Here is a 288,358-nt window from a genome sequence, read left to right as displayed (position 1 = left end):
ATCATTTTACCATCATGACCAAGAAATTAAGATGGGTACTCAGGAAAGTAATCAGACAAACTGCTTCCTTATATGTCTTCTCCTGAAACTACTTTTCTAAGATACTGAAAGAATACAGCTCTGCCAGAGAACAACATTTTTCTTTTTACAAATTTAATTCCTGTCATAAATACTTCTCAGGAAGAAAAAATGGAGCCTTTCCTGGAAAATTATTTCAAGGCATGTTTTCTGAACCTCAAAATTAACAGCAGTGGTCCTGCCTGGCCTTGTTGTTTCCTAATAGGCTGAGTGACACAGCTGTTAGCTTCATCTTGGTACAGAAGCTGTTTTAAAGACGTCATGTATGGAGGACTTATGCGTCCTGTAATGTTTCCAGGTTTGCCTGACTCTAGGGCAAAACATAAATAACTCCAATACTAACCTTGAGTAATTAATGAAGGAACTGGTCCTTGCTCCAGCAAACAAAGGATTCTGGCTCCTGCAAGTAGCATTGGGAATCTTCCCCTGGCCAGCCCTGCTCAGAAGCAATCTGGCTTCCCAAGGATGCAGGTTCCCTAACTCCCAGTTAGAAGAAATCCTAGTCTAGCCTGGGCAACATATTGAGGAACAACGAGAAAGGAAGAGAGCAAAAACCTTGACTGATACTGCCAGCTCCTTTCCTCCTGTAAACTCCCAATTTATCTAAATGCCAGCAATAACTTTCATTCTTGAGGCTATTGATTTTTCCAGCACTAATCAGTACCCTGCCCTTAAGTCCATCCAGGCAGAGAATTACACTTGAGAAAAGAAGAGAGAAAAGATGGACTGTAATTGAAGGCAGCTGCCCTCATAACCCCTCAGGTGCTTCAGACTTGAGCAAACATCCTCGGTTAGTTATCAGATTTTAGAAGACATGGGCAGCTATGAAGAATGCAGGTGTGGATATTTGGTGAGGCAATTAGTCTTCTTTCCCCGTTGTGTTCAACGTTACATTTGTGATCAGCTTACGGAACCATCCTTGAGGTACACCATGGGACTCAGTCTGCAAAAGGTGAGAAAAGGCTTTGGCCCCAAGCCACGCCAGCCTTCTTCCTGGCTCAGCCTCCTGCGTAGTGAGGTCCCCAGCTGGGGGACTGGAAGCTCTGGATTCCTTAACTCAAGCACCAGATAAAACCCTAACCCTAAGCTGAATGAGAGCCCACAGCCCCACCCAAGGGCACATGCAACAAAATCCCTCAGTTATCAGCATCAGCTGCGCTCCTGGTGGCAGTTGAAGTCCTACTAAATTAATGAAAAATTTCAGGGCTTTGCACCATTTTTTTTATAACCCTCACAGAAACCATAACTTGGCACTAACTCTACTGAGAAAGAAAAGCAAAGCCATTGACCACTAGGATAACTGCCTGCTTCCCATCCCCTGGGCATGGGAGGCTGCACCCCCAAGCCATGGCAGGAGCTGCCTTCTCCAGGGCCGGGCGTGTGGGGGGCAGCCCTAACACAGAGCTGAGCCAAACACCTTTAGCATCTTCCAGAGGGAATAACTGTGGTTAGGTTTCCTGTGAAGTCTATGCAAAAAGCACCCCCAAGAGCAAAGAAAAGGGTAGATGACACTGCAAGTTGTGCCATGGCCAGGCATCTGGTCTGCCCAGGCGGTCTTTGAGGTTCGAGTTGGTCTTAGGGTTAGGGCTAGGAGATGGAAGGACAGCAGAAGGATGCAAGGTGATGTAAGAAGAAAGTTGGGGTTGATGAGAGCCGAGGGCTTTTGGACCCAAAGGTTATTGCCTGAACACTAGTCATACAAATAGTCAAAAGAGTATACCTTGATATTTTTACACTGTTCTGACTCCAGCGCTTTGGAATAATTAGAACTGATGGGTATGTCGAGTAGAAAAATAACACATCTGTGTGCTGCGCAGGCTGAACATACTGTGGATGTAATTAAAAGCTCAGCACCTGCTGCTTAAGTGATTGTATTAATCCGATACAAGCAACATTAGAGTGGTTAACAGAGGTGCCCAGGGCAGGGGATTTCTAAAGGCGATGCTTGCCAGGAATAGTGGTAGGTGCAGGAGTGGAGACAGCTCTGCGCTGAGCTGGGCGGGCGGGCAGGCAGGACAAGGCGGCCAGAAGCAAGGCAAATGCCCATGGCCTCTTGTGGGGAAGGGAGGGACATTGCTTTCCAGAGATGGTTTCAGGGCATCTGGAGTATGGGGGCTGTCTAAACTGGTGGTCTCCAAAGCAGGGTGTGCACACAACAGGGGTGCACAAGATAAGCCATTGGGACGCAGGAAGAAAATACTTTTTGTACGATTAATTAATTAAATTTAAAAATAAAATAAAAATACCATTTGTTTCACCTTTATCCTATTTTAATTTCTATTTTTGTGTGTGCTTTATAATGTTCATACCATATTAGTACAGTTGTACATGTATATAATTTATAAATAAATAAATGCACATATATTGGGGGTGCGTGCTCAAAACTTTTTTACTGCACAATCAAAAAAGTTTGGACACCACTGGTCTAATTTACCACCAAAAAATACTAGGGTAGGGAGGTCCCTAAATCCTGCTTCTCACCTAACTTCAGCCCTGCACTAGCAGCTTACGTGAGACGGAAACCCATGTCTTTGGGTCCTGGCTTGCTGCTGTGGCTACAGCTACCACTCTGCTTCTTGTCAAATGGCCTCTCTTAAGATATCACCTTCTGTTTCATTGCATGTGTAAATTTACAAATGATCTAAAAAGAGGACATCATTTTCTGCTCGCTTCAGTTCTCCCGTGAGGCTTCCCTGCTTTGCGCTGCGGGCACAGGTGGGAGCTCCTGGCTGGCTGCTCCGCTTTCTCACTCATAAAAACAACCCTGACAGCAAACATAAAATATGAGGCTCCTGCGATGGGATGAGCAGTGTCCGTATTTTACAATAAGTGTTATAGAAATAGGCGTGTGACCTGCTGCTGGCAAATCCATGATATCCATAACTGGTATTGCAATGGGTCACTATTTCCATGATTTACACCCTCAGAAAGCTCCGCGCCAGGTGCTGCAGAGAGTGAAGGAACTCTCTGCCTGTGTGTCTCTGCCTGTGTGTGAGGAACACGGGAAAGACAACCGCAATGACAAAATCCACCTGTCAAAACTTGAAAGACATTTGAGAAAAATTCTAGCTAGCACCAGAGATTAAAAATTGATAAATGTATCATGTGGGGAGCAGGATAATTTTCTGCAGGGGATGGATGTGCACTGCCTGCAGCTGCGGGAGCTGCAGCGGGGAGAGCCCGGCTGTGGGACCCGCTCATGGACCAGTGAGCTGTGGTCAGAGCCTTTGCAAATCCACAATGCCAGTGGAAAAACAACCAACTTGTTTTTATATTTGTATGGATGACCATGGCAGTAGGGATGCATAATGAAGTGCTTCTTGCAGCATTGCAGCATTTTGTCTTGTCGGCCCTTTCACCACCGTTAGCAATTCCTCCATCTTTTCCTACAGCAATATCGAGGGGATTAACTCAGTTGTCTGCGGTGTGTCAGTCTGTGCCAGTAATTCTCTCCCAAATGAGAAAAACTAACTGCAGACTTCTTTTTTGCCTCTTTCACGCCCATCAGCCCAATATTTATGTCTCTGTGAAATACATTTTTACACTGTTTCTGATGAAAGCTCCTCACTTTTCTGCTCTTCAGCTGGAAAAAAATATGAGTGCAAATCCAGCAACTTCAGTGAAATTAAGCCAGCTATGACTAGTTCATGAGCTAGCTATGCATTTTTGTACTCCACATTGCACTCTTCATCTCACAACTGCTGCTGCCACGCAAGCATCTCATTTATAATTTTGTTTTCAGATGAATCTCCACAAGGGCTCCCTCTCTTATTCCCCCTTTCTGAGCAGATGAAATGCAGACAAACTTCAGTACCTGATTTATGCATTTTATTCTCTCTATGGAGCCAGAAAACAGTAGTCACATATATGAATCTCTCATGATGATATGGGAGAATCAAAAATGTGCTGCCCAATTTCATAGGATTTAAACCTTCAGTCACTATATTTAATTTGAGAAATAAATAGTTTTTATCTAGTTTTCTTCTGTTCATAATAGCAACCACAGAAACATCTCACAGTCATGTCTAGAAAAATTAAATTAAGGCTTTTCAGTTGAAGTAGATGATGCTTACAGTACAGAAATAGACTGTTTCTAGTCAGCGAGATTAAAGGAAAGAAAAGCTCAGCAAGAATGAAGTTGCGTTGCAGAGTTATCTCTATCTAGGCAGCAGGCTAATTTCCATAAACTAAAGAGAAAATTCTCTTCTCATCACTGCTTTGCAGGTCAAAGACCCATTTTGAAATTCCCTTATCTTCTCTTTCTTTTCCTTAATTCCCTCACTGCCTCCTCTTCTGTGCTTTATTTGAGAACTGAAGAACAGTGAAGTGTAGAAAAACAGACTCGATGATTTTATAATATATTTGGTTGTCTATATAATAGTGCATTTTGCAGGAGCAAATTTAACAGAGGGGAGTACTGCCCTTTAGCAGTACTACCTATTGCAAGCCATGCTCTGCAAGGGTATTATTGTCCCTTGGTCACTTAAAATCGATATATGAGCTGTTTTTTGCTGAAATGATTGGTTCTGTAGACCTCACTACCTTCTCCTCACTCTCCTTACTGCCTCCCTTCAGCCAACACTACCTTCGCCCAGCCAGCTGATGAAAATTACCCTGGCAATGGCAGTTACAAAAGTAAAGATTAACTTTGAGCCAGATAAACTGTGGGATCCAGCTCATTGCACGGCCATGTGAACACTGGTACAAGTTTGAGGGACACCACAACAACACGAAGCCAGTGACAGGCTGAAAGGTGACTGGGGGAAGATAAAACCACTTCTTTTTACACTAGCCCACCCTTAAATCGGCTTTAAGAGGTGACAGAGCAGAACCTTGAGCCACGCACTGTGAGCGCAGTCTTAGAGCTTCCTGGTCAAAGCCATGGCTTGCACGGGGTTGTTTCCTATACAGCGTGTTGTAATCGGTGTCGGAGCTAACCCAGGCAATTACTCGTCCTGAATATAGTAAGAGAAGAAAGCACGGGTAATGAAATACTGAAATTGTAAAATAGTGCCACTGGTTTCTTTAGTCTTTGATTCAAAATCTCAAGATGAGGAAACTTGAAAAAATAAGTAGTAAAATCCTGGATCTCTCACAGCCTATGGAAGTACCAAGGCAGAGTCAGGTTTACACCCCTGCTTGAAGTACTGGGGTGAACATGGACATTGCAAGGTATGAATCTCATGGCTTGTCAAAAATCCTCTGAGATTAACCAGAAACTGTAAGAGGTAAGCTTTTCTCCCTAAGATAAAGTTGCAGGAGGAAGTCCTGGCGAAGCAGACTGCCACTGACTCCCTTCCCCTTGCAGAGCAGCCACACCACAAGGGATGTTGTCCCCTGGCACCGAGATACAGCACCCACAACTGCACTGCAGGGGATGCCCAGGGTGCCCAGGCCCTCACTGCATTATTTATTAATATTATGGTTGTTGTTATTATTATTATTTATTACTACTTCTATTGCTATTATTATGATGATGCTGTATTTTTCACATCTCAGTCCTCAGTAAGTTATTAAATAGTATCTTTGCCAACTTTTGAATTTCAATATCTAAGTTCTAAAGAACAAAGACAGAAGATGTTCAGTTTTTATTTTTCCATGGTCAAAAAAAATCTCAATAAATTTTATTTATTCCTTCAAGAACAACATTCTTGGTTAGGCTATTCAAGCACAGAAAAATGTAGGCCAAAAAGTCTTGCTTTTCCAGTTGTGAGCATGTAAAATAACCATACTTTTGATTGAAAAGGTGTTGCAGAATACCTACAGTGGAAAAGGTGTTGCAGAATACCTACAGTGAGTGCATACTTGATATCTTAAAAACTAATCGCACACATGAGTTTTCCCCCAAATGTATATGCATGTGGACAAATATAAAAAAATATATGTTAACTGTAATATATACACATATCTATGTAGATAACAAGCTAGGAGAAATATCTATGAACAGAACATAATGAATAACATATCTTCTAAATTCTTGCTCAGTAATAGATCTATTTATCCACATGCCTTGCTATCCAAATAACTTATTCAATTAATATACTATTGGCTTGTCAAGTTGGCATGTTTCTCAGCTAAATTAATAGCAGAGTTTATGGGTTCTGCTTCATTAATCTATTTAGGGATGGTACTTAGCACCAAGGAAAAGCGAAAAAGAGAAAATGATCCAAGCAGCCTGCAAAGCTGACTGTTTTGGAGTGCCTTTGTGTTTGGTTAGAGCTCAGGGCAGCCACCATGCAGGCTCCAAACCCAGCTCCAGTGCAGCCGAGCATGGGGCTGACTCTCCACTTGCTCTGTGGGGGAAGCTGGCGGTGCAAGCCTTTTCCCTTGCACAGCTTTCCGCCCTGTAGATAGCGAAGGCATGACCTGAGTCAAAGCCATCCCATGTTTTTGCCCATCTGTCTCCATCATGGGAGGGGGCAGAGCCGCCTGGGAGGAGCTGTGGCACCACAGCTCGGCAAGAGCAGGTGAGCAGCAGCCACAAGGGCTGGGGAGCCCACAGGGACCGTCACTCTCATGGCTGGATGTGTGACAGGTCTCAGAGAGTCTGCTCACTGCGAGCTCCTAGGATGGCAAGGGAAGAGTAGTTTTGCTAGCACTGATGTTATGTTTAACACAAACAATTAGAGAAAATGAAGGTGGGAAAGCAAAACATTATAGTACTGGCAGGAGAAAACGTAACCATCTTTTATACTAATGAAGGCTGGCTGGGGAACTCCTTCGCATTTACCAGCAGTGTTTAAACATTTAAAATATTGTATTGTGATTTATATACTACCCAAACTTCTGCACAATTTTTACACAGTGCTTGTAATGAAATTCTAACAAGGTTATCTGGGACTTTCTATACATATTCAGCGGTGATTGACTCACAGCTCCTGGGAGCCTAGGAAAAAATACATGCATGGCAGTTTTCTTAGCTCTTCACTAAAGCACAGTTACAGACTCCTCTGCATGTTTACATCAGTGTGATTGAAGATCAATGCAAAAAAGACTTTATTCTTATGCTAGATCTCACCACTATGAAGACACCACACACTTGTTCTGCAGTGAAAAGGAGGACTACATGGCATATTTGTAGGTTAAGCTCTGAGCAAAAAGTGTGTTTGATAGAGGTTTACACATAGCTGTTGTACATTCTGTTTTATCCCTGATAATTTTGTGTCTGCTTTCGACTAAATAATAAATCCCAACTGAGTATCTGAATCCTTAAACGCTGATAGGACTTGCTGAGTGGAATACCTACTAAGGTTGTGATGCTGCCAAAATGAAAAGCAACTTCTTTATGCTGCACAGCTTAATCCTCATCAAAGCCTCCTCCCCAAAGCCCTTCTGAGGCCCATCACAGACATTGTATTGCTCGAGCAAAGGAAATTTCACCAGGTCACATTGTTAATCACATGCAAACTTGGGCAAAGAGCTGGGACCCCCGGTCCCATCCTTCACTAACACACCTCCCAAGGCAGAATTGGATGTGTCCTTTGGGCTCTCCGTGGGGAAGGATGACTGCTTTCAAAGCAAGTCTTCACTTCTTTCTGGCTCCCGCAGAAAAGCGGAGCAAAACTTCAGTGCTGCCTTCTGCTCTGTTCAATTCACAGAGAACCTGGTGCCAGCCCGGCTGTAAGCGATGTGCAGACCACCAACCTTTTCCCCTCCACACACAAGTTTTCCCTGGCTGACAGCTTTGGCAAGAGAGCCCTGGAGTTTCAAACTGGTGAGTCTCCAGGGTCAGGTTTAGTGCCTTTTAGCAACCACAGAAAATTTGGCTTCAGCTTTTTTGTTTTCCCGATCCATCACTGACTTCCAAAAAGCAGCTGGTATTTACTGTTGGAGAACATGTGGGCATCAAGCAGGGAAGGCAGAACAGGCTCAGAAAGAGAAAGAAGATGGGAAACACAGAAGGCAGGTAGCAGAAAGGGAAGAGTAAAGGTCAGGACCATAGGGAGGAAGATACGAAGGAAGTTAATGTGATATTTAACTCTAACACTATTGGTTGACTGTGTTGATTCAGGCAGAGATACTGCTATTAAAACCTTTCCCAGTGTTTAGAGATCTCTCCTGCACCGTCCCCCAGAGCTTTTTCCTTTCTTCCCTGGAACAAGCCCTGTAAACATCCTCTTCTCCTTACAGAAAAACTGGACTCTTCTTTTTATCTTATGTTTTCTAGGCTGGCATGAGGCCTTTTGAGCTGCAGTTTCTTCAGGAAGAGTCAGCAGCCCCTTCGCTTTGGTGTCCACAGAGGGGTAGCGTGAGAGAAGCAAAGAGCAGCAGGAGAGCTACCCACAAGTCTTCTGCAAGGCATCTGCTGGGGCCCACATCATAGGATGGTGAGCTTTCAAAACAAGCCTTGGCTGCACTGTGGCTCAAAGCTGCTGCAAAGTATTTGGGGCCTGGGGCATTACTGAAACAGCAGAGCAGCTGAGGCGTTGCACTCTGATGCCGAGAGGGAGAATTCAGGCTGCACCCGGGGTTCATCCCAAAGCTGGCCCCAGCAGCCTGCAGAAACCTGCACTGGTGGGGCTGGAGACCTGGAGAAACTATTGGGCCCACCAGGACCCTGAGAGTTTCCTGTGTTTCGAGTGCAACGAACAACTTTTTGCAAGGTTCTTAGTTCCTATTCATTTGTGTACATTTATAGAAAAATTAATTATGCCCCCCCCGCCAAATATTCAAGAAAATAGGTCACACAAAACGACCTTGCTGTTCTTGAGGGCTCAGCTCTTCTTTTACTCAGAAGATGTCAATTATTAGCAGTGGTGCTACACTGGTACAAAACTGGACAGCTTGTGTCTTAACCTGAACGTGAGCCGATAGTTTGCTGCACTGGGCTAGTCCTGCACCAGCCTACCCAGAATCACATCTTCTGGGGAGGCAGCTGGGCAGCTGTGGCATATACTGCTATTCCTTCTGGAGCCCTGTCACACTGGGATGCAAAGTGCAGGACTATAGGTGCCACCTTGAATTCAGAAGCCGCAATACCTGCATTGTCCAATTTTTTCTCTCATCATCTGGAGTAGAGCCCCATGACATCAGGTGATACCTTCAAACTCCCTTGTACAGCTCAAGCTGGGCAATGAAAGGTGGAACAGGCCCACTGAAACCAATAGCTTCCCTGTTTCTAATACTGAAAATATACAAGGTAATATACTGCTTCAAAGCCAGCTTTTTGGATGGCTGTCATCAGCCTGAACACCAGTCACACATGTGTACTCAAGTAAAGCCAGTCCGTCGCTGCACAAACACCAGCCCCGGTACCATGACCCCTATTTACCAAGGGCTTATCTGAAAAGGAAATAGGAATAAATCTGTCAGTCACAGTCTTAAATTGCCTCTCAGCATGTTCTGAGCAAGCGCTGGACACCGTTCCCCAGTGAGGGAAGCTGTGCAAACTGACACCTTGCCTCTCCCAGAGGCTGCAGGAGCCTGGCTGGGGAGCGCCCAGTGGGGCTCTGCTCCTCGCCAGCTCACCCCGTAGCCCCAGCGCCAGGGATGCTTCCTTCCTCCTGTGGAGGCTGCTTTGCAAGTGAAATATCCAGGATAAATGAAATGGACTAGGGAGAAAAGCTTGCTTACAGTATATGAGACTCTCACAGAATATGCCCATATGACACTGTAAAGTGTGACTGCAATTTCTGTAGTTATACCTGAGTTAGCATTAAATGGGGCAGCTTGAAGACTAGTGTCACTGAAGCTGCTGAATTCAGCCTGGGCTCATGGCCTGGGGGCTGTGAATTGCATTTGCTTGTGGATTTGGCTGACAGTGTTGTCATGCGGGTGTTTCATGCCTGGCTCAAGCCTCCTTTACCTCCTGAATCCCCAACCGCTTGCTCCTGCCCTCGTGTTACCTATCGTTTAGTGCTGGCACTGTCACCTCTGTAGTTGCATGGTGACCCAGGCCCAGCTGAAGGGTAAGTGCTCCCTAAGCATCCTCACCGTGCTGCTCCTCAGCACGAGCAGTGGGCAGCCGTGCAGGGGAGAGCGTGTGCGCCTCGGCACGGAGGGAGGGGGAGCAGGGCAAGGGCTGTGTGGGCTGGGTCAAGCTGCCTTCGTGCTGGCTGTGCAGTCTCAGCCAGAGGTGCAATGGTTAATGCCACAGCTGCCCACCCACAAGCCATCGCCCAAACAGCAGGGGATGGTGCAGTTTCCAGCCCAGGGAATTATGTAAATTGGAGCCACTGGCAGAGCCCATGACTGCGCTGGGCCATAGGGCCAAGATGTCAGTGAGGGGAAGGATGGCCTGTTGAGCTGTCTGTGCTGCCTGTGAAGCAGAGGGCCAGGACAGCAACCAGGGCAGCCCCCATTTCCACCTCGGACAGCTAAAGTCTGCCACAGATGAGACAATGCCATAGCCACCTCTCTGACTTCCCAGGTAGCCCCACTCACGCAGCTCTGAGCTGTCCTGTGGAAAGCAGGACAAAGTCAGACCCAGTGGCACTTGTTAAACTGGAGTAGGACATTTTAAATCCTCTTTGTTCTCTGGCGTGGCTGTTTCCCTTGGACAAGCTGACTGGTTAACTTTTGGTTTTTTCCTTTTGCTTTCTTCACTGGCTTTGTTTTTACGAGTCAAATGGTGATGGATTCAGAGACAGTAAGACCAGAAAGGCTACCACCCCGATCTTCTATAATATACAACCTACAGGACTGCTCTGATTCATTTTTTGTTACACTCTTGCTCAGGCTTTTAGAAAAATCTTGCATAAGCCAAATGGAACATGAACTGGTTAACTGGCCAGTGTGTGTGTGTGCACTGACCAGCTGGCATCTGTGCTAGATAGCATGGAGTGTAATCACAGCTGCCTTCCTCTGCGTAGGAGCATGAGTCCGCAAAGCGCTCTGCCCAGTTGCTTGTTGTCAGGACACTTACGGATTTGTCATATCTTTGAGATTTCTATTTTCCCACTGCCTCACCCCAGCAACTTTGGTTGTAACTGGACAAGCACACTAAAGATATTTTAAACTTGCCTGGGTGGGAGAGGAGGAGGAGGAAAAACAAGGGATGGAACTGAAAGATAAACGGACAGCTCATTGCATAGACTTTGCTATTCCTAGGAAACCATGCGAAAAAAAAATACTCTATATTTGGCCAGCTCAATTTTCCAGCTTTTGAATTTGTTTGTTACCTTGAACACTAGCTATCATATCTCTGTTCTCCGTGTTTAAAAAGTGAACAGCTCCCTGGCCAACATTCTTTTGAATAAACTAAATAAGTTAAATCCCTTTATTTCTTTCTCAAGAGACATGTTTTCCAGTCCTTCAGCAATTTCTGTGACTCTTTCCTGAATCTTCTCCAATTCCATAAGCATCTTCCTTGAATTTGTAGGCACCAGACGGGACAAACATTTCAGCAGCAGCCTCCCCGTGGGCATGACACAAACCTCTCTGTTCCTTTTTCTTTGTGCTTTTATAATCAGCATATAGCAAAGGTGGTTTTGCCATCATCATTCTGAAGCTCATGTTCAGCAGATGGTGCACCAGGGCCTCCAGCCTCCACTACAGTCCTCCCCAGGACTTAACTTGCAGTCTTTGTAGAGACATACTTTCGTTATAGGCCACACTCAAATATATATTGTTTACTTATATCTCATTTACTGGCAGATACATGTTGCTCTGCATCAGAGACCTGTTTTCTTCATAATTGATTAATGCTCCTTTTTGTTTTTTAACATTTGCAAACGACTGCAATTCTCTAGGCTGTTAATGAAGATTTTTAAATGGCATAATGCTAAAAATTGATCTCTGTGGAAACCAGTGGAAATACAACCATTAAAAAAAATCCCCATTACATTTTGAGACCTACCAGCCAGTTTTTAATCCACTTTGCCTCTTAATCAAAATGCCATGCCATACCACATCACACACCCTGCAGAGTCTATTACAGTTAGCTTTTGCAATCAATCTCGTAATATTATCAACAGATAACAAGCTACTTTTTCATAACTGTACTTTGTTCAGCATTAAATATACCGCTTCCTTTTAATTTTTTATTAGTTGCCTCAGATCAGCTATAGAGTATTTTACCTGCTATTAGTTTCAGGCTATCAGGCTTAAAATTACAGGGACTTTTTTATTTGTCTTGCTTGAGAAGATTGGCAAGATACAGCTGATTACTTGGGTTTTTTCCACGGGTGCAGCAATAGATGTTTATCATCAAAGTTACAACGGACCTCGGCTGGACTGTTTTGGGAATCTTGGAACTACAGGATGAGTGTGTGAGGCATCAGCCTTTTTTCGGCTGGGAAGCTGCTGGGTTCTGGTCCGCTGCAGAGTTCCTTCACTTCCCCCAGGCTGAAAATTTTAGAAACTGAATGTTTCATCCTCCAAGGTCCGACAAGTCTTACCCAGAAGGAAAGGAGTGGGGGGAACCTCGGGCCTGATGCCAGGAGAGCAGGGGGAGAGCGGGCGGGGAGGCTGCGAGGGTGCGGGGAGTGCGGCTGGCGGCCCCACAGTGGCGACGTTGCTTTTGGGGTCCCTGCGCAGGACCCAAATTCCTTATGTCACTGCTGCTTCCCTGAGCCTCTGTCCTTTGTGCTTCCCACCTCTTCGGGGGGTGTGAAAGTCCTGTGCATATCTCTATACTCTGTTCCTTTGTATCCCACCTTAGTTTTTCATTAACCAGCGCTGGAAGGGATAGAAACTACAGCTTGCTGTGCTTCTGTTTCTTACTCTGGCTCTACAAACGAGACCTTCCATCTGCTGAAGAGTTCAAGTGATACTCAGATTTCCTGAAAAAAAAAACTTTCTCTACCTGAAGGTCATGGAGAGAGGCTGTTGCTTGCTAGAGATTTGTCTGAAAAGACAACGTTGCTTTACTATTTTTACCTTTGGTTTCCTCAAAAGGATTTTGACGTGCATCACAACTGCAATAGGAGGGGGCTTCTAACCAGAGCCCAAAGCCAACAACAATAGCTTTGGTGAAGCTGCAAGCCTGTATTCATTTTCATTAACAGAGCATGGAGCAGAGCTGAAGCTGGTAGGAATCAGGACAGCTGGTGTGTCTTCAGTGAACCTGTCCCTGGTGACATCTGTTGTGGGTCTGACTCTGAAATGAAGGATATGCTACACAAGCAAATATGGGAACAATTCTTTTTTCTGATTAATCCAAAATACATGCAGAACGGGGTAGGTCCTTTATATAGAAAGAATCAAATAAAACATCTGAGATAATAAATATGCCCTTTTGCCCTTCACAGGAAACTAGAAAGTAAAATCAGCTCTTTCATTAAAAAAATTTGGCACTAGAACTGGATTTGCTGGGCCCTTGTAGTCATGCCTAAGACCTTGTCCTAGTTTCCTCCTTTCCCCCTCCACCCGCTGCCTTAGTAGCTGCCTGAATAGCTGTAAAACAAAGACAGTACTGGAAATCAGATGCATTTTTTTTTTAATAAAGCAGCAATTTTAAATCCCCTGCGTGAATAAATAATCCATATGTTGCCTGAATCTTTTATGACATGAATTCCAAAAACCAACTTAAAAAGCTTTCTCTGTTGTTTTGGAACTGGGTCAGGAAACTCGCTCAGGGAATTTTTAATGAGCTAGGCAGCCTCCCAGCTCTGGGTTACCGGTTCAAACACGAATCAGGTTAGTAGGGAGCAGAATTTGTCACTGCAGCTGAAGAAGTTAGACTCACTCCTCACCCCAGACACCCACATTGCCGTGGGCAATAGTGGCATGATGAGCACAAAAGCCCAGGGAAAAATGGCAAAAGGGCCGGGACTATGACAATTTCTGAATCTCCTTTCTCTCAGCACCTGCCCTTTAGCCCATGCCCTAGCTTAGACGTTGCCCTCCTATGCCCCTGGTTGCTTCCAAAACCCTCTCCGCTACCTCTGGCTGTAAAGGGACCATTAACCTCAGTGATCTCACAGATAATGCAATAACTGCTTTTGTCAAGGGAGATCTTAACACAATTAAGTGAACATCAGTTAGCAGAAGGTAAAAATAAATCTTTTTCTGGAGTTGTGAATCTTCACTCTTGACAAAATTACCATGCTTGATGTTGTCTTAACCAGTACAGAAAGTCTATTTTTGAATCTTTATTATTGCTTGGTAGATCTTGTATAGACTAGCCTAAATTTTGCAGTGTTTTTTCCAGTAATTTGACTAAGATTTACCCTTCCTTGTTTCCTTTCTTCCCCATGCTTACTCTGCTCCTTTTCCTTTTTCAGCTCTTCCATCCTAATTTCTCTGGTTCTCCCAGTTCTCAAAGGCAGACACTGCTACCGGGGTCACATTTCTTTCACCAGTTCCCTGACTGTAGTATACTGCTCTTATTGTCATCCCTGGCTCTTCCATCAAACTGCCCTAACACTGTTTTGCTTTCCTGGCATTCAGACATTGAACATAGTCAATCTCACTGCCTCTATCGTTCACCCCCAACATTTTGAACCATCAGTATCCCAGGTGTCTCATCTTAATGCTCCCAGGCTGGCTCCCGCACCCGTCATGTCCCACATGGATGCAGTCGAGGGACAGTGAAAAGGACGTGGAGACAAGAGGAGCTGCCCAAGGCACAGTTCTGCTGCAGCATCCCAGCACCCTGCCACCCCTGGCTGACTTCCCCTCTCATTTCCTTCCTCCTTGTTGCTGGAAACTGGGGTGCTGGCCAGGGCTGCAGCGTGCTCGCATCTGTTGTAATACAGAGCCTATGGACTGGGCAGCACATCTGGGTCACGCTGCTGTAGTATAGCTTTTCCTATTTCTCCTATACTCCAGGCAGGTGAGTGTACTGATAAAAGCAGAAGGGGAGCACAAGTACCGCATGGGGCTCCTTCATCAAACCAAATGGCTTGCATGGTCTCTGAGTCCTCCTCAAATGCTTCCTCCAGCCCCAGCACTTCTGTGCCAATGAGGAAAACATTGCCACAGGGTCAGGTGCAAATGGGGAAATCAACACCTATTTTGTCCAGTTATGCCTTTTTATTATGAAGGATTGATAAATACATAAAAGATATCTTTCACACATTAGAGGAAAACAAGCAAGAGTTAAACTGCAGCTGCAAAATCTACATTTCATTTGTATCTTCTACAAATTAATAACAACTATTTTGTATCACTGGTGCTACTTTACCAGTGTGAATCACAGAAGACCCTTAAGGAAAAAGATGGGGGAAAAAGAAGGGGATAATGGGAATGCATTTGATCAGATTCGTGCTTTTTGGTATTTTTAGACACATCTACAAACATACACAGAGCAGCGTTTAGGGCTCCACCTCATTCTGTCTGCCTGAGATATACATGTTACAAAATCCTATAAAAATCAACAGTAAAACTTTCAGGCTATAGTAGACAGCATTTCTATCTGCTCACAAATCTCATTTTCCAGTTGTCCAGCTGCTGGGAATGAGATGATCTCCAAAGAAAACAGTATCTGTCACGTTTAATCACTTCCCTTAGCTGTTTTTGTGGAACTAACAGCATGGAACCAGTTAGTATAGTGGGACAACCAGTAAAGAACATTTTTTTTTCAAGATGGTAAACAAAAGTAAGGTGTCTTTCAGACATCACTGCCAGAGGGAGTTGCTGCCTGTGGGACCTAACCCAGTCATTAGGAAGCCAGGGTAATGAGTCTCTTCATGTGTATGTCAATGGAGACTGTGATTATGCAGTAAAGATCCAAACACAGCATTTTTTTTGCATGCTGAAGGAAGGCTGTGAATTGCACTGGAGAAATTTTGCTGAATTATTACAAAAGAGAACTAGCAATAAGAAAAAGAATATAAAATAGGAATAAGAACAGAAAAGAATTACTAGTTTATTTTACTTAATTCTTTTGTCAGCTGAAGAGCAAAAATAGATGTACTTGCTGCAAAGTTTTTTTGTGAACGCTATAGTTAATACCAAAATATGCACTCCAAATGTAGTGACCTGTTTGCATTAAGGTATCTGAGTGTTACTTAGGGTGGACTAGGAAAACTAAATCTCCTCTCTCTCCCAGCTAAACCAGAGTCAGGCATTTAGGATCCGTTTCTTTACCTGGAAGGAGAAAAGTCAAGGTTAGGGCTGTCTGGATGACTCAGAGCCATTTCTGGAGGGAGGAAGGAAAGAAGCCCTAAGGAGACAAGCTGTGGAGGCCCTAAGCATAAAGGCAGAGTTGTTGGGCTGGGAAAGGCAGGGTTAGAAAGACAACTCTAGGAGGAAGGCTGTGAAGGCTTGACTCCACTCACTTTAGGGAACTTGTTACACTAAATAAACTATACTCAAAGAAAAGGAAAATGTTGTTTGGACAGGCTCTGGGTATAAATAGATTGTTTCTGAAGCTCAACAAGGAACACACTTGACTGTTCTCTGCCAGTGAGGGCTCTTTGGCACCAAACCCTGTACTATTAAAACTTATGGAAAAAAAGGTATAATAGCTTACTTAGAGATGCAGAAGATGGTTAGTAACAATGACACAGCTGTTCGCAGAGACCTGGAAATAATACAAGACTGAAGGAGACTGCCAAGGTCACTGAACCGCAGATCCCAGCAATTGTACCAGGTGATCCTCTTCTGAAGTGCTTTGTTTTAAGCCTGGTTAGGTTCAGGACTAATACGCATGTCGGCCGTTCCCTGTTTATTGTCCCTCTGTGAGTTCCAGGCAAAATTTAAATAAGGGACAACCATTTACACAGATGACATACACACAATTCTTATCTGTGTCACAGTCTGACACAGTAGGGTATTTTGTCTTGAAGTGTGTGGCATCAGCATTATAGCTGAAGTGCTGGGAGGGGAAGAAACTTCCTGAGGAGTAATTACCCACAAATGGCCTTTTGGCAACTTCTCTGGCATGAAATGGTACAAGAGAGCACACTGAACTAGTCTTGTCCTGGGTTGCAGTTCCTAATTTTTTAGTTCATACCTGCCTTCCTAACAGGGAGGGATCTGTCTTTTGGCAGTAAGGATTAGTATTTCAGGCAGGTATTTAATAATAAGAAAGTTGCTTTCCTCTGGTTCAGATCTCTGGGCGTGTAAGTGTCACCCCAGCTCTACAACACTTAGTTACACTAATGAGTTTGAGACAGCACCTAGTGAAACACCATGACTCAAAGGTGGAGATATCTCACTGTATTTTGATTTGCCTGACTGTTGCTATTTTCTCTGAGGATTTTTTTGCTCGAGTTTCCGAGGACTCCACATTTCTGTTCCCAGAAAAGGCCTCGCGATCTGATAAGTACAACTGATTTGTTCCAGTACTGATCAGGCTAAACATGCGCATTTTGTTCTTATGTTTCAACAATGAAGGCATTGTGGCAGGGCATGGCTCCTTGCCACCCAGGAAAGAAAGAATGGAGAGAGCCCAGCGCCAGTGCAGCCGTGTGGCTGAATGCCGTGTCGGTCGGTGCTTTCTGGGCACTCTGGGGCATGTCACTGTACCGGACATCCACGCATATCGCACCATTAAATCCATAAATACTACCTACCGCTGGTCTGCAAAGGCAAGTCATGAGTTTTTGACAGATCAAAGTGTGATAGGAGGAAATTGCATTGACTTCCTCATAGCAAAATTTTTGTTTAAGGAATTATAAGCAGTCTGAGAAATCTTCTGACGCTGCCATGCTCGCCACTGCTTCCAGTTGCTCTGCAGTCCCTCATGGAGGACAGCAGGCTCCAAACCAGGAAGGCAGCTACATTCAGGGACTGCATTTACAGCCAAAGCTGGGAGAGAGGATTAGTCCCACAGACACTCTGCGACCACTCTTCACAGAGAATTTTTAGCAAGTGTTGTGAGGGGAAGAACAAGTCTTTCCTTCTTGGAGGAAAGGACAACTTCAGTGACAGGAAGGGATTCATGGGGCTTTTCCAGGTAAATTCCCGCCATGTAAACTCAACTTTTAAAACTCAGAAACTCTCAAGCTTTTTTTTTATTTTTTTTTTTTTTTGGCGGGGGGGGGAAACAATTGATCCCAAAGTTTCTTAGTATAGTTTTGAGACTGAAAAATAAAAAAATCAACCCCCTAAACTTTGAGACTGAAACACCAAAAAGCAATCACCAAGAACATGGAGATACAGCCCTTGGTCATCTTCATTGTCTGTTCTTCATATTTCCACCTCTCTATCTGTTCCTCTAGCGCTTACTCTGCTTTCTCACTTTCCTCGAGCCAGGCATATTCCTGCCTGGGAGGGAAGTGAGAGAGGAAGGGAAGAGAAGGGAAGAAGGGGTAAAAAGTGATGAAAGGACAGACTGGGATGAAAAGAAATGGAGAAAATGGAAAGAGGAGGAGGAGGAAAGCAAGAAAGTGCAGGAATTTGGTCTGTGTGTCCTATATCCTGTGGACTTAGATCTCCCCTTCTCCAAGGTGCACAGGAAACGAGGATCTTCCTGGGCTGTTGGGTGTAGGTCCTGCTACTACTGCGCAATGCCTCTCTCAAAGTATTCAAGTGCTATCTTGAAGTGGAATTGGAGTTTTATTCCTCACTATTCTCTGCAGGAAGGCATAGCAGCCCTTCACAGCTTTGATGCTTAGAAATCTTCTAGTTTCCAGTTCATGGTTATAAATGGCTGGTTCCTATCTGTATATTCTTGTGACAACGCTGTCCTTTAGCTTCAGTAACTCCTTTCATGGCTATATCATATTGGTATCTCATAGCCGTGAGTAATGAATGCACCCAGGTCTTCGTTTTGTTAATGATAACATGCGGTGGAAATGTATATTGTCAGCTTTAAACTTGTGTAGTTGAATAGTAGGAGTGACATTTAGGTACTAAGGGATGATAGTTCTGTCAATGTTTTTTGGGGTGAGACATCTCAAAATAGACACAATTAGCTTAAAATACCACATGGTATCTTACAATTTTATGCCCTATTTTATTAAGAACCTTCACCTGAAAATGAGAATTTTTCTCATCTTACTTTATTTGTATTTCCTCTTCCAACCTGAGGATTTCATAGATGCTGTATCCCTTTCTTTGTGTCCATTTGTATTTCCTCTGTCCTGGCATCTGCAGTAGAGGACTGTATGGATGTGCCCTTCCAAAGTCTCCCTACCAGTAACAACAGCAGCAGCAAACCTAAATATTAAGAAACAGCAGATCATAGAATCATAGAATGTTTTGGGATGGAAGGGACCTTTAAAGATCATCTAGTCCATCCCCCCTGCAACTGGCAGGGACATCTTCAACTAGATCAGGTTGCTCAGAGCCCCATCCAGCCTGGCCTTGAATGTTTCCAAGGATGGGGCATCTACCACCTCTCCGGGCAATCCATTCTAGTGTTTCACCACCCTCATTGTAAAGAATTTCTTTCTTATATCTAGTCTGAATCTACCCTCTTTTAGTTTAAAACCATTACCCCTTGTCCTATCACAACAGGCCCCGCTAAAAAGTCTGTCCCCATCTTTCTTATAAGCTCCCTTTAAGTACTGAAAGGCTGCAATAAGGTCTCCCCGCAGCCTTCTCTTCTCCAGGCTGAACAGCCCCAGCTCTTTCAGCCTTTCCTCATAGCAGAGGTGTTCCATCCCTCTGATCATTTTTGTGGCCCTAAGATACAGATACAGAGAAGGAGGAAGATGAAGAATGAATATAGTAGGAAGCAAACCCAAAAGATCTCTGCAAGGATCATTAAGACACAGAAATTTATTAAACTCTTGCAAAATAAAGTAACCAAAAAAACATTAAAAAAATGGCTCTGTACTCAAGAAAATGAAGGCTTTTTAGATTCTCTGTGCAAAAGGCGTGCAGCCAATTGAGGTTTCACAGTTTTTAATTTAAAACACTGCAACAGGTAACAGTTGCACTCATTAAGAAATGCAAGCAGAATTTGTGCCTAAACCCCCATGCTGTTAATGGTCAACAATTGATGGTGAACTCCACTCTTTTCTGATGCAGAATTGTATACTAAAGATCAAACCAAACATTGGTTGAGAATGTGGACTATAAGGAACCCCAATATGTACTAAATAGGGTTTCTTGCCCCACAACCCTTCATCTTTGCTGCAATGAGATGGAATTTTTAAACTGGATTGTGACTTATATTGCATCACTCTGGGGGTGCCAGGGATGTTGCAATCTAGACACTAATGACAAGCAGAGAACTCCTTTGGCCTCAGAGTCCATCAACAGTTCTCTGTCGTACCCCTGCCCCAGTCCTTCTGGTTCAGGAATTTGCCACAAGAGATCAGAGTTAAGGACATCTTTGCATAAAATCCTGCATGGATTTTGTTAGAGTGAGGAGTATAGAAATGATTATTACTTCAAGGTCTTTGAAGCTATGTGGGTTTTTTGTTTTGCCTTTTTTTTTTTTTCCTTTTTGACCATTAAGCTTATTTCATGGATTTGAAAATACAGTCAGACTAGACTTTACTGAGTAAAAAATCATTTTCACACCAATGGGATTTTTTTTCCTTTGAATCAGTGCCGCAGGATTGGCCTGACATTAGGATCTGTGGAAATTCCAGATAGCACACTTATCTGCCCTGCCCTTCTGACAGCTATTTATACCATTTTCTCTTTCCGGAGGATCAGCAGTTTAACTTGGTAGGACACGGGCTGGATTCTGTAAGCCACGGGGTATTAAAAAAAACCAAACAAACGCAAAACAACCTAACTTCAAAAGCAATCTCTGTATCATCCAAACCAGTCATAAGAACAAATCTTCTCTAGTATATTCTGAAACAGCGTTCATTTACCTTTCTGTGGAAAAGTGATATATCCTTCTTGACCAAAGCTTATCATTGCCAGGTTTCAAATTGTGAACTTAAACGGTTGCAAAGTTTTCTATCTCTGAATTCAAAGGAAATATAACATTACACAGATTTCAACTTCTGCTCTGACAGTGCCTTAAGAAACATTTTTAGAATTAAGTATTGCATAACAAAGCCATCCCTGTCACCTGTCAGTGTAACACCCTCTGTGAGTGACATGCAGCTGACTTCTTTCCCAGAGGGAACCAAATAGCCTATTTATTTAGAAATCTGTTATGTGACTCAATCAGTGACTCTTCTGTGTTGTTCTCTTGCCTATTCATTAGTTCTAATTAGAAATAAAAGCCTGGAAGAGCAAACTGGCTCTACTCAGTTAGTTTATTGATTACCAAAATTAAGACAATAGTCAATAAAGACATAAATTTCTGTCATTTCTAGAGACCCAAGGCACTTCATTGCTCCTAAGGGACACTGCTCTCAACAGCTGTTCAATAACCTACACTCAGGGATCTCTTTTCTAATATGCTAAATACCCTCCACTCCCTATTACTTGGGTTAATTAAAGGTTGAAATAGCCCAAGTGATGAAAAACTCAGTGTGACTTGTGTGGCGAGGACAGCAAAGCAGCACCTGATAGCATCTCCTGACTCAGTTTGGTGCAGCGAGGGCTTAACCTGGTGTCCGATGGGATCATCTCCTGGGCTGCTGCGCACAGGCTGGCTGGGGAAGCTGCAGGGTCACACGCCGTGTCCCGTCTGGGGCACACAGCCATTTCCACCTACCACCCAGGATAACTCAGCCCAGGGCTTGGGCTGGCTGTGCGTGGCTGAGATTTGAGTGTTAATGGCAGAATATTCCCCACTGCTGCCTCCCAAACAAGCTTCTGGTCTCCGTTCGGTACAAGTTTAATATAAATAAAAGAAGCAATCCAGGATCCTGACCTACACTGCCAGTGTTTAGTCTAAATGTGGAAAGAAGGGGTTTCCTTCTGTGCATATCCAGGGAATTCAAAGAAAGTAGGGCTGGAATATTGAAAGCTAATATGGGAAAGACAAATGTAAGTGTGAAAAATACACTGCATAGATATGTTGATCTCTTACTTCAAACAAAATTTCAGCCAGATTCATTTTATACTGAGAAGTCAGGAGTTTAGGAGAGAAGAGGAAGCACATTTATCAGTATGTCCCTTGTAACTAATTTATCTAGCTGAAAATAATAATAATGATGTAGTTGTTTTGTCTTGAAAGCCTGGATATCAGGAGAAGACTGCAACTTCAAGTAGTCTGAAAATTGCATATTCAGAACCAGGAGTGATGGAAGAACAGTTCTCTTACACGAACCCCTATCAATTACTGGATTGGAGTTTGCTTAAATTAGAAAAATGAAGTTGTACACATCTTAAGTAAGTGCTGTCTTAGCTTTTAATGTCAGCCAGCTAAAACATTAAAAAGTACATCAGTCAGGTGGGCCATAGGGGTTACCATAATCGGAAAATGTCTATCGGTGATCCAACAGCTGTCTTTTATGGCTGCTAACATATTTTTAAATAGCATTTAATTAAAAATGGGTAGCCCCTGTACTCTCAGTGTAGATGCTGTCCTTGACAGGAAATTATACCTGTTCAGACAGCAGGTAGAGCAAGGAGTACATATGCGTTCTGTTGAATAACTATAACAATAAGAAGGACAAAAAAAGCCCTAAACCAGAAATAAGTTGTCAGGGCAACCAATTAGTCTGCTTTGGGTTTGAGGCCTTGCACAGAAAGCAATGCAAATGGACAGGCCTTGTGGAGGGTAGAAGACACCAGCCTTCGCACCAGGACCACTTTAGCCTGAGCATGGAGGCTAAAAACAAGGAGCTGCAAATTAGAAGATACAAGTCATATGTTTACAGATATGTAGGCCCAAACTACTCTTCTTCTTTCAACATGGTAATAAACTGCTTCACAGTAACAAAGTTAATTAAATTTCGGTAGAGTGTGTAATATTGAAATAAGGTGCTCTAGCTTAATGTATTTTTCTTAAAAAAAAAATCTCCCCAGTATTTTCAATATTGACTGTACTCCTTCACTCTAAGAAACCAGGAGAAGAGAGAAGAGAGGGGACTAAACTACTCCTGTTTATATGAGCAGGACTTTAATCACCTTTCTACTAAATCTATAAAAAAGCTGAAGCATCTGTAGAAGTTCAAGTAATTCCAAGTATTCCTGACCTGTGCTTGTCAGATAGTTTTCGATGATGTCATGAGAACATGCATGGGGAAAAACATGAAACTTTGTACTTCTTAGAAATACATTCACTCACCAAGTACAAGGAGCACCCCAGGAACAGGAGGCTTCAGGGGAAATGTGCTGCTAGTTCTGTGCTCTGTCCTCTGGGACAGACGTGACTTAGGCACCACACACCTGCATTTCATTTGGCAACTTTGCCAGCTGCATTTGCTGAGCCCCTGCTGCAAAACCAGCTGGGAGAAGCTTGATGGCATCAGGCAAAACTTCAGTCCTTCTTGTGCAAACTGACCTGATGCCATAACATCGGGCATTTAGGGGGCTGGCAAAGAGAGACTATAAAGAAAAAAAATTATTAACCATGTTACAGTCCTTTAAAAAAACACCAAGCAGAGCTGTTCATTTTCTTCAGCCCTCAAAAAGGAACTGGTGCCTTCCACCTGCCCAAAATCTTTCTGATGGTGGCAGGAGCCTGGCTGGTTGCTCTCCTCTATGTGCTGGAGGAGAAGGTTTCCTATGTACATGCTGTTTAGGGTACACCTGTGGAGGTCCTGGTAGTATTCCTTCCAGATGTCCCATAGCCTTTCCTATTGCCAAGGTCTTCAGGTCATCAACCCCTTTAGCACGCATGGGAAGTGTGTTGGACACGTGCATGCCTGCCCACCCAGGGACAGGAGGACAGCTTGCTAGCTGCAGTCACATCCTTCAGCTACATCAGCCCTTGCTGTTTTGGGGCAGGGAGAGAAATAGGAGATGAAAGTCAGAGACCTGCGGGCAAGACACTGCTTTGCTGCAGGGACTGTGTAAGTGGTCCTGGTCCAGCCCACAGCAAAGGCTCTGTCAGAAGGTGCACCTAACTGGCAGCAGATTGAGGATGTGAATGGCAAAAAAGTACAAGGGGAAGAAGTATACACATCAAGAAAATACTTATTTCAAATGGCTTGTCTTCTGAGATGGTTTATAGAGTCTGATTTTTGAATATTTACACGAAAAGAAAAGGGAGGGGAAGGGAAAAAAGGGGAAATATTTTAATGCCAAGGCTTTTTGTCCACACAGATGAACATCAGCCCTTACTGAGCTTTGAGCTCAGGATCAGAAAAATTATTGGTTGCTTCAGTTTTCCTGCTGGAAAAAACAGAACCTCCTAATGCGCAAGAAGCCCTCCCCCACCTGCTGGCTTGGCAGGAGAGAGAGACGCACAGAAGAACAACCACACAACAGCATAAATACATTTCTGAAAAGGCTCTTAATTAAAAAAAAAAAAAAAAAAGGATTGTATATTTCATCCACACGACACTGACGCATTCAGATTTATATTATATGACACATACTTTGAATATGTACATGACTGATAAGCATATTAATGAGCCAAGCTTTGACAGGAAAGTATATTTCAGAGCTTGGATTTCTTTGACATAGAGTTCTTCCATGCTGAAGATAATTAGTGCTGCCTGCTTTCCCCTTGTTCACAGAAGAATTTTTTCCCATACTATAAAGATTAGTCAGAGCTCTTAAAAATCCTGTTCAGTCAAATCCAACTAGTAAAGAATGGTACAGCACATGTCAAATACAAGACAAAGAGAAAATCAAAATACAAAGTGATTAATTTAAGGAATCCTTTGAAAATCAACTCTGCATTTTGTTTTGAGTATGAAATAGCTCAGAATGAATATTGATTTTTATGACTATTTTTACTGTTTTTGCTAGACTAAGAACCGTATCCAATGTTCACCTCTGAATAGGGATGAGCAAACCAGCTTGGAAAAAAATGTGTTTGCTGCTCCAAGCATTCTCTGAATCCTTGCTCATTTACAGGATGAAACCCAGACTGCATCCAGCCTGAGAATCTGAACTTCAGCATCCATGGGAGCTTCTGGTTTAGTTCCTGTATAACCTAGATCCATTTCTCTTCTTGCATGGTGGCCCTTTCACTAAGAGTGTGCTATGCTGCAATAAAGATGGGTCCACTGTCTGTAGTCTAGTCGGTGCTGCAGGGTGTGCTAAGTGTGTAAATACGTCTTTAGAGATGGAGATGGGATAGTCCCAGCATCTATTGTCTCATCAGTAGGTGATGGAGGCATCCCACCTTTAGCGTGATTTTTATCTATTGCAGCATTGTTGTGCAGTGTATCAAAGACAGAAGACTTCAAATATCTCATTCCATTATTATTTTTGCAACAGAATCACTCCAAAATTATTGTCATAGACTCTCTGGTTTGTTTCCTGCAGTGCAGACTGGAGAGGTCCACGCCTGGGTTGTTGTGCAAACCCCAGATGCATTGTGACAGAAGACAAGCATACATCAGAAACATTTCTGCAGGTCCAGCTGGGAGTAGTTGCCTCTAGCAGAAACTCTGCGGTAGAAATCAGCAGCAAGCTGGGGAATCCAGGGGGAAGGTAAAAAGAGACACTCTTTCTTAGAAACTTTAAATCAAGCTAGCCTAATATATATTGCATTTTTACAAGCATGAGCACCAGTTTAATTTGCTAGCAATACTGCTAAAATAACGTAGTTAGTACTTATTAAACCATCCATTTCCTTATGGTGTGACATCATCATGTGTAATGGAGCAGCATCCTTTAGTCTGCCAAAACAGAGATTATATTAGTCTGTAATAAACTGACAGGGAAATATGGTTTCTTTTATCAGACTTGATCCTCCACACTTTAGAAACTTTGCTCGTAATTTGAATGTGCATAATGCCTTCCTTATTACAAGGTGCAGCCATTTTTTTTTCAAATGAATAACGAGCGTCATTTGCTCACAGCTGAAGCATTCCATTAGCATTTTATATACTAACAGCTATTTTCAATTTCTATGATGGGCTCTTCTTCCAGCTGCATGCTATGTAACGGCTTCTCAAAGGAAAACCCAAGGTCTGCTGCTGAAGTTGTCATCAGCCCAGGCTGATCTTTCTCCTTCCCCTGATGCACCCCTCTTCCATCTTCATAGTGAATTCACTGGTGGACCTTTGCCTCTCTGAGTAATACAACAAAGCAAATGAAGCCAGGGCTAACCTGTGAACAAGGGAGGTCCCTCAGGTTCACTCTTCCCCACATGGGACCCATCCCCAGCCCAAATGCAAGTCTCCAGGCTCTTCCTCCCCAGCGGAGAGCAAATGAGCAGGCCACCCATGTGCACATTTCTCTGAGCCTCTCCTGCCTCTTTAAAGAAGACTGAAATAAAATCCCACCTTAGGTCACTAATAGCCACAGTAATGTTTCAAGATTGCTTCTGCTTTTAAAGCAAACTGTAACGTAACAGGGAATTATGATAACATAGGGTCACAGGACAACTAGGGCTGCAAGGGACCACAGGAGGTCTCTGCTCCAGCCTCCAGCCTCTCTGTGCAACCTGCACTCCTCATGGTGAAAACTGTTTTCATCATATGCCTGTTTTTTCTCAAGCTGTTGCCATGCACTGCTGGGAACAGCCTGGATCCCTCCTCTCACCCACCCCACCCCCCCATAGCTACTGGGAGGGCTGCTGTTAGGTCCCTCTCAGAAGCCATCTCTTCCTCAGGCTTAACCAGCCCCATCCCTAACCCTCCCCACACAGCACAAGTGCTGCAAACCCAACCACCTTGGGGTCCCCCCAATGAACTCAGTCCAGTTTATTGATGTCTTTCTTGTCATCACAGGTCCAAAACTGGATCTAGAGATGGCTCAGTGAGTGCTGAGTAGAGAGCGCAAATCCCTTATCTCAACCTCCTTTCTTGTCAGGGCACACTGCTGGCTTGTGTTGAGCTCACTGCCACCAGGACCCCAGGGCCTTCCCCACAGAGCTGCTCCCCAGTCAGTCTGTCCCTAGCCTACACCATTGCCAAGGGCTCTTCCTTTCCAGGTGCAGGACTTTGCATTTGTCCTTGATGAATTTTGTAAGGTTCCTGTCAGCCCATTCCTCCTGCCTCTCTAGGTGTCTCTCAGTGGCAGCCCTCCCCTTGTGAGTATTGACGGTGCCCCCAGTCTGAGTTCATCTGAAGATTTGATGAGAGTGCACTCAATTCCCTCTTCCAGGTGATAAAGCTGTTAAACAGGACAGGTCCCAGGATAGACTTCTGCAATTCTCCACTTGTAACCTGCCTCCAGGTAAAATATAACCTGTTACCTGCTACCATTTGAGCACGATCATCCAACTGCCTTTTTACTCAGTTAGTTTTCTACCCATCCAGACATTCACAGCCTAACTTGGATGCAAGGCCATTGTGGGAGAGAGAGTTGAAAGTCTTGCTAAAGTCAATGTAAATGACATTCATTGCTCTCACCTCAGCTGCAAGGCAATTGCATTGCTCAGGCATGATTTATCATCCCTCTGTCTGTCTCCAGACTGAGCAGGAGATGCATGCTCTTGGATACCTTCAGTATTTCTGCAAAATCCAAATCAAGGGGTTGGCAGGAACAGCTATTGTCAGGTTTTCTTCTGATGGGAACCAAAGTGCAGGATGGCAGATGGAGGCTGGGGCACGCCCAGTTCTTGCTCCAGCACAGGTCGGGAATAAGGTTAGTCAAGTTGGGTGCCAGGACATGGGCATTCACCCTTTGGACCCTTTGGAGTCCACCAATGTAGATGTAGGTCCTGTAAAGCCAGATAGCTGAGAGAAGTCTGTACTGGTGCCTGAGTGGAAGAGATATTTCAGAACAGCACTGCACCCCAATGGAAAACCAGCAGCTCCACTTTTGGGGAGATATCAAGTCCATGCACAATGCATATACTGTTTCTTTCCTGGGGACTGACAGCAAAATGTTGTTAGACCCAAGCCTCATGTTTTCACTAGTCCTTGTCAGGTGAGAAGGTGGGATGTTTTACATAAATGAAGTAAACAAGATGAAATCTGACTTAGCCTGGGCACAGGGGTTAACATTCAAATCTTGGCAAAACATTTAGCAAGCAATGGTGGCAAAAGAGGCAGAACTGTAGACTTAAATCACTATTGCACCTAATGCATCAGCATCATGAGCCATAACTTCAGGAGAAGGGAAGAGCACCACCTACTGAATGAAAAGGCAGGTTTTGCTTTTCTTACTCTTTCAGTAGAGGTTGCTCATTCACAGATAAACCAGCAGTTACTGGGGAGTTATGGGTCACTGGGGAAGTTACTTAACCTGCCTTAACAATTGGCTGGATCACATAAGGGAGAGGAAAGGAATACATCCCTCTCAAACCTTTAAGCCCTTCCTAGAACTCTGATATTCACAATAGCCATAAATAATGTCTGAATCCTTTCTTCAGCCCGCTGTCTATTAACTACATGTTTATCTAGCTAACCTAACTCATTAAACTTTAAAAATAGTTTAAAATAAAAACAAAGACAAAAAACAATTTAGTTAAAGATTAATCAATGATCCTATTAACGTAATAGATTGTAAGTCAGCCAGGAAATTGCTCATTTGGGTTGACTTTCTCTCCTACTATAGCGTGCTCTTTCCCCTGTCCCCAGGCCCTTTCTCTCCACTAGATATGCTCTTAGAATAAAATAAGCCTCACATTTATATTTCTAGACTTTTTTTTGGTCTTGGGCTTATTGATGTTATTTCTTATGTTGGCTTTTTAAAGCACTTGCTAAATTTGCTTGTAATATGAGGCTACAGTAATCCACCGTCCTCCTACACTGCAGTCTGTTCTAGCCTACACCACATAAAGACTCCTTTGCTGTCACAGGGTGGGAACTGTGCACTGAGGCTCCTAAAATAGATTCAAAGGGAAAAGAAGAGCTACAAAGAAAAATGAGAAGACACTCTGAGAGCTCAGTTCTGCCCTCAGGACACACTGCATGTTCACATCACCACGTCTTTTGACAAAATTGCCCCTTTGCAAGGAAACTTGAGGTCATCTCACCATTTTGATTCAATTTTTGAAAGATCTAACCTTCTTGAAGATTCACTTCCAGACTCCAGCCAGCTCACCAAGCACAGCTTTATCAGCTCTGGGAAAAGGAATAACAGGTCTTGAGCCAGAGATGCAGTCATTTTATTTAAAAATTCTGGCCTGCATGTATTACTTGCATGGTGGGAAGTGCCAATCTCCACAACACAGCCATTGCCAAAGACAGCATAATCACATTGAAAGCCCCACCTCCATGCTTCCTTAGCTTCTGGTACTTCACTAAACATTTTACCAAAATTACATCATGACTTCTGATTCACTCATGCTATTATCAAAATGAAATCAATACATGACATGCTAACATTATTTTTCTTCTTTTACTTGGAAGTAATTTTTAAGTGATACTAAAGAATTCCCAAACAGATGGTTTTGTTAGCTTTGCAAATATGAAACATACAGGGAACAAACAGTAGGATCACATCAAAGTTCTGCCTTTCAGAAATGAAATTCATGCAATTTTTTAAAAAGTACAGAAACACATCAGGTTAAGCGTTATAGACAAACCAGGAACAAAGCGTGGTCAGCTGGTCAGTTCCAGGATGGATAATAAATGGATTTCCCATTTCACAAAGATTGCGACAAAATCAGAACACAAATCTGACCAGAGGTAGAATAAACTCCAAGCAATTAAAATTTTCCAAGAAATTAATTAAAAAAAAAACCTATGGTTATCAATGATTTGGTTTTGTTTTTAACAAAATATTCCACTTTTATTTTGTCTAACAAGTACACAACATTTTAAAAACTGTAACAAAAACTCATTTTGAAAGGAAAAAACAAATTGATGGTGAATCATTTCTATTCTTTTTGTTAAAATCAATGCAGTGCAAAATACTTCTGAGAAATTATCGACGTCTGACAGAGAAGTGTCCTTCTTCAGAGCTGTCTGACTGCAATTGGCTGTGATCTCCCTGCTCATGTCCTGCTAGATGCCATGAATTTCTACAGCCCATCTCACACACAGCAACTCTACTGTCAAGGTGACAGCAAATGTGCGCTGATTATCAGGGAAAGTCCTTGTGTGGACAAGCTCTCGGAGGTGATGCACAAAACTCATCCTTACTTACAAACTGCTGCTGATGGCTCTAATGTCACATTTTTCTCTAGATCAGATTGACACAATTAATCTCTACAGCATGGCACATTGTCTGTGGGATCTCTGGACATAGCAAAACGCCTGCAATTGTATGTGCCTTTGGGCACTGGTACCATCTGGTCTCTCTGGCTCTCAGCTTAGCACATACCATTTTATTTTTGAAAGATTAAAGTATCAGGTCATGCCTCTGAGCTCCTTGGAGGGAAAGAGAATTATCTTTATGGGTTGTGATCTGCAAAAGGTCATGATGCAGATGTAGACACCCGTCCTGACATGGCCTTCTGTAAAACTGATGAACTACATTAAGAGCAGCAGTTCTCCACAGAAATATTTAATGTGACAGTGAAGAGAGGGGTTTGGGGTTTGTTTTTTTTCAGTGACAAAATATGGAGGCAGAAGAATGTATAACTTACTTATGCTTTGCAACCTATGATGCTCTGTGCTTAGGTTTCATGGCAGTACATACGCAACCTTTGGCAGAAACTGAATACTAGACTGCAGTTTCTTGCATGTCAATCTCCAGGGAACAGTAGTAGATACAAGCCACTAAACTGCAGGCTGGAGAGTTCCAGTTCATGAGATTTCACTCTGGAATAGACTAGGCTTGTGGGAGTGCCATGAACTTCTCTGGGAGGTGCAGGTGCAGACCCAGCAACTCCTGCTGGAGCCTCAGAGAAGGATCAGAGGTATTTTTGGATGCTAAGTGCAGAAGAAGACAATGTTTCTTGTCTCAACTTCCCCTTCCTTTGGAAGTTCTTCAGTGGCCTTTACTTTCCCAGGCTCAGCTACAGTCTTCTGCTCACCAAATCCCCAAAGCTTCAAACTCTTCATGCTTTATAAACCCTTGGTAGTCACAGAAGTGGCAAATGGCGCTTGTCAGACTGGCAATTCTGTAGTATTTTTGTCTGAATGTACTTGTGATTCTGTTTTCTTCCCTAATTTTGCACCATTGCCTGGCTGAACGCCTAGCACTGAGTCCACAGGGGCTGTGAAAAGGTGGAGAAGATCAAGAAGGAAAAAGAAGAATACAGAAATTGGGTCTCAGGTAAACAGCTTCAAAGGTGTTATGATAACACCAGTTGGCTCTAGCCAGGCTAGGACAGAATACAGTACCCAAGGGTAATTCCAGCATTAAAGGAGACCTAAAACTTCTAAGAGCTGAGAGGGCACCAAGGATACGTCAATGAAAACACTGACAGATGGGGAAAGATCAGCATGGGGGAAGGGGAGCACCCTGTGGCAATGCAGCCTGCTCCTTGCAGATGGGGTGGGTATGCTTGAGCTGTTGTGGAGAGGTTACACTTAAGGAGATATATCTGACTTTATATGAGGGCTCTATATGTCTTGGACTCCTGGAAGAGCATTGTATTCTTCCTTTGGAAAGATTTCTGAGCCATTTTACCTTTAACCATTTCATTAGCCACGCTGAACTCTTGTTGGTATTACTGGTGAAGCTCATGGCTAGATATGACACCCAGCTCCTGATCTGGGACTTGGCAAGTAGCTCAGTTCCACTTCAGAGAAGGAAAAGGCGCAAGGCCTTCGTGGTTTCACTCAGAGAACGGGGACAGACACTTGTGATATTCTGGTTTCCACAGTATGGGAAAGGAGGGTGATTAACTTTGTTCTGTTGAAGCTGACCTTTCTGTATTGGCATCTCCACCAACTTTCTTCACTTGTGGGAAGCTAAGCAGACCTCTCCCCTGCAAACTCAGTCATTTTATAGTCTTACGGATACCTGCAATGTGCCCCTATGTTCTCCACCCTCACAGGAAACTTCAAGTGAGTAAAACTCCTGACTACATGATGGGATAGAGATAGCAACTCCAGCACAGGGAGAGCTGAAACACACTGGAATACAAGAGGAGAATATAAATGAACTCTACAAATTGGAGATACTTTTTAGAAAAACAAAGCTACCTGCAATTTAACAAGTGAAAAATTCTACACAAGAAAGTACTTGCCCAAGTACAGAGTAGGGGACATCATTGGTGAGCAGCTGCCCTGCAGAAAACACAATGCCCTAGAGTTGATCACAGCCTGACCACAAGTTAAAAAATAATCATCTTCCTTAGGAAAAAAAAGGAACATCATCCCTGAATGTAAAAAAAGGAGTATCGATTATACTACAGTAATACATAATTCCTTTGATTTACTCAGTACTGGTGAGACCCAACGGCAGAACCAAGTCCAGTTTTGGTACTTCAGGAAAGCCACTGGGCAATGAGAGAAAGAGCACCAAAGAGAACATGATTTATCAATGGTCTAGAAAGCACAACCTACAAAGAAAGTTGGAAGGAACCAGAATTGTTTGTCCTGGATAATAAAAGAAGAAGAAAGGATATGACACAAGTCTTCATGTACTTCAAAAGAGTAGCTGCTAGGAGGAAGGCAATAATTTGCTCACAATTTTCACTGCAGAGAAGGCAAGTAGTAAATTGTATCAAAGAGACAAAAGATCAACATTAAACCATAAAATGAGGATTGTGAAGCTCTGAAATTGATATGGTAATATTTCTTACTCATATTTGTACTATAGACTCTTATTTACAGGCACAGCAGGTGTCTGTTAAAATTTCTTCTGCAAGATTACTTCCCATCCATTCCACTGACAGGTGCACCGAACGACTGATCATACAGCCAAAGGAAACGGTCGTCTGTTTCTGAGGAGCTAGTGCTGCCCTTCACTATGCAACTAGGTGAAGCTACATCACAGCAATGAAATTCTCACAGTGAGATGCTCGCCTTTCTGTTCATTGCCACAGTGCCGATTTTGTTAAATGTGCATCGACAGACTAGGCAGACACTACCACATATGGCATGTCACTGCTAATGTTGCCACTGTTCTTAAAGGTGATTGCCAAGAACAATTCAGTGAAGTGAGTAATTTGCTTACTGTGTAAAGAAAATTAACACCTTTGAAGCTGAAGTCTGAAAAATGAGGGAAATGCCTTCACTGTTATATTTCTTTGTGAAAGAGGCAGCGATAATCTGTGTGGGCAGAAGTGTATACTAGGTCAGAATAGACTGAGGGTGGTAACTGATAGGTACAACAGCCACTTTGCTTTAGCATCCTCCCATTGTGACGTAGTCTGCTTTGTTTTTAAACCTCAGTTTAGCTGCAGCTGCTTTTTGTGATTAAACTGTGGCTTAAAAAATTCAAGAGCCCCCTGTTACAATGAACCTTTCCTTAGTAGCCAGTGACCCGAAATAACACAAATGTGGTAGAACCAGCATGGATGTTACAGGATGATATTCCCTGAGATCACTGAGGATGCAGAGCTAGTGCAGCCCCTCAGTCAAGCAACTCATGGCCCTGGGGATTACAGGGGGTCACAAGCCCCCATCCTGGGCTCTGTGCTGAACACATAGCACCCATCTGAGCTAGAAAGTGGAGACCTTTCCAAGAGTCACCAGCGTTGACCAAAGCCATTCCCCTCTGGAGAGAGAGCTGAGCTGTGCCAGCTGGTGTCTCCGGAGCCTGCACACACAAACCACACATGCTTCAACAGCAGAAGTCGGTGAAGAAGCATACCTAGTTAGCCTAGCCTCTTTTGGAGCCTGACTTCTTATGCACCAAGCCCCACCTTATAAAGCAAAATCTCATCTTTTTCTGTGAAACCCAGCATAGCTACCTGTTCACGACAAATAATTTTGGAAGTACGGGTTCTAGAAACCTAGCTGGTCTGGGTAGGAAACAGCCAACAAATTTTGCTTATATTGATTTACAGACTGTACTCTGATTTCAAAAGCCCTGCCCTATTTTCACAAGCACTGAGAAAACAAGGCAACCCAAGAAGGTGCTGTTGAAGCAGCGTGCTGGCCTCCGCGGAGGTAGCCGGGCCATGCCACCAGCAGTGCTGGCAGCTGGAGCCCATTCCTGTCTCACATTCTGCAGAGCTTGCAAGTGAGATGAAGACGTGACTTAATGAGACAGCAGGGAGCTGAATCTAAAGTGATAACAGTTAACACAAGTGATCCCAGAAAGGCTATATTTTCCTTCTAGGGAAGAAAAAATATTCTCCGTGAGGAAAGGATCCTTAAATACCCTATTGTGTTTTGAGCATTCTGAAAGGTGTATATCTTAAGCAGGGTATTAGGTACAAAAGGGACAGCAGTCAGCTGGTAAAGAAATGTGGCTTCTCCATGAATGCATCCCAGCAGTACTGCAAAGTAGGAAGAGTAGGTTGTGTTCAGCCAGCAAGTCCATCCTTAGAGCAAGCTTTTGTTCTCTTCATATATTGTGGGTAAGCCCTGTGCACAGCTTGCACAAGACTATGCATTATAAATAATAAAGGAAGCTTGAGCCTTAACTACTTTTTATGACATATAATTTGCAGGTATACCACTGTGTTTTACTGGACATCAGAAAAGAGAAATCAGCGTGAAATTCCAGGTTTGAAAAATGTTAACTGAGATATATAATATATCAAATAAGATTTAAATGTTAATTTCTAACTTTACGAAGGAGTAAAGTATGAAATGACACTGCTCTGCAGTACCACATGATATCTAGTGTCCATCCATACTGGAAAAGAAAGGAAAAATCTTTCAGCCTTGGAGGACAGAAGGACACTTTTCATAGGACAAGTGCTACAGTTGTTCCTTTTAACGACAGGATCAGGAAAGCTGAAGCTCTAAAAACACTCTAGGCAGGCTAGCACTGAGGAAAGTTGCAGAGGCTAGTTACCCTGCTCACAAGCCGAGACACTTGAGCATCAGATGAAAATCACTTTTGCAAAATATAATGACACACTTCAATGTTTTACCTTTTTGTAAAATTCTGTCTTTAAATAAGTTGATTCTTTGACCTTTAATTCCTCTTTATTGATGCAGCTGGAATGTGTCTAATTCCAGAGCGTGCCCTCTGTTGGGGTGAAAAGTCTAAAAACTTGTGTACTTGACTCTTTCACAATAACCTCACTCCTGCACCTATTTTCCTAGATATTCAGAGGTCTTGGGAGGTGCCTCTGAATTGCTGTACAGACTAATCTGAGAGTTGTTAACTCGGCAACTGAGAGGAAGCAACACCTTTTGGTAAAAGGGGAAGCAGGTGGAAGTTGGAAGCAGGTACAGGTAACCTGGGAGGAATACAGAGACACTGTCTGAGCATGCAGAGACCTGGTTAGGAAAGCCAAAGCCCAGCTGGACTTGAATCTGGTGAGGGATGTCAAAGACCACAAGAAAAACTTCTTTAAGTACATAAGAGGTAAAAGGAAGTAGAGGAAAAAGGTGGGCCCATTGCTGAATGAGACAGGGGCCCTGGTGACAAAGGACATGGAAAAGGCTGATGTATTAAATGCCTTCTTCACCTTAGTTGTTGCTATTAAGACTAGCCTTTGGATATCTAAGGAGCCAAAGACCAGGAAGAAAGTCTGGAGCAAGGAAGATGTACCCTTGGTAGCAGAGGCTCAGGTCAGTGAATACTTAAGCAAACTGGACAAACATAAGTCCACAGGACCTGGTGGGATGCACCCATGATTGCTGAGGGAGATGGCTGATGTCATAGCAAGGTCATTCTTGATAATCTTTGATTGATCGTGGTGACTGGGAGAAGTGCCCAAAGACTGGAGGAAAGTAAAGGACAATCTTATCTTCAAGAAGGGCAAGAAGGAGGAGCCAGGGAACTACAGGTCTGTCAACCTCACCTTGATTCTTGGGAAGGGGATGGAGCAGCTAATCCTGGAAACCCTTTCCAGGCACATTAAGGACAAGAAAATCATCAGGAGTAGTCATCATGGATTCACCAAGGGGAAGTCATGCTTGACCAACTTGATAAACTTCTATGATGAAATGACTGGCCTGGTAGATGAAGAGAGAGCTGTGGATATTGTCTACCTGGACTTCAGTAAGGTTTCCCACACCGTCTCCCATGAGATCCTCATAGAGAAGCTTTTGCTGTATGGGTTGAATGAGCAGACAGTGAGGTGGATTGAAAACTGGCTAAAGAACCAGGCCCAGAAAGTGGTGATCAGAGACATGAAGTCTGGTTGGCAACCAGTAACTAGCAGCGTACCCCAGGGGTCAATACTGGGTCCAATCCCATTCAACGTCTTCATTAATGATCTGGATGATGGGGCAGAGCATACCCTCAGCAAGTTTGCTGATGACACAAAACTGGGAGGAGTGGCTGATATGCTGGAGGGTCATGCTGCCACCCAAAGGAACCTCAACAGGATGGAGAAATGGGCTTACAGGAACCTCATGAAGTTCAACAAGGGGAAGTGCAAAGTTCTGCACCTGGGGACCAGGACGTGTTAGGGGCTGACCAACTGGAAAACAGCTTGGAAGACAAGGACCTGGGGGTCCTGGTGGACAACAAGTTGAACATGAGCCAGCAGTGTGCCCTTGGGGCAAAGAAGGCCAATGGTATCCTGGGCTGCATTAGGAAGACTGTTGCGAGCAGGACAAGGGAAGTGATCCTTCCCCTCTACACGGCACTTGTGAGGCCACACCTGGAGTGCTGGGTCCAGTTCTGGGCTCCCCAGTACAAGAGAGGCATGGACATACTGGAGTCAGTCCAGTGAAGGGCTATAAAGATGTTTAATGGACTGGACCATCTCTTCTACAAGGAAAAGCTGAGAGGGATGGGACTGGTCAGCCTGGAGAAGAGAAGTCTCAGGGGGATCTTATCAATGTGTACAAATATCTGAAGGGAGGGTGCAAAGAGGATAGAGCAAAGCTCTTTTCGGTGGTGCCCTGTGACAGAATAAGAGGCAATGGGCACAAAGTGAAACACAGAAGATTTCATCTGAACATCAGGAAGTGCTTTTTATTGTGAGGGTGACCGAGCACTGGCATAGGTTGCCCAGAGAGGTTGTGGAATCTCCATCACTGGAGATATTCAAAAGCTGCCTGAACACAGCCCTGGGCAACCAGCTCTAGGTGACCCTGCTTGAGCAGGGGGTTGGATCAGATAATCTTCAGAGGTCCCCTCCAACCTCAACCCTTCTCTGATTCTGTGATTCTGTAGCTCATGCTAAGTAGGAATGATCTCTGCTGTAATAATGTAGTGGGGAGCACACTTGAACCCTGAAGGCATCAAGGAAAAAACCCATGTGATTCTGTTCCTGCTTTCTGTGTATGTCCCTATGAAGGTTTTTGAAGTGTTTCTTACAGACCAAAAGCCTTTTGTATTGCACAGGGGTGTGACAGAGTTGTAACTTGAGTTAGTTCTCACTGATATTCCTTTTTAAAATTATTTTCTTGTAAAATTGAAATAACTTATTGAATTATGTATTTCAAAATGAGACTGTGTACAGCTGAAGTTAGTACAGTAGTACAGTTACCCAGCAACCTGACCTTAATCTGCTTTCTAATACAATGAATGCAGTGTATTGCAGATCGATCTTTGATTATTGATGAAAGACATTATTATGGGTGAGCTGGGTGTTATTATTCAATCTAGAATACTTGCTTTAAGCAATGATTTCTTCTTCTTGTGTTTGCATTGAGTGCAAAACTCAAGCTGTTTCTTAAGAACAAAAGTCTTCAAGAAGTTGAAGGATTTGCTGCTTTAATTTCCACTGACATCAGCATAAGTCTCTTGCACCTTCCAGAGTATGGGCCTTAGCAGGCCTTCATTTTCCTTTCTGCTAATCCCTCTAATAAAGGCATTGAATCCTAAAATATGGATGCAAAAGTCCATTGCAGAACAGGCTTTGAACACCAACTCTTTCACACAAACCATTAACAGACATGAGCAATTGAATAACAATTTTCACCCAGCAGCAGAAGTATCAGAGCTGCAACTGAACTTGTGACCTTCGAACAAGTCTCCACAGTCAAGCCATCACCAAATGATTAGCCAAACTTTCCCCCTTTCCTTCCGTACCAGGAGCATTAGCTCCTGATGGAATAATGATCATAATTGTGGTAGCAGCTGTGACAATTACAGAAAATGGAGGCCATGTCACATCACTGCTAATTCCACTGCGGTGCCTGTACTCTGAGCCGAAGGTTTCCCTTCATTTCAGAAGCTGAGCATCACCCAATAGCTGTCGAATAATTACAGCCTTACTACTATCCCCTACACAGTGAAATGATTTAAACTGAAATCCTTGTGAGCATTGTTTCATTTAAGGCTTTTGACCAAATGTAATCTGAAAGGGCTAGGCAAAAAGCCAGGTTACTAAAGGTAGCGATTGAATGAAGCAATATGTCATTGTGTATACAGAGAAGTTCATTCAGATTCTAAGCTAACTACGTTTTTAATAATGTCCTCAGAGCACTTGGAGTCAAGTTGCTTTTTTGAAAACTTCCTTTGCCATTCTACCAAATGAATTTTATATCTTGGAAATGAGTCAGATTTCTACTTATCTGGAAATAATGTGGCGGTGGCCAGCACACTTGAATTAATGTATGAGATTTCCACTTACTGAATCTGACCTCTAGAGCCCTTTTCAGTTCCCTTTCAAGTCAATCAGATTATTTTCAGTCACCAGGTTTTTGTCCAAACATCAGCCTGGTTGGATCTGGGCTGCCCCTGCAGGTATCTCTATGGGCTTCTGGGAAGGCTCAGGCTACTTGTTTTTTCACAGCAGCACAGGTTAATGCAAAACATGTGCCTCTGGTTCATACAGTCTGTTATAAGAGCTTTTCAACCACACTCTTTATCTCTGAGATTTCTGCTGACAAATGCATGCTCCTTCTCTTTCTTCCATTCTCAGTGATCGTTACATTTTTTGGAAACACGTCTCTGGAAAAGAAACTCAGATCTCCATGCTATGTGCTGTGGCAGGACAACGCGGCCCACATAAAATAGTACCATTGTTGGGGGAAAGAAATGTCTGCAGCCAGAATGCACCATTTTGAACCACTGTCTAATCAGATGCATTCACAGCTAAAGAGCACTGGATCTGGAAACTCTAGAAAACCTTGAGGACTGTAGCTCTTCTAAAATTGTTTAGACATTTAGACATTTACTACTAGTACTTCAACTAAGTCTGGTCTTGACTCCATTCTTTCTCTTAACACTACACAGATGCCCATCAATACATAAGATCTGATGATGGCAAAAACCCTACTCTGTTCACACAACCAACCACGCAGAATTGCTTATTTCACAGCTGGGGACTCATCTCTTGGGCAGGGCAAAAAAAACCCAATGAAATCTCAGATTGAAGCTCAAAAGCCCAGCTCATGCTAACATGACTCCACTTGTCCCTCTCATTGCCTATAAGATGCCTGTGAGTGGTATCCATGCTGCACTGAGAGTAGCCCAAAATCTCAACTGTACTTGAGGCAGATGCTGCGGGGAATTTTTTTTTTTTTTTTTTGTACCTAGAAAATAACATCCAAGAGTCAGAAAAGGTGCTGCAGTATCTGAGGAGGCTCATGGTGGCTGCAGTCAACATTAGGGGTAGGAGATGTTTCAGCTGATGCCAAGGGGTGAGAACGTGGTATGTCAGGGCAGGGAATATAAGCTGCAGGGTGGGGAAGACTGGCACCCTCATTTGAGGTATCATTGCACTCGTGTCCCATGTAGATATACCTGCTGCTGGTCTTGGAGCTGTCCCCGGGTTTTGGCCTTTGGGCAGCGTCGATCCCATTGGGAAAACAAAGAAGCCAACAATGGGGAGGCGGGAGGGTGGTCTTTATGGCATCTCATCCCAAACTTTTCCACCATTGACCCACTACTGGTTTTGAGCCGTGCAAATGTATTTAGCTTTAGGGTAGTGGTCCCACACAGAAGTGTCTGACTTTATCTATAGCAGAAATGTCTGTGTTGCTGATTGAAGTGGTCTCTGGCTGAGCAACAACCATTTCACAGACCTAAAGAGGGGAACAGGTGTAAATATTTAAAGCTAAATGCACTGACATTTCTGTGAAGTGTGGTCTTACAGTTACCGACCAGTCAACATAAAGAGGCTTAAAAATGTCACTAAATCTAAACAGAAAAGCAAAGCAGAAAGTTCGTTGGGCAATTACATGGCATAGGAGAAGCCTGGGTTGTCTTATCACAACATTGCTTTATATCTCCAATTTAAATCAGAAAAACACAAAATCATAAAATAACTTAGGTTGGAAGGGACTCCTGGAGGTCATTTGGTCCTAATTCCCACTCCCAAGAGCAAGGCTATCTTCAAAGTTAAAGCAGACTTCTCAGGGCTGCATCCATCTGAGTTTCAATACCTCCAAGGTTGCAAAGCCTCTCTGGCACCTGTCCCAGGGCCTGACCAATCCTGCTGTGAAACTTTTTTCTCCCTATGTCCAATGATAATTTTTCTTGTTGTATCCTGTGTTTGTTGTCTCCTGTCGTTTCAGTGTGCACCTCTAAGAAGAGTATGGCTCTGTCTTTTCTAGTACTACCCATAAGGTGGTTGAAGGTCATAGCTAGTTCTCCCCAAAGCCACCTCTTCTCCTGGCTGAACAAATCCATCTCCCTCAGCCTCTCCTCCTACATGACATGCTCATGTTCTCCTGTCCAAAAAACCTCTCCTGGTGGTCCTTCTCTGGAGGCCAGTGTGTCTATATCTCTCCTGTAATCAGGGGTCCAAAGCTGAACACAGTGCTTTGGATGCAGATTCATAAATGCCAGTTAGACATAAATTAATCATTTCCATCAGGTTGTTCCTTAGGCTCTGGTTAATAATATCTTCATCTAAGTTTCAGGAGGAAATCTCATGTGGAGGCAGAGCAGGCTCTTGGTTGGCTTCAGCTTCCTGCTTTCTGTGTTTCCCATGTTATGTGTGTCCAGATATAGGCACCTACCTGGGCTCCTGGCACCCTGCTTTCTCAAGGGGAGTGACCATTGCCCTGTTCCAAGCACATTGCTCCCATACTCGGTTTCCTCCTGTATCTGCTGGCTTTGGTCTCCATTGCCCAGTGAACCTTGTTTAAAGCACTCCTTGCTACATTAGCAAGGCTGTTGCAAAGATGCTTTGTCAGGTGGATCCTGTCTCTACTCAGGAGCTCTCATCCATCAGAGAGTGGACGCAGACACCAAAGCCCTTCTGTGATACCAAGTGCTCGGCTAGGTACTGACCCACAGTATGTGTCTGCTCCCACCCAAGCTTTTTTCCCTTGACTGTCGGGACCAAGCTGAGCAGTAGCCGGGCACCTCTCTTCTTTACCTTAGGCCTCAGAGCCCATAGTCACCATGTCTGTTTCTCATCGCAAGAACTGGGAGCAGACTCAGGACCCAGCGTCTGGACAAAAAAAGATGGTGGGAGGATGAAGTCCTGCATAAAATTGCCATAGGATTGTTGGGTGTAATACTAATAATTTGTGTGTGTTTGCACACAGAAGGGTGAGGCAGCTGTAGAAGTTCAGGTAGTCAAATGCTTGACGGAAAAACGTGAAGGATATCTTTTCAATAAGCTGCTTGTTACATTTTCATAAGGAAAACAGAGTAGGTAAAGAAATAATTCAGCTTTGTATTTATTCCTCCATTATTCCAGGCTTAAGAGGCATGTGATCTGATGGAAACTTGGATAAATCAGGTGGTCATCTACTGTTTGCATAATGCAGCTTCTGCTCTGAAGATGAGCATGTCCCAAAATGTAAAAAGTCAGTCCTTAAATGTAACTGAAGGCTGTCGTGCCCTGTCTGGATTTTAGTGGTAGGCATGATTGGCACTCCTCCACATCCAGTCATCAGCTGATGTGGTTCTTGAGAAGGTGAGTCAAGACAACCTGGCAGTAAGATCATGTATCAACGCACATGATGCTGATACAGACCAAGCCACTCCTCAGGTCCAGCAGAGCTGGGAGGGCTTGCACCGGGGGCAAGTGCTTTGGGCGTTCAGCTCAGAGGGCCCTGGAAGGACAACTCACTCTGTGAACTCATAATGCAACCAAGAGACCTGTAGGCCTTGGCCCCCAAGGGTACAAGGAAAGGGTGATGGTGGAGGCCTTGAGAGGCCTGAGAGGCATCATAGCAGAGGGCCCCAGGATATAGATATAAATCAATCAGACAGGTACAGGTCATGGAAGGGATACAACCTTGAGAGCTGAATAGAACAAATTTTAAGTCAGAACAAAGGAAACAAAGAACATGTATCAAACACATGTATGAAAGCATCCCTCTGTGGTGTGAGCACAAAGAAAATAACAAGAAGGTACCAAAAAATGTGAACAAAGGCAGAACAGAAAGAGAGGAATGGCTTCATTATTGTCATCCTTGTTAAGGACTCCATTGTTGATTAATGCCACTACTTACCTGCAGCCAGTCTCCCCCGCCTTCAGTAGAGTCAATGCTGCTTTTTAAATTGCGGCTCACTATATTTTGTACTATATGTTGGCAATTTGTATGTGAAGTTATATTTTTACCCTACACTTGGGTTAAGTAAATTAGAATTTTAATTCTAATTTAATTCTAAAATACCCTTCAGATAACAGCAAGCTTTACCAAGAGTAACACCCCATTTACCATATATCACACAACCATCTAAAAATAATCCTTATTAAGTTTACATGTACTTCAAGCAGCTGTAGGGCCTCAGTCTGTAGGGGGATTTGTCTCTGTGCAAAAAGGAAACTAATGCATTTGTCTCACATCAATACCTTCCTAATGGCCATGTCCACAGTCCACTGAAACCAACGGCCTGAGGGTTACTGGGTGTGGTGGTCTCTGAATTGGTCCTCTACCTACTGAAGTCTGAGTAATCTGTTGGAAGAAAGAACATCTGAGCCCCCTGAAAGCTGCTTTAATAAAATCTTTTCAAAATCAAACCATCATATATACCACCTTCTAGTTTGCATTTGACATCTGCACATCTCATCACCATGACAACATAGCAATGTGACCCATCGTAGATTCTTATAAAAATTTATAGCAAAGTGTTTTATCAGCTTGTTAATTCTGAACTAAACCTTTCTGAACAAAGAGAACAGCAAGGCTTCTATTTGCTAAACTGAAGTGAAAATGCACAGGGTTTCCAGGGTTCATGGTAACCAGAACTCTGCAACACTTTCAGAAAAAATGATAATCAGTTTGAACTACTTTCCTGTTCAGGGAGAGAAGTGATGAGATGTTTTTACTTTCTTTCTCTGTTACTCTCTAAAATCATTGCTTTTAGTACTTAAGGGTTTTTTTCTTGTATCAAAACCATAAAAAAGTACTACATGACAACATGTTGGAAAATACCTATCAGTTTAAAAGATAAACATGCAATTAAATGATTAATGGATTTTAAATATGATTCAACTAAAATTACGCAAGTTTTAAAGACTATGAGATAGACTATTCTTTTCTCCCCTGAAGCCCTATGTGTTATGCGGTGTAATTTAAGAATAATATTCTGTTTACTTATTTGTTGATTTATGTAATAAAGTGGGCCCATTCCAAACAAGGAGACTGACTTCACAGATTGATTTAGCTACCTACTTGTCCTCAAAATGTATATGCTCTTAAAAACCTTCATCACTGCAACCTTCAAACCTTCAACACTTCAACATTGCTGGGTTTTGGTGCTCCCTCTGACAAGCACATTGGGGTCCTGTTTGAAGCACCACAGCCCCAAAAAGCCCCCTTCTCAGGGAGATCACTTCCCTCCTCGCTCCTGCTATGGGCCCTGCTGAGGTTGGTACAGAGTGCCTGTTGCCCTGTCACATCTGGCGAACAAAAGTGATGGCATGGCTGGGATCCTGTCCTGTTTATGGCCTCAACCACTTATTATAAGTCTCACCTGAGACAGGAAGACCAGGGTTGTTCTCTTTGCTGTTTGCATGGTGTTAGACCCACATCTCCAATGTACTTGTGGATAACACAGATGTGAGATACACTCTGGGGTAAGGTTCCTCAGGCCTTCTGGTTTGAACTGTACCATTTTGCATGGGATAAGGAATGATAAATATGACTCATTAGCTGTTCTAGATAGCTCCCTTCTTACTTGCTTTATTTTATTGAACTGGGTCTTAGATATTTAATTATCCCTGTGAATTTAATACGGAATTTAATGGCCTAGAGAGAAACATGACTAAATATTAAATATTGCAATGTCCTGTTGCCCAGGAATACTTGTAGGTGCCCACCTCCACTGTCTTGGGTTCTTACACAGAGCTGTTCTTAAAAGTATGATACTGCTGCTTTCCAAGAAGCTCAAGAGAGCCACATGGATCTGGATGTTGGGTCAGACATGAAAGCCTCAAGAACTTCAAGAGGGGGTTCAACCTTCAACATCCATGAATCATCAGCCCTCGCGATGCTGAGTTATGGAAAACCTCAGCTAGAAGGCAGGGAAAAGTCTCAAAATTTAGTCTGGCAATTCACAGAATCACAGAAAAATGTAGGTAGGAGGTCATCTAATCCAATCTCCTGCACAAAGTTTAACTACTTGTCATGTAATCACAACACTAGCACCAGGAAGAAGATCCTAAGGCATACCTATCCTATACAGTGAAGCCTGGAGGTCCCCCAGTTGCTGCTGTACTCACACGGAGCAGACATCCAATTCAGCTGTGTTGGCTCGGATCTGAAGCCTTGAAGTGATACTTGGATTCTGTATCGTTCTGGCATCAGCAATGCTGCTTTAAGGCCCCACCTGGCTAGTCTGCATGAATCCTACTTGTCATGTTACTCTACTGCTTTCGATAACTAAGTTCACACAGGCCCTAAGAAGAGCTCTGCCTGGATCACCTTGAAATTGGTATTAAAATATTAAACTGGAATATAATAATGAGTGAAAATGGATTTATATTAAAGATCAGTGTGGAAATAGTTGGGCTATCCAACTGTTTGGCTCCAGTTGTTGTTTAGTAAAGAGAATGCAAAATAACAAGTGGGTTGCACGGGTGTAAGCTTCCAGCTATTCTGTTGTTCTTCCTGTTTTTCTCTCATTTTTGTTTTGTGTTGCATCCTCAAAAAATATTGTAATACATCCTCAGTGCTGAGATTTCAACACATGTGGACTCGCATAGCATGGTAGTTAATATGCAGGAATTTTGAGATTTCACCCAAATCATTCCCATTTCTGACTCCTAAAATGCATGGCCCAACACTGAGCAGAATAGGACAGCCCATAACAAGCCCTGGCCACAAGAACACCAAAATCCTAAATCACACCTTATTTTCCGCCAAATTCCCATGCCTAATATTTGCCCTGCCAGTAGAGAGTGAGCCAATAGGAAACTCTTGACCTGGGGATTTACATGGACTTTAGGCTTCTTAAATCTGGACCTAAAGTGCTGGACTCAAATCCCACTTTAGTTCACAAGAGTCTTTCTGCAGAGGTTAACCCCATGTGCACAGGAGCGGACCACCATCACACAGGGGAATATAGGATGAAAATAGCTGGCACAGCTTTTCTGTGCTTGTCTCAGTTGCTGCTATGCTTTCCTGCGGGTAGAGGGAGGTATGCCAGCAACTAGATTAAAAGTCATGATACCCTTAAAATAGTATTTCTGAAAGAAACAGGGTACCTAGTACAAACAGGGGAGAAAAGTGGGTAGAAATGAGTAACGTCACAGTCTGGCTACCCACAACAAGGATCGCTGCCTGATATTAGGCAGCAGTGTGGAGCCTGGATCTGTAGGAGTTGAATGCATTGTACTTTTCTTTAAAAGCTTATGAAGAAGAGAAGGCTCAAGGGAGATGTTATGGATGTCTGCAGCTGCCTGATCAGAGAATCCGAGAAGAGAGAAGACGTGAGAAACTCCTGTTAGATATTAGGAAAAACTTTTTTTGCCATGAGGGTGGTCCAATACTAGAACAGGGTCCAGGGAGGTTGGGGAACCTCCTTCCTTGGAGACCTGATTGGACACAGCCCTGAGAATGGTGATCTGATTAGGTCTGCTCTGAGCAGGTCAGAGCAGATGAGATCTCGGGAGATCCCTTTCCACCTAAATTATTCTGTGATTTGCTGAATCTGTGATTCAAGGCACACACAACCTGGCAGGGATGGGCCTTCAGTCTTTGCTCACTCATTGTTATTATCCCTCTCTGGATATGTTGAACATGCAAGTCATTTTCAGTGTCCACACCTATAAGTGGACAATCTAGACAAGGCCATGCTTTATTTCCTTTAAATATGTTCAGTGGAATTAACGAGGAAAATTTGTATTTCTGAACTTCTGTACAGTGCTCCTGCAGAGAACCTCAGGATGTCAATCCAGACTCTCTGGGGGAAAAAAAAAAAAAAAAAAAAAAGCCAGACCCAGACTTGGAGCCTGATACAGACCTCATTAATTGCAATACATTGGGTTCATCCTTAATTTCAGTGGCTTTTTGTCTGAGGACTATCTGGAGGTAATTTCAACACAGACATACTCAAAATGGTGTTGCAAGATCATCACATTATGGATGAACTCCTGGTTATACTCCAATGCCCATTCCTATTTACGTGCAGAGGCATAAGATTTTGCTTCTTTTGCCTGTTACTTGTAGGTCGTTGTTAAGAGCCTACAGAAAATAAATTATACTGAAGATGATTAAACTGTCAGACTTTCGAGGTCTGCTCATTGTCCATATGGGCATGCTGTAAAAAGCTGATATAAAAGTAAGCATCAATACAAAGAAGGCTGGTACTCATTTCTCCCACAGCCTATACCATGAAGGAACCTCTCCCACTGAAAGTGGCCGTGGTGCTTGTGATTCACTGGGGTGTCTCTTCAGGGATATGAGCCGTGCTCGAGCTGATGCAGACACACAAAGCTTCATGCTCTCATCTCTTCCCATCCTAAATTAATAAAACTTTAATTATAGGAGCAGGGAAGCAGTAACTATTTTTGAACAAATTAAAATATTCCATCATGTGCTTTGTGCTTTTTTTCTAAGCAATTGCGTTTTTCCCTCCTCATTCATTCTTTTCTCTGAGGATGTTAATGACACACTCAGTAATGATGCCATTGCTTTTAGTTAATCAGTGTGTTAGCAGTCACTGCTGGTGTCAAAATGAAACCAACCTCCTTGTCTCCCATTGAGTATAATTCACACAGTGAATGTTAAGCAGTGAAAATATTCGCAACAAAAGGCGTGTCATAAGGTAGCTCTTTTACCCAGATACTTCTCTGTCGCACCCACCGTACCAAATTCATCATGAACTATTAATGTTTGTTCTCCATAAATAATAAATTCTTCTGCATTTTCTTCTCATCTGGACAGCAGAACAGTCACACAATTGGAAAGGAGTCTAACCCTCTATAAAATGGGAAGAAAAAGTTCTCAGTTGAATAATTTATCTAAAGAATGTATAGGCATGCAAGGAAATAGGCTACAATAGAAACTTTTGAGGACTTATCCATTTACATATTGGTATTGTCAAACTTTGATGGCGGGAACTAGGGTTCCTGATCTTGATACTCTCATTTTTTTACTACAGTTTAGGTATCTATTTTTACAATAATTTATCTGTTGTAAAGATGAGAAGAATATTGGTTTCAGATTGCAAGAGACCTGGAGCACCCTCCTGTCAATTTGGAAGTTTTCTTCCTCTAGCAGAACGTGGTGGGAACAACTGGCAGGTACTGACACCTTGTCCTACTGTCAAGGTAGACAGAGGATATGACACAAAAACACGAATCAGTGAAGAGCTGGCTGAACTCTTACCATTTGGTTTGCTTGCTATGATTTCTATAGGTAGATTGGCAAGAAATCGTTGATAGCAGAGGGCAAAAGGGGACTCACATTCAACACTGAAAGTACAGACACCCCCAGCGTCAAAGAGAAAATGCAAATAAGTGGTAGCCATAGCACTGCTCTGGTATTCCCCAAGCCCTGTGCTACACCCTTCAAGGGAAAGGAGTAGCTGGCAGAGAAGGAAGAGGGGTGTTTGGGAGGTTCAGGGAAGGAATCATTGCCTTTGCAACCCCAGATCTGACATGTGCCTAGGAGGAAGGACTGCAAGTTGTTGTTCCTTTGGAAGAAGGGCATAAACAAACAATTTGAGAAATACAGTCATGATCTTTTTTCTCTTACAAAGAGAGAGAGGCATGCACAAGAATTTCAGAGAAGCGCATTTCTGGTGTATGCACAAAGCACACCAGGTATAAATACTGACTGTTGTGGTGCTTTCCTTTACTTGCATTTTCTGAGCCGTTTAAAATGGAACCCTAAAGTAAGAAAAGTAAATCCAGCATGAAAAGTAAATCCTGCATCTTACAACGGGCTTTATTAATTTCAAACTCTGTTTACTTTGCCCCCATAAATTTGCCATTCTGAATACTGCTCATTACTGGTTGCTTATTTCAGATTTTATTTTTGGTTTTACCCTCTGCTACTCTATATTGGATACTTCATGTTGGACTCCTTATACATGTCTTCTGCCATTGAAATCTCCTTCTTTTGACTCCAAGCTGAGGCAGTAAGACCAATTGCCTGTGAGTGAGGACTGGGCTGACACTGGCCTGGAGGATACAGAAACTTTTGAGGATGTTTTTCATTTCAATCAGTATCTCCTACCAGAGTCAGCGGAAAGAGTTCCCTGAACTTCCTTAGTTATCAGACTGGGTCTTTACTGAACACCTACCTTGACGATGATGAAGACAGAACTCTCTAGCTAACATAAGGGTAAAAGAAATGTAGTGAAAATAGGTCAAGTTCAACACTGTTGAACATTTCTCCTACAAGGAATGAAAAAGGTAGTTTAGCCTCTCAGCTTAGGAAGAATATCAGCACATCTGCTAGAGTTCCTCTGTTTTCTTTATTTTTGGTTGGCCTGGAGTAGAAGATGCAAGGAAAGATTATAGGAAGACCTTGAATTTGCTAAGACAATTATCTGAAGTTACAATTTTTACTCAGTTTAATTTATAGTCCTCATACAGTATCTGATCAAACATTCAAAGCATCCCTCCTAACAACACACTTGTAGAACAGAAGGGTGTGAGACAAGATCACAGCTTCAGAGAAAGCGTAAACAATGTAAGCTGTCTCTTCTGAGTTTTGATCTAGTGCCTTAATGTAAGATGATCCACCTCCTCCAGTCTGTAGCACAAAAGCTTTCACAGTGAAGCTATGGTCTTCCTATAAGACTTGATGCCATGTAGATGCACACCACTGACAAAGCATGAAATAGTCTTACCACCCAGATATTGGAGATCCTTAGCATTTTATGCAAGCAAGGTTAACGCAATGAAAGTTCCCAACTTTTGTGATATTTTCAAAAGAAGGCACTAGAGAATTAAAGTTCTTCATGAAAGAAGGCAGTTTACACCTGATCTCGCCGATCTCAAAGGTACTGAATGAACTAATATATATATAGTTATTGTTTCTAAGAAAGTGAAAATCATTTTTTATCACTCATTTCTGCCTGAACATAGAAAATCTTTTTCATAACTAGCCTTCGGCTTTATTGAATCTTGAAAAAAAAAAAAAAAAACAAAGGGGGGCTTGTTCACGGAGCAGCTTCTTGAACAAGCAGAGCCTTTAGAATGGTATTTAAAAATACATATATATGGTCCTTGCAACAAAGCAAGTCTTATGCATTATTGGGTCACTTTAGAGTAGTTTAAAAAAACCATCTATTTAGAAAGAAGAGCCATTATGACGATTCTGTGGGACATATTCCTCATCAATTCCTTTTTCTTTATTCAGATGCAGTACTTTTACACGAGCATTTCGGTCACTAAAGCTTTATTTCCCTAGCATGTTATATGTTTTCACACTCAGAGCTCCAGTGTCATCCCTGATCTGCCTTTAGCTGGACCTTATGAAGAAATAGGTGAAATTCTGCCCCTTTGTACCTGTGTGCATGAAGTGATTGGGTTTTCCAGCTCAAACGGGAATGACACCATCAGCATTTGGCGTCAACTCAAGCAGCGATAAAAGCCTCATAGCTTTTCTTCACCACCAGGCTGTGGTGCAGTCAGTCAGTCAGTCAATCAACCTCTCACTCTCATTTAAGGCAAAAGCTGTGAATATTAGGACAATAACATAAAAGGTTCATTCCCGTCCTTGGCTTATGGTGGTATGACTGCTGATAAATTCAAACTAGAAAATTCACAGCTAATTAACTCACTAGGTAGCTGTTTGTTGAGATAATTTGCTCTGTTCGTGATCTAAATTATTCAAGGATAAAAATAAGGCAGTTTCCTACTTACATTTTTTAAAAGCTGAAATGGTACCAGTGCTTTTGTTGTCCTATTCCTCCTTGCCAAAAGCCAAACAAAGGCTCCTACTGAAAAATAATGTTGCATCACAGAGAACGCCGCATGGTAAAATGGCCTCCCCAGGCAGGTTTCAGAGGGGTTGACCTTGCTTGGGTGAGGGAAATGCACAGAAACCACTGTTAAGGAATGAGTTTTGTGCAAACGAACTTGCTAAAATACTATTCGGTGTGCTTACAAGCTGCATAGGTAGGAACCGCTGATTAGTCCAAGGACACTGCCACCTTTGCAATTGCCCATTAACCCAAGGCCAGGGCTGTGGGAACAGGCTGGTGAGATGCGAGACTCATGGGAAGCGTGGCAGAGGCAAAGCGAGGGGAGGGACCACAGGGAGGTATTGGGATCCAGAGGGTCCAGAGGCCAAAACCAGGCTTTTTTAAAGATTTTCAGAAAGGGCATAGAGTGAGAGTGGACCAGGTGTGTAAACGCAGGGGTTTTGGTCCACAGGTGAACAGTAGGAACCACCCTGTCCTCCCCCACTCTTGGACACAAACAGCTTTAATTAAGCCAAAACAAATATTATCCTCTCAGATGAAAACAACCTAAATAATTTGATGATTCATTCAACAAAAACAAAATATGTTGTGCGTAATTAAACTCCTTTCAATTTTGTTTTCTAATTTTGCTTCCCTTCTATACTAAAACCTGTTGTTTTGAATGAAACATCAAACCATTCTAGTCTAACAGCATTAACATGAAGCATTTTGACATTTTCAAGCCAAGACCTTGTTTCCATGTCCTTTTTGTTTTTTTTACTGTTGAGGCATTTTACAGATCTATATTGCAGGTGGAGAGAGTATGAGCAGAACTGACCCATTTATATATGGGTTTTCTGAGGTGCATCTGTGGCTGCTTCTGAGGTGCTAGTACACCATAGCACTGAGGGCTATATAAATGTGTATATATAACGTACAAATAAATTTAGAGAGGAACTGGACAAGATTCATTAGTCATTACTATACAGGATCCTACGAACACAACTTTCAACCGCAAATTCTTAAACTGCAGATTATGAATGCTGGGAGGATACGCTATGGAAAGGAGCATGTTTTGTTTTACTGTTTCTTAGAGTCTGTCTCTAAGTTTCTGTTTCTATGATGAGCCAGCAGCAGTATTGGACAAGAGGACACAGAGAAATACTTTACCCTCACAAGTCCAGCATTAATATATTCAAAAATATAAATAAAACCGAAACGTGTTTATCTATTCATATTGCCATTCTGCACAGCAACACTGTAGAACATATATTCAAAATTATTTTATATTTATATATTAAATTATTGTCATATATTGAATTATTAAATATTGCATATGAAATATGTAATCATTAAATTATTTAAATACAAGTATAAAATATTTAAATAGGATTTCAGTTCTACTAAGAGTATGATTTTTTTCCCCCTGATAGAAGCCTACATTAAAAACTTTTACTTTGGTCCATCTGTTGGTGGGGAAAAAACAACCCTTCCAGAGGTGGCTTTTGATATTCTGGCACTGTCCTGTGGCCTGCTGTATTACCACAAGATCTTCAAAAGCCAGAAATTTCTCTTGCCCTCTGAAAGCTTTTCCGTAATCTGCCTTCCACAGCTTTTCTGTTGACAGGGAATTGAAGCGTTTGCAGAAATGGGTAAGGTAGCAGCGGCACTATAGCAGAAAAGGCTCCTTGTAAAGCCCTATTGCATTTGTCAGAGCAAAAGGTAAAAGTTCCTAGCTTGTATAGGCGATATTGCAGGGAAGGTGTGCTAGGTTAAACTCACGCAGTATAGGCTGAATGCGGCACTATGGCTATGCTGCTCGGCAGGACTAGGCAATGCACCGAGGCGGGTCACAGGGACGTGAATAAGCACTGCCTCTGCATCTGCCGCAGCGCACATTTGCCTGTCCTGCGCTACCATGCGTGGCACAGTGTTTCAGCCCACCCCTCAGAGGCAGGTTAGATCTGCAAGGAACAGCAGCAAGGGCAGCCAGCATCAGACTCGGCTCTTTTTAAGCCTCCTTGGGGTGGCCCCTCACCCCAGGTCCCCTGGTGCCATCTCTCCGTCCTTGTCTTAGGTTGGGCACACTGCTGGGCACTGCCTATCCCTCTGCCTGCCTCACCTGCAGACACGTTTCTGCCTACTAACAGCCCATTGGGACTGAGAAATTACTTAGGCTACGCAGAGCAGACATTGCTCAGGTGGGCTGCAGACTAACCCAGGGCATCTCCAGCGCACTGCAAGGTCTGCTCTACGCACCTTGCGCTCCTGACCCCAGCCACCGCGGGGAAGGTCTCTGCACAGTGAGAAAACACTGGACTGCATCTTACCTTCCTTTCTGTTTCATTTTAAACCACACTTACAAAAAGCCACCTTCTGCTTTTCTTTTTTTTTTTTTTTTTTTATTTCCTTGCAATTTTATGTCCTAAACAAAGTGCTTGTGAATCCCCCACTGTGCTATCACAGTGTTTTAGGAACCAGAAAAATTATAATAGTCTTTCCCTAGCTGACATATAATGAAGGAACATCACTGATCTTTATTGCTAAACAAAAACCAAGAAAAAAAACTGATAAGTATAAAATCTGGCATGTGATTGATACACTTTCTTATCTTTAATGTAGGATTTGCATTTGCGTCACAATTTGACTGCTGTTCAATACATGCGTCTGACTTTCCTCCTTTGTAATTGGGTTGTTTGAGCAAAGTACAGGCTTTCATTCGTTACTTTTGTGGGTTTTTTTAATTCTCTCATTTGTTCTAATGCACGAAATTACAATTCTGCATCTTACTGAATACCTTGCAGAACTTCTGCTCTGCTAAAATCAATTCCATGTGGTTTCGGAGCACTATCATTTCAAGGTTTATTATGGCTACAGCACTACTCGGTGTAAAGGCGAACACTCAGCCTGGATGAGTGATTTTTGGAATATGTAAAACCAAAACAGTGCTAAATTACCATCTATAACCTGCTGGGAGTTTATATGACAAGGGTACAACACTTTGAAAGAGCATAGCCAGTTTCATTCTTTTAAAATATTCTTAGTGAGGCAAAATACAGCTCCCTTGGAAGTCAGGAATTTTTATTGAAGTAGCAGCTTTATAATTATGACGAAGGTTGTAATACAAGTATAAATCCCTGCATTTAGTCCCCCCTCCTCAGGAAGTTATAAAAGATTCTTCTAAATCGCGATTTATTAATTTGGTTTCAAGTTCTTAGCCAAGAAGATGAACAGCGAGGACTATTTCACAGCATTCCCAGCAGGACAAGCAAAGCTCTTGAGAGGCATTGTGTAGACATCTCAAGGAAAAATAAATGTCAGAATCTGCAGATTTCTACATCTTTGAAGGTCTGGGGCTTCAGAGCACCAAATGCTGCAGCAGAGCTGTGCCTAAAAGCCCTGCTGCGGGGAATTAAAGCTCTGTTTTATAAATTATTGAGAACGGATGCAGTAAGAAAGAGAGTTTCTGTCCCGGGGAACTTTCGATCTTGTATGTGATGAGACACAATAGACACACTAAATATGTAGGGAATTTGGCCAATGTAAAATGATCACGTTTAGTATGAGCATCACTTGAAGTTGAAAGATAGTTTAATAACTCACTTGAAAACTGAGGGGAATAGCAAAGCTGAGTGTAATTTTTCTGTGTCACTACTGGGACCTCTAAAGCATTGGTATGTTCTCTGTCTTCCTTCACACACGCCTGAACCTCCACACAAAACTTGCATGACACCACCCAAACCTTTTTTCCCTTCACAGGCTGCTGATACAAACAGCTGCTGATTGGGAAGCAGTAACTTTGGCAAGACTCTGCTGCACTCAGTGCATGATCTCTTCTTCTGAATGTTCAGAAAAATAATGGAAGTGCCTATGTTATGCGAGGGAGAGGAGGAAAGGAGGAGGAGGAGAGCTAACATGATTGACAGAAGAAGTTTCTCTGCACCAGAGTTTCTGACACAACAATTCCCATCGATACCTCAACTGGTTACAGTGAGATGAGAAGACAATTTTCAAACACTGGGGAAATCAAGTCCCACCTATTCATGCCATCGGAAGAGAAGGTCTTCAGGTCACTGTGGTCTTGCATATTTGCATGTGGGAAAAACACAAGCTCTAGCTGCCTAAAAGGTTTGAAGTTTGCTGTCGCTGTTACGACTTGCTTCTGGTTCTTGGTTGTGGCTGCATAAACTCAATGTATTAATCTGAACTGCTGAAGGCAATGAGATTAACTGTAGTGCATTGTTAGGCACACTATTACAAGCTTAGGATCTGTATGTGTAAACCTACAGTAATTGGATTTACATATGTTTCTGAGTGAAAGCCCAGGTTCCCCACATCTCAGTAGGGTGCTGCTTTCAGCACTCTTGGGAGCTAGCAGGGCTGGAGACACATCTCAGCTTTCATTTTATTCCATGAAAACCTGCCACAAAAGGGAGGGCTGTATTCCTGCTGTCACCTATTCGTCTGGATTGCTTTGCCCTCAGAGCATCAGGCTCCTGAGAGAAGAGCTCAGGGTGCTGCCGTTGCAGGGGGCGGTGGGCACGGGCACCCCTGTCCTGCCCTCCTCCTCGCACCCTCACCGGCCTCGCATGAGGCCAGTCAGACTGGCAAGGGCCATGATGGCAACATGGAGGGGCGTCCCAAAATGCAGTGCATCAAGTGCAAGCAGCACTGCAGCGGCCATCCTTGGCTGCTCAGGGACCAGGATGGAGTGATCAGAGTTCAGCCCAGGGCCTGACGCCCTGTATGGGATGGCAGGGAGGGGGAAGGGAAAAGGGGAAAGCGGAAGGGGAAGAGCCCCCATCATCTCACCTTTCACTTGAAGGCATAACTAGGTGCCTAAGTTTGCCTTCTCTTTTTCCAGGGCTCAGCTGGGAAATACTTGCCCAGAAAAAAAAAAAGGCTTGAGAAAGAGGGACAGTGCAACCTAAAGAGTGATCCCTACTACCCCTTAGGCTCAGGTGGAGAAATCCTTCCCTGTAATAGCTTCTTCCACATCACGTATTTAAGATGAGAAAACAAGGACTATTATTATCCATAAAAGTGTATTTTCCCGTTGAAAGAAACTTATCTGTCCATGTTGTCCAGTTGTACCTGGTTCAGCAGCAGCAGGAGCCGTCACACTGTCCCTACACCTGACACCAGGCAGGGATTACAGAGCGGTGCTAAGTCACAGGCTGCCCTTGCTCACAGTTCATATCTGCTCGCTTGTCTGTCCTATTCACTGGACTTTATGTAGTACCACAGGGGTGCTGTTTACAGGAAAAACAGCTTGATGTACAGCTGAGCAAATGATGAGAGTCCAATTTTTCCTCATTTACAGCTGTGATGTTGCTTCACCACTTTGTAAACAAGAAGGTGAAAGAAGCTTAAAAACGGCTTGGCACAACACGTGGAAGGACAAGCATGGAAACCTCGCTGCGAGGTGGAAGAGCTTAATGCGGGGCACCACGTATCGGCCACTATATATGCTACGGAGTTGCACCACTCTAACACACAAGCCTGGCTGAACGATACAAGCTCTGCTATAAACAAGCTCTTAGTTCTTTTCTGGACTAATACCTTCTGACAGTTTCAAATTGAAGGGCTTGACTAAGTTACTACAGGGATGAATTTAATTGTTTGGCTGTAGGGGGGTTGTCAACAGTCTTCCCATACCCTCACTAATCTTTTTTTGTCCTCCCTCTGTCACCTGGCTGCAGGATGAAGAACACTAGAGTAAAAGAGACATCGTGCTGGTCCTCTTGCTGAGGGAGGCTCCTTGTCATGGCCCGGGTCCAGGGAGGGTGGCATGTGTCCTGGGGTGCTACCAGGATTGTGGACAGTGATTTCAGCAGGAAACGTCACCCACTCAGATAAACAAGGGGTGTGTAGAACAGCTCGTTAAAAAAAAAAAATCTGTAAGATAAATATGCTCATGTCCCTTGAATGCTTATGTCTTTTTCTGAAACTTCCTTTTCTACCCTTCTTTCTCTGGGGAAAACAAAATCCACCTCCACCTTAACGATCATTCTATATTTTCACCTGCGATTCCCAAATTGTGGTAGATTTGGTATGAGACACATAAGCTATTATTTCAGAACCTACAGATGCTGACTAAACAACTGAAAATTTTCTGTAACACACAGAAACCAGGGCAGCAGCTGACGACAGTGACAACGGTGACAGCACAAGTTTGAGAACCTCTGCAGACAACAAAGCGGACAGTACCAGGCTCGAGGGAAAGGATGCTCTTAGCAGTTTAGTTCATGATTTTTCCTGTTATTTCCTTATGGCCATCACATGGCCCTGATTGTTGCTGTGTATATACGAGTACTTTACAGTCTCCATTGCCCAACAGGGAGGTAGGGAAGCCTTATTTGCCACATTTTACTGATGGACAATGAAGGCACAGTGGATCTCAGAGGTTTGCCTAAGGTCACTTGGGAAGACTGTGTCAGTGAAGAAGGGTCTTACAGTCCCTTCTTGTACCTCAGCCACTAGCCCATCATTCCTTGGTGGTTTGTCAGCATTTTATATTTTAATTTCTCAAATACTCCCACTCCATAATGTTTCATCCTAATGCTTTTTTAATGCTGTCCTACTTTTCTGTCTTTTAGCTTGTCTAATTTCAGAGAGAAAGAAAGACAGACAACTGATGCCAAGGAAACTTATAAATCACTTTATGTAATTTGTAACACTAGTAAAAAATCTGTTTGGGGTTTATGTCACTGCAAATGAAATATGCCATTTGCAAGCTGCCTTTTATAATTTATTAAGCAAGTTGAAAATGTTCTTTAAAACAAGCTTTGTCACCTTGTCATCTACTGGAGCAGAAAAAATAGTTTGCTGACGGATCACAGAAATTGGATTTTTATGGTGTCCCATCCATTTCAAAGGGCTTTCTTTTCTCTGACAGGATTGACACAGGATGCACTTCAGAAGCATTGCACGTGCTCCAGAGCACCATCTCTATTTTGAATTCTTACAGCTATCCATCTTGCATTTTCCTCAAGTTAGCTGAACACCACATGTTCCAACGCCTTAATCTGAAAACAACAGATATACACACACACCCAGGTTAAATGCTTAGGGCTGATGTGATGCACATTTGAAAAATTTTAAATGGAGCATTCGTGTCCTGTAACCCACTTCAGGCCATCGCTTGCTTGCAGCTGGCTGCTGAACAAGCCCACCAGGGAAGCCTGGTGGCAGGGGTGCGTGTGCCAGTCCCACAAGGCGGCCAAATCCCAGATCCAAATCCCAGTGAAGTGATGACAAAGTTCCACTGGTCTTCACCGAGGTTTGACAGAGGAGCTGAAGGAACACAGCTGAGCAACCTCACCATTTTAAGGCTTTCTTACATGAGCCAAAACATTGGGAAGGTGCCTAGAGCAGAGACTATCCTAAGGGTTGTACCAATATTTTGGGATACAACACTAGAAAAGCCTCCTGTGTGTGACAGCTTGAATACACTACATACGGCTACATATGTTTCTACTGTAAATAAGGCCCAGGCGAGGAATATGTATGTAAAAATCTGTTTCACAGCTTGCAGTACTGCAGGTTCTGCTTGCACACTGGCTGGAAATGTTATCAAGCCAACATCTTCTTGAGTGTTGATTTCATGCACCAAGAGGAAAAGAGAATATAATTATAGCACCCTGTTATTTTCATTTTGGCTGGAGTGCTCATTTTGAAGAGAAGAAAGTGGTGGCCCAAACTGCCCCTGAGAGAGGCAAAAGCACCACCACCAAGCTCAATAAAACTCTGCAGGCTGGGAGGCTGGACCGTTGCCACAGCTGATGTGATAGCACATCTCTCAGAAAGCTATGGAAAATAAAATTACATAGTGACATTCCTTTGCAGGTGGCAAATATCCTAATCACGCTCACGTGTTAGGGTGACTGAGAGAAAAAAAAAGGCAAATAAATAAATTTCTATCAAAGCCGTGTGGCAAATATGGTGCATTGCATTTTCCAGAATTCTCAAGGGCTTTCTTAGATTTCCTCTGAAAATAATAATGAGAAATTACAATGAATGTGCTTATTATTTTCTTGATTATTATAATTTCTCTCGTTCTCTTTTAAAGACAAAAAGTCCCATGTGTTCACCAAGTGGTTACTTCTATTTGTGATATGCATGCTCAGCTCTTGGCTGCTTCACGTGCTCACAGGGGTGAGGAGCTCAGAACTGGGGGAGGCTGAATCCAGTGTAAGTCGTGGCCAGTGGCCACAGAGGTTCTTCAGAGAAAAGCTATGATGACAGCAGTGAGAGCGGGAGCGTCAAAAAGTGACAGAAATGGGATAATGCCAGCATGGAAACTGTGGAAATGCAAGAAACCGTATTGCAGTGGTTCATGATGGGGCCACCCTTCATGGGCTGATCTGAAATCTCTCCATTTACTCACTGCATGAGAGAGGAGGAAGCTCAGGGTTGCAGGAGCCGAACGCGGTGGAGCCTGTGAAGGCAGGCATGGAAAGGTGCCTTGTGTCCCTGCTCTGCATGACTCTCCCCTGTATTTGCTTGCCCAGTTGTGCCCTGCGTCTGGGGTACAGTTTCTCACAAACACTGAAGGACAGGAATTTTAAATTTTTCTCTGAAATGTGGCAATGCACTGCGGGGAATCATGAAAATCCTCTGGCCTTGATTTTTCTGTCTTTTCCTTCAGAAAATGCTGATTAAAAAAAAGATGATAGAAAAAAACCCCAAGGAAATCTCAAAGGGAATTTGAAATAGTTGCCAGAGTGCAGAAGTGACGGTTATTATCAGTCAAGGGTTATCCAACCTTTTAAAGCAAATGCCTTTGTCTACAGTAAAATGAAGCTGTTGAAAAAAAAGAAAAAAAAGTTGACCTAAATTACAAATAGCAACATGAGATAGGATGCATTCTGTGAAAGCTTTGTCCTTCAAAGATACCCAAGAGGTGCTGCCCAGGTGCTGCCCAGCATTGCCCATCATGGAAACATGTATTTCTTAAAAACTGCTAAAGTGGCATTTAGTGATAGGAAACACCGCAAATTAAGTCTAAGAAAACAGTAAAACAATTACTGCCTTGCAAGAGGCTCAAGGACAAGAACGAAGTAACTGCTGCTGCTGGGTTTGTGCGTTTGCTTTTTCCTGTGGCTGGAAAGAAAAACAAACCTCCGTACAGTAACTTCACCCTTGTTGCAGGTGAGGGAAGGCTGTTTTCTGCCAGGAAGACAAGTGAGAATCCGTCATCCAAGGGGAAGGACTAGGCCTGTTTGCTGCAGCTCCCCAACGGCAAAGCAGTGCGACATGAGGAGTGTCAAGTTGAAGCCGTGAACTGGAATAATTGGAGCTCCTCTTTCCAAGGGACAGGTAAACAGCATCTCTGGCTTTTGTCAGAGCCATCTAGAAATACTGTTGCTCGGAGCGTACAAGGCTGCGAACGATGAAGTTGCCACTGACTGTGACCTTCCTTCAAGGCTGTTCATTCCTTCTGTGTGAAAAAAGGGGTATCGTGGAAAATACGGAAAGCTCTTAGCCACAATTTTTCTGCTGGGGAGGAAAAGGAGTTTTCATAAATGTTGCTTCCAGGATTGACATTTGTTGTCTTTGTTCTGAACCTAACACAGAATTTGTTTGGGGAAAATCAGAAGTTAATTTTGCCTGGGTGCTGTTCAGACTTCTCTCAGTTGTTCCTTTAATTATAGAGGTGAAAGGCTTGGAAAGCCTTTACTGTGCGTGTTGATTTGCACACTGCCAAAATTCAGCTTGACCTGCAACATGTGAGCCCTCAGCACCCTCCTCCCTGCACCTACAGCGAGGGCCCTCCGAGGGACAAGCAGGGACGGGCCAACTGCCAGGAGGCAGCAGGAGAGGTGAAATCCTCTCCACCCTGCCCTCAGGAGGGCCAGGATACTGCCAAGGCATCACATGCCTTCATCTGAGGTCATAGGTAGGAAAGAGACTGTAAGGGCCCTGTTTGCAGCGTTTGCACTCAACGTCTCTGAAAAAGACATTTCTCCGGAAAAAATCCGATTCTCTAGCCAAGCTCTCATGAGGAAAGTGGGCACAAAGCCACCAAAGAAGAGGAGGTGACATGGCTGCTGTGCGACCTGCACTTCCAAAGTGTGGGCACATCCAGGCCCAGAGACCTGTTACCGGCATGGGCTCAGTCCTTTGCAATTCAACCAGCAACAAGAGTCTGTGCTGCGGCTTAGATGCAAACTGCACTCTAAGCTTTCTTTCCAACCTCACAGAGCTTCCCCCATCACTGATCTACTTCTCAAGCTACTAAGTAGCCTAAACGTACCCCTTCAACACTTAGGACTTCATTTCATGCTGATAGCCCTCCACTAGCACGTTCACCACAGGCTGCATCTGCTACCTGCAGCATGGAAGCGGGGAGACGCTCACGATGCCGAACTTCCCCCGGGGCCCTGGTGCCTGCCCAGCCTCTCCCATGCCAGCTCCCAGCCGGGATCTGCTCCCATAGGGGAAAAGTAATTTTTATTTTCACAGGGCAGTTCTGCACTTAGGGAGGAGGGGAGTCAGTGGGGGCAAGAATGAGTAGAATAGGTGAGAAGGGAGAAGTGGAAGCCAGTATTGCTGCTGAACTCTTTTTATCATGTATTTTAACATGGCTTTTGCTCCCGGAGCAATGCTAATTATGCAGTGGTGGAGGGGATACATTCTCCATCTTTCCCCTTTTTATCGATAGTCAGAGCGCTGCTGTTGATTAACAGAGGCTACGTGCTAGCTGAAGGCAGATGACAATCTATCTTGACTGCCTTGCATGGAGTCAATCTGCACTCCTTTAATCATTTCATCTACCCTTTTAAAGAAAGCAAGTAAAAAAAGGGAATTTACTCCTGTAAGGCCCTTAAAGGCTGTTTCAGCTGGGGCTTGACAATACAAAAAACCAACAGAAAAGATACCGATGTGATATGGCCAGGTCTCCTTTTTGCTAAATTACATCTTAGCAGAAACAGCATCAAGGAAGGAAGGAGCCTACAGGGATTTTCTTAGAGAATTTGACCTCACAACTCTTCTGAGAACATCAGCAGTTTCTGTTCCCATCTGTTTATCTCATCCTCACCTCTTAAGGCCCTTCTGCATTTGCCAAACACCTCCATCAAGTCATTCAAAGATACCACACACGCATCCTGCTTTTGCAGCACTCACAGGAAAATTGATATGCTAATAAGAAAACCCAACAAGTTATTTCTGTCTTTTTCTCAACTATACAATTTTTCTTTTTCTGCACACCTTCATTTATAGGTTGTAAGTTCTTCAGCGCAGAGACTGGTTCATTCAGGACCTTGCTTTGTGTTCTTCACTTTGACAGTATTTAATAAATACTGGCATGCCTGAGTTATAGCTGCAATGGGAATCAACACTGAATTTCTCAACTCCAGTGCAATCATACAGATAATGCTATGTTGTCATTTCACGCTGAACATGCTAATTGTATTTTATACAACTTTCAGTAGAACTTTACTAATTTTAAATGTACCCACTGTTGCTTTCAAGAGCAGTATTGGAAAAAAAAGAAAAGAAATGCCATGAGATGTATGTCCTTCACATTAGTGTGGAACAGGCCTCTGCAAGTCTTGTATCTCAGTACAAGTGTTACACAGAAGGACTGTCAGACTGTTCTCTGCTCATTTTTCAGTTTGTAGCCATCAGTCATCTATTTGTAATGATGTGAATCGTGGAACTCACCAACACTTGTACATCCTCTCCTTGCTTGCTTTGCTGTATTTAACGTGTCCCAGAGACGACCAGGTATTATATCCTATCCGCACTAGACTGGGTGGTATTCATACAATCCAGCATCCAGCACGGCCAGCCAGTCTCCCTTGACTTGGTGAGCAGTCAATGGAAAGTGGCAGGCTCCTTCCCAGAAGCCAGTTTGGAGCAAGAACTGAACTGCAGAGGCTTGCAACCATCTCTCCTCCGGCTCCTGAGGGACCCCAACATTACTCGTCTTCCTGATTATCTCTTTAATAGAATACCAACCAACCAACCAATTCACGCTCATTCATCTGCCTTGCGCCCGATATCCAGTACTGCAGAGGATGAATGGATGCTCTAATGGCTAATCCAAGAGCGAGGTCATCTGCAGCCTTGTTTTATCACATATTTTCCAGGGAATGCAATGCAAGCCTTAGCCTACCCCCTCCCAGCACCACAGATAGAACAATATTCCCTCCCAGCACCCCCATTTTACAGAGACATGCATTTAAGAGGCGGAGGTATCCAAAATCCATGCTCGTGGGGACCATAAAAATATAAAGCATATGAATCTTGGTTCATACACATGATGAAGAAATTGCATGTGAGAGGCAGTAAGTGTGAGAATGGCTCCTGTTGATGGGCAGGCTGATTTGACTCATCTCAGCCTACCATGAAACAGGATCACTTTGCATTTGCAGGCTTACAGCACCAGAGCTGTGCTGAAGTCCCCAGGCAGGGCTTACAGATGCAACTCTAATAAAAAGCAGCAGCTTTACTACAGTGAAATTATCTTTTTTTTTCTTTTCAAGTTTCTTTCTTGAATCCTAATGTCACCCAACTGCAATTTGCTATCACATCAATATTTTCTGCTTTCACTTTCCAAACATAAATCTTACCCCCCTCAAGTCTTCACCACAATAAACAATTCTGGCTGAAACAAAGCTTTATGTTAGTCTATGTAGCAATTCTCATGAGCAAAAATCATTAATGGAGTCCCACCTTAAATCCGGAATGTCGAACTTCCAATTATGAAAGGATCAGAGCCCTGCACAATGTGGATGAGATTATATACCTAGGAACTATTTAATAATCTTGTTTTTTTCCCTGTGCCTGCACAGCCTCCCTCAGTCTCTTCTTCATGCAGCTGAGCCTTTTGCTTCAAAGGCATCCGGGTTGCTTTAAAAATTTCCCGTGCAGCACTGATGTGGGGGCATTTCACCTTTTTAATTAAAAGTTAAACTATAAAGCTGCCTGGGCCTGCTCAGTGCTGAAACAGGGTCAGGGCAGCACTATAGATCCTCTGCCTTTGATGGCTGACAGGAACCCATTGCGTTCCTCTCACCAGGACACAGATAGGATTCCCTCACATTTCAGGAGAAAAATATTAGAAGGTGCCCATTTATTTTTACAACAACTCACTCCTATTAAATGTGACATCAAATGCACACCACCAAGTCAGAGTGGTCTCTGTGTGAAACACTAATGAGGTGAAGGACCAGACCTGAACAGCACTACAATTCACAAGAGCTTATACAGAACAAACATATGGGGGAAGGAAGGGGAGGAAAAAAAAAAAGAAAAAAAAAAAAGACAAGACAGGACCTTTCTTCCAATTCAAATGATTAGAAGAAAGGATGGAGAAACACAGTGGTGTCTCTCTGACCACCCCTAATAGCAGATGCACAAGTGAAGAAATAGGGGGCTGGATGGGAATCTCTCCATGTGGGGTATCTGGATCCTCAATCAGAAAAAGAAGTTTGTGCCTTACTGCGCTTGTATTTGCTGAAGGAACAGCGGCACGGTGGAAACCAAAAACATTCTCCACCTTTTGGAGTTGCAGAGGGTACTGCAAGTTAAATATTGCGTGATCATTTTATTCAAATATTCATCCACTATTGTAAAATTACTCTCAGCAGTAGGTATGGTGGGGGTAAGCCCACCTCGCAGAAAGTGACAGGAATAAGTGAATTCAACAGTCAAAGCAGCCGCTTCCAATGATACTATCCTCATTTGGTGCACCTTCAGAAAAGGCTGCATGATTTCAGGTATAGTCTGACAAGCCACAAGTATTCATTTATGTCCTAAAAAGTCTTAGTGCTAAAAATCAAAGTCAAATACACTGTTCTTTTCTATTGCTTTTTTTTTTTTTTTTTGAGGTGATTAAGTACAAAAATCTCTCATCAACTCTGGTAGCTGTTGCATGCATCAAGTGATTGGCTTTTAAAAAAAAAAATCTGTGACAATTTTGAAAGATTAAAAATCTTTGTATTTCTTTGGAAGATTTCGCAAATCCCATAGCTCTAGGGAGTCCTCCAACAAACTTGTTTATGAGGAAGAGAAATAACAAAGCCTATTTTAAACATCAAGGAGAACAGTGTAATATGGCTTCTAAGTTGTTAAATCTTGGAACAAAATGTTGGTAGATCCAAGGAAGATCTGAGTGTTCAGGATGTTGCATTAAACACACGATCAACTGAAGAGCAGATTAAATTTTTTGAAGAAGTCTCCCTCTGGTGGTTAAAGAAGGAATTCAAATTTTTTTCTAACCATCTGTTGACTCAGCCAGCCATATTATAATAGACTGTTCAAGTCTTACTAAATAAATATTCTCTATAAAAAAATCAGGCGAGGTGGGGGAAGCCTGGTACTCTTGTGTCCATTCCATACTGGCTACCTGTAATTTGGAATACAAAAACACCCAAAAGCCAAAACCAAAACCTCAGACTTAAGTTTCACCTCACTACTCATAACTGTTGTGAGCTCCAGCAGAGGGACAAACCCAGTATTCTGAATTTTAAAAGCCAGCCATATGACAGCCATAATCAATTACAAACATAGGTCTGAAATTACACTAGAATTTTGTCTTGCTGTGCTCTAGAAAGTGAATTTGGTTAGCTGGGTTTTAAAGGGTTTAAACCTATTTAACTCAAAGAAAGCATCATCAAGAATTCATTTTTAGACCAGTACTGCTGAAGATCCAAGCGTAGATTTTAGCGAGAGAGATACCTTATTTCAACTAGTGGGGCTTCAGCATCTTCAGAAACCTGGTGAGTTTTGCAGAGAATGAGTGTGCACGCTCAGAGGAAGAGACAGTCTTCCCTCTGCATTTTGTAATACGTGAACCACGTCAATCACTAATTCTGCTAGGTAAGCAAGGGCTCAGGGTCCTGATTTGTAGCACTGCTAGTGGGATACACAGCCTTTAAACTCCAAGTCAAAAGTTCAAATGTAGTCCAGTATTGATGAATCACGAGTTTTTCAATGATGTGCTAGTGCCAGCGCAGCTGTGGCAAATCACCTCCACATTGTGCAAGGCCAGTGTATTGCAGTCAGCTTCTTAACAGAACTGCATGTGTGGTAAAGACACAAAGCTGGAGGAGGGAGCTGTTTTTGTACACCACTGTTGCCTGCCATAGCATTGAAGAATTTAATTTTCCAGCCCTACAAGAGAAAGGAAAAAAAAAAAAAAAACCCAAAACTAAAACCACCCAAAGCTTTAAAGAATTCCAACAGCTCTCATGATTTGCTTCTGAAGACAGTTACCCAGCTTCCTCGATACGATCTCCAAAACCCGTGACTGAAAACAGGTGCTACTTTAAATATTAAGAAGGACACTCTGGGTCCCACATCAAGCACCGAAACTATTTCAATATGCAGTAAGACAATTCAGAAAGATGCCTGTGGTGTTAGCATTAACTCAGTTAAGGCACGCATGCAGAATAGCCATGAAATATGCTGTTTCTACAGGCTTTTCTGTTTGTGTGCCCAAAAACTGTTTAGGAAGAGAAGTCTTAACACAGTTTCACTGCCAAGAGAAGTTTGAAAACCGACCACCAGAATTTTGCTTCTCAGGTCTGCCCCAGAAAGCCTATGGGAAGGCCTGTACAGAGTGGTCCACTGGATTTTTGGAGACCAACTATGTTCATCTTGTTATCAAAATTGAGCCCAATGGTATTAGAGTCGCTTGACTCTGGAATGGAATACAGGACTTTTTAAACCAAGCATACAGCATGCAATAGGCAAACATTTTTCTATCAGACTACAAATTCATTGAAGAGCACTCACAGTTCTCTGTTACTCAAATTACACTTGGGAGAATTTAGGATCCAAGTACAACACAAATGACAGCAGCTTCCAGCAATCCAGGTTTGCCATCCTTCAAAAACAAACACACAAAAAGCCTTCCACCCATTGAATCAACTTCTCCTTATCACAACTGTTAAATTTTTAGAGAGAGAGATAAATCAGATCTGACCTTACTAACTTGGACTCTATTTGTAACAGGTTAAAACTGACATTATTGCAAAGCTGATAGAGAACTTGGGACTTAGAAGTATACTTGCTATGGTCAATCCTTATTTTTAAGGTAACGGGTATGGAAAATAAGCAAGCTTAACAATATTAATACAGTCTTTTGAAGTTTTTTTTTTTTTTAATTAAAAAAAGTTTGTCAAACAAGATGAGTATTTACAAAACATTGAGCCTTTCAATTCCGTTATCAAAACCTGCTGAACACAGTACACATAAAGTAGAATATTATACAAAATCTAAAATATAGTAAGATATCAATAAAATTCATGTGATTGACTTAATAAAAACTACACCATTTCCCAAATAGGAAAGATAAAATATGAACCAGCACAGCTTGAACTGAATATGCAGACTTCCAATAGATTCATTAGAGACAGCCTCTGGGTAGTAATCTAACAGTCTAGTAATTGATGCTAGATCAAACCCGTGGCTCATCTGTTGAATGTAAAGTGTACATACAAAATTTACAGATATTTTCAAAGGCTCATTCTCAGTCTTTGAAAAGATGTTATAAAACAATTGATGCAATCTCTCTGTCTAGGAGCGTTTCTGTGTAAGGGCTTAACTTGTCTGCCCAAAAGACAAAAAGAATTTAAACTCTTCTGTTGCACAAAAAGAATAGAAATTTTTAATAAGGCAGAACCCTTAAAGGCAGAAATTTAAAAAGGCCGTTTTCTACCAGGCTACATACATCGAGTGTCCCTTCGTGTCACAGACAGAAAGAAAGGAAAAATCCAGATGACTCAAAGTGGGATAGGGAGCAGGATATTGTAAACTCTTCAGAAATCCATGCATTCAGTTGCAGAGAATCTTTACTCAGTGCTTTCAGAGAAAGGTAACATATACCTCATCTAGTGTCTGATATAAACAGGTAAGAAGATTGGCATGCATAGAGTTAGACAGCTTCATTATGCAAAAGAAAATGAAGCAGAAATCTGTACGTGGTTCTCTTTCCTTTTATACAGCATACCAGAGTTCAGATCAGCTGATGTTTCACCTTGATCAATAACAGGAGGAGGCCTTCGCATCAAGGCCAGCTGAACACTTCATTTCACTGTGTTACTGGCAAAGCAACGTTAACAGGCACTTGGCTAGGCTGTTGTGCTGGTGACCCATTACTGAGAGGTTGTTGTGGAACAGCAGCTGGTTCCATTTTGCTGATGTGTGTTATGAAGCGTAACCGAAGTTTCAAAGCTGGTCTTAAATTACAAATTATTTTCTCAACCTGTTTAAAAAAAATTAAAAAATAAAATAAAAACAAAATTAAAAAAAAATGAAGACAAATGCATTTGGCAAAACAGGAGTATTTTGACACGTCACTACTGTACACAAACATCACATTAGCACAACGAAAAAAGGAAAAAGATATAGTAAATAGTGGTATTTATGTTAATATTTTATTTACCATGTTAATTTTTGGACCTCTTCTCATAACTAATTCAAAAACAAAACAAATTCACACAACTGACACTTTTAAAAATGTCTAGTTATAAACTAAACTTAAACTGGGTGAATGATTTTTCACTGAACATGGATGCATTCCCGCTTTTTTCACATGTCAAGTTATATTGATGAATCAGAAATTGGGTAAAAAGTTAAAAAGGTATAGATCGAAATGAAAAAAGTTATGAAACATCCAATAGCTTTATTTCTAGTGATTGCTTTAACAATAGTACTTAAAGCACCCTCAAGCTATATTTTAAATTTCAGACTACAGAAATCAATCTTGAAATGAGACACCTAGCCTATTGCATCTAAAGCTTTTAAATGTGTAGAAGTGCACCAACTTCCTAATTTGCATATAGAGACTGGTCAATTGTTAAACATTTTGTTGTACTGCTACCTATGAAAATAATTCATAAAAAGATTAAATTGCTACGGGGAAGAAAGATAATTAAAGTATCAATATCTACTCTTTACTTACTTGGTCTTTCACACTGTCACCTGTAAACATGTACTTCATATGATACAAGAAGTCACATATAGGATCCATGTAGTTCAGGTGCGAGCTGCACCGATCTGCATTCAGGAGCATTTCATAAAATGCCACTCCAATCTGTTTCCACAGACACAAAAAGCACCTCAAATGAAAACAGCCTTTAAAAATCCTTTAGAGTAGAAATGCAGTTAAACAGCGTAATAAATATATGTACTGCTTTTTAAGTATCTGTGATTCCTGACTGACTATTTACTTTCTTGCAAGGACAAATAGGCAGGTCTAACTCATCCCATTATGCTTAACTAAATGATCCCATTTTCCCATGTTAACTTCCAGTGAGTGCAATAATGGTATTTTGGTACATGCAGTATAATTAGCGGTTAAACATCATTGACTGCAATATGGTTTGAGTAAGCACCTACAAAATTTGCAAAAGTAGACCTTAGTTAAAAAAATAGGAAAAGTTTAGCACAAGATTTGAATCTTCTAGAGGGAAGACATTACAGTTTACTGCATTCAGCTTGTATCTAGACTCCAGCAAGGTCTTCAGCAAATGCATACACTGCATTTTACTGGTTCAAGCATTCTCTGCAAAGAGTTTACAACTACGATGTTTGAATATACTTATGAAGGAAGTGTTGTGTGCCAACATATGTACGCCTACAGCCATTTAAAGATGGCAATTGTGAAACTTGAACTTTGTGCTTGGTCATTTAAGTCAGATGATAGTTGCTGCCTACTCTGAGGGTAGCAACTCCTCACAATTCCCTCACACTGAAATCAACTCCTCTCAAAGAAAAAGGAGTGGTATGGGAAAGTTGAGAGGAATGGAAAGAAGATAGCTTTTTAACTTTTCTTGTATTTTGGTTCAATACAGACAATGCAGGTGCCAGAAAAAACTTCCTTCCTGATGGAGCAAGGAAGAAACCAGTCAAAGCAATAGTTACTAGCTATTTATAGTATTATACAGGAATCTATAAAATTATACTGATCCATGCCTAAATAGTACTTTCTGTTGCTCTCCAGTACTTTTACTTAAGTACTGCTTTATGAAAAAACTTTTTGGAGTGACTTTTATTGTAGCTTTAAAACTAAAACGAAAAAAAGAGGAGGAAAAAAGCATTCTTTAAGAATTATATAAGTATTTTTTGTTTCATACTTCCAAAGTATACTTAAAAAGAACCAGAAAAGGCTACAACTCAGGGGCAAAACTGAAGGAAATATGTAAATAAGTATACAGAAACACTACCATATGATTACTTAACTGCCTGATACAGTTTCTTACAGTATCCTGTGTCCATGATCTATCCAAAAACATGGGAACAGAAGTTACAAAACTCTTCTCCCACTTTGTATGCATCCCTACACTTTTTGACTTCTTCACAAAACAATGTATGCAAACTAAATATTTTAGAAAGAACTGGAGGCAGGGGGTAGCTGCAGCACAGGAACTAATGGAGACCCAAGAAGGTTAAGAGTGAAGTCCCCAGCACAGACATTGGTAACGGGGGATGAAAAAGTAATCAGTAGCGGTGGTAGACCTAGATGTTATGCTGGTCAGGCTCTGGAGGGAGACAAGATGCATACTTGACATATAGGCTTTGTGTATATTTACCAACAGCACAGATATTTAAAGGCTTAGGATTCCCAAGTTAAGCTGCTCTTTCTAGAAGGGTCTCTGCTACCTGCTGTTTTTCAGCTCATCTGACTACTGGCCAGCTCCATCTCTTTTCTCCTCCCCTACCCTTATCCACATTGATACAAACTTAAGGAACAGTCTGTGCTCCTCCATCATCACATTTCAGCTCTCGCATACTTCCTTCCCCTGCACAGAAGCTTTTAAAACAGGCAGTAAGTCTGATGCATATTTTGCATGCAGTTTGAGAACTGAAGAAAATATGTACTGCTTGCTATTTTGGGAGCTGTATTTTTTTTTTGTTAACAAAAAAAAAAAAAAAAACAAAACAATGCAGTGCTAGGTGTTTTATCCTGAACCAAGCTGACAAAATTTCAGTTAACAGGGTAGCTGAATACCAACTCAGCAATTCAGATCCTTGAAAATACTGTTTAATTTGTACAGAATTTATTTCTGAATGTTTATCAAAGATCTCTATCAGATTCTGCCTTGTAATATAATAGCAAAGTTAAAATAATATATACTGTATAAAGCAGACCAAGAGCTACACTTTACCTCTATCATGCATCGTGTCCTCTCCTGCTGGAACCGTTGTAGAAAAGGACCAACAAGGTGGTAAACGTAGAGTAACTGGAACTCTGTTTTCACTATGGGTATCAATACTTCTGTGAGGAACCTGTAGTATTTCAAGACACATACTACTTCAACTGGAAAATTTTTTTTTCCTTTCTTTCCCCCACCCCAAATTCTAGCCAAAACATCACATTTTCTCTCACAGATTTGGGCCTTCATTTTAGAAAATACAGTGTAGTTATGCAAATATAGTTATTTCAAATATTAGTTATTTCAGTGAAGCTGTAGAACATTTCCAGGCATTATTACTGGACTAGAACAGGCAACAATTCTAAGCTCAGCAGAACGCTACACGCAGTCAAAAAGCTGTTCTCTGATGTTTTAACACTAGCCTTAAAACAAAGTTCAGGATTAATTGAGAGAAATACATCATACCACCTTCATTTTTGTCCAATATTTTAAGACTTAGTAAGTGAAGTCTGTTAGTTCTCTCATTAACATGGCATTGGGGAAAGTCTAATCAACTTTTTAACGCAGTTGTATTTTTCACTTGCTTTAATGATTCAGTGGATCACTACCATATCCTTCAGTCAGCAAAGCATCTCAACTTGCAGCTAGAGGGTACTTGCTAGAATTAAGGATACATTTACTGATTAGAGCTGATGCTTTAGGAATATGCTACAGTCAACGGTTTAAGAAAAATTGAAATTAGTAAAAGTATAAAAGCTAATAAAGATAAAAAAGGCTTATTAAAGGCAGTCACACTCTAGACGAAGGCCCTGAAGCTTACAGATAATAAGAGTTATGTCAGTGCAAGAGGGAGCTGGAAAAAAACTTGTGATCTATCTGGTGAGTTTTGGAGCTTCCCTGTACATATTTACTGGTATAAGTGCTACAGGTACAGCTTTGTTATCTACAACATGCACAGAATTTAAAAGACAAATGAAATCATCAAATATCATTACACCTACTTAGGAATGAGAGAAAGTTGTCCAATGCTAGAATGATGCCAGACAGCATGTGCCAAAGCCAAAGTGTAGCTACAACTCATCTCAGAATACGACTGGTGACATGCTGTGAAGTCAAACAGCTGGAATGGGTAACCAACCCACTCTGTCTCTGACGTCAAGCTGGGACTGTTGATCACGCTCACAATGCGATCATGGAGAACAATCCAGTACGGCTCCTGGAAAAAAACAAAAAGTCAGAATTGCTTCTGAAAAGAACACCACCTAAGACAATGCTTCCTCATCTCTTTCTACTGTTATTGCATTTCTAAAATGTTTTCAACTACATGGTAGTTTATAACCCTGTCTGACAACCATGAAAATTAAGAAGCACAATACAGAAAGCATCCATGTCAGTGGATGTAGCACACTCGAGGGTGTGGCATTATCAAGACATATTTCATGAATTTAATTATTTAGCCAGCTAATATAAAGGTCTCCAAAAGAAGCAGAGCAGAGGCAAAAAGCCTTAATATGGAAGGAGACTGAGAATTCTCTGAGTTTTCTGAGTACAGGTGCAAACAGACCAAAAATCCAAGATAGAAACAGGAAACAAAAAAAAAAAAGGTACAAAAGTCAAAGAACATAGATGAAGATGCGAGGAGACTGAACAGGGAGCATAAGAAGCAGCATTATAAAACCAGTAAGGATTAAATCCATGTTGGCTTTCTTCCAAGAAAAGGAACCATTTTGTTGGGGAAGAGAAGTCGCAAGGAAAGGATAACTGTAGCACATATAAGCAACAGGTAAGCAAGATCAAAATTATTCAGGCAGTCCTGGTCAGGTGCCAAGAGTCATTACATTTAGAAGATCAAAATTTCTACTGACACACAAACTCTAATACTGCATACATTTGCTTTTGTAGTTTTAGGCACATCTTATTTACATGGTTTAAGAGATACAGGATGTGCACGTGCAAGTATTAACAGAAAATCAGCTTTGCATCAGAACCCTTATAGACCTCCTTATTCATAGTTCCAGTTCTCAATTAATACTACACATGTGGCATTTAACTATGTTTTTAAATAGGAGTGATTTACTTCTTTTCACCCTAGCCTCAAAACATAATAGAAGAACAGAAAACCTGGTCAATTTTTCCATGCTGGAGGAAGACATGTTTCTCAAACATGCAAGCAGCCTTCTGAATAGCTCTCTGTGGAATCTACAGATGTTCGCTATCACATTGCAAACAGCAGAAGTCTTTACAACATACAATAGAAAGATGACAAACCTTACACGGAAGAAGAGATTTTTTTTCTTATTTTAAAATACAACATATTGACTCACTGGTAAGGCTGTGATTATTAGTCCAATTGCATTCATCCAAGCTGTGATATTCTCTCTTGGCACCAGGGGCTGACTAGAGACAGAGAAAAAGAAAACTGAAGCTCTGAAATTCACAATTGCAATTTGTGCTTCTGGTGCACCTAAAGACAAGGTGTATTTATGCACAGAATATTTCTCAAGTTGAGCAAACTATACACATGCAGGTATTTAGGAGAGCCAACAGACAGTATAAATGCCATTGTGATGTTGCTTGCAAAACTTTGTTCAGGCATGATTTTGCGTTAGTAGATTCAAAGGCTGTTATCACACTGATCTTCCTACCAAATAGGCTTCGGTGCTTAAGGGTTACTTGTCCCTTTATTGACTCCTTCCCTCCATGTGCCCCAAATAGAGCTATCAATAATATATTACATTTTCAGCCTCATTCAGCTTTGAATCATTTCAGTTTGTCGTTGCTCAAAGATGACATGTGAATTACTGCAAGAATACTAGGTCCTTTCTTTCACTTCAGTTCTTTTACCAGTGGCTGAGCAAGAAACAGAGCTATGGATCAAACTTAATGCATCCTGACAAAAGGCTAGCCTTGACACACGACTCTGTTTCAAAGTACTTCTGATTTTACATTAGCATCAGGAGGATTTAGAGTCCTGCCGAATGCTTCCTGCCCCTTTCTTTGCATTCAAAGATGCTGTGATAGTAACTGATGGAACGTCCTCCTCCCAGCACGGCTGATCCCCAATAGCCTTGTTTGTCCTCCAAAAATAATTTATATATAAAACTTGGAATATTTATACTTAATTAAAAATTTATAAAAACCTAAGAAAATGAGTATCACAGACCACCTTAGCAATCTCTAATTATGTATTATATATTGCAGAAAACAGTTTCAGAGAGCCAACATACCTCTTCAGCACAACATTCAGTAGTGCATTGCCCACATCCTTCCCTGGAACAGCCAGAGCCATGAGCTCAACACAGGTAACATGGAGAGCATGGGCAGCTGGGTTAGGAAACTCATTGAATCTCCAGTCACAATTCGGAAACGGACCAGGTGATTTGCCTGCCATAGGTGGCAATGATTAAGGAAAAAAAGCTGCCCCAACAGACTAGCGTAAGCAGCACAATGCTTAAAAATATATGTATATACCACACATACTAAGTTGAACTGAAATAAAAAATAAATTACTAAGAACAAATAAAATAACCACATTTCATAAAAATAAGACATATAGACAAAACTATGAATATAAGGCAATGATACTTGATCACTGAAGGACTACATGAATACATAGCTATAAATATACCACACACACACACACACACACACAAAGGTCACACAGAGGATAAATTTCCCCAATTAAGAGGTGGAACAAAACAACACCAATCACCTCATTCACCATCTGCTTCCAAGACAAGAAGATGAAAATAACAAGAATTTTCTACTCTGCATCTGAAACTATTAATCTGCTTCAGTAGATCTTCTAGCAGACTTCAAGGGTGACAGTTTACGCAAAATGAGCACCTGCTTAGTCTCTGAAAATATTCTACTTTCCCAACCAAGACTAACTCATTTGAGCTACATATAGAAAAGATCTCTGAACACACTGTTAACATTTGCATAAAAGCAGGGGTTTATATAATTTTAGCTTTATTTAGAGAGATCTAATAAGCTTCTTTCAAGTTACACATAAAAGAAAAGTAAGTTCAGGAAGAGGAGTGAAGGAAGACACGTAACCAGAAAATCGGTCAACTCCTGTAAAGCTGACCCAGAAAGAAGACGATGTCTGAGGAGATTTCACTAGCCCTATTCTCTAGAACATAGCTGCATGGATTCACCAGCTATTTCCACAAAAATTTAAATCAGCTGTAGTCATAATTGTAAAAATTAATAAAAGGCAGCAATTAAGAAAATGCAGGTTTGCATTAAAAATGTAACTTCTAGTCTTTCACTCCTAAAAACCAGATTCTCAGCAGTTGCTAACAGCACATATACCGATCTTCAACTAGATGCAGCTAGTTATACACCATCTTAGATGTGGCACTGCTTACAATATTTTATTGTCAGAAATATTGATAATAGCATTATAAAAAAGAAATCTCATTTTCTACTTTTTTTTTTAAACACTCATGCTTTGTATCAAGCTGATTTTATGTGGCAGTTAGAATTCAATTCAGAATGCATAAACATCAGTATTTGGATTTATAAGTGACACATTAAACAGTGAAATATTTATACAGCTGTACTGTACTTTATTTTCTCCGTATCTTTCAAGATGTTTTTACTAGGGCAGAACAGTCCCTGTGTAGAATAATAAAAAAAGTACACTGAAGTAAACTAATATGAATTTAGACTGATATATGCAGTTAAATAAAGACTCCAAGCTTTATTTCATATCTGAATAGATGGAAATTGAACTTTATATTTTAATGAAATGAAGCTGTAAGACATTGGCACAGCTTAATTAATGTGAACTTTAAGAAGGATATTGTCTACTAGTCTTCCAATGAGTTTGCAGTAGTAAGTGTCATCGGGAATCCACGGATTGTCTTCTCGGGCATTCATAGCACATTTGAGATAAGTATCACTTAGGCACCAGCCCAGTGGGCGATTATCTTTGAGAGAGCCAATTATGGCATGAACAAGTTTTCTCTTGAGGTTTGTACGCTCTCTGAGATGCCCCTCGTAATAATGAAGAGTGTTGTACAGGTAAGTCACTGGACGGTCTGCCAAGAAGAAAAGAAAAACAACAAAACCCAGAAATAACTTCTAGCAGCACTATTATATTTATGGTAGCAAACATAAAATTAAAATCAAGAGCTCTACAAGACTAAGTTGTATCTATTTAAAAACAGTGCATATGGAATCGATTCACATTCTTTATTTCACTATACTCTACAACATTGATTTTCCTTTGTCTTCTACATATTCCTTAATGTGTGTGCAGAAGGGTAGAAGTCGAGCAAAGAAAATCAGTATTACTAACAGTTCATATCTTAATGACAATATTAATATACTTGTAAGTAAACTGATTAAATTATCTCTTCATATAAAAGCAATTAAATAGGAAGAATCCAGGTATGAAGTCACAATAAAGAAAGAATATTGTAAATTGCCTGGGCATAACATAGCAATGACATCTACACAGAACTTTTTATAGGAGTGCAGTTATAAAAGTGTTAAAAAAGTAAAGTTACTTGAATCTTAAACAAGGATAGATAGAGGAACCCTTCATTTTTGCCATTTCAGTCTTGGTAACACAAAGTTCGTTAGGACACAGGTCCAAGTACTTACTACTAGAAGGGAGTGAAAGGGAAATGTGTGAAGGAAGCATGAATTAGCAAGAGTGACCTGAATAAAAGCAAGTTCACTGTTAGTATCCTGAAATTCACTAAATAGGGATTGCACTTCTCTGCGGAAATGTACACACGGCTTACAGAATAGGAAAGGATTAAAACACTGCTGTGCTAGTAGATTAAAATTATGAATGAAGGAGATGAAGGAAATTAGAATGATCGCAACAGGAATAAAAGTCTGTATTCACAGATAACTTACCATGGAATTTGTATAAACCTCCCAGATGATCCAGTAAAGTTTCTAGTGATTTGGACACTGGAAGCAATTCCAGAAATCTATGGATTACAATGTCAAACACTGGCAGAAAGCGCAGGCATACATTTCCAAAATAAATTGGTAGGTACTGAGGCTGGATCTGAACTGGGGGATTGACTTGCTCTGCCAAGCCTTCAAAATACAGCTTTTCAGGATATTTCTGGAGGGAAAGAAATCCAACAAAATCAAAAGCTCTTTCCTTAAAAGCAGTGCATTAAACATTCAGCATCTACACTGCTTTAAAAAGACACTTCATAACCCTCATTATCACATACGAATGCAGTGGGATGATTTCACTGTAAAGCTTACTGAAGAAAATTCAACTCTGAGTGAAATGATTTAGTTATTAGACTAGCAGATAACAACTTCTTCAGAAAAAACAAAACAAAGTTTCACCACCACTCAAAGTGGGCATAAGAGAACATTAAGTATCCCAAGGCAAAGCTGAAAGCAGCCGGCGCTTGTGTGTCCCTTGTCAAGTATTTTAAGAGAAAACCTAGGGGAAATCAGCACTACTGGAAGTTTCTGCATGATATATTGAATCAGAACACTAGAAGTAATATGCATGTAATAATTCCCTGGGAAAGAACTGGAGTGTACTCAAATACCAGATGAGTACAGCTGAAGGCTGAGCTTACAGTGTTCTGCCTGTGGCTGAAATTTCTTTATGCCAGATTGGGTCTAGGAACTGTGCAGCCATGTCAGAGCACTTCCCAGGCTAACATGATTTGCTTCCCTGCTACTTTTAGGCACTGTTAAGACACTACGGCTAAAGCAGAGGGACCAAATAGCTTCTGGATCAGAACTAGATTGTATGTGTTTAGCTACATGAGAGTTTGCTTGTACCTATTTCATCTCAGCGTTGATTTATCTTTTGACAGAATACTCCACTGGTACATCCTTTTCTAGCCAGCAGAAGCCACTATGTTTACAGCAGCATTAAAATCTCAGCCATTCCCTTCCCTAACATATCAGGATATCATGTTCTTGCCACACAGGAGATGGAAGAAACTTTAATAATTAGGAGAACATACACGTTTAACTATTGTTATAGTCAAAAAACACCAGAAGGAAATACCTTCTCCCTGATGCACAAAAACTGTGTTCAAAATGAATTTCAGTAAAATCAAGATTTTAAAATGATTGGATTTAGATGAGCAAGAATGACTTTCCACCCAACTCTTCAGCTCCTTCTGTCTTTGAATACCACTGCATTATAATTTTAACGTTATTACATAAATGTAGTGATTTTTTTTTTTATATACTAGCCCAAATAAATTACAATTTACGAAGTGACTCAAAAAACTGACAGAGCTGTGCTGTCATTTACAGGACAAAAGACTCTTGGCTGATCTCAACTCCACAGAAAGCATTACAATAAAAGAATTTTATTAGCTTTGATACCTTGTGATAACTCATATGCTTAGTATGCCAGTCATTCTGCAGCCAGTGTTCTGGAGAATTCTCCTTCACAAAATCACTCACTCTGTTTCTGAAATCGTTAGGCTTCAGTAAGAGTAACTGAATTATGAAGTAACAGACTTGAGCTTCATTTCCTTCATGACTACGCATAGCCTTAAACAAAACGGATCAGAAAACATGGAATTACAGTTGATGCTGCTGTCTGCTTTATAACCCCTAAACATTGGCTAGCAAATTTGGCTGCATATTAGGTACATCTGCACACAAATTCACACTGAACATATGGTCTTTCAACTCTGCTTTTCAAGTGAAGACACAGAACAGAGGCAGGTTCAATCACCTCCTGTGAAAAGTACACATGACATTTTTTATTCCATAGGCAGAAAGTCTTACAAACTTCCCAGTGACAGCACGTTCTCCAAGAATTCTAGCCTTCTTTTAGCTGTCAGTTCTCTTATTGAAAATAACCAATTAATGATAATGAAGTTAAGATTGCTTCAAACTTCTGGCCACTCTGACATGTTTGGACTTCAGTTTGAAGATCAAACTAAAATTCAAATAACCATCTTTACATTAAGATGAGGTTTTAAAATGTAAGTAAAGGATAATTACTGAAGGAAAATTTAATTCTCTCTAGGTGAGTTCTCCTTTATTTTGTAGGATAAGCTGGAAACACAGAGAACTGCATTTCTCTCCTACTTTTCTGATGAAACAGGCTGAATTCTAAGCAAAGAAAGCATACTCTAATGGGTACAAGATTTTCCATTTGCTTCTACCTTTTCAGGTTGCAGAAATAATTGCATAGCTCTGAGGTCAGAGACCCAAAGCACTAATAAGAATATTTAATAATACCGATTCAATGGTTGCCATTAAATAATCAAGAAAAGCTTCCCCTGAAGATTCAGAGAACTGTAAGACTGAGTTTTATGTTGCTTACAAAAGTAGTCTATTATTTTACTTGATTATTGGGTTAGCACATAGTCACTATTTAAAACCAATGCATTTTTAAAAAGATTGCTGCTACAGAAGTGACTCAGAAAGCAGACTCGGCATGAAGAACTGGCATCTTATCTTCTAAGGCAATACTTACCAAACACAGTATCAACCTATCCAGTGTTACAATGTTGTATTTCCACACCATGTCATTGAGAATCTCAATACACTTATTGAGCTGCTGGCCTCCTGCAGAGGTAGAGAATTCATACACCAAGAAATCGGCAAATGTCCTGACATGTGCCACCAGAGCTCTGGCCCCAATTCTTTCTAACACTCTAGCAGGGAAGAAAAGGAAAAAAAAAAAAAAAAAAAGGCAACAAGCAATTGTTACTGTTCTTAATAAATTTGTAACTGGTCTATTTTATAAGAGTTAGTGGGTTTTAATACAATTGTCTTAAAAAAGGGGAAAAAAAAAAAAAAAAAAGACAAAAACCCTCCCTTTATTAAATGAACTGAGGAAAACCCCAAAGCGAAGCAGAAAAAAAAAAACTTTAGAACAATTGAATTCCAAAGTCTGGATACTAATCAGAAGAAATGCTTCACTAATTCCTGTGCATAGTATTCTGCCCAGAATCCATGCTTTAGTTATGCATTTTTAGTTATACACCTCTTAGGACAATCTTCTGCAACTCAACTTTATTTCCTGCAGTATGCATTTTAATATAACATTATAGCATTAAAATACTGGTATTTCCTCATTGCACAGAAGAGTAACACATGCTATCATAAATATTAACTGTTTCACCAGACCTAACAAGGACTGAAAAGAAAGAATCAATTTTTCATGGCTGGAGCTGATGCTGTTACTAGTGAGAAGTAGTAAAAAAATTGTGGGACTTCTACTTCTATGATAAATTTTCATCTTAATCTAAGATTTGTTTTATTTAAAAAAAATATCTGGCCTTTATTCATGTATAAAGGCTAAGTAAATAAATGCTGTATATTTTCTGTTTACTATTTCAGATTGCCTGAGACATTGCCATTACAAGTAAATTGCTGAATTCAAACACTTCACATCCTGGTCTCTTACCAGGAACAATATGCATTGCCTACCACTGTGTGGTGTAACCAATCTTAAACACTGCACAATTACTATGATATGCTTGCTAATACCTAGCTCCGCTCCTTTTTTCCATGCTCTGAATTAATAAAAAAAAAAAAGTAAAAATCAAGCTGTTAATGCACAAGGCCTATGTCCTCAGAACTGAGAATGTTGCTGTAAAAACTTTGAAACAGCACGCCTTTTAAGCTCACCTGTAGCCAATTTGGTTAATGTGATCAGTGTCTAACAACATCTTCCATAGGAGACAAAGGAAAAGCGGGGGTGAACCTTGCCTAGAAAAGTGTGTGATTATATCGTTCTCATTGGTCATAGACTTCCACTTTCGGTATTCCTCTTCCACATTCTTCTTCAAGTTAAAACGGCTTTCCTGAGGTACATTATTCTGCTTGAAGAATACCTGAAATAAAGCAGTGTGACTCAGAGGCTAGAATAAAATATTTGACCAGGCAAACTTTTGCCTGACTTAGCACCTTATGAGTTCCTACTTCCTTAGACAATACAAACCTACTAGGTAGGATTATTGCTTCACCGTGACACCACAGTGACTGTTTTGTCACTAACAAAGCTACATTACAAATTACCACAAGAAAAAAAGCTTCTCTAACTTTTTTTAATTTTATTTTTTAATTTTTAAAAGATCTGATTTACCTTCCACCAGAAGTATCAGTTGGCCAAACTTGGCCTTAGAATACTCCAGGAGAAGCTAATGCATTTCTGAAGAAATAGCAATGTTACCATCATGCTGCATTCTTTAGGGACTTGAGATTAATGTAGTCTGGACAGGGGAAGAATCTCACCAACTAACAAAAGGCAAAGGATCTTGTTAAGAGAGTAAATTCTCTGTATTTCCAATAACAAAATCATCAGTTTGAAACTATTACCTGCAGAGGAGCTGGGAAACAGCTTAGTGTGTGTGATGCCCAGTTATGTGGAGTAAAACTCATGATAGTCTGCAATATATCCTTGCACCAAGTTCCCTGAATTGAATCAGAGCCTGTGAAAAAGTCTAGAAAATGGATTGATGATATTAGAATTTCACACACACACACAAAAAAACCCATTTCTTATTGGTATTTCTTTTGTAGTCACATGCACCAAGGCTTTGCTAGTTCAACAGGGTTTCCTTTTTGGCCAACTTCTCCCATCCCATTTCTTTGAATCTTATTTACCTTATAGAACAAGCTGGATATTCTCTTTCATGCTATTAACAATAACAAAATTATTTTTAGGTTTTGAGCTAGAAATAGAGCAATCATGATTTTATATTTAATTTCCTGTAATGACAGTAAGACAAGCTTTTGCTGATTAACTGATTAGACTTAAAAAAAAAAATCCTGAAGAAGATAACGATGATGAAATTGCCAGATGCCATTTTATATTGCTTTAAAAAGACTGCTCAGCAGTACCTTTCCCAATTAAGCTGTAGAAATAAAACACAAGCTTCATCCCCCCCAAACCCGGTGCTGATTTAACATTAAAGGTTGAGCAAAGGTTAAAAAATAAAAAACCTAACCCAAAGAAGCCCCTTCCCTTTCAAATCACCTCCACCATTTTTTGTGAAATAGTGTTGTTCTAAGGCACCATCGAGTCTCCGGACTAGAACAACAAAAAAAGGAGACGGAGAAAACATCTCCCTCAAAGCTAACAAAAACCTGACCCATGTAATTGCACATTGTTAAAACATTAAAAACACACAATAAAAGCTTCCCCCTCTCCCTTCCCCAAGAAAGCAAACCCAAAACACACACTACTTTTTCTTAAAGGTACACTGTAGAGGGGGTGGCTTCCACATGAGCAACATACCTGCTGTGAGCATTCCATTTTTTTTAAATAGCATCTATCAGTAATCAACCCAAACATTTACATTTAAAATAATGAAACCGAAAATAAGACAGTAAAAAAAGAAAAACTAATCACACTGTATCTCTGTTTAAAAATAAACTTTTAAACAGTGTCTGATTTCACGACTGTTTTAATAATAGGTTTTTGCCTAAAAACAAGTAGTTGGAAATTAAAATTATACTTTTTTCAAAACCAGAAGTGTATGGGATATGCTTTATGACTGGGTCATTTCCATGATATTCTACTGAACAGTATTTTAGAGAAATGGCTTGACTACAGCTTTCACTTAGATGTTATCTCACAGTATTGCTATTACCTGTCACATGTGTTGCCCTTGCCAGAGTTAAGATCAAAGCTCTGTTGAGTTCTTCTGATTCTGCTGAAAGAACTGTTTTGGGATCACTGAGGAATCGTGTAAACTGTGGTTGGACTTCCGAGCTGCCCAAAGCTGTAATTAGCCTTAGAGCAGTACTCTCAACACTGAAAGAAGGAAACAGCCCAGTTAGCAAATAATGCTTATGCTGCTGCTTCTAAGATTCCAAAAATACCTATTTTTCCTCCATTTTCTGCTTCAAATAATACAAAAACATTTGTTTTCAAAGTGATGTTCTTAACCTTTTGGAAAAGTTTGCTTTTTCCACTGTTTAATAAACTTGTTATCAACTATTTTAAGTACTTTATTTTCAAATAAAGCTCTCAAATGTTGATTTAGTGAGAATTCCAGGTGCAGAGCCCTAAAAAAGAGCCTCAAGTCTCTCCAATTTAGAGACCTCCCTTTTGTTATCTTTTGAACGTCTTCATCTAAACAAGGATACATAGATAAATAAATATATGCAAAACCAGAACAAAATGGCATGAATAATGCATGGAAAGTTTCAAAGCTAACTATTACCTTGAAGCAGACAGCACTAAATTGTCCTTATTAAAGAAATGAGGAAGTACTGCTTTTGATTAAAAGCACTTTATTTTCCAGTGCTCAAGTTGAAGCGCTTTTCATACCAGGTAGATTGAAGTAATTTAAGAGACTTTTATGACATTGTGTCTTTGAAATGCCAAAGCCATAGGTTAGTTTACTCCAATCTAGTTGCATGCAGTGCTTATCAAAAGTGACGGATTAACATTCATATTTCAGAGATTAAGATGACAAAATAAGAATTAGGTGAATAAAAAGAGCAAGATCTTGTATTTAAGGAGAAACTTATCTTCGCTTGTTCTCTTTATTCTTGCTAAAGGATAAGCAACTGAGTAATCTGAATTTGGACTAAGAAATTACTGTGTAGACTTCCTTGATATGAACTGACAATAATGAGGTTACTCTGTCTCCCTCACATACACCCACAAGAAGTATTCTACTCTAAGAGTGAATGGACACTCTTTTCTGTAACTTTTCTACAACAACGCCCAGGTTCTACATACAAACTGAATCTCATACCCTTCAACTTCTTTAACAGTAAGTTAAACTCAAAGCTTTTCCCTAGAATTAGCTGCATATCAACTCTACAGCTTCTTTAACCAGCTTTTCCATCTTTTTTGTATCCAAATTAGCCACTGTTTTGTGTGGTTTATGCTGACACACACCACACAGTAGAAGCGACGCTTTTTTCTCCGCTCAGATTCACGTACAGCCACCATAGCTTTGCACCAACTCCGTTACAGCTGCAGGATGAATCAAATTATTTCTCTGATCTGACTGAAAATTAACTTCCCTAAAGAATTAACTGGAACCAGTTTAACTCTTGTAATGGAATTAAACATCCTCTACAGGAGTAGGCAAGTGCAGTTCCACTGGCAGACAAGCCAATCACTGTGACTACAAGTAGCAGGCATTGCACTTTATCTCCAGCGCAAGCTCAACAGTTGCCCCACCCTTCCTGACGTGACAGTTCTGGTGCACATTCCTGTGTTTTGACCCGCGACACTGCTGCCGTGTCTGTGCAAGAGGCTGTCTCTGCAGAGTACTACTGCTAACATCTAACTGTACTTTTGAAACATGACCTGCTGAGATACCACGAAACAATTTAGCCACAGAACTAAGACTGGGAAGTACTCATGTGCCATTTAAAACACAGTTCTCACACAGCTTTCAACATACGATGAAGGAGGAATCCGAGATTATGGTTGAACGTGGTAACCATCACTCACCATAGATGAAGCTGGTTCTGATTAGTCTGCGGCACAGCAGCCAAGGAATGAAGATGGCTGAGCAGCTGGACTCTGTAATGAGGCTGGATGTGATGCATCCGATAGCTGAACATTTCTAGCAGAGTGTGCAAAATTCCCCATGCATGAGATTTGAACACTGTTGGCAGGAGCTGACCTTATGAAAAAGGGTTTGTAAAGTAAGTTTTCCAAGTGATTACACTTTAAAATACAGCTACAGAGTACACTGTGCATAGATGGTTATATTAGCTGCAAGTCAGGTATTTGATTTGAAAATTTTACTACCTCCAAAGAGTGCGTGTGCAAGTGCTGTCTGAAGATGCTGTAAATGTGTAGAGCTCAATAATCTTTTGAATGAACATATACAGCAGACATGCAAATTATTTTAATGAGTCTGATTAAATATCATTTGCAACTCATTAAGTAACTTTGCTTATGATTTTCCATTTAGCATATTTTTGCACAACGCAGCATAACTAGGAAGATTCTGACCATACAAGTGATGGCATAAAGGGACAGCAGTACACTCATCTAAAATTTACTGCAGCGCTAGGGTACTTATTACAATTTCTTTTATATTAAAATGGTTTATACGTGTATTCAACATGCTGCATCAATAGATTTTCATTTTTACTATGGTCTCTAGTTGCCATTGAAAGAAAATGCTACTGAACAAAAGGAAGGGGAGGGAAAAGAAAAAAAGGGTTTTTTTCTTACTGATAAAGCCTTTGATGCCCAAGGACTCTATTTCCATATAAACCAACAAGCGACTATAGGTTTCCACAAGAGCAGGAGCCAAGGCCAGACTAGATTTTGCATGAGCCAACTTTATTACCCTTGTAGCTATGCTATGAATCAGACTGAGGAGAAAGAGAGAAAGTATTTTTTGATTAAAAACAAGGACTTGAAAGTTAAGAAATTTCTTAAGTAAATCAGCAGATCTATGTCCAGACACAGGAACGCTTTCATGATAATAATTAGTTACAGGGTTAAAAAAAAACAAAACAAAGTAGCTGCAGACTGTACCTCATTTTGGCATGAACTGTGAGTGAGTCCAAGAGGTTCATTGGCAGTGGCGTAATAGACCCAGATGCCATGCAATTAGTCCCTGGAAGAGGTATCCTCATGTTGCCATTTCCATAAATAGTCTCTACTAGTACACCCATTGGCAAAGTGAAACACTCTGAATTGGTTGAATAAGCATTGCACAACAAGGCAATCTTGTAGTCATTCATTTGTAAGCTTTTATTTCTTAAACTCTGTTGCAAAAACCTGCGTGCCAAAGAGATTAAACATTAAGTAGAAAGAAACAAGCAGAATACACATGTATTCCAGGATTGCAACCACAATAACCCCAGTCAAAAAATCCATTGTAAAATAGTGGAAAAAACAAAATATTTATTAATTGCACCACATCAAAATGACTACATCTTATGCCACAGTTCCACTGTGTTACGATTCTCCTATAACAGAGAAACACCTCAAGAGAAAAATATGCTTTAAAAATCACCTTTCCAGACAAAACCCAATGTACTGCTTACCCACACTTTCCAAACCACAGCACAATAAAACAAAATAGTCAATTTGCTTTCAGATTCTCCATCAGTAAAAAAGACTTATTAATCTGTGATCTAATACATTATTTCCATTAGCTGTATGGTAACAGCATTTCATTTTTTATGAAATATTTTGACTTGGAGCTCGCTCTTAGTCCTGCTTCATTCCTTTGATAACCCTTAAACAGCATCCCATCACACAATACATTCTGAATACAGACTTGGAGCTTCCTATTCCATTATGTCTAGAGACAAATCAAAACATAACAAAACCCCCAAAACTCACTCATGGTGAAGTTTAAGAGAATGAGGAATGGGAATCTGTAACTTGGAGTTGTCACTATGGGCCTTCCGATTCAGATGAATCCAAATACAGGTCATTGCAAAAGCATGAGTTGACTGGGGTTTGTTAATATCAGGTACAGGAATACACTAAAGAAAGAACACATGAATGTGACATATTGCATATATTAATTCAGTTTTTCTTTTTCTGACTTGCAACACCATAAGCAACGTTTTAAAAGAACAGATTCTACCCTCATCTGTGTATGCAGTTTTAAACCAAGAGCTCTGGAAGAGACCTAGACCTCAGTAATTATTCTGAAAAAAAAAACCAAAAAACAAATAATCTAAGACATCAGCAAAGGGAAATTCATGCTTAGAATATACAAATTCAAGATATATATAGTTACAAAGCATCCACTTTTACTCTCAGCCTCCCACTTACACATTATTCAGAAATCAGTTATGGTATGTGCTTCCATAGTAGGTACTCAGTGGTTCACCAATATTTTCTGAAAAATCTAACTTGTCTAGCATCACCATTATATTTAAAGATTAATATACTTCCTGTGAAAAGGAACAGATACACCCCAAAATACAAAAGGTTTTGGCTACAGACTCAGGTATATTACTGCTATTAGAAAAGGTACTCGATCTCTCTCCTTTTGCCAACATCCACATTTCTTTCCCTTTGGTACAGTTACTACTGCACAAACACCACTTGACAGCACAAGTGAGACAGCAGCAACACATAAACAAGGGGAGAGTAAGACAGAACCTAAGAGCAACAGCCACAGATAACATTTAAACTGCTTGTGAAATTGAATCCTCAGAAATGCCCTAGTCCCACAAACACTTTAAACAAGTGTAACTCAGAGCCCATCACCATCACTCTTCCCATACTTTGTGCTGACAAAAGCAATTGCAAGCTCATGAAACAAATCATACTGAACAATTTCTGTGGGTCAAAACTAACTTAAGAGGGAGGAAAATTGCTACATATCAGTTTGGTGCACCACACGTTTGTTTTAACGTATCTACTGACCCAAATAGAAGGCACTATGATAAAAGCAAGCAATCAGGATTTCATGCTGACAATCCTGTCATGGTGAAAGTTTAAGAACTTCCCCTAACTCCCTCTTCCTCAGGAATCTTCGTTCTAGAGGAATGTACAAAGCATGACTAGGATTTGATCTACTACTGCAGAATGAATTTTAAGTAACCATTAATACAGAACAAATTTAAAGTGCCTTGTTCAGTTCTTTGGACCTGAAAGTGTCTCTCAGTGTATTATTCTGTTACAGCCCAGATGTAACAATGAAATTCCACAACATTATTCCTTAACAGTATCCTCAGTGCTTTAACAAACTCCTCAAAACCTTAGTCAAACCAAAGTCAAGGAAGAGATGATTAACAGAAGTCTTTTTTGCCCCTAAAAACACTGCACAAATGTGGTTACTGGAAAAGCATGGCTAGGAAATCCTGAAAATTTTCATTTAATTATGAAACATCTCTCTCCAACTATGCAGCACACTGCTGTAACAGTGACTCAAGAATGATAGTGATATTGACATATGAAGGTCTCGGGTTGAATTAAAAATAAAACTTTTCATTTCAGAGAGAAGACTTACTTCTTTCTCTGGATACAGGAGGTCAAAAAGCTTCATAACGGGGAGGAAGTCAGCCAGTGCATTCTTCTGGATGCTGCCAGAGATGAACTGGAGTAGCACCCACATCAGATGGTCTCTTCCTTTAATGAGACCACGGCCTGCCAACTGTCAAAAACACTCAGTAACAGACAAATACTGCATGAAGAAGAAAAATCACTGCGAAGATTCCTACAAAAGTAGAAGGGCAGACTAAAACAGTTCCAGCAGAGATTACTGGAAATTTTATAGACCTAGGCAGAAATGTACATCATGTTTTCAGAAAGATGGCAAACAGGTACATTAGTTGTAACACAGAAAACAGACTCTGGGAGGGCCACAACAACTAATCTCAGGATTTTAAAATGTATTTAGCTCTTGAGGATCACTGTTTTGAAAAATTAGTGACTCTAACATTGGACTTAAACTGTCAGCCCTGTAGCCAAGTACAGTATTGCCACTGCTAGCAGCAGGCCACAGGTTTTATATTAACTCCATCTATAAACAAAGTCTCTGAACCAGAACAACTTGAACTCGCTTCATCTGGACCCATCTGGATGTTTTATTTTTTTGTTATTTAACTTCTTTATCTGTAACAGCAATTCTCTAATAACCAGTACTCTACTCTTAACCTCTACTCTTTTCTAGTTTGCTTTAATTTTAGGTTAGATTTGCGCAGTTGTGTTGTATAGTGCCTGTTGTCTCAATGGTTCATTTACAGTAATTAAAGGAATGCAACCCTGGTAAAATTAATTTGAGGGATATCAAAGAGAGCAGAGAACTAGAATCCATCACAAATAAAACATAACATGAATAATAAATTTTTATGTAACATGGAACCATGGACAAATTAAGATGGAACAACGTGTAGTGCATGTTAGAAACTGTATCTAAATAGGCACAAGCTAATCCTATAGTGAGGAGAAAGAATGCCCCTTTCCTACCATTGACACCATACTTTCTCTCAGCAAAGAGCTCAGGATGTTGCTGACTTACTATAATGCCTCTTCTCCTTTCTTATGGAGGACTGGCACCACCACCCTTGGAATTCAGAGAGGCACTGAGCACCAGAGAAAAGGGTAAATACTAGAAAGTGTATCAGTTTTAACGGAATTCTTATTAGGAAGTAATAATAACTTTGGATTGTGATTGTCAATATCACTGTAATTGGACAAACAATCTTTGATTAGATTGCTTTGATTAGACAAGCTATAAGTTCTTCTATCCATTTACATGGCATGTTTCTTTAGATCACAAACTGAACAGGGCATTTGCTCTGTTTGAAGCTTGGTTGTTAATTGGATGTAACAGCACAGTACTCAGGTCTTCTGAATTATGCCAGTTTATCTCCTTATTCTAGTTACCAGCACATTTTGAATCCAAATATAATGCAACAACCTGTAACTGAGTACACTGGAAACAGACCTAGCTTACAGCAACGTAATTTGAAAATTTGACTTACTTCTACAGAGCACAACGATCAAAAATTTAATTCTTATACATAAGGTACTTCTTGCAGGGGTGAGTGACCTTTTTTTTAAAAAAAATAAACAACTTGCTTTGTTTTGTTTTTAAAATGTCTCTTACCAAGTGGGAGCGATACAAACAATTTACCTTTTGATGGAGTGACAGGACCATGTGAGGAAAACTTGCAAACTGAAAGAGCACAAAGAAAATGAGCTGGCTGGAGAGATGCTGCCACAGAAGCTGACTGGTTCCACCATCATCAAACTTCTCTTCAGTCTCAGACCGTTCCATGGCATACACCACAAGATCCACCAGCTGGTCCTCCAGCACAGGGCAGCGCTGCTTGTGCTGTAAGGCAGAGATCAGATACAGTATTCCAAAAGCCTTGCCATTAACTTCAGCACTTGTACATTTGCAGTGACAGTACGGCATTTTGACAGAAGGCTGGGAAGCATGAAATGAAGTCTGAACTTAAGTTAAGGATAAGCCAGTGTATTAAAGCTGCACTATGTTACAGGTCACGATGATTTTTACATTTTATCACACATTACATAATTCCCTACTCGGTTCCAAAACATAGATCATCAATGCACAAATAACATCTGGGGGATTTGCTTGTGTTTTTTAATACATTCATGCAGAATGTTATTTCTCTGATCTTGCATTCATGGAAAACAAAGTCCATTCTTTTAACACACTGGTGTGGGTTCTTTTGTTTGTTTGGGGGTTTTTTTGTTGTTGTTGTTTGGTTTTTTGTGGTTTGTTTTTTTTTTTTCCCCCTTCTTCTTCATCCCTCTTTTCTCCTTTAAAGTCCGCTTCAAAACTAGGGATCACCATAAAGAAAAAGATATATCAATTTTACCACCAAACCCAGAGGAAACATCCCAATACATAATATAGGTGTTTAATGACTATTCTCTTTTTCACTCTCATTTTGGGCTCACCTACAATGAGCAGCAGAATTAACACCTGGTTAATATCGCTATAATTAGGTGCTGTCCTACTGACACAGCACCACCTGGTACAAGACAACTTCAAAAAGATTTGAAAATGAATCTAATAAAAGTGGTACGTTCTACATATTGTGAATAGAACAGAAATTACATGTCATAGTGATGAGCTCTTTAGGTGTTAGATTTAGACTGCCACAATCTCCAAGTGAGCTATGCAAACACAGAAATAATTTAAAATACACACCTTCCCTGATGACTTTTAATAATGATCAAGGAATGCAGTATATATTCAGATACATATGCTAGTAAAGATGTATGTAAAGCAGGGCCACTACCAGTGGTCTGGAACTCCAATTATAAAGTTTCAATTTAAGATCATCAGGTATAACATCACATATCACAAGTTCTTTAGTTCAACAACCTTTTATTACCCTGCATTCATATAGTTATACTGGTAAAAAGTACTATTCCTAAGGACAAAAAGCCGTGTGGAATTTAACCTATTTCAGACAGCGCTAGCACTTTGGAAATAATCTAACTTCTGTTTGTTTCATTAAAATCTCTATTCAGTAATGGTTTGGGGGGGGGGGGGGGGGATTTTTTTTTTTTTTTTTTTTTTTTTTTTTTTACACCTGATGCCTGTAACGTAATGCAGCCTTAAAGAAAACATTATTACTTTAATGATACAAAAGAAAAGGAACTGAGCTGCTCAAACGCTAATCATGAAAATGCAGTATCCCTTTCTACAGGCAAAAAGGTGTATGTAAAAAAGTTTAAAAGATCACCCAAATACTCATAAAATATTTTAGGGATGCCTTAGATGAGTTCTTTGACTTACTAGCCAGGCAGCCTAAAACACCCGTTTTAATTAATAAAGAAAGAAATAATAAAAGGAAAGAGAGATGCCGAAAGGAGATGCTTGTTCTACCTTCAGCGATGGTAGTCTTTTGCCATGAAAAAAAAAAGAGATTCTCTCCAATTAAAAATAAAATGCAAGAATGGGAAAAGTTGACAAAATACAGTGAACAGCATCCCCTGTTGCATGCTCTTCGCCAGCTCAAAACTGCAGAAAGCTACAATTCTAGCTGTGCTTTCCTGAAGCATGCTTAACACAAACCTCTAACTAAGACAGAAAGCACCGCTTACTATTTCCCCTTCTCTTCTAGTACGCAATGCCATTATCACGGATCAACCATGTTACAGGTTTACAGAGAGCCGTATTAACACAACCAGTTGAGAATACTTTGGGTTTTTTGCAGTTCATTTTTTTCCCCCTCCCAAAGCAACTAATTATGAAGCAGAGCAGGGTGCAACAGACAAGACTACAGACTAGTTTATAATCCAGCATGCAAAACTACTACGTACAGGGCTTGAAATTTAATAGTTTGCTAAGCACTGGGTTAATGTCCAAAAGCCTAATCATGTTAGGCTATACTAATTTAGAATAAAGTTACTCAAAGAATACAACAGGAAAATATTACTGTTAAAAAGAAAGCCAGAATTTCCAGTAGGAATTTTCACTATTCTGAATAATTCTAAGATTGGGAAAAGTTTAGGAGCTGGGAAGTTAAAAAATAAATTCACTCTTTTATTCTGAAAATCATGCTTTCATTGCTTCAAAACCAATTTTTAATAAGAAATATAGCAGTACTTCACATTCTATCTTCATTAATTTAATTTTCTGGCATTTTTTCTTTCTGTATTTTCAGTGAATAGACATTTTTGCACAAGTTTTGTATCTACAGTTTTAGAGCACTCAGAAATAAAATATCATGCCGCATAAGAATTTGCAGGATTGGGACCTTGTTTTATTAATTACTCATAACTGAGAGAACATCTCAGTATATACTGAGACTAATAAAAATATAGGTGAGAGCTGATTTTCCTCACAAATAAGTAGGAATTAATGTTTTGGTATGGCTTAAACAAAACAAAAACAAAAAACCAAACCAAACACTGTTTTGGATTATATATGGAAAAATATAGCATTCAAAATCACTATACTTTTCTCCTAAAGGGAACGGTATTCAAACTTTTGTAATTTGCTTATATAAATACATATTCTCCATTTTGCCCTGAAAATAATATTTAAAGATCTGACAAATACATAATCTCATTGAAAACACTATTAAACCATGAAGAAATACGGGGGGGGGGGAAAAGTGCTACCACGTCAACTTGATACTAAAATTTCTCTTGAGAGCAGCCCTCTGATGGACTCGTGGTACTTATTTCAGTGGATCAAAGCTTCATTTGGGTTTGGGTTTTGGTTGTTTTTTTGGTTTTTTTTGGTTGGTTGGGTTTTTTTGGTGGGTTGGGGGGGTGGGTGGCAGGTAGAGTTAAAAGCATTCCCTAAAAGAGAAGTATTTTAAGAAGTCAGTAAGGCTAGCTGCAAGCTATTATAGTTTTCGAATATTTTAAGCAAACAACATTTAGCTCAAAAATATTAAATAAATATCTACACTTAAGAAATGGATTCAGAAGACCAAATCTCAGACCCTAAGATCCCTGCAAGAGTAAATGGTGTCTCCAGAAGTCCAATTCAAAATGTGTAAGTTAAATGCCTGAAGTAGTTAATACAAGACAGAACTATAGCCCCCTCTCACTTCCGTTTTCCAAAACTATGCTACCAAGACACAAAACCTTAAAGCCTGTTGTTTATATTATGAGTGATTCTATTTCTACCAAGTTTGGTGGGCATTCTCAAGTTTTCATCATTAAAAAATGTAGCAAGTTTCAACAAGGAAGTTGCACTCAAGTGTTCTCAACACACACTCCTACAATCAGAAATACATAAAAAATAATCACACCCCTTAAATTAAGTACTTTGCCATGTTAACAGAATAATATCGGATAGTAAGTTCCCAGCATCAACCTATAATATTTTAAGAATGAAAGGGAAAGGAAAGTCAATTTTTGACTATGGCATTATGTCATTCCTTTCACTTAATGATTCTGCTTACACAATGCATGGACAGACATGAAATAAACAACATCTTCCCCAAGCAAACTATCCTGGTTTGTAGCTAGGAGAGAATACAACTACACATTCAACTGAACACAGTATGGCATAGATAATTTCCTACTCAAAGCTGCAGATCACCACTGCTGGTTTAAAAGGTGACCAGCCAAACATACTCTTTGAAGAGCAAAATCATTAATACAATAGCTGCCAATTAAAACTTTGTATAACATTATAGAAACAAGACACCTGAAAATTACCTCCTCTTTCATATAATCCCCGACCCAGAGAAATCAAAGTTTAACAAAGTTTTTCATTGTTTAGAGGACTGCAATACAATCCTGACTGCCATTAAGCAAGCAAAAACAGCATTTTAGTCTTCATGCAAGTTTGTACATATAGAGAAGGTAAAGATATAAACCAAAATGTTCAAAGTGACTTCGTGTCCTTAAGACATTATTAAAGCTCAAGTTTAAGAACCAACTGTAGGGTGACTAAACCGAATCTTAATTTGGCATCAGTGTATTAAGACACTTTGAACTGTTAACCATCTTCCAAAAAACCAGATTGTTACATACCTCAACAAATTACTTAAAAGATAATTAAGTATTGGCAGTATCACCCCAGCTAACGGCAGAATATAAATTGACACAGAATCATAGAATCATTTAGGTTGGAAAAGACCCTTAAGATCATCAAGTCCAACCGTAAACCATGATAACATACATGATAAAATACAATGTAAATCTCTACTTCCTATAGACCAGTTCAAAGAGGTATACAAGAGGAGGTATTGTCCCATATAGAAGTACACAGTAGCAAAAAATAAAAATCCCCAGACTCAGACAGAAGGAACATTTTGAAGCCTGTATTATTACATCTGGACTTAAAACCATATACTTGATAAAGGTATTAGAAAACCTCATCCCACAACAAAACTCAGAATCCTGAAAGGAACATATGAATATATAAACAAATTTTACCTTCAGTTTTCTCTCTGCAAGGTTAAAAGGACAGCTGGATTTGTACTTTTTTTACACAACTCAGAGATGGTTTGAGTGAACAGTTTTCTACCACAGATCTGCTTAGCTAATATTGAACCAGAAAATTTCATTGTTCATCTTCAAGAATATTTGAGAACTAGGACAAATTTGGCTGAACCATACCTAGTTTGTGATGCCAAAAGATTCAAATGAAGGCTCCAATCCTGCAACTGGATCTGTGTAAATAGTTGATAGGGCATACAAGCAGCTTCACATAAATAATAAATGATCATAAATAAATAATGATCATTGCTTTGAGGTGTTTCTGTATTTATTTTGAAACAAACTTGGCACTATTTGCATTTCTAAGTGTCTTCTATTATACTGACAATTCATTTATGCAGGTTAGTTCAATTCTAATAACAAAATACAAAATTATCAGCCATTTTACTGAAAGCATCGATACAGTTACACAACTTCTGAAAAGCATGCTACTATGTTTTGTCAGGTGGCTACATTAAAAAATTCAACATGAAGTTAATTTGTACCTAAAAGCAAGTAAAATTTTAATGTTTTCCACATTTTTAAACAGAGTATATTAATGTTTAAATGGAACATTATTTCCTTTTCTATACCACTACACCACCCTACTCTATATTTATATTTTTAACTCACAAATTTTCAACAGCCCAAACATCTTTATGCTGATGTAACTGTAGTAGCACAGCTATAGTTCATGTTCTGTCAGCATTTCCTTTATAAGCTACATTCTTCAAGTTTGCTCCTTGGCCATAAAAATTCATGCCAGGTTGAAACTTTGTGCAGGAATTCATACACTAGCAAACAAATTTTAAGAAGTACAGTTCAATACATTTCATTACTTCATTTAAATTTTCTTGTATTACTTTTAGAGGACAGTAAAGTAGGCGTTAAAAAACAGCATTTTTTAACATCAATGTTTTTTGACCTGAAGGCACAGACCACCCATAGTTAGAAGAATAAAATGGGTTCAATATATTTTTTTGTCTGGATCTTGTATTATTTACCAGCTACAAGATGCATAGAGGAATATTTTGAGTCATTAACTGGATGTAGACACAGAAATAGACACAGAATACAAATACTACTCATTTCAACACTAAACCTAGCAGCTCATTTCCAAGGTTTAACATTTCAGCTGCCTTAAGTCTCAAATACAAAAGATTGTCGTATACAACACAGAGTACTGTTTGTAATGTAGGAACCTGCGCGTTCAAAAACATTGTCCTAATCCAGAAAGAGTACTGGTGTATTTCACTTACAATGGGAAATATACACAAGGTTTCAGGATCATGTAAATTTTATAGTCAAGTTACAAATCTGAAAAAAGTTTCTTAAATGGAAACACTGACACAACCTTCACTATAGTATTGCAAACAGCAACGCTATTTTATAAATCTTAAACAATGTTTTTTTTTAAAGTAGGTGTGGAACTGATTATTGTAACAAGGGATCAACTGTAAATATAATACCCATAATTTCAAATTTCAAGCAGAAGTCCACTTGGTTGATTTGCTCAGGCATTTATTTATTTATTTAAACAAGTAGTCAAATTTTCAGGAACTACTTTTCACATGGTATTCTGCACTACCTTTCTTTCACCTAGCTTGGAGAATATTATAATTGCCTGTTGGGACACTTGTTACAGGGCTTCCTAATGATAAGAAAATTCCACTAGTAAAGCTTTTTTTTTCTTTTCCTTTTTTTTTTTTTTTTTTTTTTTTTTTTAAAACAATGATGCATTTAGAGCTTTATAATTTTACAATCAAGTGCAGTGGATGTTATTCCACTTGCATGAGGAAAGAAATTTTGAACTAAGAATCTCTCCTCATCTGAAAATTCCAGAAGACAAAGTAAAAGTTCTTATGACTGGTAAGGGAAATGGCAGCAGTCCATTCCAACCAAAATTTTAGGGCCGAAGGACCACCGACTGTCAGCCTTATGCTACATCTCTCATATCTCTAGAGATTTGTAGTGAGAATTTGCCCTTGACTAATGGTCCTGCCAATTTCAAGCCCTGACTGTACATGTATTCTCTAACTGGAATCAGTGGCTACAAAGCGGCCAGCGTATCGTTAGTCACAATACAACAGTAAGGTTGTGAACATACCTGAGCAATGTTCAAGGTCTAGAGCATTGGAGGATGGGCAGGACAAGACAGGACAGAACAAAAATAAAGGAAGAAAAAAAGAAAAGACAAAACAGTGACTATGAGGCCAGCCTCAAGGATCCCCAAGTCAGACTAAGCCCTCCCATTCTAGGGTACAAAAAGACAAAAATGTAATAAAACAAAACCCAGCTTTTCGCTATTCTAGTATATAACATGCCAATATAACAGAGTACCACAATGCTTTAAAAACTAATGAACAATAACCATTTTTATTGTTTGAGCTAGCAGTCTCCTACTGTCTGTCACAGGTGTACTTGAGGCTGGCCTTATAGGAAAAAAAAGCAATGCAAAAAAAAATCATATTTTAAATCTCTACTTTTCAATTTAACATTCGTAAAGCAATATACAAATGATAGGAACAACAGTGTCCAATTAACCTAATATGATCTCATAAAAAAATAAAAATAAAAAAAATTTCACTCTCTGGACCTAAACTGTTTTGCTTAGTTAGCTATAGCAAAGAAAAGAGAAAAAGAATAGTGCAGATTCTATGCAGAATTAAATCACGTGTTACAGCACAGTACAGTACCTGCTTATTCAGACCTAGCATATTGCAGACCATATCCCTTGAATACGGTTGTTCCAGCACATATCTCAACAAAGCAGTCTGTGGCTCAAACAGATCCTTAAAAAAAAAAAAGCAATCACATACAAACATGTATTGCCTCAAGATTATGTTTAATACTGAGTTTACATTTAACTGAGTTAAACAATGTAAGAATGAATGTTTAATTTATGCAGATATGTATTATCCGGCAAATCTTTTTGCTCTCTGATACCCAAAAGAAAGGAGAAAATAATCACAGCTCTTAAGAAGTGACAGATTTTATGGGGACCACGCAGAAGAACATTCTTCATCCAATAAAAGGATGGCACAGCCTGTTTGAAACAGCCTTGAAATACTGGAAGACTGTCAAGCACTCAAAGGAAGCCAGGTAAGACAACTGAGGAAGCACATGACCAAGATCCATAAAAATCATGAGTAGCATGAAGAAAGGAGACATGGAACAACCGCTCACTGTATCTTCCAATAGCTGAATCACTTCAAAGAAAAATGTTATCTGAAGCTAGGTTCAAAACAACATGAAGTTGAAATGTGGAACTCCTTGTCAAAGGGATGTTGAAGATGCTAAAAGTTTACAGGGGCTCAAGAGGAGACTGAACAAATATTTGGAAAAGGATGGTTTGCCAAATATATAGAAACCAAATCTGCCTCAGGAAACACCCAAAATGATAATGGCTGTGGAGTGTGAACACTATGTCATTAGATATACCATCTTTATATCCTTCCTTAGACACCTAGGATTAGGGGAATGGGATGCTGGACAACATGGATTTTTGTCCTGATCCTTTACAGTCTTTAAATTCTTTCAGTACACCACTATTTCACACTCAGAGTTTTAAGTTCAAATAAACTAACTTAAATATAAGTTCAAATAGGCTAACTTATATTTAAGTTTGAATTGTAAAATTATCTTTCCTATGGAATAACAAAGAGCACAAAAAAGAAGAAATTACCTTCCCATTCTCTTTCATCTCCCCACTGCTAAACTAATTTTCAAATCAATTCTCTGCTCTCTCTTGCTCTCTCACATGCACACACCCACAAAGCACGTTAAACACCTCATGCTCTTCAGCATCCTGGGCAGCAGTAATACCACACACTACTTTGAAGGTCTTGCGCATATAGCTTGAAATCATTGAAATACATAAACATGGTGAAAACATCTATGTTTTCAATGTTAGCCTAGCTGGAACAATCAGATATTCACAGTTGAAATTATTCCCCCCCCCCCCGTGATATAAAAGCTTCATATTTATTGAATATAACACATTTAAAAAGCTTAATAAGGCATACCTTATCATATGGTAAGAGACCTTTCAAAGGAAAACGAAGGGTTGTAGGATCCAGCTTCCATGAGTTACACATGGCACCCGAGTTATTTACCACAGGAAGAAGACTACAGCGACCTACGTGCAATGAAACATTATAAATTCTAAAAAGGTGAAGCTGGCCTATTGTTTAATTATTCTGATGCAAAAACTGGCCTCAGCCACTTTTATGCTCTCCTTAAATTTCCACTGTTTAAAGCTTTTTACCACAGGATTGCTTCAGGCTGATTTTATTTTTCTAACTAATTTTCAAGTAATAAAATATCTAAGGAGTAAAATCCCCATTTGTTCAGATTGGGTACCCCGAAAACAGAAGTATTTGCAAATATTAACCTAAAAGTGCCCTTTTAGGTTACCAGAAGACTGTTCCATTGCCATTGCTTGACCTAGGGATTTAATTTTGGTACACTGACCCTTTCCACACAGAAAATGGTATTACTAATCTAAGCATATAACGTAGTCTTTTGATTTCCCTTCATTCACCTTGTAAGACAAACTGTGGGCAGGATTCTGTTCATTAAGCTAGTCAAATAGAAGCATCTGTACTACAGTTACAGTCAGTGGAGATCTAGTCAACTCAGTCAGCCTGATTCAGCTGATCACATATGAAGAGTTTTTTGTAGGGTAATTTAGACTTGTTAATCAGTGTAGATTAGACACCTGGGATTTATTTCAGTTGCTTAAACACAGGCTTCTGAACTGAGTCCCCAGCGCACCTGTATATCAGCATCTAAATTTAGGTGCCTCAACTTTGACCTAAATCTCACTGTCAGTTCAAATTCCATGACTTCTATTGTCCAGACTGGCCATATTACTAACAGATAAAACAAGAAGTAAACAAATATTTTTTCCTCCCCTTCAACTGTATCTATACAGGTCATTTACACATACAAGACTTGTAAAAATCTGTGTGTGATCCCTGCGAGTCATATATATAAAAGCTATGCCACACTTCCAATAGAAGAATAACTACATGCTTCTGAAACACAAAATGTTTTGGAGCATTACAGATGAATTTACATTCTTAATCTCTGCACTGAAGAAGCTCAGTTGCAATAAACCTTGCTCAAATCTAAGATACAATGCAGCTGTTATTAAACTACTTAATTCTCAAAGCAAACAGAAGCCATTTTTATCTTTTTGAAGAAAAATGCAACAGGCATCACAATTAAAACAGCCAAATTTTAATCTTCAGACTTCTAGCAATAAATGAAGGTGAGTTTTTCTTTCACAGAAGAGGACAGCCAGTACTCATCTGAGCTGAGAAATGTTCACACAGAAGCCTGCAACAACAGGGATAAGGCTGAGCAGCTACAAAAGCTCCAACTGAAACTGAAGTCAGAAAACACTCCGTGACTAGCATTACCAGTGGATCTGTATTAACTCAAAATCCTTGAGCATAGAAAACCTACGGTTTTCTTAACATCTACTGTAGTTAGAAACTATATGGCCATGTAACAAGTAGTACACTTCCACTACCAGCTTGTAGCAAAAAATTATTTGATCTCATCAATATGAATTTTCCTCTTCAAAGCAAAAACTGAAGAGAAGCAAGTCTGAGAAAAAACTGATAAGAGTAAAGATACTACATGAAACATAAGCTCTGAATCATTTTGCTTAGATGAATATATGCCCCAAAAGGTTATAAGAAACAAGTAGTTCAAAATAAATTAATTTACTTTGAAGTCATTCATGAAGTCATTCTCTTACCACAAATGGAATTTATTCTTGCTGTAGGTCTGAAGGTATCCACAAAATCCGATACCAAATTACCTAGTAACTGGGTGAGAAGAGGAGAAAAAAGTAAGTTAAGGGTTTAAGTCGCAGATACTGATAAGGAATATTTAAGACTTAAAACCAATTTATACATTCTAATAAAATACCCAGGAATCTACTAAAATAATTAGCTTCCTATGCATTTCGACAAGTCAGAAAAATCATCCAGAACCGAAAACCACAAAAGGAAAAATGTGACTTTATGAAGAAGCACTCTTCTCAGTTTGCACTCGAATGAGAGTTTATGTAATACCTGTTTCTCCTGTGCATACTATACTATTTCAGTGCATACTACTTAGTAACTGATGATTTAAGACAAGCTTTAGAATTTCTGCTCATAACAAATCTCTGTTTGCCTGTCAATAACAATTCCACAAAAACAAAGGACCTAGATTAGTACACTCTGGATTAAATCTTGGCTCAAAAGAAGTCAGTAACAGTTTTTCCATTAATTCAAGGGAGTTGGGATTTTATCCTTTTCCCAACACCTAGTTATTTCAACAGAATACAAAATTAAAAACTGGATCAACGCGACATTCTTTTTGGAAACAGTGACTATTTTCATTGCACCAGAGCACCAAATATTTTTGCGTAACTGAATTTAAAACAGAAGGAAAACACTGGTGAGCTATTTAAAGTATTTTTTCTTATCGTGAAGCCATAGAGAAAGCACAATCTGGTAGGTAAGCATGACCTGCATTTCCAAATGTATTCAACAAAACCAACTCAGTGCTTCAAGAGTTTCAAACATCAGGCCATAGGTCAAAACTATATCATCAATTTCATGCAAGAACACAGGGAGCTGCTGCTGCAATCATATCAAGCCTCTATCTTAATCTACACGCCTAAACACAGAGCTTACAGTTGAATACAAGATTTTAAATCTTCATTTAAACGTTATTTTTAAAAAATGAAAGTAATTTTGTTTTGTGTGGAACAAAACTCCAGACTACATGATTTAGTATCATTACCCAATGGGGAAGTTTTCCTTCAGGATATAGTTTTCTGATTTCTGTTACTGCAAAGTAGGCAGGTAACAAACATGCATTTCTTTCCAAAATGTAGGCTACCACCTATAAATAAAAAAAAATACATCAGTGTCAAAGACTTTGGATAAGGTAAACAAAGGTGTAGTCTGTCTACTAGTCTGAGGCAGCCCATGAAAACAGAATTAGGAATGTAAGAACTAAAATACTTTTTCATAAGTTGTGTTCTTACAGTACTACATTAGTTTAAAACCTGTTTTTAATTGTACAAGTTAGACTGTTTAAGCCTAAGTAAAACTATGCCTCTATGTCTGTGTACAAACTATTGAAAACAATTACTGTTTTATCCACTAAGAAAAAAATAAAGAAATTCATCTCAGTATTATATGTCATACATCCTGCCTTAGGCAAGTCAAACATTGGGCCTGACTCTCCTTTTAGGGACTTATCTACAATATCCCCCAAAAGCTCTTTGTTTACTGTATAATATGCAATTACAGAAAATAATCAGAGCACAAAGAGTCTGTCTTTGCTGTTGAACTGTACCAACTCTCAAAGAGAGCCATCCCAGCTATTAGAAACTCATTAGTGACAAAAGAACGAGGCCTACCTTCATCTATAGTGATAACACAAAATTCAGATAGTTACCTCTCTTGCTGCTAAAAGCTGCTGTACAACAGCTGAGCTCACAGTGTTTGGAATTGTTAAGATTTTCTCTAGGATCACTTTCAACAGATCACGCACACCCTAAAAGAAAGCACACAAAATTAACATTCCCAGATATTCTTTATTTCTGGCAGAAAGATTACACAATAAATATGGTCAGACAATATTTTGACAGACAAATTAGCTATTTGCTGCTAAATCTCAGAAGACAGACTGCTACTGAGAATGTGAACGCTAATGACATTAAACTCCTTACGGAACTTCTGAATCTTAGGACACCCCAGATGAGAAAGTAACTGCTGAAATTTTGATGTGCATCCAGAGGCATCCAACCTACAACGGCTTGTGCAGACTAACCAAAGTACGATGCTATATTTTACATTTTTTGCTCTAGCACTGTCATCAATGATGCTGAGATGGCTCTCTGCAAGAGATGCATGTTTCCTACTTCTTCTGTTAAGAATCGTACCCTGCCAAAGACTCAGCTTTCAGGACCTTTTTCCTACATAGCAACAGGGGTCAGAGCAGATGTGAGAACTTCAGCCTTAATGCTCGATAGTATTACTTTTCCATGTGTACCACTTCTGCAACTGCATCAGGGTTATTTAGCTTGTAACTGAAAGAGGGATGGAAGATGACTGTGTGATAGAGAAGAGAGTAAGGCGAGTTATTTGTCCATACAGAATTATCTATTAAGATAAAGCTCAAATATGAAAAAACATTAAAAGTGGTCTTGCTGAATTATTTTTTTTTCATAATCAAAGCAGACTTTGAAACGCTGGGTGTCTCTGACATAAAATCATAAAAACAAAGCCAGAAAATAACGTCTTATCACAAAGAAAGGAATGGGGGGAAGATACCTTGTAGTCTACACCTCCAATAATCTTCCGGACCAATTTAAATGTTAATGCCCACAACTGTGTCCTTTCCCATTCAAGCGTATCGGAGTTTATCAGAGATTCACAAACCATCCTAGCAGAAGGAGAAAATGCAAGAATGAATGACAGATAATAAGCATGTGCTCTCCAGCAATAATTTTACCATGTCATCATAAAATACCCTCCAATATTACAACTCCCATGTATCCTATTTATCGATTCATTCTCACATAGCTTACCTGGGTGGCAAAAGTCCAGTTTCTACTGCCATTGCTAAACAGTCATAAAGAAAAGAAATCCTTTTAGGACTATGTTGGCTATGAATGAATCTTACAATCCACTGGACACACTGTTCATGGGATTCCTGAAAAAGCAGTAGAAGGGAGAAAGAATGTATTTACAGGTAGTAAAACAAACTGTAAAATTCATGTGGTATCCTACCATGAAGAAATGAAACTAACAGAAGAACAAGATTATAAATGGCAAAAGTAGTCCAGTTGTCCAACATACAATTTTCCCTACAAGTCTTTCCAACAGAAGTTGTCCAGTACTGGAAACACCTCTTGGCTGAAACATTGATTTCTATGATCAACTTTGTTTTTCACATATAAGTTAGCACAGAATAGAATAAAATAGAAATGTTCTATATTATTCTTTCCTTTTCACAGTTATAATCAAATTCAGTGAAAACAAAGACGACTAGGTCTCCAATTACAGAAGTGTACCTAGAGGTATCTAACTTTTAAAAGTAATTTTTGAACATAAACATCTGTTTTCCTTTTTTTTTTTCCCTACTTACTCACTTCTACCAGAAATCCTGCAACAAACTACCTTTTTTTGTTTATTTCTTCACTGTTATACTTCCATTTGCTTATCTTTATTTGCACTGCACACCAACCTGTGCTGAACAACTATATAATCTTATATATGTCAAAACTAATCTTTTTTTCTTGCAAAGTCTTCCTATATTCTTTACTGCACCGTATCTGAAACCAGATTCTGAATGACTGGACACAGACCTTATAGCTTAAGTGTTTATCTACCAGACAAGGTTTCACTATATTAAAAAAGTATATAAAGTACATGTAAGAAACAAATTAAATGTTAACCTGGGAAAGACTGCTCCAGAACTGCCTAAAAGCACCCAGGCAGCTGATCAGTTTGGTTCTCTCATCTTCAGGAGTGTCCATAAACATACTAACACAAATAAAAACATAAGTTACTAGCAGTACCCAATGAAAGAGGGCAAGTAGAAAAATACATGCGTACAGAAAGCCTTGCACAAACCAACTAATATTACACTCACCCAGGAAAAGCTTCTTCAATTACTTCTGTTTTCTGTAAGAGAAAAAACCCTGAGTGAGCTATTGTGAAAAGGTTTTCTATGAGTATCACACCACCAGGACGAAGCACAAAAGAATAACAGTTGTACTGTTATGGGACTGTATCAGAGACAGATGTATTTATTCTTCTACGCTAGACTCTTTCAAAGTTGAGATTACTTTGTTTTCAAATAAACATAAACAACATACCTTGTGGATCCAGATTAAAGCTCTTTGTTTTGGGTTGTGTTTTTTTTTTTCTTCTAAACACCAGAGATTAATTTACTTCCCAAAGTTGGAGAAATTGTTTGATTCTGTTACTGCAGCTCTTTTTTCATACTTTGAAAAAATTAGTATTTTGGAATCCCATTAAGTTTTTGTCCCACTTATGTTCCATAACACTCAGTTACACAAATAAATTATATACAGTTACTTTCTCAACTGAGTTTAGATCGGTTGCTTTCTAAATTCCATTGAATGATTATACAGTCTTGTACTAGGCGAAAGATTATATATGAATATCCAGTTTATCTCCTCTAAAACATTCCTTCCCCTCCCCCCCCCCTTTTTTTTTTTTAAAAACTCCATTTTGCTCAAAGGCTTCTACATCATTATTCTAATACCTCAGCAAAGACATTATGGAAAATACTATCCTACAACTTTTTTTACCTTCTACAAGAATTTCATATTATACTCAGATGTGATCTATAACAAACCACTATGTATTTTCATTTTTATATTGCAGAAATAAGAGCATGTAATAAAATAATCTTTCTGGTGATCCTTTTCAATCATACAGCCTAGAACTGCTTGGCACTGCTACTCACAGCTTTCTCAAGAAGCAGAAGAGAAACCAATCCTCAGCCATTCTTCACAGAAACTTATCTAAGTTTCGCTGCTGTCCACCAAGTCGATAATCACAGCAGTGAAAGTAACAACTTGCTATTTTCTCAGTTATGGCTTCAAAAATGCAATGAAAGGGCCCTTTTTTTTTTTGTTACATAAAAACTTTCAGCAAATAACATTGCTCACAAACAGGCAATGTGACAACACAGTTAAATCACAATGTTAAACATGTGAAAACATAATCTGAATGACAGAGCCAAAATGAAAAATCAACTGGGTATGGGCAATTAACATGCTACAAGCAACTTAACACAATTCAAAGAAAAGCACATCGTGCATTTTATAATGCAAATTTAAAACAACCTTCCCTCTACTGAAATTCACCATATGGACATCATTTTCAATTACATTTCTCTATGAGACCGACATATTCTTTCCAGTTCAACCAGTCTCTTCTGTCCGAAACATCAGTCAGGCTCCTGTTCAGGACCTTATCAACTACCGTTACCCCAGTGTTTCAGACCATGAAGTGCTCATATCTACCAAGAAGCTCACTCATTTGTGCTCTACAAAACAATGACTTAATGACTTGGGTTCACAAAGGGAAAGTCCTGTTTAATTTGATATCCTTCTATGATAAGGTCACCAGCCCAGTGGATGAAAGGAAGGCGGTAGATGTAGTTTTTCTGGATTTTAGTAAGGCTTTTGATACTGTCCCTCACAGCATCCTTATGGACAAGTTGTCCAACTGTGGGATGAGTGGGTTCACGGTGCACTGGGTGAAGAACTAACTGAACTGCAGGGCTTGAAGAGTTGTAATGAACGGGGCTACATTGGGCTGGCAACCAGTCACCAGTGGTGTCCTCAGGGCTCAATTCCAGGGCCAGTTCTGTTCAACAGTTTGATCAATGATCTGGATGCGAGAGTGGAATGCACCATTAGCAAGTTTGCTGAGGATACCAAAGCGGGAGGGGCTGCTGTTTCTCTCAAAGGACAAGAGGCCTTGCAGAGGGATCTGGATAAGATTGGAGCATTAGGCTATTACTAACGGGATGAAATTTAACAAGTCGAAACGCTGGATTCTGCACCTAGAATGGAGTAACGCTGGGCACAAGTACAAATTGGGAGAGGAGTGGCTGGAGAGCAGCCCTGCAGAAAGGGATCTGGGGGTGCTGGTCGGCAGCAGGCTCAATAGGAGTCAGCAGTGTGCCCTGGCAGCCAAGAGGGCAAACCGCACCCTGGGGTGCATCGAACACAGCATAACCAGCCGGCCAGAAGAGTTGATTGTCCCGCTGTGTTCAGTGCTGGTGCAGCCTCACCTTGAATACTGCCTATAGTTCTGGACCCCACAATTTAAGAAGGCTGTGAAGGTCCTTGAATGCATCCAGAGGAGGGCAACAAAGCTGGTGAAAGGACTGGAAGGCATGTCCTGCGAGCAGTGGCTAAGGACTTGGGGCTTGTCTAGTTTGGAGAGAAGGAGGCTGAGAGGCGACCTCACTGCTCTCCACAGCTTCCTGAGGAGGGGACGTAGAGAGAGAGGTGCTGAGCTCTTCCCCCTGGGATGCAGTGATAGGACGGTGGAAATGGTTCAAAGCTGCGCCAGGGGAGGTTTAGACTGGACATGACAAAGCATTTCTTTACCAAGAAGGTGGTCAAACACTGGAACAGGCTTCCTAGAGAGGTGGCTGATGCCCCACGCATGTCAGTGTTTAAGAGGCATTTGAACAATGCCCTTAATAACACACTTTAACTTTTGGTCAGCTCTGATTTGGTCAGGGAGTTGGATTAGATGATCACTGTAGGTCCCTTCCAACCGAAATATTCTATTCTATTTATCTACTGAATTACGCTTCATTTTGCAGCTATCATTGTGCAGGTGTGTTTCCACGATTCGCTCATGCCATTCTGTTGGTTGAAGAAAAACGTCTCCTCAAGACATTCATGTCTCCTTCAAAATGTCTCCATAAATTGATTATTCTACAGTTAACTCAGCACACCATAAATTGGGTTTGGGTAAGCAATCTGCCTCCCCCTGTTTTATGCCCAGTCCTACTCTGCGACAGCTTCTTTATAAAAACTCGGCAGAGGGAGGATCTCAGCTCTGAGAGACCACCTCCCCCCCGCGATGGGCCCGAAGGTAGCAACAGCAGGAACCACCACCGAGGACCGCGGGGTTTCGCGCCCCAAGAGTTTCAACGCACAAAGCGCGCCAGGAAAATAAAAACCATCTCTCTCCCCGGTTTTATTTTCTTCTCCCGCGGGGGGAGCACGCCGGGCCGCAGGGCCCCGGACAAGGCCCGGGCCCGGAGCGGCCTGCCCACAACGCACCCCCCCGCCGCCGCGGCGGCAGCAGCGCTCCGGGGACGGACTCACCACCACCTCCTCGAAGATGCTCTGTAACTGCGTCTCCATAGGCACCATGGGGACCGCCATGCTGCCGGGCCGGGCCCCGCAGCCGAGCGGCGGCCCCCGCCGGACCCTTTGTCAGGCCGAGACGGCGGCGCGCCCCGCCCCGTCCCCGCCGGAAGCTCCGTCCCTGATCCCGCCCCCCCGGGAAGCGACGGCTCGGCCCGGCCGTTCCGGCGGCCGCAGCGTTCCGGGCGGCGCGGCCCGCCTCTTCCTGCCCGGGCCGGGGCTCGGCGGCTGCGGGCGCTGGCCCTGCCTCTGCCCGTTAAGTTCCTTACATTATTGTGGAACTATACATTGCTGTAATTACTGTAAATTTAGAATTATTATTTCCCATAAAATGTCATAACGTCAGAGTAAACTGCAAATGCATTTATCTGAAAACATCTGAAGATGCATTATACTCATGCAGTGGTTTTTAGATTAAAAATACAATGCAAAATGCCAAGTCAAGACAGTTTTAAAGTTTTGTGGCTCTCTGACATTGACACTGCATTTTCTGAGCTGTCTGTGGCTGTTTGGCCACATAGTTTCCTGGAACAGCGCTGAGCCTAAATGTATGCCTCCTCACTGTATGCTTATTTAAAATGTGTTGCAGTACGATCTGACATGCCCCTGGATGGCCTGTCAACATCTAGTGTCAGTACTTGCCCACCCTGGGCAGACCGGCTCATATTTTATCAAAATAGCAACACCCAGGGTAGGTGTCTACTCTGATTCTATGCCAAGCTCCTAATCCATTCCCATAGTGACCCATAACAGGACTGGAAATGGAGGCCAAAAGAGGTTGTTTTACTCATCATTATGTCTTATCCTTATTTTGAGGACCAGTCTGCTATTCTTACTTTTATGCGCTTTAGTCCTCTGTCAGACTCGCAGGCTAACAGCCATTCCTAACCGTGCCTTGGCCTCTGGATCTTGATCCAACTTTAATATGTACCAAGCCACAACCTGTCCACAAGTTTGTGCCTAATATGACTTTATCTTGATTTTAGGTCATTAACCACCATTCATTCTAAACTGTACTTACCATGCCAGCCCAAACGTAACAGGTTACCTTTATTAGACAGACTTGGTCTAACCTTAACGAGAGTCCTGGTCCACAACTTGGCCCAAATACTAGACGCGAGTTTGAGTTTTAAAACTGGACCACGTGATAGCCTCGAACTCCCTAAGAGGTCCCAACGGTGATTCATCTCCTAAATTAACCCCTCATCTAACCAGATCTCATTTTAACAAGACTGAACTACCTATGATCCTACCTTTGGCAGAGAATCTGGTCATTGGGGTGGAGCTGAGGGCCAGGGGTGCCACAGCAGGTCAGGCCTACGCGATGGTCATCCTGCTTTGCCTAAGGGAACCGAATGTCCAAGAGGAGGAACAGTACAGAACGTAAGCACTGGGCTTGCACCCAGGTGTCTCTGCCAAGGCAGCAAGCCCTGTCAGACTCCGTGTATCAGGTACCACAAAGCCGCAAGCCTCAACAAACAAGGAAGAAAAGCAGCGTTTGCATGGGGAAGAAATGACCCACTTCGTCCAGAGACAGAAAAGGAAATGGATGTTTCAAAATCACTGTAAATGTCATGTTACCCTGGCAAGAAAAGCTTCATCAAAATGACAATTTGTTTAAGGGTGGTAAACATTTATGAGAGAAATGGTTAAGCTTTGGTTTTTTTTTTTCCTATGTGAGTGCTATTCCTTTTGGAAGATGGATGACAAATTAGTATAAAGGTGTCTTTTAATTGATGATATGTAAGGCCTGTTTAGTCCTTAGAGGACTTTCAGCTGCTTTATATTAGTAGCTTAAAACAACAGAAATTGTAGTGAAAATTGAAAGTGGCTACAACACAATGCTACCCAGAAATGTCACTCCCTATTTCCCAAGGTGCTTCTTAACATGTGTTTGGCAGAAATGTCCTGCCTGTGTTCCATCTTCCCATTTCTGGATGTGCCAGATGAACTGAGGACTGCAATTTGACTATAGGGGAATGGGTTTGTCTGTACCCTAGCCCTGCATTTGTATAGTGTGTCAGATTGTATGCAGAGCAGTCACTTAAATTTACAATTCAGTAACTGAGAACAGAAAGGATCATTAATAGTTATTTCCTTCATCCCTGTTGTTTTCTTTACTCCTAAGTATTGATCATATGGATTGCTTTTTTTAATGTGAATTGTCTTTTGGTAGGGATGAAAAAAAGTATTTTTAAATGTGTGAGGCCCTTGATCTTTAAACAGAAAAGTCTGGGTTCTTGGTCAATGTTCATGAAGTTCTATATTCTTATTTTATCAGTGAGAAATTTCATAGACATTCATCATGTGGGCAGTAATATTTGTGGGATTAGAGCAATGATTAGGTAAAAGTAGCAAAATCAAATATGTAAGATCACATCCTGTTCCATTTGCTAAATTATTTTCTTTGATATCAGTAGGAGCAGAAATTCACCCCGGGCGCCTACACTGATGATTCACACTCTCAGAGGTCAAATTTACTACTTCTGTAAATTTATATACTGGTTTTGGCTGGGATGGAGTTAATTTTCTTCATAGTAGCTTGTATGGTGCTGTGTTTTGGATTTGTGATGAAAACAGTGTTGATAACACCCCCCTGGTTTAGCTATTGCTCAGCAGTGCTTCCACAGCCTTGACCTTCTCTGTGAATAGGCTGGGGGGGCACAAGAAGCTGGGAGGGGGCACAGCCGGGACAGCTGATCCCAACTGACCAAAGGGATATCCCATGCCATATGACATTGTGCTCAGCAATAAAAAGGGGAAAAAAAGGAGGAAGGGGGGACAATTGGAGTTACGGTGTTTGTCTTCCCAATGCTTTGGGAATGGAGCCCTTGGGAATGTCATGCTTTGTTCAGCATGATGAAGCCCTGCTTTCCTGGAAGTGGCTGAACACCTGCCTGCCAATGGAAAGTACTGAATGCCTGATTTTGCTTTGTTTGTGCACGCAGCTTTGCTTTACCTATTAAACTGTCTTTATCTCAGCTCACAAATTTTCTCACTTTTAGCATTCAAATTCTCCCCCCCCCCCCCCCCCACTGCGGGCGGGAGTGAGTGAGCAGCTGGGTGGGGCTGAGCTGCCTACTGGGGTTAACCCACGGCAGTGCTTTTTGGCACCCAGTGCAGGGCCAGAGGGGTTTGAGATAACAACAGGTTTGATTGGAATGTGTGAGACCCGATTTATGGCTGTTACAGCTGTTCAGCTCTTAATTGGCAAGCTCCTGCACTTGCCACGGGACTTGCTTGCTTTGCTGTGTATTAGAGTCTAGTGATTGTTAGTGGCTGCTATTTGCTGTCCTGCTTATCATCTTACTTTGCTGTGCCTGGGAACATTTTGATGACAGCACTGGCCACGTGCCTCGGCTGGCATATGGCCAGGGCATTGCTGCTGTTCCTGTACTGCCGTAGCAGGCATGCTGTAACTACAGTCTGAACTCTAGTTGAAGGGACTGTGACCGTGACCTGTGAGTAACTCTGTGCTGGAGCAGATACACCCCAAAGCATCTGTGTCTGTGGATAGGTCCACAGTGGAGCAGGTACACCCCTGAATCATAGAATCATAGAATCGTTAAGGTTGACCCTTAAGATCATCGAGTCCAACCGTTAACCTAGCACTGCCAAGTCCAACACTAAACCATGTCCCTAAGCACTACATCTACACATCTTTTAAATACCTCCAGGGATGGGAACTCAACTACTTCCCTGGGCAGCCTGTTCCAGTGCTTGACAACATTTTAGGTGAAGAAATTTTTCCTAATATCCAATCTAAACCTCCCCTGGCACAACTTGAGGCCATTTCCTCTTGTCCTGTCACTTGTTACTCGGGAGAAGAGACCAACCCCCACCTCACTACAACCTCCTTTCAGGCAGTTGTAGAGAGCAGTAAGGTCTCCCCTCAGCCTCCTCTTCTCCAGACTAAACAACCCCAGCTCCCTCAGCTTCTCCTCATAAGACTTGTGCTCTAGACCCTTCACCAGCTTCGTTGCCCTTCTTTGGACACACTCCAGCACCTCGATGTCCTTCTTGTAGTGAGGGGCCCAAAACTGAACACAGGATTTGAAGTGTGGCCTCACCAGTGCACAGCGACAATCACTTCCGTGGTCCTGCTGGCCACACAGTTTCTGATACAAGCCAGGATGCCATTGGCCTTCTTGGCCACGTGTGCACGCTTTTGGCTCATATTCAGCTGGCTGTCGACCAACAGGCCCAGATCCTTTTCCACCCGTCAGCCTCCCAGCCAAGGGAAGGGACTGCAGCCTGTGGATAAGTCCATACTGGAGCATGGGCAAGGGAGGAGTTCATTGCAGTATTAAAACTTATAGCCTGTTCAAAGGGACCAGGCGTGGAGATTGCAATGGATATAACTTTAAATTGCTCTAACTAGTTGTTTGAGTTATGTGTTATAGGAAGTACTATAGCAGAAACAGAGGACAAGCCTCGCAAGAAGCCCTGTAAGCGTGACCTCACCTGGATAGGTTTTGGCAGCCAGTAACTCCACACAACACTCTGCCTCTCCTGTCCTGAGCAACCACCGTAACAGATGGAACCCAGGTCATGGAAGAAGAGAACTCAATGGACATTTTATGAACATTTTACAGGGGTGGCCCATAGAGTAAGAGGAGATGTATTGGATAATGTGGGACCTGAGCATGACACGAATGGTATAGAATAAGGGGTAGAGATTGTACTGGTTTGGGCTGGGCTGGAGTTAATTTTCTTCATACCAGCTCATATAGTACTATGTTTTGGATTTGGTTTTATGATTATAAATATTATAAATTTATTTATAATTTATAATTACAGCTCATGCAGTGCTCAACTTTAGATTTAGATCAACATTTGAATGGTTACATTTGCATAGCCCTAGTAGGCTCTGGAAGGTACATTTTCCTAACAAACAACCCTTCTATTAACCACCAAATTGAAAAATAGATTTCAGATTGTACTTAAACAAAACCTTTTTATTTTCTATTGACTTTGATTTCACTGTATGCCATTTGTTTTTAATGAGTACATCTATCACTACTGAAAAAACATGTAAGAAGCTGAAAGAAGTATGTGACAAAGATGGACTGAAACTAAACGGGAGGAATCCTCTGGTGCTCAATAAGGGAAGGGTCCTGAAAACATAGGCGTGACACGGAGCAGGAGTTAAGAAACTGTCTACTGTCATATTGGGTTTGTTTAACATATTTAATACTTTCTCTGAAGATAACAAATACTCTGGATGACAAGCTTTTAACCAAATATTTGAGTACTTGAATTTGTGTCGATTTGGCACTTTATTGCTTAGCAACGTATTACTCTTAATCTCCAGTGAAGAGTTTACGTAATGACATCCTTATCTTGAAACGTGACAGACAGGCAGATAATGCTTTTCAGCCTTTGACCTTTTTCCTGCTTACTTTGGCTTCCTGCAAACCTGTCACTGATGCAAAAGCTAGGATCTCATAAAAAAACCTGTGAACAAAGTACGGACACGCTTGAAGCAGGAGTAGCCTCTCAGCGGCAGCTAACCCAGCTGGGGAGGCTGAGGAGCGCAGCGCACCCCCAGCCGAGAGGCACATCTCGGTAAAATGGAGCTTGAGGATAACATCAGGTATCAAAGCGGACATTTGGATGAGGTGTCTTTAAACCCAAGAGAGTATGTGAAGAAAAAGACCCTCCTGAAATACAAAGCCATCTGTGCTGTAAGTAGGTGCTGTTCTTCAGGGCTGCTAGTTTAACAATTCTCAAATTTGCACGATTTTTAGAAGTTTCATTGTATTAATGTAGTCATTCGAGGTAGCTTGGTAATTGGTGCTTAAAGTTTTACAGTAGGAATGCACTAACTTCTCTGGCAGATTTTTAAAGTTACTCTGGTACTTATCAAGCGAACTTGTGTTTTTCCAGCAGTTAACTGCACTTTTTGTTTTACTACAATAACCCGACACTTCTTTTGCACAGCAAAGACATCGCTTCAAGACTTCACTTTACACATTTGTTTAAAACAGATGTGTTTGTGGCCAAAGTAGCTGCAGTTCCTTTTTGCTTACTTTTTTATCTGTGGAATTGTCCTTAAGAAAACAGGACAAGCAGGAAAGGCGTTGGTGAAAAACACTCAGGAAGCAAGGCATGGGAACAGGCTAATGAACCCTTTCGTGCAGCATTGTCAGCCCCACGTCTCCAGTATCGTGTCAGCTCTTTCCCTCTTCCCCAGGGCTTTAAGAGCCATGCAGCTGGCTTGTAAATAATAATGTGTTGGGGTTTTGTTACGCTTTTTAAATCTTTTGTTGTAGCCAATACACAGTTTTAAGCTTCTGTTGGTGACGGCAAAAGAAACAAACATTAAAAAGATGTATGTGTACGTGTGTGCGCTTGCACAAGCTCTTGCATCTGCAAATTGGAATTTAGGGAAAATGACAGGTACTGATTTTGGAAAGACTCAAAACTGACTTTGAAAACAGCTCTATGAAAAAGAGAGTCAAGTTAGGATGCTGTTCAGCTCTATGTCATCAGAACAATTCCGCATAGTATAACTTCCTATTTAATGCTGCATTGTGCAAGGATTGCATAAAATATTAGGGAAATATTGGAAATTGAGAAAAAAAGAGAAGATAAAAGGACAGACTTTTTTTCTTAAGTCTTCAGTAAAAAGAAATGGGTCATGAGAAACAATGTGGGAAAAATGCCTAACTATGAAGGAAAGTAAATTATACTTTCAAAAGGTACTTGGAAGAGTAAAGTGAGAAATTTAAGTATCTTAAAACATTCATTCTTCCAAGTGCACTAGTTTTCAAATGCCTGCCTATTTAAAAAAAAAGAAAATCTAAGTATTGGAAGTGTAAACTGTTAATACTCTACACCATTTATCGATGTTTTGGTAAACTATATGTATGAAGGACTTTCTTGGCAACTTTTTCCTGAAAGCTTAGGCAGAGATTTGTGTACTCACAAATAGCAGTCGCACTGTCTAATAAGTTCTCCAGGGAACAGAGCATATGCGTTAGGAACAACTTTTTTATAAATAAGCAGCTGTAGTCCTGAATTTAGACATAGAAGTTAGCTGTGGAAAGTCTGAGGATTTGAATAGGTGCTACAAATGTTATTTCACCTTAAGGGTGAATGTCCCAAAATCAAGGGTCTTTGTGTAAATGCCATAATAAATGCAGCATCTCATCTGTATACCTGCTATGAGTTTTTGTTTTTTACTTCAGCTCTCTCATTGCTTCCAGCAGTGGGAATGCTTGCTGCTGTAATAGCTGTACTTCCAATTTAGTATCATCTATTTATTTCATTTGCAAATGTGAGTTTTAATGAAAATGGAGGGTAAAACCATAGTGAACTTTAAGGTGAGGAGTGCATGCCCTGGTGACTGGGCTGGTCTGTACTAAGGGAAACAAGACCTGTTAGGTTACCCTGGCACTATTATCCTCCCTGCCCACAAAGAGTGGCTGCTGTTCCAGCCCAAATGCACCCCCTGATTCTCAGTCCTTGCTGACTGGATGTAGGATTAAACTGCTGCCTTCGCTCCTGGGCTCTCTCTTCAAGAGACTTCAGCATTTCTGCCACTTTGGGCAATCTTTCCAAACACGCTTATCCCATCTGTCCCTCTTACCCAGTTCTCTCACCAATTCCATTTCCGTTCCTACTTTTGGGGTATTTCTCCTGTACAAAACACAGGGAGTGAGCAGCAGGAAGGAAGGAAAGATGGGAGAGAGAAAGTGTGAAGGAAGTCACTTTGGCGTTGCTGGTGTTTGGTGTTGCTTGGGAAAGAGTCAGTGACGTGAGGCTGGAGAGAGTGGGCAGCAAGGGAGAAACAGGAAATTCTTGAGCCACGGTCGCAAGGAGCATAGCAGCAGGAGGAGAAAGTGCGGGATCTGGAAGGAGCCCCTCCGGCTGTATCTGACCAGAGGAAGAGGGATGTGCCACATGTGTCAGACCCACAGTTAGGTCTCCTGCTTGTCCCTGCTAGAGGGCTAGGTGGAGTGTGCCACGCTCCTGACTTTCCAGGCTTGTGTGCCTGGATCTTCCTGGTCCACGGGAAGGAATAATGTGCACTTAGACTGTTCTGGCATGGAGCTGCTCCATGGCCAAACGGAGCTCCACGGCCATGGCTGCTCCACCCACGCCTGAGAACTGCGCAGCCCTCCCTGCTGCCAGACTTCTGCCCAGAACCTGCAAGGCAGGACAAGCAGTAACAAAGAGCGTCGGGTGTTTTTGTGAACAGGGATGGGCGAAAAGTAACAGGATGGCATATGTATACTTGGTTATATCCTACCCACACACACAGTTTTTCTCAGCTCCTTATAATTGCTGTAGTTTCAGTTAAGAGGCTCCTTTACAGTAATACTGAGCATGAGAATAAGCGTCTCTTATTTCTACTTCATTTTGAACCTTAGTATTTGCTAGTGCCTGGTGGTTCCTGGAAATGGCAGGAGACAAAAGAAGGCTCTGGGGCAAAAATGGGAAGTAAACTGAGCTGTTTTACAGTGATTTTCTGTGATATGCATTTTCTTTCCTGTCGTTGCCTTAGTGAAGAGGAAAGTGCATACACTATGAAATACTCTGAGAGGGCTGTCACTTTTCACTGCACCTTTCAGCCAGCATACATCGCCCTTCACCTTGAGTGTCTGTTAAGCTGACAGAGGCTTCCTCAGCTCTTCCCCAGTCTCCCAAATGTTATGCTGCTTTCTGTTATGGGCTTTCCGTGGCCTGTTTGTCTCTTTCCAATTTCCTCTAACCCCACCAACGGGGTGATTTATTACGAGAAACTGGCATGTGGATAAAAATTGCAGCCTCAATCCAGCTGAGTCTCTTAAGAAATCCCTGTGAGCATTCAGGAAAATACAGAAGCTAAAAAAAGGCAATTCCCTTCTCTTTACACAGAACAAGAATTTGCAAAACAGGTAAATACATTGATTACTTCCTACTATCTTTTCCCCAGCAAAGACTGCCCCGATTACAATGTGGAACTGGCCATAGGTTAAAAGTGCAGTGTTAAGGCGTTGGCTTGTAAGCAGTTCATTCTTGTGCCTCTCCTACCTTGAGGCTCAGAATGTCTCCAATTTTTTGATTAACAAGTTCAGAGAAGTGATTAGTTCCTAAGAAATCATATGTTGATAGAAATAATAATCACACAGTTAATTTCTGGTAACAGTTTGTCACAATTATGAACTTTAATTTTCCTGTGTCTGTGTGACAGGTTCTTCTGTGTGCTTTGGTGGTTGTATCCCTGGGACTAGGTTTAGGACTAGGACTGAACCGTGGACACCAGGAGCAAGGTATGTTTATGATACTTTCAGCATAATTACCGCTGAAGCTAGATCTGGTGAAGGCCTTCAGCTCTTTTATAGCGTAATGTAAATGCTCTGTGAGAACTTACCACCTGTGAAAATAAAGTTCTTGCATTTTTCAAGTTGGATTGTATAAAAACTGTACACTCACAATCTGTACTTGAAAAACCTGTCCTAAACCACTGAGTGCCTTGCTTCTCTTTCCAGAAGTGTTAAACCTAGTTCACAACAGGCTTGGAAATTTTATTATAATAATACTTTTAGGAAATTTGAGATAGGAGTTATCTTATAACATGTAACACCTTGCAATTATTTAGCAATGTTTTGTAGAAGAGATATCATTGGACCATCTTCGGGACTCACACTTTGGGTACATTTGGCATAGTTCAGGTGGCTAATGTTAAAACTGATTATGAATTTTCTCTGAAATCTTCAGTTCTTGTAAAGCTATGGTAAAAAAGGGATAATGCTTTACTTGGTGGAATGTTATTTTTTAGTTAGGAAAACAAAGTAGCATTTTGATGTCAGGAGGTCAAGCTGGATGAGAACAAACACACCACACAGTGAATTAAATAAAACACCTCCTTTAGAATCAAAACAATAGTAATCTCATACTGGAGGAGTTCAAGGAAGCACAGTCTCTTTCTCATTCCTAATCAACACATATCGAACTTGTTTACCTACTTATTCATCAAGTCTTAGCTCCTTCTGGGATCTTTCAATACTACAGGCCTAGCAAATAGGATGAGATGGAACTGTAATTGCTTTTTGATGACGTGTATGTTGTATTCTGACTTTCTGTGTAAAATGTGTAGGTACCCACAACTTTAGTTGTCGCTGACATTTACCTGAGGAACTTGGCCACAGTTGTAGTAAGTGAAAGATGGCACCAAATCAGCACGATGGAATTTTGGTGCCTCTGACTGCAAGTGTTACAGAGCAACCCTAAATAGAGACTAACTTTATTTGCTACTTTCATAACCAGACCTACCTGGGAAAGATGAATTAGCAACACACGGTATTAGACTGTGGAGTGGGAGGGGAAACCTGAGCCCAGAGCGGCATGCACCTTTGTGCAGTTGCATTTGCTATGAAGGCAGAGGGAAAGAATGTTGCTGTTCAGGAGCAAAGGGAGTCGTGGTCGAGATGCCTGCTGGGGGCTTGTGGTCTTGGGAGGAGGGGCCTGGAAAGGAGTCAGGAGGACCTGTCATTCTGTACATTTAAAAATTAGCACAGAGTTTGCATTTGGTGATAGTACAATTGATTCTGTTTATATAGTCAAGGTAAGTTTCCTTCTAGCTCCTGTAATTGTAGTGACTATTCAAAATAAAAGTTAATGGAATACTAAATTCCTGACCTCGCATAGTTATGTAAATATTGTAAAGAAATTAGAAGCGTGGGTTGCAAATTATGAGGGGTATGAACAGTTCCATTTACAGATAGAGGAAAAGGTTTATATTTTTTCTGACTCACCATGCTATATTCCATATCATTTTAAATCAGGTAGACCAGCTGAACAACTTTGAGTTGTTCAAAACCCAATGGATAGAGGAAAAATTAAATGAAATACTCTAAACTTCAGCCAAAAAAGCAGAAAAAACCTGTTTGCATATGTTCATGTACATTTGTGAAAAAACATAGTTTTTTCTTGACAGAACAGACTCCAGTCATAAAGCACTTAACCCTCAATTACTTCTTTCCATCTCTACTTTTGACAGATCCATTTATGCTCATTACATATATTGTTTTTTATTCTAATTATTTGCAAAGCTTTCTTGCATTGAACAGTAGCTGTTGATGTAAGCACTTAAAGCTCAAGGTACATGAGAACTTTCTACATGTGAAACAACCTGGCTAGCTCGAAAAAAATCACTTTAGCTATACATGGTTTCTACACAGTGGATATTAAAGCTCAAATTTTGTAGGCAGTGCCCCCTGCAAAAGCATGAACCTTTTGGCAATTATAATAGAATTGCACCAGCAAATCTGAGTAGTTATACCTATCCCTGTCTAACGGTGTGAGTGGACAAGAAAGCTGGAAATGTAAGTGCTCAGAGTGGTTGAAGCAGTATGTCTGCAGTACAGAGAAGGCAGACACAAGGCTTGTCCTGGCTACTGTGGAGCTGCGGGTGATGTTTGGAGATTTCGGGTTCTCCTTGAATGTCCTCGGGAGAGCCAGACCTCTCCCTTCTCCCTGCACGAAGGTGTCAGAGCTGCGGTGAGGAACTGCATGTCTCCATTTCCAACACGAGGCCCCTCCTTTGGACCCTTCTCTTTCTTTTGATCAAAACAACCAAACCTGCAGATTGTTAAGGGACATTGTATGGTCAGAGTCCGGAGTGCACTAATAAGCCTTATGGGCCCTGCCCAGCTCCCTGGGGCTGCCCCTACCCTGCCCACGGCCCAGGACCCCATTTCAGCCCCTTGGGGCCATCAGCGCCTGCCCCAGCGACACCGCAGCAGGGCCGGTCTCCAGGTCCCCACAGCCCATTCCTGCGCAGCCATGGGTGCCACTGAGCCAGGCGTACCCGCAGGCCAACAGCCCGGCCTTGGCCTGTTCTTGTCCCCAGGGAGGTGCCCAGTGCCTGGGGTGAGGCTGCCCTGGTGCCCCCCCCGCCTGCCCCACTCCTGGCTGGGGCAATGGGATGGGCCCTGGCTGCCAGGACCTGCCCAGCCATCCCTGGGGAGGCCCCATGGCTCTGGGTGCCCGGCCCTGAGGGAGCCCCCGTCCCACGCAGCTCCCTGGCACGTATATTAAGGAACGTCCAAAGTGGAAGTCGCTCTTCCTCTTGCATCCCAGACCCAGAAATGAGCAGGGGAGACACCAGTTTCCCCCTCCGCGTGCTGGGAGGGTGGCACACCCAGGCATTGCCCATGCTGGGAGGGTGGGACACCCGGGCATTGCCCATGCCAGGAGGGTGGGACACCCAGGCATCGCCTCCTGGGCCACCGGTTCTGGGGAGACCTGCTGCAGAAACAGCCCTGCCACAGGCTCTGAGCGAGCACGGCCCAAACAGCCACATCGACATCCAGAGGAGTTCCTACAGCTTTCATTTTGCCTTGCTAACCCTTGTGCTAGTGACCACATTGGAAAATGACTTGGGAAACAGATTTAGGAAATTATTCAGCACATTTCTTCCCGCAGCTGGTGTCCATGATCCATTTAACTGACCCGTCTGGGACGGGGTTGTCTGAGCACTCAGAATGGCTGCCTTCTCCTTACAGTCAGCTGCAGACACAAGTGCAATGAGCCGCAGAGGAACGGGGTGCCTGGCTGCTGGTGCGACAGCGGCTGCAAGGAGCGTCAGGACTGCTGCTGGGACTACGAGGACACCTGCGTAGAGCCAAGTATGTTCCCTTACAGGCAATGCTTACTGGTTTCCATTTTATTTTGGGTTTGATTTTTCACGTGATAGTAATAGGAAAAAGATAAATTCTTGTATTTACGCAGATATATGGAAGTTATGTCACATTCCCTCAGGGAGGGAAGGATGTGGCACTGTTGAGTTGCTGCTGCACTCAGATGGCTAGAGGGCCGTAACTTGGTGACCTGGCAGGACACAAAATCTTCCTGCATCTTTCTCAAGTCAGATCCCTGTATTTTTGTCCCCTGTGGATAGCCAAAGCATTTGCAGTGCATATTTCCCGGCCCAGATAAAGCTGTGTATGAGCGTCAGCGGAAATCGTAGGTTATCTTTGACCGTAGCCCTGAAATGATGCCGCTGTGCCGGCTCCTCTTGCACTTTTGAAAATGCACGGGTGTTTCCAGGTGCGCTCTCAGCCTCACACAGCGCCTGGTGGGGGCCTGGGGTCGGTGAACTGCACTCGTCTTCCAGGGGACTGGTCTGGCTGTGCATCGAGGCCAGACTCCTCTCCAGTTACTGTCTCTGCTTTCCCAGCAGCTGCTCGGATGTTTCTTCATCCTTATTGCTTTTTCTGCCCGCTTCAGCCCTTACATCTCTTTTTGTGCTGTCTGCTGGGAATCATGTACAAGAGCAGAAAAAAGATCTGTTTCCTTCTCTTTCTCTTCTGTAGGAGATATATGGGTTTGAGTATTTTTTTTTCAGATCTTCCTGGAAGGGTGGAAGGCATTGAGCATGGTGACTTCGGGGACACATTTGTAAAATAAATTATTATATGACTCTGTGTTACCATTCAGTGGCCACAGAAATAGGCTTTATGTGTTAAACGAAATCTTGAGTTTTCCTTTCAGACAAAACTTCTAAAGCCACTCAAGCAGCACATGTAAATTATAGTTTAACAAAAACTCTTTTTTTTTTTCTTTACCTGTTTGGGGAATTTCCACACAAAGGATTTTACATAAGGTTCTGTGAACTGAATCATAATCTTTTTCTTCCAATTTTCAGCCCGATCTTGGAGGTGCACTAATTTCCGTTGTGGTGAGACACGGATACCTGGAAGTTACTGTTCTTGTTCTGATGACTGCTTGCAGAAAAAAGACTGCTGTGTGAACTACAATAGTGTTTGCAAAGGTAAATCAAAAGTCAAAAAGTTTTATATATAAATTGTCCTGTGGAATAAATAGATGGGAAAACATGGCAAATATAAAGGTAGATACATTTGTTTCTCAAGGTTAGAGTCTTACAGTGATGTTTTGGAAAATGAAGATCTTTTGAGGTGAAGCTTTTGGTATCTTTGACTGGGAAAAAGACGGTCTCTGGAGAACAATGTGAGTGTGTGTCATTCATAAGACGGATAGAATGTTTTGAATATTGCAGCAGTATACCCAATGTGGGTTTTTTAGGTTGTTTCTTTTCTTCTTTTTCAAAAATAGATGGAGACATGGTTCCTGCTTCAAACTTCATGCGATCCAAAGTACATATTGTAGTAATTATCTGTAATTCAAAATTTCCCATCCTTTTTATTAGAAATTAATTTTCAGATTGGGTTCCTTATGTTTTACTTATTGCTGAATATTTTTGTTCATGGCTGATTGTTTCATACAGACTCTGGCTAAACAAACACATGAAAAATAGCACTGGTAAAATCAGGTTACAGGAATGATACCTGAGGAGTATACCAGTGACAGAAAACATGGTATCTGTTATCAGAATTCTTTTATATTGTGAGGTTGCAGAGATTTAAGGCAACTTCTGCAAAATTATATTTGTCATCTAAATATAAATTAAAGCTAAAAGCAGTCAGGAGTTTTACTAGGTGCTAAATTGATTGAGCTGACCTAGTTAAGGTCACTGTACATCCCTACCTTTGGCTGCTTACTGGGAGAGAAGGTTTCTGTGGTGAGCTGAGGACTTCAACAGCCAATGCTTCTTCTCTTTTCTTTATATTTTTTCCTTTCTTGGATGCTTTCCTTCTTTCTTCTTTTATTGACCTCTCTTATTTCTTCCAAAGAGATGGGCAAACATTATCGTGAATGAGTATAGGTGTGAAGCAGGTGGAGAATATTCAAAGGAGAACAGAAAGAATTACTTGAAATTTGGAAGCCATGGTCAACAAGGAAAGATTGAAGGAGTTTGGGCTCTTTACAAAAAAAAAAAAAAAGGCTAAAGGGAGTTCTGACAATCACCTCTAAGTATGTATCTGCAAAAAAAGAAGGCAGTAATCCAGTGTGGACAGGATATACTTAAAATGTTTTCCATTTAAAACCAGATGAAACTTAGGCTAAGCTTTCATAGTGATTTCATCTCCATTTTGTTTGTTTGCTTGTCTGTGTAGTATGTGTTTTGGTTTCAACTTACAATTGTAAGCATTAGCCCTTTCAGGGTTTGAGGGCCTAATAGGTTGCACTAAATGATTTCTAAAGGTATCTTTAGCCCTGTATTTCTATAATTCTGTATTGAAGCAGAAAAATTACCAGGAAGAGCTCTAAAAAGATCAACCAGGAAACTTCTTTGTTGTTAGTGTGGGTTTTTTTAATGTTGACTCAGTATTTTCTTTTGTCCTTTTAGGTGAAATACCTTGGGTGGAAGAACCATGTGTACCACTTGAAACTCCTCAGTGTCCAGCTGGGTAGGATAAAATAATTTTGTCGTCTTAGCAAATAAAATCATTGTGGTGGTCAGAAGTACTCCAGTGGCCTGAAGCAGGTCTTCATGAGGTTTTCATATTTACTGAGAATAAGTTTCCTGCCATGAGGAATATTCTACAGAAGTAGTTTGTGGCCAGCAGTGTTTTTTCTTTTTAAAACCTTTGTCATTTTGTTGCACGTTCATTCATCATTTACAGTTTAGAGCAGACTACAGGACTTCAAATCCAGGTTCAAAGTCAGCTTGCAAAGACTGGGAAAATTGTTAAAGTTATCTCGAAGTTCGTGTATCACAAATTGTTCATAGTCCATTTATGTTATCATATTGTATCTGTGATAATTCAGATAAATCACCATATGCAAGCTTTAGTAACTGTTACAATCTGTGCTTGCAATTCTTTATCTAGGTAACAGGGCTTTTTTAACTTGAATTATCTGTGGGAAGAAAGGTGTGTTAAAAAGGAAGCTATGAAATAGCCGCATATCTACAAACGCTGGAATATGGTAATTCTGATGTCCACCTGTAGATATTTTGCTATTTGTGCAGTATTGCAGAATCATAGGTAGAGGCTAGGCAGAAACATAGTTTAAAGAGTTGTTCTCAAAGAAAAATGAATTACTTGCTAGTTCAGTTATGGTATTTGTGATGTTATCCATTATTCTATCTATTTTACTGCCAATTTAGTTTAATGATAACAATAATACCTTTAGTATTGTGGCCTCTTCATGGGTTCCTGCATGCACCTCCCAATGTAAGTATAAAAATATACTTTTTAGGTTAACAAATAACTTGCTGAGTTAACACAGTTTCATAGATTAAAGCTTGGAAACTAGTGAAGAAGGGCTTCTTTAAGTGCTGTAAACAGCATTGCTATGTAAAGCTCCATTTAATTTCAGATTCAAATCAGGAAGCTGTTTAATACAAACTGGTTTTATACAAACTGTTGATGCCAGTGTAATTCTGTGTTTTGGAAAGACCACTGCAAATGAAAAACAAATTAGGATAGTGATTATTGCCTGATGTGAATATATAACTTTTTTTTTTAATAGTTATCACTCAAAGTATTACTTGAAAAAATGGTTTGGAGTCAGTTATCAGTAACTGCATTTTATCACTCATTTTATCCCCCAATATTTTGCAGACTTATGTAGTGAACCATTCCTATAAATTACAAATAGTTGGGGTTTTTTTAGATACTATGTGTAGTGAAGCCTGCTTCAAATTACATTTTTAATTTAATTGTATGTTTACAATTTTCATGTTTCTTTATATGTTTCTAAGGAGAATGTAGAATATATAATGATGGTTAACAAAAAGACTGAATTTGCAGAACAAGATGACTTGATCCTGCTAATTTTGTCACTTGGTGTTATGAAAAAAGGTGCTATAGCACCAGCACTTTATAACTTCTAATGCATCTTTCTTTAGGAGTCCTTTTAGGTTGGTTAAGAGAAAGCATGCTTAATAACTTTGAAGTTTATTTTCACAGCTAACACCTCCTAGTTAGAATTTTTATAACAAGAATTTGAACACTGTTCTAGAGATCAGCTGCAGTTTGTGCCTATTTTATCATACCTACTATATGAACTCAGATCTGAGGCTTTTATTCTTGTTTCTTTACATAAAGTCTTACCCTAACCACATTAGCAGATGCTGCATTTCCTTTGTAGCTTTGAGTTCAGTTTGTCAGGGGCCTTGAGGCAAAAAAGTGTTCTCCAGCTCCATGAGAGCTGGGAAACTTTAAAGAGATAATCTAGAAAGAACATGGACTGCTCTAGTGATGTCTTCACAAAGAAAATGTGGTAAGGTAAGGGGTTAGCATAAACCTGTCATTGCAAAGAGATTACGTTTCTCAGCAGTGCGGCCAATTGACCCTAACTGCTTGCTGGGTGATTGTTGTACTTTTACAGTCCTTGTGCAGCTGCCCTGAAAAGTTTTTTAAGATGCATTAAGAGACAAGAAACAGAATTCAACCCGTTACTATGTACAGAAGTACTTTGGCTGTTCTGTACTCTGGGCTTGTATTTGGATACTAGTCTGCAGCATTTGTATTTATTTGTATTTTTAATTAAATATTTGTAATTAAAAGATTAACAAAACCCAGTTTCTTTTCCTAAGTTCTAGATATACTGAGTAGCTTGTATTTTATTCCTCCAGTGGTTTTTTTTTCAGGAGGATGCCGTATTTGCTCTCAAAATTGAAGTATTTGTTTATCTTACACTGTGACATTAATTCTGGGACGTACATGGAAATTCTGGATCCTGCCTTTAAAGGCAGAATTTATATTGTTGATAAAGATCTTAACAAGTCACCAACCCTCCAAACTCGTTTATGATGACAAACTCATATTTTCTTGTAGGTTTGATCTGCCACCACTTATCCTTTTTTCAATGGATGGGTTTAGAGCAGAGTACTTGCAAACTTGGAGTTCTTTGCTGCCAAATATTGAAAAACTCAGTAAGTTACCAAGAGTGCTTTGACTGTTTTCTTTAAAAGTCTACATGCAACCTCTCCAGTGCCTTTTGCTGCTGTGATGCCTATGTGTTACTCAGCAATAAGAGAAACAAATCAGGTCTCCCTCACCAGTTGTATATTTTCATTATTATATGTTCTACATTAATTCTTGCATTTTAGTGCACAGCAAACATGACGTTTTTTAACAAGGCCTCTAATGCCTGGTCAGCAACTTTTTATGAAATAAATAGTTTGAAATATACATTCAAATACAGTTTAAGAGTGAAAAAAAGTTCCAGAGAAGGATTTCCTGCATTCTCTGTACTCCATTGAAAAATTCTAGCTGATAAGGAGATCACCATTAAAGTATAATAAGAGAAAATGCACTGGGTTATCGGGAAGCTCTCCTCAAAGAGGTACTTTTTCATGTCAGATATTTTAAGCTATTAAAGAAAAGCTGCATATTTAAAAGTATATCAGTGAATATTACTATATTAGACTTAAATGCAATGTAATTTACATATTGGTATAATTTAATATATTTATATGATTGCAGTAAGGCTCAAGTAACTGTTTCCCAGTATTTCTGAATATTGGGAGAAAGAGTAAGTTGAAGATCTTTAGCCTGTTCTGTAAAGAGCTCTAAAAAGTGAGACCCATTTGTTCACACTTTGTTAAAATTTCCTGAATATTTTAGAGCTCAGCTCTCAAGATACTTTGTACCTGGACAAAATGTCTGCATGTTTATTCATTTCTTCTCAGCAGTAATGGTCTAAATTAACAGTGTTCGTATCTGTTCTGAATATATCATATTCTGTTTCTATTGTGCTCATTTGAAAACTTCACATGGATGTTACAAAGTACTACATTTTACTGAATAGTTAACAATCTTATTTGTGGATAATGAGGGTATCCAGAAGCCTGAACTTGAAGCAGTGTGGAAACCTGACTTCTTGCGCAATTATCTTATTCTTTGATGTCATTCTGATGTTGGAAGGAACTTGAATCAGTGAAGAAATCATACATGCAGAAGTCAGTGTCCACTTCCAGTCTTTTGAAACAGGTGAAAAGGAAATGCCAAATTGACAAAAGGCATGAAAACCATGCTACATGTATGCTTCCAAAAAAATTCCTTTCAAACAAGAACTGATCTAATTCAGCATTACTCATACTTGTGGTCAATTTTAACAATTGCTTATGCACATTCATGCTTATACTTCTCAGAAATCTACAGTGGAAAGGAAAGGGAATTCCCCTCTTTGAAAAAGAAAAAACACTGATTTGTAGCATAAAATATCTCCTCTCTATTTACTCCATTAAGGTAGGATTTTCACTAGACCTAATCAAGCTAGTTGTTATGCAATATGTACATTATGAATGTGACTCCTTTACCATTCAAGAGAAATCCATAAAAATTTATGCTGAGTTTCTCATGTGTTTGTCAATTATTCAGCCCTTCTTTAAACACTCTAAGCCTTTTTTTCTGTACTGCACTGGAACAGTTTTGTAGAATAATTTCAGGCTTTCATTGTTTAGTTGAGGTTGTTCAGTTAAAATCAGTTTCTGTTCTTTGACTGAAACACTGTACACCAAAGAATAAAGTGTGTTTGAGTGTGAATCAAATAATCATCTGCCTACAACTTAATACAGAACTGTTTCTCCACGTGAGTTAGATTAAAAAATGGAATTAAGGTATCTTCCAGTCTTCACACCTTTGTTTTTTGGGCAAATAAGTTGGATACTACAGTGGATTTAGGTATTACAGATGTTCAGGCATGGTACGTGCCGTAGATTGCTGAAAAGTGATGCAATGTTTGGAAATAAAGGTAGGACACCTGGGGTGGGATTCACTCCAGAGCAGGACACCTAAGCTATGTTCTTGGAGGTGTCTGCATGCGAGATGTCTACATGCTCATTGTAGTCAGTGTGTTTATGGTTAGTACCGTCTGTACAGCTCAGTGCAAGAGCCTAGAGAGCAAGTCAGCTCAACCGGCAGACAGGGGGTGCCACAGGGCAAATTGTTGCCTTAATCTATGTTTCTAGTATACTTCAGAATGCTGTGGTGTATCCGAGGTGGCCTTCAGCAGCTGTGTCAGGAGGACACAGATGTCCTGGTGATCTTGCATCAAAACTGCCAACTTTTATGCAGATGTCTTAGATACCTGAGCGTATCTCAAATGGCACCGGACTCTAGTGCTTGAGCAGCTGAGTCCTTCCCATGCTTCTGGTCACCAGACAGCTCTGCAGAATGTCTTGCCTGGGCTGACCTGAGGCTTCAGTCTTATTGCGTAAACATACATGTCTAGTGCCATTTTGGGTCTCAGAAGTGTCTGAGACACACATTTGGGTTGGCAGACAGGACGTAGGAGCAGCATTTGAAGTCTAGGCAGGATCATTAAAGATATCTCAAATGGCCCTAGGCGTCCAGGCTTTAGGCAGCTGAATTCAGTGTCCAGGGTCTGTTGACTGCAATGGGACAGTAGGCCTGCTCACAAGGAGACACCAGAACATATGCATCTTAATTTGGAGTTACATTTCCCCTCTCATATCACAGCAGCTGACTGTGGTGATTTTTTTTCTCTTAAGACTGTTAGTTTTCAATTAAAAAAAATTATAAGCAAATTTATATTAATTCCATGATCTGTTGCAGAAACATGTGGTACGCATTCAAAATACATGAGAGCTGTTTACCCCACAAAAACCTTTCCAAACCACTATACTATTGTCACAGTAAGTGAGAATTTGCTATTTTTCCTTTTCATTATCTGAACGACATAGAAAGGATTTTGTGGTGCCAATCTTTTTGTGGGACATGGGAACTCAAGCTATAGGAGTAAAAGAGAGAGAGATGCTGAGATAGTACATGCAGGCATGATCTATGTGGCTATATATGTATGCTATCTGATTCTGGCTTGTGAACCAGTTATTCCTGACCTTTGTCAGTCTAATTGGATACAGGTGAGTATGGGTGAGGACACAGTCATTTGATGAGTGTGTTAGGATGGGTTTGGCAGCTGATATACAGCCACATGACATATATGGTACTTAATCTATAGCACATCAGGTTTTAATTGGGCTGGGGAGAAAACAGGGACACTCAAGGGAACTTGACAGGCACGCTGAATTCATTGGCAGGAATCTGATGATCTGTGTGAGTTAGGACAGTGTTCTGTTTCTGTGATAAAACAGCCGTAAAAATAACTGCCATCGCGTTATAGTTTAGACTTCATTTGATTTCCAGATTCAGCAGGATTTTTTTGTTTATTTTCATTTTGCAGGGATTGTATCCAGAATCTCATGGTATTATTGATAACAGCATGTATGATGTTGACTTGAACGAGCATTTCTCGCTTTCGGGGTCGGAAAAATTCAAGCCTTCGTGGTGGAAGGGGCAGCCAGTAGGTTTATTTCTCATCATGGTATTCCTTTATGTCTAGAGTGGCTCATGTACCATATTATAAAACAAACCAGAAAGAGAATAAAATGCAAAGCTGTGTGATATATTTGCAGTACATGCTAAATATCCTGTAGGCTTCATATTATAGGCTGCCTACAAAAGTTTGCTTTTTATGAAAGTAAAAGAACTCTTAAAATGTTAAATCTGAGACTTAAAAATGTCACTTATTGTGGCAGTTAGTAAAAAAGACTTAAATATTTTGGCTAGTATTGGAATGGATCTCTTGCCACAGTAAATTTTTAATACGGGTTTATTGTGGAGTATTTTTTTGTTTGTCTTTTGACAACTAGCTACAAAATGAAATCTGGAAATCTACTTCCAAATTATACCCATTTACAAATACAGTTACAAAGTCCAGGCATACAAAAGCAAGGAAGAGAATAGCAGAGAGCTTAATTTCCAGGAAAATGAATACCTTATATATAACATATGGCACATTTAATAAAATAACCCCACCCTGATTGTACCTATGGTTATGATTACTATTATTCATTTACTAGAAATATCAAGCTGTAATAATGGTACAAAACTATAAAAGATACACATGGAGTATATAGTAGATCTACTTAATATACATTTATATGTTCATTTACATGTGTTTGTCTGTATATATATGCCTGTGTAGTCCTGTTTATAGCATACTCAAGTACCCAGGTTTTGGTGCTATTGTTTCATGAAGGATTCCATCAGGTTTGTAACAGAACCACAGCCTCATTCTTTAAGATGAATAGAAATAATGTCCTCTTATAATAAAGTCATATAACTAGAATCCATATCTAGAACAGAACAGAATAGAATAGAATTGAATAGAATAGAATATTTCAGTTGAAAGGGACCTACAACAATCGTCTAGTCCAACTGCCTGACCAATTCAGGGCTGACCAAGTTAAAGCATGTTGTTAAGGGCATTGTCCAAATGCCTCTTAAGCACTGACATGCGTGGGGCATCGACCACCTCTCTAGGAAGGCTGTTCCAGTGTTTGACCACCCTCTCAGTAAAGAAATCAGTCCTAATGTCAAGCCTGAACATCCCTGATGCAGCTTTGAACCATTCTTCCATCTTCATGATCCATTCCACTGGCATTTGCCACAGCAAAAAAGGGTCACTACCTGTTGCCAATTATGGAAATACCTATATGATTTTTTCCTATGCTGAGAATACCCAGGAAATGGCAACATCCTAGCTTCTGTGCTACTAATTTTTCTTCAGAATGTGTATGTAGAAAACAAACTTCAAATCAGATATGGTCATTAGGCAACCGTGTGATGTGTGAAAGAAGAAAGAGAAATGCATGCTTGCAGCCCATATTTCTGATCCAATTATGTATTTTTACTTTGGTGATCTGAGGTCCTCCAGTGGTGTAAATGCCATAAAATCATTTGTTCGTATCTTTACCCATAGGTCTGGCTGACAGCAATGTACCAAAATTTGAAAGCAGGCACCTTCTTTTGGCCAGGCTCTGATGTTCCAATTAATGGAACATACCCCACCTTGTACAGTGTATTCAACAGGTAAGTTTTTATAGGGCTTGTAGTAAATACCTGTAAATTACTCCAAAAATACAAATTGCCATATGACAGTTGAAAGAAATGAAATATAAGGGTTTTAAACTACATGATTTTTAAACAACAGTCTGAGTGATAAGTGCCATGTCACACCGTCTTGGTTTTGCCATGAAACTACCACTAATAGTTGAAATTTTCAAAACCGTTTAGGGGATTCACAATGAGAAAGTCAAAGGGTACTGTATATTCTGCCCTCCTAGGAAGTTTTGAAAGTTCCAGAAAACTGCAAACCACTGATGTCCCACTAGGAAAGCATCCTATAACTGATCAGTAGCCACTGCTAAGCTATGTCAATGATTACCATATTCCCACACATAAGATCTACACATACGATATAGCTCTTTAAAAATACTTGTACTTTCAGATAACCTATACCCTAAGATAACGAACACAATCTTGGAAGCCATGGCAAGAGGCTATAGAAGGCAGAAACTAGTTGAAGAGAGGATGCTGGATAGGAAAGCTACTGAAGGAAGATGGGCTCTAGATCAATTCCCTCTGGTCTTGCTTGCGTGTGTGATAATGTGCACACTGCTGCTGAATCATAGTTCTGCATGTTTTGTCTAGTTAATTCACAGGTTATACATGTGAAAATATAGCAATTACCTTCATAATATATTTTTTTTCCTATGGAAGGCATTGATATTAGTAAATTATTTATAAATTTTCATTATGATTTCAGTAAATCTCCCATGATTCTTTACATTTACAAAGATAATCTAAAGCAAGTATATAACTGTAAGTCTCTATAGATAATAAAGGTTTTGCAGCAATGTGTAGGATTGGTACTCAGAAAACACCCGAGTGCTGTAGGTAACTAACAGAAAGCTTGTGCATGACTTTGAGGGAAAGCAAAGCTATTAATAATAGGTGAATTCCTTCATAGGAAACAAAGCAAGACCTCACAAAGATTTTGCTGGGGACATTACTTGCTTTTAAAATATGAAAGTCCAAAGTTTATACATGTCGGAAAGAATAAAAATTATTCTGACTTGTACTTCAGGTTTATGTCCTGAACTTGAAATTTCTTTTTTGCATGTAATTAATTATAAATAAATGAGTACTCCCATCAACATCACATGTTTGTGTTTGCAAAATCAGGATCTGTCTAATTTACCATTAATAGTGAGTTACATTCAATCAAAGATGATAATAATAAAACTGATTGCTGGTACCTTGTTAAGATGCATCATTCTTGAAATCCAAATCTGTGACTTTACTATATGACTAGAGGGTGGACGCTTTCTCTGTATCTTGGAATTAGAAGGGCTTATCAGAAAAGCCTTGTTAACATCATATCATCATATCTTTTCTTTTTTTTTTCCAGTTCAGTTACATATGAACAGAGAATTTCAGGAATATTGAAATGGCTTGATTATACCAAATCTGAGAGGTAACATTTAGTAATATCTAGCTGGTTTGTGAGACTATAGCTTAGAAAGGTTTTAATGCTTAGCAATTGAAATTTCTGTTGGTGTTTGTGAAACATGGAATCTTCCTCACCATCTCAAATGATAATTTGCTGAACTTAAGCCTGTTCTATAAGTATAGCCAATCATTTTCAGGATAAGATTGTAGATACAAAAGATGAAAAGCACACATATACCTGAATGGGATGTACTCTTGTATAACTTTGCTTTTATTGTTGTGTCTTTTTTCTTGGTGCATGGCCTAGAGGAAACATGGAACATTCAGTTTCTAGTCTAAGTGTATGGATAAAAGATTTTATATGAAAGATATTACACAAGAAAGGTTAAATATCTGAAAGTAATTGCAGGCAGTAATTCAAGATGAAAAGTAGATGTCAGTACTGATTGTGGTGCTCAACTTTGTAATATGTAAACAAGTGAAATCTTTTATATGATAATTTGTTAATAAATTCCTAATATATTTGCAGTTAGGAGATGCTCTCTAGAGCCTCACTACTTAATCAGGAAGAGATCCTTTAGGTGAGATCCTTCTCAAAAAGGAACAGCTTGCTCTGCTGTCTGAGATCTTGCAGTCTTTCAGAGTGATTTCTGGATACCAATTAAAGACACTGGATACTGTTTCTGAAATTGTAACTTCAAATAGTCCATGTTATTAATTGCAAAACTCAGAGGAAGTTGAATGATTATCTTTGCTGTATGGACTTCTATTAAGGTTTAAAGAAGTTATTTATAATTCCTTTTTAAGTTTCATTTAATATTTTTTTTTAATGAAAGTGTTATTTTGAAATGCTGTGTCCAAATTCTCATAATATTCCATTCTTACTTATTTCTAACTCAAGGCCTGATTTCTACACTTTATATATTGAAGAACCAGATTCTTCTGGACATTCATTTGGACCAGTTAGTGGTGGTGTAAGTAGTTTTTGTGTTTTTCTTGGACTAAATCACACTAAAAATGGTGCTGTACTATGAACTTAACCAACACATAAACTTGGAAAGGATAGTAGATCAAAAATTACCGTGACTATTTTATGAGTTTTTATTAAGAACTCATGCTTGTGGTTGGGCCCATTGTTATGATTCCAAGACTGTGTGTGAATCAAAAGAGCTGTAAACCAAAAAGACTGGCAGAAAATAATTTCAGAAATAATATTAATGGTTGTATTTAGACTGAACTTTAATTTTATTGCCAAGTGATATTTGGAAGCATGTGGCCTGGCAAATCCTCAGAACTGTCTTTTATTTATTGCTAACACTGTACTTCATTGTTTATTAATTTGTAACACAAAAATATTACATTTTTACTTGCATGCAGGCAGAAAGTTCAGTCTTTAAGGAGTTTAGGACTTATCATATCAGCTCCTTCCTGGAATGGTCTTGTTTAATATATTTGAAAATCGTCTTCAGCAAAAGGCCTTGTTGTAGTGGACAAGGACAGAAAAACTGATCTTTGTAGGATAGTTTTAGGCTCCCTAATTGGAAAGGGAACTCCATTTCTCTTTGTACATAAAGGGCTTAAAATCCCATTACTGTATGTGCAATTGTATATGTGTATGTTGTCCACGCACAGAAGACATTCAAGAGAGTGCAGCAGAGTTAGGGGAACAAGACAGGAGCAAGTGCTCAGACGTGGAGTCCTCAGAGTCAGTCAGGTATTGTCCTTACTGTAGGAAGACTGTAAGTCAGCTGCACCAGCTAGGGAAGAGCTGTCCTCTGTTAATGGCTACAGGGTAGGTTGTGCTGGATTTCTTCTATGTTACTTCAGTGGTGGTCAGTGGTTTTCTGCAGGAAGTTTAAAGGGACTGTGTATATGAAAGAAGGGCACCATGCCTTCTTGGATGCTACATTGGTGTTATAGATAATATGTGTGTAAATATTTTTGAAATGCTGCTTATTTTAATACAATGACACGTTCATACGACAACAAAAATTGTATTTAATGCTCTAAATCTAGATTTATATAAAATCTATAATTTTATATAAATTTGGGAGTGAGGAACAGATTTGATCTGAATGTGTTAATTTTTTTTCTTTCAATAAACACATTTTAAAGCTCAATTTTTCTAAGGTAATAGAAAAAAATTAATTGCGAGTCTTTTCTTAAGTCGCATATTCTGCGGTAGAGTAGTGGAATTCTGCACATCTAAAAAAAAGAAAGAAGCAGCAATATTAAGAACCTGAAAACTGACAGAAAAGCTCACTTTTTTCAGACTTTATTACATTTCAGTGAGAACTTGAAATCAGAAAGAAAAATTGTAATGAAACTGGTTTATCTCACAGGTAATCAAAGCCTTACAGCTAGCAGATCAAGCACTGGGGATGCTAATGGATGGACTGAAACAAAGAAACCTGCACAAATGTGTAAACCTCATTGTTTTAGCTGATCACGGTAATGTATATAGTTCTTTTTTCAAATTAAATTTTAGTGATCATTGTTTTCTTCCTCTGTGTAATATGTGTGCTAACTAGTTTTAATCTATTTTATAATTCACTTTATCTTCCTTGCCATATACTATATATAAAAAATAACTGTTTCTACATTGTCCTTTAGGGATGGAGATGACCTACTGCAAACAGTTAGAATATATGACTAATTACTTCCAAAAGATTGATTTCTACATATATGCCGGGCCTGCAGCTCGCATTCGAGCAAGAGATGTTCCAAAGGACTATTTTACCTGTAAGTGTGGACCGATCCTGGGATCATGCAATCAATATAACAGGAAATAAACAAACAAATAAACAAGTAAATAAATAGGGAAAATGGATAATCAGTAGTAATCAGCAGAGTGAACAGCTTTCTGTTTCACTTAACCTGGCTTAAACATCCATGGAAGTTGTTTGGTTTTTTTGGCAACAGCTGCTTTAGATGAAATTGAAGGTTAGAAAAGCTTGTTGCAGACTCCGATTTGCATTTTCTTGGCATGTGGAAAGGTAAAGTAAAGATAGTTTTATTGTTTTGGACTGGAACTTCAGGTCTTTCGTAAGTGCATTGCTCTTCACAGATTTCTTGTGCAACATTGGCAGACTCAGTCTTTTTGAAGCAGTGACTATTTCTAACTGTGTGTACAAAGTTACGGAATCTGAATCTTAGCACAGTGGGATCTAAGCCTAGGTTGAGCCCTTTAGCTAGTATCACAGAAGAACACAAGATTGAAACCATGTGAGTTGACTCTGATTCAGAATAGATACCGTGCTACCAGACTAAAAAAAAAACCATCTCAAAACTTTCTATTTCAGGAAAAAGAATGGAGAGAGGTAAAACCATGAAAGTGCTCTGTTTAGTGAGTTTACAGAATTCATAAAGTGTTCTAAAAGGCATAACTCTTGCAGATCTTATTTAAGAGCTGGGATCCCATTGTACTTTTTATTTATCTTTTCTAATTGTATTTATATTGGTAGGCATAATATTTATACAACATAAAGCAGACTTTGCTTGGTTTAAGTAGGAGACAGTTGAAGTCAGACAGGAGCAAAGCAATAAGCAGAGGAGAGAATAATGATGTTTTGTATGTGTCTTAGTCTTAATATAATTGTTGACTCATTTCCTCTAATGGTCTTACTTTTTCTGAAGGAATTTTCCTTCTGTAAAGTGCTCAGGTTTGTTTTTTAGAAAGCTAATGTCAAAAGGTTAAAGTCACTCTTTGAAAATGTGGAAGGTGAAAGTACTAAATCAGACTGGATTTTTCTCTGTGACTGCTGCTGGAAGTGGAATACAAGACAAATGCTCCAGGTCCAGTTCAATGTAAAAAAGGTTATACTTCAAACAGAACTTAGGTGGGAGAAGAAATTTTGGTTCTGATGATGTGTCAGCTTTAGGTGAAGAAAGTCATCACCATGGCAGTTTTCTATAGTCTGTCTTGATGTAACCAAAGTGCCAGGTACTTCCACAGACTACCACACTTACAGGAAGTTACACTTGGAAATATAACATTCCTACGCGTGGAACGTTATGGTTACCATAATCTTCACAGGCTAATAAAGAAATTCAATTTTACAGGCAAAAAGCATGTTGAAATTTTTCTCATGAGGCTTTGGACCTTCAGCTGTTTGAATGTATGTTAATTCATCTTTTCTTTTTAACAGTTGACTCAGAAGGAATTGTTAAAAACCTCACGGTGAGTAAATGTTTTCATATTTTTTCTTCATAGTTCCTCTTAATAGGAATCTGATCAAAAAGCACAGTTTGTGAAAAACTGAGACTACAGTGCCAGTTTAAATAGTTTACTGACTCCAGTGTACCACAGGAGGCAGTTCTGGACGTTGTTCAAAGATGGTGCACAAAGGTTTGCCATGGAGAATTTCTGTCCAGAGCAAAAGAGTTTTCTGTACTTCACTTTGTAAGAGAAGTGGCTGACTGTGGGTAGAGAAAGTAGGGTATATCTTCATTATAGAACAGAATACAACACAGAGATGCCTTAGATAATAGGCATCTGTAGCTCTGGACCACAAGTGCTGCGCCCAGGCTAGGTTAAAGCAACTTTTCCACACAACAGATAATGACTTTGTAGAGCACGTTGCCACAGGATGTTGTAGAGGCTGGAAATAAATAAGAAGGGAGGATTTTAGACAAATTAATGGAGGACAGGCCTGTAAGGGCTATTAAACATGATCCACAAGCAACCTCTGACTTAAGAAATCCCTGAAGACTAGAGGAAACTGAGCAGGTACAAGAAAGAAGGTTCATTCCATACTTGACTTGTTCTTACGTGCTTTCTCTAAGTAACTGATTCTGGAAATTCTGAAGATCTGATTGGAAGTAGAGTAGTAGGCAAGATGGACCTTTGGCATGAGGCAGTATGGCTCTTTTAGGATCTTTTATGACGTATCACTTAAGTACTTGCAGTGCTTTTAGGTTTGCTGCACTACCACTGGGCCCCATACGGATAGTTCTGCTTGGATCTCTGCCATACTGTGTGGATGTAGCACTTCAGGGCAGGTCCAAGTTTGCCCGTGTCTCACATGTAGACCATTGCTCCTTGTGGGTACACTCTGTGACAGCTGAGCTCTGAAGAGTGCAAACAAAGGAGTGCAGAACAGAGTGCAAAACAAAGGAGGACCAAGCCTATTTCTTTTACTGAAAGGTGGTAAGATATGACAGTGTATGTTTTTCCTTATACCTTTTTAGATAGATAATTCTCTGCTTTATTTTTTTAGTGTTCAAGATATGCATTAATACATGTGGGATGAATGTGGTGGACAAACTAAAATGCTTGTAGGAAAGTAGTCTTTTTGTATTTCTTTGCATTTATAATTTACACTGAGTTAAACATTTAAACTGCTTTCTCTCTATGTATTGTCATAATTTTCCCTTCTTTCCTTCATTGACAGTTTGTTTTACTATTCTGTGACTAGTCCTAGTCCAAGCAGTAGACAGATGTTCTGATACTTCTAGAATAAATGCTCTCAGCTTGGAAAAATTCTGGGCTGTTTCAGCTGGGTATATTTCTGATAAATCACCACTAGAGGTCTTCCTTTAACCTGTCGAACAACTCAGTTGTGCAATATTACATGTAGCTTTTGCCTGCCACTAAAGTCCAAAGGGCAGTGAATGTTCCTGTTCAATTTTTTCTTGATTCTGAATACCTAAGAACACGTCCTTTATTCCCCAGCATCCAAAGCAGATGCAGGAGTAGGATATCAATGGTTGGGAATAGCAGAAGGAGCTTTTTCAGTGCTACCCTACGCCATTGTATGATGTGGAGCCTGTCATATCAAAGACCATTAGTGTGAGGGGAATAGCACGATTTGCATGTTCTCAACCCCAGTTGAAACTGCAACTGCTAATAGTTACAGAGATGTGACATGTCTGCCTTACAGGAATAGCCTGGTATTAGGACACTTCCTCTTTCCTTTTCTATTCATAAGTAGTTAAAGTTTGTGTATTTTGTTCCTTTCAAGTTCTTAGAATGAGGGTTTGGGGCAGAGAAGGGAGTTGTATGTTGTATGTCAATTGCTAATCAATAGACGTAAAGTCATACTATAGGTTGATTTCCTCTATTTTTCCCTTTAATTAGACTATCCTTTGTAGAATGACCTCCTTTCCTGGGCTAGCAAACCCATTGAATCTTTATTTTTTGTGTTCCTAGGTTCCACTATACTTCTTTCATGACTGTCCAGGCACATTTACTCTCATTTCACATGTCAATGTCATTCTGTGCAGAGTATACAATTCTAGTACTTAGAAGTGAAGATGTCAGGTCAGACTCCGAGCATGCTATAGTTTGTACTGCCTGTGTGGTAGAACAGGTCCACTTCTCTGGCTTACCCGGCTTCTTAGCAGCTCTTCCCTCAGCATTTTAGATGTTCTGTGTTGTCCCAGTGCTGGATTCCTGATCAGGAACAACACTTCTGAAACATTGCGATGATGCTTGCAGCCAGCTGGAATGCTCCTGATGGCCATATGTAGTTTAATCTTTGCAGTATGTCATATAGTTGTCATTAGGGTCTCAATGCCAAACTCATCCATGGCATGCCTGCTAACACAACAGTTATATTAACACATTAAATGTGGATGTAAAAGCTAAGGCCTTTAGCTAACAGCTGACCACTGGACATACACATGGCATGAGAGTACATGTTCAGTCTTGCAACTAAAACCCTAGATTGTCCTACATTATGTATACTTGGTTTTCTTTCTTATTTATTGAATGATAAAGTAACAGAAGATGGCAGAAATAAACTTTCTCTTGTAGAGTGTAATCTTACATACTAGATGCCAGTGACATTAGTATGGACATATAGACTAAACATTACTACTAAATGTCTTTCAGCCTTAGGAGTACTTTTACCACAGTATTTGTGAACTTGCTATACATATTACAGCAGTATATTTTCAAACAGTTCCAAAAAAAGCCACTTTTTCTTCCACTGCCTCTCGGGCCAAAAATGAGATCTGCAGGTTATCTGAGAAGCTATCTGTGAATAATGCACTTTGTGCTTACGTTCCTGTCACTAAGATGTTTGTGATAATTTTGAATGATGGGTTTATTTCTGATATTGAGCAAAACTCATGACTGGGCTCTTTCCTCTTGCACAGTGCAAAAGATCCCCTCAGCACTTCAAGCCTTATCTGACGCCTGACTTGCCAAAACGATTCCACTATGCTAACAACATTCGTATTGATAAAGTTCATCTTTTGGTGGATCGACAGTGGCTGGCTGTGAGGTAACATAATTTGTATGACACTTATCGTTTTCATCCCATTCTCATCCTTTTAATTTCCTTCACAGATGCCTCATTTCCTGTTTTGCTTTAGACTTGTTACATTTCCATGTTTGTTACATTTAAAATCTTACTATGTGAAAAAAGGAAACACGCCTTATACACAAAGCCAAGAATGTATTATTAGTATGATTCAAATCTTAACAGTCTAATAAAAGAATCATCATTACTCCAGATGAAATTTTTATGGAAAAAAAAAAAAGGAAGAAAAAAGAAAATAAAGAAATGAATAGTACTGCACAGAAAAAGTCTCAAAAATAATGCAGTTAAAATTTTTATACAAAGCCTTTCTAGTACCTAGCCCTTTTCCTGGCGTTGAGGTCACCCCTCCACTGCCCTTCTGGGTCCTAAGGTTGATGGCTTCAGTCTGGTGTATGTGTGGATACAGCCAGCAATCAGCATTATGAGTCCTTCATCAGGAGGAAAATGATGTCGATGTTTCTTCTTCCTCACTGTGTGATCTGAATGGGGTCCTTCCTGTATGTATGCTAATGCTACAGCTTGCGAATTCTTCACTGGCCTGCAAGTTAACATTACATCTCAGTTCACTAGATATGATGCATTCTACATGTGTTAGATATTTGTTCTTTATTCTCTTTCCTACCTCTAAGTCTGGTTTTGCTCAGTTCCAGATCTGCATTTCTTTATTGACCATTGGTGAGCTGTTTCTAGCCTTGGGGTCTCCATTCTACACAGAATAACTAATTGTTACTGCTGTCTATACAAAAACTATGTCTTTGCCATGCAAAGATAAGCTGATAAGATAACAAATTAGACATAACCACCTTGTCATTAAAAAAAATTACTGTAAGATGTAAACAATAAAAAAATAGCTCTGAGCAAGTCAAGAGCAGTTCAGACAAGCCTTAGTCCTGAGGCTTTGAAAACTCAATACAAAGCCTGTGGTGTTAGTAGCAATACTGTATTTACTGAGCGACAGTGTTGCAGTAGGAGAAGCGTGAGATGATTTGGGATTTCAAGACTACTCAAATAGTAGAAAATGCCTGATCAGTGCATGACTTGATTGTTTGCTTTGCTGCAACCAAATAATTGTCCTGGACATGTAAAAAGAAATGCCCACTGAAAAATCTCATATTCACCCTTTTTTAACTGTGCTCAAATGTTCTTGTGCCTCTGAAAACAGGATACATGTGCTTGACAAATGTGCATTGGATCAGTATGGGATGACTATCTCTTCATCTTTCCATGTATCTCAGCAACGGGTAAATTAAAACAAGTGTTAGTCATTATAAGTCAGACTATTCTGACATGTTATTAATTCTATAACCCCCCCACACACATCCACATCTCTCCTTCACCGTTTAAAATCCATGATGAAAATGCACTGTCTTGTAAGGCAAAATCCTTTGCAGTCTTATTTATATCGTTCCACAGAGGCTAACAGCAGAGTTCTCCCGTTATAAGTTTTCTATTAAAATGCAGATACCACAGAATATAACTGAAGAATTCTTCCTAAGCAGATTACACTTGTTCTGAAACTTGTAGCTAGGTGAAGGCCTCAGTTCAAAAATACCCATTTCTCAATTTCTTTTTCAAAACTTTGATTCATTGTACACTCAGCTACCTAGGATAATTTTTTTCTGTCCATAGCAATCTCTGTTACAGGAGAAAGAGATCTCCATAAAAGTGAACACTGGATGAGAAAAAAAGTACTATAATACTATGCCAGAGTCAGTTCTTAAGACATGATCCAGAGTCCAGTGATTCAGGATGACTGTTATTAACTGGTTCTATTTGTGCCATTTTTATTTACACTATATGATTTCTCCTTAGGGACAGAAGTTACACATATTGTGATAGGGGTAACCATGGCTATAACAACGAATTTAAAAGTATGGAGGTAAGATGATTTCTATTCAAGTCTTCCACCTTCTTATATAGAAAATCATGATGTGCTAGGTGAACTACTACAATATAGAGTATATGCAGTATATATATAGAGTTTTTGCAGTGTGCTTTTTCTTTCATGTCACCCAGATAAGTAAACTGTGAACACATACTGGGTCCACATTTCCGTATTGCCTTTCATCAATGTGTATGAGGCCTGCTTCCTTGGGATCCTGTAGTAAAACTTGTCTGGGATCACCTGAACTCCAGGGAGCCAGATAGACTGCAGTAAACCAAGCATACCATATTTAGCTAAGGGACACTGAATTCTTTCATTCTTCTGAAAAATCTCCATAGGCTCTGGGAATTCAGTTGAGCATCTGAAAGCCCGTGTGCTCAAATAAACTAAATCTCATTGTCTCTGCTTATCTTACAAGACTTAATCATATCATCAGAGCAAAAAAGTGATTAGTATGACCTGTATGTTAGTATAGCCCGTATTGCAGTTCCATCCCATTTTCACTTCTGGTTACAGTGAAAATATTTCGAGGTCTTGAGCTTTTATTTTTTCATGTGTTTTCTGTGATATGAACCTTTTAAGTAAGGTCAAACACGCTACTACTAGTCCCATATTCTGTGCCTAAGAATCAGATTCTTCCAGATCTTCACAACTATATTAAAACCATAGGTCAATATACTGAATGGTGCTGAACGTTTGTATGGAAAGAAAAGGTAAATTCTGGTTAACATGGAAACCTTAAGCATAGACAACCTTATGCTGGCGGCACAATGACTGAGGAAAATTTTTTTGTTTGTAAAGGACCAAAATGTCTTAATGTTGTCTTTTTAAAATAAATTTAAAATTCCTTTTCTATTATGGGAACATAAGAATATTATTTTAGAACAGATCATTGTCCTGTTTAGTCATATTTCTTGTATCGTATGGCAGGCAGCTCAGGAGGCTTATAAAGTAGTAGAAACAAATGTGAGACTCTAAGTAGTATCAGTATTCTGCTACAATGCTTGCAGACCCCAGCAAGGTCCGCCCAGTACTACGTTGTACCATTGGTGGTACTGATACAGGTCTCTGCTGAGCTTGGGATGGGTCTCCCCAGTTCCCTGCTCCTTGCTTTAGCCAAGGCTGTAGGCTCTTAAGTGACCCAAAGACTTTTGAGAATGCAACATGTATTAAAACAAACAAGCAAACACCTCATCCACCCACCCCCCACCCCCCCCGCTTATATTTCTGGCTCAATATTAGCCTTTAGATAGGATCTGTGAGTGTCATACCTCTGCATTTGTTGAAATGGCATTGTTGCTGGCTGTTGCAATGAAAACATAAAAAGGTGTGAATTTGAAACTTAGAAAACAATAATTTTCATAAGTATGCATCAAAATATTAAAGAAAAATATTAAAGAATACCCCCGCCAGATTCATTATATAGTTTAAAGTATTCTGAGAAATGAATTTATGTTTTGCATTTTTCCTCAAGTATATGCAATGAGAAAAATTTGCCTTCTTTACCAGAACAATACATTTAACTTTTATGACTGTGAAAAGACTGTATTTTGTTCCAGTGTCTGAATTGTGCTGAATTCCAGCAACTGAATTGTTTTTGAATTTGGATTCCTTTAGACAAAAACTTTTGTTTTATTACAATCTAGGCTATATTCCTAGCATATGGCCCAAGCTTTAAAGAGAAAACAGAAGTGGATGCTTTTGAAAACATAGAGGTTTACAACCTTATGTGTGGTGAGTAGAAACAATCCAGTACTTCAGATGATAAACCAACAGTTTTTTCAAATACCAGTGTTGTAAGAGCTGAAAGAAGAGTAACTAAAAATTGAGTGAATTCATTCAGAAGTTAGGTTTTTCACACAAAACACTGAAGGCATGCTCTTTTGCCTTTTGTACAGTGCTAAAAGATTAACCGCCAAAAATTGTTCTGCTTTGAATGTTGTTTCTGATTGCAGAAGTATTCCACTAAAGAATCAGAGAGAAGTGCTCCTGCCACGTGGGCTTGCTGTTGAAATGATGCCGGTGGAATAATTGTGGGATTAGAATCTTGTAGAGAGTTACCACTCTTGCTCATAACTTAAGATGGACCATTGCAGTCCAGGCAGTGAACAATTAGGAAGTACGTACCTCAGAAAATATGGATTAAGGCATCGTACAAAAATGCAGTAGGCTAGTACGCTTCACAATGTGATACATTTGCAATCACATTTGTACTCTGCATTAAATCATCTAATCTTATGAACCTTATGGCAATGTATAAAACTGTATCAACAGTACTCAAGTACATAATTACCAAATCTTGATGCAGTGGAAGATAGCAATGAACCTTCATACCTAGAAAATTGCAAGTTGATGGTAGTAGTTACCATAATAGTTTAGAAAATGGAATAAGCAACTTCTATATTTAGAATGAATGCATAGGAAATGCACAGAATTGGAAAGATAATGATTTTTAAAAATGTCATTTTAGTCTTAAAATATGTTTACTAATTTCAAATGTTTCAACAGATTTGCTGCATATTACACCAGCACCAAACAATGGAACACATGGCAGCTTGAATCACCTCTTAAAAAAACCTTTTTACAATCCTTCACATGCAAAAGAAGACTCATCTCCTTCTTCATGTCCAGTTTCCAGTCTGACTCCCATAGATAACCTGGGATGCACATGCATGAATGTAAGTAGGGGCTTTTGGGATATTTTAATCATCTTTGTCACCTGTGTTCTCTTTTCATTGTTTTTTCTAAACTATGAATTCATTCTGAATGATTCTCTTATATTTTACAGGTAATGAATGATTCAGAACTAAATGAGAGGTTAAATCTCACCACAGAAGAAAGTAAGTACCAAGAAATGAAAAGGACAGCAATATTTTTAAACTTGTGCCTGGTTTAGATTTTGTATTATTGGTTTCAGAGGGAATTTTTGCAATGTTAATTACAATTTAAAGTGAAGTAGGAAAGCCAAGTCAGAAGCATAAATTTTTTTCTTTTTTCTTTGCATTTCTTTAAAAAATGCTAATCGATACTGTTATAGCAACATCTATGCATAGGAATCAGATCTGAACCCCATTACAATCTTGGAAAAAAACATACAGGTTTCAGTGGTCTTTGGAGAAAGCCCGAGCACTTCCAGGCTATATGCCATAACTCTTGTTCCCAACCTTGTAACCATAACTTTGCCTTTCTCTAATCAAAAATTCCCATAGATATTTCTGTGTGCTTTTTTATGGGGTTTCTGGAAATTTTAGGAAGCATTGTAATGCTTCCTAGTCAAATAAGATGTAAATTTCACTCTACTGGCAAGGTAAGTTCAAAAGATTTATATTGGTATGAAATTGCAAAGAAACAAGAATTTGCAAGTCTGATATATTACATTGACTTTTGTACATTAAACATAACATGAAAACTATTTCCTACATTTTTTTTTCCACTCATAAGCTAAGAACTTAAAGAAACACATGTCCATATTTACTGTTGGTTTTATTTTTATTTATTAATGTTTTAATTTACAGTTTTTCTCTGCTCTCTTAAACTTTTGTGCCATCCAAAATGTTATAGAAGAATGAATCAATAATTATTGTTTAAATTCTAGTAAAGAAGGCAAACTCATATCATTTGCCATATGGGAGACCCAGAGTTCTTCAGAAGAAAAATGTCTACTGCCTCCTTTCCCATCATCAGTATGTGAGTGGATACAGCTATGATATCTGGATGCCACTGTGGACTGCGTACACTGTGAATAAGCCTGTAGGTTATCAAATATCCATAGTTTTCTTAAATATGTAATATAATGGATTGTAAATGTGGTTCATTCATCAGGAATCCTGGTTGAGGATTGATGGATATCATGTGACTAAGACACTTATGTCTGAAAAAGTGTCTTTGATATCTCTTAAATTTCAACTGTCTTAAAATACTGTTTAAAAAAGTGGGAATAGCCATCTGTTAGGGACACAAAAGATGTAGAAGAATAGAGCTGCTGGTAAGCTGCTTCCATTAAGCCTGTTCTGTAAAAAGGATAAGCTGCCAAGACAGTGCTCCAACTTGCCTGTCAATTCCTGAGGAAAAGGAGACTGTGATTTCCAAAATCAGAAGCTTTTAAGCTTTCCTATGAATATCATGATCTTTTTCCTATTAACAAACCTTTGTGCAACTCTGCAAGACAGTTTGTACTGATGCATATTTCTGTATGTTCTGTTTATTTGCTCTCTTTTACATTATATAATTTCTGAAAAATGTAATTATAGCTAAATGAATCTCTGAGAGTTCAAAGGTATGTGGCTCTGGAATAAATTGTTTGAGTTTTCAGGGTCAGTAAACTAGTGGACATTCATGAGCTTAATTCCTCCTATAATCTGACCCTTTTTCTAAGCTGCCCTGAAGAAATAACTTTTACACTGATTTTTCTGTCTGAAGAAAACTGTTATTGATGTCTACATGATTTCTTATTTTATCAGTACAAATATGGGGAAATTATTTTAATCAAATATATACTGCTAGAATGTTAGTATTTCAGAAAGTGTTACTCCATACTTTCTACTGTTTTTTCACAATCTAGGTGAAGGATCACAAATCCAACCCTAAGAAGGCTTAAAGTCTAGTGAAACAAATGTCCATTTCAACAAAGATTGTTTTTACTTCACAATATTTGAAGATCTGCTCTTATAGCTTACTATGAAAGCACATTACCTTAATGAAAACCAGTTAACTGTGGGCAGGTTTTTTTCTGATTTTGCTTTGGAAAGATTAAAAAGTTCCACCAGAGCTGAGGTCTCTTTAATATTTCAGCACCAGCAGCAAAAAGCTCAAAAAAGCAAATAACTTTTCAGACATTTTCCTTTGTTGCAAACCAAATTCTCAGTTGGAAAAGCATTGTATAAAGAAAGTTCTTGCCCAATATAACATCTAAATCAACAGAAATATATATTTGTGGGAGCTTCTTATAGTGGTTTATGCAACATTGTGGGAAGCAGCGAATGATTGAGACTGAAGTATTGGAGGGTATAGTTCACAGCAGACTCTAATACAATGATGTATGTTTTCTACAGAAAGAATAGGAAAGAATAGATTTCCTCTGTAATACTCTCAGAGACACAACAGCGAAAGGTTATAACTGTAAGAGCTCACTCACTGACTTACCTTACACAGTAAGCTGACATCATGGTTTTTTATTACAACATGTACTAAACAAGAGAAAAAAGCTTTATAAATTCTAACAGCAGTGGAAGGACAGAGGGATAGCCTTTGGCTGTAAGCTTTGGCTACATACTTGGGAATGACAGAAAATTGCAATTTCTACAGAAGTTTTTTTGCATCCTAGGTTATTTATGTTGTGGATAAAGCCTGTGCCGTGATTTACACAATTTGTAAGGTGGGGCATTTCTTGACATTAGATTGCTATAAAGGAGGGCTTAAACAGTAAAATAGATGATGCAGGCTGGAGTTTTGCTGGTTTTGTGTGATTTAGAAGTTTTGAAACTGGGCTGGCTGATCAAGCCCACACAGTATTAATGCACCTGCATGCGATATCAGAATCAGGAATATTATGAATAATACATAGTTACAGATCTCAAATAAATGATGTCAGATAGAATTTTGGTCACTTAGTATTCTCAGTCAAAGGAAAATTTAAGATTGAAGGACATTTATTTTCCTGAGGTTTTATACTCATCTGCCAGGGAGGAAGGCAGATTTTCTTGCATAAAGATAGTCCCTCCACCTCCCTGAAGACACCTGTGGAATTTAAATAGGTTTGCTATGTAGAATCACTGAAGTTTAGTATAAAAATATATTCAATTGTATAACAATCTAATCAATCCTGCAGTGGGATGAAAACAGCAGTGAGTCTTGTATAAATCACTGGGATTTTGGAACTAAAACTCAGTGCAGTGGGGACTATGGGAGGGTTTTTTTTTGTGGTTTAGTGTTTTTTCTTCTTGACTGCTGAAAAAAGATTCCTGGAGGTGGCTGAAGTTGACATGACAGACCACAGCAGATACTTAAAGTCTGTCATGTAATGCAAATAACTTATGCTTCTTGACATTAATTACTAGCTCCTCAAAAGACAATAACCTGCATCAGAAAAGGTAATGCATAATGTGATAGGCAAAGCCATTTTTCAGTTGTAACTGTTTTCTTCAGAAGAAAACAGTTCTTTGATCTGAAGGACGAGGAGCCAAAGGGCTAAAGGTGTTGAATTGGTAATTAATGTTTTTTTCTGATTCCGAAGTTTTGAGGCGGTGGCTATCACTGTCAAGATCTCATTTCTTAATAAATGAGCACTTTCAACAGCTTCTTGGAGAATCGTTCTATTCTTATTGATAGACGACCTGTTTAAAAATAGCTTATTCCTCTATTTCGAGGGAAAGAAATGAAAGGAGGCTGTAGTACAGTGAGTGTATTAGTTCACAGAGCATTAGCAATACGGCTTGCAATCTGGGGTTGCATTAACTTTTGATCTCATCGTGCTAAAAGGTGACACAGACATAGCCATTCTGATGGTTGGACTCGATGATCTTAAGGGTCTTCTCCAACCTTAACGGTTCTATGATTCTATGATTCTATGATCTCTCAACAGCTTTTGATACTGTTTACTTGCTGACTTGTAGATCCTTGAAAAAACAAGCTGAAATATTCCTGAGTGGTTGCTTTTTCAGTATTTTGAGAGTTCGTAGCTTCATTATGAAGTTGGAGAATTTTCTCCTGTGATGTCCAATGGAAATAGCCAGGAGCAGCCTTCATCTCCTAAATGTATGGGAGTGTTTGTGAAAGTACAGGTGATACAATGTATTACATATGTGATGGACAGACAGCTCCAAAACACCGTCCTCCTGCCTTGGCACTTGGATTAGAGCTCATAGTTCATATAGTTAGCTTCAAGAAATGTGAAACAACGAGAAGAGAGTTGAGTGGTGTCCTCATTGCTTCAAGTTGGAGAAAATGTGACTGCTATTAATAACCCAGATTCATGATATAGGTCAAAAGCAGATTCCCTGCTGTATTTGGATAACATTAGGTGTGACTACTGTATTTAGTGAGAAGAATGAAGTTTTCCTCAGGACAGTCCTTGGCATGTTTACTCATACCTTTGTTACTTTGATTCAGGTTTCCCATCAGAGACCATAAAGAACTTGAAGCTACTGTTGAATATTACAGCTCAGTTATTAAGTTTAAAATACTGGTTTCTTCAGTGACCCTGATCCATTAACCCTGCCTTATTGATTTGCGTTTGCTTGACAATGACACCTTATCTGCTCAGGTGGCAAAGGCAGTCTTTTGTCTTTTGTATTTCATTCCATGTGGTATATATATTTTCCATTAATATACAACCTGCCCTAATATGGGCATCTACAGGAATTCCCATAGAAGTAAGTAAAGAAATTAAATCAAGGAGTACAAAGAGGCACAAGAAGAACATTCCAGTTCTTTATTTCTGCTCGGTTTTAACCGATCAATATAAACAATGTAGTGGAAATCAATTTACATGTTTAACTACCATTTATAAAGGCATAAAACAAATAAATATGTTCCATTCCTACCAAAATAAAAATAAATTACATGTAAATGAGTATGAAAAAGAAAATGCAGTTAAACACAGAAAAGCATATTCTGATGTTTTAGTTAATGCTATCATAAAATTACGATAGAATTATGATACGTTATAGAAAAGGTTATAAAAAAAAAGTAAAGGTTATAGAAACAATTATACTCATCAGAATCACTTTTGGCTAGATCTTAGCTAGTGTGCCTGTTAACATATGTCAGTGAAGTTCGTGAAGCTAGCCAGTAAAATGTACTGAATTTACTATGAATTTATTTAGCTTTAACTCTTCAGCAGCACAGACTCTTATTATGGAGATAGCATTCTCAGATGCTAAGATGAAGTGCTGGTGTCATCTTTATATACTAGCTGCTTTCCAGGAGGATGTGACATCAAGTTTGTGTTTCCAGAAATACGTAAAAGTGACGAATGAGCCAAACTTGTCACCTGTTTTTGCCTAAAGTATAACCTTATTTTGCTACTACAGTTTTACGTGCTGCATAAGGATTTCCCTGAATTGCCTAAAAACAGAAGTAGAGGAAAAACACTAGGCAGAAAACATCAGTGTCGATTACTTGCATTGACCTGATTCACTGTGAAAATAGGAGAAGATTCAATGAAGTCTGTTCTAGAAAGTTAAAACCATACAAAGCATTGGGTTAGCCGCAGCCGTGGGTGTAATACTTTTTTTTTTTTTTTCCCTTTTCACAGGAAAACACATCTCCTCTTCCTCCCACTGTTTCAGACTGTCTGCGGGCTGATGTTAGAATCCCTGTTGCTCGGAGCCAAAATTGTTCCAACTACCCAGAAGGGCAGACCTTTACCCACAGTTTCCTCTATCCTCCCAGTGAGCGTGGTTCTTTTTATAGCTAGAGCTTAGAAAGTCTTAATCAGCTGGATGTGGGTTTATGTTTAAACATATACTCAAACACCAAAACAAACTTCTTTGGATCAGCATGTTGGGCAGAAAAAGGTTTCCAGTATTTGTAGACTAACCAAAAGCAGGGCAGCTGCTACTTGTATCTGAATATTTTCAGTTTAGAACATTAAAGTTTTTCTTTAAAAAATGGAACAACTTGAATGTGATGAAAACTGTTCTGAAAGATGTAAAGGGTTGAAGGGCTGTCCCTCTTTCTCTGTATGAATATTCATTTCCTATTGTCAAAGTTTATAAGTACTTTATTGAACAGATTGTACAAACAAATTTGGAGATATGTTTGCAGTAGGATCATGCACTCATGCTCAAATGTAAAATGTAATTGAATTACATGTGCCTGCAATTTATAGTGACATATGAACTGAATTCTTCTTTGTATAGTATTTAATTAATTTATACTTTGTTCTTTTACACAGACTTCAATTCATCTGCTCTTGAACAGTATGATGCCTTACTGACCAGCAATATTGTTCCCATGTATAGAGCTTTCAGAGGTAGGTTGCCAAGTTTTCATTAATTTCGATTGATTATTTTCTGTAATTATGGTTCTGGATTTGATAAAGCTATGACAAGGACTTAAAAACATTAAGCCTGCAGTATATCTAGATCTTGTGCAAATACATTTAAAGCTTTTCAAAAGCATATGTGTGAAATTTTAAAATGCACTTAAGTAAGTTAATTTTTTTTCTGTATATAGTCCTGTCTGACCTCTGCTTAGGTGTACCTGTTCACTTTTGAATTTTCTCTTCATCTCCTGTGCGCTGTCCTAACATGAAATGCTAGCTATGAAACTCTCATTAAAATATCCCCTTGAGGAAATGCTCCAGGTGAATGAAAATGGCACTTTTTCTTTCCTTTTGCAAGGTCTCAAGAGAAGACAGGATGAAGTTTGTAAACAATGCCCTGATACAGTGCCTGTTTCATCAAGCAGAAACTCAAACCAGACAATATTAATCTTGGAATATTTATTTCAGGCAGATGTTTCTATTATACAAGTGCAGTAAGCCACATTAACTCTTTCCATCCAGCCAGACTCACATTTATTCATAATCACCGATAGGAAATTTTCTACAACTTCATATTGTCCTGTTTTACTCTTAGGCCTAGGCTCATTTTCTTAGACAAAGGATAGAAAGAGAAATTGCGTAAGGAAAAAGCTGGAGGAAAAGCAATGTTGTAACTACCTTTCTAATGCATTCAGACATCATTTATTCATTCACTCTTGTCATATAAAAAACAGAGATACAGAAAACCTAAGAGGCTTCAATTTTCCAAGTAAATCAAAGACATTATGAAAAATCCAATTTTCCAAGGAAAACTCTACAAGAGATTTAAACTTACAAGAAGCTACTCTAGACCATAAGCAAGAGGAAAATCAATAGGGAATGCCCTCAACCCCCCAAACCTATCTAGGGTTTTTTTGCCATGATAGCTGTAAATATTTGAATAGTCTCACTAGCTTATATCCTACAAATTGTATTTACTCAACATCTGTGAAATAAGCCAAATTGTCTAATGATATGTGACATGAGTTCTGTAGAGTTAGACTAACTCTCAGGTGGTAAATATTCCTCTCACAAAGCCATTATCTCAGTTCCTACTAATTGGCACAGTTGCAGGTGCTAGCAGACAGGCCAGCAATGAATGACCTCTCAGCTCTAGAATTGTAGCTGCAGCTTCAGATCGAATGCATTATCTCCAATAGTGCAATGGGCCTTGCAGAGCTATAATAGCATTTACCATGCCTCTTTCAATGGTCAGTAAGTGTATGTCCATTCTGATTACATCCAAATTTTGTGTAACAAAGAGTTGATTTTACAGGCAGTTTAGTTTGGAACTTTTTATTATTCATCTATAGCAAAAAAGGAAATATGTTCTTTTTCTTTAGTGGTGAAATAACTTCAAATTTATGTTAAATATGCTTATATTTTCTTTTAATTACAGACATATGGGACTATTTCCATAATGTGCTTCTTCAGGAGTATGCTAGAGAAAGGAATGGAGTAAATGTTATCAGTGGACCAGTATTTGATTACAATTATGACGGCCATTTTGATACCCTTGATGAAATTAAGCAGTAAGTACATGGAAAATCTAGAAGTCAAACTCCAGATTATTTCCCACTGTATTTCCACACAAAAAAACTTCTATTCAAAAAGAACAAGAAACAAGTATTACAGAGAATGGAGTATTCCCATTATAATACTACATCCACTGTTAACTCATACAACAGCAAATACTCTTGCAAACAGGTACAGTACTGTAAAAGTTGAAGTTCCAATAAAGAGAAAAAAAGCTTTGCAGTTACATGTGTATCTATGTACACACGCACAGATACGGACCAGTAACTTGTTTCCCAAGCTTATGCCTAGATTTTTGGGCCTCTGCAACAGAAATACTGGGAGAATATATGACATCTAAATATGCAGATGTGCTTAAGCGTAATTTTCTCACTTTCATGTTGTGCTCACTCACCTGTGTGTTGATTCTCCCTGTTGTCTCAAACTGATGTGTTTTATCAAAGATCAGATTTCTGCATTTGCCTTCACTGAATCATGTAACTGGGAATGTAAAATGTAATGTTCTTGAGTGGTACCTTTGCATAGCTATGGCTTACACAGGTCACTTGAAGATCTGACAAGTTCTAGGTACATTTTAGTGAGCTCTGGTAGCATAACAAAATATATTTAAAAATTCAGCTGCGTGTAGAAACAGGAATAAGAGAATATTTACATTAAAAAAATTCTATAAACAAGAAATATAAAAGATAAAGACCAACTATTTGTGTTAGTGAATGAGGACACAAGGAAGAAAAAACAGAATAAGAACAAACAACTTAGATTGTTCCAAATATAGGGAAAATGCCTTGTGACAGTAAGAACACTTATGTAGTAGAAAAGTGCTGGGAAATCTGCACAGCTGAATCTGTCGCTGGAGATGTTTTATTCAAGGCTAGACTTAATACCACATCTGTCAAAAGTGGTTTGAGAATGGGAAAATCAGCTCTGCCATGAAGTAGGAGGGTGGAAGGGAGGAGAGACTAGAACTTCCTTCCAAGCAGAATGCTGTAATACCCAGTTGACCACATAATGTTGTCCACAGTTTGGAATAAGCATGTTGTATTCAGCATGGTTAGTCAGTCATACGAAGCAGTATAATGATTTCAGTGATGGTGTTTTGTTGAATACTGCAGATGTACAGCAAATTTGGGAAGCATTCAGCTCCTCATAAGTTTATACACAAAAGTGACCATGTTCACGGAATAGCCAGAAAAGGGAGGCAAAGACACTTTGAATCAGGTATCCTAAACTGGTTTCTATAGCACATAGGCACGGGTCATCATTCTAGCATTTCTTGCTGGCAAGGAACCAGAAGGTAATTTTCTCATCACTATTCTTCAATTTGGTTTCATGTGGTTGAAATTCTTACTGTAATGAAGGGCAAATACAATGCTCTGTCCTGCCTTTTCCAGATATAGAGATCTCTGGCTTTGGCAAAATAGAGTATTGACCATGTAAGCAATCCTGTTGGTTTCAGTGGGACTGCTTGCTGCAAAAAGACTAATCCATACATGTTTGCCTGTTCATGAAACAGATAGTGAGGCTGCCTATCCCATCAGGTGTTTATTTCAATTATAAAATAGATAAAAGTCATATAGTAGTGGAAGATCAGTGTTAAGTTCTATAAATTACTAATGGCATCAGTGGTTTTAACACTTGATATCTAGATAAATCCCTTAATTAATGTTTGTTTTGTAGGCATGTAAACAATACAGAAATCCCTGTCCCAACCCATTACTTTGTGGTTCTGACTAGCTGCAAGAACAAGTCCTGTACTCCGCTGAACTGTTCAGGCTCCTTGGATGCTTTGTCTTTTATCATTCCTCATCGACCTGACAACACTGAAAGCTGTGCTGTAAGTATAGTTCTATGCTCCTGTGTGCCAATGAGCTTTGTGAACTGATTCCCGGTGGGATCCAGTCATCTGAAGAATCTTTAGAAGTCTAAGTGTTTAATTAATTCATTCCCCATGAGCTGAGAGCGAGTTGAGAGCTAAAGCAATGACTAGGAGAGCAAGAAGCTCCAGGAGAGGTAGCTGGAAACTAACGAGCTGATAGGAAGCAAGGAAAAAGAAGAAAGGAGGATTTGATAAGAGGACATGGAAATGCTGTCACCTGAGAAGGGCTGAGAACAGCAGCACAGCCAACAAGGTGAGATAGCTTTATGGAAGGCTGCAGGATAAACTTACTCCAGAGGTATCAGAGGACTTTGTGTGTTACTCCTTTCAGTGCAGCTAGAAGAATTCCTTCAATCCTTTGTTCCACCTTTATCAAAATTAAACCGTAGGCATTTAGATGGATGGTTCTGCAGTTGAAATTCATACTTGAATTAAATAAAATCTATGCTTACCACTAACAGTGTAAATCTTATGTTGTGTAGCAAACAAAATAAATTAGCTGAGTGTAATATGTATTGTTGAGCCAGCTGAGTGCCTATTCCATAAACTCTGGGATGCAGAAGGTTCCTTAGCTCAGTGTGTGTATCACAGAGTCTTCCCACACACAAGTATAGCTGCACAGACTTGAACTGGCCCTCAAAGCAATACAATTGTGGTTATTTAATTTGTTTATAACTTTGAACTCATAACTCTGGACAGGTGCAAGCTTGCGCTGCTTAGAAACAACTTGGGTGTCTCCTCATTTGTCGTGTGGATAATCCACAACTGCCCAGTGATCTTGTTGGTAGTTGAGAGCTGACTAAATATACAAAATAAATAATTTGAATGAATTAGTCTTTATACTTTAGAAATTAACACCTGTTATGTCTAAAGTTTAGCAACAAACCCCAAATATCGTTGCATTGTGTCTTGCAGTGATGTAAATGTAGTGAACCATTTGTGTCAGAAGCAGATATTGTTAACGGAAAAGCGAATTACCATCTGTTTGCAAAAAAACTTTGTAGTAAAAGAATTGAACAATAACATTTTTGATTGATTAGTGCTTACATTTCCATTGTTTTCCCTGTCTATCTAGCAATTATTATTGCTGTACAACAATCAAGACTGAGCTGCTGTAAGAACTTTGTTCAGGTTGTCAGGTGCCTGTTTGGCTAGCCTGAGCGCTGCAGCTAATTTATACTGTAACTAAAAATGTCCTTACTTGTGTGACTCAACTGTACTTTGTAGTTAAAAGTCACACTTGTCATTTCAGCATAATTTGCTTCTGTGTTACTTTGGAGGTGGGGCAGTGGGGAAAGGGGACATCCATTTTATCCGTAAATGCAAGGCTGTAAAGATGTCTAGGAAAACCTGAAAGAAGTTTTACCAACTGGAGGCCTTTAGTCTGTCAAACCAGTCCAAACACTGGTTTTTTTCTAACACCACCACCAAAGAACAGAGTGCCTTTTATGTGTTTGAACATTGTTCTTGTTTGTTTTGGCAGGAAAATAAGACACTTTCTGAATGGGTTGAAGAAAGAGTTCAGGCTCATTCTGCACGTGTTCGGGATGTGGAGCTGCTAACTGGGCTTGACTTTTACCAGGAAAGAAAGGAACCTGTCTCCGAGATCTTACAGCTAAAGACATTTTTGCCAATATTTGAGACTGAAATTAACTGAATAGCTGTAAAAAAAGTGTCAATGCTTGGAAGAAAGCAAATTTAAGTGATTTAACTTTTTTCCTTGCTAAAGTATGTAGTAAACATGACTACAGCTCTTCTATAAGAAAACACACTTAGAGGAGCTAATTTCTTTTTTCAAATTCATGGTCAAGTGTTTTGTGCCAACTGAATAAAAATTACCTAAAGTAAATTAAATTGTCATTGCTGAGCCAGGCTTTCAAAATAGAGAATATTTTATTAGTAGTGGTTTGAAAAAACCCTGCAAAAGGAACATGTTTCATAGTAGAGAGACCCCAGATTTGTAAACTGTATAGAAAATATTTCTCTAATGGAGTTGGAAAGTGAAACAGTTTGAGAGGAGCGTGTGAGTTTTTTCCCTTGTGTTTATCAGAGAGGTTACAGTTATCTAATGCTAATATGTTTTGAAACGTTCTGAATTTCTCTTTTTCACCTAGTAATTCAGATGGAAACTGCTATGTATTTAAAAAACATATTCAGACTTGCAAGAAGTTTGTATATAGTGGAAGTGTCTTCTATGATCATCCCCTGTGTTTTCCACTTGGGTTAATTCATTATGCTAGAAACAAGTGAAGTGAAGTTATAGTAAATGAGCTGTATTCTGTACCCTTCAGAAATCTTAAAGCATTCTGAACATGAAGAGGTAAAAGAAACACTCTAGGAAGAAGAATTTTGTCTGGATATTTACCTGTATTTGCAATGATTTCCAAATGCCTGGCAATACCTAAATGTTTGTGTTTATTTTTAAATAGTTAAACCTGAGATTAGTGCACAAAATTAGTGGTGACATCCAAAAAATAGTTAGCGTTCCTTTCCGTAGTGACTTTATACACAGAGACTCTCTAACTCACACTGTGCTGTACGCAAATTACTACTGAGGGCAAGTAAGTGGGGCAAGGCAGTGGAAATTCCCAGATTCTGCTATTAAAGAAATGTCGATCGTTAATTGAGTGTTGAGCTGGTTTTCTCCACTGAAAATGCTGCTAAGCGCAGGTATGAATAACAGCAGACAATTGACCATTTGTCTGATTTATAGGCACAGTGGGGGAGTTTTAAAGAAACATGTCAAAGAGTGATTCAATCTGTGACTAATTGTGGACTGAAGGAGATATGTCTGTTTAAAAAAGGAAGCTTTAAAAGCCTTTACAAAGAACCCCAACACCGCTACAGGACATTTTTTTCCCCACGTCTTAGATGATCAGTGTATGCAAATACACTCCAAATGTAGCTTAGCAATATTTATCTTGCCTCAAGACGTGGGACCAAGCTGAATGTCAAAATTTGTATCTTTGGTTACACCATTACGCCACCTCCTTGAACATGGAACTGTATTTGACCCTGCAACACTGTGGCATCTAAGTCTGTCCATCTAAATCAGAGACTTCTGAGACAGTTTACTGTCTCAATTAAGAATACACCTGATTTTTCACTGCATAGTAAATCATACCCTAATTCTAGTCAATGAATCTACATAACACATACTAATGTAGGCATGTACATTAACTAGTCTAGAATCGTAAAATTAATTTCAGAGATAAGAAGAAACAGACAGTTTCTTAAGAGTATAATATTTGGTATGTCTACATTAGCAATTTAAAGTAGAATTAGCTTGACTGATGTGCTGTTGTTGTGACTTGATATATTTAAATTTGAATTAACCCCTGTATCACCAACCATGGCAGCAATACAAGCTTCAGGCCAATAATCTAGTTCAATTATGAAAGCAAATTTCTGGTGTAGATATGCCTTTGTGAACAGTTACACTCATGTTTGAGTTATGTATGTCCCTCAGTACCTGCATAATGAAATAATGTCTTTGAGGTTTGCCCAGACTTCTAAAAATTAATTTCATCCATGCTGTCACGCACAACTTAAACAGCAGCAAAATTAATTCACTGTCCTCCTTCACAAGATTCTTTAATATTTGTCTTTATCAAAATGTCTAGCCTCCCCCCCAAAAGCACCCCACCCTGCTGATAAAAGTTGGCCCCTTCTGCATAAAGATCCCTGCCTATCAGGCTGACAAAAACTGTATTTCTCGTTCAGTATTCGCGTAGCATCTAACACAAGAGGATCTTGATCACATATTTGGGTTTTACACAAACTTTTGTGGTAATGGACTCTGAAGTTGCAGTTACTCCAAGAAAGCAAATATGGAAGTGGTTTTGCTATAGTCATGTTTATTTCCCCTGCTATTCATTCAGCTGTCATAGTATCTAGTGTTCAAAAGTGTAGTTGGTCATTTACAGATAAAAGTATGGAGATCACATAGGAATAACTAACTGAAAATTTTGTGTGAGTAAAGGGTTCAGTTCTTTCAGCCCTGTATTCTTCCCTTGGCACTGATGCCTGGGTACTCTCTTCATGTTGCAGAGTCTCCAGCTTTTCAGTGCCGATTCTCTGTGCCGTATCATACAGTTTCTGCCGCACCCCGTGACGTAAACTCTGCTATGAACTGCTTCTGGCAGCATTCTCTTCCCTCTCCTTCTCCCCAGAGGCTGTAACGTCCATCTGTTAGTTGATCTTGTGGTTTCACAGGCCTCAAACCTGTTGCACTTTTTGTTACTTACAGGAACAACTATGGGAAGTTTTCTTTCCCCCATCACTACTAAGTTCAACCACGCAGCCTAGTCATTGACTGCTTTAGAACACAGCTGTATTTCTGACTGATTTGGTGGAAAACTGTGGGCTAAGTTTTCTTGCTTTCCCTTCCCTAGTTACACAAGCCAGTGCCTGCATTGGAGAGTGGGAGAACTAGTAGTGAAGCTGATGATAGAATGCTGATTAGGGGAGAGATTTGGCTCTGCGTACCCCCTTGTATCACATAATTAAAGCTGCATATGGGAGAAAGTGCAGCTCTCAAACCCTGGAGATTTATGCAAGAGAAGTTCATTAGTGTTTGGGCTTTGGTGACCTTACATAATTTTTTTAACGGGTTCATAGGCTTGCACAGGCATTTTTGTTTAAATTTGAAAATAAGTGTAATGACTTATCCATCTGTAGAAATAAAAATTAAAAAAATCTTGCCAGTTTGTAAGAAAACACTCAATACTGTGTACATACGGTTGCATTACCAGTAGAGGTATAGCCTGAAACTTATGCAGTTGCCTAAGACATTTGTACGGATCTTTTCCTTTTTGAAAAAAAAGTAACTTCTGCAATTTGCATGGAGATGGAAATGAACAGCTGCTTCAAACAGAATTCATGTGCCACCACAGCTACAAACTACAGCACAGTCATTCTGAGAATCTAGAAAAAAATATTTTATTCAAATAACATTGACCTGGAACATTTCAGCCACTTACGTTTCAAGACTCTCAAGTGGTTGTCCTGGCTGGCATTTCAAAAGGAAAGAATACTTATTCTTCATGAAAGTTATCAAATATATGAAAGTTCTGGTATGTAGAGGAGAGTAGGGGGGAATAAGTTCTGTCTTGCAGTTCAAAGGCAGTGAAACCGTATGTGACATTGTAGGAAGTCTACCTGGGACACGTTCCTTACTATAGAAAAGCAGGACAAAAGAACAGTTGATGGAATGTGTAAAAGTGATTATTTTTTTACTCAGAAATGCTGAGAAATTCAGAAGTTAAAATAAAGAAACAGTAAAAGTAACAACAAATGGACAATAACACATAGTAAAACCAGCATACGGCAAATATTTAATTTAAAAACATACTCCTCCTTTGATAACCACTCTGCTTTGTCCTGAGAACTAAGAAATAATGCTGTTTCTGAAAGTTTCAAACTTCTCCTGTTTCCTAGGGGATGTAGGTATAACTTCCCAAAAATGGCAAGCCCTTTGTTTCTGTGGTTTTTAGCCAGTTTTGGGACCCCTAAGTATGAAGCTGGAGTGGAATAGGCATAAATCAATCTGCTGACTGTAAAAGCAGATGCTGCCGAGTCCCAGCTCTCATAGCCGCATAGAGAATTAAAAATGTAAATTCTGTAAAACGTGATTTTCCGTAGACCACCATAGAAGCTGAGAAACCGAGCACTCCTGTAGCCATTGAAAATCTGAACTCGGGGGATCTGGCTGTTTCCCTCTCTTATGCTTCAGGGTCTTTTGAGTTTTAGAGTATTAGAACCAAATGTGTAAGCAAATATAGAAATTTATCACTACCTATAGCTAGTCTTGTCTCTGTAGCAAGGCAGAGTAATAATGAAAGAGAGCAGGCAAGGGAAACACAGCCTACCCTGCTCCAGAAAATCCTACAGCCAGAGCAAGGAGAAGCTTAACTGATATTTTTTTTAGCAAGTGCTACTGTTTCCCTAACACCACGCCCTGGCTCTGCAAGACTCTCACCATATGAAACAAACTTTTTTTTTTTTTTTCTTAATATTTATTATAGAAACCACTGGCTTTTTGTCAATACCTCACTGAAGGCTACCTTCAAGGTTGAGTGCAGACATTTAAATGGCACAGAATACCCTTCACTCCTACCTTGGACAGTATTGCTTAAGGAAAATAGTATTAATGGATACAGAAAGGGCTGTTTTTTCAAATTACCTCCCATACTGGTCCTGCAATATTTGTACATAGGATGATGGGATTTTTCATATGCAAAATGTAAAACTGTGTTTATAAGTACAGATTTTTTTTCTACCTGAACTGCGCCATTTCTGTGCGGTGTAGGGAGTTCCTGCCCCTGAGTGAAGAGCTGTCAATAAGGAGGCAGGCAAATCTGTCATGCCTCTGGACCTGATGTCTTGGCAAAAGTGGAGGTTCAGAAGTGTCCTCTTAATCAAGCAGCACTTCCCTGCCCCATCACATTTCCCCTGGGGAGGCAGAAGTGAAGACTGCTGGAATGACTTTCCTTCCAACAGTCTGGAAGTAGCAGCAAATTTGAATCCTTCCCACTCCCTGGAGCAGGAACCAAAGAACAGGAGTGTTCTCAAAAGGATGAAAAGTGGTGGGTGGAACATGATTTGGGATCAGCCAGTGTCAGGGCTTAGGACAGCTTTGGGTTTGAGATCAACCAGACATGAAGCAGGAGGAGTCTTTTGCCAAGGACCCAAATTACTTATGAATGTACACTAAGGAGACCTGGCAACTGGTGAGGCACATAAACCAAACTGCCCTCTGTCCAGGAAGCTCAGGCACAGCCTGCTTTGCCTGTAACGGTTGGAAGTTGGAAGGAGAGCAAGTGCTTCCCAAGGCTGGCTGCAAGGAAGGGCAGATCTCCAGGTCTTACTCCATGTGAGAGAAACATGCCTTGGGAGAAGAGGACTCTGGTTTTCCAGAGGCTCTCCGAGGAAAGGCAAACTTGCAGTTTTGTTTGCTGTCTAGCTTGCCTCTTATCACTGAGTCAGATATTGCTGCCTAACAGACGGAACAACTCACCAAAGGCGTGTGTGGTTTTGCACAAAACTAGGGACTGTAGAGAGTGGTGTTACAAGCTAAGAGGCAGGGTGGTCTTATCTGGGCAGACGGTGGGCACAGTCTTTCCTTCCTACCAAAGAGGCTCAACTAATCTGATATTTGGCAGTAAGGAAACCATTTCTCTGGCTGGTTGTACTTCAACAACAGTTGTTGTTCACAGTTACAATGACAGCAGGAGGTGATTTAGAAACCACTCTCTTAGGATTGCCACGGCTGGACAAGTGAATTTTGACCACATTGTGATTTCAGCGAGATCAACAGTTCACAAACAGATATGCCAACCACAACTCCAGCTGTGCTTGCAAGGCATACAAAAAAGGCATCTGAGGGCTTTTTAATCATTTGTATGACTGCCTGTAGTGCCGTGTAGCTGAAAGAGAAATGAGCTATTGGTTAGGCTCCACACTTTGATGGGGGCATGATAAACTAAAGTTAAGTTCTTTCATTTCCTTAAAAACAAAACCCCCAGCTTTTTCTGCCTAACTCTGCTCCTTAGCAACCTGTGTTCTTCTAAGCTGGCTAAGGATATCCACAGTAATTCAGGAGGATCTCTGAGTGCCTACAAGGACCACTTATAGGGTGAGATGGAGGAAAAACCTGAAAAGACCCGTAACTTGAAGGTTTCTCTAGATGCATTTTCTAGATGATTGCAAACAGTGGATCTTAATACACCAAAGAAGCTTTTTCTTATGTTTAAGTTGAATTTCCTGTGTTTCAGTTTGTGCCCATTGCCTCTTGTCCTGTCACAGGGCACCACTGAAAAGAGCCTGGCTCCGTCCTCTTTGCCCCCTCCCTTCACGTATTTATACACACTGATAAGATCCCCCTGAGCCTTCTCTTCATCAGGCTGAACAGTCCCAGCTCTCTCAGCCTTTCCATGTAGAAGAGATGCTCCAGTCCCTTAATCACTGTAGTAGCCCTTTGCTGGACTTTCTCTGGTATGTCCATGTCTTTCCTGTACTGAGGAGCCCAGAACTGGACCCAGAACTCCAGGTGTGGCATCACAAGTGCCGTGTAGAGGGGAAGGATCACCTCCCTCAACCTGCTGGCAGCACTCCTCCTAACGCAGCCCAGGATACCATTGGCCTTCTTTGCCCCAAGGGCAGATTGCTGGCTTGTGTTCAACTTGTTGTCCACCAGGACCCCCAGGTCCTTGTCTGCCAAGCTGCCTTCCAGCTAGGTGCCCCCCCAGCATATGCTGGTGCATGGGGTTGGTCCTACCCACGCGCAGGATTTTGCATTTCCCCTCGCTGAACTTCATGTGGTTCCTGTGAGCCCATTTCTCCAGCCTGTTGAGGTCCCTCTGAATGGCAGCGCAACCCTCTGGCGTGCCACTCTTCCCAGTTTTGCGTCATCAGCAAACTTGCTGAGGGTATGCTCTGCCTCATCATCCAGATGATTAATAAAGATGGTGAACACTATTGGACCCAGTATAGACCACTTGTGACTACTCAGAAATGGGAATGCCTCAAAGGTTGCAAGGTTAATTGTTGTGCTTTTTCAGGAATGCTTTTTGAAGCTAGTGATTTTATTTATTGTTATGAAATTTTCCCAGTGGCAGAATACAAGCCTGTTATTCTGTAGGCAGGATAAAAGAGTTTTCTCAAAAAGTCCTGCATTTCAGATATGCCAGACTTTTTTGTATGAGCAGCTTAACATTCATCAGCACAGATGGAAGCTGTATCAGTCAGCTGTAAATATAAAACACTCAATTTGATCAACCAAAAAAACTTTTCGTAATAACTTGGGGAACTAACAAACTTTCTGTCCTTCTCATTACTGTATGCAGGACATGCCACAGAATTCTCTCTCGGATCTCAGGAGTACCCAGCTCTCCAGGGGAAGAAAGAGGACTGATAGGGAACAGCTGAGAAAAAGCATTTTGGAAAGGAATGCTCCTTCTTACCTTGCAGGCAGGCCAGTGAATGTAATTTCCATCTATTCAGCTGTTCTGGTTTGGATTCTTTTTTCCTGTTGCTATTTGTTTCCAGGATAAAAGCTGATAGATTTGTGTCGAACTACCAAAACTACAGCTGTGAATAACATTTCTATCATCTCTAGAACATTCGAAGGATATTCCCATCAGCCAAGAATGCAAAACATGCTTCAGAAATGATAGTTGGTTTTAATTTCTCCTTATGAATTTCTCCTCCACTTTAGGCAAAAGGATGCCTTTTCTGTATCTGGGAGCACGTTTTCATGCAGCTGCAGATTCCAAAGAGATTAGTTTGCAGCCCTCCTTTCCAGTCTTCCCGAAGGGGCATTGTCCACATCCTTTCATCTCACCAGTTTATATTCTTCTAATTCTTTTGCTCAGATTACAGATGCTAGATATCTCCCTAGCACCTTTAAGCATTTCAGATCGGTCTTCAGATACAAGGAGGAAGAAGGGTGGAAAAAAAGCACTGTCTGAATGCAGAAAAAACCCAGAATATTCAAGTGTTTGTTCCTTGGCATTTTTAAAAGCTTAACTGCAGATCCATGGGAAAGGTGAGTTCAAACTGTTGCTTACTCTAATTCTTTCACAGAATGAGAAATCTTGCCTCATTTCCTTTCCTCAGTTATGAGTTAGATCACATTTTATGTGGTATGCAACTTAATCTTACAAGTTTTGGGAACAGTTTAGCCGCATAGGCTTAGGAACCGCACATGATATGATCTCGTATTTGTTTTAGTAAATTTTTGTTTAGGAACATTGCCAACAACTTTCAGGCTCTGTTTGGTGTATCAAACACGCTTCTGGTGGTTTAGCAGCAAATAATTCCTTATAATCCTGGTTCCGAAAGGCACAGTCAGACGGAGTGACAGCAAACAGGATGCTGTCTGGTGGGAAAGCAGAGGAATGAGAAAAAGAGAAGGAGACGGCAGTGAGGCATGTTTCAAAAAGGACTGGCAACGTTTCCCTAGGAGACTGTGGGCTGTGGAGGGCACAAGGACTGGCCAGTGACCCCTCTTTGTAGCTGACCCACAACATTGGGTATAAGAAACAACCACATCAGTTTCTATTTTTTGTGCAGTGTGTCACTGGCTGTATCTGCTGTCCAACATCTTCCTTTTCCCATGGTTCCTGCTTACCATTTCTCTTACTCCAGTGTGCGTCTTTTTCTCTTCCCAGCCCCAGTCATGTTTCTCCCCAGCACCTGCGGCTCAGTGTGATCTTTGGCTTCTCCAGCTGTTGCCATTTGCAATGAAAGGAGTCCCCATTCCTATCTCCAACTTGGCCCTTAGCATTTGGCCCAGCTGTTCATGTGCCAACCATACTCCCTAAATAATTAATTTCTAATAAAACCAGTATGTAATCTAGCTCCCTGCTCAGTCTTTGGGACTGTGATCACTGCCACCCGTGCTTTCTCAGACCAGAAATCATGCTGCTCTTGCAACTCAGGACTTTCAGAAAACTTAGTGTAAAAGTGATGAATTTAGTCACTAAAATCACATGGCTTCTGCCAAAGAAATAGGATGAGCTGTAGGAAGTCCAGAAATAAGCATTTTCAGTAACAAAAGACACAAATGTTTTATGATAACATGTATGTTATAATAACTGTTGCCTGAGGTACTGATTTCATTAATGTACTGATGTAAAGATCCTTAGATAGAAAATTTCTGTTGGTCTGAATGACTTGTGGGTGAGAACTTCTAAGTAAACATCACTTTATGAGAAATGTTGTAAAACTGTATGGGTTACAGAAGTATATATAGTCTTTCTTTCAGTATCTTCCTCACATGCAAAATGTTTAAGAGAAATAATCCAGCGGAAATGTTGTCAGTGGTACTACAGAATGTTCTAGTTATTAAAAGCTACCAAATGTTAACAGGTGTGCATAAAAGCAATGTGAAAGCTTTCTAGAAATAGAAATAAAAATAGAAGAAAAGACTTTTGTATCTCACACAAAGACAAGCAGTGTATATTTCAAAGTAGCAGGCAGAAATTGATACCTGCTGTTAGTGCAGTTATGGAAAGCTCCCTCTTTTCCAGTCATGAACAACCTAATACAACCATGGAGACATTGCTGTAATATTGCTTGACAAATTTGCTGATTGATTGCTGTAAAAAACAGGTCCTGGTGAAACATGGTTGGTGAATGACATAAAGTCAAAAGGGAAATTGCCTAACTGATTTCTGAAATATCTCAGGAACTTTATGAAACCCGCTGTAAGAAAGATTATATTTCTTCATAGAAATTGATTTTCTATTTTCTATGATATGTTACTATACCGTGATTAATGCAGAAAAACTGCAGAAAAATAGCACTGAAAAACTTTGTATGTTCTGGCTAAAGCTCCTGCTTTATGAATCATTGAATCCACAGTCTACTTCTTGTCCAAGAAAGCTGCACAGCATTTTGGACAGCTATAGCATGTGATAATGATATACGGGACATGACGCACCAGTGTGTTTTTTATGTTCAGGGATTTTCCTATGTAATGTCTTGGATTGTTTACTGAGGTTTGAGGTTAAACTGAAGAAAACAATGATTTCCTTCTGGTCTCTGATAATCCACCTGCTTTTTAACTATTCAGTGTCATTTGTGAACTGCTGTCAACTTCTATGTATCACTTTGAATACAAACGAGGTGTTCCATGTGTATCGGTGTTTATATAGCCACATGGGCTTGGCAGGACTGAATGGTAAGTGCAGTGATGCCCTAATGGCCAAGTAGAGGAGAGGAAACAAAGAACTGCGTGTTTTCTTCTTTAAATATTAATTCTGAGTGGTTTCACATATAGCAACTTATAGGTTTGGCCAGCTCAGGCTAGATGGCACAAGGATTGTGTTGTAGACCTGAAATGACCACCAATGGCAGTGAAACTTCCAAGAAAGTGGTCTTAGTCATCCTGAAGCCCGTACAGAGTTCACCCAGAGCTGCAGCAGTCTCTTACCTAACCAAAAGCTTGCTTCAAAGTGAAAAAGCATGTGACTGCCACTGGTGACGCCTCCCTGTCATGGAGTTGTCAGTAGCTAAGAAGCTTGTCAAATAGTTGTCCACATCGTCTCCAGAGGTAGTTGTTGTAGGTAGAGACAGAGTAGAGCTGATGTAAGGCTGGCTAATGCACACTGATGATATATTTTTCTTGCTGTTTAGTATGTGAAGGGGGCTTCAAACTGTAATGGAACATTGTAATTCCAGTTACTGAAGAGGTGATTTCAATTTGGAGCAGGAGCAAAGGAAGGTTCCTGCTATGATTTGGGAAATTAAGTCCCTGTATTCTTACCTACTTTAATCTTTTCCCCAAAAATATGAGATTTTAAAAGCTTGTCTTGTTTAGCAGAGCAAACCCAGAACCTGAGAGGAGATAAACCACTCTTTCTAGCTGTATTGCTAGGAGTGACAGTAGTGATGAACAGCAGAGAAAGAAAAAAAGAGCTATCTATGGTATAGAACAATGTTGGCACCAAATAATATATGAATATAGAATTATATATGAAGTTGCTAGCAGTAGATTCCAGCTGGAAATCGGAAGACCAATTCTCACCAGTAAGCTTCTGGAACAGTTACTCAACGGAAATTGCAAGGGATAAACAAAAATACTTTTAAGAAAGAGCTTGGTCAACCTATGAATCAGCCTGAATTACACAGTTACCCATGATAACAGGGAACTGCCTCAATGACTCAATTGGATCTGTGTTCTTTGCCTCAATGAATAATGATCAAATGAAAGACAAAAAATGACATTTTTACTGTAGAAAGGAATGCAAGATCTGTTTAATTGAGACAGTGCTCAAGAATATTTAATGAAGATAAACACTGAAAGTCCTCATGGCCAGGAACTCGAGAAACTTACCTGGGTTTACTGCAATTTAAATAAAAAGTATCTGTGTTGCCAGGATTTGTATGAGCCCTGCTCTTGCTGCCATTTCAGCAGTCCTAGCTCCTGCTCTGCTTTCACTGCTTGTGAATCATCTTCCTGAACACTTGGATAGGAAAACTGTTCCCTGCTTGCTTTACTTCCAGCTGTGTTTGTGAGGTTGGGAAGTATGTGTGTGGATGACTGAAGAAAAAGGCAGTGGGGGTTGGAGGGGTCCTTTATTCCAAGGGTGGGGTTGTAATGCAACTCATCAATACCCTCTTCCTGTACTGTCTTTATTGACTGCTTTGCTCAGCATCTGCAAGACTGTGTGAGAGAGAGCCTCTCTGAAATGTAACGACAGGAGATGTCATGCTGAGCCAGAAAATATCTGTACAAAGTGCCTTTGACTAGTTAGGCAAAAAAGGGCATGGATAGAGTTGGTCAGAAAAAGCTTAATAAAACTTAGTTGGGTTTTTTATTTTTTGGTATGAATTAGTCAGCTCACTGAAATGAAACACTTTTGCAGAGTCTGAATTTGCTTTCAGTGGTGTCGCAACACAACCTTGTCAGCCAAACAATTTTCAGAACAAGGTTAGATGCCAACATATCGTCTCCGTGACTTTTTTTTTCAGGCTTCTCCTGAGCTGACAAACAACTTGAACTCATTGAGTCCTGGCTGACAGCCATATTGCTCCATGGCCGGCTGAGCTGACAAAGTCCATAGTTGGAGCAGCTTGCAGGCACAAGCTTGATGCTGGATTTTGTACAGCTTGAGTGACTGTCTTAACAACCAACCTGCTACTTGTTTTGTTGCCTTTTTGTCTGACTGCTGAGTTTCTGAAGTGGTAAAAATTCCCCGAGGACAGGAAATTTTTTCCAGCACAGCATTTCTGCCATGACTTTCCTCTTCAGCACATCCAAAACTCATGCTGTTGTCCTTGCTTTCTTTGCCCAAATTCTATTCCAACTCCTCATAAGAAGAAGATATGTGAATTTTAGTTGGAACATGTACAGAGACTGGGGCAAGGCAACCTGGCTAAAAAGAGCCCAGACACATGACAAAGAATGTGGTAGTTACTGGATCTGCTCAGAAGCTTTCATTGCAGAGAAGCTGCCTTGCAGGTCATTCCCATTTACATCCACTGAGAGAAGTTGGTCAGAAGATGGAGAAGAAATGAAGGAGGCCAAAGGCAATTAAATGTACTGAATTATCTAGATGTGAGAGCTGATTGACTGAGTGACTATTACATGACTATCATAATAGCTGGGTCCCTGCCTCATTATTGTTTTGGATACAGGATGCAGCTGTTGATCAGGGTTTGGATAAGTGCACCCTGTGCTAGGTTAAAACTGGCTGGATGGCCGAGCCCAGAGAGTGGTGGTGAATGGAGTCAAATCCAGTTGGCGGCCGGTCACGAGTGGTGTTCCCCAGGGCTCAGTACTGGGGCCGGTCCTGTTCAACATCTTCATTGATGATCTGGATGAGGGGATTGAGTGCACCCTCAGTAAGTTTGCGGATGACACCAAGTTGGGTGGAAGTGTTGATCTGCTGGAGGGTAGGAAGGCCCTACAGAGGGACCTGGACAGGCTGGACCGATGGGCCGAGGCCAACTGCATGAGATTCAACAAGGCTAAGTGCCAGGTCCTGCACTTCGGTCACAACAACCCCATGCAACACTACAGGCTGGGGGAGGAGTGGCTGGAGAGCTGCCTGGCGGAAAAGGACCTGGGGGTGTTGGTTGACAGCCGCCTGAACATGAGCCAGCAGTGTGCTCAGGTGGCCGAGAGGGCCAATGGCATCCTGGCCTGTATCAGGAATAGTGTGGCCAGCAGGACCAGGGAGGTGATAGTGCCCCTGTACTCGGCACTGGTGAGGCTGCACCTCGAGTACTGTGTTCAGTTTTGGGCCCCTCACTACAAGAAGGACATCGAGGTGATGGAGCGTGTCCAAAGAAGGGCAACAAAGCTGGTGAAGGGTCTGGAGCACAAGTCTTATGAGGAGCAGCTGAGGGAGCTGGGGTTGTTTAGTCTGGAGAAGAGGAGGCTGAGGGGAGACCTTATTGCTCTCTACAACTACCTGAAAGGAGGTTGTCGCAAGGTGGGGGTCGGTCTCTTCTCCCTAGTAACAAGCAATAGGGTGAGAGGAAACAGCCTCAAGCTGCACCATGGGAAGAAAAACTTCTTCACCGAAAGGGTAGTCAGGTGCTGGAACAGGCTGCCCAGGGAAGTGGTTGAGTCTCCATCCCTGGAGGTATTTAAAGAACGGATAGATGTGGTGCTCGAGGACATGGTATAGATGGACTTGGCAGTGTTAGGTTAACGGTTGGACTCAATGATCTTAAGGGTCTTTTCCAACCTTGACGATTCTATGATTCTGTGATTCTATGATCACTATTAATCAGCATCGTTATTTCCTTAGTGACAGAAGACTACTCAGCTGTTATTCTAGGATGCTGGACAGTGGAAAGACCTGCCTGTTTTATTGTTTGCAGACTTCCAGAGTAGTTGAAAAAAAATATTCTACCTTTCTGACCACCTTTCAATTATCTAGGGGACACACAATGTATAAGATAAACACCAATGTCTGAGAAATAACCTCAGAAAGAGGATCAGAGGGAAATTGGTTTATATGCTTGAGGTGATGCATGATCTAAAACTGATGTGGTGGAGCTTTGGATTTTTATACCATAAAGAGGAAGAATGAGCAGATATACTGCCTGTAGCTTTTATAAAAAGGTTATTCCAAATACGTTTCAAGTAAGCCTTGCAAGGATTCAGTATTTATGTAGTTCATAGGGTACAATTAATGCTTACTTATCTCTGCTCTTTGCATAAAACTTCTAAAGAGATAGATGTCTGGCACGTACTTTGAGACTTTAAACTCACACACAGAAAGGAGTATAGTAATATTTTCCTTGCATCCTCGAAAGCCATTCCATTAATATCTATCTTCCAATAATTAGTGGAGAAGCTAAACAATAATAATATTTGCTAACATGTAGGCTTTTGTTTGTAAACAAAGTACAGACTGAATGGAGTACAAGGGCAGTGGCACTGCTGGGACTGTCCAGCAGTGTTTGGGATTCATCCCACCTTATCACAGTGGTGCCAACTGACTAGTTCATTTTTGGGACTGGTGGTTGTGGTGAGAGACCAGGTCACGGTGGGAGCCCCAGGTGTTGATCCTGTGTGCAAGTCTTACGAGGAGCAGCTGAGGGAACTGGGGTTGTTTAGCCTGGAGAAAGGGAGGCTGAGGGGAAACCTTATCACTCTCTACAACTGCCTGAAAGGAGATTGTAGCCAGGTGGGTATCAGTCTCTTCTCCCAAGTAACAAGTGATAGGACAAGAGGAAATAGCACCAGGAGAGGTTTAGTTTGGATATTAGGAAAAAAATTCTTCACTGAAAGCATTGGAACAGGCTGCCCAGGGAAGTGGTTGAGTCCCCATCTCTGGAGGTATTGAAAAGACGTGTAGATGTGGTACTTAGGGACATGGTTTAGTGTTGGACTTGGCAGTGCTAGGTTAACGGTTGGACTTGATGATCTTAAAGGTCTTTTACAACCTAAACAATTCTATGATTCTATGGTTCTGTGATTCTGTGTAAGTAGGCCTCCTTATCAGGTCAGCCTCCCTGATCGATCTCAGACTTGTTGAATTGGATTTCCTCATGTTAGAGAGATGTGGGTAATGGAAAGAGACAGGCTTGGGGCTCCTGTACTATAAGTTGTGCTAGTAAAGAGGCCTGTGACAAAAGCCAGAGGAAATGTCTCTGTGAGGCATCAGGTGAAGACACTATGGCTTGTCTACACAGGGAAATAGTCTGTGTTGTTTCTGTAGAAAAGCTAATCTGCATTTGCCGAATCCTCTCATTGTTCTCTAAGAATGCCAGGAAGAACATGAAGCTATGCCCAAAGTTTTCCTTGTTTCATAATTGTTTGCACGTGCTCTGAAAGCCCCTGGGACATGGTGGATTACTAAGCCAGAAGAACATGGGCAACGACTTCTGACTGTCAATTAAAGCACATCATTACTTCATCTTAAGGAATTGCTTGCCCTACCCCTCTCTTCCGTGGAGAGCAATTCAAAGTAAACTTCGGACCTTTTTCTAAATAGGCTAGATTAAAATCATTGTTTGAGATTCAAAATATAAGAAGATCTTGTCTAGCTGTTTGATTAATGGTTCTAACCATGTGTCACAGGGCATCACTATGATACATTGCTGTCAATGAACGCTCATGATTGTCGACACTAAACAAGTCTAAAGGGGTAACTAACAAAGAAGTGCCTTAGCACAAATGCTTTGCCATCTTCAAAATGTCAGCTATCACTACTGTTCAGATGCTTTCTCTGCAAACTATGCTTCAATTCAGAAGATAAGAGTAAGTACCAGGGTGACTAAGTGCAACAACCCTGTGGTGAGTTAACACCCTGAAAGTGTCATAGGAAGATACCTTCCAAAGACAAGCAATTCTTCAGAGGCTTAAACAGCTAGTCTGAGACAAACTGATTTACCAATAACTTGTAAACTATGTGTCCAAGATATCTGGTACATAGAGCACTTGGAACTTTCCATGAAAAAGGAACCCCAGACAAAAACAAACATTCACTAAAAAACCATCATGTTTCTTTCTGGAGTGAGGGTAAAAATGACTTTTAGACACCACTAACATCCTGGTTGAGTCAATTCAACCTCTCTTAAAATAGATGGTTGGGTTTGGTTGAACATATTAATTTTTAAATGGTGACAGTCTAAAGAAACATCCTTACAAGAGCTAATGATAAAAGTAGGGTTTTTTTTCCTTTCATATCTTCTTATAAAAAGCCGAATTGATAGAAAAATTAATAGAAAAATGAGCTTTTAAGCTTTTCTCTGGAGGAGTTCTTTGTCAGGTAGATTTCATACACTTGCCTTTTGAGATCTTTTCCTTTTTTCCAGCTTCTTAATCCTAGCAGGAAGAGCTCATATGAGAAGGCAACACTTGCACAGAGTCTCTGCGTTACCCATCCTACAGTGAGTGATGGTTAGCCGAGATTTGCTGAGTAACACAGACTTTCTTGTAAGTGACGGACTACTGAGAAACTGGAGACAAACAAGTTTAGGCAACAAACAAGTTTAGGCAACGGAAATAAATATGGAAGGAGCAAATCTGTCTCTGACATCTGAGTTTAATCTTGTTGTGGCATGTCCATATAAGGGAATTGCTGAATTAGCTTAATGTAGACATCTGTTTAAAAAAGTTTGTTAACAAACTTGACATAAATGATTTGGGGGTTTAATAAAGGATACTTAACTCTACTCCTCAGAAGATTCATTTGCAAATTAAGCTGGAACAAAGAGTGGATTGAGTAGTGAATGGGCTGAGAGTCTGCTGCCTGAAATACCCAGTGCAGGCTTGGAGTCAGCAGAGGAGTGGCTGCTCCGTTTGTAAAAGACTTGCTTTTTGTTATTCTGCTTCCTGAATAGATTCAGGAGTATTGCCTTCCACTTCTATTATGGGCTACAGGGAGGTATGAAAGGAGAATGGCAGAGACTGGAAGACTTATGTTTTTACTCTTCCTTTATACTGATTGTGGAGCCAGTATTGACTAACTCGCCAGTGTACCTTTAGGACTGGTTTAGCACATGTTCCCTGGATGGGGTCTGTCAGCCTCACCTGCAGACTTCAGTTCTCTTTGTCCACCGACAATATCATGACTCATAACAACATACTTAAATTCTGCTCTGAAAGTAGGGCAGTGGGTTGAGTTTGGATGGCAAGATATCCCTGTGATCTTCTGGGCTCCTGAAGATCATGCCTAGGGCACCTTGTATAGACCTTGAATCAAACTTGGAAGAATGCGCTTCCTGGCGTTCCCCGCGGTCTGAATTAGCTATTGTTCCCAACATCTAGCTCTGGTGAATCTCTGGCGTCCTGCTTTCAGCTGGGATAGAGTTATTTTTCTTCCTAGTAGCTGGTATAGTGCTGTGTTTTGGATTTAGGATGAGAATAATGTTGATAACACACTGATGTTTTAGTAGTTGCTAAGTAGTGCTTACACTAGTCAAGGACTTTTCAGCTTCCCATGCTCTGCCCGGTGCACAAGAAGCCGGGAGGGAGCACAGCCAGGAGAGGTGATCCAGACTGGCCAAATGGCTATGCCATACCTTATGGCATCATGCTCAGTATATAAAGCTGGGGGACTTGCCCATGGGGTAGCGATTGCTGCTCAGGGACGGGCTGGGCATCAGTCGGCGGGTGGTGAGCAATTCCATTGCGCATCACTTGTTTTGTATATTCTTTTATCATTATCATTATTATTTTTTCTTCCTTTGCTGTCCTATTAAACTGTCTTTATCTCAACCTATGTGTTTTACTTTTTTTTTTCCTGATTCTCTTCCCCATCCCACTGAGGTAGGGGGAGGGTGAGTGAGCGGCTGTGTGGTACTGAGTTGCTGCCTGGGGTTAAACTGTGACACCTGGACAGTCTTTTGAAGATAGTAGGCACTGTGCTAGGACTTCATGCTGGTTCTCAAAAAAAGGGGTAGGTGCAGTCCCCTGCCCTGGAACACCTACTGCATCCTTGAGATGTCATCTGGAAGGATTTTTTTTTTTTAACAATTATTTAAACGTGCATTGTTTCACTTTCCTGGTGGGCTTCTCGCCTGGGTCGTGTCCCAGGAAATGGTTTCATTTTATCACTCTGAAGCAGCTTTACCAGAAGCAATGTTGTGCATCCTCTTGTACTTTTATAAATATTTCTAAAGATCTGTTTTCATAAATGCAGAGGACGCAAACTATGGAGCCCGAAAGAATAATACTAAAATGTTCTTCTGGAATTTCCCTGGATAGTTTTTTGTTATGGGAGTCTAAGTGGAAGCAGCATGGGTTAGCTGGGTGACAGGGCAGAGTTGAAGTCTCTAGAGTTGGAGGAGGACTGGGGTGAGCTCAGGTGCTGGTCACACTGTTTGGAGACAAGAATATGAACATTTCCTACCAGGAGACAGGGTTTCCCTGCTTGGTGAATTTTTTCTGCATGTGCATGCTCGCATCAAGCCAGAAGAAGCACGGCAGCAGAATCGGTGAGCAGGAGATGGGCACCAGAGAGGAACTCAGGCAGAGGCTATACGTGGCAGTGCAACATGTAAGACCCTAATGTTCAGACAGTTGTTTGCATTGGAAAACAGTTATAGTCTTCCTGAAAAACCACGATTCTAGTAGGCTTACTTAGAGATTATTAGAGAGCTCTAAAATTCGTGGTTGATTAAAATGTATATGCAGATGTTGTTCTTAAACAGTGTTTAAGCTTTCAAAAGTGTTTGTGCACAGACCTGGCAGGATTGCAAAACCAGACGTCCAGTGAAGGCTGTGATGGTCAAGACTCCAGGACCATGGAGTATTTGTTGTTGTTGTTACTCAAGCACAGAAATGCCACAGCTAATCAAATTACTATGGATGTCCTTTTACAGAGGGGAAATTTGATCCAAACAACAAAACGTTTTCATTAGGTGATTTGTTCTATCGAATCTGATCATCTCCTAAACTTGCAGTGCTTGCATGTGCAGCACTGAAGTCCAGAGACTGCATCTGCACCATTAAAAACCAAAAATACCACTTTCCCCTCTTTCCTCCTAGGTGTTCCTCTCCTCTCCATCCCTTCTGAAGATCTTTATCTTCTGAGTTTTCCAGTTGGTCAAGTATATATACTTGTCAAGTATAACGTTAATGTTAATAATGTTAATATTAATGTTAATAATGTTTAAACTCCTGACTTATGCCTTCATTAGTTTTTTTCTGAAAGGAATAAGAAATGGTACTTCTCTCATTACCCCGGTGCACAGTATTTTAATTGTTTGTGTGGATTTTATTGAATAATATCATATTTTACATTACCATGTTTCCTTAAATATGCAACAAGTTCCTGGATCATTTGTGGTCTGTTAAAACACTGGAAGAAAAGACTTGCATTGTGAAAATCACAAACTTTTTTTTTTTTTTTTTCATGATAATTCAGTGCAGCCAGTCTTAAAGCATCACTCTGGCTACTTTTCAAAAGCAAAGATATTTTCCAGAATCTTGTTTTGATGACATTTTAGTATCTTCATATGAAATAGATATTGTTCCAGCAGTGAAATACAAACTTGGCATTCCATGCACTTGCTTCCAGTAAAAAGCTTGTGAATGCCAATGCTTGTAGCTGTTGAAAAGGAGACATGCAGTATCTGAATGGTAATGCTACTATCCAGGGCATAGGACGTTCTCAAATTACATTGGCCTACATATTTTACATGACAACAATAAATACTAAAACGTAAAAGAGGTATTTCTTCAGGCACCAAGAATTAAACTGCAAAACTTCCTACTGCAGAATGGGGTAGATGCTAAAAGTGTGCATGTGTTCAAAAAGCGGTTAGACATGATGAAAAATTATCTCAAACAGTATTTAGCAGGAGACGTTCTGTCTGGCTCAAAAATCTTCTCAGCTGCAGATCTTTGACTGCTGTTTAACCTGATTTAATACAGCAGTTGTTGTACTCTTAGGCATGAAATAAAGGTGGATTTCAAAACTGTCTATATGATTTAGGAATATAAATCTGTCTGGAGATGCAGGATGTGCATTCCTAAATTCCTTAGGCATTTTTTCAAATCTCTGCCCCTAGTTGTGCACATATTTTGAAAGCCTTTTTTTTTTTCCCCATCCCTGTTTGCATTGAATCTTGTCCACTTGGCATTGTCAAAAATCAGTAAGATGTAAGGAGATTTCTCAATGTTATTTAGGGTGGTGAGGCTGGGCCTTAGGAGTACATCTAACAGATTCAGGGGAGAGTTAGTTAGTCAATGTAATTTCACAGCAGCCTTTCTGCATGTTGCCTTCTGGATCACCAAGTTGTTACAGATGTCTTAGAAGAAATGGGATTTAAGGCAGGAACTGAAAGAGGAGTTGGTTGTAGCATGTCTATATCATGCAGAGACCATCATGGATGAGCACACAAACATGCCTTCTGTTTATTTACCTAGTTTAAATTGTAACACAACATTTAACGTGTGAAAGAATGTTTTATCTTCTTTAAATCACCAGCAGCTGCAGTGGATGTTACAGTACCTACACTATTGCTTTGTTCTGGACTCCTCTCAGATTGAAAAGCACTGCTTTTAATCTCGCTAGAAGCAGCACTGAATTAACCCTTCAGGTCTTCAAGAAACCATTGGACTAGTTACTCTAACACAGTACTTTTCCTTTTTTTGCTTCTTGTTGATGAACTTCCTACAATCTTTCCACCATAGGTACAAAAGTATTCTTCCTGGTAATAGGCTTGCTTGTGCAGACCACTTAGATATGGTTGGCGGATTAGGTATTAAAACTGTGTTTGCTAGAGAGATTACACTGATAACAGCATAATGAATGTCTGCTTGGGCAGCATTAAAATATTCAAACATCTTATGAAGTGCTTCCCACCAAATACTGCCAATACATTGTCATTGTGTCAGGATTTTATAGTTTAAAAGTGTTTAGGCATCTTTTCTGAAATCAAACAAAGACATTTTTATATAGCTTAGAGACACAGGCAATCACTGTCAAGCAAGTATTTCCTATTGCTAAAATAAAGGCTTTTCATAGTTTGCTTGTATCGTTGCCAGCAATCTAACAACTGTTAGATTAACAGTTACTAATTTTGCAATAATATATGCCAAACTAAGACTGAAAGCAGGCAGGATTATGCCATTTTTCAATGATACAGGAAAGATTAGGTGATCAGTTTATTATCCTTAGACCATATTTTTCTTGAAGACCAGTAAAACAGCCAAAAAATAGGTAATTCTTTGCAAAAACGATTTTATTTGTGTACTTATCAAAAAGGGGGCAGGTTGTAGAGTAAAATTTACAGGTTCTGAAACAAGTAGTTATAAAGGACTAAGTCATTTTTTTCCTGACAAAGAGATACTGTGATGGAAAGCTCAGAACCTGAGTCTTGCAATGTGTGCCTTGAAACTTTACCTTGACCTTATGTCTTGGATCTTTGCTCAGCTAAGTATCATCCCTTGATGCTGGTTTTACAGATCTGAATCTGAAAAACACAGTTTAGTCCACACAGTTTGATGTGCCCATAAATGCCATGGCATTTCTGACTTCATTTCAGGCATTACTGCCAGATACAATAAAACAGTTTCAGATATACCTTCAGTTTCATTTGTCCCTTTTATTAAGGATTTCTTCCATTTTTGTAAAGTTTTAGACATACTTGGAGTGCTAAATAAGACTCCCCACAAGGATATCTCAGAAACTAAGATGACTGCCAATTTTTCATTGATTTTTAGAATAGTTTACAACGCAGCTCATGCAACACCACCAGAGAAGTCCTCACAGCAGGAGCTGAGAAACAAAGCTTCATTAGCTCCCGTAAGGTGGAGAGTCCAATGTTACACTGAGCAGCAATGCTCTTTAACAAGCAGCTTCAGGCTTTTAGTCTGGCGCTCCTGGCCTTTTTTATGGCTACGGAAATTTTGCTGAGGATTAGAAACAACGCAGCACGAAACAGTTGCCACAACCGCCAACCACCGGGAGAAGGTTTATGCTGCAATTTAAGGGTCAAGACCCAGGCAGCCTGGAGCTGATTATCACAGGCAACTTTGCACGATGGCACTCTGCCTGCAAGCTCAGCCTGTCCCCCTGCTGCGAGAGCAGCAAGGGTCTCCACGCTCTGGCTGGAGTGAGCGGGTAGCCCACTCATTCAACGAGGTGCAATTTACACGCTCTGTCGCTAGCCCATAGCTCCTCTCTGTGCCACAGCGACCTCACAAACTGTGGTCAGATGAGGGTTATGTGGGTACTTGGTGTTTGCTGTGGTCTTTCTAAGGAACGGACTTTTGGTGGAGATTTTATCAAGGTAAAAAAATGCAAGTAACAAGTGTCACAAGCTCTGAGATGCAGTAGCATGGAAAACTCCCTATGTTTATCTTTCTCTCCTACTACATCATTTATGTTTGCTTGTCTTCCCTGCAGCTGCTAACAGCCGAACAACAAATTTAAATCGATCATCTCTGATGACTCCCTTTAGAGATAAGGCCTGGTGTTGCTGCTCTTCTCCCTTGACATTTGGTGAGGCACCTTGATTCAGTGACAGCTGGAGCTGGCAGCTGTGCTGGCAGCAGCCCTGGCTTCCTCAAAAGCTTCCTCCTTCTCTGTTGAAACGACCACAGCTTATTCTTCGGAGTTTGGATTTGCAACCTCAGTAATCCCTGCAATTAATTCATTGCACAATGATGTCTTCTGTCACAGATTCGTTAAAATGGTACTGACTGCTGTGTGACTCAGCACAGGCAGTACATAGGAACAACCACAAAACCACGGATAAAATGCAAAGAGTAAATTTATTTTCGTTACCTCGCCAACTGGGGGATCCCTGAAGCAGCACCTGGGCAGAGGCACACAAGCGGGGATGCAGGCACCGCGGAGCTCGGTCCACGCTAGAGGATCGCCGAACCTGCTGTTTTCGCCTGTATTTCAGGGATTCGCGCAGGCGTAGTTTACCACCGCGCTTTGATCTCTCCCACAGCAGGAATCTCAAGCATGTTCGATAGGGTCCCTCTAAGCCTAGCACAGGCCTATGTTATCTGAACACAGATGTTTTACTTATCAGGCACACAAGGCCAAACAACAATTAGCATGATACATGTGCTTTTTGACACCCCAGCTGCAAGTCACTTGTTTACAGTCCTCCTCGCCAATCTTCTGTTATTTTCCCACAACTGCTATTTAACAATCTCCTCCCAAAGAGATCAAGCAGCTATAGATCTCTGAAAGTTTAACATTGGAAATGTTTCGTCTCTTCTCCCAGTATTCAACAGAAAAGACTCTTTACCTGATTTCTTCAGTGTCAAAAGTCAGTCCTTTCTGGTTTTCCATTCTCCTCGTCTAGAGTACCTCAACAGCCTGTCAGTCAGCTGAAATGAGCATACTTCTCACGGTAGGTTAATTATTTTCCATGCTGGTTAATTATTTTCCACGCTTAGCCTGAAGCACCTTAACTGTTTGTATTGACACAGAAAGAAATGGTAAAATTGAGGGTGTTTCACAGGTGTTTATACATAGAAAAGTAACCGTTAATTAATAGTTACTGCATGAGCAACTCGGAAGTTAGCTCCAGCTGCAGAATATCCTTTCTTTCTATGGAAAAAAAGATACATTTTTGTCTGCCATGTAGTTATACATAATTTCCATTGAATCATCAGTACACAGCGTGTGCTATCCAAACTTTTGAGTGGATGACTTACACAGGACAAGAAAGCAGATTTCTATTTGACTTATTCATAAAATTAATCAGAAAATATCTTTCTACATATAAAAACATGAAAATGGAAAATGAAGTCTTAATTATTTGTAAAAAAACTCCTGAAAGCTTTTAATTTTCTCTGATTTTTTTTTTTGGGGGGGGGGGAATGCATTTTCTTTCCTGCCAGTGTGACTGGAAACAGAAAGAAAAAGAAGATTCTAACTTAAAACCATGTGATTGCAGTATCTTTTCTTTTTTTTTTTGGGGGGGGGGGGAAAGGTGAGGTTGTTACTGCCTCTTGTTGCTCTAGTTATTAAAACCACACTCACTGAAAAAAACCCCAATTTGGCTATGTCTTAAAATTATCAATCAGCGCTCAATTTACATTTTTAATAGTTCAAATGTCAAAATCCTTGAATGTATAATAAGTCAGCTCCTCAGCTGGACAGTTGTTTGAAATGCTGCATTACTGGAATAAAGGAGACTGACTGTAGAGTCAAGAGCTTGATTCTTACAGCTTCTGTTGCCTTTTTCTTTTCTCTGTGATTAAGGGAAATATTAGTGTAAAAATTCTCAAGACTGCACCCACGGAGCCTCATTAGATGACAATGGGCATATGCAGGCAGCTCTGCAGTAACCTTCAATATGCCGTGAGCTGCAGTAGCACTACAGACCAACAGTTTTGTAAATACTGTATCTTTACAATGATTTTTAAAGGAAAATTGTAGTGGCAGCTTGACTGTGCAACTCAGCTGAAACAGAAAACAGAGCAACAACATTTTGACAGGGATCAAAATCACTTCCAAAGGAAATTTTCTTTCCATCGTAGCCTTTTTTCAGAAAATAGGGATTCTGTCAGAAACTATGCAAGTGCCGCTCTTTTCTGAGTACATTGCCAGTTAAAATAAATCTACCACAGACTCCTCAAGCCCTAGGAAATCAAAACCATCATCACATTAGAACCGAAAGAGTAGATCTAATGTCAAGATACGTAACTATACACACTATAATAACTCAAGAAAGCATGGAAAACGAGGTACTTTTAGCAACTTCGAGCTCACGCAGGCTTTGCAAGCCGTGATGCTACTGAACACGTCTTCGGGAGCGACGTATTCCCCGGAGCCAGCAGGCACGCGGTACGCTCCCAGTCCCCGCAGGAACGGCCGTACCGACGCGCGCCAGCCCAGCTGCCTTTCCCCGCTGGCACACAGGGCCGCCAGCAACGCTGACAGCGCAGCTCTCTCCGGCCACACAGGAGGGCTGAGCCTAGCGAGAATCAGTGGGAGGCGATACCATCGAGCAACGCGGTGCCTGTCCCAGTACAAGACCCAGCAGGATACCCACGTATGAATTTCACCCTAACGCCGCCGCGCCCTCTGGGCGCGGCCCGGCCCGGAGGCAGTGAACCCCAGGTCACCCCAGACGAGAAGAGATCACCCCTGGAAGGGCACTGAAGCTGCCTGCTGAGCTCCCGCCCCGCCTGTGCGGGCACCCGGCCGGCCTGACGCCCCGCGTGGGAGCTTTCCGTGGGCGCCGCCGGGAGGGAACCCTCCCCGGGAAGGGGCGCGGGCTGGCAGGCGGGGAGAGGAGCACCTTCAGCCTGCGGAGGAGACCCGCAGCAGGCCATAAAGCGCCGGCGAGCAGAGCCCGGCCCCCCGCCCCCGCGCACACCTGTGCTGCCGCCGGGCGCCTTCGGGGAAGGCCGCGCCGCCGCCTCCGCCCGCTTCCCGCGGCGGGGGTCGGGCGGCGGAAACTTTCTCCGCGCTCCCTCGTAAACACGGCCCGGCGCCTTCCCCCGGCCGCTATTTTGGAGCGGCGTGATGTCACGGCGAGCTGCCGCCGCCCCTCCGCCGGCCCCGGGCCCCGCGGCTCCCCGGGCCGCCCTCACCTGCAGGGAGGGGGCGGAAAGCGGGGGGCGGGCAGGGAGGGAAGGAGGGGAAGCGCCCGCTTCCTCCGCCGCGCCGCGGCCGGCGGGGGTGCCGGCGGGGGAGCGGGGGCCGCTGGCGGCCGCGCTCCCGGGCGGGGCGGGGCCGGGCCGCCACGCTATTAATAGCCGCGGCGGGCAGAGGGCAGAGTGGCCGGGAGCATGCAGGGCAACGGGCGGCAAGCGGCGGCGGGGAAGGGCCGTGAGGACCGCCTCAGCGGGGCAGCGGCGGCTGACGGCGGGCTGCAGGCTGCGGCCGTGCCCATGCTGCCGGCCATGGAGGTGGCCGAGGAGCCGGAGAAAGCTCCGGGCGGCAAGAGCAAGGACCCCAACACCTACAAAGTGCTCTCCCTGGTAAGGGCGGGGGGCCTTCCCCGGGGTTCCCCTCGCCGCCGGGGGCGTGAGGAGGCTGCGCTGCTGAGGGCAGGTGCTTCGCCCCGCGGGGCTGGGGACGGGCGAGCCTCTCCCCGGCCCCTCGGGGTCGGGAGAGGAGCCCGTGGCGGGGTCTTCGGAGCCTGCCGGGGCGCCTGTCCCGCCGGCCTGGGGCGGCGCCGGGAGAGGGAGACCGCCCCCGGCCCCAGCGGCCCCTCAGGATGCCCCGGGCGGCAGCGCTGCGGGCCGGCTCCCTCCCGCCCTCTCTCCCTCCCTCTCTCCCGCCTCAGGAGTCGGCTTCGGGCAGGTGCGTGGTGCTTGCGCCTACGTCGTTGCTTACAGACAGCAACCTGCCTGAAAGAGGGGGGTTCGTACTTTTCCAGTTGACTTATTTTACTTTTTTATACTCCCTCAAGGTTGAATCGTCTCGGTTCTTCGGTAGTGTTAATGGTTGTCCCATCTTCCATCGTGTGGTTCTAGCTGTTTGGTGTAGGGGACACACCAGGGAAGACAAAAACAGGTTAAAACAGGAAAATATGGCTGGAAAAGCTGAAAAGATTTCAAGAGCCAAAAGAAGTATTAAAAACTTGGAAGTACTGTGCATTGAAAGCTTGTCTCCAGGCGCTGCTTGGAGCTGCGTTCGGCCCTGTTTCGGGGGCCCCGGTGGCCAAAGCCATTGTTAGCAGATAGGTCACTTTCCAGTTTTAGCCATGCTGCTGTATTATAATTATCCTCCCTGTAGAGATGTGAAAATAAGACCTTCCAGACTGCCTGGAGTGATCGTTATGAGGCTGAAATCATTATCAAGGTGAAAGAACTGCAGCATTCTTGGAAGGAAGCTTTGGTGGAGCTGCAGCAGACTTTATTACATATGTATCTCTATAAGTAGTCCTCTTTCAATGCATTAAAGCATAAGGATCGAGATGACTTTCCAAATTTACCTATAGCTTTGTAATCTGCTTACTATTTCAAATGAACTGTCCACCATATCATAGTGACTACATGTTGGTCGTACTTTTTGACATAATGGGTGGTAAGTTGCATTTCCAAGTTTGTTGGAACAGTATAAGAAAAAAAAAATCAAAATTCATGTACGAGTCTACGGTAGTTTCCATGTAGAAGTTTTTTTGGCAACTATTCTGATGAAAAGTCTTAAATAAAGGTAGCTGTTTGTAGCTGATCTCATTACCTTGTTGTCTTCTGGGGAGGTTATATGGTGCCATGAAAGCCACTGCAGTTGGATGACAAAAACAGCTCAGCTTTTTTTGGGCTTAGAAATGGGTAGTAATAGTGGAAAATAATCATATGCTATTCAAAACATAATGTTGCTCTGAGCTTTTTAGGCTCTAATACAACAAAATGGCTAGAGATGCCATAACCACTTAAAGACTGGAGTTGAGCACAAGTTAGTGTTTGCAGCTACTTATTCTTCTGAATTGAAGTCCTTAATTTCCAAACCATAGCTGTTCCCTGAGAATTGGCAAAATGTTCATCCTCTGACTAAAGTGTGAGAGTGAAATGTATGTCATCCATACAGAAATAATTTAAAACTTCTAAATACAAATGACCATGCAGTATTGTTTTCAGCTACTGGAGACACTGAGATAATTTAGAATATGCAGAGAGAACTTGAAAAACTTTCTTAATAGTGCAGGTGATATTGGATTGAGTAAAACAAGAATATATTAAATCTAAACATCATGTTAGAAAGTGGAAAACTGGAGTTGGAAATGCAAGTTTGTTCTTTCTCGCAAGCCAATGCATTTATAATCATCCCAGTGTAAGAAAGAAGTGAGTAGACTTACCTGCTTGGTGTTTTGTGTTGTGCAATGTGAAACTATAAAAGTAACTAGACATAGGTAAATTCCCTTTGCCTCCATTTACCCTAGTTGTACATACCGTTGCTTCCTTTATTTGGGCAGATTAAAAAAAATCTGGTTTCAGGTAAGTTTATGTTGATTTTTTTTGTAAAAACTGATAAGTGCATTTCTGGTGATTAGAGAATACTTGAATTACTTTTTTTCATTTTTCTGGAAAGCACAGGCTTGCTTGCTTTCCCCTCTTCCTGTCCATATGCCTGCCACCCGTAGATGTCTGTACAATTTGTGAACACAACCTTGATGTTCCCAGCTTCTGTCCATAAGCCAACCTTACCCAACTACAGAGGAACTGCAGAGTTCCCATGTGCAAAAGGTTGTACCATGTGGACTCTACCCATGGGTTTTGTTGGTTGCTCCAGAAGCCTCTGTTACGTGACAGTTCTTAGTTGTTAACTGAATGTATGTTGTTTGAGGGAGGATGTAGGTAGATAAGGAAGTGGTATAAAGTCACCTCCACTTCTAGTAGCGCTTGTTGTGGCAGGCATAATTTTAAGTTCAGCTGTAGGTTTTCATACCATGCAGGTAGCTTGTCCATTGCTGCTGCATAGGGAGGATTCTGCAAATGGTGGGACAGGCCCACGGGGATTTACTAACCCATGGTGCTTCCCTAGGGCAATGCAATGAAAATATCCAGCTTTGAGCAATCGTAAGAGATGGTGATCCTTTTATCCATTTATGTAATTCCTGTGTACACCTTTTCATTTAGAGTCTTGCCAGTTTTCTGTGCTCATACTTTTGTCCCTCAAAGCCCAACGAGCTGTTTGCCTGTTTGTAGTCTCTCCAGGCTCACCCGCTGCTGTTGTGCGACTGAGCAGCACGCTGCTGCCCGAGAGCAGTGTAACTCTTGCTTAGGTTTGAGGTTTTCTATTCCAGCTTGCCAGTGACTCTCAGGCATTGCATTTTGGTCTGATTACTCATTCCATTAAAATAAAATTTTCCATGCATTTATAACAGCCGAAACATTGAAGAAAAAAGTAATAAAATAGGCAATGCTGCTTTTTGACAGTTTTAGGCTTTTTTTTGTCAGAACTGGAAAACTCATTTAAACTGACACTTTTGTTAGAAAATTTCTTAAGGACTTTTTGCAACTTGAGAATTCCTGATTAGAAAAAAAATTACCAAAAAATTCCAGGTAAGGTCCAGACTGAGACATTGAAAGTGTGTTAGTCTTCTCTAAAGAGTAACTCAAGCATTTCAGAGTGAATAAAGATAACAAATTGTGAGGTTTTAAAAAAAAAAAATGCTGTGGGAATACACTTAAAAATATTTTGTAAGTCTGGGATTATTTTTTTCCTTGTACTTTTTTTGTTAAGGCAGCCCAACTTTTTTTAAGACTAGTGTTTTATGCGTGTGCCAAACACTAAATAGTCTTCTGAAATTTTCTTTTATTCAGTTGCCTTGTGCAATTCACTGAGGGGGGTAGCTAGAACTTGTATAGTACCTGCAAAGTAAAATAGTTTTATTTAACACGTTAAGACAGCATAACTCTTGCCGCGTACTCCCAGAAAGCTGCTCTGCGTTTTACGGCTGGTTGCCGATACACTGAGAAGCAATCCAGGATATGTGGTTGCGCTCCTGTAGGTTTGGTTACTTTTCTTTTGGATGGTTAGTGAACTCTTTTATCAGCCTGAGGATCAGACTAAGGCAGTGGATGGGACAGGGCCTTGTAATCACCTGCGAACTGAAGCCAGTGAAGGATACTGTGATAAAGATGGCATCCTTGGTAGCCTCAGCTGTCTTTTTATCTAGCAGTGAAAGTTAAGTGTGCTGGGCTGTATCCAGGGACTGGTAAACCAAGAGAATTTTTTTCTGTCCCTGTACTCCGCAATTGTTAGATGCCACCTGGCATACTGTGTCCAGGCTGGGGCCCTCCGGTACAGGAAAGATCAATTCAACTGCAGCCAGTCCAGCAGAGTGCCACCAAGGTGGTCTGGGGCTGGAGCTCTTGTCCTGCGAGAAGAGGCCAAGGGACCTGGGCTTGTCCAGCCTGGGGATGAGATGGCTTAGGTGAGGAACACCTAGCAGTAGCCTTCCCATACCTCCGAGGACGTCATCAAGAAGATGGAATCAGACTCTGTACTGATGTGCACGGTGGGAGAATGAGGCGATGGCCATAAATTGAAACAGGAGAGGTTCTTACTGGATATAGGGGGCAGAAATCACTATGAGGATAATTAAATGTTGGAACAGGTTACGCAGAAAGATCATGTTGTCTCCACCCTTGGAAGTTTTCAAGACTCAACAGCATAAAGCCCTGAGCAGCCAGGTCTGAATTCAGTTTTGACCCAACTTTGGGCAGGAGATTGGACTAAAAGCCTCTTGAGGTCCCATCTAGGCTTATGATTCTATAAATCTGTTTCCAGTTGTCCATTTGTCTCTATATTAAGTTTAGTGTGCAAGATCTGAATCATAAACCCCCATAAATCATAAATAAGTGAGACAGTCTTAGCCCAAGGCAGAGTATCTCTCATCAACTAATATCTGCCATTGCTGCAGTTAGGAGAGAGTTTAACTATAGAAGAGAGATCTGTTGGCTATCAAGATCCTTTGTGTAAGAGTCCTGAAAGTTTTTCACCACTTTCTTCCAAAATAACCCATAGTTGCTGACTTTCTCTTCATACATGGAAAGATGGGTGTGCTGCGTCAGGATTTTGGTGACAGCTGTAGGTTTGTTTGGTTGGTTTTTTTGTTTGGTTTGTTTTTCCTTCCTTCCTGGAGATGAAGGTGTGGAAACAACCTTTTCTCATGTAGGTGTCTGGAAGATTGCATGCCTGTTTGGTTGTTTTAATGCTGTTGGTTTTCCTACTAAGTATGTTTGAGGATGCCCAAACCTTTGTATAGGTTAGTACTTTTTTGGAATAACGCATTTCTATATTCCTTCTCCAGAAAAGATGCAAAATACCTATTTAATTATTTTATTTAATATACTTGTCAACTTAATCTTACCTTCTCTTCTACATCTGCTGGTGGAGAAGGAAAGATAGGGAGCAGTTAGTGAGAGAGCAGGCGGGAAATGAGTTGGACTTGTCGAAGTAGCGGGTTGGCCCAGACCCTTCAAAAGCTTGTTCTGCTCTTGTGTTCGGGCTCCTGAGAGGGGTGTGATCACCGGATGAACTCCTCTGTCTTCTGCCATTGCTGCTGTGTTGCTGCAATGTGGTCTTGATTCCCGGGGGAAGGACTGCATAGAAAGCTGTCGCTAAACTCACGGATTTTCCCTTTTTGCTCATCATACAGGCTCAGGAATTAACATAACTCATGTGAGGAGAGGAAGGACAACAACAGGAAAGAGTTTGTGCCCAAACCTTGTGATTTGGAACATGGTTATTGACTTCAGCCAACTTCGTTGTGGGTATTTTTATGGGTATCAGTCAGTTCTTAAGTGCTGGATTTAAGGACACTGTACTTTGTGCCTGAGTTTGGGAGAACTGGGTGCCATGTTCAGTCTTTCCTCTAATCTTTTTTTGGCCCTCAGCAAATCATTCCATTTCAGCCTTTTTTGTACTGTTTTGCTTTATGTGCCTTGCCTTTTTTCCTTTTTCAGTAAGGAAAAGTAGTCCTTGCTGAAATTACTGGCTCCTGTGAGAGTGCTGGATTGAGCTTAGATGGGACTTTTATGTTCCAAGAAACTCCACACAGTTTAACAGTAATATTAAAGTGGCTGACTGTTAGGCAATTTCATTTTCTTAACATGAAACATCCTTTGGTGAAATATGAAATAAAAAATGACAATGATGGGATGGCCATAGTTTAAATAGACTTTGAAGCACTTTTGGTTCAGAAATATTGAAGCAGTTCTTGGTCAATCTCCAATATCTTAATATTTTGTAGGAAACTATTCCAGTGTTTGGAAACAAGCATGTTTTACAGTAAGTTTTGCCTGTCTTCCATCAGCATTATAGCTCTCCAGCTCCAATGGTGGCTTGTTTTAAATTCCAAAGACACAGTAAAAACTGTGTTTGACAGAAGATTTTTTTTTTTAACTGCATTTGCTATTGGTATTGCTTAAATGCATCTAATTACAATACCATTGTAGTTATAAATACATACAATAAATATGTTGTTATCCAATTTAATCCGTCAAAAGAAAATTTGGGTTTTGGTGAATTTTAAGATCACTATAACTTCTAATGTTTCTCTTCCGTCAACTCACTTTTCAAGGAAGGCTTTGCAAATAATTCTCATTCACAGGGAGCTGTACACCCACAATTTCTTTATTATTCTTCAAGTAGGGTATTATTCTTCATGCTGGGTATTGAAGACAAAATTCCTAATCTTGCTCTCATACAGTAAGAAGCTAAGAAATATTTAGCCATTTTAACTCTGAAGAGTTTCCAGGGTTAATTTGTATTCTTGCTTTACTTGCACTTTACTTCAGAGAGCTAGTCAGCATATCCTATCCTAGCTGATATGAAATAGTGTCCAAAGAAACACTTGCAGGAATTGAGGCTTTGTCTATACTTAAAAAAAAAAAAAAAAAAATTAAAACCAACAAAAAATTCCAGTTATAAAAAATCTTCACCCAGGGAGAGTAGGGACCAACTTTGTTTATAATTGTGCTCAGAACTCATTTTAAATTATATTGCCAAACTAGGTTGACTTTGGGTGCAGCTGTGCCACAGTCAAAGGTGTGATTGTGACTTTGCTAAGCATACTTCAGCTCGCTTTAAGCTGGGTAGTTTAGGAATTGCTTTCAGCATAGATAAAACAGTGTGGAGTTTAGGACAGGCTGCAAGATACTCTCTTATGTAGCTGAGCTGGAGGATTTAAGCCATCTGGGAGGTTTTGGTCACCCCTCAGGATGCAGTGTGTGAATGCTTCTGGCTTCCTGGACTCCAGCTGGAGTGCAAAGCTTGGTACAGGCTGAAGTACACCCAGCTGTGTGACTTGTGTCCTTCTGTCAACACTGCTGGCTGGTTGCCTGCCTGAAAACATCCGCGTCGTGCCTAGGAATTTGAGTGTAGACTATCTGCTGATGGATTAGGCTGTAGTGTGCTAGGATCAGTGTTGTGGTTTAAGCCCAGCTGGCAACTAAGCACCACACAGTCACTCGCCCACTCCCCCTCAGTGGGATGGGGGAGACAATCAGAAGGGTAAAAGTGAGAAAACTCATGGGTTGAGATAAAGACAGTTTAACAGGGAAAGCAAAAGCTGCACATGCAAGCAAAGCGAAACAAGGAATTCATTCACTACTTCCCATCAGCAGGCAGGTGTTCCGCCCTCTCCAGGAAAGCAGGGCTCCGTCATGTGTAACAGTTACTTGGGAAGACAAATGGCATCACTCCGAACCTCGCCCCAGCTTTATAGGCCAAGTGTGATGTCATATGGTATGGAATATCCCTTTGGCCAGTTGCGGTCAGCTGTCCTGGCTGTGTCCCCTCCCAACTCCTTGTGCGCCCCCAGCCTGCTCCTTGGTGGGGTGGTGTGAGAGGCAGAAAAGGCCTTGACTCTGTGTAACCATTGCTCAGCAATAACAAAGACATCCCTGTGTTATCAACGCTGTTTTCAAGCACAAATCCAAAATATAGCCTCATACTAGCTTCTATGAAGAAAATTAACTCCATCCCAGCCAAAACCAGCACAATCAGCCATTTGGTCCATTCAGCTAAAACAAATGAGTGATTGAGGCTGTGATTAGTGTTATGTGTGCTCAGACTTCCTGCTCGAGCATTCAGAGCTCTGACTCAATCCATGCCGTAGGGTCACCTTTCTTTAATTTTGCAGTAGTAGTCTTTGTCTACCTGTCAGGCACTAGACGAGGGCAGGTCATGATGGAAGAGAAGGTGAACCTGTATCCAGATGTGACAACAAGGCAGACATGGACAGTGGCCTTGCTGACAAGGGACGGTCTCGCTATACCTGAGCACAGTGACCAAAGCAGGTTTGGGGATGCTAACCAGATTCAGACAATAGCCTAGAATGCCAGAGGAGCATACAGTGATGAGGCAAGTCTGAAGTCAAGCCTGTGAGTTTGAGTCAGGGTCTGGATCAACAGAGTACTTGACCAGGATGGACATGACTGCAGCATGGCTGTAACACAGCTCAGGCAGGGGACAGAGGCAAGAGATGGCTATATGCAGCTGCCAAAACAAGGTGGGGGAGACTCTGCTGAGGCATCTTCCAGCTTTTTGTTGATGAGTTGTCTTCAGGGCTGGTTGAGGTTTCCCAAACAGTGCTCTCAACGCTTGAAACAGTATCAGAGAACTGGCCCCAAGCACAGGCAGCCAAACTCTTGGGAGGGTGGGGAGTGTGCTCTTGGTCTGAACACCACCTCAACGTAGTTCTGCAAGGCTCTCGGATACCAAAATAGTAAGGAACACATTAATAGTTTAAATTGATAGACTTTCTGTAGAGATAATTATTAACTTGAATTCAGAACAACTTAGTTGCTGTGCTAAAACTGCTAAATTTTGGGCAAGGCCGAAGATATACAAATTATGCAAGGCTTCCTTCCAACTCCTGCTCTTCAAAATTCTTCCTTGGCATTCTTTCACTAACATCAGTAGAATTATACAAGGAGTGAGTTGTTCTGATTTGACTTGCCATGGAAGCTACATTTCTGTTTCTTTCAGTCGAAAGGAGGAGTAGAGCAAATTAAAGGCTTTGAAAACTTGAAAGGTTAGAAAAGTTTCTTACTTTGGAGCCAGTATTAGAAATTAATACATTGGCAAACATCACTGTGACCGTACGCTATGGGCAGTGGATAAATACTTGTCTTAAAAAATGTTCTGTCTGACAGAATTTGGCAATATGCTGCATTGCAGTAGCATCCTGTTTGAATGAAACAGTAGTATATATGATTTTCAGGGAAGCTATTTTATGATGATCAATATTGGAATGGTATTTTGAAAATAGGATAAGAAATATATCAAAGCAATATAAAAAAATATACTTTCTGCACTGAAAAGCAAAAAATACTTTCCTTTTCTGTACAGGTGTTGCACAGGTCAGCTGTATAAAAAGTTTCCTTTAAGGGTACTTATATCAGTGGATTTTATTGTAAATGGAAAGTATAAGTAAGGACTTGTGGCAAATAGGCTATTGTTTAACTCTTCAACACTGAGTGAGTAAGTTAGCTAAGGAGAAATGGGAAGTAACGAGAAAAGATGAAATATTTACATTACTGGAGAAACTCAGGTAAGCGTGAACCTCGTCCTTCTGTTGTGTAATGGCATATAGGCAAATCAACCTATATAAATGCCTTTTAATATGTGGTAGTATTTGGGCACAAGTTTGTGTTAAAGATTTTTTGTTTGTTTATTGTTCATAGAATAACAAAAAGTACAATGTTATGGCTGCTTACACAAAAGTCAATAATCAAACCCAGCCGTTTATCTTCCGTTGTCCTTCTTATCTCTGGCATGGTCAAGTGGGTCAGTCCTTGAGTCCTCTTCTGGCTGAAATACAACATTTCCATGTTGTAAAGCATCAAAATTTGAAAGTCTGCCTTTTGTTTTTTGAGGGGCTATATTCAAAGGGTGCAGAGATAAATAATGGCCTCTTTGTCAGCCCTGGCCTTTGTTTTGGGAAAATGGCCAAAGGAGTCAGGACTAAAAGTGTGCTTTAGTAAAAACCCATAGTGAATAGCTTTGAAACCTTATTTGTCCTGTCTCCTTCCCGTACCTCGTTGTGGATCTGCAATTTTTGACACTCCTTACATTTTTAGAGTGTTTTACAGGATTTCTTCACTTGTTCTTTAAGGTAGCTGTGTCTTCCTGCTCAGCCTGTTGTTGCCGCCATGGTGGCGGTAGCAACAGCATCTGCTGCAGAAAAACGGAGGTGAATATGGGTTTACTTGGTGTATTGGGTAGTATTGTCAGTACCCAGTAGAAGCAGCCCCCTTTTTACACTCTTCTTGTTACAAATCTCATGACAGTACCATAAATCAGAACAGCTTTAGCTTTATTCTTGAAAAGGGATTTTTGGAATAGGAAGAGCATGAAGATGGCTCAAGGCCATATTTTCTTCTCAGTTTTGCTTTTATTCATGAGTCAAGCGCAGCTTGTTTGGGCAACAGTTTTGAGCTGGCATAATACTGACAGTTTCTTCTCTTTCTGTGTGACCATGCATTCATATGTGGTGGCCACTAAAGCAGATGGCATGCGGTGGTCTTTTCTCTGTGTTCAGTCTGCTGTGCTAAATAAAAGAATTGTGTTTGCAAGTACAATATTTACTTTTTTTCCTCATAAATCAAGATCAATTTTCAGTCCTGTTTATCCTTAGGTTTTAGAAAAACCTACCTGCTGATTAAATAGCAGAGTTAGCTGCTATCTCTTTTCCGGGAGTTTAAGCAGAAGTTACATTTCCTCTTCTTTTTGGCTAGCATGCAGTTGCACTTTAGTTTCTCTCTAAATTCTCCGATGGTGTAAAATGCATTGAAAAACAAAACTGCCAGGGGTGAAATGTGTATGCTTTGATAACAGCTCATGTGTTAATGCCTTTCAGGAGAATATGTACCTATACAGTTGGACAAACAACAAATAAGAAAAATATTTTAGATCCTAGCTGACAGATGCTAACTCTGTTCTATCTTCTTGTCTCTTTCTTGTTAAAAAACAGATGCTTGAATAGTTTTGGAAGGTATTTAGAGAGGTTTAGTACGATAATGTCTTCTGCTGATAATTCCCTGCTAAATGAACAGTTATCACTCTTTGGTAAGCTCTGTGAAGGCTTCTTATAATATCTTATAGTGGCTCGAGCTACCTTTAAAACATTCTTGTCCTTTGAATGACCTTAGGTTGCAAAAGTATGTAATAACAGTCTTGAGAACATTCAGTAGAAACAGCGAGAGTAGACCTTCTGCGTGCTGGTTTGAGAAGAAAAACAATAAGACCTATACATTTTTAGAGTAAATCTTTTTTTTTCAGCTCTGAAAAGGGTGGGTGCAAGCTGGGTGCAAGCTCCAGCTTTTCCATCCAGTGACTTCAGGATAGTTCAGTCACCTTCAGTGTTTCTGGACAACAGGGACCCGACAGCCTCAGCAGCTCCTCTCCTCCTCCTCATGGGCTCTAGGTGTGGAATGTGGATCAACAGAAGCAAGTCTTTGAAGAGCAGAAGAGTATTTACAAATGTGGAAAGAAGAGATGAGTGGTGCAAGAAGGAGGTGGTGCGCTTGTTTCAGTGCTGATAACAGCTGTGCTGATAACAGCTGTGCTGGTGTGAGTGAAATATCCACCTCCTTTCAGTTTAGTAAACTTTATTAAGTAACCCCTGCTTTTGAATAAAACTGAGCTGTTGGGGGTAATCCCTGTTTAAAAATAACTTTTACAAGTGTGAGTAGGTGTTCCACTGGCCCTGGCAAGTGTAGATAAGGTGGTTTTGGTTTTTTGTTTTTTTCCTCTCTGTACAGTATGCTTTCTGCATTTCTAATGATGCTCTTTTAAAGACCAAAGATGGTGACTCTGTTCTTACTTGAAATTCATTATTTATTACTGTGTTCTTTACACTTTTGCAGATGAAATTCTTTCTCAAAGATATTTCAGGGTTAAGGCCCAGGTCATTAGTCATTTATTCTAGGTGCATAAAACAATGAAAACATAGTATGATCTTCATGGATCCCAGTGGTTTTGGAAAATTCCATGGGTTTTTGTAATACTGGCATTACAGACCCGGTCTAGACGTTATCCCTTCATGGATAGACATGACACAACTGTGAGAGTCAATCATGGAAATTAGAATGGAAAACCACTACTTTGCATTGCTTCTTTGTTAATTGCGTAATTTTTAATGGATGTGCCTTAAACCTTGGAGTGATGGGTTTTGTTGGCTGTGGAACACCAGGGATGAAGAAAGGAAGATGGAAAGCAACTGAGTACATGGTAAGCAAAGAGTGAGGAAGATCAACACAGAAAGAAACTTAATTCGGAATGATTATTCCTTAAAAGAAATATCAATGCATTCTTTGCCAGAGAAAGTGCGGAATGGAAGAGTAGAGGGGGAGCAGGGGAGATGGACAGAGCTAGGGAAGAGTGAAGAGAAAGGGACAGGAGTACTGACTCTCTAGAGGAAGAGTGAAATATGGTAGCAAAGGAAAGGTGACAGTAGCTAAGGCTGGTGAGAGATTTCTCTGTATGTCACTGAGACCTGTGCAGTTGACCAATCTTTTTGGGATCCGGTGTCTGCAGCCTGTGCGCTTGCTGGCTCTGTGGCCCTTCCACCAGCTCCCCGAAATTGCTGCTGACAAATTCTTTTCAGCTGCAGTTCTAGAGATGAGTGACGGAAATGATCCTGCTCTCTAACCATGTTACCATATTTCCATCTGCCCAGCTCAAAATAAGAGGCTTTTGAAATGTTTTCAGGATTGCAGTTTTCCAGACACTCAACCACCTATTCTCGACCACTATAATGTTTACAAAGCAAAGCTTTTATTGCTTCCTCCCACGTAAAGGAAGCAGTGATGGGACAGAGATTCGTCCTAGATGACAATGTTTTTTGATTCCAAAACAAACTTTCTAAAAAATATTTTTAAAACAAAAAAGGACACTTTCTTCTCTGCAGTTGTTACTGTGCTGGTTTAAAACCTTTTCTCAGATATTGTATTAAAACAAAATCTTACATTTTGTTCTAGCAACCTCTCAAGTTACAGGCCATAAAAAGTTCATGTGCCATTTTTGTGCATAACAAAGCCAAGTTCTTTAATTTTATTTGCCTTTCTACTAAATGTTGGATTCCCATAGTCTTTCTTAATTGCACCTTTTTCTCAATTCTTGCTTTCTCTTTTGAGGGGAAGAATATCGGGGGGAGAGAGAGAGAGAATGGGTAACATTTTCTCCTTTTGTTTAAAAAGACAGGCTAAACGTTGAAGGCAGGCATTAGGTTGACAGCGTGGCAGTAGCTAGAGATTTGAGTCTGATGCTTGCAGCAGGATGCTGCTGGGTTTTAATGAGGTTCTTGATAGTAAACCTTAAACTATACGTGCAGCTACTTGCCTTTATTTAGATTAAATAAATATATAATCTTTACACAGCAGACTGCAGTATCCCAAACCTGAGCTACCTGTATGCAAAATAGTTCAGGTAATATTAGTAACCTGCCTGCTGCAGTGGGGCCCCATATAGCAGAAGCAAAGTAAATTAGTCCATACCTGGGCTGCAGCAGTGAGATGACTTTCTGTACCTGGGCGACTGTTAAAGCTAGCTTGAATATTCCTCGTCATCTGCAGAGCTGATAATCTTAGAGCCCTTGCACTGACAATAGGTCAACTACTAGTGGAACACCTTTTGCTGTGCCTAGTCAGGACTGCTGCTGCTGTTGGCCAGTATTAGTTGCTCCACATTGCTCCAGCTGAACATTTCTGCCATTCGTGTGGATAATATCCACATGACTGAAGTCATTCAGGCTCAAGATAAAGCTTTGATTCAAAGCCTTAAACACTAAGCTGCAATTACAACTAGGTTAGAGTTGGCTGTCCCAGAATATTGTCAAATGCATTACCTCTAAGCTTACCATTTTTGTGAATCTTCTTTATTAAGCATTGAAGAAAGAAAGAAAGAAAGGACAACAAAAGTGGGGGGGACACACGCTTTAGTATTCTGCAGTAAAATTTTTTTTTAAGACTAAAATTTAAGCTAGTGGGACTGATGTTAAGAAAGCAAAGGCTTGAATGTAATAAGTCAATAGAAATACCCAGATCTTCATTTATTATAGATGGACATAGTATACTACGTAAGGACCTGGACGATGTTTTCCCTTGTGTATATATAAGAAATTTGAGAGCAGAACTGATTTGTAGTAGAGACAGAGAGAGCAGTATACTGTGGTTTGTGATGCTATGAGGTTTCCAGAGTATTGCTTGCAGGAAACACAAGTTGCACTATTGCATCAAGTAGCATTACCATTTTGTAGCATTTCCTACCCAAAAGAACATTCATATGCCTCAGTGAACATAATCCTTTCATGTTTTTGCTTGTTGGAATTAATTATGTTCATTAAAGTGTAAAACGGAAAACCTGGAATGCAATACAAAACTGTGATTTTTGTAACATTTGGTGCCAAAAATCTCAGGAATTATTTGTGAGGACTTTAGTGAGGATGTACCAATTTTAGCTGGGAAGTATTAGAACACTACCACTTTGAAGTGGGTTTTATTTTTTTATATTAATTTGGTGTCACAATTAAATTCCAGGTTTTTAAACATGCGTTACCTACACTGAAGCTCCATAAGGGAATATTCATAGTCCATTTAGTGGCACTGCAATGTGTTTTCATTACAAGGATGCCTTAGGTGGCATAAGTCCCATAGGTCTTGTAGCTATTTGAAGATATGGGAATAAAGCTCCTACAGATAGAGTAGGTGTGTTTTTTGTTAGTTTTAGAGCATGTTTGTGGTTACACATCAGAGGACTTTCAATGCTTTGATCTTAGTAGCAGGGCCTGGTGGGAGTGGAGAAGCAATATATTGTCACCCTGAAATAAAATGTTTTCAAGTTGGCTTTTTAAAATCAATTTGTAATTTCTGAATAATAATATATAAGCTAAAAGGACAATAACAGGTTTTGCTCTCTCCACTGATTTTGCTGGGCTTTGACATCTTGCATCTGACATGCCACCTACCTCGCTGTGCATGTGCTCTTATCTAGGTGATATTTCACATGGAAGATTTCAAAGGTCCAGAACAATTTACATGGAAGATAATACTGTTGATATTGATTTAACAGAAAATGTTGTTGATACTGCACATTAGTATGCTGTTTTTAAAAAAAAAAAAAAAAGGCAAGTACAGAGCTGTGGAGTTGTGTTCATTCTTGACAGCTGTGTTCATGGAGACTTGCACCTTTCTATCAGTTGTAGTGTATCTGGGTGCATTGATAATGCCAGATTTTTTTTCCTTATTCTTTTATTATTTTCCTTCTTTTCCTGTCAATTCAAAGATAGATTTGAACTCGAAAAGTACTCAATTCTCTGCTAGACGTTATGTTGAATAATCTAAGATTCCAGACTTGCCTGGTTCAGAATTCTAGGCCGAACTTTAATCAGATCCAGTCTATAATTTCCTTTTTTTCATGAATGCTACATATGTAATATTTTTGGTACTGATTAATATGGTTTATGATAATTCGCGCTTCACAAATCCAGAATACTGAATTTCAATGCTACACATTCCAGAAATTGCTTTCTTATTGTCTTTATTAACCACTTAGTGAAGAAAATTGTATAGTGAACTGTATATTTGTTAAAAACAACACAAACAGTTTTTACTTACTCAAGTGTTCACAGTCTTTACAGAAATAAGCTTGAGAAATAATTAGGAGTATTTTAAAATGGGGTGAGTTTTTGCCACATGACAACATGATTTAGGCATCATCCTCAAAAGACTGACTCAGCAGCTTTTGCTGATGGGGGAGGAGGGGAAAAAGGGAGAGACTTTGCGTAGGCATGTACATAAAGTTATTGAAGTATTACTTTAAAGCAATTTTTCTTCAGAAAACAATGACCGGAAAGGTGACATGTACATTCTCTCCTACCCATACCTCCCCAAATACTTCTGAATAAGAAAGTCTGCATTATTAAAGTGCCTTTTCTTTCAGGACTTTTGGCAAACTACCTTATTTTACATTCTACGCTCGAATAGAATAGCCATCATAAGTGCATTGTTGGCTTTCCTGGGGTCTTTAATTACTGTATATGCAATCATAATATATACGCTTTTCCTAAAGAGTTCATGAACCCAATGCAGTACTGAATGAGGCTAAAAGGAATCTTTCCCTGTATTTGAGTAGGCATTAGATCTTGCCCTAAAATGCTGGGCAAAGACAATATGGTGCTTGTTTCATAACTTCAATACATTCAGAACCCAAAATAAACATGGCTATAGTTTCTGGTCAGTGTAAGACACTGTGGTCAGTCTAATGTGACATCCCACAGTTGCTTACCATGGTATGGACCAACATCTAGTACGAACTAGATACTAGGAAGTGGGAAAAGGTTTTCCTGCCTAAGAAAATTATAGGTATCACTTAAGAGCCATGCTTTCTGTTTGTAGTCTGTGGTCAATGGCAAAACTTCACCTTCTTAGAACAACCTAGGAGGAAGGAAGAAGTGGAGCAAAGAAAGTTTTCTGTAAAATTGATATATGCATAACCATAAATATCTTAATTTTTAATTCATGAGAAAGAAATATATCATCATGTCTACATTAAATAACTTGATAAGAAATGAAATACATAGAATATTCTATGTTCATGCACCAGTAGTTAATTGCAAGCAACATAACTACTTGTGTGAGTGAAAACTGCTTGTGAAAGCAGTGAAATCAGCCTCCTAATCTGCATGTTTATCAATTTCAGTACAATTGTATAGCATTATAGAGAAAATGAGGACTTTCAAAACCATTCTGTGGTCATTTAAGATTACTTTGTTTTCCTTCTTGTCCCACAGGTACTCTGTGTCTGCATGTTAACGACAATCCTAGGATGTATATTTGGCCTGAAGCCTAGCTGTTCAAAAGATGGTAACTAATACGCCTTTTATTTAGTAGTATTTCTAAGCAATTCCTTTTTTCTTTTTTTTTTGTTAATTAGTTTTGATATTATCAGAATGCCACCCTTTCTTGCTGCAGGAAGAGGATTGGATGCATTGCTTGAAATAGTTTCAGTTAAAGGGGAATGAAAATACTGGTAAATAAACCTCAGGTGTACTCAGTACTTGTGTGTACTCACTTGAGAAGTAAACTGATCCTGGCACTCAGTGTCTGGTCTGGCAGCTTCCATGTATCCCAACTGTCACTGTGGTGATGTCACATGGCTGGCTTTTCTCAGTTCACTATAAAAAAAAAAAAAAACCCAACAATTTCTATTTCACGTTGTCCTGGAACATTTGTTTTTCATCTTTTCCAGTCAATTATGGGGGGGGGAAAAAAAGTTATTTTTCTACTGGTTAGAATTGTAGTCTCAAAATGTTCCTTGTGGAATTCTTCTGGCTGTTTTCTGTCCTGAAAAATATGTGGTTTTTTCAATGGTGAAGTTTCTTCAGGTAGAAGGTTATGAAAGATATTTTAAGAAATCCAACTTTGCTTTGGGAACAACTATCTAGAATAATTTCCAAGTTCATCTGTTTAACAAAGAGTCCTGCAATGATTTTTAACCAAAGTTCAGATTATTAATTTCCCACTAGAATATGTTTAGGTTTTTTTCTCATTTTATTACAGCTTTGCTGCATTGGCTCATTATTGTCTCATTTTTCTAATATCACATACCTCAAGATTCTTGAGAAGAGGAGCCAAATGAATGAAGCATTCACCTCATTACCTTCTGGTGATGGCACAGGATGAAACAGGCTGACCAGCTACTTAAGTGTTGTTAATGCTTCACGTCACCAGTTTCTTTTTTTTCCCAGTGGAAGAATGCTATGCCTTTTTTTACGTTAAAACTGAACAAAAATTAGGCCAGTGAGCAATACACTCAAGTTTGTGTCTCCTGTGTCTGGTTTGGAACAGCCCTTCCTGTGTCTTGAGGTAGTACCTTAATCATGGTACAGTGGGATGCGGAACTGGGGCTTCTTTGGTTCCTCTGATTTGTATGAAGACAGTCATTCAAACAAGGCGTGAGCGTGGGAGAGTTGCAAGCATAACCAGTGCAGTCTAGATTCTAATTAACGTTTAATTACTTATAGAAAGTGGAACACTGTCAGGTGTGAAAATGAAGATCGGTGTTCTCTGCAAAAATGCTTCACTGTTTAGGGCACCCTTATTGAAAACCTAGGTTCAGATTTGCTCCAATAGAGATCTTCCATATTCCGAATGACTGTACTCATGTCTTCTGGTGATACAGAAGGGCAGAGACAGTCACAACTAGAATTATAATCTTTTGTTTCACTTGTTTCTGCCAATAATGAAATGCCATGTTCCTGCTAAAATGGAACAGAACCCTTAGTTCAATATGACGAAAAAATATTTTTGTTCGATAAGAGAAGATAAACATTTAGTTGGATCAAGGCTTTCCTTTTCCTCTGGCTGTCACTGTTTCTGCAGCCACCCTGTAAGTTGTGGAGTGACCAGCTGTGTCATTCCACACGCTGACCTTACTCATTTCTTTTGCGTGTTGACTGATTTGGGCTCAGCCACTGACATCTAACACTATCCAATATTACAGTGAAAACCTGCAAAGGTCGTTGCTTTGAAAGGACCTTTGGAAGCTGCCGTTGTGATAGAGATTGTGTCAAGCTTGGAAACTGCTGCTTAGATTACCAGGAAACATGTATACAACCAGGTAAGGATGGAAAAAAGCTGTGGGGGCGAACTCCCCAATTCTGTGACGTGGGACAGCTCTGCGTATGTGAGTACTGTCGTGGTCAGGTGGCCCTAACCCCAACTTCTTTCTGATGGGCTGTGAGTGCAGGAGATGGGCTGCTGAACAGCAGGGTGGTTCTGATGCCAGTGGTCTCCCTCCATTGCAACCACGGATGTAGTTGCAGTGGTGACGGTGGTACTGTGGACTCCTGTGGAAACATCAGGGCTCTGGTGCAGCTGTTGTGCACAAACAAAGCTTGTATTTCGCCCAGCTGGACTACGTAGGAGCTGACATAGCCAGTAGGCTGGCTTTCCCATAGCTCCTGTGGGGAGAGAGGCTGTGAGGGACTGTGCTGCAGCCCTTGCCCTTGAAAGAGGAGGAACAACTGCAACTCGAGGTCTCAGCCAGCCTTTTGTTCTCTGTCCTGGGGCGAGAGGACAGTGACCTGCATTGTCCCTAGCATCAGGGACACCTCCCACATTCTCAGGCAAGCCAGGAATAGAAGTGCATTCTGCATATTCTCTCTGTCATCGCCCACGTGAGAAAGGGGAAGGACAGAGCAGCTCTGTGAAAGCTGCCGTCTCTCCCTACTCAGCTACTCAGGCCCTCTGCCCTGTTACTTCCCAGCTTGAGCGTGAAGCAAGGATCACGTGCTGGCCTTTGGGACAAGGCAGGATGACAAAACAGATTGCACTGGTGGAGAATGATTGTAAAGTGACAAGCAGTTCTCCTGATTTGCCAGAAAGCAAAGGTCAGCTAGGCAAAGGTGTGAGAACGACCACGGAGAAATTTTACAGGTAAAGATGTTAGTACAGGTGGGAACACTAAGGACAGAACTTGACTGTTTTCTCTAATTTAGTTTTGCCTTTATGCTTCATATGCAGCATTCTTTTTGGTTAACTTTTTTTCTTCTCACTCCTCTTACATGTATTTATAAAACTCATCAATGTAGTCTCACCCTGAAATTAAAATTCCAATGTTGACTTTCAAAACCAAATGATTAAACTGAGCTCAGATCCCTGCTTCAACTGACTATTATTGAAAGGTCCTCAAAATTGCATAAAGCTTTTTGCTTATAGAATAGCTGCATGGGGTTTACACTCCACTTTTGTTTCATTATACCACTCTCCCTCAGTTTAGAGCGTTCTTTAAAAACAAACTGGAGAGTCTGTCTTAGCACTAAGAATGGGAATTCATTGCTTGGTGGGTTTTGGTTTTTTTTGTTGCTTTTTTTTTTTTTTTTTTTTTTTTTTAAATTAATTAGCCTTAACATCAATGGAGAATGAAATTATGATTTCCAAATAGTATCATGTAACTAGAACCATATTAGCTTCTTCTGTCTCTCACAGAAGTAAAGATCTACTGACATTGGTGGAGTTACTGAAGTTCAGTATTCCTGAAAGTGAGATTAACCTCCTGAGAATGCTTTTAGGGATTTCTAATTGCTCATGCTATATGAAGATCACGTACTGACTGTCCTTTGCTCAAACATTTAGATTTGGCTTGTGTGTCTCTGTTAAGATCTTCACTTAAGTATTCACTTAGTTGGTAAATTCATTTATGTTAATTCTCATTGACTGCAAATGATCTACTTGTGTTTACAACTAATAACAATGTCTTCAAATGATATGATGTATTGGAATATTCTGTTCAGAAAAATCAATACGATTCAGGAAAAAAAAACCTTTACTAAAACCAGCAATGAAGCTGAAGTCAGTAGGTCTTCCTGTGAGCTTATGTATATAGTCTCAAATAGTGGCAGAGGTGTGCCTATGCCTAAGAGGTGCTGAAAGAAGCTGGAGTGCTTGATGGTGGCTGGTAAAATCCATTGCGAGTTCAATGTAAGTTACTGCTGCTCAGTGTTTTCTAGGCATTCCAAATTCAGACTCAAGTTTGGGTTTTTTCTGGGGGAGTTGTTTGGGATCTTCTCTATAGTATGCATCTACCAGATTAAACCCACATAAATTACCATATTTAAGGAGGCCTGCAAAAAGGATTCTTTCTGTTTACCTCTTCTGATCTGTGATATTTACAACATATGCTGCAGAATTGTATTCAGATGGCTATGCACTTGGATTATTTAGCCATGGGTGTTTCTATTTTCCAAAGTGCCGAAGCTTGCAATATTATGCATGCATGAGATACCTCAGGACTGTTTTTTCAGTGAGTACACATTTGAGACAGAACTTAGCACTCAGTTTAGTAATTCTGCACTTACACTGGTATTAATCATTATGCTGTCCTTCTCTCATGTCTGTTTTTTAGCCCATATATGGATCTGCAATAAATTCAGGTGTGGCGAGAAGAGGCGACCAGAATATCATTGTTCCTGTTCGGATGATTGTGTGGAAAATAAAGATTGCTGTGTCAATTATTATGCTGTTTGTAAAGGTAAATATCCTCAACACATTCCTACAGTCTCTCTTATACGTGCCCATATTTGTATGAAAGGAGCAAGGACATAACATAATTTTAAAAGCATCCAATAAAATGAAAAAAACTTGCATTTATTTATAAGAATGTACTGTCTTAAAAAATAAATTGCACTCATTTGTTTTAAGGAGAGGCAAGCTGGGTTGAAGAAGAGTGTGAGGACATTACTGAACCTCAGTGTCCAAAAGGGTGAGGATATTGTATATTTGCATAGCTCTGCTCTCTGCTTACTTTTCATTTTTGAGATTATTTTCCCTACTGTGCCTTCCTGGGACCTGCTTGCCTTTCTTATTCACAGTAAGACCAGCTGCCAGACAGAGAAGGACACCCGTTCAGCCAGCATTTGGTACTGCTTACTAACAGATCAGGTTGCTCTATCCCAGCAGCACTCGTGTATCCCAGCACTTGCTTGACTTGCAAGATATGCCTATTCCTGAACCCTGTTGTCTCTCACAGATGTGTGTGCTCTGGGCAGCTCTGCCTTGTGCCAGCCTCATTCTTGTCCAATGTGTGCTCCAATACCCACTGTCCCAAATGTTTTGGGGCTCACGCAGCAATCTCAGACTCCTAAGACTGTGCCTCTCCCTGGGCACTTCTAAAGACCTTTCCACTTCCTTGCCTGTTCCAGCCACAGAGCTGCAAAATGTGGGCAGATCACTGTCCCAATTTCACCAGCAGTGGGACAGCATTATTTGCAAGCTGTCTGAACTACTTTCTCCAATAGGTGTAAAATGCCATGGGATCCTTGTATTCTCTGGCTCAGCTCCACATTGGGCCCACTCCTGCAAGTTATGTGTACACTGTGTGAGAAATGACTCATCAAGTTTATGGCATGAACACTTGGGCTCAAATAGTACAGCAAAGTTCCCAGCCAGGAAAAAAGCCTGCATTTCTTGTAATGTTTTTGCTGTGGGATCTTCAAATTAACTTTAGCTTTAAAGTTGACTGCAAACTATGATCGCATGTATAAGTTTATTAATAGAAGTGACTTAAACATTCTTGACTGAAAAGCGTTCCACTAGAAAATAGTTTGTTGAATGAGTTGAATTCAGTTAAGTTCTTGTCTGAAAAGTGTCAAAAAAATCAAAACTTTTCATTTTGATTATTTTGAAATTATGGTATGTTGGGGATATTTTTAGTAAAGTAAAAACATTTCATTTTGCTCTTATGTCATTACTTTTTTTGACTTATGTTAAGATATTTAAATCATGCTGTATTTATTCATCGGAGTTATAATATTGTCAAACAAAATACCTTTCCTTTCAGAATATTTTTATACCAAACGAGCACTTTTCATTCTGATTCAGCGCAATAACAAACGCTGACACTTCAGAACCTTCTTCAAGACAGAAATTGGAGCTTCTGTCCAGCTTGGAGTCCCAGTCCCTCATAAGCTCCCATGTAGGAGGGTGGTAGCTAGGTGGTTCTCGAAGCTTCTGTCATTAACTCCTGTTCTGAGGTCAGGGGCCATTCAGGACTGTGTGCTAGGAATTGACTCTAGGATGCTGATTTCTCTAATGCAAGACTAGGGAGTGTTACCCCCAAGGGGTGGATAAACAAACAAAAGCCTTGTGCACATCCACAGTCAAAGTTAATGGTGTAAATGCTGTAGGGCAACTCCTGTTGGTTAACTTGGTTTTGGTGGTTTTTTTGTTTGTTCTGTTCAGCGCGTGAAAGGGATGCGTAGTTACTCTCTTAAAATTGTTTTAATCCTAGCAAAACCAGAAATGTTGCAATAAAACCCAGTCCAGGAAAGGGTGATGTGTGGTCAAAGTTGAATCAAACAGTGTTGACTGGGGCTCATTTCAGACTATGAGCACGCAAGCCTCTCCCCAAACTAACTCCTCTGTAAACAATCCACTTCTTCCTATGGTGGGGTAGGCAGGAGTGCAGGTGACTTCAGCTCAGTGCTCATTTTGAGGCCTCAGGATATCCGTTCTGATTATGTCCGTATTCATACAGCACGTTTTGTGGGTTCAGATTGCTGTTTTTATTCTGTTTTGGTTTTAGTTGTGTTTGCTCTTGTGGTGCAGAATAGACAAAAGACAATGCAGTGGTTAATGAGGTGCTTAATCTGAGAAATCCCACTGATTTCAATGAGACTGATCAAATGCTTAAAATGAATTGCACACCTAAGTCTTTCCAAGACTAGGTTCTGTGTTATTTAATAGGATTATAAAGTTAACGGGCTATAAGATTACTAGTGCTTAGCTAGATGGTTTTCCTGATGTCTTGGTACCTTTTGCTGTACTTTAAGCCTATTACTATTGTTCTGTCTTCATTGAGCTGGAAGAGCAGCTGATTCTTTTCATCTCTGCAGATCTCTCCTGTATATTTGAAGATTGCTATTATGCCTCCTGTTGAGGCTTTACGTATGTTTAGCAGAAAAGAAAGCTTTACTTCCTATGCATTATGGCTGTATGTAGGCAGTAGTGTGTGTGTGTGGGATAGGAATTTTTCTGTGTAGTATGTTTAGCTTTTCAAGAGGACTTTCTTTTCTTTTTTTTTTTTTTTTTCCTTTTCTTTCTTCTATTTTTTTCCTTTAATTGTGGTCTAACTTGCCTGCGGTGAGGCAGGTCAGCTTGGCAGTGTGGTCTGCAGTTCTGGGCTCTCGATCATCCAGACTGGTGAACCTGCTAGACCACAGCAAGCCTGTGTTGCCTGCACCGTGTTTCCATAGAAGCCGGTTTATTGGAGGGGGTAATTACCACTGCATTTCCTTCAGTTTGGAGTCAGGATGTGACTGTGGCGTACATATTTATCCAAGAGCTGTGAAACACCCTTGTCATAGTGTATGGACACAGCCAGCATGAATCACTGGCAGGGCCAAAACTTGAGCCTCTCAGGCTTGCTTTTGCTCATGGTAGCACGTTTTTGAAGTAGCAAGTGTAACCTTGGCCACTGACAGGAAAAAGTCGTCATGGAAATCACTGATATATCTCAGAACTGAGCTCAGGTCAGTTTTTCTGGGGATTTTACTGGAGCTGTTCCAAAGGGAGTGCAGTTTAACATGATCTGTCATGCTTTGCTTCCCTGAACACAGGGCAGATCACTAACTATGTGACTTTCAGCATGTGTAGAGTATATGAGAAGTGGAATGGCCCGTCTCCCTCGTTGTGGCAATGGTCTGTTTTGCCAAGTTTAATTTTACATGTGTGAGGGGGTCAGTAGCTGGATTTACAGACAACCAAAACATGTACTTAACAGTTGGTTTACTTGTAAATGCCAAACCAGAAACTGTTGCGTAAAGTCCCTTTCTAAGGAGTTGTTTTAAATTTGTTTTTTTTAAGTTGGACTTGTTGGTAAGTAATATTGAACAGTCTTTGCCTCAAAGTTCATATTTTATTGGAGGAAATTTGCAGTGAAGATTTTTGGACCTTTGCATTGGAGGGAATCAGTTTGTTGTGGGGGGATGGGGTGGAGTGGAGAAGGTATTTGCAAAAGTTGCAGAGACCAGAATCTGTGGTGCAAAAAATACTTGTAATATCGGCAAAGGTAGTACATGAAGTTTCCCTGCTCTGTTCTGCCAAAGGACTTTAGTCTTGGTCTGAAGATCATTTATTTCTTGTTCCAAACTAACTGCCACTACTAAGATTTCCAAAAGATGGTATTAAATATACCATATAAATAAAAACCAGGCTACAAACACACATCTTACAAATACGTCTGAATCTTTTATTCTGTCTGGGGTGTAGGGTAGGCTATGTGATGGTTTTGACTAATGAAGTCCTTTTGACTGAACTGTTGTCCAAATTGTTGAATGGAATTTTCTTAGGATAGACATGTTTTTGTTGCCTGACTGATCTTCAGTTTAATATAGTCACGTTTGTTTACTGAAATAAGGCTTATAAATGTTTCACTTGTAAATGACTGTTTGGATTTTTTTGTGGGGTACCTCACTAAAGAAATTGTCCATGCTTTATAAATAATATTTGTCTTCTATCCTGTTTTATTTTGGGGAAACTAAAGTGCAACAAAGTTTAAAAAAAAAAAAACAAAACAAAACATTTTCATTTTACAATTTGTAAACATAAAAAGGAAAAACGAGGTTGCAATTGACATGTAAAATATGTTCGATTCTTCTTTTATGAGAATCTGTGTTTTGCTGCACTGCAGTGATTTTTTGCAGTCTCACATGTCCTCATATCTATAGGTCAAACATAGGGTATTTTTTCTTCAAGGAAGAAGTTACTGATGACTATTCCCATCTGTGGTGCAATGGTTTAAGTACTTATAGTTGGAGAGAAATTGTTTGAACAGGGCTGAAGCTGGGAACAAGTCAAGGCTGGAAAACATAGGTCCTGTGGAGACGGGAAGGGAGGATTTATTTTTGCTAGTTCCAGTGAAATCAGTTTCTGAATTTATCTGTCAAGTTCCAGGCTGAAATACTGTTTCAGTGTTCCAGTCATGGGGCCACATTTTTCAGTTTGGACATTAATAGTACTTCTGGTACAGAAGGGATAGTGGTTCAGTTCTTTTTGGTTAAATAATCTTTATAAGATGAAAGGAAAAATGTGTGTTATAGTTGCTGATTTAACATATCCTATACACTAGACTTTCTTACAGATTTGTGCACTGTGTATGTAAAAAGATAAATTCCTTTTTTTTTCAGCGAGATTACAAGTTGTTCCAGAGCAAAGTGAATAAAGGAAAGCCATAGATTCACATTGCCTTTTCTCTTTCCCTGCTCTTACCTCTGTGTGGGAGGAGGGGGGGTTAGAGGGGCTGAGTGTTGCTCCAGTGGGACTGATTTCAAGATAAGGAGTACCAAACCCACCAGACAGATTATGTGAGCATCTTGGCTTGTACTTTATTTTATGGGTTTTTGTGAAATCAGGCCTTGTCATGATTTCCCTGTGCATGCCCTACTGTAGTCCTCAGCCTATTTGGGCAGGGTTGCTGCACCAGTCTACAAACAGAGGGACCGGATGGGTGGTCTGCTCACCACTTGCTAGCCTGTGAACCTTTCTGCTTAGGAGGACTTCTTCCTCAGCCTGGTTTATAGTCCCATAATGAACATCCCCAGGATTTGGGGGAAACTTCCTTGAAATAAGGGATAGGAAATTATTTCTCAGAGTCTGTCTTTTAATACTTCAATTTCTGTTTGTTCAGATTTACCAAGTCTCCAGTGTTACTATTTTCATTGGACGGCTTCAGAGCAGAATATTTGCAGACTTGGGGTGGACTTCTACCTGTTATTAGCAAATTACGTGAGTAGTTTCTTTGTCTAAGCAATAACATGATGTCTTACCTTAAAAATCCATGGGGTTTGCTTTTTCTGTAGATGCAGCTATGCTTACTCCTTTTAAATCCTCGCTCTTCCATGGAAATTTAATCTGTTGCCCTATATAAGAACTACGCACAGAGAACTTGAGGTGTGAAAGGGTAAAGAGAGGGAGGATGTGAGAAAAGAGCCCTTCGGATTTTCAGTGAAACCTTAAAAATTATCAAGTAGCCTTTCCTATATTTAGGAGGTGGACACTTTTTGCTGTGAGCTTACTTTATTTTTATTTCTTCAAAATAGAAGAAAAAAAACATTTTTTACTCTATATTGCATGTTGTCTCATATTTAGGTGGAATGGCTTTGGAAAATGGAAAGCAAGGTAGAAAGCATTTCATTATACTTGAAAAAGAAGATAGAGAAGGAAGAGATTAGGAACAGATCATATAGAAGAGCTGGTAGAAATGTGATGAATCTGTGAAAACCTTTGTTTAACAAACATTTTGAGAAGAAATGAGCCTCATAAGTAAGACACTACAAAACCTACGGGGAAAAAATATGTACTTAACTTTGTAGTGTCTAAGTAACTTTAGTTACTTTTCCTGTCTCTATTTTGGCTGTGGTCTGTAAAGAACCGATGGCATTTTTTGTCTGAAAAATATGCCAATCTTTTTGTCATTCATAAATTACTACCTGGGGTGGCTGGTTTCAGTTTGACTAAAAATAAGTCAGTAAAAATACTTGCTTTTTTGTACAGTGGTTGTTACAACTTGATCTGTTCCAGAGAATAACAATTCACAGATGTATTTGAGGTCTTAGCTTTTTCCCTTCCTCCCCCCGCCCATGTTAGAATAAAACGAAGCATTTGAAATAATTCTATAACATGCAGTTATCAAAATTTTCAACTGAAGAAGACTTCTTGGGCATTGAGAGGAGAGGCTGACTATTACAAATGGTTATAGCTCTGGCTGAGATACAAGATAACGGTGCCACAAAGCATCTGTAGGACTTCCAGGCTGCAACATCCAGTTACACATGTAAAGTTATTGATTCTTTGGTCTGGATAGGCTACAGTGCAACTTCTCTCATTGACTTCTGATAAACTTGTATTTCTGTTTCCACTGAAACCATGGTATATTCTGACCACTAAGAAATACAAATCTCATCAAAGGCACTTCACTTCTCCAGATTCCTGGAGTTTGTGATGGTCAAAACTTACAATACATGTGTTAGAATAAAATAAGGAACAATCTGGGGAAAAATATTATTTTTGCATTATGTCTACAGTTCTACATTACTCTGGTACATTTTTTTGTAATCTGATAGAAGACTTTTATACCACAGGATGTCCAGCTTTCTCTTTGTTACAAAACCTTGCTTTCTAGTCTTTTTTTCCCCTCATAGTAAAATGGTGGGTAAAAAGCTCAGATAAGGCAAGTTTTCATCAGTAAGAGAAAAATAGTCTCATGAAGGAATGAAAATTGGTGGGTGTGTATCACATGACACTCTCTGAGGGCCTGTGGCTTCAAATCTCCATGTGCATCATGTCCCATGTGTCTGTAGGCACTGAAAATGGTGGAAGCAGTCATACTGTAGAGATAAATATTTATATGCATGTGTAAATACTGCTACAGTATTTTACTGTGTAGGAAGGGGTAATGAAATCTATCCCTCTGTGGTGGACAAGTAACAATAAGAGATAAATTGGTTGACTATTGCTGAAAAATTGTATTGAATCCTTTTGAAGTTCATAGTGATCCATTTTACGGGACTAGTAAATGTTCAAAAGGAGACACAGTTTATGAATGACAGCACTTACAAAGCAGTGAAGAGTTATTCACATTAAGTAACTTATCGGACTTCCCAGTTATTTATTGAATTAGAACCATGCAAAATCCCTGGATTTTCCTCTTTAAAACACTTGAGGACAAGTGCAGCATTCTATTAGATAAAAATATTTCCATTATCTAGTCCTGTTAATTCAGCCATGCCTACAATGAAATTCTGATATCTCCTTGGAGAAATCTGTTAGAGTAGATGCCTGTAAGACGATATCAGAATTTCACTGCTAGCAAGTTTTATTATACACACACTCTGCTACCTGCTGAAAGGTGGGCAATTCAGCATGGAGCCGAGAGTTCTCAGTGAACCCAGGCGTAGATATAATGTGTGTGTCTGGGGTTCAGAGAAGACATTTTCACATACCTCTATGCTGTGATATCATAATTTTTTTAAAAATAAATCCTCCTTTTGTCTTCAGTTGTCTTTAACTAAGACGACAAGCCAAAAAGAAGAAAGATAACACTTACGGAAAGTCCCAGCAAAGCCCCCTAGGATTTTGGACAAAACAAGGTTAAAGTGTATTTTTCTTTTACTTTAAAAACAGAACAAAACCACCCCAACCTTCCTCCCCACCACCCCCTCCAAAAATCTATGATTTGGGAAAACAGCCTCAACAACGGATTTAGAAATGGTTGAAATGCATCAAGTGTGTTGCAGTAGCAAAAAGTGTACAAGTGATGATTTGTTACTACAGAATGCAAATGTGGGAGAGGATGTCTATGTGACTTTAAAGGATTTCTTCTTCCAGCTTGGCATCTTTTTATCTCAGTTAGCTCAAATTGATTATTTCAACTGAGAGCTACTCCAAAGCCCCAATCCAAAGAGTTCAAAGTGCCTTGACAGAACACTTTTTATATTATCAAATCTTTCATTTCTATTTTATTTATGTTATATATAATGACCCAGATGGCCAGTGAAGAAGGCCCAGTGGTTTTCTTTCTATAGGATCATTACTTTGAGCTCTTTAGTATCAGTTGAAGTGGTTTTATCACATTGTATTTTTGAAGTCATTAATGAAGGCTTTTTTTTTTTCTCTTTTTACCCCTCTTCGCCCCCCCCCCCCCCCGAAAATCAGGGTCCATACATTGGCTGTGGAAATTTAGGCACCTAACTTAAGCTTTGCTTAAGTCCCTTGGTCTGGCTAATATGAATAAATAATAATGCTTTTTGCAAATAATTCCTTTTCCTTTACCCTCTTTTACATGAGTCCTGGCCACCTGTAGTTGTTTTTCCACAGTCTCCCAGTCATGCCAGTTGTCACAAGCCCATTCATCTGAGAATTTGGGAAGTGGACTTATTCCTTTTTTTTGTAAATAATCCATGATACTACTTGCCATCCTGTCGACTACACCAATTTGTCACGAATGAGTGGTTAAAGAATCACCATCAAAGATACTTGCAAAAGCCATTTAATGAAGTTCAATGGCAAGGTTCACTATTACTTATTAAATGAATGGAATATATGTATATATAAAGAGAAAGAAAGAGAAAATTGAGGTAGATGAAAATACAAGGGGGGTAAAGGAGGCCCTCCCGTTGAGTCACAAGGTTCAGAATGGACCTCCTTGCTTTCTAAACTCCTTCTCAGCGAGGAGCTTAGGTGCAGCTGGACCCAAACCTAGTCTCAGACTTGGTCAACAGTTTATGTCGAAGGCTTATATATGTTTCCACAGTTAAGAGAGAATCACAAGAATTTAACAGTAATTAATCATTGGTTAATTTAGCATTTACAAAGTGATTAAATAAGGAAATAAGGTTTACTACAATATTTGTATCGATACACACCACCACCCCCCACCCCCCCATAGGCCTAATAAAGGTACCTGGTAAAAATCTCCCTTGAGTTCAGTGAAATACAATATGCATACATCAAGGTACCTGGTAAAAATTCCCCTCGAGTTCAGTGGAATACTCGCTTCAAATGATTGTCTCAACGGGCGAAGGTTGAGTCTCAAGGAGATCAGCCCAGGTCCTGTTGCCAGGCCTCTATATGTGAACTTAAGAGTTTGCAGCTCTGAGAGGCGTCCCACTCAGAGGGAGATGCTGGTGCAGCCAGCCGCGGTCCGGAAAACCTCAAAGGGTCTCCTGTGGTACCGCTGTTTATAGGGTTGTGAAGTGATTGACTTTAGGCATCAGTGAGTTTCCATTCTGGCCACAATTCTGGTCAGTAATTGCTGAGTTCTCATCAATCTCAGCAAGACAGGTACGATCCTCCCATACCGATCCACAGTGATGCATTCCCAAGCTGTCCGGGGGTGGCTGATTATGCTAGGTGCAGTCAAGGCGTTCTTGTTCCCCACTCAGCCATGCAAGAGTGCCTGGTATGGCCAAGGGGTGCTTAACTGTCAGACTCGTTGCTCAAAGGCCAAGCCTTGACACAAGTCCCTGTGATGGTAAAGCGGTCCAGAGGAGGGGCGGGGGGCTGCACCACCACAACTTCTCATATTGACAAATACTGTCCACTAGTCATCTTAGAAACCTGTGGTTTTTATGTCAAGACAAAGAAAACTTTGGAATTCATCCTAGAATAAGAGCTTATTTTTAGTTTAAGAAACACAAAGGAGGAAGAAAAATAAGTAGTGATTTGACAGGTGATCGAGAGAGCCAAGGCACCACTGTGCCAGTGGCCACTTCATCTCTGGGAGCACCCAGGGTGAAGTACCTAGTTGGTCTCAAGCTGCAGACTTCACTTACCGTGCACCGGGGCTACTTTGGAGGGTGCAATTTCTTTGACTATTCATTCTTATCTATGCATGCTTTTCATAAGGACTGTAGGTTTTTCTCATGTGACCATTGAAGTCAGTCATTAGGAATCTATAAAATTTGTATTAATAGCCATTTAGTCAGATTGTAAATGAATATGGGAAGAAGAATAAAGTTAACTCCAGAGTTTTAAAGAATGAAAACTTCCTGGAAATCTCTTTTGTTGGTGGTTTTGTGTTGCCTGGGTGCGGTTTTTTTGTTTGTTTGGGTTTATTTTTTTTAATAGGTATATATCTTCATGAGACAAACTTGCAAGGGTTTCTATTTCTGTAATTTTGCTGATTTTCTTTTTTCTCTCTAGAGAAATGTGGAACATACACTTCCAGTTTGAGACCAGTGTATCCTTCAAAAACCTTTCCCAATCATTACTCCATTGTCACAGTAAGAATTCCTGTATCTTATGTGTTTCCACTACTGAAGAGATTGTTCATTATCAAGTTGTGTCCGTAGGAATAGTACATTTTTTTTAATGGACTATTAACATAATAGGATTTCTGTTCAGAATATGAAAACGTTTATATTATACTCTTTATCTAATTTACATTAACAGTCATTGTATAACACTACAGCTAAATCCTCAGATTTAATCAGATTAAGCAAGCCAATCCTTCCAAGACTAGCTGCAAGAATTCCCATATAGGTGGAAGGTCACGTCGCTTTACAACTTCTCATTTGTGTAAATATTTCCACTAAATTGCGGCACTCTCTCTTGGAGTGAGAGCAGCCTGACTCTTTTTTAAACTGCCAGCCTTGTTCCACTTCTTTAAGGTATCTTGGCATGACGCAAAGGAGAGTATGAAATGAAAGATTTGAACATCACATAGATGTTGACTCTGTGATGGACTGTACCCAAACCTGGATAGGAATGTCACGAAGCTGATCTTGTAAATTTATTACCTCCTGCATGTAAGAGGAAAAATAAAAATGGAGGTTTTCAACACCGAATGCAGGGTTGGAATCTAGCAGATCCTTCTTAGTTATCCTTTAAGGTAAAAAAGAGCTAGTCTGCTTGAAGGCAGAGCACAAAGTCTGTTAAAACTACCTAACAGCAGGTGCCTTTGAGCACTTCTTTCACTGCTTGTGGAATGGTTATTCCCAGCTAGAGCTTTCACCTGCTGATGTGTAATTCTCCTTTGAAATCCCTGGTTTTTGGTCATGTGACAGAGGTTCAACACAGGTAATTGCTTTGTCATTGGTACTAAAGATACAACAAATCCGTGAACTGAGACGGTGTCTTTCAGTTTGATCCCAGCGCAAGTTGCTTGCCTATTTTTATTTTAATCTCACTAAGAACTAATTAAGAATTGGAAGGTAGGGCTTGGTAGCAACGGTGGGTGATGCTGTTAAATTTGGGTCTTGAGGTACTGATGGAGTAGAAGTCACATACAGATTATTCACTGGACATATTTGTCCAACGGACATCTGTTTGTGTACCTGGAAGGTTCTTTTTCTTTATAACATTGTGACAAGGTATACTCTCAATTACAGGGGCTGTATCCTGAATCTCATGGTATAATTGATAACAAGATGTATGACCCCAAAAGAAATGCATCCTTCACCCTTAAAAGTGAAGAGAAGTTTAATCCACAGTGGTACCAAGGACAGCCTGTAAGTATTAATACACTGCCGAGAATGTACATCAGCCTGTTTTGTTACTTAAAACCACTTGGATGCATAGTGATGTTGAAAGAGTACAGAGGGTACTTCTAAGTCAGCCAAGAAGCATTACTCAGCGTGATTAGGAATTGCCATACTAGAGCTGCAAAATGACAAATGAAACAAAGTGTAACAGATTTTGTTGAACTTAAATGGAATTTTCTCTAAGGAGAAAAGTAGCTTGAAATAACTGATAGAGATACCAGATTTTGTTCTGTTTTTAATATGAAGTCGGCTTGCAGTTAACTTCTCTGAGGAAATTGACAGACCAATTAGTTTTAGTAATAAGCAGTAGTAAAGGTTTACACTCTGCCCAAATTACTACTAAGTCTAAAGATGCGGTTTTAAAAGAAAACTGCTCAGTTCAATCATACAGTTATGGCAAATCTGCTGAGACTGCCATCAAAATGAAGTGGCATGGGAAAGTTTGGGTGTGTGCTACTCTGAAGAACAGCAAGGGAACAGATGCAACTATTTCGTAATGTGGGGAGAACTGATTTTTTTTTTTTTTTTTGAAGAAAGAACACACACGTGTAGACTTTGTGGGCCACTGAGAAGAAAGTGGTGTGCGAGTCAGTCAGGAAAAGATGCAGAAGGCAGACAGAAATCTGCAAATCATGAGATCAGTAAAATCGGAAGAGTTGACCAAAGTCTTGCTCCCATATTTCAGAGTATGTGGGTGGGGCATAGGTCCTCGGAACATTCCCACCCCTTCTTGCTTCACTGTTTTTGAGACATTTCCCCTTCCTGGTGTTCAGCCATGGTTCTACCATTGCATTACTGCTCCATCCATGGGAGCTAATGGTTTCTATTTCTCTCCTGGCTCCCCCTGCTGTAGCAGCAGAAGGGATGTGAGTGTTTGCCATAAGGAATCAGGCTGCAAGGTATATCTGGAGTGCAGATAGCAATGACATGCAAGATTGACTGTCCGGAGCGCTCCACTTCTGTTTTTAGTTTTCGATCTTGCTGAAAGGTGCAGAGCTGTTGGGGGCGGCAGTGGATCTGGCAGTTACTCAGCTAATTCAGTGACCTGCACTAATGATGGTAATCGTTTGTCTCCTGCAGATTTGGCTAACAGCTATGTACCAAGGTCTGAAAGCGGCTACGTTCTTTTGGCCTGGGTCAGATGTAGCAGTTAATGGAACCTTTCCAAACCTGTATGAAAAATACAATAGGTATGTAAACTCCTATGTCTTGGATGAATATTTTACTTTAACTGTTGCAATGGGACAGGCATCAGAAAAAGCATAATTTTTTTTTCTGCTTTTCTAAATAGTTGTACACAACATGAGAAAAAGAATCCAATAAACTTTGTTTCAGTATAATGTAGATTCGTTTTCTAATCATTTTGTCATTCTGCAGCAAACGTTTTACAGGAAAGATATGCAGAAATCAGCTTTAAGTGCAGCCAGCTTTGAAGCTTTAGTGCTTTTCTGTTTCTATTTATAAAAATCTTTTGTGGGTGTGTTTAGAGTCATTCAATCCAAACCTCTCATACAGTGAATGGATCAGGTCTTGATGTAATACTGTCCATGAAAACTAACGTTTTACGGTTGACTGTGGTAAATTGTTTCAATGTAAAATTATTTTCATTGCAAATTTTGAAAATATTTCACATTAAGGCAGTCATATTTTAGTCAGTGATTGCTCTTCACTGCAATTAAACATTTTCTGCCTAATGAAAATTCAACATAAATCTGTTTATCACCACTTTATTAAATAATCTCAAATCTCGCCCAAGAAATCAGGCTTTTCATTTCTGTCTTCTTAGGATCATTTTCTCTTCCTGCACCCTTCATATAGCATGGAAATTCTGATTCTTGGCTTACTACCTACATTTTTTTCTCTAGGAACTTGTACGTTGTTACTTGAACTTGTGTTAAGTAGCTGAATTACTAACTTTGTGGGTGTCTCATGTTGTTACAGGTCAACATGCTTATTGTTGGTCTACTTTAGTAATTGATACAGAGCATCTGCTTTGTGACGTAGTATGAGAACTTGTATTCAAACTGTTTAAATATTAAAAAAAAACAAACCACCCCCAAACCAAAACTTTTTCAAAACATAATACAGGAATGAAAACCTGCACATGATTTTTCACCTTGAAGCCAATTATTCTCTTTGTATAATAAACACACGCAATACAGGGAGCTTTATTCTAATCATATTGCAATCAATGGGAACGATATTCAAGGGAGCTTTAGATCAGGCCATTAACTCCTGTAGAGTCAGAGGCAATTAGCATAGGTAAACTTGCATCCTGTTAAGTAGCCATTAATGGCATCCACTTGAATTCAATTTTCTCTGCTAGAGTACATTGATTTTGTAATGTGTGACTAAAATTTTTTTAGCTCTTGGAAATACACCCTTGGTTGATCTTACATTGTTTTGATACAGCTCAATCCCCTTTGAAGAAAGGGTAGTAACTGTTCTGCGCTGGTTGCAGTTACCTGAAGACGAAAGGTAAGTATACAAGTGCAAGTGTAAGTTTCTGTTCGAGTGGTATTGCAATGAATTACTTTGTAATATGATTTCTGTTTTAAACAATATCTTATGCGTTATTCTAACGATGTTAAAATATTATTTAATGCAAGCCTGTTTCTGTGACTGAAACTTTTTTTATTAAGTTACATGTCTCTATTTCCCTTTAATATGTCCTTCCTCTGAATCATAGTGTTGTTTCCAATATTTGATATCCATTGTTGAAATATAATTTCTTCAAACTGTCTCAACGTGTATGTAAAATATTACATTTTTGGTACTGTTTGATATAGACCACACTTTTACACTCTGTATTTAGAAGAACCAGATTCCTCAGGCCATAAGTTTGGACCAGTAAGCAGTGGAGTAAGTAGTTTTGTAGTTTCTTCTTTTTTTTTTTTTTTTTAACATATGAAGCTTTGCTCCGACTCTGTAATAAGCTTCCATAATTCACGTTAGATTAACCAAATATGTTTATTAAATATATATAAATATATATAAAAATATATATAAATAACTAAATACGCTTATTAAGAAAAAAATTTGTGAATAGACAGCCCATCCATAATTAACATTGATACAAAGCATGTAATAAACGGCCTATTTAGTAAGTCTGATTTTTATTTTCTTTATTTCAATAACTTTTAAATTGCCAAAGCATGTTTGGGTATGTCTTGTATGTTGCTTTATCTGCTCCTACTAATTCTTTATGTTGATTTTAGGGACGGGTGGAACGGGACAGAAAGTTTGTATACTTTCAATTTAGCAAGAACAGAGATTTTTATAGCAATGGTCCAAGTTTTGGTGGTTAAGTATTCATGTTATAATTGTTATTAATTTTTCCGCAGTCTCTGTGCAAAGGTTAGATGAATATTGGTCTTATCTCCCTGCAGTTAGATTTTATGCCTTCTCGGAAAGAGGGTGAAAAAAGGGACGTTCACCCCATCACAGTCTGTGGTGTACCTATTGTATAAATAAGAAGTCTTTGGGACTGCTGCTGTTTTCAAAAGTACTAAATAGCTTTACGTTTTAGCAAACCAAAGTGAAAAATGCAGAGGAAAAAGCTCTTGGAAATTCAGCAACATTGTAAAATTCTCTTATCTTGAACGGTCGGGAAGTTTGGGCGTCTTAACCAGGTATTTAACCTCAGTGGTGACAACAGTAGAAAACTCTTGCCAGTTTCTCTTGAGGTGTGAGCAGTTACTGTTCCTGTAAGGAACTGTAAAATGAATGTAAGTCCCCAGTGAAGCAGTAGACAACTAATTGGAACTGCAGTATAGGGAACGTGTTTGAATTGGTTATTGTTTTCTTTGGTTAATAAGTGGATCTGAAGTTCTGTATGTCAGGAGTGGTCTGGAGAGAAAGACCATCTGAGGGTTTGTCCGTGGTCTCCCCAGGAGTATCTCATCTTTGCTCATACAAAGCATGACAGCTTATACTAGTAGTTCAATGAGGTAACAGAATGACTTGATTTAAACATACTTTTTTTGTTTTGTTTACTCAGCAAGTATTCAAAAGTAGCCCCAGTGGCTGTACCGACACAAGTGAGCTGGAACGCCAGACCCCTGATCACAAACAGTGCTAGGCTGGTAGCTTGTTCTTTGGCTTTTTCAGTCTCCTTAAACTAGTTTGCTCTGAGACTAATATCCAGTCACAATTTCACGGGCAGTTTGCTCCAGGGTCTCTCCCAACAGGGATTTTGAGGAAGAGTGGCGCAGGCTTGGCTTCCTCTATTCTCTTCAGCCTTCTGGTGTTCTCCCATCAGCCTGCACGCTCGGGCATTTCCTCTTGTCCTCGGTTGTGCCCCTGGTAATGCACAAACATCGATTTCGTACTTTAAAACCACCCTCGCTGGCTATAACCTGGGGTGGTGTTTTGGATTTTTGTTTTGTTGTTTGTTTTTAAAGTCTTCAACTGAAATAACACATAAAAATGTGTAGCTCTGTCTTAGCATGGTGCGGGGCCCAGAAACAACTGGGGCCAAGAGCTGTGTAGCGTAGATATAGCCAGTCTTCTGTAGATGGAGGCAGCCCTGAGCAGTGCAGGCGCTGGGCAGTCTGCAGGATCCCGTTTTTGTCTAGCTGTATAGGTGTACCTGTTGAGTCCATTTTCAGTAGATGTAAAGGCTTTGCATGTAAAGGGTGCAGAACTGAGAGAAGTAGGAAAAGACAAAAAGCAGGTTTAATTGAGAATGCTGTAAGTCTGCTGTTCTCACAGTTCCTCCTGTGTTAGTGTGTGCTGTATGTGCTCACTGTCATGAGTTTGGGGGTTACTCCACAGTTTTAGGTCCCCCGTGTTCTTCGTTTATGTCTGGGCTGCATCTAGCCTTGAATAGTCTATAAGAAGAGCTCGTTATTCTTTATTAACATATACTGTTACAGTTTAGATTTATTCACTCTCCCTAGAAATAAGTTTTATTTTTTAATTGAAGTGGTTAACACTTACTTTACATTCCTATTTTTGTCCTGCAGGTCATTATGGCATTACAGAGAGTGGACAACATAGTAGGGATGCTGATGGATGGTCTCAAACAAATGAACTTGCATAAATGCCTGAACATTATTTTTATATCAGATCATGGTAAATTTGATTTTATAAAATATCAGAATTTTGAAGGAATGTTTTTATAAAGTAATATTCTGAGTTTATACTTAAATGTTTCTGGCAAGCTTAAGGAAGCAGCTAATACCTAGAAATTACATTTTATATTATCAAGATGGTGTGGGAGATAATCAGTATCGGTGAGAATCAGACTATTTTGTGAGGCAGGGGGGAGAAGTGGACAACATAGGGAGGGATTAAATAATTTTCATATTTTATTCCTAAATCCTCTTGTGATCATTATCAGCTGATAAAAGAAGTAGAATAAAAAATGTGAATTTTAAAAAATAGATTTTATTTTATTCTTTTAACTACACTACACAGCAATAGTTTGTGAATTCCTGAAGAAGTGGAAATACAAGCAATATTTTCCTTTCAGTTATCAGTTCCCTTATCCATTATTAGAAGCTGTAAATATGAAACTTTGTTTTATTTCTGTAATAGGTTTTCTATATTTCTGGAATTATTTCTGTAAGAAGTTATGTAACTTACCAATAAATTTTTTTTCTGCTTCTTTACCTGACAAACAAAATGTAACCAGGGTTCCATGCAGCACAAAATTGACTTGCAGAGCTCATTGCCACTGGGAATGATCCAAGCCAAGTTATCTATACATGTTTAAAAAATATTTACAAAATTAATGGAGGGTAAACCTGTCAAGAATTATGAAAAGTAAGAGTTCAAATGCAATATGCAACTTGAAGTCCCTTTGACTTCTGGAAACTGATAAGGAAAACTGGGAGAAAAATCAGTCCATAATTGCTGTGCTTGTTGGGCATTTCTCTAGACATGTTACTGAATATTGGATATTGGGCTAAATGAATATTTGGTCTGACCATTACTACTGTTCTTAGGCTCATAAGATTTCTTTCCCTTCAGAGAAGAAAATTTGTCTATTTAATCAATTGGAGTGTCTTTCTTAGCTGAGGAAATGTCTGATTGTGTGTATCTATGTAATGTTTTGTTTTCTTCGGTACGTGAGTATTGTGGTCTGGCTTGGATCAGACATCTTGGGGTTGCTGATAAAAAGACCTGAGAAATTACATTTCGGACTTCTACAACTTAAGTTACATGTCTCCTCAACAAGGCTACTCAACATTGATATTCCTATTTTTAAATAAAATTTATTTCCTTTTGCAGGGATGGAAGCAGGGAGCTGCAGAAAAACAGCATATCTGAACACCTATCTGGACAATGTTCAAGATTTCATAGTAGTACCTGGTCCTGCAGCTCGCCTAAGACCTAATAATGTTCCAGATGAGTATTTCTCTTGTATGTAATTGCTAAACTAATTTTTGTTTCTCAGTTATACGCTTTTGTACTTTATGAATACAAACTTAGGATCTACATATTCCATTGGGCAACTAGGGGTAACCTGGATAATGATGAAGAGGAAATACTGACTAGCGCACCTGTGCTTTTAAAGATCATTTGACTTTGCAGGTCTGAAAGTGTATTTGAATCCTACAGATTGCTTTTGTGGGCTGCCTCTGAGTGACCAGCTGCAAACGCACTTGCCTTGTGAATGGCATTCCTTTGAATCAGATCTTCAGTACTCAAGGCAGCCCCCAAAACCGCCCCCCCCATGTCTCACCTCATTTCCTGATTTACCAGTTTGTGAATAGATTTGCTATATTTCTGTCTTAAAGGAATGTTAGATTGTTATTATCTTTTACATATTATTTTATGAGTATTATAATGTATTTCCTAGTTAGTAAACATGGCCTAATGGCCTGACAGCAGTTGAGTAAACTGCAAATAAACATAAATAAGATAATAAACCTGAGTAAAAATCAATGAATGCTTATAAATTTTAAACTTTGATTCATTATGCAGTCTCGTTTCAAGTTAACCCTTAATGCTTGCAGTTTTGGTACTTTTTAATGTAGAATACAGGCATTTCCTTCACATTTTTTTCTATCTAGATTATTGTTCTCCATGCCCTTTAAAACTTGTAGGCCTCAACCCCAGTGACTTTAAGTTCTGTTTACTTCATTGCTTGATACTATTCTAAGCCGTTTTAAATGCTTCCCTGGAGAACGTGGGAGTCAAATGCAGTTCCAGGTTCTCCCTGGAGAAACCAATTCAGGAAGAATAGCAGAGTATCCCCTCCTTTTGACATGCGCACTGTTTTAATGAAGTGGCACAGCTGTCTTTGTAGCACTGCATATATCTATGCAGGAATTATTAATGGTTTCCTCATCAGTGTAATCCTTTATGTATTTTAGTCAAGCACTGGATATCAGACTCAGGGCAGAGTAACTGTGTGAAATGTAATGGGCCTGTGTTATACAAAATGTCAAACTAAATGGTGTAATGGTCCCTTTTGGCTTGAGTCTAAGCATCTGAATCTTAGCCAGCTTGCGCTTGGCTGTCTTTCTAAGGATGCTTGCCAGATAGAACTGCTGTCCTGGTAGTTGTATTTGTTTCTTTTTCCTTAGAAGTTTATTAGCAAGCAGGAAAAATCCAGCTTGATTAGCACTAAATGTTGCCTTGTTTGTGAAAACTTACTTCGATTATTTTTCTAACTGTGGCTAATAGAGCTTAAAATTTTAAAGCTGTAAATAAGTAAGCAAGGGAAGGAGAGACTGAACTAAAATTTAATAAAAGCAATAGCTTCACAGTTTAGTGATTGTTTTGCTCCATGTGGTTTTCATTCTGGAAAAATAATTTCTTATGTCCAGAAATTTTTTGAAATTAAGCTAATTATATTACGTAATAGGAATGCTTTCATTTTACATCTGATTTTTTTTAACTTAGGTGACTAATTCTTACATATGATTCTTCCAGTTAATTATGAAGGCATTGTCAGAAACCTCACAGTAAGTGTCATCAGATCTCTCATTTTAGCTTGATTTCTACTGACATTTACAGGTATTTTATAGCAGCAGCTGTTTCCTGGGCTACTTACATAGCGTCTGGACTTTGAATCAGTGACCTTCCATATGCTATACAGTTAACAACAACAAAAGTAGTTCTACGCAGGGGAAGGTCAAAGTTGAGTAAGGTGTCATATGACTGTTATGGTTGTGCATTAACTAAGGTTTTGTGTTCATTTCTTTTCACTAACTCTTACGTAGCACCGTATCATGTTGCTGTTCAAACTGGGTAACTTGTGTATCTGGACCATGCTGACTGCAGACCAAGTCAGTGTAAAGCTCAGCTCCATTTCCTGGACAAGCATAAGATTTTCTTGCTCACACCTTTTTGATAAACAGCTTTGAGAGAGGATATTTATTCTTTTTTGTCAGTTCCAGCTTAAGGAATTTGTTTTTCTGCTCTATACCTGGCTTCTGTTCTCATCCCTGCACCACAATCTGTTTGCCTCTCAGTTGTGCAGACACTGCTGTTGATGAGAGCTGTGCTGTTTGTATAGATGACTTCATTATACAAAAATTCCACTATTACAGTAGAGGGTTTTTTTTCTGTTTGGTTGGTTTTTTGTTTTGTTTTGTTTTGTTTTTTAAATCATGAATGGGTCTTAGTTGGTGGAAAAATCTATTTGTCCCTGAGTGACCAATCTGAAAAACCTTTGAATGTCTGTTACTTTCTGTATTACAGAGCTGTAGAATTATTGCGCTGGATAGTCTCCTACCACTTGAAAGTATCATGATGTTAATGTCTCAGTGTAATTCTTTATTAATTCTAAGCAGTACTGTTTGGTTCTGTATAATTGTAGGCTGTAACAACAAAAAAAAAAGAGTAAGTTATGTACATTATCCAATGTAAATATTCTTCTAATAAGTATTGAATGCAAAACCAGTCAGTATTTGTTATTTAAATAGTTATTAATATTTATGTCCCAGACCATATGACTCCAAACCTGATGGAGTCCTGTTGTCCTTAGCAGAAGTTATTGCAGACCTTTTGCAATTGAAGTGCTTTGTAAAACTGTGCATGACATAAGCAAAAGTTCGGTGAAATGTACATTTTATATTTTAATTTAAACATTTCAGTGCATGGAACCAAATCAGCCTTTCAAAGCTTATATGAAACAGCTGCTACCCAAACGTTTCCATTATTCCTATAACGACCGGATTGAACCATTGCACTTTTATTTAGACTCCCAATGGCAGCTTGCTAGGTAAGTTACAGTTTTCAGTACTTGATTATACAGCAAATAATCTCTTCTTTTCTCATAGCTTTTCTCTTCCAGATGCTTAGAATGCTATGATAGCTAGTGGAGCCTGATATTCTTGTTTGTCATAGCAAAGGGACATTGCAAAGAAACAGTGCGTGCTTTTCTCCACAGTTTTTGCTGGCCTGAGGAGGCTCAATTCTAAACTGGCAGCTATAGGTAACTTCCCCTGCTGAGTATGCAGGTAGTGGCAGGCTTTGTGACACAAATGTTAGAAACTAAAGTCCCTGTTGTCAGATACTTGATCACATCTTGCCATGCTTTCAGAATTTCCAAAGCCAGTCATGAAAGCTAAGCATGTGCATAACCACTCTGTTGAATCAGTCTTGTGAGCGATCCACTGTCATACACTGAACTTGCTGAACCCGCTATTGTTAATTACCTTACATGTTGAGACCAATGAATTTACAACTCCCAGAATAACGGCATCTGCTATAATAATATGATTTTGAACACCTCTGTGATACTCCAGGGCTTTCATCAGGAAAGAGTTTTTCAGTCCATGTATTTGGCAAGTCCTGTTGTATAACACTGTAAACGTGTGCAAGTCATGCAAATCAGGTTTGGGTTACTAGAACTGTACACGTTTAAATAATATGTATAGACCTGGCGTATGCTGGAGATTTGTTTTTATTAGACTGTAAGATGCCCAGCTGAATGCTCTAAATTACATTACATTTTTTATTAAAAAACAAACAAAAAAACCTTAGGAAACTACTTATAAAAAGTACTGTAAAGTTATGTTACCCAAACGACAGTGAAGTGAAAATCTGTTATGCTGAGAACAAACGTTTTGTTCATATGTCATCTGCTATTTGACTTTAAATGACTGTGAATGGACACTTTAGAATTCCATAGGGATAACATTTGCAGAGAAAACTATAATTCTGATTTTAAAGGCATTCTCTACCAGAGCTTAAAGACTTTCTATTCCCTATGGACAGGCCTCTAAAAATCTTTAAATACACAAGTAAACAATGCATCACTGAAAGTATTTTATACTGATATGGTTTGTAAAGCGTGAGCTATATAAACTGTGAATTTTTAATAGGAAACCGCTTGAGATTAAAAGCTGCACGGGTGGATTCCATGGCTCAGACAATCGCTTCCCCAGTATGCAGGTGAGACTTGAAAACTTATACTAGCTCTTATTTTTAGCTTCTCCTATTTCTAAATGTTGTGGTTTCTGGGTGTTGAGATTTTTTAAGATCTGAGACACTATTCCATCTGCAGTTAAAGAAATGAAGCATTTGTATGATTGGTATTGTGACGTGCTGGGTAACCCACACAGGGTGGGATTCCATTGTCGTAAGAGTTGGGGAAAAACCCAACGGGACTTACCCCAGACATTTTGCTGTGCTGATCAGAGTATAAAGTTGTGCCAAGTTGTTTTGTTGTAACATTAAAAGCAGGAAAAGAGAAAACTTATCAAGTCTTCAAGTACAGTAATTGTAGATCATAAGAGAATTCAGATTGGAAGGGACCTTGGGAGGGTCTCTAGTCCCACCTCCAACTCAGAGTCACCTGTGAGATCAGACCAGGTTACTCAAGGCTTTATGCAGTTGCGTCTTCAGAACTGCTGCCAGGTTGTGCTGCTGGCTCACGTTCGGCTTGCTGTCCACTATGTCACCCAGGTCCTTGCAAGCAAAGTTGTTCCCTAGTCCCCTGGCCTGTAAGGGTAGGCCATTCTTTTTTTTCGGGGGTGCCTGAGAACAGAAGTGGCAGGCTTAAACTGCAATAAAGAAGAGTTGATTTGGTTATTAGAAAACTTTTTTAACCATTAATGAGTACAACAGTTTGCCCTGGAAGTCTGTGGAGCTTCCACCACAGGAGTTAGCTAAAGGACTAGTCAGGCAAGCATATTTCAGAAATAATGTAATTACTTTTGATTCTGTCTTTTGCAAAAGTTGACTAAATGATCTCCCAACTCTGTAATTCTACTGTGTCTTGATAGACTGTATCACTGTTTTGAGGTGGTCTGTTCAGGAAAGAGCATGTCAGTCATGTTTAAAATAAGGAGAGTCCCTAAATTCTTCACTTTAATGAAAAATGGGAAGGGATCATAGGGAAACATGAAATCAGATCCATAGTCAGCTCCATCTAATTTGGGGCAGTTGCTTAACCAATCTGCTTTAGTTTCCGCTATCAATAAAATGAAAGACAATGCTATTCGTTTCAAAAAGCTATTTTCAGGATGAAATCCACTAACAGTTGTGAGGTACCCAGTACTGTTACAATGAATATATGTAAACACAACTATAAAGAGAGAACCCTGTATTCAAAAAGTTATTGAAAATAGGTTTTATGAGACCTATGTAGTCCATGTAAAGCATAGATTTCTCTTAAAAGCCTTATTTTCCATGACTTGTAAAATTATGTAGTGTTGGCATCAAACTGTTTTTTAAAAACTGTTAGCCACAACCTGTGTTAATTTTGTATCAGTTCACCCTTCCAGGCCTGCTCTTCTCCCCTGATTTGACAATGGAAAACCTGTTGATATGGTACCTAGTAACGGGTTACAACCAGCAAGGCCATGTGATGCCAAATGCCAGCTTCGTGTATTGTCTCTCTGCCACAGTTCAGCTGTATAAATTTTTTTCAGTAGGTTGATTCTATTCAAACATTTTGCCAGGTTTGGGATTATCAATTCATAGCATTCCTAATTGGTCTTAAAACAGATATAACTTATCCTTCTCTGGCTAACATTATAGCAGCATAAATTTCATACTGTGTAATTAACTAGTTCAACAGAAAGGAGGTAGCATGTTCCTGCCTCATCTGGTTCAAATTAGGCTTGTTGAGTAAGTTATTAGCCTAGAGATTTTCGTACCAACAGTTACAGAATGACAGCCTACCTTAGGCTTAAACTCAACTCTGACTTCTTTTTTGAGATTATTAGCCTCTCTTTTTGCTGCACAGCTATGAAACCTGAGACAATTGCGTTGTTTGCAAAGAGCTTTGAGATCTTACCCAGGAAGATGCTATAGAGTGCAAAGCATCCATCACTCGTGCAGTAGCTTGATACCACAGATGGGTGCAATCTGTTTCGCTTAATTAAAAATAAGCTGAATATGTCAGGGCAAGTTTAAAAACAGTCTTTTCGGCAGCAGTTGAGTTTAAGCATTTGCTACTCTTGTCTCCTTGTTCTTACTCCTGCAGCAAGCCCTGCTCTGTGCTGGTGTAAATTTTGCATGGCTGTGGAGTTAAGTAGGTCGGGGAACGGAACCAGAAGGAAAAGAGCCAGCAGGAAAAAAGAGTTTTCTGAGCTGGCTGCGTTCCTGGATCAGGTTCACTGTATGGCTACACAATAGCTTGTGCCAGTACAGCTCAGGAAGTGGTGCAAGAAGAAGAAAGAAAGAACAGCTGCAAACCAGGCATAGAAGCCTAGGATCTTGCCATTGCTTAAACCATTTAAGACATTGCTACCAACAAGATGTTTTCATAGCCTTAAGTTAAAAGCTTCCAAATTGTTTACAGGGCATGAAATATGATGGTTATTTTGGCTCAACATTTCCATTAAATCTCTTAAAGCGTTGAAAAAAATGAATTTAACTTCTTCAAAAGCAGAGAAGAGCAAGGGACTTCATAAATGGCTGACGACAACTTTTTAAAGGCAACAATGAGACAGAACTGGGTTTCCTAATACTCTTTTACGACTTTTAAAAATTATTCTTATACGTTTACTTTTTTTTTAAGAAAAAACATGCTTTTGACTTGATCCATACTATGTTGGGGAAGTAAAGATTAAGTTCTTCAAAGAAAATGCTCTGAGTTTGAAGATATGTTCCATTTCAACTTGTCTTAAACAGAGTTCCACTTTACTTTTCTCTGTAAATCCTAGGCTATGTTTATTGGTTTTGGACCAGGATTCAAGTTTCGTAATCAAGTTGATCCATTTGAAAACATTGAAGTATATAATTTAATGTGTGGTAAGTACAATTGATGGGGGTCATCTTTGTTCAGTAAAACATAGTATCTTTTGGACATTGTAGATGCCATAACAGATTTTTAAGTGTCCTTAGAAATTTGTCCTTAATACTTGCTGCTGATTTTCACTAATAAAAAGCTGTTTCTTTTTTTCTGAGAAAGGTCCAGCTTCTAAATGACTAAGGGCTGTTTAGGATCTACAGGTCAGGCCACCTTGTGTCTCTTCTTTCCACTGGTCACTCTGTGTGTTCCTCTGGCTGCTCCAGAGCTGGCACTTTGACTCACCACTACTAACACTGACTACTTCACAATCTCTACCATCAAGAAGAAGGGATATTTCTCTCTCATATCTAACTAGAGGCTTTATCAGATTAATCACTCAGGTGACCTTATTCAGGCAGAACAATAAATAACAAGCATAGTGCAGCTGCCAGGCAGCTAACTTGCAGAAGGCCCGAGTCAGTCACCTCCTCTGCTTTTTATGCACTTGAACAATTCCTTGTATTTTGTCATATGTTTTCTTATTTGTTGTTTTCCCTTACCATATTTTTAACTTTAGTTACTTGATATAAATAGGTTTTTAATTCAGGTAAAATTTAGATTTTTTTATTTTTGCTTACTTGATTCATATAATAAGCCTCCTTCCAAATTCATCATTTTATATGTCACTTGTTCAGTTTATGTATTGTATCTTTTAATACTAGATTTGGATGTTTCCCTGTCCATTCTCATTGTCTAATACAACAGGTGTTTCAAATATACTTTTTTTTTTTTTTTCTCTTTTGATAGACTGCAACTGTCTTGTTAATCTGTAGTCCCGTTGCTTTGGAGTCTCGCTCTAGAGCTAGTTGTCTCTGCAATAGTCAGGTTTCCCGTTTCTCACCCCTCTATGGTGTCACTCTGTAATTCATGATTGATTTCTGTTCCATGCAGTCTGCTTCTGTATCTGAGGATCGCAGACAGCACACTCCATATACAAATATTCTTCGCTTTATTTTCTGACACCATACAGTAGACTGCACCGGAGGAGTGGTGTTTCTTTCTGAAAATGAGACACCTCGGGGCCCTCCTTTTTCCGCCCCTTTCAAACACAGTGTTACTGTGACTCCTTGTTCCATTGTCCCTTGTCCTTTGTTCTGTATTTCATGGTTTCTCCAGAAGTCTATCACTAGTTCTACCACTTTCTGTTCATTTATTCCCCTTGTGGTCTTCACCTGTTTTCCATTGTTTCCTGCCTACTTCTCTCTCTTGCCAGGATCTATACTTGCTCTAACTTCTGCATCTGTGAGATACAAAGTATTACCAAAGGGTTTGATCCAGAAAACACTTAACGGGAGCAGTGCACATGCTTGAGATCAGTGGCGATATTCAGGTATACCGCATTTAAACCATGTGTTTAAATTCTTTGCTGGAATAGGAAACAGGCCGTTGTCAGGAAGCGTGTCTCTCTCAGCCTTGTATGCTTTGCTGTCTTCTCATGTCATGGTTGATCTTGAACCACCTTCTTGTGCCCCCCTGATCTGTTCTGTGTATGCTGCGTGGGAGGGATAGAGTTCTTACTGGCATCTCAGTGAAGTAAGTTCAGTGACAGATCAGATGTTTTAAGTGCAGCCATTGAGGTCTAGATTTCCTCCATCCTGTACAGAAAGAATTAGAAGAATAGGATGTGCAAAAAGCCAGCACATTAACTTTCAGATAGAAAATGAAGTGAGGTGAGGTGACTTACTCAACCTCTTCTGTGCTCAGGGCTTGGTGCCTTCTGGACTGCAGAAAAGCATCTTCTTTCACTTGTCGTTTGGGGCTCTAGAGTTTCTCATGGAGGTGCCTGGCTGCACCTTCTTGCAAAGTGCAGTCAGAGAAGAGATACTGTCTCCCATTTGTCCAACATCTTGGCATTTAAAGCATGAGCACCAGATACGTACGACTAATTGTCTTGTCTGAATTGGGAAATTTCAACTCATGTTTTCCAAGGCGTTCCAATTGCCAGACCTGGGGATTTCTGGGGCATTGGGAATTCCTAGTAATAGGAACATAACAACGTAATTCAGCTGTTGAAGTGGGGACTTGAGCCTGGGACTGGTTCTGATTTGGTTTTTCACTGTTTTGTGTGATGTATTCCTTGGAGCAGGGACTGCTGTGATTAGAAAGGTTGTTTTATTCGTCTTTCCAAAGCAAAACAGCTTCATCTGGAGGGAATTAAAATAACATAGCGAAGTGGCATAGTGCAGTGATAAATGTGTGCGGTTCCCCATGTACGAAGGGAAGGAAGTTCAGCTCTAACTCTTGTGTTCTAGGTGGGTGATCTAGACACCAAGCTTTTGGATACAAGCGTATCTTGTCACCTGCTGTTTTGAAAACATCTTATTTCACAGATTCAGTATGAGTTAAGTGGAGGAACAACAAATCTATGAATGCTAGTGAGGATTAAGCAGGAAATAGGGCTTGATCTATTCACTATTTTGAAGGTGTCTGAAGTGTCTCTGAGCATTGGTAGTAGGCAGCTTTTTGTTGTTTGAGTTACTTTAATGGCAGAGATTTAGGTGTTTGTGGGGTAGAGATGTTTTTGTGGTTAGACTACTTTGGTGAGAATTTTGAAGCTTAACATTTTAGACCTGATTGACAAGCAGAACCTGTGTTCTGTCTAGGTTCTTTAATGGCTTTACCCTTTGGTGATGCTTAGTAACTGAAGCTTATGTATTTAATTTCCAGATAATAAAGAAAAAAAGCCCCCAAACTTATTCCCCAAAGCTTCAATGTTATATAGTCACTAGCTTCATGTGTTTGAGATTGCCATTGTGTCCCCCACTGCAAGTTTGGATGCTGCAAGTTCACTTCCCTCAGATGTAAGCCTCTGCCATTTTTTGCACTTGCTCCCTCTTTACAAGCAGACTAATACCATCCTGAGCCCTAGTTAAGAACACGCGCGCTTCCTTTTGAAGGGGTTACATTGCTTTCCCTTTTGGGTGTTATGAGCAGCAAGCAGCACAGCTTTATTGATTCACCTATACTTGTAAGCACAATACGAGCAGTGGTGTATTACAGTCTTTCTCATCTTGTTAATATCACTTTCTTTCCTAGATTTGCTTGATTTGAAACCAGCCCCAAACAACGGAACTCATGGACGCCTAAATCATCTTTTAAGGAACCCCGTTTACACCCCCCACCATCCCAAAGAAGCAAGCCATCCTTCTGAATGCCCTGTGGTGGGACAGAAAGCCTTTTCAGTGAGCCTTGGCTGCTCCTGCAGGACAGAGGTAAATAGTGGAATGGTTGAAGTGTGGAGGCAGACATCTGTGTTGTATTCAAAGAGTTAAACTCTGGATTCTCCAGTGTTTATCTTTATCCGCTAGTTTTGCAGTCCCCTAATATTGGTTTCAAAATCAAATCTTGCTAGGGGTTAGTGGATACTAGCCTGTATTTGTATATTCATTTTTGCAGTTTGCTTATGTAAAATCATATTCAGCTCTGAAGAGCCTGGAAGATGCCACAGAAGCAAGCTTTGATGGGGAAAGAATTCAGTTCTTGCTTGCTTCACTAAATTATGTTGAAATTTCCCCTCTGTGAATGTTGTGTTTGGGCTGTGGTTTTCAAGACTGTAGATTTGCTTGTGGCAAAACCAAATTTGTTTCTGCAAATTCTCCGTAGCCCCTCTCCAGCAGATGCCAGTGACTTCTATATAGGGATAACTTGCAAGGCAGATGTTATATTCGGTACTTTAAGTGTAGTAGTGGCTCAAAATATGCTTTGTAGAACGCTCAGTAGAATCTCACTGGTTTTCCTTTATAATTATAGGGCTTGCCAATAAGGGATTTTCATCAGCGTTTAAATCTCACTGAAACAGAAGGTAAGAACTTTAAATAGTAATATAAAATTCTAACAAAAATGTAAGAATTATTAAAAATATAAAATGTTTTATGTCTAAACTTCTGAGCAAATCTCAAGTACATGAGGTAAAAATTCTTTGAAATACTCGCTGGGACTATAGTTCTGAGGTTTTCAAATACAGTCCTACTGAACCATTCGTTCTCAAATAAATGTGTATCTTTATACATGTGTCTTTATGGCACAAGTATTATCTGATATTGTTGAATTTGCTGGCACTGAAGTGATGAGCATTCCAGAATGGGAAGCAAAAGCAGTGTATGGGGAAGTATCTGATAAGAAATCCCAGCAAATACCAACGTCACGATGGCAACGTACTTTTAATGGAGCATAAGGAGTATTTTACATGGTCAAGTTGTTATGTGGTCTTAAGCTGTTGCTTGTTTTACTTATGCTTTATTTCCATTCTTTGGACGTATACATGCCATGTTTGAGCTGCGGTTTGCAAGGCTGTGGACGTGCTCATGACTCGTAAAACAAAATAGACTATTTTAAACATGAAGCAGATAAGACAATAAGTAAATAATGAAAACCGTAAGTCAAAATGGAATGTAGCCCTTGGTGCTAATACCTTAAAAGATGAAATCAAGATAATTAGGCTGTCAGAAAGAGAAATAGGCTGATAGAGACCTTGCCTTGTGTGTGTTCACGAAACCTTGTTTCTTATGCAAATAAACTATTTGGTGACACCCCACTGTAGCTCACTATTAAGAAGTGGACTCTAAATGCCAGTTAAAGGCAGAATCCAGTACTTGCTGCTTATTCAAGGCTAATTTAAGGCTTCTGTTGGTTTGTGTAGTTTGTCCTGGCACAAAGAGTGGATAGAGCTTTCTTGAATCTTTTCCACTAACGACAGCGCATCTTTTTAAAATGTGTCCCATCTTTTTAAAATGTGTCTTTCAGTGTTGTAACACTCACCAGAGCAACAAAATTAAATCTAGTTAGTACCAAATGTGTGCTTTCCCACAAACTTGTAAGTGATTTCACTGAAACAGACGCTGCTAATGGTGGATGTCCGAGTGCCTTGCTGAACCTGGCTTTGAAGAAATACAGCAAGGCCAGGTGCATAACCCATTTCAGTGCTGTTTCGTAGGACGAGGAACCTGGAAATAGCGAATAAGGCTCTAAACCTACATTTTTGAAACAGGATTTTGGCCTGGATATCAGCGAGACCTGGCTTAGCACTGGTCTTAAAAGCAGTAATTTCCTCATAAATGGTATGAATTAGGCACTTATTAATTAGATATAAAAAGCATTATCACCGATGAAAGAATTCTAGTAACCAGTGTAGATGCTCCTTAAGACTATTTAGAGTTTATTAGTTACCTCAGTTTGCATAATCTCTCGTTGGTTGTCATAACTTGATAGCCTGTAAGAACAACAAAATATGGACCGCATTTTTAGTTTTATGGAAAAAATGTGAATTGTTTGCCTTTTCCCTCGTGGGTGGAGAAATAAATGTCATAATCTTGACCTTTTTTTTGTGTTGTGGAATTACTGTGGAAAAAACCAGCAGCATTCATTGCTCAATTTCTTTCCCCATTTAAAACAGTTGCCTTGAAATTGTAGTTCTGCATAATTTGTGGATGGTAGTGACCTATTTAACGGGAAATATACTTTGACGCCTTCTTTATAATTTCAGTCATGTAATGATTGAAAATACTTGCATTTTCAATAGCAAAGTAATATTGTTGTTATTTTAAAATATTTCTATGATGTGCTAGTTTCTTCAGTTTTTATTTTACATCAGAGAACTTGAAACTTGAAAACCTTATTTATGTTTGTTTCCAGTTGGCAAAAATTTAAATATTCAATGTTTTGATGAAATTGAAGTCTACCACAGGGGGTTAAAAATTGAAACTTTCTGCTGACCCTTGACTGCAGCAGATGATTGCAAGAGCATGTGTTTCTTATGACTCTGTTTTGTTACTTTGTTTTTTCTTTAAGTTAATGGTATTGACTGTAAAGTAATTCTGTTGCTAACTCTGCTTTGCTTTTCAGCTTCTGTCTAATGACTTACCCTCTGCTGTTCCCACAGAGCTTTTTTCTGACACAGTTTTAAAGGAAAGTCTTCACTCTTCCATTGAATGCAGTAGTTGGCCAATAAACAGGCAGTGCCTTAGGCAAGGGTCTGCCAAAACCAATACATAAAGCATTTGGAGATACCTTTCTCTGTATACAAACTTTCTAAAGAGATGTGGTCCATGAGAGAGAGGGAGAAAGAAAGTTTTGTGACTATCGTGCTCATTATAAAGCGAGTCCTCGCACATCTGAAAATCCAACCAGTACTTCACTGTATTGTTTATTTAGATCACTATATTTCTTAGTCCTTTAAATGTCACTTTTACATATGACTTTGTAGTTTCTGCTAAAATAGTTCTTTCAAGAGATTTTGAATTGGCACAGTTGGTTACTCTCCCATCTAAATGTTATGTAGAAGCAGATGCCACGTTATACATTTAAATTGAAGAACAAAGTCAACAGAGACTAACTTTGCAACTTACATCCATCTCCTGTTTTCAATGGCAAAATGTTTTGTTTTAAATATAAACTTAATTTGTACAGTATAAGTTTAAATGATTGCTTTATACTGGCTTTGTCATTTAATTTATTGCCTCAGTGTAGAAATTATGCCTTTGGTATAAGAATGAAGATTTTTTTTTTTTTTTGTTCTGTTACTGTGACTTCTCTGGGTTTTTTTGGCAATTGGAAATTGGGGCAACCTTAGGTGTGTAAAAGAGGAAGATGCTTAACAGCTAGTATTGATTGAAATGTAACAAGCACTATTTCTGCTGCAGTTAAGAAGACAGAGAAACTTACTTTGCCCTACGGACGGCCCAGAGTTCTGCAGAAGAGACATAATTACTGCCTCCTTTACCATTACCACTATGTGAGTGGATACAGCAAGGACTACAGGATGTCTCTGTGGAGTGCGTACACTGTTAACAAAGATGTAAGTATCTGAAGACAGGTTAGAAGCAACCTTGAAAGGTGAAAAGCTTGAATGTCAGTTATTGCTGAATGCTTCTTAGATCTGCTCATGATATCTCCCAGGGAACTAAGTAGAACCACATGAGATAAAAAGAGTAATTTTGTATGAGCTCTTCTTCACTTTCCTATATTAATAAGGATTGGCTTTGGCTCCTTCCTGTTTCTCGGAGTGAGCTGCAGTTTTGCCTCCAGAGTGAGCAGATCCACCAGGAAGTGATGAACCTATTGCTGTTGATATAGAAGCCCTAGGAGTCTGCACTGGCTTACTGCTTGGCAGCGTAGGTCTGCTAGAGCAGTCTGCCAGTGCTGTCCTTAAAGTCTGGTCTCAGCACAGGTTTTGTGGTCTTAAAGCGGTGTTCGTAATGTGGCAGGACCCTTTTGAAAACATAATTTCTGGACTATCTTGAACTGTTCATGCCCTGATCTGATCCTTCTCTCACAAGATCATCCTGACTGGGGAAAAAAAGAGGTCAGTGGAGATAAATCTGGTCTTTGCTGTCTTGAACCCTATGCTAAGATGCACATAGAACCATAGAACCGTTTAGGTTGGAAAAGACCTTTAAGATCATCAAGTCCAACTGTTAACTTAGCACTGCCAAGTCCACCACTAAACCATGTCGCTAAGCACCACGTCTACACGTCTTTTAAATACCTCCAGGGATGGGGGCTCAACCACTTCCCTGGACAGCCTGTTCCAGTGCCTGACTACCCTTTCGGTGAAGTTTTTCCTAATATCCAACCTAAACCTCCCCTGGCACAACTTGAGGCTGTTTCCTCTCATCCTATCACTTGTTACTTGGGAGAAGAGACCGACCCCCACCTCGCTACAACCTCCTTTCAGGCAGTTGTAGAGAGTGATAAGGTCTCCCCTCAGCCTCCTCTTCTCCAGACTAAACAACCCCAGCTCCCTCAGCTGCTCCTCGTAAGACTTGTGCTCCAGACCCTTCACCAGCTTTGTTGCCCTTCTTTGGACACGCTCCAGCACCTCGATGTCCTTCTTGTAGTGAGGGGCCCAAAACTGAACACAGTATTCAAGGTGCGGCCTCACCAGTGCCGAGTACAGGGGCACTATCACCTCCCTGGTCCTGCTGGCCACACTATTCCTGATACAGGCCAGGATGTTCATACAGAGCACTGATCTTGTGAATCGAAGTTTTTTCAAGTTGGCCTTTCGCATTCAGAGAAAATTTAGAAGCCGTATCATGCTTAAAAGGAATTAGGACAGTAGAGGTTGCTTTTTAGTTTGATTATCTGGGAATCATAGGTTTTAAATAATGACTGTTATAAGTAAATTTAACTAAACTCCGGCAAGGTTTGCTTGATTCTAAATATTTTGAGGTTAGTGACATGAAGCGACCAGTTACAAGGGGCCCAGTGGAGAGAGGCGGCTAACAACACATCTGGCTGCCTCTGATTCCTAGCCTGAATGAACAAGTACATTTACAGTAGATCAGGTTATCTTTAATGGGCACCTCTAGGTTTTGTTTTGGAAGAAGTTATTCTCAACTAAAATGCTGCAGTTCTGTTCGCTTTATTTCCAAAATATATGAAATGGATGGGAGGGCTTGTTTTCCACTGACAGAAGAGGAACAATTCTTGCATCTTAGTTAAGTCCTTTCATACCATTAAAGGCAGTTGCAGATAAATATTTAGAGTTCTGCAGTCCCCGACACTGAGAGAGTTATTGTAAGTCAGCACTCTGTTTTACCAGTGATACTTTCTTCTTGTTCAATAGGACAAGTGGGTTTCTGCTACAGAAGATACCTCCAGCTGTTTACACAAGGATGTTCGTATTTCTTTTAATCATAACCAGACGTGTTTGTTTTACAACAATCATCCTCGCCTAACTTATGGATTCCTTTCTCCTCCAAGTAAGTACATTGCCTTCATTGTACAGTATATCCAATTTAAATAATTTGTAATGTAGTAGGTGTAGTCTTTTATAGATGTTCCTGAAAGCTGAGTATAAAGCAGTAGTTGCTGAATTGTTGCAGTTCACTTCAGCATATGAGAAAGAAAAACATTTTAGGCACTTCAGCAGTTAGTGCTTTGTCCAGGGTCACTTAGTACTTCCCAAAAGCTTTGGAACTTGTCAGATTTCTGAAGTGGCATCTCATAGAAGAAACTGGAAGGAACATGTAAACCTTGAGTCAAGTCTGGCAAGCTAGTAAATGACAAACTCACTTTGTATGGCAGGTGTTAGTTGGAACTATGCAAAGTAAAACTGGATTTTTGATAAAAATAAATTGATAAAAGGATGTATCATTAAGCAAAAAATCTGCCTTGGTAAGTTTATTTTCTGTTTGAAATATACATATACATATGTGTGCCATATGTGGTCTTTAGTAAAGCAGTTCAGCATTGGTCTGAATAAAGTAACTCTGATTCTCAAACATATTACAAAATACTTAACTGTTTACAAGTGGTTCAGTTGTTCGTGAACTATTGCTGACCTGATTTGGAAGCATTTTACATTGACTTTACTGCATAAAGTACTGAGTAATACGTTATGTAAACATCCACATTAAGTGTAATTTGCAAAGTTCCAATAGAGCTCCTATTTTTGTGCCTCGATTCTGCAGTCAGAACAAGTTGGTCTGACAGTCATGAAGTGATTTTTATTCCCTTCCCCACAATTTAAAAGTCTGTTCTGATATTTTTAAATCTCACGAGAATTTGTCCACTGTATATCTGGCCAGTGCAATTGCTGCTGCTGCTAAGATTACTTATTTTGGATGGGATCTAGCATGTACCGAAGTTGCCACTTAGACTCGCATCAGCTTTGGAAACTGAAGTTAAGTCAGCTCCACCGTAACGTTATTACACCAATCTTTAAAAGCATGAAAATGTAAGTTTAAAGTAACAAATCCAAGTAATGAATTGCTTTTTTGTTTTAGATTTTATGACAGATGCAAAGAAACCTCATTATGATGCCTTGCTTACAAGCAACATTGTGCCAATGTATCCTGCATTTAAAGGTATTTTATTTGTGTTCATGTTTTGTGTGCACAGTTGAATACAGGAAAGACTGTATGATCCCTGGTTCAGCTGCCTCTGTAGAATAAGACCTCCCCAGACTGTGGGCTTCTTACCTCAATGAAAAGTTCCTTGAAGTAGGATTCTTACTCTTGTGAAAAAGGCCCACCATTGTGAGCTTATGATTCCTAATCTGGCTCATTACATGGGAGCAGAGTATAAGTGTCTCCATTTAATGTCTGACATTTTTGTTTGCATTTTCCTACCTACCTAAATGGAGTTTTATACTGAATATCTTCTAGAGAACCTAGAATTCTAGAATTATGTGAGTTAAATTAATTTCTGGTTTAGGAACGTCTCCTAAACCCAGATTAGTTTCCAGGCAGGAATCTAGGGTCTCAGTCACTAAGGAAACAGGAAAATAATCATGTCTCTGGTAGATAAGATACGAAGACCTGGGCTTTCCTGGGTAAGAGAGAACATGAGATGGTTGGCTGAGGGAGATTAAGGGAAGATATTCCTGGTGAAAAAGAAGGATAACTATAGCACTTCCTCTCGCCAAAAGAGATGTCCTGTTTTGTAATGGAATAGTAGTCAACTCTTAACTGTATATTAAAAATATCGTATCTGTAAGGACATGTGTCAGGTACATCTAAACTGAAGGACTTAAAGATACTTTCCCGGCTCATAGGTGTGGGTGTGCAAGCTAGACAGGTCAACTTGATAGTGGGGCAAGACACAGGCAGGCATGGTCTTCTCTTACCTTCCCTCCCCTAGTCTCTCCATGATTTGGTTTCCAAGGAACGAAACCCAAGGCCACAAGGGAGCAGCATCACTATGCCTCGGTCAGGTTTGTGGTTAGGGTGACTGTGAAACCACAATGCCAGGAGACACTGCAGTGCATGCTACTGCTCAGTTAGATGCAGCCTTTGAAAACAGTAAACACCTGTATAATTTATTATTTTCCTAGCTTATCATGTCTGTTCATACTCCACTGAAAACTCTGCAGAGTTGTATTAACAGCTTCTACCTTGGAGACTATGTTTCTCACTTCCATTACTGTGTTTCAGTGTTATGGAGCTACTTCCATCAATCCCTGCTACCTGAATATGCTGCAGCCAGGAACGGTGTCAATGTAGTCAGTGGTCCTGTGTTTGATTATGATTCTGATGGGCTCTATGATACCCCAGAAAAGGTGAAAAGGTGGGAACCTTTCACATTCTAACCCTTTGTTTCTTTCCTCCATTAGTGGTCAAAAAGTAATTACGGTCCTTGTTATCAAGGAAAGCATCTTGTGGAGATGGGCCCTTGGCAGATTATGTCAGTTCAGAGAGAGACAGTCAAATGGCCCTAAGCAGGTACAGAAGTGTGAAGCGAAGAAATAAGCAACAAGCATAAAGAGAAAAGACACCCTCAAAATGTGTCAACCTAAAACCTGAAGGTGAAGTGTAAGAGAAGCTGTTGCATGTGGAAGAATATCCGACAGCCTGAAATCTTATGACATTGCCTCTAGGAGTGGGCGAGGCAGGGGCTTATCCCTGGTGTCATGGTTGACGCTTCCTGAGCTGGCAGTGTTTCACTACGAAGTTTTGAGTACAAATATACTAGTTAGCAAAATTGGTTCAAGCCAGCAGGCAGATGGCTTTCTGGGCTCAGGCTGAACTCTCCATCTATTCTGGATTCTTACACATTTTAATGATAAATCAGTTTGTTGTTGTTATACCTTATCAACTTGTTGCTTAGATCAGCCTACAAGCCAAACTTGATTTGCAAAATAGTAATCTGGAATTTCCTTCCAGGCCTAAGCTTTCTTTGGGCTAAACAAGTGGATTGCTCCAGAATATAGCCGTTTGCTGTCGTTTGTTCTTTGTGCAAGTGTGATTTGGTGGATTTACAGAAAGATCTTTTGTGTTTCAGACACCCCAGTAATTCAGAAGTTCCAGTTCCAACTCACTTCTTCATTGTGCTGACTAGTTGTAAAAATACTTCTGAAACTCCTGTGGAGTGTGAAGGGTCTCTAGATGCCTTGTCTTTCATTGTACCTCACAGAGAAGACAACAGCGAAAGCTGTGCAGTAAGTAGTCTGTTCAGTCCCCATAAACATCTGAAGTCAGGCTTGAGCTTGTTTTGCTTGGGTATTGGTGATTAGCTAGTTAAAGACTGTAAAAACAGTACAGTCTATCATGATCATCTTGAGAGAGGAGACAACATTTTTGTAAACAGAACTATGTTAAAGTCTGTATATATGCTCAAATGTGAAATTAGAAGTTCCCTGTTCAAAGAGCACAACTTACAGCTAGCGGGGTAGAGTCAGGCATGTTGAGACCATCAATGTGATACATACCTAGATTTCTGTAGCGCAAATATCCAGTCAATAGCTGAGAAGGATTAAGAGCTTCTAGGAGAAGACGAGTCATCCACAAAGAAAGATCAGGGCTAGGCCGAATGCATACCTAAAAGGAGAAGGCACAGATGTTCCTGAAGAGCGCTGGTTGCCTCTAGTTCAGGTGCCTTGGCATCGTGATGGGAATGCACATAGCTGCACTCCATATAAACCAGAACAAAGCATGAAAAGTGTGCAGACCTATCCCACAGTGAAGAATTGCTGTGAATTGCAGTGAAGAAGTCGCTGCCCAAGTCAGGCACAACTCTCAGAAATAGTTTTATCATAGAGATGGTGGATAGATGCTGGACCTCGCCTGCCATTCCCCATTAGCACCAACTTCCACTGATGCAGCTACAAATTCTGTATACTTGAGGAAGTAACAGTAAGTACAAAATTCAGGCAAGCTTATAACTATAATCCAGTGCTCTCCGGTTTTTTGTTAGATGTTTGCCAACAGTTAACTGCTTTCTGTCTTCATAAAACATCAAAATGTCTTTTGCTAATTAATTAAGTGTATATCAGAAAAAAAGATGTTTTACAAACTTTTTTCCCTTCCTTTGTCCCAATAGGATGGCAAGTCTGAGTCCCTGTGGGTTGAAGAAAGAATGAAGTTTCATACAGCTCGGATCAGAGATATAGAATTACTTACTGGACTCAGCTTCTATCAAGACAGAAAACAGCCAGTATCTGAGATTTTACAGTTAAAAACATATTTACCAACTTTTGAAGTGGTCTGATTTTTTCCTATGGAATGTTGTTGTCCATTTCACAACTGATTTGTAAATAGACTGTTTTTAATTAATGAAAACATTTTTTTTTAAAATAAGCTGGAACATTTATTGAGAACTCTTGACCAAAATGCCAGTAGGGAGGAGAGTGGGTGCCATGTTTGTATCTCAGGGACTCCTGATGGACTATGTATATAACACAGGATGGCAGCTCCTATCATTCCCACTTGAATGTGGTAGAACCATGTCCATTATTAAATGCTAACAGCCTTTGATCATTATGGTCCGAGACACGAACAAAAATGTTATCTTTTATATGCACTGGAGAGGGAGAAGTTTATAAAGCATGGGTTATGATCAAGATTCTACTTTAAAAATATAGATAATTACCAAATACAGTTCTGGGAAATAACTGCATTCTTGGTGACCATTGAAATCTGAACAACAGCACCTCTCACTCCAGTTTTCCTTGAAGCATGAATTACATTCTGAGCTTTGGGTCTTGTAAAATAATGCAGCGTTATGGTGCAAGAAGCATACTGAGGTTAGTAACACTGGTAACTGAAACATCCCTAACACGGAAAAGATGCCTGGCTAAAGGAGTTCTGTTAGCTGGGCAGCCTTGGTGTGCTGCTGCCCTCTGGCGTCTCCAACGCTGAAGGAGAATTTGATGCACAATTTGCATGTTGTATATGCATCCTCAGAATGAGCAGGTATAGGATGCATCAAGTCACCTGCAAGTCAGAAGAAATTAATTCAGGAAGATCTGTGAGCTCCCAGAAATAATTATCTTAACTTCAAATTAAACTTAGGTTTGATGAAAAGATTTTGCTTTCTTGAAGCAAAGATGTCTCTCTCAATTTGGTGCATGATTTTGTCCGCTGTGGTTTTGAAATCCCATTTTTGTCAAGAAAAGGTAATTTTGCACTAAGCTTGTTGCCTTAGCTAGAATGGGTAAGATGATCTTCTCTAATGGCACATCTTGCCACTACAGCAAGTGCCCACAGGCCATTCAGTTGTCCGTTCGCAGCAAACGACCAGATCCGAGCTGCATTTGTAGCTCTTCTTAGTGCTACATCATCCAAATTCCAGCTCACATAAGTTACCCATCTTGAGTGCAGACACTGCCAGATGCAAATTCTGAAGAAGCACGTAATGAGCGTTCTTGGAAGCTTTCAGGCTACACAAACGGCTGCTGCAGGCACTCAGGAGTGTAGGATCTCCCTCCTTTTCCCGTACACTTGCTATCGCCTTTGTAGTTCTCCCACTCTCTCTAAAGCTGATGAGCCAAAATCGGCTCTGTTATGTATAAAGTTTGGCATACTCAATTACACATTTATGTTCTTCTCATTTAAAAAGAAGAGAATAGATCACGCACAAGTGTGTTAGAAGAATGAAGAGCCTGTGACTGAGCTGTTTTACCTTACAGCTTGGTCCAGGGGTGTTGGAGGCTGGATTCAAAGCCTGCTGATGTCAGTGGAAGCTTTTCCATTAACTTCAGTTTGAGCGGGCTGAAATCCTGGGACCATTTTGTCTTTTAACCAAATGTATTTTCTTGATCTTTTGTTACAAGCATGTTTTTTTTCTAAAGTAGTTTCACTGTGTGAAATTTAAATGTGTTGTAGCAACCTCACATTATATGACTGTGACAGCATTATTCAGTGTAACTGCTTTGTAACATTGCCTGTGACCAATAAAAACATCAGAAGTATGCTGTTCGTGACCCTTTTCGTGCCAAATGCTACTGGCCAGTTAAACACTAGTGCAGATATAGAGCACTATTTCACATTTTTTGGGGGGGTAGGGAAGGGGCTGCTTCAATCCCTGCTCTTTTCGTTGAAGGTAACTTCTCCTCCAGCTGGAATGTTGAAGTTACATTCGTTATTGGAAGGGGAAGGTAGGAAGAAAGATGGTCAAGATGTTCTTAAATTTTTTTAGAACTGGTACTGTCTTCTGAATGCAAGTGACAGAGATGTTAATGTCTTCAGAAAGTGAAGTAAGGCCAGTTTCAGTTAAGAGGCAGGGCTAGCCTAGCTCCTGAGTAAAGATGGAACAGGATATGCTATTATGGTCGTGAAGAGATGGTGGTGGCCGAGAGGGGTTTGGGATGTGGCTTTGCCAAAAATTGAGAAGTCAACTTGACAAGGAGGAGAGCTATCCTGAATTAATATTAGTGTAAATAGTTTTGCTTCTTTTATTTCTTCATCTTTGCTTTTTAGAAACATTTGTAATGGTGGTGTCAGAGCATTGTTAATAAATGCTGGTGCCAGTCGTGGTATCCGGTGGCTGGTGATTGATACCCCAGGACGGCTGATACTGGGTTGAGTGGTTGAGTTTTTGAAGCCTGATGGGCCCTAAGGAGCATGCTACAGCCAACATCAAACTTGTAATTCTGCAAAAACCCTATAGCTTTGTCTGTCTGGATGTAAAATATTTTCTGTTTCAGCTGATGTACAGTCTCAGATCTCCACTGAGCATTCTCAGTAAGTGAAGCTGGAAGGTGTAACAGCAACACTGTCGTGACATGACTGTCAGCATTATTCAATGTAACTGCTTCTTAATGTCGGCTGCTGTGTAGTCTGGCCTTCTTGAAGGTAAAAAAAGACAGTGGAGGGGCAGACTAAAGGTCACCGGTCTGGATGTGGCGTAGCAGTGCCTTGTGTTGCCAGGCGTTCTCAGGGAAGGCACCAGGAGCCGCTGTAGGCTGCAGTTGGTGCCCACCGATACAGGGAAGGTGCTGACCAGTCTCCATCTCCGAAGCCATGCTGTTTGCTTCGGGTAAGGGAAGGACGGCTGAGGAAGGGAGTGGTAGCAGCCTTCGCAGATGTTAAAGATGGTTCCAGGGTGGACAGAGCTGATCTAGTCCTTGTGACTGTGATGGTCAGGAAGAAAGGAAAAAGGGCCTGAAGGGCAACAGGGGACGTCTGGTTTAGGCATGAGCCGTCTCAGTGTGGGATGAGCTAAGCAATGGGGTGGGCTGGCTACTTAAGGAATGAAATGCGTTGTGAAATGATTTTGGGCAGGCAAACCTTAACATACCTGAGAAGCTGATGGCTCTTTGACGGTGAGGCAGGAATAAGCAGTAGGGCAGAAGACATCTGAGGATAGTTTTCCTGCTGAAAACATGCGTGTGGAGTTGTGCCTTCAGAGGGATTCAGGTGGTATGGATTTATATTGCTGTCTGCTTCCCCTCTCGATAACTGCAAGGTAATTCGCTTAACTAATGTGTTACGCGTTTCCTGCTCTTATTTACCTTGGGATCCACCGCATTTCAAAAAGAAAACGAAGCAATATCTAACTGCCTGTATTTGAGACGGGCCTGTTCTGGCAAATCCGTTCTTGACACGTCCAGCATCTGCTCAACCGCTGTGTCCAGCCCAGTGCACAACAGCCGTCCGCTAGCAGCACCTGCCAGAGGCTGCCCTGTCATCTGGCGAGTGGGTGGCCTGGGCTCCTGCCTTTCCTTGGTCTAAGGAGAGTCAAAGTACAAAATTATCCCTTTAAACACAAGGTTATAAACCAGGCTCGGCAAGTTGGGAGGAGCTACCCATCTGCTGCATGGGAGGGCACCCACTTTTCCAGGAAAATTAGATTCATGGGGACCAGAAGGCAAAAAGGAATATAAAAGAAAGCCTAAATCTGTGGCTCCGTGGTCAGGGCACCCAGTTGGGAGGAAAGATCCCATTTCTGACCTCCCTTCTTCCAAGATCTGCTGCAAAGCTTAAGCCTGTTGCTGAGGAGGCACCAGTGCCAGGACCAGCTGTCCATCGTACCGCTCTGGAGCAGATGCTCAGGGGTGGCAGCACTGTGAGGGACCTCTCCTATGGCAGGGTCACACTCTGTACCTACAGCAGCACCACTAACGAGGTCAGGAAACCATCCCAGGCTCACAGCAAGGGCTGTACTCGGTTCTTTTACTGCCATGCTGTGGTAAACTGTTTTTATCCTTCTGAGGAGTTCAGGGACAGAGTTAGTGTGAGCCCAGCAACTTACTAAAGCTGAAGTTTCCAAATATTTTTGTTTGGGTACCACCATTGCCAGTGGCAGCAGCAGCAGCAACGTCTGCTTACCCTCGTACACCCTGTGGCAACATCTGGGAGGTGCTGGAGCATCACACTAAGGCAGCTTGTGTACCACGAGCGGTACGTCTGCCATAGTGTGGGAACCTCTCTATTACAGGAAACCAGTCCAGGTTTGGCATCCTGTGACTCAGACTCCCTTGGAAAGGCGTCCGAGTCCCTCACTGAACCGCTGTGAGTCACCACACCGGCCTCGAGCCTCAGGAAAGGCTGCTATGGAGACCACGGACAAACTTGCGATAATTATGGAAGCCTGGCAACAGATTTTAGAGGATGCCATTGCAAATTATCGTATTCCTCCTCAGCCGCAACATGTGTTAAATTTGTGTTGCCCTTTATTGCAGGTTTAGTCCTTTCTATTTTTAGTATCTCTGCTGAAATAAAATGAATACAGTGGGGTGGAAAAATTTTGAGTCACCCCAAAGCTCCTGACCAATCTCGCCCTGATTAGAAGAGAGTGGAAGCGCCCTTTGGTCATGTCCATAAGGCACATATGTATGGCTGAAAGTCAGTCGAGATGATCTGAGACCCTGCGTTCACGGCACTCTGGCAAAGCCGTGCTTCAGCACCAGCCTCTGCCTGGGGCTTGAAAGAAAATTTGTTTATGTCTCTTCGTATCTCTCTGTGCTGGAGGCCTTACCTTTGCCAGCCTGCATCTGTGCCGGAGCCTTGCATTTCTGGGTGGCAGGAAGAGCACTGCTTGAGGGCGATGAATTCGCTTATAAATCTTGTACCTGCTGGCTGCATAAGATGGCAGAGTCCGCTACAAAATTTTAATTATACTCTTGTTATAGTGCTGTAACTAGGTTTAAAACCGTACCTAGCCTCTTTGCACTGGAGAAAGGACCGAGGTACGCTTGGTTCTGCTGTTCAAAATAAATTGTTTAGGGAGGTGCAAAGTTTGATAATCACGTATGGATACATTCTACTTTGAACAAATAGTGAATGCAGCTGCATTTGCTGGTGATATCTGGCCCTCTTCTGGTCTGATCTGAGATAACCGGGAAAAGATCTGTTTTGCTCAGTGTACATTTTCTAAGGAAACATGGCCCCGGGACAGTAGAAATCCAGGCAAGCCACCTGGAAAAGAATGGGCTTTCTTAAGGTTTTTATGAAATACTTCACATTCTTGTAATTAGCTAACACTCCTACTACAATGTTCAGAGATGAGAGCACTGGGAAGACTGAATTACTGGGGTCCAAAGAATCAAAGAAAGCTTTAGTGGAAGAAGATTATGCTAGACAAAGGAAGTTTTTTCATTTAAATTATAGTATATGCTGTGTATCAGACATACCAGTGGGACTAATTACACTGCAAATGTTAACACTTTTCTTTCCTTGTACAAATGAGCTCAAATCACATAAAATGTGCATTGCTAATTCCCACTGCTGGCTTTAACAGAGCAGAAATGCGGTGTGACTCTGTACCAACCACTCCATCACTGGGGGGGAATGACTGTTCTTGGGTTGTCTTACAGAAATGGATGTCATCTTGGAGCTTATGTAATACAAACCAGGTTGTCCATAGCTTTCTGCAAAAAAAGAAAAAAACAAAAAAAGCAAAAGTGTGACCCCAGACCCCTCGCCCCCATATACTGCAAGATCAGAACACATTGCAGCCAAAATAGCCTGATTCAAACAGGAGAAGTGGGGTGGTGTTATGACAACGAACGCTCATGACTTCAGAGGAAAGTCAGCTAATGGATTCTGGGTGGTAAGGACTGTATTTTTATTAGGTCAACAAATCTGGCTGCAGGTCTCAAGTTCCAGAGGACAGGACTCGGACTGATATGCTGTTCACATGGAGGAGAGAAGAGTTTTCATTTGATTGGACACTTCTCAGTATGTGCAAAGGGCAAAGCAAACAAACTTGGAAAGATCAGAAAACGCCTTGAGGAAGGAGGCACCAATTTTTAGACATAGCCACTAGCTGGCTCTGAGTCCTTACCAGGAGTCAGAATGACTTGCAGACTCCACAGCTTTGTCATCTGAGGGCATAGATAGCTGTAGCTCTGGGAAAATGGTTGGTGACAGCTGTTCAAATTCAGCACTTGATGGAAGTTGCATTCATGTAGCTTCTTGACACGTAGCTCCTTGAAGTGTGGAGATTCCTGCAGCATCCAGAATGAATCCTTCACAATGACAATTTGCCAAAGCATCATCTATGCCAAAATAAAGCTTATGAAAGATGGACATTTTTGGCATCAAAGGCATGATGGTGAACCCAAACTATTACGAGGAAAAGACCTACCTACAAGAAAAAGCCACATAGAGCTTAATATCAGAGTCCACAAAAAATCACAGAGCTGTAGATATTTCAGCAAGGGTGCAACTGTTCCATTACTGCAAGGGCATCAAAAGAGGAGCAGTGCTTTGGGAATTGGAGGGAATGGATCTATTAGTTGAGAACAATCACATGACTGTTTAAAACAGAAAAAGCAATTAACCAGAAGCCTGTTTTGGACCAAAGGACTTGGATAAATAGGTAAAAAGGAAATATTTCCCACTATTAATAAGAAGATAAATTTTGAGGACTTGGTAGATGGCAAACATCTTCCTAAAGCCCATCTTTAAAAACTGAACATCATACATTGATTTTAGCCCTCTCTTTGGAAGATGGTCTTCTCAGACAAGTAATATATAGCAGATTTTGATGGTATAAGACACTTTATGTACATGATGGTTTTGTTGGGGTGTGTGGATGATAAGAATTTCAAAGCCATCCTGAAAACAGCCAGAACAGCAGTGCTAAGGCTGAATCAGAACAAAAAATACTTATGTGGGGAATATAGTGCTCAGGAGAGAAGTTAACCTGAATATGTTCTTAGACCTGCTTGGCTGAGCCATCACCTTTAACATGATGAAAGGGGGCAGGGTGATTTCTATATAAAGCAAACTATCTAAGGAAATGTTTGCCTAACCTGGATTCTCAAACCAACAACTTGAGAGCAGTACTTGTGCACAGGTAGTTACGGGATGTAACTCTTGCTAGAGATGTAGAAGCTGAAGTATTTGGTCAGTCAGGACCAGGCTGAGGGTGAGCACAAGGCTGGGCTGTCCACAAGGCTTTCCAAGAAGAAGGCTGGCACCAGGAGAGCGAAGAGGTTTTTTCTGACCCCTGCCCAACCCAGTGGTACTGATAGCTCAAGGCCTCTGGGTCCTGCGCCAGGTCTGAGGCTTACTGAGCATTTCCAGCAGGTTAGTTAAGACGTCGGTGGCGAAGGTCTGAAGTTCTGTGAAGACCCCTTGTTAAAAGTTGTTCACCTGAGAAAGGTGATGTGAGTAAACATATGTCTAAAAAGCCTCTTTTCTTTGCTTGTGCAGAAGATGAGGTGCACAGTGCTGTTAAGGAGCAGAGTAACGACCGCAACTCTCAGGTGAATCTCCGTTTCTGAAAGAGTAAGAATGGCCAGTCCATCATTGCCACTATCAAATAAAGGTGTTATTCAAACAAGCTGTAAAAAAAGAAGTGTACGCACCTAACAAACACCCAGCATTTCTTACCACTTTTTTGAGTCTAGAAGTGATGTAGCTGTCCATGTACCAGACCCTGCTCCGCAATTCAGTTGGAGGGCCAGCTGCAGTAGAGAGGATCCGGAGGACGAGGCACAGCAGCTCTCTTGCCCATTTGCACGTCCAAAGCCATTTCACAGAAATGGCTCTGAAGTAAGGAGCTGGATCAGAGGTTTTTTTACAGTAGATTCAGGTTAGACCCAGAGCACCAGACTTGAAGTCCTGTTCATCAGACCAAACTTACACAAAATGGACGCGACTCATTGTCTATGCACGTTGAAGAAGTCAGGAGGGAAATGAGTTTCCCTTTCAACAATTTAACTGAAAGGCTTGTTGTAACAGAATTAGTCAACTGGAAAAAGAAGTGCAATTACATAAGATAATTTCATGGATTTCTGACGGTTCCCAATGCCCACGTATGAATCTGTACCCACCTAAGGAGGAGAAGCAAGTTCCACTCGTCCTAAAACTTGGACCTCGGAAGGCTGATTAGTTTTTAAGCACGCAAGATAAAAAACCAAGACATTTAAAATATACTCTTCTTTATTATTGCCTTTAATAAATAAACCTCTCTTTTGCATGATTTTTCCATGTACCTGCTGGTGACAGTTATTGTGATGTATTGTAACATGCTATTGTGACCCGTTCCTCCAGGACGGGTGCCATTGGGAAGTCAGAGGGAGTCTGCAAGGGGCTCCTCTTCTGCCGCTGGCTGCCAGTTCAAAGCACGGCAGCAGCCCGCAGCAGGAGAGAAAGGGGATCAGTGAGACCTCACCCTGTGACTTGCAGCCGGTTCCCGAGGAGTCTTAACTGCACGCTTGGACGTTTTATTTTCTGCACCTTTAATACAGGTAACAACGATTTGCAGAGTGTATAAACATATGTTTAAAAGTCATGCATGGTGCTCAGGCAGACCTGTGTAGCTGTTACTTTAATACTTTACGAGAAAATAAGATTCCCTACATTTCAAACAAGTCTATGCCTAGCTCACACCATCCTTCTTAACAAAACAGCAGGAACTGTTTCAAGTGAGAAATGAAACACCTACCACCGAAAAGAGCATGATGAGCTTGTTTGTCTTCACTGACAGGCAACGTCTGTAGCTGGAGCACGAGGCTGCTGCCCAGAGCAGCCACACGGTGTCAGTGCGATGCCGGGGAAGCGCCGGTGCCGGCCCGGGGGGCGGCTGGAGCCGGCAGCCCCCGGCGGCAGAGCGGCGGGACCGCCGGCACCGGCACCGGCACCGGCACCGGCACCGGCACCGGCACCGGCACCGGCACCGCCCGGGGGCGCCGGGCGCGGGGCGCCTTCGCTGCTTCAGGAGCTGTCAGTCTGGTACTGCCTCGGGGGGGGGGGGGGGGGCGGGTGTAACTGCTAGCTAGGTTAAATATTAGAATATATATTGCCATACTTCCTACACCAGCTGTTAGCAGCATCGAATCATAGAATCGTTTAGGTTGGAAAAGACCTTTCAGATCATCAAGTCCGACCGTTAACCCACCGCTGCCAAGCCCACCACAGCATCATGTAACAGCATCAGATGCCCCAAATTTGCCTCACTAAAAAAGCAGTTTTTATCTAAATGGACTCATGAAATAAAATGACAGACTGACTTTTCTTCCTCCTTGTTTTGGAGAAGCAGACAGACAAAATACGGGTGCCAGTGCACAATTTTTTATTTTCTGGCTAAAGGACAGGCTGTTTCTTTGCAATCCTACTAGCCCACAAGTTGTCCTGGTGTGGATACACAGCGTACAAAAAAAATCAAAGATTGGTTGAATGAAGTCTAATAAATAATCTCAGAGAGATCTTAGACAAAACCGGTAACTATTTGGAACAAGAACCTGCTGCCTCTCACAATCAGCAGTCACCATACAGCACGAGGAGATTTTATCAGCCGGCATTACAGTTGCTTGCTTGGCTCTGATTTTTGCTGTGAGGGCCATCACAGATGTCTGTGTGTGGTTGCTAGCAAATATACATATTGTTTCTAAATTGTTTTGTGACAAGGTCTGGAGAATTCCATGCTGGAGCCAAAGAAAACATTACAAAATAGTCTCTAATTTGCTATTCAACTGTATGAAATTAAAGCTCTCTTAAGGATAGAAGAGTCTTGCTTGATTTCTGCATGTAGAAAGTCTATTAATTCTTCATACAGAAAACAAGTTTTTACCCAGAGAATCCTTGCATTCTAAAGGCTAGCTGTACTTCCAAGCTTTGCCATACCCATTACATACTTGCCCAGCTAAAAATCCCAGTTGTATACAGTTTTCCAAAGGGTAAGATAAGCATACTCACATTTGTAGAGTGGAATATCATATAAGATGACACAGTTATATTATAACTGCTTCCTCATGAGGATAACGACATAATACAGAAAGCTACAATGGGGATGTGTGCGTGCGTGCGTGCGTGTATGTGTGTGTAAGGCTCGACCTTACGGGATATCCTTACACTAGATGTATCCTGTGTTGACTGGCTCTAAGAGTCTGGTACTCTGGCTGTTGAGTCACGGTGGCTAACATATTGCCAATTCGTCTCTAAGAGCATTTGTTGGGTATCTAATCAAATAACTGTGAAATAAAATGGCACTTCTACAGTGCTGTTTATTACTGCTATTGAACATAAGCACAAGCAGCAACGCTGAGCCTGTAACACAGCAAGCAAAGTCAAATGTTGCCTTCCCTTGCAATGCTGATCCCAGGTGGCTTCTCGTAGGCATTAGCAATGCTGGGATCCATTTGGGATCACTGGCTGGGGCTTGTTCTGATCTACGTAGTGCTTTCCAAAGTGGCTACTTATTGGCTATGGAGCTGTGGCTGGAAGGATCAACGGAAGGAAAGAAACATTGCTTTTCTATGCCATCTGATAAAAATCTTTGGAGTCACACGTAGAAGAAAATCCTCAGTTGAGCAGATTCCCCCAGGTGGACAACTACAGCTACGATGCTGATGGGAAAAACCCATGGAGAGACACCTGTGGCAGTTCCCAAGATAAGATAAGCTGGCCTTCTTCATTAACTCCTACCATGTTAGATTTCAAAAGCTTGATCAACTTCTTGACCTTGGACTTCTTGACTTCAGAACAAGCCTAGAATAGAACAGTATGTATAAATGGAAAAGGCCAAATGTGACTTTTTATGTATTTCCATTGCTCTGCATGTTTGCTCTCTTGCATACATGGTATCCTTGAGAATCAAGTCAAAACAAATGCTCTTTTCCACTGAGATCAATGAACTCTAACACTGACCTTCCTTAGGGTGGCAGAAATTGGAAATTTGTGAAAATAAGTATTTTCTCAGCAAGACCGCGTACTTTTACTCCCTGGCTTTACAGCATATAGTGGTCCTCAACTATTCTCATGCTTTTCATCACATACGCCTTTCTCTCTTGCTCTTGATTCACAGATAAGAAGGTGCAAATTTTGCACAGTATTATCTTTCTGTCTTGCTCTTGTTGGCTGTGAAGCTGAACCCCAGAGGGATGGTCAGCTGGTTAGCTGATCTGTTTTCTGTTGTTTTACCTGTCCTCTCCTCCTGCCAGGCTCTCCACCTGGGGCTGGATCTGTGTGATAGCAGAGCGCCGTTACAGACGCTGGCTGGGCCATACCTGCACTTGGATCAGCGAACGGCTCGGCATGTGTGGTGTAACCAAAGCCTGAGAGTTAGGGCAAAGGAAATTCCTTCAGGGCACGGTGTTGTGCCAAATCACAAAGTCCATGATGAGATTATCTCTCATCAGAAGACATCAAAGGTCTTCTTTGGTTAAGACTAAAGACTTTTTTTTTTTTTTTTTAATTGCATGATTTAAGAAATACATAATTAAGAAAGCATAATTAACACCATACCATATCACAGTGGATTAAGATGATATCTAATACCTTCCCAGATGTTCCATTGCCTAAAGCTTGAACGGTATTTCAGGTCTATTTTGAATTCTAGTCCATCATATTCACTTACCAGATACATTGGCTTATCACTTCCCTAGTAGGTAATGCTTTCTTGTGCAATTTGTGGTCCTCCAAATGCTTGTTGCCCAGTAAATGTCACAGGAGCCAGCCTGTGGCCTCTTGGGAGCCCTCCCAGGCACACAGCCCTGTGCAGTTCCCCTAGCTTCCTACAGCCTCGGGACTTTGGGCCACAGGTGGTCTGAACCAGTGTGACTGCTGTTATGTCAATTAGCTAGGCTGACATAAGTCCTGAAAACTGGCTGAAAAGCTGGTTCTTAGCATTTAGCTCAGGAGCAGGAAAACATATTTCGTAGCTGCTGAAAGCTGTTAAATACCTGCTTTTAATAGGACTAATTTAAAACAACACACATTTCTTTGGATTGTGCATTTCTTTCAGTGGCCCAATTAATGGGGCTGAGTAATGAATGGAGGCACCACTGGGTTGTGTTTACACTGCAGTACCGCGTTAGCAACCTTTTGGTCCTGCTCGCAAGGCTGTAAAATGCTTTGTTCCTCACAGCGTAAACACTATTACACTACTATTAGGCTTGGATTTACTTACCGTTAAGCAAACGTAAATACTCCCGCATTTGGCACTGCCCCAATAACAGACAGGAGCTGAGGAATGCTGCCCCAATACACAGTCAGAGGTTTCTGGGGGGACTTTTCAGAATCGCCCCATAGTCGCTGCTCTGGGGGCGTGGGCTCGGACCGGCGCAGAGAAGAGCTGGAAAGGCCAGGGCTAGCAGCAATGACCGCAAGTAGTTGTCCTCCGATGCAGGAGCAAGGCTGGGTTGTGCAGTGGAGATGAGACCTTAGTCATGCTTCTAAACTCTGTTCAAACACTGAATGTGTTGAAGGCTTTAGTACAGTTTGGGAACAGGTTCCTTGAAGAAATTCCTGGTATTTCCTGGTTCCAGGCAGGCTGAAAAACACTGTGAGAATGTGGTGGCTTTTGGTATGTCCATTTATGGGCATGAATCAAAGGAACTGCAGGGAGGAAAAAAAGTGGAAAATGAGAGGAAAAATAAGTTAACTGAGCTACTTCCTCTCTCAGATTCTTCTTGGGTTTTGGGCAAAGCCTTACACTGGTATTTCATCCCAACTTCTACTTGCTAACTACTTCCATATGTAGGCATAGTATAACATCAGTCAAAGCCACATTTAAGCACTGTTTTTGAAGAACTTAGGTTTTTGGTGGTAGGATGCAAAGGCAGAATGGTTGAATTATTATATGTCTAGGTAAGAATATTACTGTTCCTTCTTACATTTAATGCCCTTTTCAGTGCAACGGTACGAGTGCTTTCTTCAAGTACGATCTCTGAAAAAGCTATGCTACATGAAAAAAATGCAAATTATCTAGTTAGAGTATGCTATTTCTAGTGGTGTCCAAAAGTCAGTTTTCTCAGCTGAGTGCCCGTCTTTGTGAGACAAACAACTGGATACTGTTCAAAGACTTATTTGTTCCTGTGTGGTTACGGATCATTAAAAGTGGCTCATTCTTGAAGAGTTTGTTAACTAGTGTCTTTTGGATGTTTCTTAGCTCTGAGGAATCTGACAAATTTCCATCTGGAGAGTAGAGCCTATTTCATATGAAAGGGCTATAATCCGCGTCTGTTGTTCACATCTGTATTGTGTTAGAAAGCTAAGCTGCAAATCCATACAGAAGGGTTATGGTACAAAAATCTGAAATATGATGGCTTACAGTTATTTCACAAATTATTTGGTACTCTGGTCTCCAGCCACCTTGAATGCCTGTTTAATGATTAATTGAGTATCATTTATTAAATGAGTATTGACTTTACAGTGGTCCCTTACCAACTGTATTATTAGTATTGCTGGAGACCCATTTTAAGGAGCTAGTCATTTGAATGAATACACTTTCATATATGAATAAAATACTTTAAAAGTACAGTAGCAAACCTGCACAATAGGATTTTCTGAGGATGCAAATATCCAAAAGCAAACTTCCAAAACAAGGTATTTTGGAAGGAATGTGAGCCAATGTTCTCTCCCATGTAATTGGGACTTCTGAACTCAAGTTTTTATTCTTGCATCTATGAATCTTAGGCACAAAGAATGAAATCAGGAAGCATCTTTACAGTTGAAAGGTCCACATTTTAATCATCATTTAAGGTGCTATAAATTTCACACAAGGTCTCCTTTTTCCCAGGATACCTTTGAAAGGTCATCTTACAAAGAGTACGATGCCTACCTCCACCCCTAGGAGACCTTACAACAAAGTATTTAAATTTCTTTACCTTCAGAAGTAAAACCTTCAGAGGTCTAACGTTTGTGAAATGGTGTAAAATGCATGCTTCTGTCAGAAGACTACATGTGTTCCTGGAAAAAAAAGAAGTGCAAATCATTATAATGCAGTGATAGCTGAGATTTATGATCCTCCATATGGTCAGGGGAGAGCAACAGCTTACTAAACAGATTTGCATATGCAGTATACTTCCATATTTTAATTCACAGTGGCAACAGCAAACCACCATTAAAATATTCTGACAGGAGGCCTCTTCCATCCTTCTCCACTGGCCTGTGAAGCAGCGTGATCATTTGTCAGATGGCAAGCAAATCAGCTGCATCATTGCATTACTGGGCAGAGGATAGGTCGCGGTCCCGAGCTGTTTTGGGGGAGCCCCTTTGTGGGTGTTTAATTACAGATGGCCCTTCCTAAACTAAAGCACTGCTGCCGCTCGCTGGCCCTGCAGCCTGGTACGCCCGGCACAGCTGGCGGACAGTGCCAGGGGAGGCCAGCGCTCTGCTGCTTGGGTGCCTGAGATATAGCCCGCGCCGCAGAGGGCTGGGAGCAGAACCAGAGTGAATCTCATGAGCCGGTCGTGAGGCTCAAGAGGTCAATGTTATAAGGAATGGCCATTCATTATAATGACTGATACCAGTGTGTAAAAGATCGCAGGGCAGAGTTGTTAATGAACTGGCTTGAACAGCATCATAAACACCCCATCTCTTAAGGGCATTAATCCCAACTTGCCAGGTATATTGTCCTTCTTTCTGTTCTTCTGATCCTGACAGCTTCTATAGTGATGGCTATGAATGAAGTCCATGCATGTCCTGTCCTTGATGGAACTAGAAACGACAGTTTTCTTGTTATTTGGGGGTGGAGCCACAGCAGCGGTTGGACAACCAGTCCTTGTGGTTGTATGAGCGTTTGAAGTGCTTCCAGGGTGAACTGAATGGCTGCATCATATTCATAACCTGGGAAAAAAAAAAATAGAGAGAGAAAAAATGCTGGAGAGTCTCAGGGAGTGTAAGAGCCAGAGGCTACCCAAAACTATTTCGTATGGGGACACAGAAAGCCACTTCCTCATGCCAGGAGAATTCCTCGTATTTTTTGGAGGAAGGGGAAATGCTTCTATGGCCTTGTGCAAAGCCTGGTGAGGCCACTGGCAAGACTCCCGTTGACTTCCCATTAGTTTAGGGCTCTGTTGTCCGTCATTAGTCAAAGCTGGTGTTACACCGATTTGCCACTAATGCGAGCTGAAACCAGTGGCATTGGAAGGTGCTCAGGAAGGATGGACATTTTTGTAAGCTAACACTCTTTCACTACCAGGAAATTCCAGATTGAACTTGTTTGCCTGAACAAGATTCTTGTTGGAGAGTACGTGTTTTTTCTGAAAACAAGAACTAATGCTTCTAGTGCAAAGGTTAATTTTAAATTCAGAGAATCCCCTCGTCTTAATAAAGGGACAAAAAAGTCTTTTATTAACATAGGACCTAGCACAGGACTGAAGCTTTCCTTTCAGTTTTAGGGGGATGAGGGAAGTGACTCACAACTGTCCTTTGACTGTTTTTTGCTTATCTGAGAAGAACATTCGGACCATTATCAAAATGTGTAGCTCTTACAACGCTTCTCATCTGTGGGCCTGCAAGAGTTTGAATCAATGGACACTTTACAGACCAAACTTCACATAAAATGATTTGCCCCCAGTCATCAAGTGGGAAGATAACCCAGGTGTTTGCCATCCGAATTCAGTGCTCTACCATACCATACTAAGGTCTTAATTCAAGTAAAACCACATCTAAGTTAGCCCTACTCTGCATGAAGGTTAAATCAGAAGATGCGATGAGGCCCCTTCCAACCTGTACTGTTCTGTGATTTTTATGATACAACTCATTAGCTGTTCACTGAGAATTTTACTAAATTTTGGACTTCTGGATTTGACTCGAGAGTCAGGAGCAACTTTAACGCAGATGATACTTCAAAAAACATTTTCCTTGCCTTAGCTGAAAACAAATCTTAACCAGTGGAACGTTTCAATGAAATTAAGTATCTTGCATGGAGTATTATAGCAGGAATTGCATACTATGGTGACCAGCTGACTCTTTTTAAAGCCACCACATGTGATGCATGAGGAACCTGCTGTACTTTCTAATGCAATACCGGGCTTGGCAAAGCAAGCCTGGCCCTGCCCTCCATTCTAAATTCAGAAGAGTAACAAATTACAGTTGGTTCCCTAGTAACAGAATAAGTAACCATAAATCATTAGCTTAATTCATGAGTGTTATGTGCTTCTGGACAAAAAACCCCACCACGCATCACTTGATTTTCATCTAGTGCAAAGCCAAGCCCCTTTAGGAATATGTAAAGTAACAGTGAAGACTAAAGGTAAATGAAATACCAAGCCATTTATATAAAAAATATAAATACTTTATTTTCAACTAAAAAGGTGCAAACATGTAACTTTTGGTCACACTTCTCAACAAATAAACTGTCCAAAAAGAGCCATAGTCAAAGAAAGAAACAAATGCTCGAGTGGAAAGACTGATGAGCTACAGAAGAGCCATTTTTCTTAAAGCCACTCGTCCAATAAAGTGGAAGTAAGTGTATTTTGCCAGATGAGTGCTTTGTAAGGATACAGGCACCTCAGTTCTAATACTCTCCAGCTTGATCTCAACTCACCATTTGGCCCTATCCGAACAATTTCCACTAGAGTATCTATTTCATGCTTTGAATGCATTGTCAGACAAGCTTTAAATCCTACTTATCTTGTTCCAAAAAAGAAGGCTATCATTGAAATTTCAAAGCATTAAACAAAGGCACAAAACTTTAAATTAATTTAGATAGCTGTACAAATATATATACACACAGTATTTACAATATTAATAAGTAGCTTGTTACAGGTAAATTAACTGCCACAAGCTGTCCAGTCTATTAGACATGATTCTGATTCTTGTTGACCAAGCCATACGAATCAGAGTGTCAGAGCTGAAACATTACTGTCCTGACTAACAGAACACCTTCTGCTTAGCACTTTGCTGGGCGAGGGTTTGCATTCCAGCTGCTGCTGTCACTAAACCAGCGCCAGCAAACATGCCAATGGTCTCCTTCTCAATTGCACTACTAGATGAAGCACGCTGTACCACCTTAAGGGAACATTTGCTTGACTCTGCTTCTCCTGCCTATTTCCCTTAACCCCTTCAGGCCGCCTCACAAACAACGTGTTCTGAAGCTGTGTCTTGCTGTGGTCCCACCGTCCGTTTTACCTTCTTCTTCAAGCCACCATTTGGGGTCAGTAGAAAAATTGTCTTAAGTCACATGGAGCAGTTTGTTGAAATTAAAAAAAACTGATTTAAATACCTTGTGCTATTGAATCATGTTTACAAAATGAGATGCAAATCAGTTCAAGTTGAGAATCTAGTTAGCGTCTCCTTCTGGCTTTATGCCATGTCTCCATACATCTTTCTGTAGTACAGAGACTCAAAGATGTCATTGTCTCCAGGGCAGTTGTAGTGGCACGCGCAGGTCTTGATGAACATCATTTTCCTTTTCATGATCTCCCCGTCAGGGCACTTGAACTCCACGGGGAGGGTGGCCGTTCTGTGGGGTGTGCAGCAGCGCCCATCGGTGCAGACACCACAGAACTTAGCTCTGTAGGTCTTCACGCTGGTGCAGCCAGACAGCTCAAACTTGACAGGCTTGGAGATTTTGGGGGTGCGAATGCACTTTTTGCCTTTCTGTTAGGATACAGGGGAATACAAAATATTTAGAAGGTAGGCTTTCACACAGCACTAAGTTTGCAAGCTAAGGGCAAGCAGACATGCTAATCCTTATTATATTTTCATTAAGCAAGGGTGTCTTACATAGTGCCATAACACAGCGTGAGAGAAAGTGAAGGGCATTTAATTGTAAACTATTCACCACTGAGGCAAAACTCAAATTTCAAGGTAAACCACTTGAAACTGACTACCTGTCAAACTGCACATTTTTTGGTAAGACACTAGGGTTTTTGCTAGTGGCTGGAAGCATCCTAGTAGGTCACACAAAGATGAGACTACTTACCTTGATGTTCTCCTCCAGGTCTGCTTCGCAAGGTCTGACCATGCACAGCCTACTCTGTTTCTCCAGTCTGCAGAAGGCATTATCGTTGGTGACCCTGGTTGAGATGCCCATGCCACAGGTCTTGGAGCAAGCACTCCATTCGGTGGTCTGCACCAGGCAGTTGGCACGCATCATTGTTGGGTCTGGACCATAAGTATCTTCCAGTCTGTAAGCTGCAGGGGACAGATGACCAAGGATGAGACCACCGTCTGATCTCATGCCCTGCTAGAGGCTCTCTTCCCTTTCCTTAGAAATTCAGGCAGCCACGCTTATCTGTGGGGCGACCCCACTAACTGCTGCACTCCAGCTGCCGGGGTGCCCCGCGTCAACCCATCCCACCGCCTCCAGCCTCCCTGCAGGGTGCCCCTTCGCCCCGGGCTGCCATCCGCGGAGGGACGCCCACTCACCAGCGAGAGCAGGTCCCACGGCGGTCTGCTCCTTGGCCTCGTCGCAGACCCACTCCTCGCAGCACTTCCCAGGGAGCTTGACCCGGCGCGGGTAGGGGCAGTCAGGGCTGGGCAGGCGGACGTCCATGCTGCAGAGGGGCACGCAGCCCACCGCCCCGTCCAGGCAGGTGCACTGGTACTTGCAGCTGCTCTGGAAGGACTCGCCGCTCCGGTACACCATGCCGCTGAAGACGCACGGGGCGCCGTCCCGAGCTGCCGGGGGCAGGAGGCGGAGGGTGAGGCGGGCGGGCCGGCGGTGCGGCGGCGGCGGGCCGCGGCTTCCCCCTTGCCCAAGCCCGGCGGGACCCTGTCCCCACGCCTGGCGGCGGCCCCGGCCCCCCACTCACCGGTGCAGACGCCGATCCTGCGGTTGGCGGGGGAGCCGAAGTCGCAGAAGAGCCCCTTGTGGTGGTCGCAGGGGTCGCGCTCGGTGCAGAGCTCGCCCAGCTGCTTGGCGCAGACGCGGCAGCAGCCGCAGCCGTCGGGCACCAGGGAGACGCCGGCCGGGCAGGTGGGGCCGGGCCCCGCGCCGCACTGGCACTGCCCGCTGCACTCCTGGCCCTGCGCCTCCTGCGAGCGGCGGGGGAGAGGGAGAGAGAGGGGGGCGTCAGGGCCGCCGCCGGCACCGCGCCGGCCGGGGCAGGGGTGGCGGCGCCGCGGGCGGCGGCACTTACCGGGCTGAGGAGGGCGAGGAGAAGGGCTACGGCGAAGCTGGCGGGGGCCATCCCGCGGCGGTCCTCGGCTTGTGGGTGGCGCGGCGTCGGGCTGGCAGCGGCGTCGGGCTGCCCGGCGGCGGGGCGGTGAGGCGAGGTGAGCCGCGGCGAGGCGAGGCGAGGCGAGGCGAGGCGGGTTTCCCGCCCGGCGGTTCTCCTCAGCGGCGCTGGGCCGACGGGCCTGTCGCTGTGGGCGCTGGGCCGGCGGGCGGGCGGGCGGCTGCTCTGTGCTGGGCTGCTCCGCTCTCCTCCGCTCCGCTCCTGGCGCCTCCAGCGGGAGAGTGGCCGTGTGACTGCCGAGTGCCGGGGCGGCCGCCCCTTTATACGCGGCGGCGGCGCGGCCTCGCCAATGGGCTGAATGGGGCCGCGGACAAACAGCGACATTCCGCGCATTCCTGCGCGCCGCGCCGCGCCGCCCGCCCCGCCCCGCGCCGCCGCCGCCGCCCCGGAGCGGCCCTGACCCCTGACTCCCGCATTCCTCCGTCTGCGCCCCCCCCGACGCCCGCCGCCCCCCCCCACCCCCCGTCTTTTTATTTTTCGTCCCGATGTTTTTTAAATGTGAGTCGCCGCCGCTGCCAGCGGCTCCCGGCCGCCCCCCTCCCCCCCGGCAGCGCGTTATTGCGAGGCGGGCGGCGGGAAGGGGCGAGGGGGGCGGCGGGGCGGTTGCCAGGGGCGGGCGGGGGAATCCGTTATTTCCCGTCGTCCGTGCTCCCCGCTCGCCCCTCGTCCCTCCCCCGGGCAGAGGGGAGGGGAGGCGGGTGGTTTCGGGGGTGGCCCGAGCCCGCCGAGCTCCCCCGGAGCGGCCGGCCGGGCCCTCACCTCGGGGTGCCCGGTGCCCGGCGGCCAACGGTCCCGGCGCTCTGGTACCGCCAAAAAAAGGTGTAATTACGCTACCGGGTATAAATTGACTCTGTGTACCACTGAATCATACTGAATATTTGTAATGTGTTCCTTCCCTAATAGATGCTCTCTATGAATAGAGAGAGTGCCTATTTACTCTGAAATATTTGGCACAGCGGACGGAGTCTGAAGCGTGGAAGAAGTGGCTATTATTTTCCCACTGCCTGTGTGCAGCTGTCATTTCTGAGCAACACGTTCCTCGCACATCCCTGCTTCCCAACCTCCCTGATGGTCCGCCCCAGGATTACAACAAGAAGAGGCTGGCATGCCACCGCACTCAGCCAAAACCTAAAAGTTGTGGTTTGTATTTGACCGAACCCAAGACCTAAGCATTGTGGCTTGTATTAAATCGTTGCAGATAACTGTTATGGTTTTCCTTTTTTTTTTTTTTTAAACCAAGAGGATGGTTCTTCCCCCACCTCCCCATGTATCATTTGAATATTCAGTGATGTCATGTTGTTTGACCTCCGCTTTAACGCAAGGAATGCCAGCGTTTTGGCTTTTGACCTGTAGGAGTATGTTAATGTTTAATGAGAGAGAGCAGCTTAATGCATCTTATTAGACAAACCGAAATCTGATGGCGATCTTAAAAGATACCATCTTTTGCATGTAGGCTTTCTCCTGCTGCCATACCCGCCCCTTTTTTCCATCCCTCCATATTAAGGCATACTTCCACGCTATGATACAGCAATATGTATGCACAGGATTCTTGAGGGGAAAAAAAAACCGTTTTCATGTAAAGCCCCAGTAGGATATATCGTACTGTAAAACTGTTATTTATGTTCTGCCAGCACTGTACTTTGGCTGGTAAAGTCGTTTGGATGTCGTTTCTTCTACTTGAAATTCTCCATTAAAAGAAATGAGATTGGCTCTGAAAGAAAAAAAAAACTCCCAGAGGAACAGTTATGGTAAATGCTATATGTTCCCAAACGCATGAGGCCTCCTGAAATCTGTATTTACTTGAAGGACTCCAATGGCCTCAGTGCTGGGTAAATAGTATGTGTACCAAACTATGTATGACATGCATACCAAAATGCAAATGTAACCAGGTAAACAGAATGCCTTTTTTAAATGCCTAAATATGGTAGGAGGACATCAGAGAGAGAGAGGCTCTAGACATATTTTATAACTTTCCATGTAAGAGGTTTTTTCAGAGAAACAATTTTATTAAACAAAACCTAAGAATCTCACTGACAGAAAAAGTATGTTTAAAAGTAACAAACCACCAGAAAGCCAGGAAATCCAAAATTAAAGGATAAATCTGTCCTAAGTCCTCACACTGCGGGCCAAGTACAGCAAGCCCCGTCCACTTGCTGCCCTGAGAAAAAAAGACTTAAATAGGCATTGGGACTTCAGAACTAATTCTGGTCTTGCACCGCTGTGAATCGGGCATTAGCCCACTGAATTACAAGTTGTACGAACCCATGAAAGTGGGCAAGAATCAGTCCATCAGGTTTGCCTTTTGGTCGTTTTGGTTTCTGTGCTGTTAGATATGACACATCGGGTACCTCGTTTGTGCGTGTGTGTGTGTATGCACAGGGGCGAAGGGAACCTGGAAGCAAAGGCAGTTCTTTCAGAGTCCAGTCAGTCTTCAGCTTATCCTTTCTGATGACAATGTGTCACGGGCTGGAGAAGTACATCTTGGCATTGATGCATAAAATGGTTAAAATGCACTAATTTTGACTTCCATGCAGGTGTTTATACAGCACATGCTTTTAAGCTAGTATATTTTTTCTGCTGAAACTAGGAATTCACTACACTGGCCTTGCAGACTTGTTTACACAGCTATATACGGTATGCGTGTGTCTACATCAGCTTCAGTTGGTATAGTTCTTTTGGTGAAGTCTTGTAAAATGTACAGGTGTGGATATGCTACATTCCTCTCTTGTGTTTTTCCTTCTTTTTTTTCCTCCTTTCCCCCCAAAAGTCACTTGATCAGGTATCAGACATACTGAAAACCTGGCAAGACTACAGGAAAGTGGCTAGACTTGGAGTGTTTGTGTACTTAAAGAAAGAATCTTGCACATTTTCAACTTTCAGTCACAGATTTTTTTTAATAAGAGCAATTGGAGGTCTGAGCCAGCCCTCAAAGCGGAAATCAAAAGCTCCCAGAGAAACATACCCGAGGAATGTGAATCTGATCCAAGAACCATACGCAATGCACATACAGTACTGTCAGTCTTATAGGAAGTCTTGCCATATATGGACATCTGGACCCTGAGCTGTTTATCATCATGATAGGCTTGTAGCTGGCTTCAGACACTTCTGGCTTGCCTCAGGTTTAGTATGCCAATTAGTTCCTTTCCCAAAATGCTCACCAGGATATTTCTTAAAAATTGTAATAAATATATCTCAAAATCCTGAGAGGTCCAGTTAAAGTTATGTTAGTAGGCTTTTGCTTAAAATGCAGATTCCAAGCAAGACTTACTCTGCTAGCTCAGAAATAGACACAGAATAAAAATAAAGAGATTTATTTCATCGTGAATGTGGTTGCCTGGTATTTGTCTTTCTTAGAAGTCATCTGGTAACTTATTCTATGTATCTGTAGGCATAGAAAGTGCTCTGAAGTAGACTACTTGCTGGACTTCTACTCATCCTTTTCTGGAGGGACACGTGAGCACTTGAATCAACAAAGGCAAAGTGAAATAGAAAACTTCATTTCCCAGGAGCTGTCAGGCACGTTATCCACGTTGTGCCATTCGTATTGCTTTGTTGGAGTGAGGCACGTGGTGCAAGCCTTCCGCTTTGGAGCTGTGACAGGTCACGTCAGCTAACCTCACCGATGAGAGGCTAACGTTAGCTCTTCTCCAGAGTGAACCAGAGTAAGGCAGCTGGGCGGTGCAGTGGATGGCATGGGGCCTATGGAAATGTTCGCTGCTGAACTGGTGGACCTAGTCCAAGTTCCTCGCGATACTGGGTCAGATTCTTTGCTAGCGTCACTTGGGCAGATTCACTGAATGCACTGTTGGCCATCAAAATGCTTGGACTTGAGAAGTCCAAGTCCATTGAGCTAAAGCTTCTCAGCAGTATGAGCAAAGCAAAACCATCGGATGTGATACCCATTAGCAGATCTGAGTTCTGTTGTTTTCCGTAATCGTCGTTATTTAAACTTAGGTTCTTTATGTTCTAACATGTAATATTTTGTTAATTCTGGAGTCACTGGGAATGCTCCTTTAAGCTCTTGGCTTCATTCTTAAACAGTAGCTGAAGTTTTTTATGAATGTGTGTGGTCTTAAAGCAACAAAGTGATTGCTGGAAGTAGAATAATCTAAATGAGCATTCAGAGGACATGTAAAACTATTTGTACAAAAGAGAGGTTGTAAGTAGCAGGAAGCCAAAGGTCCTTCACCTACTGAGCCTCAGGTTCAGGTTGTCTAATTTTATTCTGAAAAATTTGCCATAGATCTTACCAGCACTGTAGGGAGCAGCATTCGCTACATCTGTGCAGAGGTTGGCTGTGTCCTCGGTTTTTGTGGGGAAGTGCAGAGCCCTTCCACAGCTCGCAAAGGTGGGTAAGGAGGGAAGAGACTTTCAGTTGTTCATTTCTCAGATTGGGCTGAGGTTCACAAGCCCTTGCAGTAGTAAGTCAACTAGTGGAGGACTGCAGTGAGTGACTAACCACTCCTTTGACAATTGTCCTATAAATGGTTAAAAATTCATAAAAAGTAAGTGTCGCTGGCTGGAGAGGAAGTGTGGCCAGGGACTTGATTCAGAGCATCCACCAGAAATCCTTTGAGGTCCGTCTCTCAGAGGAACCACGTGGAAAATAGCTGGAGGAACGCTTCCTCCCACCCCGTCATGGCTTATGTGGGCTGGAATGAATCAGATCTGCTTATTCTAAAATGCAGGTGATTTTATTTTCAGTTTTTGAACCTGCTTCTCTCAGGAGCTGTCAGTGTAAATTTTGAGGTTTTGTGGGTTATTTTCCCCCAAGCTGAGAGACATCGATGTTTAATTAAGACTTGACTAGATTAGGGACCTCACTTAACAAATGCAGTTTGCTCTGCTGTAAACTATGGGATCTATTAATCTATGTTGTAGCTGCTGTGGAGAAGTAGAGGCGTGTTGAGAATCCTGTGGGATACATTTGTCCATGTTGTCCGATAGGGTAGGATCGATATTTATACATTCAGGGATGATGAATAGAGTGTTTTGTTTGGGGAGAGACATCACTGTCTGTAAAATTTGCCCCCTTTTTGATGCAACCTGAGTTCACTCACCTTGGTACAGTGTAGCATGGGCTTTTCTGTTTACACAGGCCTTCCTGAGAAAGTGGAGGAGTTGGGTTATTATATAGGTCTATAGTGCCTCTGGAAGGACTTGATAAGCACACTGCATCAGCTGACCTACAAAGGAACGTAACGTCCTCAACCTGTTAACATGGGATTTTAGAGATTGCTTGATTTTCAGGAAAATGGTTCCCCATGGTTCAGCTGCCAGCTTAGCTGGCTGTTTTTTCAGCAAGTGATGTGTGGTATGTGACCTGTGTAAATACATCTGTACAAGTGACGCAGACGGGGAAACTAGGATGTAACCTACAACAGCCAAGGTGGCTTCCTTATTGACCCGCGGATGTGTGTGAAATTTAGCAACTACCGGACCAGGTCTGAAAACCATCTTACACTGCTAATCTCTCTGGTGTCAGTGGGAAATTCTCTGTCAGACTTTTTTCACATGGAGCCGAGAAAAGCAGATACTCCAAGAAATGTGCATTGTTAGGGAAGTGGGGACATTTCTAAGATATTTTGATTTCCTGCAGGAACTAATCGAGGAAACTTAATTGTTTTGAACGGCAATGGTCCCAGGTCTAGAGTTTACAACCGTGTTGCTACAGATGTCTTGGTGATGAGTGGCTTTTAAGTAATAAGCATGAAGTTGTAAAGTGGTAGGACTCACACTAGCAGAAAGTGTTTCTGAGCATATTACTCCGTTTATAACCCTTTTATTAAAGGGTTTTAAATAGAAATCAAGGCTAGGTTTTTACTGTACCTAGGTGTTTGTTTTGACCATTTTGGACAATGGGGTCTTTATGACGATCGAGTCTATGAAGTTATTTGTGGTGCATTTCTTGTGAGGAAGTTACCCGTGACGGATCTTGTGGAAAAGCCTAACCTTAATAGCATGGTAGATCTGTATGATTATTTAAGATTCAATTATGACATGGGATGAAAAGACAGTTCATCAATTGCCTTTTTTCATTACCTAAGATTTGCAAGGTATTTGAAAATCCTAAAATTGTCCTAACCAGTGTTCACCCTGTGAGTTAGGAACTTTGTAATACCAAAATTTCAGGTGAGTTTTAAAAGCATATATGAGCTAGCCACATCTTTTTCCTTGTGTCACTCACAAGATACAGAGGGTTGAATTTCAAATGCCCTGGGAACAGCTTTCTTATTTTACCATCTCAAATTCAGTGAGACCTCGCCTAGGCCTTCACATATCTCTTTTTTCTTCATGAATGGCTTGCAAAGAGTGACGGTAGAGTACATGACTTGGGAAGCCTGCTTTGTATTTTTTTTTTTTGCCATCAAGCTGCCACAGGGGGGAGTAGAAGTTTGGAAAGGACTGTGCTGCCCAAGAAGCCACCGAGGCAAGTGTTGTATTCCACGTGCGTACCCTGGCTCGTCCCTTACGGGGAGAAGGATGGGCGCAAAAGAAGAGTGGATGTGCTAGGAATGAAAGGGTTGGTTGGAGGAAGGAGCTGGAGGGTTTCTGCAGCTGGGACAGGCTGAATGGTTCACTGCGTCGCAAAACCACGCTGTTTTTCTTACTCATTCCAACCAGCTTTTCTGTCCAGATGTAAGGGGAATGTGACGGAATTGTTTTCCTGCCTCAAGAGGAAAGATGACATGTGGGAGTTGTACAGTACTTGCAAAATCCCTGTCGTTCTGACAAAAGGCTTTTCCCACGTTGGGGCTATTTGCTAATGAAGAAAAAATGCTAGGCAGAGGCAAGGCATCTTTGCAAGGCAGAGGACACAGTGAGGAAAGTTTTGCCAACTTGATAGAAAAGAGTTGTTCTTGTGGGACTTAGTGTTGGTGAAATCTGCTCTGTCTGCTTAATGCGTGAGTAGCTGGACTCTCTGTGGGTCCTGTGCAGCAAGGATGGGGAAGGGGGATGTGTTCCTCACGCCTTGGCCCTGGCTGCGAGGTTACTCTCTCGTCGTGCGTCTGACCGCAGCTGCTCTTGCAGCGCGTGGTCTGTGGTAGCAGCGTGGCTGTCGGCCACCGTCCTGCCCTGCCCGCGGGCCTGGTGCAGTTTTGAGGAGGGATGTGGGCAGAGGCGGGGATGTAGGTGTGAGAGCGGAAGGAGTGGGCTGGGATTTTGGAGCAGTGCTGCAGCATGACAAGAGGGAGGAAAGGGGCTTATCCCTCCTGGCAGCTTCCCACCCACGTGCCAGATTTGAGCCTGTACCCAGAGACAACCAGCCATGGTGCCGAGTGGGAAAGGGTAAACAGGGCTGAAGAGAGAGGTGCACGTAGGTGTTTGTGTGGGAAGGGCTGGGGGCAGGACACAGAAGGAAGTGGAGGAAATGGTGTGTGAGGAGAGCGGCATAAATGAAGCAGCCAAGGATGAGGTGGGCTTGGCAGCTTCCTTCCCACCGCCTTGACAGCATTTTACCACCGAGAAACAGTGTTCAGGTCTGTTCAACTACGGGCGACCTCATTTGCCAGAAGAAAACAGCAGATGTGTCTGCAGCGAAGTCTGGGTGCTCCTGTTCTGAGCAGCTTCGGATGCCAGTCTCCGTTTCTCCTTGCCCCGCTGCACTCGGGAACAGGCTGCATTGAGGGGCACGGTGGAGTGACTACACGTTTCTTGCTTTTTGGGTCTGTGTTAGGGAGTTTTATCATTGGACAACCTAGTCAACAATTTTTGGGAAAGAACGAAGTAATTTTCAGGAACTACTTAGTGATCAGGAAAGCAACCGAAAGGAGTGAATCAGGCACATTTTCTTTTATAAATCCTCCAGATCTGAGTGCGCAGATCTGTAATGAGACAGAGTAAGCGAGGAAAAAGGAAGAATTAAAGGAGAAATGCAAAAATCACATTTATGTTTCCGTAACCTATCATGAGAAATAACAATGCTGTGTATTACTTGCTAAAGGTGTTAGAATGCAGAGGAAAATATGGCAAGCAGGTCTTTGCTTTTGATTTTAATGGCAAAAGTAGGATGGGAAGGAAAACAATTCTTTGGGTGAAATTTTTCTCTGCTTTTTGTATGTCTGTGATTCCTGGACTGTCGAACTATCATCAAAAGAAACCTAGCAGAAATCCACATTCTTTGTGTATAGTGTATGGATAAATTCAATGCCTGTTCCACAACCTTGTGCCTAACATACACAAAAAAAAGAGAATTAATGGTCCAGTTTCCAAATAAGACATAAGGAATTTGTTTATGCTTTTGGGAGGTAATGTATCTAGGTTTGAATGGAACTATGTTAAGTATATTGAAAGTCTCAAGGAATGCAACGCTGGTTTTGTTCAACAATAAACATCTAAGATAACAAGAACATTTATACATTTGGCAAACTTGTGCCTAAACCTCACGTTTCTTGTTTTTTCTTAGGAATGGTTGTTACAAATTCAGGGAGTTAACTGGAGATAAAAATGCAAACAGAAAAAAGATAAAATTAAATAAATTCAGAGCAACTTTGAAATTTTCCCTTAGTTCCAATGATGCATGAGTTATAGCAGGAATTAAAGTCAGAAACATACTGAAGGTTGTACCACAGTTTATTGCACTCACCTGGACTCTTGCAGTAATAAAAACCTGGAGAACACTGACCTGAGTCAGTGTCACGGTGTCACATAAATCACTTTTAAAGATACCTACGCTTCTGTCCCACTCTTCCTAAAGCACTTTCAGCTTGGTTTGTGAAAGCTTTTTTCCTAGAACATTTGCTGAGGAAATTGGCAGCGAACTGTAAGTATCTAAAAGAAGAGAATAAAAAGGCAGGCACCTAACAATGTAAAAACCTAGACCCTGGTTAGAGTGCTTTTGCAAAGTACAGTGTCAAGATATCAATTCTGGACGTGGTGTGTGTTTCATAACATTTGAAGAATCAATAGGTGTACAGAGACAAAACGACGAGCAAAACCAGCATTATGTGGTTTGTAATTCCAGAACCCTTTCCATGGCTTTTCTGTTTTCATCACTTTATTCTTTTCAGGCAAAAAAATTAAAAAAAGGTTTTGGAGTTTGAGGGAAATTACAGCAATCCTTTTTGAGGCTTTAAGACATCCAACACTTTGACTAGATGTGTTACTATTTCTACTCTTCATCATGGTTTAGGGTGAATGGACAGCATGGTTACGGTAGTGTAATTGAATCATTCTTTTAGTTGAAAAAATATAGATGTGTGTTGCTGGTGCTAGAGCTCACAGGTTCATTCCTGCAGAGACTTCATTTTACATTATGTCCAGGGCTGATTCATAATGCACTTTTGACATTTGAAAAAGGTTATTTTATTACGATGTAATTCCAGCAAGAAAACCACACATGCTGTACTTCAAGCCAAATTAATTGATGAATGCATGAGGTGTCTAATTTTTGTTTCTTGAAGGCCATCAGAGCAAATCCTGCCAAAGTTATGTTTTTGCTCAAAATTCCTTCATTTTTCCTGCTTTTCCTGCAGACCAACACAGAGCAGTACATTCTCATCACTTAATTATAACAAAAAAATCAATATGCAACAAAAAAAGGCCAAGGTAACAAGAAGTTCTGTCCCACAGATATTTACGAAGAAAGCCAAGCAGGAACATAGTTGCAAGACTTAGATCATATTTGATAGTCCTAGACTAAGTGAACCAATGCATTAGAGTTTTGAGGAGAACTAAGATGGGAATAACAGGGAAGGTGGAGAGAAAAAAATTCCAAAGGTTAAGACAGTAGAGCGTCCATCATTTGTGTGAGATGGGGCCACAGTATCGATGCCAGGAGACTTCTGGTGAAAGTAGACCCGGGGTCTGTGATACTCTTGCCTAATGACTCCTCTTGCTTGGAAGGAAGTTTTGAATCAGTAAGTAAGTGTAGGGGCTGAGAGAATTGTTAGACATAATACAATATGCAGCTACAGACAGCTTCAGCAGATTGACCATACGACAGTGGTGACGCTCTGCGGGACCAGCTGTAACATGTCATCACCAGAGCACGAGGGGTAAAACTTTCTTCCCTGCCTGCCTCTGCCCTTTGCACCTTGCAAAGTATTCACTTACTTTTGCATCAGTTGTGTATCAAATCCCTGCTCATTTTGGAAGCTTTCTCCTTTTCCTGACCATTATTTTCCCATTTCTACAGCAGTCTGAGTCCCAGCGCCTTTTCACCACCTTTCCTCGTTTTGCTTGGGTCTTAAGTGAATTGCCTGCCTGCGCAGAGGTAAATCTAGCCGTCGCTCCTCACCGCCTTCAGGTCGGGTTTCCATGAACCTCCTTTTCTGTCTTCAGAGCCATGCTCCCCTCTTTGGTAGGTGACTCCTTGATCTGCTTCTAAGTATGAGCTGGTAGTTAAGACTACTCACTTCCTAGGTGAGTTGCTTCTCACTACCTAGGTGAGAATTTTTTGTGGGACAGTGTATAGGTGAATGTAGGAGGCTTTTTGGTAGGCCATCGAGGGGTCTTATAGATTTGTTCAGCCTGTACAGTAGCTTGGATGATGTTAAAACATCTCTGCTTTCCAAGCTGGAAAGGTCACTGTGTTTCTTTAGAATATTTTTGGAGATGTTTCAGTGGTTTGTCAGATCTAAAAATAAACTATGATCAACACACTTAAAAATTATGACAGGATTTTTTTTTCAAGAGTATATAAGGCAGTCAGATATTTTTTTTCCTCTTAGGGAACCAGTCAGAACTACAGACAGGCTACGAAAATCCCCTTCAGATCTCTGGGACTTTTTTTTGGTGTGTGTTTAAAGTTGGGGGCATCTGTCTGCCTATCTATTCATCTGTCTTATGTAGTTTATACAGCCTGTCATTTTCTCAACTGAGAGAAAAAGTCACCAGGACCATTTGTAGTCTTTTCTCCTTAAATTTCTAGGGCAACTGGGAAGCTTTCATCAAAGTTTGTTTTCATTAGAAAGAGGCATCCTGATGAAATAAACCCTGTGCATCACTTGCGTTAATTTTCAGCAAAATGAAGCTTAGAAAAAACCTTTGAATTCTTTTGTTTTTAAACATGTCAATGTTCTGGTTTGATTTTGGAAGGGAGAAACATTGGGGGAGTTTATTTTGAAATTCACTTTGTGTCAATGACCTACTCGTCTTGATTGGCCTGAAAAACACTTTTAAAATTTTCACTTTGAGGGACTTTTTTAATGCCTGTCACTGTAAGTGGGGCTGAAGAGATGTTTGCAAACCCAGTATTCTTCAAGGAGGAGAAAATCCATTTTCTGGCCCACATCAGGGAACACTTAAAAAATATTCTATGATTCATGTAGAGTCATTAAAGCCTATTGTGTAAAAGCAAATTTGGTAATGCAGTTTTACTGTTTTCTGTCGCTGTAGTGGTTCCTAAAACAAATCCCATTGTTGTGAATGTCTGCAGTACAGAGCCTTGGGTCGGGTAGTTCAAAGGCTCGGTGTTGGATAACAGGCCAGTGAGTCCAACAGGTGGGGATCTATCACCGATGACTTCTTTGGAGACCTTCAGCCGTCATTCTGTGTCCTCTGTGCTTTTACTTGAGTCCTGTGCTTGAGTACGCATTAGAATTGGGAGTGCTGGCTAAAGCTTCGCTACTTGTGAGAAATGGTAGTTGTATGTCGTGCTTTTTCATTGCTGGGGTTGCAAGGGGAGTTCCTGAGACACAGAGCAGGTGGGATTGAGTCTAGTGAGAGCTCTTTTGGAGACCTGAGGGTACTAAACCTTTCTTTGATGGCACTCGCACACAAGGGCCTTATCTTCCCTCGCAGCTGCTTCATGACCATTTTGTATTTATCAAGTTTCCTCTAAGTGTTCCTACAGAAAGGATCTAACACTGAACAGCTCTCCAAAGTAGTCGTAGCTGGGTTTCTGCCATAACCCCTCAAGCATCTCCCAGGAGGGTGATGTCCCAGGGATCTTTCCAGAGGGCTCAAGCGTGGGCTGTGTTGCTGGTACCTGCAGGTCTGAGCTGGTGCAGGTTATTCCTTCAGGGGTTTTCTTGCCTCTCGTAGCAAAGGGCAGTAGCATTCAGCACTTGTCAGCGTTACCAGCAGTTGCTCTTTCAGACTCACTGCTTTGCAGATTGGCATGGGGAAGGGCTGATGTGGGAGCCTTACCTACCTGATGTACTACCTCCCAAGTGCACAGGTTACAAAAGTCATCCTTGCATTTAAAAAAAGAAGAGGAAGCAGCATGACCTCTCTTTCTGTGCAGCGATTTAAATCCCATCCTATTTTAAACCCCATCTTCGTCAGTACAGTCTTATCTAACACTGGCAGCAAAACAGAGGATGTTGCTTCTCATCAGGACAGAGCCTGCGTTTAGCTTTCTTTCAAGTGGCGCAATAAAATATGGGAATAGGCTTCAGCTTCCCATGTTTTAATTCTTCTTTTTTAATCCCTGTTTTCGTTTTCAAAACTATTTGGATCCAAGAAGACATTTTTTCTCTTTCCACTTCTGATTTGTTTGTTGGAGCACTGCCTGCTCACCCTATTTGGATGTCAAGAGACTCTCTATTTTTCCATTTCTGGAATAGTCATTCACGACTCAGTGTTTCTTGTGCAAACCCTCAGAATTTACAGTGTGTTTATTGGTCTCTCACCAACTGCAGTTTCTCTCTTGTAATATTTTGTTTCAAAGTTTCTCTCAGATACTGTTATATAGATTTTGTTCACCAGATAATTCTGTTGTAAGCCTAGGAGTTTAAGTGACCGTCTTCCTAAAGGAGCTAACTAATTAGCTAATTAAAATGTAAGGGATTTGTGTAATTTATTGAACTAGTAAATTCAAGACATAATTGATGGGGTAATACATTTTTAATAGTAAACTAGTGTGCAAAGGATACCAGTTGTGCAGATTGTTGCAGGAATGCACAGTAAAACACAGCCTCTGTGTTGAAGAGACCACACTCGGGTCCTGATTTTGCCAATTGTGCTGCACAGATTAAGAGCATGTTTGTATAAAAGAGCTTGTAAAAATCTGGTAAAATAGAGGAGAACCAATAACCCAGGATGGGTATTTCCTGAGAGTGCAGGTAAGGTGGTTTGACTTTAGGGGTGTTGCTGTTGAAAGGAGAGTGGAGGTTAAGTGCAAGACTGTAGTAGCCAGAGCATGGAGACTGGAAAGGGGCTGAGCATTATGAAGAAGGAAGAGTGAGGAAGAGGAGGTGTGTGGCATAAACTGGAGCAGAAATGGCAAGAAAGGAAAGTGCTGAGGGGAATATCAACAAACTGCAAAGCAGAAAAACATATGGAGGGATGACCGAAAGAGTAGCGCGTGGTGGGTTTTGTACCAGGGCCCATTGCTCTTCTTCCCGACACCTAATTAGCTTGGTACACGGAAACGTTAATGGACTTCGCAATTGACTCTTCTTTTTTACAGATGTGGAAGTTAAAGTGTGGAAGGATGCTGTAGAAGCAAATAGAAAGCTGGGATGTGCTACATGTACGTGAGAGTGGCCTGGGCCGCTTCACAGTGCAATGATGCAGGAGCAGTGGATGGGAACCAGTATTCTCAGTCCATAAAATGACATATGTGCCAAATCAGACTTGCCCTATGACTGCGTTTCTCATTTTACTTCCTCTCTGTCTTCCATTAAAGTATACAGCTTTGGGGTAGGCACTTTTGGGGGTCTGGCTCAAAAAGGAAAACTGCATCTATCCTTTGGTTTGAGTGCTACCCTTTAAGCCTAATGAACTGGTTCATTAAATTAGTATGATAATTATGCTTTAGACGTAGCCTGGTTTTAAGCCTAGGCATGAAATAATTCTTTGCTGAAAATCAAGAATGTTTGGCAATCTTTCTTTTCCTGCTCTGGTCCTCGCTGAGTTTTGTCCAGGATGTCCTTGCAAGCTCCAGATATATCATGAGACGGCCTGTGTTATGTGGCAGCTGCATGTTTCAGAAGAAAATGCTGGAGGAGATGGCTGAATGTGCATGCGGACTTCTGGATGCTCATCAGCACCGATTCCAAACTTCCTTTTTGGTTCCTGATCACTGATTAGCGCTGTAAAGCAGCACAAACAAGATAGATGGCTTTAACCACTAAAAATGCTCCCTCTTCCGCTCTCATGGTCTCTCTAGACTAGAATTTTGTAAACAGCCAGATGCAGTTTTGCTTCCAGGGATCTCACAATCCAGATTTTGGTCCTAACTAGCTATTTCAGGCCGATTTAGACTCTACTGAAAGACAGATTTATAAGGAAAATGTTGACAGACCCTGGCCTCTTGTATCACTGGTGGGAGCCACGATAATAATAATAATTTCCTTTAATAGTCTTCCATCAAATGTTCAAAGCGGTAGTTTTTTCTTTGGTGCAAGCATCAAAAATGTGGACAATTTTGTTTTCCTAAACTTGGACAACATCTGTATTTCTACCATCTCTGTGGGAATGCAGTACACCCTTTCCCAATTTTATTAAAAACCACCTTTTTGGCTAAAGCATGTGCCATTGCAAGCACTTTTCATTCTGTCTCATATATCTTGTTCTAGGAAGTTGGAGTCTGCCTATTTTGTTTCTCCAGGACTTTCTGACTGTGAGGAGCGTAGATGAGAACTGTGTTATTCCTCTCAGAATGCCTTCAAGTTGTTTGCCTTCCTCACCTAGACATCTTAAGTGTTTCCAAGTAGCTAAATGGCTCTCCAGTGACAGTAATGTTTTACTGATACTTATGTTGCTTGTTGACCCAAGCCAGAATCGATTTTAGAGGTGATTGTAGTGAGCTCTGACATCTGGAAAAAGTTATACTGAAGCCTGGCTGCAGTTTAGTTGTTTACCTTATGGGACAAGCCTCTTGCATTTGATCTGGGTTGGAAATCTCGAAATCAGCTTTGGATGAGCATGTGGAAAGAAGGATATAAGAGAAAATGCAGGAGGATCTCACTGTTTCCATTGTTGTATTTTTTGAATTCTACCCAGTTGGAAGGAAGGCACCCATCTAATATCAGTGTAAAGGCTGAGAAGGCTTGTCAGTGCAAGGTACAAGTTACATCTTAAAATATGTATCCATGTCCTATAGGCAAACAATTTGTTCATAGAGCAGTCTTCAATGCCTGACAGGAAGACTGAGGAAAGATTTGTGCTGGCTCACGGTATCCCACGCACAGCAAGAAAGTGCTTTCCAAAGAAGGAACTAGCTTTTCTCTGAGCAAGAGAAGGGTAAAAGTTACTTACACTCCTCTCAGTTTTGCTTAAGAGTTTGTAAAAAGGATTGGCCTTGCTTACATGCCTCTCATCACGAATGGAAATAGGCAGGCCATCCGAGGGAGTGGTCTTATTTACATGGAAACAGTTTTACGTAAGAAGAGGAGGCTGGTCCAGCAAAGGTGTGGTTTTATTTACATCCATGCTCTTCCCTTACGATTGGAGGGTGTTTGGAAGGTGTGGTCTCATTTACATCCCGCCTAGACTGCCTTTGGCTCATCTGGATTCAGCCCTTGCCTGTGGCTGGAAAAGGCAGGAACTGCTGCAAGCAGAATAAAAACGACTGTGTGAAAAAACATGAGTGTTTTCCGCCTCTGTTTCTTCAGTGTGTCCATTCCTGCTGGTATGTACCTGAAAAGGGAAGGCCACGTTCCTGGGCAGAGGGTTTTGGGTCTGTGTAGGTATGTGTACGTATGTTCATGTGTGTGTATGTGTTCGTAATGCCAAGGTGATCATACCAGGTTTTGTGCTGCCCTGGGTGTTGGAGGGTGCTAGAGCTGTTTCTGAAGAAAGGTCAGAAAAGCAAGTTCTTATTCATTGCAAATGGTTCCTTTTTTTTTTTCTTTTTTTAAATTTTTTTTAAGGTGCATATACAACATTTCAAAGGTGCTGCTGACAGCTCTGGAAGAAGGCCTGTCTTTATTGTGTGTGTGTGTGTGACATTTCATGTAGTCCCTTGCATCAGAGTGAAGCTAGCATAAACACAGTAGCAGCATTTTACACAATCTCTGAACCGGGATAGAAGACTACAGCACAGAAGACGCACGGCAGTCAGGAATTGGCTACGCTACATGCAGTTGCCATGCAATGGTCTGTCCCTTCCTCAACATGTATATAATGTATATTCAACCTTAGGGGCTACTGTACCTTATGGTCAGGAAGCAATTCAGCTGTTACTGGCCTCTATCTGCATTAACTTTGGAATGCAGATACGTTCTTAGGAGAAAGTGGACTGGGGGAACTCCTTGAAGGTGGACCCAGAAAGCCTTCAAGCCGCTGTTGACTTGGTTGGATTGAGTTTACTATGATTACTCTAGTCCTTCCCTTGTTCTTCTTCCAGCCATGGCTGATCAGGCACCATGTTGGTGAATTCCAGGCAATAAGAAAGGCAGGCAGAAGGCAGAAGAGATAGTTTGCTGATTTTTTTTTTTTTCCTTTTTTTCTAAAAAGGAAATTAAAGTATCTCGAATCTACCAAGAGCGTGATGCATGTACATGAGCATCAGTGTTATTTTCACTGAGAACAGAGCTATCACGTTGCTTCGGTTGTGGGTGGAAAGTGAACAGAGTCCCTTCGATGTGAAGCTCTGGTCTGTGACTGTGTCCAGAAGCACTGAACGCTGAAGGAGCTGCCACCAACGCGCTGGGACTGGCTGCCCCTGCCATGGCTGGGATTACTTTGCTGTGACATGCTGCTGCTCAGTGCAAGAGCAAGGCACTTGCAAGAAGACGGCCTTGCGTGGGGATCTGCAGGTCACAATCCCTTTCTTTAATTCTCCTCACTGCTGCCTCTGAGCATACTTCTGTAACTCATGCTAAATATCTAGGCATGACAGCCTAAAGCTACTAACATTTTCAAGTTAGAGTCAGAATTCTTTTTCAACTTTAGATACATCTGAGTGCCTTTATAGACACCTGGCAATAAGCCATTTCTCCTTTGCCTGCAAAAACTTGGTGAAATTGGAAGTCTAGCTATCTACCACACTCTGGTTTAGGAGATGAAAGTTAATAAAATATTTCCTCTCTTTTCTGTAACCAAGGCAAGCTGAGGTGCACAAAAATAATTGCATGCCAGTCCACCACAGGAGGAAAAGTGCCTGGCATTGTGTCCCTGGATTGCAGACAGGCCCGAGAGCCAGAAAGTTTGTCGTCAGGATCCCTTGCACGTACTCTGGGGCTGCAGCTGAAATTTTTAAGTTACACATGTGTATTGCACAACTTCTGAAGACGGGTCCTCCAGATGATGTAAACCAAGTGAGTGATACATGCTGAGGACACCAAGGTAAATTTACCTTTTTACACCCGAGGAGCTGACTGGTCTAAACTGCCATCGCAGAAGTTAGCCTGGACTGAGTGCTATGCTGTTCTGCTTCTCCAGAGCCAAACTAGGCTGTTTAAATAAGGCTTGTGAATCTCTACACTGCCCTGCATTCATGGCTGAGACTGCACTAAGAGACACATGCCTCGTTTTTAAAATTGGCATAGGTTCCAAAACACAAGGGTGCTTTATGAAATTTTCTGGCTTCCTGATCTTCTTCTCCTCCTTGAACTTTCTTCCTCAGGCTTAGCTTCCCTCCTTCATCCCCAGCATTGCGCCTGAGCAAACACTCTGGTTACATCTACGTGGGCAAGTGAAGGTGCCTGCCCCCAGTGGCAGCTCTCTGGTGAACGTCGAGCAGCTGTTCCCCATGTCCTGAAGGATGTGACAGCCCTTTAGCTGGCGTGTGTACACCAAAATAGATTGTTTCTCCTGTCAGAGGAAAAGATGGCAAGCTTATAACTTAAGGAAAAGGGATCTAAGGGAGATAAGAGTATAAGAGACATTACTGCGGTTCTATATTTGGAATCAGTTACGTATGTGTGTGGTAACCCAAATGATGGGTGGACTGCACTTTCCCATTGCTATAATTACATTTCCTTTCATAGCTAGGGTTGGGGACGCATCCAGACATTGCAGAACACATCAGTAGATTTAGTGTGGCTTACTCAGTCTCCATTTATCAGACTATGTCCCAATTATGTTACATTTAGGAAACAGAATAATTTTCTGGTTATAGCACACGGAATTTGTGGCATTCTAATCCTAGTCGTCCTGCTGTATGACCTTGGAGAAGTTGTTTTACTTCTCTTTGATGGTAAAAAATTAATTCGCCCCATGGATGGATTTTAATACCATGCCAAGTTTAAAAAAAATCTGAAGCTAAAGTTAGCCTTCTAAATCCATATTTAGGGGCTAAATGGGGCAACTTGTTTCCCACAATCCCAAGCACCCAGTAACTGTCTCCCACCGAGGCCAGCTAGAGATTTTGGGTGTTCAGCAGTCTGAAACATGAAGCAAAAGAAGAGTAAAAGCAGCCTCTTGTGTGCACATGAAGAGGAGCTCACTGAGGTGGTGTGGTGAGACAGGGCAGTCTGTCTTTCCTGGGTGGTTGTCAGAGTCACAGCAGAGATGTGGGTGGGATTAATCTCACTAATTTTACTGTCTAAAAGTGGGATGTCTGCCTTAGGCTGGTTGTTCAAGATCTCTTTAGTGGACCTCTTGGTTCAGTGGATCTGGAGCAGCTCTCAGTGGGGACAAGATGAGCATCCCCTGATGTGTCATCCCGCCCACCTCTCCAGATGTGGGATGAGTTATCCTCTGGAGATGCTCAGCTCTGTCCATGGAGTAAAGTGCTTCATAAATGCTTAGATGGCTTGCTCGGGCTCTGCTGATTGTAAAGTCAGTGGGTGACTTACAGTGCGTTAGGTAAGGCCAAGAGTGTGGCAGAGCTGAAACAGTGAAACCCCATCACAGGCCTGAGGAGTTTGGTTGTGAAAGCTATGAACAAGTGAAAGTGGGGAGAAATAGTTGAGTCTTGCAAGGAAAAGGAAATATAAACTTGACTGTAGTCATTGAAAACCTATTCCATATTGATGGCATGGTTTGTTTCCACTGGAGAGCTTTGTTCTTCTGGGTAGTGTTTGAGGAGGAAGATTAATTTTCCCACGGGAGAAATAAGCTTTGAATAAGTCAGCTAAAATGGATTGTTCTTATGTGCACCGCACATCTATAGGAGAAACAGAAGACGTTTACATGCTCCCTGAGGAGGAACCATGACAAGCAGACAATTAACCAATTCCCCCGGATCCCCAGATTTAAAGAACCACGTAATGGCTTAATTGAGTTGAGTTGCTGAGAGTGCGGCACTGCGCTGAGATTCGTGCTGTGAAGTGCGCGATTCCCAGAGGCATCCATCAGGTTTTAAAGAATTGACTTTCCATGCTAATTGACCCAGATGTGCTTGATTTTACCTCACAATCTCCACTTCATTCAATTACTGTTAAAGAGAAGGGAATGAGAAAAAAGGGCTCCATTTGTCTCATGTACTATATTAAAAGGAAGCTTTCCTAAAGCAACGTTTTGTAGTGCTGAACAAATTGTTCAGCTTCAACTGGAGCGGCTTTTATTCCACTTCTTTTTTTTATTTCCCGAATGACCGAGCAGGTATTTTGTAAGGACTGGAGGATATTCATTTAAGCCACTCTGCTTGGCAAAGGAAGCGTAGGCATCGTCACCGGAAGAATGAGGGCCGTACAGATGGATGGACGGTGTCTGACCCGTCTGACCAGGCAGGGCTGAGCAGCACAGCGTGAGGGCTGAGCGCTCTCATGGCTTGGTAGAGTGCTGGCCCACCCAAATGATCAATAAATGAAGAAAAAAATCACAGTTTAACTATTTTTATCTTCAAGAAGGCAAGGAGCCAAGTTTGAGGAACACGCATTGCAATGTGAATTAGCAGCTGAACTCTACCATGTACCAGGCCAGTAGGCACCTCATTTTGGCAAGCTATGGTCACCTTTTATGTGTGTGCAAACATCCCCAGAGAACACAGAGCAATTAGCGTAAGACTGAGGTTCACAGTGTATTCTGTGTGTGTGCAGAACCCGGGGTTTTGTTCCTTGTCAGTTCACAAGCCTTAATTCATTTACAAATCAAGTATCTTTGTGTGGTAGGGACTGAGTCCACCTCTCTAGCTACATTCCTGGAATACCACTGGAGGCTTTCTTCGGTAAGGAAGCTGCTCACTACCTGGTTAATGATTTCAAGCTTACCTCAAATAGTGCCAGCAAGAGGCATTGTCGAGGAGCTTCTGTATGTTCATATTTAAACAGGCTGTATACCACTGAAATTAGTGGAGTTTATCTGAGTTTGCACAGTTGTTAGGGGAGCAGAATTTTGCCCCTGATGCTTGTGATAAGCCGTATTTTGTTCCAAGCAGTCAACTTATGGAGCTCTGCTGTGAAGTGAAGATGTTCAAGGAGTTTACTTCTGTGTTAAGAGCTGTAGGCCATATATGGTCAGTTGTGGGGGTTTTTGCTGCTGTTTTCTTTTTTTCTTTAAGAAGGCTCTCCTCCAAACTGCTGAATCATATTGCAACCAGAGACCTGGTGATTTTTCAGAATTTGAATCATAGTTGAGCTCGCTGGATATCAAGCTGTGAAGCCACACGTGGGCTCAGCAATTTGGCAACCACCGAGTACAGCTTTGGCAGCATCATATTCACAGTCCAGATGTTGGATGGTTCAGCCGCAGCATACAGCATGTTAGAATAGAGCAACAACATGACTGAAAATTACTGTTTACTCTTCTTAGTTTAAATACCATGGTTTGTACTGTTCTTGATGATTTAGCCTGGATATTAAGAACCAGACTGCTTTAGATCTGTATCCCATCCTAGAAGAAAGTCTCATGTAACAACCCCACATGCAGTGAGAAACCTCTTTTGGAGGTTTTGCTCTTGCATTCTTCCTGCCAAGGTCCCCTGTGAGAAGTTGTCCCAGTTAGGCCCACTTCTGAAGTTGGTTATAGATATATTCAGGATTAACAAAAAGCATCATGATCCTCTGGAACCATAAATAACAAAGTCAGGGTGGTACCTGAGATTTGTAAATGTAATATGTTCATGTTTTGTCTTGATGTTCTGCTTTGCCCTTACAACCTGCAGAGATTAATGCCTTAGCAATAATTAGGAAAGACAGAAACAATCTTTGTTAAAGCAGGATTCTCCTTCAAAGCTGTGCTTCTGCAGAGTCAGTCGGTTGAGCTCCTTTCTGCATGTGCTTCATTTTAAATAACGTTCTGTATTTAAATGGTGTGTTTTGAAGTTGCTAAAGTTTTGTGCACATAATACAAGAAACGAGGACAGTCTCGACAATTCAATACCTGTATCAGTATTTCTTTAGGAGTACAATACTCAGTCTGTGAAAACAGCTACCATTGTTTTGGAGGGCATTTAAAAGAAAGATCTTTATTTTTTCATAGTGAGCACTAAATCTGGAAAGGAATAAACAATGAATCACCTAGGCCAAATTACTTTCTTATGTCTGCAGAAAACATACTGACAAAACTTCGGGGTTTTTTTTTTTTTTTTGAGAATGACTGCGAGACACATCATAGTAGCAAATTGTTCATTGATTAGATCTACTTTATTTCAGCTAAATCCTAAACTTGACACCTAGACAGAAATGGAGATAAGGAACATGTATAAAAAGCGCTTACAAAATGCAAGAAAGTTCCTGTGAAAATGTGAATATTGAAGGTTCATCCTTCAGGTGGGACCTATGATTCCCCTGTGCCGGTTGTGCTACAACTGCACCTTGAAGGTAATATTTCTGACAGTTTTCTTCCCTGGCTAACCAGTTAAACTGAGCAGTTTTGTGGCAAGATGTAGCACCGGAGCTGAGGAGGACTTGTGCTGGAGCAGGAGATACCACATAGGTGAGCAGGAGGCAACTTTTGTGTGCCAGTCTCAGTGCCGAGCAGATAGACAGGAGGCTGAGAGGGGAATATTGTCCTGAAAGGAAGAAGGGAGGTAGGAACAGGGAGAAGGGGTGTTGGAAGAGAAGGGGCTTCTTGGGGCCCATGACATGGAAAAGAGAATAGTTCTGTTGTCTTGGCGTGGAAGAAGACTTTTGAAGAGAAAATGAGAAGAGCGGCAGAAAAATATGAAGGAACCAAGACAACTTTTTGTTTGCCTTGTTTTGTATTTCAGCAGCTGGGGTAAAGCCAAGTTTCTCAGAGGAGAACATTAACTGAGCAAAGCAGCACAGCCCCTCGAAACAGGACAAAGTGGCTGGAAGGAGAAAAAGACCCAGGCAAAGAATATCATTAGAGAGTTCAGTGACAGCAAATTGAACTGGCCAAAGAACCTGGAAATTTTACAATATATTTTTTCCAAGGAATACATATGTATAGTATTTATATAAACAGAAAGTAGTAAGTTTTTGCACTGTTCTATGTAATTTCCATTTTTCCAATACAATCAGCTACTTGAATGCTCACTTATTGAGAAGAGCAGAAAGGGTTTGAATAGAGCTTTCGATGAACACTTTATTATAAGAAGTGAGAGCTAAAAGGAGGAACTATGAAAATTCGTCCCAACAATGGCCTTGCCTCACAGATTCATGGAGGTTCTTCAGTCTTCAGATGGGAGAAAGTTAGCTCAGATAAGACATATAAATTCAAGTCAGAAAACTCCACCCTCAGTGGTTCTAACTGTCAGAACTATCAAAGCAGCTTTTGTCATGTGTTTTAATTGTTATTTCTGTCCTATCCAGGAGTCCAGCAAAGAATGAATGAAATCCCTGAAGATCAGCTCAGTGGTTGAGTCGTACATTATTGTGGTCCTGTTTTTGACAGAAGAACGTCAGCTCAGAGATTGACTGGTATGTTCACAGTTTAGGTTGAGTTTATTACTGTAAAATACAAATATTTTGCTTTTGCACAGTCAAAAATAATGCTCCCAGGAAGAAGGCACAGAAAAATGTATGTGGTAATTCTGTGCAAATGAAATATATTCCACAAGTTTTATTAAAAGAAATGAAAAGAAACTAGAGAAAGCTTTTAAAATCAGAGGGTTTTGTTTCTTGGGAACTAGAACAACTTAACGGAAGCAGATGCCTACATGGCGTACAGGATTTACCACTTAAAACATCCAAACAGCAATGCAGCAAAAGGCTTGCTGTGTTCCTGGAATTGTGAGATACACATGAAATGCTTTTAAAATGCTTAAATTAGTCAAAGACTTAGTCATACTGAGTGCGAAGAAATCTATATGCTAGCTCATCTCTGCGTAGATTCTGAGCTACTGAGTGTCTCAGATACTGCTAATCCTATTCTGTATTTTATTTCTACAGCATAATATTCTCATACTAGAGATATTGGACATCTTGCCTCAAATACGCAATTCCAGCAGATTGATGTGTGTGCTTACAGACAGATGCCATCACCTTTTATTGTGTGAGAAGGGGAAGTGCTGGCTGTCATTGTACCCTGCGTCATTTTGTAGCGGGCAGGAAAGACGATGGTATTGGTGAAATGTGCTGCTCACAAACAATAGGAACTGCTACGTGGTGTGTGTTGAAATTTTAAGTCGTCACACATCTCTAGTGGAATCCCCAGAAATACCCTCACTTTCCTTCAGCACAGTGACTGAGGGTATTACACCAGGTGCAACACAGGATTTAGGAAGAAACTTTATTCTCTAAGTAGTTATTGCCAAGTACTAGCCAGATACCTCAATTTAAATACCTTTTGAAAGGAAAAGCAAATCCTAGAATAATTTCTCATCTTTACTACAAATTCCAAACCCCACAGTATATTTGGAAGAAAACCAGACATAGCTAAGGGAAGGAGAATTACACAGAAGCCGTGAAACGGCACTCCTCTCTCCCTGAATTAACAACCGAATTAACAAATTGATTTTTTTATCCAAGGCAAGAAACACGCAGTGTGTAATGAAAATCTGTAGAGTGGAATTGAAATGCCACAAGAGTTTTTCATCCTGGCAGGGAGGAGAGCTGGTACAAAGCTGGGAGGGGATAATCAAAACTCTTCAGTCCATTGTGTAATATGTGAAAAAGGAAACATTTCTTAGGGGATATTTTGTATCACTGGTTGCTATATATACCTACATATATATTTCTTGAAATGAGATAGTGGTTTTCTCACTGCTAGGTTATCATACAGAACAATTATTCACCTATTTACCCCAGGATAGTTGGGATCTTACTCATTTCTTGGTTTCATTTTTGCTTTATAAGAAGAAAATATAAAGTAATTGGTTTGGGTTGGTTTCTGAAACCCCCAATTTAATTGATTTCTCCCTTCCATTACCAGAAGAATAAGAGCTGTCTTTTTTTAGCACTTGAACCTGAGAAAACCTTAGTCGTCCCAACCACTCACAATCACCCAGTGAGATCTTATCAAGCCTCTGGTTTTGTTTTCCTTGCTGTTTGGACTCACTAGAAGAAGGTTTTGAATAACAGCTCCACGCATTTCTTCAAGAATGAGATATAGAGAAAGAAACCCAGGAGTGACAAGTTCACATTCAGTGAGATCAGAGTCACTGTAGGACTGAGTGGAAAAATGATGGCTAGGAAAACAAGGAGAGGAACAAGGAAGGTTAAAAGAGTTGTGCGAGACAGGCATCAACTTTTCTAATCCACTGAGAATGACGAATGTATTTCCTGGATTTGTGTTCCCCCACCCACGTAGGCAGAAAATAAACTTCACAGATTAATTTCTAGGGGCATGGATTGGTTTCCAAAGAACATTATTATCTGGGAAATAGATTCTCTTTTTCAAAGTACACATTCTGGCTGTACTAGACCTAAAGAACTTGTCTGGCAAGTACATGATTTTCTTTTACATTGGTATTGCAAGAATTAGTTCAAAGACTTTTTTTTTCTGTACTAGTTCTGTTTCTGTAGGCCCTGCAGGAAGATAGTTGTTGGCTGTTTTCCAGTATATTAATGGCAAAATAGCCTTTTCAAGAAAGTGAAATCAAGAGCTTTCTCCACTCTCCCTGCTAGAATACTTGCCCTAAAGAAGAGGATATAACTTCAAAGGAAAATGAAATGCCTGACTGTAAGTAAATAATGAAACCACAGATAAAACTGTAAATGCTATAGCTCTTTGCTTAGCCTCTTCATCTCCCTGCAAAAGCAGTGGTTTTGTCTACATTGTTTGTGACTTTTCAGTGGAAAAGAGTAGGAATTGTATTCTTTATTCTATTTTAATGTCAGCTGGCAATCACCGTCAGGACAGCATTCATTAATTGCTCTATGTACTTGAGAGCAGCAAATCTTTTTTTTCCATGCAGAAGACCTACACTGTATGTTGTACTGCGGCATCTCCTGGATTTGTAGGGAAATTGGTTTTCCGGATGGTATTTGTGAAAAGTTCTGAGCCATAAGTACAAATGAATCAAGCAACACCACAAAGAATGGAAATAGCACAAAATCTTTCATTTCTATTCAGAGGACCTATTTATCTAGTGCTGACTGTATCATCGTTGTGCAAGAGTAGTGCGGCGGGTAAGTATCATCATCGTGCACAGGTGAATATCACCATCGTGCTTTCTAGGGACGGATTTACTCTAGGGCCATGAGCCCGTCGCCCATGGTTCCCCTCCCTTCTCCCTGTACCACTGCCACAGGAGCACTTGCTGCTCAGATCATGTGAAGCTTGCACTCTTCTCCTACCTAATACCGCTTGCAGCTGCACGCAGCCTTTCATGTCTACTTCGGCTTGAAGTTGTGGGTCTGCTGGGAAGGAAATCCAGCCACGAGACACTTTAAGTAGCGGTTTGATCTTTGTCAGTGAGATCGACTCAATTTAGACACGTACCGTTGAGAGGTCAAATCTGGACTGGGATATGCTAAGGGCTGTCAGAACATTGTAAGCGGGAAAGGCAGACATTGCAACCACCAAGGGTTTGATTCCAGCAGAGAGTCTTGTAAATGGGGATGTTTAATAGACCGTGGAGAAGTTAAAAGGAAGGATTAGACAACTGGTGGGGTCAAGTGCACCTAAGTAATCATAAATGCATAGGGTGGTGCTGTAATTAAAAATGCTCCTGCACTCACTCGGTTGGCCTCGGCGTCGGAGCCATGCCTGATACAGGCATAACTTTGATTCGAAGGGACTTCTGTAATGGGTCCAAATCATATGAAAGCTTTAAAATGTATGAATAGGGCTAAACTTAAAAAGGCAGGGTGGGAGAAAGTACCCTAATTATTCAGACTCTTGAATAAGCAAATTTAACTGCTCTGTACTCTGAAGTGAAAGTATTTGTGATAGCTGTCTGGAAAGCAAAACTTTGCAAAAAAAAGAGTTTCAATTCTTATTTTATCATGTTCAAAAGAGACTATTTTGTAACGAGTATTTTTATTAAGCATGTTACCCGGAGAGCCTTGATCATGTTTATCAGAAGCACTTTGATACTAAATGTCTGTAAAAAGCATAAGGAACTTTTGTTTTTTAAAATAAAAGGGCATTTTTTATTGGAAAAAAAAAAATGTTTCTCATGACTATTTTTACTATCTCTAGCAAACACACAAGAGTTATGCAACTCCATTAAATGCTTAGGATAATATTTCCAATGCACACTTTGCTTGTTAAGTTAATGGAGTGTTTTCTTACACACCAGGCCAGAATCACATGATGAAATTCGAACTGATTGCTTTAGGCTTTCATTCTCTTTGATTACTTATTTGGGTCAGGGATTTAGAAAGAAGATAAATCTAATATAAAAAATATTGACCTTCTCCTTGAAAACACATTTTTAAACAACTGTAAGAGTTGCTGCTCTGTACTTTGTGATATGCTTCTTGCTAAGTTCAAGTTCAGATTTATTTATATTTTTTAAGGGACGGGAAGTGGACAAATGCCCTCCTCGCAGCAGCGATGGAAATCTATGAGCCTGAGGTCTGTAAATGCTGGAGAGAAAGAGGAGGCAGGAAAGGGCTGCCTGCTAATAAAAGGATTATTCAGAATATGATACTTATGTGACCCAAAATAGCACTTCTGTTTCTCTCATATTATATTTCTTGTATTTGGCATACAAAAATTCAGCTGGGATCCTGGCTTCTTAAAAGCCCTTTTTACATGAAATGAGAAGTGACCTTTCTTCCTTAAATGTTCTGGCCTCTCTTGCTCCTTATACAAATTTCAGCCACGTGGAGTGGAAGAAAGGAGCTTATCCTGCCGCCCTAACAAAGGTTTTCAGGAAACTGAAGTTAGGACTGGATCTGGAGTTTATGTGGAAACTGGTAGAGCTACAATGGAGCCTGTTTAGCAGCAATGAAACTGATGAAGATTAACTAACATTGTACTACTAAGAATTTTTTTATACACTTTTTTTTAATACCTTTTTATACCAAAGGCTAAAGTCAAAATCACTAATACAGAGACTGCCTTGGACCACAAGTGAAATGCCTCGCAACAACAGCAGGGGCTGGGAAGGATTGCAGAGGGAGGTGGTGGAGTTGCGCTCCCGGAGTCTTTGCAGCCAGCATCTTCAGGTGTTTTGGACAAACATCTCTTAGGCCATCAGTCTAGAGAGAAAGAGAAGGACGTGCAGGTCTGCTAACACTTGAGAACTCGTTTGCCAAATGTCAGTAGTGACATTTCAGGTGTTTTAGCATGAAGCTCTCAGGTGATTTGTGAAAACCCAGAATCCCTCCTTCCTGCATGGATAATGAAGATCCGTGTTTCTTACCAGTATAATGTGCAGAAAGCATTTGTTCCTATATTCTCTCCCTGAAGGGGATACGTTCTCTTAGTACCACACATTTTGAGATTGGGCAAAGCATGAAAGCAAAATCATGAGGAGCTTGTTTCTGCCTGGTTCTCAGTAAGATAATAGGGAGTCTCACAGGGGATAAACGTAAGCTGCTTTGTTACTTATTTTCTTAAGATTATTTTTCATGTTTTGCCCATTCTAAACAGTGCAGGCAGGGAAACAGAAAACTGCCTTTCCTCTTAAATTATTTCATATGCCACTGACAGCACATCCCCTGTGCCTTTTCAGTCCTACAGAACCACTTGTACAGCACCAAGCACAGCAAGGCCTTGCTCCATGACGATAATTTCAGGCAAATAATTCACAGTAGTGATTTGTTGTGCAAAAGCGGATCCATTCTCCACCAGCGGTGCCCTGTTCCCTGCTGGGAGGAAGCTGGGTTGCTCTGTGCCCAGTGGGCATGGTGGGGACGAGCCCATGCAAGCACCCTCCAGATGGAGCCTCAGGCTGAACCGCCTCCCTTCTTGCAGACAGATGCTACTAACGATGCCGAGGCCCGGGCAGCGGGGAGGGCTGGAGCTGCCGGCCTCACCCACGGGGCCGAACCCTCTCCTTGTAAGCAGTAAAGCTGCCGCTTCACCTCATACTTTGCTGGTGGGTGGGTGGCGGAGGCTGGTCCGGCCGCAGTGCCATGCCAGGCCACAAGTGCTGGCAGCTGGACCTGGTCTGCCAGGGAAAGACTGTGCATCGTGAGGCCTCAAGGCAAGCCTTCAAGCAAGGGTTAACATGGCTGGATTGCTTGCCACTAGAAAACAGGGGTTTTTTCCATAGTCACTTCCCAGTCTTGGATATGCAGTGTCTAGTTACTGGAGGGATTCAGAACTGGCACAGGCGGCCTCTTAAGTATTAGGCTGCCCTGTGTGCTTGGCACCAAATTCAGACAATTTCGAGAACAGTTCAGATCTTCTGGAGGGTTTTTTTTGTTTTGGATTGTTTTTTTTTTGGTATTTCTTTCCATACGAAAGCAGTTCTATTTTTAGGACTTGGCCCAAATTGTTGAACCCAGAGGTCTGAGTTTTACTGTTGTTGTTTTTCCTCTCTTCAATCAAAATGAAGGGTTCTGGCTAATCCGAGCTGAGCAATGCTGCTGCTTCTCTTAAAGCTACACTCGAGGAGGTTTTGTGAGTGCACGAGCGCATACATGCACGTGGAAAGTTTCTCTCAATTTCTTGGATTAAAAGGGGTCTTTGCTTCCTCCAAATCTATACTCCATGCTTGTAAATGTCTCTATTAAGACTGGCTTTGTGGAACATTGTGAAGGGAGCCTGGCCTAAAATATGATATATCATTAAAGTGAATTTTATATTTGAACCTCGTCTCCCCAGTCTCTTCTGTTTTCTTTCTTGCTGCAGCTGTACACCATTGAGTTTCAATGTATAATGTTTGTCTTCAGCCCATATAGATACCAGAATACCCCACTTTTGTCACCTGTGGAAAATCAGACAGCATAACAAACCGATGACCAGAGCAGTGATTGAAGCCAAGTATCCCTATCCCCTCTCTCCTTCAGCTACAGCACATATGTAGACCCTGCACACCCAAATTAGCTTCTGGAGGAAAGGGGATATTGCTTCCCCTGCATGGTGCTATGCTTCAGCTAAATAGCTTTTTTAGCTATGCTGCTTCCAGGGCCCAAGGGATTAAGGTTAACATGGAGAGCTACCCCTCTTCATCCTCTACGCATAGTGTATAAATTGCCACTTGCTCTCCCTTTGTCCGAGAGCATCTGTCCTTCTGTTGCACAGGGTGTCTGAGCAGGTGGGAGGGCACATGCCTGTTACCGTCTGGTTTGGGAGCTTTCCAAAGAAACAGCGAAGGGCAGAGCCCCTTCCTCCCGGTTTCGAAGGAGCAAGGTGCGTAGCAGTCAGCCACTTCCCATGTAACTGCAAATGTTGACCAGGCCACTGTAGACTGTCCTGAGGTAATTTTTGCAAAGCATGGCTGGACACCTCTGCTCTGTGGTATAATTTAGGCTGTTTTCCTACAGGCTGGGGCTTTGGTTTGAAGAGGTGAAGGCGCCTTCCATTAACTCTGAATACGACACGTGGGCCATTGAGGACGGAGTTAAAATCTGTGCCTGTCCTCAGGGTTTCCCTGTTTGCCAGCTGGAGAGGCTGTCTACTCAGTGTTAGTCTCAGCAGCACACAGGGTGGATGCAATTCCCTGTAGCCACCCCCTGCACAGTGCCTGGTAGCAGGAGCCCAGCATCGCAGGGCTGGGTGCTGGCTTTCTAAACACCAGGTATCCCCACAGTGCTGCCTCTGACTCGCTTTCTGGATGTAGACTTTTGCTCTTACTAATGAGTATAGACTTAAGGCCTTCCTTCCAGGACTTAAAGGCAACCAAAAGATCCCAGGCTATTTTTTTAAACATTTGAGTGCTCTCATCACAACCATAATGAATTGCCAAACCATTTTCGACAGTTTCCAAATATAAGTCTAGCCCCAGGTCTTAAAACCTATAGAAAAAAAGGCATTCGTATGGAGTTTAGCATTTCCTGGGTCAGAAGTATCCTGGGTTCTTTCTGCCTCTGGCCCTGGCTTCCAGAAGTTCAGAAATGTGTGAAGCTGAAAACAAACCTTGTTTTCCCTTGATTTCCATTTTGCTTTTCTTAGGCAAGTATGGCATTTTTTTCTTATATCAGCTTGAAATTAATAGGTATTCAAGAAACATTCACTTTGTTGTATTTGGCTTTTTTTTTTTTCCACCCTAACTTTCCTGCCAACACTCTAACAATGCAATGTTCACCTAGCAAAGAAACTTAGATGATTATATGCTAAAAAGTACATTTTTCAAAGGAGCGGAGGTGTTAGCTTCAGTTTCCTAGGCAAATTCTAATACAAGTAATTACATTCTGCCTACTGCATTCCTCTGCCACTTCGATTGGATATGGTGTTCTTCCTCAGTTTGTGCCCTACACTTTTGCATAGCATTATCGAGTACTGTTAAATATTTGTTGTCCGCTATCCCAGCAGTGACTTCACTACAGAGGCAGTGATTAAAGTAAGCCACTCGATAAGTAAAAATTAGCAGCATATTCTTGTGGTATTTACCATTGAAAATACTTGTTAGTCCAAAACTTTCAGAGTAAGACGTGTTTTTAACCATGGCTTGGTAGTACAATAGCTTGTGACATAAATCAGCAATGCAATTAGCTATGGTTGCTTTCAAATGAGGAATGTTTGATGGTGACTTTGGTACAGCAATATAAGAGGATCACTGTGGGCCATCTGTACTGATACCTTCAAAGTGTGACCGCTGTTTTACAATGGAAGCTGACAAGTTATGTTGGTGGGTGAATTAGAGTGTTTGCTGTAAGCAGAGGAAGAAAATTATCAGGAACATCCAGCACACAGCAAAAATCTGGAGAGGGGGAGATGAGGGCTGCTCCCTTGGTGTGTTCACAGCAGGTATGAGCTGTTCACAGTGGTTGAAACAGCCTGGTACATGACCGCTAGCTAATTCCAGGGAACTTTTCCACTACTCCCTGATAATCACAGCATTTCACAGCTCCCTGCCAGAAGTAAGAGTCTTTTTTTCCCCACATTTCAGCGCATTCATTCAGTAATGGCAGAATTGGGACCTGTGAAGTTAGTGTTAGAATGCTAATTTTAGCTTTTCTTTAATTTCACCATGTTACAGAAAAAAATATCCCTTAATTTGCATGGTCCTTTTCCTGGCAACTCTCAGCCTTTAACACATTCATTGCAGTGAACCAAAACCACTGCTACTTGCTTCCCCTGAAATTATACCAGTTTATTTGATTTCACCCACCCAGACTATTACGCCCTGGAAGCTAGCTGTGTATGTCACCGGGAGGGATGCCAGACCCAGTGATCATGTAGATGTTCTCGGGTCAAGACTACGGCTGCGCTGCCTTCCAGGACCACCTGCTGCCTGGCTGCAGGGAGGCTGAGGTCAGCACGGACCTGGGGAAGGCCACCCTCCAAAACCTGAAGTGTCATAACTTGGTGACCAAACCACACCAAATTCCTGTCTTGGAGAAGGAGAAGGGTTTTTGTGGGAAGGGAAGGAAGGCAAGGCAAGGCAAGGCAAGGCAAGGCAAGAACATTTTATTCTGGGGGCTGTAGTTATGGAGGAACTGCTGAATTCAGCCCAGATGCAGGAAATTCAGCTAAGCAAATCTAAATGTGACCTGACACAGATGCTGGAAAACTAAAATAATGAAGTATCTG

The 288,358-nt window shown here is 40.8% G+C and overlaps 5 protein-coding genes and 3 long non-coding RNA genes across 21 annotated transcripts; 3 read left to right on the top strand and 5 right to left on the bottom strand.

Annotated features, from left to right (window-relative positions):
* Nucleotides 1–65,826: 65,826 nt before the first annotated feature.
* On the bottom strand, nt 65,827–106,401 carry MED23 (mediator complex subunit 23). Of its 5 annotated transcripts, XM_009460753.2 has the most exons (30): nt 106,253–106,401; nt 103,018–103,049; nt 102,821–102,908; nt 101,951–102,075; nt 101,694–101,805; nt 100,816–100,914; nt 100,153–100,254; nt 99,116–99,185; nt 97,371–97,483; nt 96,042–96,137; nt 95,453–95,470; nt 88,553–88,753; nt 86,924–87,067; nt 85,297–85,442; nt 84,481–84,726; nt 84,172–84,314; nt 83,437–83,611; nt 81,611–81,774; nt 80,334–80,458; nt 79,644–79,849; nt 78,484–78,664; nt 77,376–77,546; nt 75,915–76,131; nt 74,849–75,085; nt 73,265–73,430; nt 72,362–72,434; nt 71,039–71,253; nt 70,050–70,170; nt 67,844–67,975; nt 65,832–67,144 (listed from the first exon to the last, which is right to left on the bottom strand). In XM_009460753.2, exons 1-30 carry the CDS (start codon nt 106,310–106,312, stop codon nt 66,971–66,973), a joined length of 4,152 nt encoding a protein of 1,383 aa, XP_009459028.1. In that variant the 5' UTR covers nt 106,313–106,401; the 3' UTR covers nt 65,832–66,970. The 5 variants fall into 5 exon arrangements, with proteins under 5 accessions (XP_087630134.1, XP_009459028.1, XP_009459029.1 ...); XM_087774008.1 differs by lacking the exon at nt 86,924–87,067 and having other exon boundaries at nt 65,827–67,144; XM_009460754.2 differs by lacking the exon at nt 95,453–95,470 and having other exon boundaries at nt 65,834–67,144.
* Nucleotides 106,402–111,772: 5,371 nt separating this feature from the next.
* Nucleotides 111,773–154,632, top strand: ENPP3 (ectonucleotide pyrophosphatase/phosphodiesterase 3). The gene is made up of 25 exons (XM_009460828.2): nt 111,773–111,981; nt 115,476–115,554; nt 118,792–118,914; nt 119,934–120,059; nt 121,497–121,557; nt 123,934–124,031; nt 126,679–126,758; nt 127,307–127,426; nt 128,888–128,997; nt 130,379–130,444; nt 131,321–131,393; nt 132,762–132,870; nt 133,033–133,161; nt 134,568–134,599; nt 137,521–137,648; nt 139,500–139,566; nt 141,219–141,306; nt 142,081–142,250; nt 142,361–142,412; nt 143,168–143,322; nt 147,827–147,962; nt 148,469–148,546; nt 149,997–150,129; nt 151,811–151,967; nt 153,493–154,632. Exons 1-25 carry the CDS (start codon nt 111,868–111,870, stop codon nt 153,664–153,666), a joined length of 2,658 nt encoding a protein of 885 aa, XP_009459103.1. The 5' UTR covers nt 111,773–111,867; the 3' UTR covers nt 153,667–154,632.
* A 19,185-nt stretch (nt 154,633–173,817) lies between these two features.
* Nucleotides 173,818–178,983, bottom strand: LOC148053354 (uncharacterized). The gene is made up of 4 exons (XR_015708137.1): nt 178,779–178,983; nt 176,697–176,862; nt 176,219–176,448; nt 173,818–176,073 (listed from the first exon to the last, which is right to left on the bottom strand). It is a non-coding gene; the product is annotated as an uncharacterized LOC148053354 (long non-coding RNA).
* ENPP1 (ectonucleotide pyrophosphatase/phosphodiesterase 1) lies at nt 176,475–239,242 on the top strand. 4 transcript variants are annotated; one of them, XM_087774321.1, is made up of 26 exons: nt 179,349–179,385; nt 190,148–190,438; nt 195,657–195,729; nt 197,369–197,485; nt 199,772–199,897; nt 200,068–200,128; nt 205,052–205,149; nt 210,067–210,146; nt 211,254–211,373; nt 212,487–212,596; nt 213,819–213,884; nt 214,196–214,268; nt 216,374–216,482; nt 217,644–217,775; nt 219,294–219,325; nt 220,460–220,587; nt 221,693–221,762; nt 224,483–224,570; nt 227,647–227,822; nt 228,361–228,412; nt 231,249–231,403; nt 233,177–233,312; nt 234,339–234,419; nt 235,488–235,620; nt 236,335–236,491; nt 237,373–239,242. In XM_087774321.1, the coding sequence occupies exons 2-26, from the start codon at nt 190,349–190,351 to the stop codon at nt 237,538–237,540; spliced, it is 2,631 nt and encodes an 876-aa protein (XP_087630447.1). In that variant the 5' UTR covers nt 179,349–179,385; nt 190,148–190,348; the 3' UTR covers nt 237,541–239,242. The 4 variants fall into 4 exon arrangements, with proteins under 4 accessions (XP_087630449.1, XP_087630445.1, XP_087630447.1 ...); XM_087774323.1 differs by lacking the exons at nt 179,349–179,385; nt 190,148–190,438 and adding an exon at nt 176,475–176,801; XM_087774319.1 differs by lacking the exon at nt 190,148–190,438 and having other exon boundaries at nt 179,171–179,385.
* LOC148053353 (uncharacterized) lies at nt 214,308–246,097 on the bottom strand. Of its 7 annotated transcripts, none has more exons than XR_015708134.1 (13): nt 244,532–246,097; nt 243,559–243,788; nt 242,906–243,142; nt 242,251–242,373; nt 240,831–241,000; nt 240,571–240,731; nt 236,762–236,870; nt 229,777–229,819; nt 226,295–226,585; nt 225,901–226,205; nt 221,983–222,373; nt 216,996–217,111; nt 214,308–216,051 (listed from the first exon to the last, which is right to left on the bottom strand). XR_015708134.1 is itself a non-coding variant. In XM_087774324.1 (8 exons), exons 5-8 carry the CDS (start codon nt 240,655–240,657, stop codon nt 226,465–226,467), a joined length of 360 nt encoding a protein of 119 aa, XP_087630450.1. In that variant the 5' UTR covers nt 240,658–241,000; nt 242,251–242,373; nt 242,906–243,142; nt 243,559–243,788; nt 244,532–246,097; the 3' UTR covers nt 226,234–226,464. The 7 variants fall into 7 exon arrangements, 1 of the variants encoding a protein (XP_087630450.1); XR_015708132.1 differs by having other exon boundaries at nt 240,571–241,000; nt 244,532–245,001; nt 245,115–246,097; XR_015708131.1 differs by having other exon boundaries at nt 240,571–241,000; nt 244,532–245,475; nt 245,558–246,097.
* A 531-nt stretch (nt 246,098–246,628) lies between these two features.
* Nucleotides 246,629–252,591, bottom strand: LOC148053352 (uncharacterized). The gene is made up of 4 exons (XR_015708566.1): nt 252,070–252,591; nt 251,333–251,414; nt 249,634–250,061; nt 246,629–248,213 (listed from the first exon to the last, which is right to left on the bottom strand). It is a non-coding gene; the product is annotated as an uncharacterized LOC148053352 (long non-coding RNA).
* Nucleotides 252,592–253,724: 1,133 nt separating this feature from the next.
* Nucleotides 253,725–256,878, bottom strand: CCN2 (cellular communication network factor 2). Its single transcript, XM_087777082.1, has 5 exons — nt 256,538–256,878; nt 256,211–256,433; nt 255,825–256,076; nt 255,379–255,590; nt 253,725–255,053 (listed from the first exon to the last, which is right to left on the bottom strand). Exons 1-5 carry the CDS (start codon nt 256,586–256,588, stop codon nt 254,757–254,759), a joined length of 1,035 nt encoding a protein of 344 aa, XP_087633208.1. The 5' UTR covers nt 256,589–256,878; the 3' UTR covers nt 253,725–254,756.
* Nucleotides 256,879–272,084: 15,206 nt separating this feature from the next.
* On the top strand, nt 272,085–273,666 carry LOC148053351 (uncharacterized). Its single transcript, XR_015708970.1, has 3 exons — nt 272,085–272,159; nt 272,987–273,288; nt 273,576–273,666. It is a non-coding gene; the product is annotated as an uncharacterized LOC148053351 (long non-coding RNA).
* Nucleotides 273,667–288,358: the final 14,692 nt, after the last annotated feature.

The sequence above is a fragment of the Nipponia nippon genome, unplaced genomic scaffold, assembly GCF_047370975.1.
Source record: "Nipponia nippon isolate SJK-2023a ecotype South Korea unplaced genomic scaffold, ASM4737097v1 scaffold_4, whole genome shotgun sequence".
Classification (NCBI taxonomy): Eukaryota; Metazoa; Chordata; class Aves; order Pelecaniformes; family Threskiornithidae; genus Nipponia; species Nipponia nippon.
The sequence above is the reverse complement of the archived record's forward strand: the minus strand, read 5'-3'. Positions and strand labels throughout refer to the sequence as shown.

Bases quoted from the DNA above. Each gene is read 5' to 3' on its own strand.
- MED23 (XM_009460753.2), bottom strand. From the start codon at position 106,312: ATGGCGGTCCCCATGGTGCCTATGGAGACGCAGTTACAGAGCATCTTC. The intron at 77,547-78,483 runs GTAAGTATTGCC...GTTTTGTTTAAG, and splicing joins ATAGGTTGATACTGTGTTTG to GCTATGCGTAGTCATGAAGG. The intron at 73,431-74,848 runs ATATCCTTCTTA...AATCATTGCCAC, and splicing joins CATTGGAAGACTAGTAGACA to CTATGGCAGGCAAATCACCT.
- ENPP3 (XM_009460828.2), top strand. From the start codon at position 111,868: ATGGAGCTTGAGGATAACATCAGGTATCAAAGCGGACATTTGGATGAG. The intron at 142,413-143,167 runs GTAAGTACCAAG...TTTAAATTCTAG, and splicing joins AAATCTCACCACAGAAGAAA to TAAAGAAGGCAAACTCATAT. The intron at 148,547-149,996 runs GTAGGTTGCCAA...TTTTAATTACAG, and splicing joins CATGTATAGAGCTTTCAGAG to ACATATGGGACTATTTCCAT.
- ENPP1 (XM_087774319.1), top strand. From the start codon at position 179,194: ATGCAGGGCAACGGGCGGCAAGCGGCGGCGGGGAAGGGCCGTGAGGAC. The intron at 179,386-195,656 runs GTAAGGGCGGGG...CTTGTCCCACAG, and splicing joins CCTACAAAGTGCTCTCCCTG to GTACTCTGTGTCTGCATGTT. The intron at 211,374-212,486 runs GTAAGTATTAAT...TGTCTCCTGCAG, and splicing joins AGTGGTACCAAGGACAGCCT to ATTTGGCTAACAGCTATGTA.
- LOC148053353 (XM_087774324.1), bottom strand. From the start codon at position 240,657: ATGTTTTCAGCAGGAAAACTATCCTCAGATGTCTTCTGCCCTACTGCT. The intron at 236,871-240,570 runs GTATGTTAAGGT...TTCTCCTTTTAG, and splicing joins AAGAGCCATCAGCTTCTCAG to GTATGCATTCGGCCTAGCCC. The intron at 226,586-229,776 runs GTAACTAATAAA...TCCTATTACTAG, and splicing joins GAGAGATTATGCAAACTGAG to GAATTCCCAATGCCCCAGAA.
- CCN2 (XM_087777082.1), bottom strand. From the start codon at position 256,588: ATGGCCCCCGCCAGCTTCGCCGTAGCCCTTCTCCTCGCCCTCCTCAGC. The intron at 255,591-255,824 runs GTGAGTGGGCGT...TGTCCCCTGCAG, and splicing joins CGTGGGACCTGCTCTCGCTG to CTTACAGACTGGAAGATACT. The intron at 255,054-255,378 runs GTAAGTAGTCTC...GTATCCTAACAG, and splicing joins ACCTGGAGGAGAACATCAAG to AAAGGCAAAAAGTGCATTCG.